This window comes from Erinaceus europaeus, chromosome 10 (genome assembly GCF_950295315.1).
Source record: "Erinaceus europaeus chromosome 10, mEriEur2.1, whole genome shotgun sequence".
Lineage (NCBI taxonomy): Eukaryota > Metazoa > Chordata > Mammalia > Eulipotyphla > Erinaceidae > Erinaceus > Erinaceus europaeus.
Genome location: NC_080171.1, coordinates 103,515,717 through 103,802,687, shown reverse-complemented (window position 1 = coordinate 103,802,687; position 286,971 = coordinate 103,515,717). Strand labels below are relative to the sequence as shown.

Here is a 286,971-nt window from a genome sequence, read left to right as displayed (position 1 = left end):
TGCCATTGCCCTTTGGAGACTGCATTCAGAGCTTGGAGTTTTGTAAAGGTCAGGAGCCCCACAGCACAGTGGGGCAGCCCATAAATAGTTACTGAGCTCCTGGTCCTGGGCTAAGGACTAATCATGCTACAGCAAGTGACAGGATGTCCCTAACCCCCCTCACAGGGGCCCCAAACTCAGGGCTTAGTACAAATGAACAGAAGGACATGTGTAAATGGTGGGAAGTGTTCAGGCATGTTGCAAGATGAGATAAGCAGTGTATGGGGCCATTTGGGGAGTCAGTCCAGGCAGGAGGGACAAGTGAAAGACACATGAGCTCTGGTCCATGAGTAGAGGGGACAGCAAACCCAGAGTGGGCAGAACACATGGCCAAAGAAGAGTCTGGGGTTTCAGGCAGATCTTTGTGTACCTGCTTTAGTGACTGTGGGGCTCAAAGCCTCCAATTCCCTGGGTCCTGGGTCAACACAGTTGCTGATTTAGAATGGCTGGGAGTGCAGGCACTGCCCCCAAAATCTAGCGAGACTAGGACCTCTCTGTCCAGTCGAAGGTGACAGGAGACTGTGACTTCCCTTCTTTTTTTTTTAAATAATTTATTTCTTTATTGGGGAATTAATGTTTTACATTCAACAGTAAATATAATAGTTTGTACATGCATAACATCCCCCAGATTCCCATTTAACAATACAACCCCCACTATGTCATTCATCATCTTTCATGGACCTGTATTCTCCCCACCCACCCACCCACCCCAGAGTCTTTTACTTTGGTGCAATACTCCAATTCCATTTCAGGTTCTACTTGTGTTTTCTTTTCTAATCTTGCTTTTCAACTTCGGCCTGAGAGTGAGATCATCCCATATTCATCCTTCTGTTTCTGACTTATTTCACTCAACATGATTTTTTCAAGGTCCATCCAAGATCGGCTGAAAACGGTGAAGTCACCATTTTTTACAGCTGAGTAGTATTCCATTGTGTATATATACCACAACTTGCTCAGCCACTCATCTGTTGTTGGACACCTGGGTTGCTTCCAGGTTTTGGCTATTACAAATTGTGCTGCCAAGAACATATGTGTACACAGATCTTTTTGGATGAATGTGTTGGGTTCCTTAGGATATATCCCCAGGAGAGGAATTGCAGAATCATAGGGTAGGTCCATTTCTAGCCTTCTGAGAGTTCTCCAGACTGTTCTCCACAGAGGTTGGACCAATTGACATTCCCACCAGCAGTGCAGGAGGGTTCCTTTGACCCCACACCCTCTCCAGCATTTGCTGCTGTTACCTTTTCTGATGTATGACATTCTCACAGGAGTGAAGTGATATCTCATTGTTGTCTTGATTTGCATTTCTCTGACAATCAGAGACTTGGAGCATTTTTTCATGTGTTTCTCGGCCTTTTGGATCTCTTCTGTGGTGAATATTCTGTCCAAGTCCTCCCCCCATTTTTGGATGGGGTTATTTGTTGTCTTGTTGTTGAGTCTGGCAAGCTCTTTAAATATGTTGGTTATTAAACTCTTATCTGATGTATGGCATGTAAAGATCTTCTCCCATTCTGTGAGGGGTCTCTTGCTTTGGGTAGTGGTTTCTTTTGCTGTGCAGAAGCTTTTTAATTTGATGTAGTCCCATAGGTTATACTTGCCTTGGTCTTCTTTGTAATTGGATTCATTTTATTGAAGATGTCTTTAAAATTTATGCAGAAAAGAGTTCTGCCAATATTTTCCTCTAAGTATCTGATAGTTTCTGGTCTAAAATCCAAGTCCTTGATCCACTTGGAATTTACTTTTGTATTTGGTGAAATACAGTGATTCAGTTTCATTCTTCTGCATGTTTCAACCCATTGTTTCCAACACCATTTGTTGAAGAGACTCTGCTTTCCCCATGTAATAGTCTGGGCCCCTTTGTCAAAGATTAGATGTCCATAAGTGTGAGGCCTCATCTGGGCTCTCAATTCTATTCCACTGGTCAGTGTGTCTGTTCATGTTCCAGTACCAAGCAGTTTTGATGACAATGGCCCTATAATACAGTTTGAGATCTGGGAGTGTGATGCCTCCGGTTCTGTTCTTTTTTCTCAAGATTGTTTTGGCAATTCTAGGTCTTTTCTGGTTCCAGATAAACATTTGTAGCATTTTTTCTATTCTCCTAAAAATGTGCTTGGGATCTTGATGGGGGTAGCATTAAATTTGTAGATGGCTCTGGGTAATATATTCATTTTGATGATGTTAATTCTTCCAACCCATGAACATGGAATATCTTTCCACTTCTTTGTGTCTTTTTCAATTTCTTTGAGTAGTGACTCATAATTTTCAGTATACAAGTCTTTCACTTCTTTGGCTAGGTTTACTCCTAGATATTTTATTGTTTTTGTTGCTATAGTAAAAGGAACTGATTTCTGGATTTCAATTTCTTCTAACTTAGTGTTTTCATAGAGGAATGCCACTGACTTTTGAATGTTAATTTTATAGCCTGACACCTTACTGTATTGCCTGATGATTTCCAAAAGCTTCTTGCTGGATTCCTTAGGTTTTTCCTTGTATACTATCATGTCATCTGCAAATAAGGAGAGTTTGACTTCTTCTCTTCCAATCTGTATGCCTTTAATTCCTTGCTCCTGCCTGATTGCTATGGCAAGAACTTCCAACACTATGTTGAGTAGTAATGGTGATAGTGGGCAGCCCTGTCTAGTACCTGATCTGAGGGGAAATGCTTCCAGTTTTTCACCATTGAGTATGATGTTGGCTGTAGGTTTGCTATATATAGACTCCACTATCTTCAGGAATTTTCCATCTATTCCCATTTTTTGTAGTGTTTTGATCATAAAGGGATGTTGGATTTTGTCAAAGGCTTTCTCTGCATCTATTGATATGACCATGTGGTTTTTGGTCTTGCTTTTGTTGATGTGGTGGATCACATTGATGGATTTACGTATATTAAACCAACCTTGCATGCCTGGGATAAACCCCACTTGGTCGTGATGAACGATCTTTTTGATATACTGCTGTATCCGGTTGGCTAGAATTTTGTTCAATATTTTCGCATCTATGTTCATCAGAGATATTGGTCTGTAGTTTTCTTTTTTGGTTGTGTCCCTGTCTGCTTTTGGTATCAGAGTGATGTTAGCTTCATAGAAGCTGGCAGGGAGTATTCCAGTGTCTTCAATCTTCTGGAAGACTTTTAAAAGTAGCGGTATTAGTTCTTCTTTGAAAGTTTTGTAGAATTCATTTGTAAAACCATCTGGTTTAGGACTTTTATTTTTGGGGAGATTTTTGATAACTGTTTCAATTTCATTAGCTGTGATGGGCCTGTTCATGTTATCCAGTTCCTCTTTACTTAGTTTTGGAAGTTGGTAGGTATCTAGGAAATCATCCATTTCTTCCAGGTTCTCTAGCTTGGTGGCATATAGTTGTTCATAGAAGCCTCGCATGATATGTTGAATTTCTGCGGTGTCTGTTGTGTTATCTCCTCTTTCATTTACTATCTGATTTATCTGGGTCTTCTCTCTTTTTTGTTTTGTGAGTGTAACTTCCCTTCTAACCATGTGGTCTGTAGTAAAGTTTCCGGTCCACCCCAAAATCTTTTGGAGACCAGGGCCAAAGTCTCCAAAGGGCAGGATGCTGGCCAGGGTGGAGATGAGTCTGATCAAAAGGGATTAGCCAAGGGACTCCAGAGTCACCCAGGAGGGAGACCCTTCCCCCCCACCTCAAGGCTCTACCTTGATCAAGTGCCTGGCCTTTCTGGGCCCTGGATTTCCCACCTGTAACACATGGAACAATGGTTTCTACCTCCTGAGGGCTGGTGGGCAGCCCCAAGATGACGTGTGACATCCCTGTGCATTAAGGATTGATCCTGTTTATTTATTTTTAAAGATTTTATTTGTTTATTAATGAGACAGATAGGAGAGAGAGAGAAAGAACTGACATCACTCTGGTACATGTGTTTCCAGGAATTAAACTCGGGACCTCATGCTTGAGAATGCAATGCCTTATCCACTGCACTACCTCCCGGACCACAGGGGATTGAACCTGTTTAAAAAGTAAAGTGCAGGGGGCTGGTCAGTAGTGCACTGGGTTAAGTGCACATAGTACAAAGCACTAGGAACCATGCAAGGATCCAGGTTCAAGCCCCCGGCTCCCTGCCTGCAGGTGTCTACCTTTCTCTCTATCTCCCTTCCTTTTTCAATTCCTTTCTGTCCTATCCAACAACAGCAGCAGCATAAACAAAACAATGGGGGAAAATGGCCTCCAGGAGCAGTGGACTTACAGTGCAGGCCCCGAGCCCCAGTGATAACCTTGGAGGCAAAATAAATAAGTAAATAAATAAAAATAAAGTGCAGTCCCCTTCCAAGGACCCTCTCAATTGTTCAGCCCCTCCCCTCATATATATGGCAGGGTGAAACCAGACTCCAGGAGCCCTTAGTCCAGGACTCCTTGCAGAATCCCTGTGCATTCCTCCTCTTCCTTTTCTAGAATGTCCCATTCAAATCACAGGTCACAGAGGAGGCTGTCTCAAAAATGTCAGTGCCTCCCTCCGGGGAGTAGCCATGGTGATTGGTGCTTTCTCATTCTAGACTAGCCAGATGCACACTCAGCTGTGCTCACACTGTGTGGTATTGTGCAGTGTGCTGAGCAACGTGTGGCTCTAAGCTTACTGATACTTACAACCAGCTTTCCTGGGAAGTCACCCCCATTTTACAGATTAAGAAACTGAGGCACAGAGCGTGAAGGACTCCAATCAGGAAATCTAAAAGGGAGGAGGAAGGACTCTGAAGCCATTTCTGGCACAGGACATGATGACTCTGAACTCAGATCTCTCAGACCTCAGGGGCCTGACATGCTCACTTGTTCCCTAGCATGCACATAGCCCGTACTCCCTTGGAAGGGTGGCACGACCTGGGATGACTGCAGGAGGGCAGAGGAATCCAGCCCAGATAAGGGATATTAATACCCAGAGGCCTGAGTCAGCATCAAGGTCTGGCAGATGTGCCAGCAAGGTCTGAATGCCACACTGAACATGCCGGCGGAGGCCATAGACCTAGTTGGGTTTGGGTCTACGACTGGTTAAGAGAGGGCTCTGGAGTGGGACAGTTCTGGGTTCAAGTTCAGGCTCAGCCACTTACAAGTGGCTTCAGGCAAGTCCTGTCAGCATTCCTGACCTCAATTTTCCTGGGGCAGGGAGTTGGTAAAAGTATGGGATGAAGGGCTCACCCAGCCTAAGACCTTCTTCATACTCTGTGATATGGAATGACCTTTTCTTTGTAGCATAGTGCCCTTGACCCTGTTCACATTGTCAGGCAGCTGAGAAGCAGAAAACACTCTGTTATAAACACCTGCCATGACCCAGTGGTCCCCTTCTCAAGCGTCTTAGAAGTTATTTATTCATTCGTTGAATCAATGCTTTTGCTGATCTCTTCCTGCAATCTAGTGGGAGAAATAGAATCCACACCCATGAAACAATTAGCTACCTTACAAAACCAATTTGATTTATCAACAATCTTATTTCCTAATATCAAAGTTATATGTTTATCGCAAAAAAATCAATAAATATAGGTGATTTATGTGTGACCTTAACATCTAGAGATCACTCTTATTAACACAGTCAGATTGTAAAGGGATTCACACTCATTCCATTTCAACTACTGAAGTATCTGGGGGCTGGGAGGAGGCACACCAAGTTGAACACACACATTACCATGCACAAGGACCCGGGTTTGAGCCCCTGCTTCCCAGCTGCAGGGGAAAGCTTCACTAGCGGTGAAGTAGCACTGCAGGTGTCTCTTTTAAGTAGTCTGTCTTTCTCTCTCCCTCTCTTTGATTTTATCAACCTATCTCCCCTCCCTCCTCTCAATTTCTCTCTGTTTTATCAAATAAAAGGGGGGAAGGAGGGTGACTGCCAGAAGCAGCGTATTCATTGTGCAGGCACTGGGCCCCAGTGACAACCCTGATAGAAAAAAAATTACATGCTTATTGCAATAAATTCAATAAATACAGGTGACTTAGGTTTGATCCTAATGTGTAGAGATCACCCTTCTTAACACAGTTTATAAAGGGATTCACATCCATTCCATTTCCAATTACTGAAATATTTTACAATAATCAGGCATTGCTTTAATTATCAGAAAGTATTATACATTTCAGTGTATATCATAGGTAAACAGATATGCACTTTGAAATATAACCTTATATGCTCTTTAAAGAAAAGCCTATTGGTGGGGAGTCGGGCAGTAGAGCAGTGGGTTAAGCGCAGGTGGAGCAAAGCACAAGGACCGGTGTAAGCCCTGGCTCCTCACCTGCAGGAGTGTCGATTCTTTTCCCTCCCCTCTCTGACTTCCCCTCCTCTCTCCATTTTCTCTCTGTCCTATCTAGCAACGACATCAATAACAACAACAATAATAACTACAACAATTAAAAAAAAACCTATTGGTGGAGGAGATAGCATAATGGCTATGCAAAGAGACTCTCATGCCTGAGGTTCCAAGGTTCCAGGTTCAATCCCCAGCACCATAATTAGTCAGAGCTAAGTAGTTTGGTAAAAACAAACTAGAAAAGCCTGTCCTTCTCACTTAATGGAAACCTGGTCATGTTTCCATGACTATCCATAATTTTTTGATGGTTGCTTGACATTATGTGAATGGGTCATATTTATGTAAGGCATTCCCTATTCCTGAGCATTTAGATGGTTGCCATTGTCTAACTATTCTGCCATGGGTGTCCTTATCCAGCCCCCACTCCCCAGTGCACTAAAGCAGGTTAAAAATACATGGCAAAAGTGACAGGTCCCAAATAAGTCTGTGTGCTCAGATACAGCCCCAGGAGATCTGGTGGGCTGTCCCGACCCAACAATTGCAGTGCCTAGATCAGGGAGAACATGCTGGGTTGGTAGCCACTTCCAGCACCACAAGGCAAGAGTGAACAGTTTCTTTTCTTTTCTTTTCTTTTCTTTTCTTTTCTTTTCTTTTCTTTTCTTTTCTCTTCTCTTCTTTCTTTCTTTCTTTTCTTTTTTCTTTTCTTTTCCTTCCCTTCCCTTCCCTACCCTTCCGTTCCCCTCCCTTCCATTCTCTCTTCTCTTCTCTTTTTCTTTTTGCCTCCAGGGTTATTGCTGGTGCCTGCACTATGAATCCACTGCTCCTAGAGGCTACTTTTTCCTTTTTGTTGCCCTTGTTGTTTTATTGTTGTTGTAGTTACTGTTGTTGAATCATCGTTGTTGGATAGGACAGAGAGAAATGGAGAAAGGAAGGGAAGACAGAGAGGAGAGGAAGATAGACACCTGCAGACCTGCTTCACTGCTTGTGAAGCGACCCCCTGTAGATGGGGAGATGGGGGCTCAAACTGGGATCCTTGAGCCAGTCCTTGCGCTTCACGCCATGTGCGCTTAACCTGATGCACCACTGCCCAGCCCCCTTTCCTGGCTTTTCCTTTCCTTCCCTTTCCTTCCCTTTCCTTCCTTTTCCTTCCTTCCCCTCCCCTCCCCTTCCCTATCATCTTCTTTTTCCTCCTCCTCCTCCTTTTTTTTTTTTTTTTTGCCTCCAGGATTATCACTGGGGCTCAAAGCAGGCACCGTCCCTGGCAACCATTTTTTCCATTTTATTGGATAAGACAGAGAGAAATTGAGAGGGAGAGAGAAAGCTAGATACTTACATACTGCTTTGCTGCTTGTGAAGCGTCCCCTGTAGGTGGGGAGCCAGGGGCTTGAACTTGAATCCTTGTGCAGGTCTTTGCACTCAGTACTATGTGCACTTAACTGGTGTGTCACTGCCCAGACCCCCAAACACTCTCTCACCATATGCCAGCTGAGGGAGAGCAGCCTGTGAGACTACAACAGTGGTTCAGGGGCTGAACTGAGCCTTGGGCTAGCTGGTTTCTGTAACTCTGAACCTGTGGGCTCTCTCCATAGCTTCGTTTCCGCCTGTTTGGAATGATTTGACACTCAACCGCTCATGAAACAAATCTAGTGGCCATTTGTGTGCCATACTCCATGCAAGGTTGTCTCGAGCTCACAGACCACCTGGCTACCTGGATTCCTCTGAGATCCCCCTTATACACATACATACACATGTTCCACATAGTTTTCTTGTTCTCTGGGTGAGAGACAGGCTGAGGGGTGGGTGAGATGACTTTGCAGGACCAGTAGCTTGGTTAGAGACAATCTAGGACTCAAAGGCAATTCCTACAGGAAGCTCTGCCTCCTGACCAGAAGGACACGCTGGCCCTGTCTGTTGTGAGAGGTAGTTTCCTGGAACCCAGAGCAGCTTATACATTGTCGACACGTGTTCTTTATTGCCTTTATTGTTTTAGATGGATTTCCTACTACACTATGAGCACAACTGTGATGAACTTGGTCTTTACTTGCTCTGTGCATGCTCAGAGCTCAGCTCAGATCCTCACTCACCTTGTTTAACTGTCACAGCAGCTTCACAGACGTCACAAGCTCCTACTTCTTATCAACGGAAGAGCTTACCAAACTTAGAATGAAAAGGACTTTGTCCAGCTATTATGTGAGCCAGCAGGGTCTCCCTGGCTTCAAGCATCTTTCTCTTTCCCATTACCTTTTCTGCTCACCTTTCTTTCTCAACTTTCTGGCTAGCCATGCATTTACTCTCTGTGTGTGCGTGTGCGTGTGCATGTGTGTGTGAGACTGTCCTCCTAGCAGAATGTCAGCCACAGGGCAGGGACTGTTATCTCTGTGTTCACTAGGGGACCAGGAGCCTAGGCCATGTCAGGCACATAGTAGGTATTCAGTATTTACCAAGTGAATGGATGTTTGGTTCTGAAGCCCAAGATCTAATCTACTGAAACCCTTGCCATCAAGGACAGAGGGCTAAAAGTCAGTTATTTGGGATAGTGACCTCAGAAAGGGGTTGGGGGGGGGGTAGGAGGGAAGAGGAGGGGAGCTACGACCTGGTGCTCAGTGGGAGAGACAGATAGGGCCCCCTGGCAGGAAGTATTTTTCACCTCCACTTCCCCACCCCCTGTGCTCCCACCTCTGATCAGTTTGCATTTCTACTGGGCAGGCGGCTTCTGGGTTATTTTGGTCGGGAAACCTGATCCTTTGCTGGGTTTATTTTAGCACCCTGGAGAACTCCCAGTGCTGCTGATCCTGGCCTCACCCAGCAGACTGATGACACCTCCGTCCCTCCTCCCCTGGTGGTGTTGGGGTGCTGGGTGCAGAGCAGGGAGGAGAGCAGGTTTCCCGGAGAGAGGTGTCCCCACGGGGCACAGTCCCTGGTCCTCTGCCACCACCTGAAGCTGGGTCCTCACCCCTGGCTGTGGAGGGCGGCTTAGGGGTGGTACTCAGTGGTGAGGATGTTCCCTCCAGATGTTTGTTGCCCAGTCATGGGGCAGCACTGAGCTTCACGCCTGGTGTGGGAAATCTACTGAGCATTTCCAGGGAGGACAAGATGGTTTCTGCTCAGAACTGCAGTTCTGAAGGCTCCTAGAAATCTGGGGACTGGTAGGGTAGGGTATCCCTATCTGGGACCCCAGAAGGTGCCAGTCTTAAAGAGTCAGGAGAAGTAGGCCCTGATTGTAACCTCAGTTCTGTCAATGGGTCTCCATCCTGCAGACAACTTAGAGACTGCACATACATCCCAGAAATAGTATCTATCATACCAACACACGTGCACACTCACATACATACACTTTTTTTTTACATACATTTTTTTTACGTACACTGTTTTTTTGGCCTCCAGGGTTATTGCTGGGGCTTGGTGCCAGCACTACGAATCCACTGTTGCTGGCAGCCACCTCTTTTGGATAGGACAGAGAGAAATTGAGAGGGAAGGGGGAGGTAGAGAGGGAGAGAGAAAGACAAGCTTGGCCACTTGTGAAGTGTCTTCCCTGTAGGTGGGGAGTGGGGAATGGAACCTAGGTCCTTGCAGGAGGTCCTTCTGCTCAGTACTATGTGCTAACATGGGTTCGCCAACATCCAGCCCCCTTGAACTCCTTCATTCAAAGCTCCACAACACTTACTCTCTCTGTTTTCCAAACTGTCATTCTTCACCCTCCCCTCTGCAAGATAAACAAACAAACAACAAACAAACAAACAAACAAAAACTGGACATGGGACAACAAGATAGCTCACCTGAATAGCTCCCCTCTTTTTTCAGGTGCAAGTCTCAGGTTCAAGTCCAGCCCCTGCTGCACTGGAAAAGGTTTCAGTGCTGTAGTGTGTTTTCCTCACTCCTTCTGTTTCTGTCTCTGTCTTTCCATCTGAAAAAGTCAACCTGGAGCAGTGAAGCCCAAGCAATGACCACAAGACAAAAGCAAACCAAAAACTGGATGTACACCAAAACATCTTACTCAAGTACATCCTAATTGATTGCAATCAATACGCATAATGATTTGGAGTATGAATTTATGCCATTTATTATTTATGTAAATTAATACTGCGATTCATCATTCCTGGCATTATTCCTTGATTTCTCTGGCCCACTGGGATGTAAGACCACACCTGTTGTGTGTCCTCCCTTGGGCTGTGCTCCCCACTATCTCCAGAGCACCCATTTCAGCCCAGCAGGAGTCCAGTCCTCATTGGCATGTGCCATTGAAAGGGAGGCAGCTGAGCAGCCTAGTTTGCCCTGGAAAAATGTGGTTCTGATTTTTCACCGAAATACCTGAGCCTCCAGAGTTGCAGCCACCCCAGACTGTCCTGTGCTCCCCAGAAGCCCCCACACCCCACCACTGTCTTTCAATGGAGGGTGATGCTGTCACTGACTTGGGAGCCAGGAAACTTGGGTTGATGTGAGGAGCCCTTCCTCAAAGACCTTCTCAAGCAGTGACAGCTTAGTAGACCCATCCATGCTCAACTGAGCTGGCTAAGCCTCCAGCGGGTGATGCCCTCAGCTGTGGCCAGATGTGTCCTGGCCAGGTGGGACCCCCAGCTGTGTTTACCTCCTAGCCTTTCCATGGCCCCTCCCACCACCTACCGAGCCTCCAGCCCCTCCCCCACCTCCCCACCACACATTCCAAGTCTCACCAGTGACTTGCAGTCTGGTCTCAAACAGTGCAGGAGAGAACCCTGTCTCCCAGGTGACGGAACCCGGTCTTAACATTCCCATCTGCAGAGAGTGCGGGCTTTCCCCTCTGTCAAAATGTCTTCCTGGCCCCCTGATGACCACACTCCTGGAGGCCAAGTGCTTGTAGAGGACTGGTTGTGACTTGAAAGGCAAGTAGACATGAGAGAGAAGGAGCCCTGTGACTGGCTAAGGCGGGTCACTGAAAAAATTAGGTCTCTACAGCCAACCTCAGAGAAAACCACTGACAGGTCCCTTGCTCAGGTCCACTGACAACCACTGACAAGTCCCTTGCGATCTCAGAACCAGGCAGCTCCTTGGTCCTAAGTCCCCTCATTGGAAAGGGAGTGTGACAGCTCCAGCTTCTGAACTCACTGGACACAGCCTTGAAGATGAAATGTGCAGGGACCTGGCTCCTGTGAGGTGACTTGGTTCTTTGCACAGAGCAGAGGGCTCACTTCAGTTGGGGCTGTGGGTTAAAACTCAGTGGACTGAGTCCTGATTTTCTACCTCTTTTTTTTTAAATTTAAATTTATTTTTTATTTAAGAAAGGATAAATTAACAAAACCATAGGGTAGAAGGGGTACAACTCCACACAATTCCCACCGCCCAATCTCCATATCCCATCCCCTCCCCTGATAGCTTTCCCACTCTCTATCCCTCTGGGAGCATGGACCCAGGGTTGTGGGTTGCAGAAGGTGGAAGGTCTGGCTTCTGTAATTGCTTCCCCGCTGAACATGGGCATTGACTGGTCGGTCCCTACTCCCAGTCTGCCTCTGTCTTTCCCTAGTAGGGTGGGTCTCTGGGGAAGCGGAGCTCCAGGACACATTGGTGGTGTCTTCACTCCAGGGAAGCCTGGCCGGCATCCTGATGGCATCTGGAACCTGGTGGCTGAAAAGAGAGTTAACATACAAAGCCAAACAAATTGTTGAGCAATCATGGACCCAAAGGTTGGAATAGTGGAGAGGAAGTGTTGGGAGGGGTACTCACTGAAATCTCTAGTATACTTCTGCTTTCAGGTATATATTTTGCACTTGTTTATGGATATGTGTGAACATACGCTCTCTCTCACAGAACCTGGTGTATATCTAGGTTTGGGGACTTTGTTAGACAGTGATCCACCTGGGATGGAATTAGAGAATGCTATGAAAGGAAAGGTCTCACCCGAGTAATGAAGCTGAAGGATTGTCATTCCACACGTGAAGTCTCTGGACACAGTCTGAGGTGAAGCATGTTGAGGTGGCAATCGTTGCGTTGATTAGGTTGTGATCGGCTGATGCAATATTATTTGATATGGATTGGGAGAGGCATGCGGGAAAGTGGGCCCTATCCTAAGGTTCCAGGACTGGGAGAAATATAGGCTCTATAGTGGAGATGTGAGGTTTCTGCTGTCTTAGGGTTCAAAAAGACAGTGGATAGAATGTTATCATCACATTATTTGGTAATTGGGTTAACTTTGAAAAGTCCTTTTGTTAGGGTTTGCTGTATAGTACCCAGTATCTTGTAAATAGCTGTGCCACTGGTTGCCTCGCTTTTCTACCTCCTATCTGCTATTGACTTAAGCTTTCTTTCTTTCTTTCCTCCCCACTTAATTTTTTTCTAAATAGTTCTTTTTAAAAATCATTTATTTTATAATTTTTAAATTATCTTTATTTATTTATTGGATAGAGACAGCCAGAAACCAAGAAGGAGGGGAATGATAGAGAGGGGGAGAGACAGACAGATGCCTGCAGACCTGCTTCACCGCTCACAGTGCTTTCCCCCTGCAGATGGGGACCAGGGGCTTGAACCTGGGTCCTTGTGCATTGTAACATGTGCATTGGATAGAGACTGAGAGGGGATGGAAGGAGGGAGGGAGGGAGGGAGAGAGAGAGAGAGAGAGAGAGAGAGAGAGAGAGAAAATTGCAGCCCTGTTTCACTACTTGTGAAGCTTTCCCCTTGTAGGTGGGGACCAGGGGATTGAACCCACATCCTACACCATAATGTGTGTGCTTAACTGGGTACTCCATCGCCTGGCCCTATTTATTTTTTCTATCTTTCTTTCTTTCTTTCCTCTTCTTTTATTTCTTCTTTCTTTTCTTTTTTCCAGAGCACTGCTAGCTCTGGCTTATGGCTTATGGTGGTATAGGGGACTGAAGCTGGGACCCTGGAGCCTCAGGTATTAGAGTCTGCATAATCATTATGTTACCTCCCCCACCCTAGAGTTTCTATTTCTTTCTTTTCTTTTTTTCCTCCAGGGTTATTGCTGGGGCTTGGTGCCTGAACTACGAATTGACTGCTCCTGTGGCCATTTTTTTTAAAGCACTCTTTTTTAATATTTATTTATTTATTCTCTTTTGTTGTCCTTGTTGTTTTGTTGTTGTAGTTATTGTTTTTGGATAGGACAGAGAGAAATGGAGAGAGGAGGGGAAGACAGAGAAGAAGAGAGAAAGCAGACCTGCTTCACTGCTTGTGAAGTGACTCCCCTGCAGGTGGGGAGCTGGGGGCTTGAACCGGGATCCTTACTCTGGTACTTGTGCTTTGTGCCACCTACGCTTAACCCACTGTGCTACTGCCCAACCCCCTTTTTTGATAGGACAGAGAGAGATTGAGAGGGGAGGGGAAGGTAGAGAAGGGGAGAGAGAGAGAGAGAGAGAGAGAGAGAGAGAGAGAGACCTGCTTTATCACTTGTGAAACAACTCCTCTGCAGGTAGGGAGCTGGGGGTTTGAACCAGGATCTTCTGTGGGTCCTTGTGATTAATACTATGTGTGCTTAACCTGGTGTGCCACCACCTGGCTCCTCTTTCTTTCTTTCTTTCTCTCTTTCCTTCTCTTTTTTCTATTTTTCAGGCAGTGATCGCCTCTGGCTTATGGTGGCGCAGGGGATTGGAAGCTCAGGAACGAAAGTCTTTCTCACTTGCTTTCTTTTTTCCCTCCCTCTCTACCCTCCTCCTCCTTCCCCTTCCTCCTCCTCTTTAGATTTATTTATTAACATAAGAGACAGAGTCAGAGCATCACCCTGGCATGTGCAACACCAGGGACTAAACTCAGGACCTCAGTACTTTTTCAGTCCAATGCTTTAGGCACAGTGCCACCTCCCATGCCTCTGTGACTTAGGGTTTCCACAACCTTTCTGGGTCAGCACACCTAGATCGGGGCTGTCCTCTAACTGATGACATTTTGAGCCTCCAGCTGTCACCTTGAATTGCTTACTGTGTCTGGGTAAGACTGGGAGCTGCACACACCGACTCCTCTTTTTCCCATCCCTAGTGACATTATGGCAGAGTGAGGTCTGAGGGAAGGTTCGACTGGGAGGGCAGTGTGCCTGTCCCTGTGGTGCCGGGAACATCACAAACAGATGCCCCTTCCTCTGTTCTGCAGACTTCAGTGCTCCACATGTGTGGATGCACAGGGCTGTCCACATGTGCTGAGACAGCTGCAGTCTGTGCCCAACACCCACAGAGCTCCAGAAAATGCTGAGCAGGAAGAAGGGCTCTGTGGGGAAGACGGAAGGAGGGTAGGGTAGGGACAGTGGGGCCTGAAGGCTGGTGAAGCAGTCAGAACCTTGGAGGGTCAGGAGATTCTGTTCTGACTCCTTATCTGTCACGGTTTGCCCAAGTTGCTAGGGCCCCTTTCAGCTCCAAGTCTAATAAAACAGACTCCAGGTGTTGTCTGCTCTACCCCCCTACCCCCCACCCCCTGCAGAGAACAAGGATTGCCTAAGAGAGTGAAAGGGGAGGTAGAAGAGGGAGGCTAAGAAAGAGGGATTTTGGGGGAGTCCCGTGGTAACACAGCGGGTTAAACGCTTCTGGCGTAAAGTGCAAGGACCGGTGTAAGGAACCCAGTTCGAGCCCCAGGCTCCCCACCTGCAGGGGAGTCGCTTCACAGGCGGTGAAGCAGGTCTGCAGGTGTCTTATCTTTCTTCCCCCTCTCTCCATTTCTTTCTATCCTATTCAACAACAACAACATCAATAACAGCAATAACTGCAACAATAAAAAAAAATAAAAAAGAAAGAGGGATTTTTCACCCCTCAGTCTGCAGGTACCCCAGCACTTCTTCTGGTGGACCTTTCTAGGGACTGGGATCTCTTTCTCTTTTTTAAAAAAATTTTTAATGTTTTATTTATTCATTTATTTACTTATTCATTTATTATTTTATAGAGACAGAGAGAAATTGAGAGGGGAAGACAAAGAGGGAGAGAGACAGAGAGACATCTGCAGCCCTTCACCATTTGTGAAGCTTTCCCCCTGCAGATGGGGACCAGGGGCTTGAACCTAGATCCTTGCACACTGTAATGCGCACACTTAACTAAGTGGGCCACCGTCTGGCCCCTCTTTTTTTTTCTTTTATATTTGTTTTATTTTAATGAGTGTGTGAGAGAAAGATAGATGGATAGATACCAAAGCACTATTCAGCTCTGCCTTATGGTGGTGCTAGGGGGATTGAACCTGGGACTTTGGAGCCTCAGGAATGAAAGTCTTTTTGCATAAGCACTATGTTATCTTCCCCACCCAGTACTGGGCTTTCTAGTGGTCATTTCCACTTGGTGAGATCCAGCTGGGGATCGAGACTCAAAATACCACCAGCCCCCAGAACCTGAGTCTTTCTGTCTGTACAGCCCACTTCCCACAGTCAAGGAAAAGGAAGGTAACAGTGCTTACTCATACCATACCTGCCCTGTAGTGGCTGCTTTTCCAGTTATCAAAAAGCCCAATCCAAGCCCAGGGACATCACTTTCTAAGAGTATGGAGGTGACCTATCCTCAGGAATTCCTCTCCAGGGGCTCAGGGGCTCGGCAGGGCAGAATGGCCTCCATCCTGCAATGCCAGAGAGAGAGAGGCGTGCAGCACAGCACGCGTGCACAGGCGGGGTACCCAGGCCCTTAGCTCCAGGACAGTGTCCTGACAGTGGAGTCTGGTCTGCTCTGGTTCTGAGAGTAATGAGAACGAGGGTTGACATGAACCTCACCCTCAGTTAATCTTCCTTATTAAAACTAAACAGGACATTATCTGATAGGAAGGGAGATATTAATGGTCCTTAAGGAGTCTCAGAGAGGCAAAAACATTTTTTGTGTGTGTGTGGTAGTTGGGAGTATGAGTTCTTGCAAAAGGGAGGCCTTTGGGGATTAAGAGGTAGGGGCTCCCAGGATACTTGAGAGGTCTGGTACTCTACCACCTGGCAGTAAGCAGGTCCCAAGGGCTACCCCTTAGTTGCTGGCCAGTCCACTCTGCCTTGTCCTTAGCGGGACTAGGAATAAACTACTGACTGCTGAGCTGTAACAGCATGCCCTCAGCAGGCTGGGCAAGGATGAAGGCAGTAAGCAGGGTGAAGCCAAGATGCGGCTGGCTGAGAGGCAGTGACTACCAAGACAGTCACTCTTTCCTTTTCTTTCTTTCTTTCTTTCTTTCTTTCTTTCTTTCTTTCTTTCTTTCTTTCTTTTTTTCTATCTTCCCCTTCAGGGTGATCACTGGGTCTGCATTATGAATCTACTGCTCCTGGAGGCCAGTTTTTCCATTTTGTTGACCTTGCTGTTGTTACTGGGCAGGACAAAAAGAAGTCGAAAGAGGACGGAAGACCAGGATAGACATCTGCAGACCTGCTTCACCGCTTGTGAAGCGACCCCCTCTGTAGGTGGAGAGCCAGGGGCTCAAATTGGGGTCCTGCGCTGATCCTGCGCTTCAGCACAGGGTGATGGTGCATGAAACCCATGAAACCTGTGCAGTTCCGTCAGAGCTAAAACCCCTGTCCAGTACAGAGGGAACCACTCTGGGTCCTTTTCCTCAAACTCTTCCCCCAATACCTCTCCCAGACATAGAGCTTCCAAGATCCCCTGAACCGTTTCCACCCAGCCTAGCGCCCCTGGGGTTAGGTTTTCTCGGGCAGCGCACCTCACGGTGCTCTGAACCCTGGAAAGCAAAGCGTGCTGAGTTCAAAGGGCACCGGAGCAGCCCCCCTGGACCCGAGTAAGCACCGAACTACACTACCCAGAATTCCTGGGGTCAGTAAAAAAAGGAAATGTCGTTTCTGCGAGGAGAGGCTCAACACCCCCTCCCCCCCCAGCTGCAGAGAGGAGGGGGGAGGGGGAGAGAGGGAGGAGTGGGGAGAGGACTAGCTGGGGGAGGCGGGCGCTGTGCGGGGAGCGAGGGTGGAGAGCAGGGCGGTCGGCGAGGAGGAGGCGGCGCCCGCCCGCCGCCGCCGCCGCCGCCGCCTGCGGACCTGCATCCCCGCGGGGCGGGCGAGCGGGCGGCGGTCCCTGTGTGCGCTGCGCTCGGCGGGCGGCTGCGGGCGGCTGCGGGCGGACGCGGGGCCAGGCCGGTGCAGGGGCTAAGTTTCTGCAAAGTTTGACCCGGTTGCCTTTCCGATGCTGCAGCAGAGCGAGGCAGCGCGGGGCGCGCTAGGCGGCTGCGGCGCGGCGGCGGGGCTGAGCGGCGAGAGCTCGCTCACAATGATCATAAAATAAAGAAGGCGCGCGGGGTGGGGGCGAGAGAGCCCCGAGCCTCACCCCTGTGCCCCCCGGCCACCCCCGGCGGCCCAGAGCTTAGGGGAGGTGGGGGCCGGGGGCGCGCAGCCGGCCCCAGACCCCCAAAGAACCAAAGGACACTGCCCAGGGAAGGGGGGTGGGAGCGCCCCGAGGACGCGCCCGCGGCGGGGTCCGGGGCTGGCCGAGCAGCCCGTGGGGCAGGTGAGTCGGCGGTGCCCCGGGGTGGGGGCGTGCACGCAAAGTTCCCCCGCAGCGGCCGGCGTCCCCGACGCTCGGGGACTCGAGGCTGGCGAGGGGACGCCTGGCCGGGGTCTGAGGAGCCCCGGCCCGCTGAGGGGCGCACGTCCGACTTGCACGGCCTGCGAGGTGGCACTGAGCCCCCCCCAGGGCCGGAAGGACCCGGCGGGCGGGGGGGGGGCATTGGCAGTGCCGGGCGGCGAGTCCACGCGGCCCACTGCGGTGCCGGCGGGTCGCTCCTGCACCTCGCCCCGACCGGGGTGCGGGGGTGGGGTGTCAGCGGAGATGTCACGGCGGCGATTATTCGCTGGTGCGCGCGGGCTGCGGCCGCCACTGACGGGGCGGGCGGGCTGGAAGGCCGCCGCCTCCGGGGAGACCGCCCAGAGCTGCGCCGTCAGCTCCGCAGCCTGCGCCCCGCGCACATGTGTCGCCGCCCCGCGGGCCCTCAGCTACAAAGTTCGGCTCAACTTCGAGGCGGCTTTGACGCCCTGTCCCTTTCACCTCCCACCAGGTCTTCGGCGACCGCGGCGGCCCACAGCGACAGAGCCAACGGGAGGGGTCGCCGTCGCTCGCCCCCTGGAAGCCACGGGTGGGCGCTCGCCCCGACGGCGGCCGCGGGCTGTGCGCGCTCAACTGAAGCTGCTCGCCCGCTGAGCGCGGAAGGCACCCGGCAGGAAGTCGGGCCCCTGCGGCGCGGGTGACTGGCGGGACCGCGCCTGGGACCCAGCCTTCCTGGTTGATGTGCCCCTGGGCCTTGGCCCTCTTTGCCTCAGGACTTCAGGGAGCATCTCCGAACTGCGTTCTCCGCGTTTGAGGCACGGAAGGGGCTGGATGTCTGAACAATATGATTATCTATTAACCTCCAAACTTTTCTTTTTTTAAGCCCAAAGAATATCGGTGATTTTTGTCCACTGCTTGCAGAAGACAAAAGAACCCAGAGCTCTTGAAATGCAGTAAAAACCCTATTTATAAACAGGCCCCAAAGTAGTGATATGCAAAGCCCCTCTACTCAGTGAGTTTTCTATCCTATGGATATCGGTCTTGTGCTTTGAGCTTGGAGCACAGTACTGTCTGCGCTGGGTCCCGCAGCCTCCATCCTTTCAATGCCCAGTTTTCTCTGGGATTGCTGGCCTTCCCTGGAGATCAGAGCGGTCCTGTGTGCCATGGGCTGTATTCAGAGCATCGGCGGCAAAGCCAGAGTCTTCCGTGAAGGCATCACAGTGATTGACGTGAAAGCCTCTATTGACCCCATTCCCACCAGCATTGATGAGTCCTCCAGCGTGGTGCTCCGATACCGGACACCTCACTTCCGTGCCTCGGCCCAGGTGGTCATGCCGCCCATCCCCAAGAAGGAGACCTGGATAGTGGGCTGGATTCAGGCGTGCAGCCACATGGAGTTCTACAACCACTATGGGGATCAGGGCATGTGAGTACTGCTCAGGAGCAAGCTGGGGGTGGGGGAGCTTGGAGGCCCTGGGGGTGAGTGGGGCTCTAGGGAGTTGGGGGGTGGGTCATCAGGGCCAGAGGAAAGCTCTAGATATGTATGGTTGTGGCGTCTCAGTCTTCCTTGGCCATGTAGCCCTCTACTAGCCTCCCAGAGGACTGGAATGGTGACTCTAAGGCCTTCCCCTCACTGCCCCTGACTCCTGGAATTTCTGTGTCCTTTGTGGGATGCTGAGAAAGCAGAAGGGCATTCTACCAGGTGCCTTTTAGGCAGATGGTGTTCTGTCCTGGGTGTCTGGAGAGGCCTTGGCTCTGCCTCTGGCTCAGGTCTGCAGAAGCACATGTGGCAGAGACTCCAGGAAGCAGGCTGGGCTGTTTGCATGGGCACTTTGTGGTGGGTCTGAGCTTGCCTCTCCTGTGATCTCAGCTGCACAGCAGGGCCTGGGGGAGCGTTTTTGCAGCTCCAGCTGTGTTTGGTGTAAGAACAGGCCTAGGTTAAGGAGCCTGGTCTGTGCCCACCTTTCTTCCCTCTTTGGCAGAAGACTGCCTCATCTGGATTCAAATGTCAATGTCCAGAAAGCTCAGATGTGGCCCTAACAGTGGAGAGGGTCCCAGAAACCTTTGTTCTATGGGATGTTTTCAGGAGAGAGTAGAGAGCCCTGGTTCTTTACAACCTGTTCCCTAATCCCAGAGATGGTCACCCTGAGATTAGGGAAAAGATCAGAGTTAGAGGGTAGGACAGTGATTTAACCTGAAAGGGTCATACCCATCCTGTTTCTGTGCACCAGGCATGAGGAGCTGGCCTGGCCCTGAGTGAATCTTCCACTGGTGACTGCATGGGCCCTGCTGGCCCATTGCCACTCCCTTGTCTATCCTGGGCAGCATCATTTCCTGGTTCTGCCAGTGTGGAACAGAGAGGAGAATCCCCCAGGGGCTGGGACTTCCCACTGTTTTAAGCATATCATGGGTTGGCCGAAATTAGAATGGGTGGGGACAAGATCAGAGTTGGTGGGACACCAGACCCTGTGACTGCTCCACATAATGAGCGAAGTTACACGGGAAGCAAGAGAATCACGGGAAAACTTAAAACCGAAGGCGTAACCTTGGTGGGAGGTGCATGCAGACAGTTCAGCTTTCCCCACTGTCACCCTGACTTCTGCACCCAGGCCCTTTGACCCAGGATACCAGTACTAGTCCAGACCCAGGGTTGAGTGTCCACACACAGGAGGGAAGCACTATTCTTAGTTATGTGGTGTGGATCTTCCTCAGGAAGCTGTGTGTCCAGAAACCTTCTTGGGCTTTTATGGCATCTGGGATAATCTACAAGACACAAAGGTTGTCCTAGGGAGTTTGAGCTAAACCTATTCCGTTCCCTAGAAGGAGTAGGGAAAGTAGGAGATCCTTCTGCTCTTGGTGCACATACCAAGTGGAAGAAAGCTCAGAAGTCCAAGGACTGAGGCGATGGTATGGTGCTGGGTAGGGAGTCTTGGTTCCAATCTCGATTTCTCAAACACCTGGGTTCAGGGATTACAAGAGGCCCTCAAGGCCTGTGCTTCACCCACTGGCTTCGAGCATATTGGGGTACAGCTGCTAGAGGCAGGCCTGAGTTGGGAGTCATGAGATGACCTTTCTCTTTCTCTGCTAGCCCTTGGTTCCTGGTTAGAGGAACCTAGTATATGCCTAGACTTCAGTCAGGCCGACTCGGGCTCAAGGCCAGACCCTGCCACTTTCCAGGGTGTTACTGTAGCCACTCTGACCCTCAGTTTCCTCATTTCCAAATTAGGATTATAATCCTTGCACTGTGGCTCGATGGTTGAACTACTGGAGATGACATTTATCAAGCATCCGGCCCTCTGCCAAGCCTGCAGTATTTAATGCAAGTGGCTATCGTCTTTAACGTTATTATGGTGACAGTTACTCTGTCAGATGAGGAGGGAGCCATGGTATCTGGAATGAATTGACAGTCGAAGCTGCACTGACAAAGTTGGAGCAGATGTAAATTCCTTCTTGTATTAAATGTTCTTCCTAGCTCAGGTCTTCCTCTTTTTTTTGCTTAGGGCCCACTTCCTTACTTTTGCAAATTTTAAAAAAAAATGTAAGCCATGAATGATTACATTTTCAGAGCATGAAGCTGTTTCCTTGCTCTCTGTTTATTTCCATTTGTCCCTTCCCTTTCTCAAGGTGCCCCTTTCTGGACTGGGCTCCTGATCTAGGCTGTGATGAGCCCAGCCCTGGAATGATGGCCAAGTTTGAGACCCAAGTTCATGAACTCGGGTCCCAGGTCAGAGTGAGCTGCCCAGTGCTGGCTATGGGGCCATAATAAGTCACCTCTTGGAAGTTTGCTTTGTCGTTGCATCCCCAGGGAGGAGACAAAGTCCTACTGGGAGGATTTGGTGTAAGTGATGAACTACTGGCTGAAATGCTGAGCTGGAAATTGCTTGACTTAAATATCAGGCAAAACTAAATGGTGACTAGCATGGTTTTTCCAATCTCCCAGCTCTGTGTTCCCCGAGTGCCCTCTGGATGTGAGGAAAGGCCTGACCTTGACTGTGAAAGACCCTTTCATCACCCCTCTCCCAGCCTCCTGGGAGAACTGTTCTTTTTCACATGTTGATCCCTATAGCCTGGGACAGTGAGGAGTGGGGAGCTGCCTGGTGACTTCCATCCAGCAGCCCAGGACTGTCTTGTGCACTGCAGAGTACTGAGCAGCACCTCTGGCTTCTTAACCACTCCATGCCAGCAGCCACCCATCCCTCCACCCTCACCCCTTGGCGACAACCACAGATGTCTCCAGACATTGTTTGGCATCCCCAGGAGGGGTACAAAGTCACCCTCATTGAGAATTACTAGATTCGTCAGGCCCAGCCAGTTCGAGTCGTTGAGATAAAATCTTCCCACTGGGCATTAGTGGCCCAAGGGTGGTGGTGGTGAGAACTGGTGGTGGCAGGGTGACAGCCAGTGGCTCACGTTAGGTTGGGGCTCCTGTTCTTTTATAAATGTGCTTGTATTAAAAATATTAATTCCAGATACTTAGGCCAAGCCCATAATACCCCCAACATTATCCCTGCTTGAAATTAATCTCTAATCCAGGATAACTCCTGAGAATAGCATGCTGGGGCTGACATATCTGAAGTGGAACCATCATGTGTACCGCCTCATCCAGACGAGAACTAGAACGTGGGCTTTCTCTGTTCCAGCTTGAGAGGATTCTATATGTCTTCGGGTCCTACCTACATTACTTTAAAATCCAACCCTCTCCTCCAAACTGTCGGAGACACCTGCCTCCACAAGCCCATCCTCCGCAGTTCCTCAACCGCCACCTGTCAGCTGGCACAGTTTTCTAAGTGACAAGTCACAGTTCCTTGCTTGTGTGGGAGACTTTTCACTTGTCCCTAGTTTGCCCTTCCCTGGGGCCCCCAGGGAAGCTGGCCTATGGTCAAGGTCAAGTTCAAGGCCACCATCAGTTGTGGGCTTAGGATTCTGCCAAGGGCATATTTGGAGGTGAGGAAAGGAGAGCAACTCAAAAAGAACAGGTCTCACTCTCTGCCACCTCCCTGTATCCCCAACTGGCAGGGAGTAAAAGCATTCACTGTACCATGTCCAGGACTGCAGCCTTCCTGAGCCTCAGTGCTTCCATCCAGAAATGGGTACAGTGGTCTTTTCTTCATGGATTGTTGATGAAATGCACTATCTCGGTCAGGACAGAGACGTGTGCCTACTGCCTGCTGAGCAGCCCCCGTGTTGTTGCGATTAATTCGTGATTACACACCACAAGGTAGAGGCAGCCCCAAGACTGACAAGTTATCTTGTTGTCATGGCTGCCTCTTCTGCCAAGCCAGGACCCTTTTGGGCATCTTCCCAGACTAAGTTAGTATTGCCATCTGCTGTGACACACTCTGAGTGACCAGGACAAAGGGCAGGACTGCAGGGTCATGAGGTGCTAGTTTTCTAATGAGACCATAGCTTCTGAAACCCAAAGTCACTTGTCTGGGAGGATTATACACTTCAGCAGTGAGGAGGAACAGTCCTGGTGACCACGTGGCCTCTTCCTGCATCTCAGATTCTGCACAGAACAATTGGGGACTTCACTTCCTTTGCAGGGGCCGGAAGGTGGCCTCCCCCTCCTACTGGGCCGTGGCCCAGGGAAGTGAGGGCTCCTCCGTGGGTGGGAGAGGGAAGTCCTGGTTTCCAGGCTTTGGCTGGAAGGAAGTGGGGGGAAGGCAACCTGACCCAAAGATAGTTTTCCCTGGACCAGCTGGGCCAGGCCATCACTCCAGCTCTCACCTACTGAGCTCCCCCAACAGAATCTGAACATTCCCAGGGATATTCAGGGAGGCACATTCCTGGAAGGTAAAGCCATGGAATTGTTTTCTTGAAGTGAAAATAGTCAGTAGTGCTCAGTGTTGGGGCAGGTCATCCTTATGTGTCATTTGTGGATGCTGTGGCTTTTTCTTTTCTTCCTCTTTCTCTTTTAATTTTTTAAAATATTTATTTGTTTCCTTTTGTTGCCCTTGTTGTTTTGTTGTTATTGATGTCATCGTTGTTGGATAGGACAGAGAGAAATGGAGAGAGGAGGAGAAGACAGAGAGGGGAAGAGAAAGATAGACTCCTGCAGACCTGCTTCACCACTTGTGAAGTGACTCCCCTGCAGGTGGGGAGCCAGGGCTTGAACCAGGATCCTTATGCCGGTCCTTGTGCTTTGCACCACGTGTGCTTAACCCGCTGCACTACCACTAGACTCCCTTTTCTTTTCTTTTAAAGATTTATTTATTAATGAGAGAGAGAGAGAGAGGAGGAAGAAGAGGAAGAAGAAGAAGAAGAAGAAGAAGAAGAAGGTGGGGGGGGAGAAGGAGAGGGGGAGGAGGAGGAAGAGGTGGAAGAAGAGGAGGGAGAGAAGAAGGAGGGAGGAGAAGAGGAGGAGGAGGAAGGACAAAACAGAGCATCACTGTGGCCCATGCAATGCTGGAGACTGATTGAACTCAAGCCTTCTAGTCCAAGCCTCTATCTAGGACTGCACCACCTCCTGGGATACTTTTGAGGCATAATTTAAGCTGATTCTGGAAGGTGACTTTGGCTGCATCTTACAATTTCAAATATACAGACACCGTTTGACTTTTCTGAGTTTGGAGTCTGGCTTGGAGAGACTGGGTGCACCCAGGCTGGTGCCTGGTACACAGTAGGCTCACAATAAGGAAAACATGGCCAGTGCACTGCTGATCCACGACTGAGGAGCGGGGTGGACCCTGAGGAATACTGGCACTGGTCTTGTTACTAAAGAAACAGGGACAACTCAGGCCTGACGGAGTGGAATTGTGGTCTGTGTACAGTGCAGATCTGATGAGGTCGTTACCAATGAGCTAGAGAGAGGCTTTTGCAAGGGCAAAGGATTGTATTAGATTGCTGCGTTGTATTTGTTTGCCTTATGGTGGGGGCAGAGATCAAATACAGAGTCTCACTCGTGTTACTACTGAGGCACCTCCCTTGCCCAACATTTTTCTACTTTTAGAATGAGAGAGAGGCAGTTGGGGGTGGGGGTGGGGTGTGAGGTGGGGAGGAAAGGAGGAGGCTAAGAGCATGGCTGTACTGTAGAGGAGTTCTTAAATGAACTCTGAGATAAGCCACCCACCCCCACCCACCACCCTGCCCTAGTGGCATTATTTTTTACAAGTTTAATTGGTAGGGTAGGAGCCCATGTTCAAAAGAAAACACACACACATAAACACACACACACACACACAACATAACTGTGTGTCTATGCAGAAGGATGTTTATCAAAGTGAGGTGGTGAGGAACTCAGTGAAGGTGAGGAGCCCTAGAGAGATGGCTTTCGCTTTTCACTTCATGGCTCGCATTTTTCCCCAACCAAAAACCCGTCTCAATTCAACAGGCTCTTTCCTCCTTATGTTGGACTCTGGGGCCCTGGGTGAAGAGGGGTGAGGTGGATGGAAGTGGGGGCCTGGCCTGGAAGGAGTGTGGCTTGGTATTTGGTGGTGAGGGGGGACCACTGGCTCCTCCTTTGGGCTTTGTGAGCCAAGCCTGGTGACCATCTGGTGGAAGGGGGCAGCACCGGGCAGGAGGCAGAAAACTGGTCTCCCAGGCTGGTTTGGGGGTGGGGCTTGTAGGTCTCTGCTTTTGTAAAATTGCAGAATTGTACAGAATTTGAATTTCTGGCAAATTGTATCAGTTGCAAGCTCTGTAAAATTGGTGAGCAGGTGTGAGACTCCCTCAGAGTTTGTCTAGCCTGTGGGAAGGTGCTGAAACCAGAGGTATAGGAGAGCTTCCCTCTTGACCTTGGGCCCGAAGCTCTTATTTATAATTAGGTTTCTTTTCTATTAAGATTTTATTAATTTAGGGAGTCGGGCTGTAGCGCAGCAGGTTAAGTGCAGGTGGCGCAAAGCGCAAGGACCGGTGTAACGATCCTGGTTCAAGCCCCCGGCTCCCCACCTGCAGGGGAGTCGCATCACAAGCAGTGAAGCAGGTCTGCAGGTGTCTGTCTTTCTCTCCCCTTCTCTGTCCTCCCCTCCTCTCTTCTTTCTCTCTGTCCTATCCAATAACAATGACATCAATGGTGACTACAACAATAAAACAGCAAGGGCAACAAAAGGGAATAAATAAATAATAAAAAAATTTAAAAAAAGATTTCATTAATTTATTGATGAAATAGGAGAAGAGAAAGAGAACCAGAGTACCACTCTGGTATATATGCTGCTGGGGGATCAAACTCGCTTGAGGGTCCAACACTGTATCCATTATGCTTCTCCCTGAATGGTTGTCTCTTAAAGTGCACAACTGATGTCACTTATGGGGTGAAAAATAATTCAGTGGGCGGGGAGAGATAGAACAATGGTCATGCAAAGATACTCTCATGCCTGAGGCTCCAAAATCCCAGGTTCAATGCCCCACACCATCATAAACCAGAGTTGAGCAGTATTCTGGTAAAAAAAAGAAAAAGAAAAGAAATATCTCAGTGAACTCATTTGCTGTTAAGGCTAAGTCTTATTTTAAAGTAATATATATATTAAATGTCTGTTGGAAAAAATATGTCACTTGACACATCCAACTTACTATTTTAAAGGTTATTTCATAGAAAAGACTAAATGTGTTCGGTTTTTTAAAAAATATTTAATGATAGGGAGTCGGGCAGTAACGGGTTAAGCACACGTGGCGCAAAGCGCAAGGACCGGCTGTAGGATCCCGGTTCGAGCCCACGGCTCCCCACCTGCAGGGGAGTCACTTCACAGGCGGTGAAGCAGGTCTGCAGGTGTCTGTCTTTCTCTCCCCCTCTCTGTCTTTCCCTCCTCTTTCCATTTCTCTCTGTGCTATCCAACAACGACGACATCAATAACAACAGCAATAATAACCACCACAACAATAAAAAACAAGGGCAACAAAAGGGAAAATAATAAATAAATAAATAATAAAAACTTAATGATAAATGGCTGAGGGAGGGAGAGACCAGAGCAGACCGTGACATACTCAGAGCTGGGGATCAACCTTGGAACCTTAAGTTTGCAAATCTACAGCTACTGCTATGCCACCTCCTGCGTTGCGTGTCTCTTTAAAAGATATTTTATTTACTTACTGGATAGAGATAGAAAATTGAGAGGGGCAGGGAAGAGAGAGAAAGATACTTTCGGGGTCGGGTACACTGGTTGAGTGCACATTTTACAGTGTGTGAGGACCCACGTTCAAGCCCCCAAACTCCATCTGCAAGGTGAAAGCTTTGCAAGCAGTAAAGGAGGGCTGCAGGTGTCTGCCTCTCTCCCTTTCTATCTCCCCTTTCCATATCGATTTCTACCTGTCTCTAACCAATAAATAAATATAATAAATAAAAGAGAGAGCTACTTGAAACCCTGCTTAACCACTTGTGAAGTTTCTCCCTTGCAGCTGGGGACCAGAGTCCTAGTGGTAGATTTTTTTTTTTTTTAGGTCGTTACCTAAGGGGGAGAAATGAAGTTAATAACAATACAGGAAATACAGAGACAGAACCAAAGTGAAGATGAGTAAAGTTGGAGGAGCTGTGATCTGAGACCAGGTGGACTGGGTGGTCAGCTCTGGAGTTGAGAACTTTCCCCATGTTTGAGATTCTGACACCAGGAGGGTGGTGGCTGTGCTGGGGAGATACCCCAGACTGAGGCTTAGAGGTCCCCTTGGCGTGGACCAGGGCTCACCCATGGTAGTGAGAAGAGTCTAGACTCTCATTGGACTTCCTGAAGCAGTGGGCAGAGGTTTTCTCCCAATGGCTGGTCCAGAGTCCCAGGGCTGAGCCCCAGCACTCAACTCAGATATGTACCTATCCCCCCACCCCCGAGTCTCTGAGTGATCCCGATTCCCTTTCATCCTCCACCCGGAGACTGTGGTGCCGGGCCAGCTCCTGGCTATAGCTGCGCTTGGCTCTTCCCCAGCTCCCATCGGTGTTTCTCTGTGCAGAATCAAGCCCTTCTCTGGATTCCAGGGAAGACTTTACTGGAACCTCTTCAGACTCCCAGGCAGCTGTGCTACCTACAGTGTATGTGTTGGGTGGAGGCCAAATAAGAACAAGTGTGTTCCTTTACACATGTGTATACATGTGTGTGGAAAGTCTGCTGGAGGCCAGATGGGGAAGATTGTGTGTGGGGGTGTGTGTGTGAGGGGCTGGTGGTCACATCTCCCTCGGCTGTGGGTCCTAGCCTGGCCACTTCTCCCTTGTGTGAGCCTTAGGCCTCTAGCACCTCCATGCCTCTTTGAAATGCACCGTGGTCCTGCCATGGCAGGGGAGGGCCAGGGAGGGTTGCGGGACAGAAATAAGCACAGTCCTGTGCCGGACTGCTGTCACTGGCTTTGGCCTCTCCAGATGAGAGCCTGCAGGCAGGGCCAGGCTGCAAAAGCACCCTACATGCCACCCCCAGGCCCCATGTGGGACACAAGCCCAAAGGGGGGGAGGAGCAGACTGCAGTTGGACCCAGGCCATCAACATTGATGAGTCCTGGCTGTAGGCCATACCCAGGGCAAGACCCTGCCCTCTCGGCCTTGTGGTCGCTCCAGGGGCAGGTTGTCAGTAAGTGCTCACATGATTATTCAGTCACCCCTGCTGGTGCCAGGATGTGGCAGGGTGGGGACTGAGTAGCGTGGATTTCAGGGAACCTCGCCTAGTGTGAAGGGTGAGGGTGCCTCTCAGGGAGCCTCACGAACTGAGCAGTGACAGGAGGACAGCATTGCTTCTTGGAGGGGCCCACAAGACAGAAGGTACATCTCAATAGAGGAGCTGACAGGCTGTGGGTGTGTGTGTGAACTCAAAGCTCTGAGACTCCATTACACCTGGCTTTAAGTGCCAGGGAGAGTCATGGCAGAGTTCCTAAGGTTGGGAAGAGGAACACAGTTAGAAGTGTATGTGTTTTTAAAAGGTATGTTGATTATTTAACAGAGCCAGACAGATCACAGTGCTGCTCCACTTTGGACTACCTATCGCTGGAGACTATCATTGCTGGGGCTTCAGCACTCCTGAACTGACTTTTATTTTCTAGGTTGAATGAGAGTGACAGAGGGAGGGAAGGCAAGGCACCACACTACCAAGGGCTTAGGCTCAAACCTAAGTTACGGGCATGGCAGAGCAGGTGTGCTATCCTGATACGTTCGTTGTCTTGTCAGCCCAAGTTCCAGAGAATGAGCATGCAAGGAGTGCACTGCATCTGCTAAGTCATCTCCCTGACCATGAGTTATTTTATTTTTTCAAAGCTCACTTAGATGTTACAAAGAACATCACAGGAAGCCAGGGGCAGCTGAGAAACTAGAAGGGCTAAGGGGTCCTGAGTGGGGCGAAGACCAGGTTGGGGAAAGGACAGTCTTAAAGTAAGAGAGGCAGAGCAGAGATGATGCTGGGTGCCCGAAAGGAGGGGCCTTCACCATCACCATTGACTGGGCAGCAGCTCTGCCTTTCATGGCCAGTGTCAGTGGCAGGTACTTTGATGTCTGCTGGGACTATGGCAGGTGCAAGGGCAGCTGGGAATTCATGTGATGTGATGCAAGGGGACAGAGGCCCTGGAAGGCATTCAGAGGTTTGACTTCAAGCCTGGACTTGCCTGCTGGCCTTTGGCTTCCATAAGAAGGAGGACAAGGAGGGAGTATGACTGGTGGCACATGGATGGTGGTGACTTCTTGAGTGTGTGAGCTGTGCAGTCACACAGAGCCCTCTGCTCTGACAGGTCCCAAGTGTTGTTCAAAGCAGTGCAAACAACATGGCAGAAATCCCTAATTTTTGAACAAAGGGGCTCCTGTGTATAAGGTCCCACAGTTTCTGTAACCAGTCTTGCCCTGGAGGCCAGCAGGTAGATAAGAAGAGGGACAACAGTGCCTCTGCTCACCTGTGTAAGACTGGGGTCCAGAGGGGACGTGGCAGGGCCAGGGACAGCACACTTGCAGTTGTTCTTAGAACACTCTGGTCCAGGGAGTGTTGTGCTGGGTGTTGTGCTTGCTGCTGGAAACCCGCTCTCATCTTTCTGTGACAGCTGCACCGGAGCCCAGATTGTGCTCCTGGGGCAAACCAGAATGTACAGTGTGTGCAGGGCCTGTGGAACAAAAGCCTGAGGGTTTGCCTTGAAGTCCACAGCAAACAGGACCACTTACGGGAGATGATAACTGAGGAATCCGGTCTTCCTGGTGCGTGTCAGACTGAAAACATTAGTCAAAAAGGTTGAAGTTGGTAGGGCTGTCAGTATGGAGGCATACGGTTAGATGCCACTGCTTCATTCAGGCAGATTCCAGAAATATCCATACTACTTTTTTTTTTTTTTTGAGTATCAGACTTTACATGTATCAGTGTATCAAAACCTTGCAAGGGGCCCAGGAGGTAGCTCAGTGGCTAGAGTGTATGTCTTAACACACCTCAGACCCTGGTTTCAACTCCCAGCACCACATGGCAGCACCACGGATCACATGTATGGAATTCCATGGATGGTTGAGTAGTGCGTTGGTGTCTCCCCACTATCACCTCCCCTAAATAAAAGGAAACAATTTTTGAAAAGTTGGACCTGGAGGCAACTCAGGTTCAGGGCCCTCAGTTCATTAATGGCAGGAGAGATAGAAAGAAAAGGTAGCGTGGCGGGTTAAGCACACATGGCGCCAAGCACAAGGACTGGCTCAAGGATCCCGGTTCAAGTCCCCAGGGGGGTCGCTTCACAAGTAGTGAAGCAGGTCTGCAGGTGTCTATCTTTCTCTCCCCTTCTCTGTCTTCCCCTCCTGTCTAATTTCTCTGTCCTATCCAGCAATAACAGCAGCAACAACAACAGTGATAAACACCAAGGGCAACAAAAGGGGAAAAAAATAGTCTCTTGGAGCAGTGGATTTGTAGTGCAGACACCAAGCCCCAGCAATAACCCTGGAGGCAAAAAAGAGAGAAACACACAAGGGGGTAGGATTACTCATATGAACTGAGGAAAATAGAGGCCCACAGACTTGTGACACAGAGTGAGTGTCCAGGATGAGAAAGGGCTCAAAAGTTGGCCTGTGCCCTGACTGTGCCCTGCCCCCACGGGGAGACTGCCCAACTGGCCTGGGATGAGTCCCAAGCAGACATGCTTGGCCTGGGTTGTGAGTAATAACGCACATGAGACCCACCGTCTGCTAACTCATGTAGTCTGTCTCCTGTCTGTGACAGAACCCAGGCTTGTGTGTTTAGGGACTGGACAAGGAAAGGAAACTTCAAACTTGCGGTCAGACACTGAGAGGCCATTCTGGAACTAAGCCCCCCACCCTGAAATAAGCCATCTCTGGAAGTGAAAGGGTTTGCAGGGAGAACAAAACTCCTTTTGTAAGTTTGCTTTAAAAAACACTTTGGGGGGCTGGGAGATGGTTCACCCAGAAGAGTAACCCTTTTACCAAGTGTGAGGACGTGGGTTCAAGTCCCTAGAAACCAGATGGGAGCACCGCATAAAAGGGAAGCTTCCTAAGTGGTGAAGCAGTGCTGTGGTAACTCCCATCCCTTTCTTTTCTTCTCCCTCACTGCCTTTATCCCTTTATCTGAAAAGAAAAAAAAAAAAAGTCCATCAGGAGTGGTGAAATCACTTAGGTATGAAGCCTTGAAGAAAAACAAAGACATTTTTGCAGAGACCAAGTGGGTGGCTCAGTGTCCAGAGAGCGTGCCATTCACCTGTGAGGTCCAGTCTCCAGCACCACCTAGGAGCAATGAAGACAAGAACGGGTGAAGCTTTCTGGATGGTGGAGCATCTAGTTGGTGTCTCTTTCTCAATATTAAGAGTGAGAATTGCACATGCATGAGGCCCTGGCTTTGACCCCTGACGTCATGTAAACTACAAAACAAAACCACTTTTGTATAAGTATCTGTAGTATACAGATGTATAAGTATCTTCCTTGTGAAAAACAGGAAACCAGGAGTTAGGCGGTAGAGGAGTGGGTTTAGCGCATGAGGTGCAAAGTGCAAGAACAGGCGGCCTAAGGATCCTGGTTCGAGCCCCTGGCTCCCCACCTGCAGGGGAGTTGCTTCACAGGCGGTGAAGCAGGTCTTCAGGTGTCTGTCTTTCTCTCCCCTCTCTGTCTTCCCCTCCTCTCTCCGTTTCTCTTTGTCCTATCTAAAAACGACAACATCAATAACAACATTAATAACTACAACAACAATAAAAAACAAGGGCAACAAAAAGATAATATAAATAAACATTTTTTAAAAAGTTAAAAAACAAAACAAACAAAAAACAGGAAACCAGGCACAGGTGGGGCAGACACACAGGCTTCTAGAAATTCAAGACAGGTACCTGACCCGGGTGCCCCCTATGCAGGGAACCCAACCCAGCAGGCTGCTGGGTGTGGTGGGTCTGGGGGAACTTGGGGTCTGATTGCTTAGGGGCTGAGGCTGCTTTAGAAATCGCTACTCAGGCTCCTGGCTTTGATGTGATTCCAGCCTCCAGCAGGAGATGGCCTGCTAAACAGGTGTTACCCTAATTTGTGACTTTTTCAATTAAGTAAACAGGAACGTTAGCAAACTAAATGTGTCTCAGACAATGGCCTCAATTTTGCTACATTGAATGGTGCATGTCTAACAAGGAAATGCTGCTGTTTTTGTTTGCTTTGTTTTGTTTTCCAGTCTGGCTTATGGTTGTACGGGGAATGGAACCTGGGATTTTGGAGTGCTTTTCATAACTATTATGCTATCTCCCCAGTCCATGCTGCTGTTTTTCTTATGGAAAAATATACGTGAAACTTACCATTGTCATCTGTTTTAAGTGGAGTGACACTAAGTCCTTTTATTTTTATTATTTTATTTTTTGCCTCGGGTTATTACTGGGCTGGGTGCCAGCAATACAAATCCACTGCTTCTGGCTGCCATTTTTTTTTCTATTTTATTTGACAGAATAGAGAGCAATTGAGGCGGGGAGAGGTAAAGAGGGAGAGAGAAAAGATAGACATCCACAGACCTGCCTCACCACTTGTGAAGCATCCCCTCTGCAGGTGGGGAGTGGGGGCTCAAACCCACATCCTTGTGCAGGTGCTTGCACTTAGTACTATGTGCGCTTAACCAGGTGTGGCGCTGCCTAGCCCCCACTCTGAGTCCTTTGTCATAGTTGTTCGATCATCTCCAGAACATTCCTCATCATCCCAAGCTGTGAATGCCCCCACTAAACTAGCTCAGCACTGCCTCCTCCAGTCCCGGGCACCCATCACTCTACTTCCCATCTGCACATTTGACTTTTTCAGTTACCTTATGTGAGTGCATCATTTATCCTTAAAATTATTTAAATGGTTTATGAGAGAGAGAGAGAGAGAGAGAGAGAGAGAGAGAGCGCGCGTGAGAAAGAGCGAGCCAAAGCATCACTGCACTACATGCTTGCAAGTCCATCACTCCAGCTACTGTGCGGCCTTCTGGGCCACTATCCTTTTCTGTCTGGCAGTTTTCACTTAGCATGACAGCCTCAAGGTTCATCTGTGTAGTAGCATGTGTGTCAGAATTCCCTTTCTTTTTAAGGTTGTATGAGATCTGACTGTGTGGGTGGATCACTTTTTTTTTTTTTTTTTTTAACCGGAGCACTGCTCAGCTCAGGTTCATTGGGATGCAGGGGTTTGAACCTGGGACTTTGAAGCCTCAGGCATGAGAATCTCTTTGCATAACCAGTATGCTATCTCCCCCACCAGATCACATTTTGTTTTTCCACCATCCATCCATGGACATTTAGTTGCTTCTGCCTTTGGCTGTGGTAAATGAATACCTAGTAACTAAGCTAAGAACAGGGGTGCGCCTGACAGTAGCAGATCCTGGGGAGCACTGCAGACCTACACAGCTGTGCAGAACTCTGGAGCCAAGTACCCTGAGCATTATGGGTGCCCAGGCAGAAATGGCACGGGAGCGTGTGTCTCCCCTTGCTCAGCCTCCTCTCAGAGTGACATCACTCAACATCCATCCTCTTCTTGGCTTACTGCACTTAGCCTGACGCCCTCCAGCGCCATCTGTGTTGTAGCAAAATGCGAAGATTTCATCTCTTCTTCCAGCTGAGTGCTGATGTCTACTGTGTAAAAACTGTGGACTGTCTTGAGTAGCTCTAAACTCAAAAGGGGGAAGCAGAAGAAAGGGCATGGGAGGAAGTTGGGGGCCCAGTGCCCCAGGGTAGGAGAGGCGGACCTTTTGGTGGTGAGTGGTGACATTTATCTTAGGGAGATGTGAAATTATGCCCTGTGACAACAATAATTTTGTAAATCAGCATTCCTCAACAAAATGGTTTGGCTAAAATAAAAAAACAACATGATAGCACTGGATGAAGTCAGGTCCTGGGGGACCTGGTTCTACTACTTAGCCTGAATCATTGTGGGGAAGATACTACTGGAAAGTTTTGCTCTGTTCACTGAGGTTGGCTGAATATGATTGTCCGTGTGTCTCTATGGGGTGGGCTTTCCAGACATTGCTGTGTCCCCCAGCCCCATGAGAGGGCAGGGCCAGTGTGTCCCTAGCACAGCTCAGGACAGGCTGGGATCTCTTCTGAGAGCTATTCTGGCAGTGACGGTGATGACAGTGATGCTGATTGCAGACATGAGCTTTGTGCCCAACCCTGGGTGGGCATGTTCCTGTCTCTATCTTCCCCAGACCCTAGAAGGGACATCTGTGATGATTCTGGAGTCAAGGAAGGGCTGCTGTCTCAACCAATGTCTCAGACTGAGACTCACAGGGAGGTCTGTGGTGGTCCTAAGCCCTAACGCTAGCCAGCCTGGCCACCTGTCCCTAGCCCTGGAATGTGAGCCCCTTGGCCCCCTGTGGTAGCAACTTGGTACATGGGGCCTGTGGCAGGGACTCAGTGTGGTGTTTGAGATGGGATTTGGTGAGTTGTTCTCAGTTCCGCTACTCCACAGAGGGGTCAGCCAGGCAGGTGCACTTCTGCCTTATCTGTGCTTCCTCTTCCCAGCTGGCCTGAGGCAGAAAGAAGGGGGAGGCAGGGAGAGTTGAGGAAGAGACATCTAGGCCACCCTGGGAGCCACTGCCAGGGCTGGCTGTGTGCTTGGGCAGAGAACCAGAGGGACCCTTACTCTGTCATGTGATGGAGAAGATGTGGAGGTGAGTGGAGGCCTCAGGAGCTTGCTGGTTCCTGTGCCCCTTGTCCAGCGCTGGGAGGCGAGGCCACAACAGCCCCTTTCCAGGAGTGGACAGTGAGGCCCAAAGAGGCCAGGCGTGTGCCCCAGGGCATGTACTGGTCAGTGCCAGAGCCGAGATGGGCTATCCCCAGCCTGTGGGTCATAAGCCTCCTGATAGCCCCTAAATTGAGAGGGGCCAGCTGACGGGGAGGGCTCACAGCCCAGCCCCACTGGATGCTCTGGGAGAGGCCCCTCACCCTCCCACCTCCGCCTATGGGGACTCACAGCCTCTGCCCTGACCAAGCTCACAGGGTGGTATGTATAGGGTGAGGGAGGGGCAGGAAAGCCTGGTGGGAGGATGAGTGAGTGAAATGGCTTTGCCTACCCCCTCCCACCTAGGTCCAGTTGGGAGCTCCCAGATCTGCAGGAGGGCAAGATTGAGGCCATCAGTGACTCGGACGGGGTGAACTACCCCTGGTACGGCAACACCACGGAGACGTGCACCATCGTGGGCCCCACCAAGAGGGACTCCAAGTTCATCATCAGCATGAACGACAACTTCTACCCCAGCGTCACGTGGGCTGTGCCCGTCAGCGAGAGCAACGTGGCCAAGCTGACCAATATCTACCGGAACCAGAGCTTCACCACATGGCTGGTGGCCACCAACACCTCGACCAACGACATGATCATCCTGCAGACGCTGCACTGGCGCATGCAGCTCAATATCGAGGTCAACCCTAACCGGCCCCTGGGCCAGCGCGCCAGGCTGCGGGAGCCCATCGCCCAGGACCAGCCCAAGATCCTGAGCAAGAACGAGCCCATCCCACCCAGCGCCCTGGTCAAGCCCAACGCCAATGATGCTCAGGTCCTCATGTGGCGGCCCAAGTACGGGCAGCCACTGGTGGTGATCCCACCCAAGCACCGGTAGCAGCCAGGGCGCCCCTGTAGGTTGGACTCCTAATGACATTGCTAAGACCAACCCACACATACTCTTCAGTCATTCAGCAAAATACAACCATTCTACCTTCTCTAGCGGGCGGATCTCACTGTGCGAATGCCCTCCCTCTCCTTCTCGGCCTCCCCTCCCACCCTGCACCCCCCACCTCTGCACCTGGGGAGCCCTTCAGTGCCGTCTAAAGTCCCCTTTCCTCTCCTTTTTCTTGCAGTTTTTGCCATCCACCTGCAACAAACTCCCAGACACAACTGCTTTTTTTTTTTTCTTTTTCTCTTTCTGTTGTTTCCTTTTGAACGCCTCTCTCTGAGGTTCAGGGGCAAGAGGAAGAAGGAGCTGGTGATGCAGGGGGGTCCCAGCCTGGGCCAGTGTGTTGGTTTGTCCCGAGTGGTACTCCCCTACCCCAGCAGCTCCCCATGTCCTCTGTCATGCGGCCTTATGTAGACTTGCTTTGCCAAACTTTTGCCTTAAGCTGTATTTAAAGAAAAAAAAAACAAACAAACCCCAAAACAGATGAAGACAGCAGGAGCTCTTTCCTACTGGACTTTGCACCTTCTGCCAGGGCAGGGGCAGTGCTGAGTCCTGGGAGAGAGACCCCCCCCCCCCCGGGTGTCATCTAAGGAGCGTTGGGGTGCAGGTTTAACACTAAATCCAGCTGCTCACTCTCTCGCTTCAGCAGAGATGACCCCACAAATAGGTTCTGTCTTGCCCTAGGTGGACCCTACTCCACAGGCTATCCCTGGGAACAAGGGCTGTGAGCCCTGGGGGCAGATCTGCTGGGGGCTTCTTCTCTCCTCTCTTCCTGGCAGCCTTAACTTCCTGGGGTGGGTCCAGGAGGAGGAGGTAGAGGAGGGGCAGCTCCTGCAAAGCTGTAGGTCAAGCCCAGGGAATCGTCACTCTCACTCTTTGGCACTGGGTTTGCCTGCACCGTCTCTAAGCATGTGATTTTCTTTCTCCTTGCACAGCGGGTCCCAGATGCCCAGAGGGCTGGTTACCTTGGCCCAGTTTGGGTTCCAAGGTGAGTAAGGGATGTGCTTCCTCTCGGCTTGGATGTACTTCCTCTAGCACACTGGCGGTAGGGAGGCTTCAAGCAGGCCCTGGCATGGTCAGAGCTCCAGAGGAGGGCACCCACATAAGTACTCCTGGATCTGAAGACTGGCAGGTAATGAGGGACCCCTTTCCCACATGTGCTGTTATCCCCAAGGAAGTAATCAGGGCCTGGGGCTGGGGCTTATGTGGGCCTGCGGTGTCTGGGACATCCAATCCTGGAAGGCTACCCTCCCAGGCATCCTGGATCCCCTGGAATCCTAGGATTTGGTCTGAGCTATGCCAAGTTTTCTCAGCCACACCAGCTGCCAAGGGGGTGTGATGGGCTCTCCCACTGAAGCCACCTGCCTACCTGATTGCCAGACCCACATTCAAACCACGAATAATCAAGCACAGCAAACCGTCAGATAACACATGTGCGCGCGCGCGCGCACACACACACACACACACACACACACACACACACACACACAAACACCATTTCTGCTGCAGATGAGCCACTCACTGTACAGGGGTCCCAGCATTGGCATGGGAAGTGTGTGTGGGGGAGGCAGTCACCTCATCCTTGCTCTACCCCTCTACCCATGGGACAGTGTATTCATTCAAGGGGTGCTTAATGTTCAGTCCATCTCCTGGGCCTGCTCCTGCTGGGAGGTGTACTGCTCTCAAGGAAGGAAGGGGCAGGAGCTGCTGGAACAGCTTGTGGTGCTTGGGGAACGCCGTCAGGCCAGGCTTACGCCCAGGGCCCCTTGGCTTCCCCTCTGTGTATCTGGAGGCCTTGCCAACCCCAGAGACTGCAGCCTGAAGGGAGGGAAGCTGGGGGCCAGCAGTGTGGACAGGATCTGGCCTCCTAACAGGCAGCCCTTCTCTGTACTCAGGTCTTTCTTGCACTTAACAGGAGAATGGGCCCTGGAGAGGGGCCAGGAAGCCAGAGCTCCTGATCTGGGCTGATCTGGGCCCAGTCACTGCTGGGGTGTGTGTATATGTAGGTGTGTTGGGGGGCAGTGGAAAAGCACAGGAAGGGGTCATCCTGAGCTGTTTGGGGGTGAAGAGCCCTCGCCCTCACATCTGCTAGGGTCTCTAGAGAGGGGCCTTGTGCTATATGCCCGTGTGGAGGGCAGGAAGCTGCTTGTGATCCTGCTCTGCCTCAGTCACCCACAAGCTTGGGGTGCCCCTGCACCATCTCAGCCTTCCACCCCCCTCACTCCGTTCCTCTCTGCCTTTCTGGAGACATTAGAGAAGCTGCAGGTCTGGTCGAGGACACTGGACTGTGCTGGGGACTGGTTCCTCTGTCCCTGCCCCCCAGTGGGGCTTGGTCCCTCCTGTGTCCCCTCCCTGGGCATGGACGCTGACTCCTCCAGCAATAAGGACCGTCTGTGGTCGTGGAGAGTACTGTGAAAACAAACCAATGCACTTACCAGGAGGCACAAGACTCTTGAAGACAATGTAAATGAACTTTTTTTTTAAAAAAAAAAAAAAACAGCAACAAATACACATACACACAAAGAAAAATAAAATATAATTTTAAAGTAGTCCTGACGAGGATCTGGTGGTTTCCTTTGGGGGCTGGTGGCTCTGTGCCATTGACCACAGGTGGGAGGGCGCTTGAGGAGTGGGGGTGGGGTGGGCAGAGTCTGGGGGGAGGGGCTCTTGTGCCAAAAGGAAAAAGTGGGTAGCAAGCGGCCCCACCGAGGCATCATATGCTCTCATAGCCTGGCAGTGTCCCTCATGCAGAAGGGACCTTGGGCTGGGGAGGGGGCAGTGTGGGGTGCAGCTGGGCTTCTGAGCAAGCCGCACAGCCCTCCATGACCAGGGGGTTAGTGTAGAGGTTAGGCCCTTTTCCTCTCTCTACCTGCAAACCTCTTCATAGGGGACACAGCTGTAAACAGCCTTGCCCGCAGCCTGGCCCAGTGAAAGGGGCCCATGGGGGCTCAGCACTAAGAGTAAACAGTCTACTTCTACCGGAAATTTCTTATGAAAAATAGCGGTGATGGGAGTCAGGAAGGTGGGGGAATGCCCGGAAGGCAGACTACGGACTCAAGGCCATGTGGGGCTGGCAAAATAGTTCACTTGTCTAGGATACTGCTTTGCTGTGTGCTCCAGTCAGGTTTGAGCCTGCCCCCCCCCCCCCCAGCATTGAAGGAAGTTTTAGAGCTGTGGTTTTTCTTACTCTTTGTCGCTACCCAAAACAAAAACAAAACAAACAAAAAAAGCAAGGCTAGGGGACCGGGTAGTAGTGTACCAGGTTAAGCACACATAGTATGAAGTGCAAGGACCCACACAAAGATCCCGGTTCGAGCTCCAGGCTCCCCACCTGCAGGGGGTCGCTTCACAGACAGTGAAGCAGGTCTTCAGTTGTCTATCTTACTCTCCCCCTCTCTCAGATTCTCTCTGATCTATCCAATAAAAAATGGCCTCCGGGAGTAGTGGATTCGTAATGCAGGCACCAAGCCCCAGCAATAACCCCAGTGGCAAAAAAAAAAAAAAAAAAAAGGCAAGGCCATATATGTGAGTTTGGGTCAGACACTGACCTCTCTCTCTGCTCCCTATCTAAAAAACGGGGGTTCTCCCAGATCACCTCCTAGCCAATGCTCTGAGCAGCTGAGTTAGGTCAGACACTGACCTCTCTCTCTGCTCCCTATCTGAAAAACGGGGGTTCTCCCAGATCCCCTCCTAGCCAGTACCCTGAGCACATGCTGCTCTGCTCAGCTTCTGGGCAGGGGTGACTCATGGAGTCCTCACAGCCCTGGTATTGACATCACTCCCCATTCCATGAGAAGAACACTAAGGCAGAGAGGAAGTGGGGGAGCTGCCCCAGACCATATATATGTGAAAAGACAGATAAGAGGTTCATACCCGGGCCTCACAGCCCAAATCCCTGCCCCAGCAAGCTCTCCACCTTGGGGTGACTTTGGGGCACACATTAAGTACTGAAGAAGGCTTGGTGTTGGGTGGAAAGGGGCTTCAGCTCACACCATTTGGGGCTCCTAGGAAGGAAATGCCTCCCCACCTCCGGAAGTCCTTGTATGGTTGGTCCTCTCAGGGGTGCAGTAAGGAGGGGTTGCCTGGAGGAAGGCAGGCTGGGGACTTGATGTCTGGAGCTTGTAGGAACTCCTGATCCTGGCCAATGGAGACAAGAAGTCCCCTCCATGCTGGACACTGGGAGTTGCTGCTTTTCTGGGTTTTCCACGTAGCAGCAGCCCCAAGACACTCTGCATTCTGTCTCGAGGGTGTGAGACACCAGAGCAGGAAATTGCATAACAGGCCCACAGCTGCCCTCCACCCAGACAGCTTATGGGTGGTGCAGTGAGCTCACTGGTGGTTTGGCTTCGGGCAGTGGAGTTGGCTTCTGTGTTCCCTGTGAGAAACCGCTGGTTGTGTGTGTGTGTGTGTGTGTGTGTGTGTGTGTACACAGACAGAGCACACGGGTGCAAGCCCAGCCTCTGACAAGAGCAAACCGGGTGTGTCACACTGGGAAGAAGCCAAAGCCAGCCTTCACAGCCTGGCTTGAAGGGGCACAGACAAGGCAGTGAAGATGGACATGGGTTCCAAGTGGCATCCAGTCACACATCCAAGAAGCCCTCCAGCTGCTTAGGCTGATAGCGGGTTAAATTTAGAACTCCTAGACAGGGATGAGACAGACACCAGACACAGGCCAGCTGTCACAGGGGCCCCTCTGGAAGCTGAGACCCAAGAGAGCTAGTCGTCTGGGCCAAGAGGGCCCACTGCCTGGGAGGAGCAGGTGCACATCGACCACCCCCTCCACAGTCTGCTTTCCCAGATGGCCCTTCCCTGCCCCTGTGTCAGCCGCACCACAGAAGGCTTCTAGTGTGAGGCTGGGCACAAGTCACCATACAACTTCACTGGCATTGGGCAGTAGAATTCATTAAATGCAAGAAGAATTCTCTGAGAGCCCAGGGTAGCACACTCTGTTGGGCACATGTTACTATGCTCAAGGACCTAGGTTCAAACCCCCAGTCCCCATTGGCAGGGGGAGAAGATTCATGAGTGCTGAAGCAGTGCTGTAGGTATCTTTCTCTGTCCCTCTACCTCTCCCTTTCCTCTTGATTTCTGTCTCTATTCAGTAAACAAACATATTAATTTAATGATAAGAAAGGGGGTAGATAGCATAATGGTTATGCAAAGACTCTCATGCCTGAGCCTCCCAAGTCCCAGGTTCAATCCCCTGCACCACCATAAAACCAGAGCTGAGCAGTGCTCTTGTAAAAAAGAAAAAAAAAAAGTATGAAGAGGAGGGTGAGAAGGATGGTGAGAAAAAGAGGAGGAGAAGGAAGAGGAGGAAGAGGAGAGGCTGCACCTGAGTCAGTGAGCTCTGTCTCTGTGCTTGTGTCCAGAGAGGCAAAGCTGCAGGAGTAACACAGCCCCTCCTGACTGGGCAGGGCCTGCCCACTAGTCCCTACAGTCTGGAATGCAGACATGGGATCCCTTCCTCTGTCGGCCTGAGCCTGATTTAGACTTAAGTGCTTCTGCCCTGTTTCCTACTTCATCGTCCCTTTTTAATCAGACAGATGAAGGATGGTCTGGCTGGGTGCTTATAGCAAGACCAGTTACTAGTCCTGTGCTATTCCTGGCAGCACTGGCCTTGCTGAGTGAGATGGTGCTGGGCGCCCGTCCCCAAAGGCTTGAGTCTCCTGACTCACCAAAAGGGCCACACATACCTGGCCTGTCCTCCCCTGTGCATACCTGGCCGAAGTGCAGTACCTGTGCTCTATGATAAGCCAACTGAGAGGACTGCCTGGGAATGAGCATCCTGGAGTTCTGTTGATAGAAGAGACTGAAGACCCCTTTCCTTCAGTCAGTCTGGCGGGTGGGGGAGACAACATAATGGTTATGCAAACAGTCAGTCTGGCTAAAGTTATACACTGTCCAGATCCCAGGCTAAGCATTACTTTTTTATTTTTAGTTTTTTCATTTTGTTTTATTTTTTATTTTATATGACAGAGAGAAATTGCGGGGCAGGGAGGATAGGGAGGAAGAGAGAAAGAAAGACACCTCCAGGGCGCTGGGTGCTGGTGTATCCAGTAAGTGCACATAGTACCAAGTGCAAGGACCTGCACAAGGATCGTGGTTCAAGCCCCCATACCCCACCTGCATGGGGGACACCTCATGAGTGGTGAAGCAGGTCTGAAGGTGTCTATCTTTCTCTCTCCCTCTCTATCTTCCCCTAATCTCTCAATTTCTTTCTGTCCTGTCCAGTAATAGAAAAAGTAGTTGCCAGAAGCAGAGGGCTGGCATCAAGTCCTAGCAATAACCCTGGAGACTAAAAAAAAGAAAAGAAAAGAGAGAGAGAGAGATAGTGACCTCCAGTCCTGCTCCACTATTTATGAAGTGTCCCTTCCTAAAGGAGAAGACAAGGAGCTGGAACCTGGGTCCTTAGACATGGCAATATGTCCGCTCGATAGGATGTTCCACTGCCCACTTTCTCTCTTTTTAAAATTATATTTATTTATTTATTGGATAGACACAGCCAGAAACTGAGAAGGAAGGAGGTGATGGAGAGTGAGAGAGAGAGAGAGAGAGAGAGAGATACCTGCAGCATTGCTTCATCACTTGTGAAGATTTCCCCCTGCAGGTGGGAACTGAGGGCTCGAACCTGGGTCCTTGTGCTTTGTAACATGTGTGCTCAACCAGGTGCACCACCACCCGGCCCCATAATGGGAATTTTCTTTTTTTTCTTTTTTTTAACCAAAGTACTAATCAGCTCTGGCTTTTGGTGGTATGGGGAATTGAACCTGGGACTTTGGAGCCTCAGGCATGAGAGTCTCTTTCTATAATCATTATGCTACCTATCCCACCCTACACCCAGTTTCCACACAACTGTATTTAAACCATTGCTCAGTCTTAGATGCAGTTCACATTCTGCATGAGCCACTCATCTAAATAGTGCCATTCTACAGTTCCCAGTAAATACACAGAATCATGCAGTAATTACAACAGTTGATGTGGGGATTTTTTTTTTTCTCATCTCAAAAAGAAAGTCTGCTCTGGGCTGGGAGATAGCTCACCAGGCAGAGACTGCCTGTTGTCACGTGTGAGGTCCTGGGTTCAAACTCTGGTACCACATGGAAATACCATGGACAACACTGGGGGAGCTCCACGGGTGGTGGAGTGGTGCTTCTCCTATTTCTTTCTGAATGAAGGAGGCTGGGCTCCAAGGAACCACAGATGGCTGTGACCTTGAATTCATTCCCTGAGATGCTATTAAAAACAAAACAACTAGGGGCCAGGTGGAGGCACACTTGGTTAAGAGCACACATTACAGTGTCCAAGGACCCAGGTTCAAGCCCTTGGTCCCCACCTGCAGCAGGAAAGCTCCATGGGTGGTAAAGCAGGGCTGCAGCTCTCTCTCTCTCTCTCTTTCCAACTCTATCACAAGCAAAAAAAAAAAAACCTGTTTTGAGCCCAGGCTACCAGATGAGAGTTGTTAAAGGATTCTGTGCCCAGAGTGGGGGCTGTATTGCAGTTCCTTCCAGGTGGGCTGCCCCACACCCTGCAGTGCAGCTGTCCCCTCTGTGAGCTCTGCCCAGGCCTTTCAGGTGCTTAAGGCTCAGTGAACACTCACCACTGTCAGTGCTGGGACACTGTCCCCCTGGGGTTGGAGGTGGTGCTCCTGCCATCAGGGCACTGCTCCACCCTCCCACCTTGGGCTGTTGGCTGCCCTCCTGCCAGCATTCTTAGCTGAGAAATTTGATGGTAATTATTGATTTAGTTTTTTAATAAAGAGGCAGAGAGGGGCCGGGTGATGGTGCACCTGGTTAAACACATACATTACAGTGCGCAAGGACCCGGGTTCAAGTCCCTGGTCTTCACCTGCAGGGGGAATGCTTCACGAGTGGTAAAGCAGGACTGCAGGTGTCTCTGTCTCTCTCCCTATCTACCTTCCCCTCCCCTCTCAATTTCTCTCTGTCTCTAATAAATAAATAAAAATTTAAATATATATATATATGTAAAAAGAGTGATACAGAACACATTACTGAAACTTCTTCCAGTAAGTGTTGAGCTCAAACCTGGTTTGTGTACATGGCAAAGCAGTGTGCTATCCAAGTGAGCTATTTCACGATTTGGCAGTATTTGTTTTTATTTGATCATCATCACCTTATTTATTTATTCCCTTTTGTGGCCCTTGTTTTATTGTTGTAGTTATTATTGTTGTTGTTATTGATGTTGTTGTTGGATAGAACAGAGAGAAATGGAGAGAAGAGGGGAAGACAGAAAGAGGGAGAGAAAGAGAGACACCTGCAGACCTGCTTCACCACTTCTGAAACAACTCCCCTGCAGGTGGGGAGCCGGGGGCTTGAACCAAGATCCTTATACCGGTCCTTGTACTTTGCGCCACGTGCGCTTAAACCGCTGTGCTACTGCCCGACTCCCTCATATTTTTTTTTTTAACTTGTGATTACGAGTGGGTTACAAGATTGTAAGATTACAGGACTGTAAGTTCCACACCACACCCACCACCAAGGTTACCTCCCAGTGTTAACTACCATAGTTCTCACAATCTTAGAAATAATCTTGTTTGCTTCTTTGTTTGCTTCAGTTGTTTTTACTTTTTATTTTTTTTACAACTTCATGTGTATCAGTTCTCTCAGTTCCATATGAGTGAAACCATCTGCTAGTTGTCTTTCATCTGTTTACTTATTTCGTTAAGCATAATGAGATGGTATGTTTTTATTGTGAGAAACTAGGCTTAAAAATTTATCTATAGAACAAACACTTTACCACACACAGGACTTGGGTGTAAGCCCCCAAACCACACATGGGAGAAAGTAGCAGGGGAGAGGTGCTGTGGTGTCTTCCCTTGTCTGTATCTCTCTCCTCTGTGTCTCACTATCTGGGGGAAAATGTCTGCCAGGAGCAGTGGGATCACACAGATGCAAAGCCCCAGTGAGAATCTGGTGTCACAAAAGAGAAAGCCAGAGAGTGGGCCGCGAGATGGCACAGTGGATAAAGCACTGGACTCTCCAGCACGAGGTTCCCGGCAACACACGTAGCAGAGAGATATCTGGCTCTTTAGCTCTCTCTCTCTCCTCTTCTATCTTTATCAATAAGTAAATAAAAAAATCTCAAAGACAGAGACAAAAAGAGGGAGTCACAGCACTTTTTTTTTTTTTAAGGGAGTAATGAGAGGTGGCAGAGTGGTGGTGCACCTGGTTAAGTGTACATAGTACTAAGCTCAAGGTACTAAAGAGTACATAGTACTAAGCTCAAGTACTAAGATTCAAGTCCCCGGCTCTCCCACCTGCAAGGGGGTAGCTTCACAAGCAGTGAGCAAGCCTGCAGGTGTCTCTCTTCCTCTTCTCTTAATATCTTTCTGTCCTATCAAAAAAAAAAATGGCTGCCAGGAGTGGTGGATTCGTAGTGCTGGCACCAAGCCCTGGAGCTAACCCTGGAGGATAAAATAAAAGATGAGAGACAGAGAGAGACAGAGAGCGAGGAGGAGAGACACCGACGCACCGATTCACTGGTAACTCATGAAGGCCTCTTTCGTGCAGGTGCTTCCACATGGTGGCTAGCAGCTTAAAACCAGGCTCTTAAGCAAAGTGTGTGCTCCATTGGGTTGAGTCTTCTCCTGGCTCCAGTGACTTCCTTGATAAGATTCACTTTGACTTTCCAGGCATTTCTGTCTGAGACCCCCAGTACTGACTACGCAAAGGCCCTCCCAGGGTCATAGCCTAGTTGCTGGTTCCAGCTGTGAGTGACAGAGCTGGCCCAGTGATCTATCTTGGGCTTTTTTTTTTTGTTGTCTGCCCTTCCCCAGAGGACTGCTCAATTCTGGACTATGGTGATGCTGGGGATTGAACCTGGGGCATCAGAGCCTGAGGCATGAAAGTCTTTTTGCATAATCACCCTTGTCCCATCTTTTTTTTTTTTTTTTCAATCTGGATAGCCCATGGCAAGATGTGGTGGGGCAATAGGGAGCTTCAGAGGCTGAGGATGGGGGCTGCAGGGGCATTACAAGCTTGTGTCCCCTCCTGGGCTTGGGGCAGGGCAACTGCCCTGCTGGTTAGGGATTAGTCAGTTGAAACCACGGGTTTGGCTGTCAACAATGGAAAAATGAGCACCCTCTGGGACATCTCCCAGGGCCTCTGCTCAGTGAGGAGCAGTGCAGGCTGGGTCTCTAGAGAGTAAGCCTGGTAGCAGCAAGTCTGAGTGCCAGGCATCAGCCCTCACTGTGAAGGAGGAGTCTGAGTGGCTGCCCAGCCCTGGGAGTGGGCTAGGTGCGTGGCCTCTAGGGGTCTTCCTGTGAGAAGGTGAGAGAGAGCAGCCAGCAGGCATCTGGACCACCCTCTAGACCAGCCCCAGCCATAGTGACTGTCACATGACAGATTTCACCTCCCCCCAACAGAAAACCAGTGCTCCTGCAGGCAATCCCAGTGTGGGAGGAGGCGGTGCTTTTGGTGAGATCAATGGTTTGATGGCCAGAGCACCCAGAGATGTCTGAACCTGCCTACTGGCTGTCTTTCAGTCCCAGGAGGTCTAGGAGATCGGGAGGGACCACTTCCTCTTGCGGCCTGAAGTCTGGAGAGCGCACTGCTTTAGAGAATCTCTGGGTGCCAGCTGCACCCCATCATAGCCCCTTCACCCTCCAGTGTAGGCCAAGTGCAAGGAAGGACTGGGTGTCAGGCCCACACCTGTGGATCCACTGGGCTTGCACAGCGACTGGATCACCTGACTTCTCACCAATACTGTTAAGAGTTTCTCTTTAAAGAGGACAAGAGATAAAAAGCCTTATGGGGCACTATTGACACACAACAAGTAAATCTCTTAAGTCGTGGCGTATACACCTATGACTCTGTCACAATGAATTAGTTGAACATTTCCAGCACTCCCACCTCTCCTTTATACCCCTCCCTCCTGCCCCTCCACCAGCCTCCCAAGTAAGCCATGATCTTTCTCTCACAATGTCTGGCTTTCAGTTTTTTAAAAAATATTTATTTATTTTCCCTTTTGTTGCCCTTGTTGTTTTTTATTGTTGTTATAACAGATGTTGTCGTTGTTAGATAGGATAGAGAGAAATGGAGAGGGGAGGCGAAGACAGAGAGGGGGAGAGAGAGATAGACACCTGCAGACCTGATTCACCGCCTATAAAGCGACTCCCCTGCAGGTGGGGAGCCGGGGGCTTGAACCAGGATCCTTATGCCAGTTCTTGCGCTTCTTGCCATGTGCGCTTAACCCACTGCACCACAGTCCAGCTCTCAATTTCTAGACTTTTTTTTTTTTAATAATTTGTTTATTCATGAGAAAGATAGGAGAGAGAGAAAGAACCAGACATCACTCTGGTACATGTGCTGCCAGGGATTGAACTCAGGACCTCATGCTTGAGAATCCAATGCTTTATCCACAGCACCACCTCCCAGACCACCAATTTCTAGACTTTTAAAAATATTTAGTTTATATATTGCATATGAGGCAGACAGGGAGAGAGAGAGAGAACAGAGCACCACTCTGATATACATGGTGTTAGGGATCAAATCAGAATCCTCAGGCAGTAAAGTCCCAAGTCCAATCCTCTATCAGTCAAGCTAACTTTTTTTTTCCTTCCCAAATAAAAGGACTCATACAGAGCACACTCAGTGTCTTGCCGGCTTCTTTCATTCAGCATCATTTTTCTGAGAGTTGTCCATGATGATGCAGCTGCTCATCTTCTCATGGTCTCAGAATCTCAGAGAGAAAAATGACAGTGTTCATCTGCTCACCAGCGGACAGATCTAGGAGCTGTTTTCAATGCAGTGCACGTTAAGGATTAAATTGCCACACACGGTTGCTTACATGGGACAGGCTTAGTGGAGACACATACTTTTAACTCTTTGGGGTAAAAACCTAGGAAGAGAATGGCTGGGTCATAGGGCTGCAGTATGTTTAACATTGGTTTTTTGTTGTTGACACCAGGGCTTCCCTGCTTGTTCTGGGATGACCTTTTCAGATAGGAAGAAACAGAGAGAGGAAGAGAAAGGTCACAGCCCTTAAGCTTCCTCCAATGTGGTGGGGGCTGGGCTAGAACCCAGGTTGTGCACAGGGCAAAGAAGTACACTGTCCAAGTGAGCTATTTTGCCAGTTCACACAGGAAGAATGTGGCAGGAGGTGGGGAGGGGGGAGGAAACTTCCTACGTCACACTGTTGACGGACTATAGATTGGTCTATCCCTGTGGAAAACATTTTGGAGATTTCTGAAAGTATTAGAAATGAACCTACCTTGTGGGGTCAAAGGAGCCCTCCTGCACTGCTGGTGGGAATGTAATTTGGTCCAACTCCTGTGGAGAGCAGTCTGGAGAACTCTCAGAAGGCTAGAAATGGACCTACCCTATGACCCTGCAATTCCTCTCCTGGGGATATATCCTAAGGAACCCAACACACCCATCCAAAAAGATCTGTGTACACATATGTTCTTAGCAGCACAATTTGTAATAGCCAAAACCTGGAAGCAACCCAGATGTCCAACAACAGATGAGTGACTGAGCAACTTGTGGTATATATACACAATGGAATACTACTCAGCTATAAGAAATGGTGACTTCACCGTTTTCAGCCGATCTTGGATGGACCTTGAAAAATTCATGTTAAGTGAAATAAGTCAGAAACAGAAAGATGAATATGGGATGATCTCACTCTCAGGCAGAAGTTGAAAAACAAGATCAGAAGAGAAAACACAAGTAGAACCTGAACTGGAATCGGCATGTTGCACCAAATACAAATCCAAGAAGGATGACAGAGGACCTAGTGGGGGTTGTATTGTTATATGGAAAACTGGGGAATGTTATGCATGTACAAACTATTGTATTTACTGTTGAATGTAAAACATTAATTCCCCAATAAAGAAATTAAAAAAAAATGAACCTACCATACAAGCCATCAATTTCTCTTCTAGACCTCTATCCAAAATATAAACACTTACCTGAAGAGATATGTGCTGGCCTACAATCACAGCAATGTTACCTGTAACAGGCCCCAAATTGGAAACAACCCAATGTCCAACCACAGGTGAGTGATTGAGGAAGCTGTAGAATACACAGCTGGAAGAAGTGACGACATCTTCTCTTCTGCTGTAACATGGATGGAATTGGAGGGGCTCGTGTTAAGTAAATTAAGTCAGGAGAATGACAAGTACCTGATAGTCTCATTCATAGCGGGGTCTCAGAAGTAAGCAAAGGATCATATAGGGTGAAGCCTCCATGGACTGTGCTCTATTACTAGAGATCCAAGGAAAAGTGGGGGTACTCAGGTTGGGCTGGGGGGGGAGTGGTCTAGTGTCCTGTGTAGAGGATGATGCCAACTTGGTGGTTAGGGAGGTGCACTGACTTGGGGAAATATGGGATTGTATTCTTTTTCTTAAAACTTTTTTTTTTAATTTATTTTTTAAATATTTATTTATTTATTCCCTTTTGTTGCCCTTGTTGTTTTATTGTTGTAGTTATTATTGTTGTTGTCGTTGTTGGATAGGACAGAGAGAAATGGAGAGAGGAGGGGAGGACAGAGAGGAGGAGAGAAAGATAGACACCTGCAGACCTGCTTCACCGCCTGTGAAGCGACTCCCCTGCAGGTGGGGAGCCGGGGTTCGAACCGGGATCCTTATGCCGGTCCTTGTGCTTTGCGCCACCTGCGCTTAACCCGCTGTGCTACAGCCTGACTCCCGGGATTGTATTCTTGTGACAAAAAAATTCTGTATTCCACCCAACTTTTAAAACTGAGAGAATCCACACAACACAAATCACTTAAGAATTTTTACATTCTAAATACTCATAGCTGACTTAATAATATTTTATATCACCCAGCCCCCTCTACTTTATATCTTAACGCTTTTTCAGCCAAAGAGCTGCAGATGCTATCATACCGCCAACCTGACTTCCCTGGGCAGACCACCTCACAAATGTGTCCTGGAACCCCACCTCCCCAAAGCCCTACCCCACTAAGGAAAGACAGAGATAGCCTGGGAGTGTGGATTGACCCGTCAATGTACATGTCCAGCGGAGAAACAATTATAGAAGCCAGGCTTTCCACCTTCTGCACCCCATAATGTTCCTGGGTCCATGCTCCCAGAGGGATAAAGGATAGGAAAGCCTTCAAGGGAAGAGATAGGATACGGAACTCTGGTGGTAGGAATTGTACCCCTCTTATCCTATGGTCTTGTCGATATCTTCATTTTATAAATAAATGAAAAAAAGAAAAAAGAAAGACACTTGCAGCACTGCTTCACCACTCAAGAAGATTCCCCACTGCAGTGGGAACCAGGGGCTGGAACCAGGGTCCTAGTGTATGGTAACATGTACACTCAACCAAGTGCACCACTGCCCAGCCCCCTTACAAATATTTCTTTGGGATCTTATTCTCAGTTCATTTGAGTGTTTACCCAGAAATGGAATCTCTGGCTCATATGGTAGTTCTATTTTTTATTTCCTGAAGAACTGCCATACTGTTTTTCATAGCAGCTGTTAAAATTTTTTTTTTTTTTTTTACAAATTCACAAAAGTGCATAATACAAAAGGAATCTAATTTCTCCACATCTCTATCAACTCTTTTTCTTTTATACTAGCAATCCTAATAGGAGGGAAGTAGTATTTCATTGTCTATTTTTTAAATATTTATTTTATTTATTTATTCCCTTTTGTTGCCCTTGTTGTTTTATTGTTGTAGTTATTATTGTTGTTGTCGTTGTTGGATAGGACAGAGAGAAATGGAGAGAGGAGGGGAAGACAGAGAGAAGGAGAGAAAGATAGACACCTGCAGACCTGCTTCACCGCCTGTGAAGCGACTCCCCTGCAGGTGGGGAGCCGGGGTTCGAACCGGGATGCTTATGCCGGTCCTTGTGCTTTGTGCCACCTGCGCTTAACCCGTTGCGCTACAGCCCGACTCCCTCATTGTCTATTTTTAAAAAGGGCTGTTTTGTCATTGAAATTTAATTTTTTATTGCCACCGGGGTTATTTCTGGGGCTAGGTGCATGACGAATCCACTGCTCCTAATGGCTGGCTTTCTCTGTCTCTCTCGCTTTCTCCCTACCCACTCCTCCCCTTTTCTTTTCTTTTTTAAAAATAATTATTTATTTTCCCTTTTGTTGCCCTTGTTGTTTTATTGTTGTAGTTATTGTTGTTGTTATTGATGTCATCATTGTTGGATAGGACAGAGAGAAATGGAGAGAGGAGGGGAAGACAGAGAGGAGGAGAGAAAGATAGACACCTACAGACCTGCTTCACCGCTTGTGAAGCGACTCCCCCGCAGGTGGGGAGCCGGGATCCTTACACCAGTCCTTGTGCTTTGTGCCACCTGCATTTAACCTGCTGCACTACTGCCTGACTCCCACCTTTCTTTTTTCTTTTTATAAAGAAACTGAGAGAAATTGAAAGGGAAGGGGGATAGTGAGAGAGACACCGACAGTATTGCTTCCCCACTTGTGAAGCTTCCACCCTGCAGGTGGGGGCCAAGAGCTTAAACCTGGGTCCTAGTGCACTGTAATGTGTACTCTACTGGGTACGCTACCACCTGGCCCTTTGTTAGTGGACTTTAAGAATTTTCACATTTCATATACTCATCTCTGACTTAATAATATTTTATCTTATTCTGCGGGTTTTCTCTTCACTCTGTTGATGTTCTGTTGATGAACAAGTTAAAGATTTTCATGAAGTCCAATTTGTCTGGCTTGTTTGTGGCCTGTACCTTGGTATCAAATGCAAGACATCATTGCCGGGGCTGGGTGGTGGTGCACCTGGTTGAGGGCACATAGTACAATGCTCAAGGACCCAGACTTGATCCCGTTTCCCACCTGCAGGGGGAAAGCTTTGAACGTGGTGAAGCAGGGCTGCAGGTGTCTCTCTCCCTCTCTGTCTCTTCCTTCCTCTTGACTTCTGGCTGTCTCTATCCAATAAATAAATAAAGATAATTAAAAAATTTTAAAAAGGCATCATTGCCAAATTAATGCATCAAGATTTTGTTCTGTTTTTCATTCTAAAGGCTTTGTTTAATTTTAGGTCTTACAGTTAGGTGTTTGATTAACTTTGAGCTAATTTTTTATATAAGAATTCTTTTTTTTCTTACTTTGTTGGAGGGGTTAATGGTTTACAGTACATATGCTGATAGGTGTCTTCAAGACCCTCTCCTCTCTCCCAACCTAGGTCTTTTTCCACCATCAGACACTAGGACCCCAGAAGCCCTCCACCCCATCCCTTTCTCTCCTCCCCCAGAGTACTTTTGAGTTAATTTGTGTAAATGGTGCAAGACAGAAATCGAAGTATTTTCTTTACACCTGGACGTTTAATTTCTCAAGCACCATTTATGGAAAATACTGTTCTGAACATCTGAACTGCTTCTTTACATTCATCAAAAATTAATTAATCTCAACCCAGGTGTCCAACAACAGATGAGTGGCTGAGCAAGTTGTGGTATATATACACAATGGAATACTACTCAGCTATAAAAAATGGTGACTTCACCGTTTTCAGCCGATCTTGGATGGACCTTGAAAAATTCATGTTAAGTGAAATAAGTCAGGAACAGAAGAATGAATATGAGATGATCTCACTCTCAGACAGAAGTTAAAAAACAAGATCAGAAGATAAAACACAAGTAGAACCTGAAATGGAATTGGCGTATTGCACCAAAGTAAAAGACTCTGGGGTGGGGGTGGGGAATACAGGTCCAAGAAGGATTCAGAGGATCTAGTGGGGATTGTATTGTTATATGGAAAACTGGGAAATGTTATGCAGGTACAAACTATTGTATTTACTGTTGAATGTAAAACATTAATTCCCCAATAAAGAAATTTAAAAAAATTAATCATATGTGTGTGACCCTATTTCTGGGTTTTCTATTCTGTACAATTGATCTACTTATCTTGACACTAATACTACATGGTCCTGAATATTGTAGTTTTACATTGATACTAGTTCAAAAAGTTAAATAGCTTACGTCAACATCCCAATATTGACTGCTATAGGTCCTTTCTGTTTCCATGTGAATTTTAGAATCAAACACATACACATACACACAGCAGCAGCAATTTTAAAAAAAATTTTGCCTCCAGGGTTATTGCTGGGGCTCGGTGCCTGCACTAGGAATCCACTGCTCCTGGTGGCCATTTTTCTCCACCATTGTTGTTGTTGCTGCTGATCCTGTTGGATAGGACAGAGAGAAATTGAGAGGGGAGGGGAAGATAGGACACAGAAAGATAGACACCTGCAGACCTGTTTCATCACCTGTGAAGTGACCCTACCCACTGCAGGTGGGAGTTGGGGGGCTTGAACCGGGATCCTTATGCGGGTCCTTGCACTTTGCACTTTGCATATGCGTTTAACTTGGTGTGCCACTGCCTGGCCCCCAGCAGCAGGAATTTTTATGAGATGGGATTGCACTGAATCGATAAAACAATGGAAAGATTGACATCTTAACAATATCAAGTCTTCTTACTCCTTCATCTGTTTGGGATTCTTTACCTAAGTTGGCAATATTTTGTAGCTTGCAGTGTATGTGTCTTAGAAATGTATATATTTGATGCTTTGTAAATGGTATTGGCTTTTAAAATTCCAGTTTATAATTAGTCATTGCTAGTCTGTGGGAAAAAATGATTTTTGTAGTTGAGTTTATACCCTGAAATCTTTCTGTAGTTACTTACTAATTTTAGTAGCTTTTAAAATAGTTTTCATAGGATCTTCAAGATAGATGATTATGCTATTTGTGAAGAAAAGCTGTTTACCTCTTTATTTCAAATCTGGAGGCCTCTGTTTTCCTTGACTTAGTTCGTGACTAGATCTCCCTGTACAGCATTGAATAGGAGTGGTGAGAATGGATATTAGTGTTTTGTTCCCCATTTGGGGTAAAAACAGTCTTTTACCATTATGTGTAATATATTTTCTACTATCTTTTTTATTCATTTATTGGCTAGAGAAAGTCAGAAATAGAGGGAAGGGGATATAGAGAGGAAGAGAGACAAAGAGATACCTGTAACCCTGCTTCACCACTTGCAACACCTGCAGGTGGGGACCGGGGGCTTGAACTGGTGTCCTTATGCACTGTAACATGTGTGCTCAACCAGGTGACCACCCCCCCATTATGTGTAATATTAACAGTAGGATTTTATTTTATACCTTAAGAGTTCTGAGGGTTTACTTTTTATCTTTTTCCTTTCGTTGTTGAGGCTTCATGTCATGATTTCATGTCTGTCATTTCAGCAGACTTTTATTTTTTCCCTCTTTCCTTTTCCTTCACAATCACTGGTAAAAACAGGAGAGAGAGAGAGAGACATCACAGCCCTGTTTCACTGCTTGTGAAGCTTTCCCTTTGTGCATGGTGCTCCTGTGTGGTTTTGGAGGCTCCAACCCAGGTCTTCACACATGGCAAAGTGTGTGCTCTATCTACCAGGTGAGTCACTCCCCAGCCCCTACTCCAAATGTTTGAGGTTGCTTTTCCTCCAGACATTTGATTTCCTCACATGCATGTCTAAGTAGCACCTAGTTGGATACTTGAGGGAGTCCCTCTGCAGGTGTTAAGTTCTCTCCATGCAGGAGAACTCCACCCCCCCCCAAAAAAAAAAAAAAAAAAGGAAAGGAAGAAAGAAAAAGAAAAATTCTGCCCTGTTGACTCTGGGCCATTGCTGGGCTACACTGGGACCCTTCTCAATGCTGTGGTCTGGTCTGGAAAGTTTCTCTAGGCAGGGAACAGAGACAATTATAAGTCTCACCTCATTTATTTCATGAACCTCAAAGATCAGTGTCCATTCCTGCATAATGTCAATTATTCTGTAAGCTGCTTGATTAGATTTTTACTTTCTTCTTTTTTTTCTTTAAGCCTTGCATAGAAACTCACGTTAACGGGGGTCGGGTGGTAATGCAGTGGACTAGGACATAAGCACAAGGACCGGGCACAAGGATCCCGGTTTGAGCCCCTGACTCCCCACCTGCAGGGTAGTCACTTCACAGGCGGTGAAGCAGGTCTGCAGTTGTCTATCTTTCTCTCCCCCTTCTCTCCCAATTTCTCTCTGTCCTGTCCAACAAAAACATCATCAATGACAACAACAATCATAACAACCACAACAACGATAAAACAACAAGGGCAGCAAAAGGGAAGAAAAAAATAGCCTCCAGGAGCAGTGGATTCGTGGTGTAGGCATGGAACCACAGCGATAACCCTGGAGGCCAAAAAAAGAAAAGAAAAAAGAAACTCATGTTAGCTTACTCATCTCAGGAAAAAAAGAGCCTGTGGATTACTGTCATTCATTTTTATATTTTCTAGAGTAAAGGAACTCAGAAAGAGTGTTGCTTTAAGGATAAGCAATTAAGTTTTGTCTTCTCTAGATAAAGCTGGGGAGAGTTGTGGCCTAGCCCTTAAACCCAGTATTAGTACAAAGAAACAAAAGTCACTATTGATAGTACTAATAAACTTACAAATGAACCACCATAACACTGGTTCCAAGGTCCTGCTTATTGTTACTAGTCAGTTAAGCCAAGTGTACTCTGAGTATTACACTGGCTCTTAACAGATTAACTATAAGACAAAACATCTTTGATTTAAGAATATAACTGGAAGCTAACTTTTAGATAAGGCTCTTCCAACTTCGTCAAGTTACTCTCATACCCCGGCCAGTAGTAAATGATAAACAGAGCTCAGGCACTTTCTTACTCCAGATTCTAACCCGATCACCTGGATGCAAAATTCTCTTGATAATCAGTGAGATAAGCCACTTTACTGGAAATAAAAAAATTGAAAAAAATAGGCAAGTTACAGAGCCACCTGGGGGCGCACCCCGATTTCCCACTTAACAGGATGGACACAATAAAAACCAGACCAGAAGCCCCTTCAGAGGCAGGGCTTTAATTTCTCTGTGTTGGCAGGTTCCTATTTCAACCCAGCCCATTTTGTGAGAACCCACTTTAACATGAATTGCTGAACAGTGAAACCTTACCTTCATGGGCGCCCACTCACGGGGGGGGGGGGGTGGTGGGGGTGGTGGTGGCTAACGGGTGTTGCAGTAAGGACGTTTAGGACACCTGAAACAATCGGTGATGAGCAGAGAGCGGAGAAGGCAGGGTCAGTCGGTTTGCATGCTAGGTACTGACAGTGTTTCCCATATGCCTCAAGAGGACTGTGTTCCTGCTACCCGTTTCTTCATGCTGTATCTCGATCACAATGATGTCATCTTTTTTTTTAATTTTTAAATTATCTTTATTTATTTCCATTTGTTGCCCTTGTTGTTTTATTGTTGTAGTTATTGGTGTTACCATTATTGGATAGGACACAGAAATGGAGAGGAGGGGAAGACGGGGAGAGAAAGACAGACACCTGCAGACCAGCTTCACCGCTTGTGAAGCGACTCCCCTGCAGGTGAGGAGCCGGGGGCTTGAACTGGGATCCTTACCTGTCCTTGCGCTTTGCGCCATGTGCGCTTAACCCGCTGTGCTACTGCCTGACTCCCAATGTGATCTTTTTATGGCACGGCTGAGTATGTGAAAATAGAATATTTACCACAAGGAGCTGGGCGGCGGCGCACCTGGTGAAGTGCACATGGTACTAAGCACAGGGTCTGGATCAGAGTCCCTGCTCCCCACCTACTGGGGGGACGCTTCACAAGTGGTGAAGGAGGTCTGCTGATGTTTATCTTTCTCTCTCCCTATCTTCCCCTTGTTTCTCAATTTCTCTCTGTCTTATCCAATGAAATGGAAAAAAATATCCATCAGGAACTGTGGATTTGTAGCACCAGCACGCCCTAGCAATAACCCTGGAGGCAAAAAAAGGAAAAAGAAAAAAAAAAAGATTTACCACAAGCTTGACTATGGATACTTTTCTTATCTATTTATCCTGTGGGCAGAATTTAAAAGTGATTTAAAAAGGCCAGTCCATTATGCCTACCTTCTGCCATTGTCTGCTCTGAGAAAGGTTTTACCCCTGGGCCCACTACTCACTTCTGGCACACAAAGAGCTAACAGAGCAAGCTGTCCCTTGCACAAATGATTAGTGAATTAGTTCTTTGAATATAATCCTGTGCTAATGAGGTCTCTGCAGAAAAAGAGAAATGGCTCAGGGACTGGGAAGTAGCATTTTCTGCTAAGAAGTGATGGTAACTGTGACAAACAAAACTACCACCACCTTTGTAAATAGTACCTCAGTTAATCCCTGACAAATCTAGATGAAGGTATTACTATTATATAATAATATAATTATATTATATTATGAAATAATTATATTATATTATATTATATTATATTATATTATATTATATTATATTATATTATATTATATTATGAAATAAGCCCAGAAAGGTTAACATACTTGCCAGATGTAGCACAGCTCAGGTGGGATGTGAGTCCAGGCTCACCCAAGTCAATCAACAAATGCTACTGACTGAATAGAGTCTGTTCCCTCTTTGAGTCTCGGTTCTGTTTTGTATTCAAAGAGGGAAGTGAATATTGAAGTCAATCTTTGGTCCTTTTTCTTTGGCTTGTGTGGGCAGCTTGCTGTGCTGCAGGGCTGCAGAACACAATTCACAGCCAGCCACACACTCTGGAGAAAAGGACCCGGTGAGCAGGGCATAGCTGCACCAGCCAGTGCCACCACCCAGCAGGAAAGCTGTGTGGGCAGTGCCTGGGGGAGCACACACAGGAAGCGCACTGCTTCGGCAAAGGCTGTTGGATGATGACCACGAGGCTACCATCTGTGAGGCACATAACCACACGTGGCTCGAATTTCTCAGAGATGGTTTTTGTTCCTGTTTCCAGAGTAGCTGGAGCCTGATGACAAAAGCGAGAAGCCTGACAACTCGGAAGCCCTGGAGTGGGGAAGAGGATATTGGCCTGAATTTGGTTTGGATCGACTGCTGCTACTGGATATGAGTTTGATCTCTGGGACCCTGGGTGTGAGGGCTGTCAGGAGTGTTTGGGCTGCATTGTCCATGCACTGCGAACCACAGGAAGAGGAATTGTAGCTGTTACAGTTCCCCCACATTGGGCCACATCCGTGTCTCCTTCTTCTAGCGTTTGCCCTTCTTCCGTAGCCAGTCAACAGCGTCAGGTTGAGCCTGATGTCTGCTTGTTGCAGGCTTTGAAAGTGACTGGGATCCATGTGGATTCAGTCGGCTAGGAAGGATCGTCAGTTTCCCCAATAAATGGGTACTCAACGGGATGTACCACGAGAAGGTCGATCCAATCCGTGTCTCCTAAAAACAGAGAATGAAAGTGATCTAAAGGCAGACACATCCCAAGACTTGAGAATTGTGTAAACTCCTGGAATTGTTGACTGGTGACAATCAAGCAGTTCCCACTGTCAGCTGTAGCCAGTGACTTAAAATTCACAGGTGTGCCCAGCCCTTCCTGCTCTTGCCTGTTCCAACTTGCTCAGTCCGTGGAGCTCTGGGATCTTAAGATTCACTAAGGGCTGGGGCTGGAGCGGGTTGAGGGTGAGGTGTGAGCCAGGCATCTGTTTGGCTGTTCTTGCTGGACGGATAGGAATTGGGGGGCCTGAAGGGAAATGCAGGTAGCATTTTTTTTTTTTTTTACCACAGCACTGTTCAGCTCTGGTTTATGGTGGCGCAGGGGATTGAACCTGGGACTTCAGAGTCTTGGGCATGAAAGTCTGTTTGCATAACCATTATGCTATCTACCCCCATGCAGGTAGTACTTTTTCTGGGGCCAGGTCTGCATTTTGCACCAGGAGAAGCAGAAGGGAAAGTGGGAGAAAGGCATCTTTCAGCCTGAGCCCTGTCCCTCCTTGGAAGGTCCTGTTTTGAGGCTCTGATTAGCTCTGGGGTGGGATGATAACATTGTGGGTGTATGCCAGGGCTGGGAGGATGGTGGCAAGGACTAAGGTCTGTCTGTTTGCACCAGAAGGCTGCAGTTCCCTGACCTTCCTCCACGAAGCCAGGGAAGACACTAGTGGGAAGCCCAATGATGCTGCCAGGCACTGTCCCATCTTTAGCTCGTATCTGACTTAGGACTTGTCCCAGCTAGGTCTGAGGAGGGAAAGATTGGTACCCAGGGCCCTCTATATTACATGCTCTTCATCACTCACTCTATGGCACAGTAGTGCCAGTCTTAAGCTAGTACCTCCCTGGGTGACAAGCAGAGAGCACTGGAGCTGGCAGACATTGGCCTGGCTGGCTGTGTGGCCCTGATGTGATCAGTTGGCTCCATGCCCCTTTGTTGTCTCCCGATGGGGTCTGGCTTCCCAGCAAGGCTTGATTTCTTTTGGGGAATTTGTTCTGGGCAGCAGCTATTCAGCAGTTCCAGGCTCCTGCTGTGCTGGTGCTGTCAGGAGTAGAGGACAGCCAGGGCCAGCACAGCCCTGCCCCCCATGGAACTGAAAGATTGGGGGTGGGATGGAAGATGGAGTAGAGAAAAAAATCAAACTACCAACTGCAAGAAACTTGTAATGCTGGGATTTCCAGAGGTTTGGCTTTGGAGTAGGAGCAGTTTCAGATCACTCTCCTGATAAACTAGAAAAAACAACAAAGAACCACCTGAAAATTCAGCAACATACAACCAGGATTTCTTCAAAAACTCACCAAGTCACAGCCACGAGTTGCAGATGCTACTATGATTCCATTCTGACTTCCCTGGACACAAGATCTCAGCAATGTGTCCTGGAACCTCTCCTCTCCAGAGCCCTACCCGACTAGGGAAAGACAGAAACAGGCTGGGGGTATGGACTGACCTACCAGTGCCCATGTCCAGTGGACAAGGAATTACAGGAGCCAGAACTCCCTCTTCTGCACCCCCAAAAGAATTTTGGTCCATACTCCCAGAGGGGGAGAAATGTTAGGGGAAGATGAACAGAGGGCTCTGAACTCCAATTCCATCAGGACTTGGAGAGAGGAGAAAGGAAGGGCATTCAGAAGTAGTAATAGGTGTAGGTATGACTTAGAAAGGAAGAGAAAGTAAGATCATAGGAAAAAAAAAAGGCAAATATATATGTAGAGAGATACATAGTTATAGAAATAATAGTCAACCCATTATCTGTGACCTTGGAGAACTACTGCAGTTTCCAATGGAAGGAGTGGGGACACAGAAGTCTAGTGGTGGGAATGGTGTGAAATTATACCCGTTATAATTTTGTAAATCAGTATCAAATCACTCATAAAATTAAAAAAATATATTGTAATACCGATGTTAGTGTGAGGAGGGATGTGGTCCTGAGCTCTGCAGGACAAGGGCCAGCGCAAGGGAGCACTGCAGAAGAGAGCAAGTATGGAAGACGTCCGATTAGGAGAAAGGCCTTGAGAGCAAGGGGAGGAGTGAGCAAGGAGAGGGACGAGGGACCTGGCCATGTAGGCTGCTGGCCAGTGAGGATTCCCTTCTGGATGGAAGGCCAGGCCCAGGCATGGCTGAGGACCTCAGGAGCATTAGGAAGCAACAGCTTTTCTGCCTCCTAAGCATCCAAGAGCAGCCAAGCCTGAAGGGCAGGTGGGGCAGGCAGTCCTGAGAGCGGAGTTCTGTGTCACACAGCTAACTGGTGCTGCTATGGCTCCCACTCATCCTTCCCCTGCACAAAGCTTCCCTCTGCAGCTGGCCGTCTACAGCTGAAAACAATGTGGAGAATCTCTGGCCAGGGCTGTGGACTAGATGGACTTCTATTTTTAGGCAGAGCGGCTGAACAATGGAGCAACTGCTTGCATCCATGGGTCTGTGGCCTGACCTTGGGAACTCTGGAAAGCCTCAAACCAGACCCCAGAGGAGCCAGAGGAAGGACAGGATTAGAGAGCTACTGGGCATGGAACCAGCTGCTTCCTCCAAGGTCTGATCACCTTCATCGGAAAGAGGGGAGCAAACCATCTGCAGACAGAGTGCGTCAATGGGAAATAAACTCACTGGGCCTCTGGCTCTCCCCAGGGCTGCTGGCAGACAAACTGTTGGCTGTGGTATCTGTGGTCAATTCACTGTCAAGAGGTAGAGAGTGTAGGTGCATGACAACTGTAAGGCTCAACAGTGTTGCTGGTAAAAGTGAGCAGATGCTCTTATGATGGGAAGAACATTCTTTAGTGAGGGGCTGGGCAGTGGTGTACCTGGTTAAGTACAGACATGACCATGTGCAAGGACCCAGGTTCGAGTCCCTGCTTCCCACCTGCAGGAGTGGAAGCTTCAGTAGACACCTGTAGGTGTCTGTCTTTCTCCTTCTCCTCTCAATTTCTCTGTCCTATCAAATAGAAAAAAGGCTGTTGAGGGCAGTGGATCCATCATGCAGGCACCAAGCCCCAGCGATAACCTTGGTGGCCAAAAGGAAAAAAAAAAGAAAGAAAAGAATTCATAATAGATAATAGGTCTGGCCTGTGCTAGGAGGTAGGAGCACAAGTGTAGCCCAGTCTGGGGCAGTCAGGCTCTTGGCTCCATCATCACCTGGCTGGAGAGCAGCAAACTGCTTACTTCCCTTGCCTGATGTTCTCATCTGAAAGATGTAGGCTTTCCATCTAGCAGGCAACACCTAGAAGGATCTGAGTCTAAGATCCAAAAATATTTCCAAGTTCTGTGAGAAAGGGTGAACGGGGAGCCATGAACTGACCCTCTTATCTCCTGTTGCTTTGTCATTAAGGACAATGTGACCACCATAGACAGCAGGACTGAGCCATACCTGAAGACAGGGTAAGGTCAAAGAAAGTATGTATTGGGCAGACTTGACAGGGTTTCAGGAGCTGTCTAAATGGGAAGGTAATAGCCCACTTAAATTTTTATTTATTTATTTTTCCTTTTGTTGCCCTAGTTGTTTTATTGTTGTAGTTATTGATGTTGTTGGATAAGACAGAGAGAAATGGAGAGAGGAGGGGAAGACAGAGAGGCGGAGAGAAAGATAAGACACCTGCAGACCTGCTTCACCGCCTGTGAAGTGACTCCACTGCAGGTCAAGAGCCAGGGGCTCGAACCAGGATCCTTACGCTGGTCCTTGCGTTTTGCGCCACGTGTGCTTAACCCGCTGCGTTACCGCCCAACTCCCTCACTTGAATTTTTTAAGCAGTTACTCAAAGAATTATTGAAGTTTCTACTTGCCCTTTCAGTGACAACCTGGGATCCATGGAGCACTGGCCCCATCCATGGGAGTTGGATGCTTTCATGTGTTCTTGGTGAAGAAAATACAGTTACTGCAATCAAAAGTTTCTCTACTATAAACTATTAGTGTTGGAATCACCTGTGAGACTTGTATAAAACAGATTCAAGAGCCCAATTCTGCCAAATGAGAATCTTAAAAACTACTTGCTTTGTCAAGCACATGACCTATGTTCACACCTGGCCTCACCATACTGAAGGGAGTGTTGGTGCTGTGATATCTTTCCTTCTCTACCTGGGGGAAAAAAGTTGGCCAGCAATGAAGCTCTATTTACAACCACAAAAAGAACCTCAAAAAGCTCCTGCATTATAAGGAATAACCCCCTCACTCATGCAGTCCAGTGCTAGACAAGCCCTCCCCCCAATCTGCTGGGACCCTACTGTTTATCCAATGCAGGCAGCAGTCACTTTTTAGTGAGACTACTCTGCCAGGAACTTTACATGATGTATCAGTCACCCCGAGTCCTCAAACCACCTACACGATCACTACTCTCATCTCCACTTACCACAGAAAGAAATGTCCTCATGACACCAAGATGCCAAGAGCCTTGTTCCGTCAGTTAGTGAGGTCAGGTTGCAGTGTCCAGGCCCTTTCTGTAATGCTGGACCTCTGACCTAGAAACTTTTCTGGAGGTTAGTAGAAGCAAAAAGGAAAGCCGAAGATAAACACAGACAGCTGAATGGAGATGGATGGTCAGCTCTCACTCTCAAGTTCCAGCCAGGGGACGCAGGCTTTCATTCATTTTGTAACCTAGGTTCTTCCTGTCCCCCACAAGCCCAATTCATAGCCTCTGTGCTGACATTACTGTGCTGACATCTGAAATAGCAATTATGAATGTTCGACATTTACATCTGGGGAAGCCAAGTAAAACATGACCCTGCTCATTAAGTTGCCTTCCCCCTTTTCCTTCCTGTCTTTCCTGAGTCACACAAGCAAGAAATACAGAGTAAAACCACTATCTAGCTCTGGGCTCAGCCAGGGCGCTTCTCTCTAGGACACCACCCACACTCTGTCCCAGCTTGCTGCCCCCTCCCATTTTTTCTTGGGCAGACTGGAGCCATTTTGCATTGCCAGACTGACATCCTAGGAGCCTGGTTTCCAGAGGATGCATACTAACTGTGCAGAGATGATCCCTGCCACCTGCCAATTTAATCAACCCCAAAAAAGGAGCTTGGAGGGGCTCCCTCACCAGCAACACATTCCTGGTGCTGTCACCCCACAGGAGTGGAGGGGGCTATTATCTGCCTGAGAACAGCTGATACGGTCTTCTGGAGAAATGTCACATGCCATCTTGATGGAGGATTAATGCAGAGAATTCGAGGTCAAGGGTTTAGGCCAAACCAGCTTCTATTTATAAAAAGGAGCCTCCAGGGGGAAACAGTAGGACAGGAGGCTGGCTAGGTCCGGGTGCTGGTGGCAGGATGACATGTCCAGGCAGAGGGGAGCAATCAATCACATTGCCCTCTTCAGCACTAGGCCTTTCGCTATGAAATTTTTCATCAAAATGCAAGTTCCTTTATCTCAAGGTGGTTTCTATGGGCAGTCAGGAGAGCATGTATGGGCGGAACCGGCCCTGTGTCTGGTTATGTGGTATTTTTGGGGAATGTCCTGTGCCACAGCTGAGGGGGTCTTATGTGAGAACAGGTGGAGATAGACTCCTTTACTCCAGACTCCAAGAGTACACACTGTAATTTTTTTTTTTTTGCCTCCAGGGTTATTGTTGGGGCTTGATGCTTGCACCACGAATCCACTGCTTCTGGAGACTTTTTTTCCCTTTTTGTTGCCCTTGTTGTTTGATCACTTTTGCAGTTATTATTGTTGTTATTGATATCATTATTGTTGGATAGGACAGAGAGTAATCGAGAGATGGGGAAGACAGAGAGGAGGAAAGACAGACCTGCTTCACCGCTTGTGAAGTGACCCCCCCTGCAGGTGGGGAGCCGGGGGTACACTGCATTCTTGAAGCTTAAGCTCTCTGGAAGAGGTAGACACTTTAATTGATGGGAAGTACTGGCACACCCTCACAGGCCACCAGAGATCCTGTAGATCTATTTATAAGTCCAGTGAGAGAATCCTGTATCCAACAATGCGGCCCTATTAGACTGGTGCTGATACATGTAAGACAATTAAAGTTCATGCCCTTAGTGCATCTAGGCCTATTATTAGATTTCCCCACTGAGAGCAGGCTGGGGCAGAGGGGTCCCCACCAAGGCCTAGGGCAAATCCCCCAACATGTCAACAGAACCAGCAAAATCATACTGGCTGAATGGAAGACATTAAACCACATGGAAAACTTTTATTGAACATTGTAAAATACAACTTTTCCAATATGTGAAAACTACAACTGTCCCTTTTCAGTCCTCCCCTGCTACTGACCCAAGCCAAAGCCCTGCCATATTCTCGGTTCAAAACATAATTGCTTATAGGAGGTAGTCTTTATTGTCAGACATGGTCTAGAACATTCTAAGTCCAGGAAATGCCATATGCCCAGGTCCTTAAGCACTTAAAAAGATTGAAGTTATGCTTTCTAAGCAAACACTATTGAGGTTTTGCGTGGTGGCAATGTCTTCTCAACTCCAGAGCTGACCCAAAGGTTATCTCCACTGAGGTTAAGAGATAGTGGCCCTGCTTAATTATCAACATCACTGTCGCCTACTGGAGATAAAGGCTGTCTCCTCAATCAACCAGCCAACCACCTCCTCTCTGGAATAGAAGAAATTACTGTGGCACTACACGGTATCCCAAGGGTAGCCTGCCCACCATTAGCACTCTGGGGTCTGTTTTCCATGCTTGCCTCATGCTAACTATACTGAAACTTAGCTCATGCTTGCATGCATCTCTACCTCCAGCTGATCATAAACTTGGCAGTCGGATGGTCATGATACTCAACAGCAAAAAGGACACAAGGAGACAGTAATGGCCTTGAAAAGATGGCTGGCCAGTACTCAACCTCTTCACTAGTGGGCAGCCCTAGACTCAAGGAGACAAAACCTGGGGACTGTCTGGGAGAACCACCTGCCTGTTTCCTTTATTTATTAAACACCCTATGTTGGGGGCTGCTGATGCAACCCTGAAAAAACACTGCTGGTCAATGAATGCTGTGCAGATTGCTCAGGACTATAGAAAACGAGGCCACTCTTCTTCTTTACGGTGACCTGAAAAAGCCCACATACATTATGTATAGAAACAGACTGAAAAGTTTAATAGCAGTGTGAGGGGAGATGACACCAACACAGAACATAAAGTCGTAGAAAACAAGCAATGGAGCATCCTAAGAGTTTTGGTTTCTGCTGTTTCCTTCTGGTGTTTGAGTGACAATGTCCATGTAGAAAGCCTGGTGCAGTGTTTCTCAGTGAAGAGGGGCTGAGAAAGCAGTGATCACAGGAACTGAAAGGAACACTGACATCCACTCAGCTTCTCCAGCCACCAAAGCCCTGGACAGACCTGCAAGGAAGTGCCGGGAAACAGGCGGGTCAGATCCCATTTTTACTTTAGAGATTCAGGTTCATACAACTGCCTCTATTCAAAGTTTAAGACTTTGGGTTGAGAAATAGCTCAGTGGGTAAAGCTAAGACCTTATTATGCACAAGGAACTGGGTTTACGTTCCTGGTACCACACTGGAGCACCATGGCACAGCATCTGGGAAAGTTCTATGGATGGTGAAGCAGTGTTTTAGTGTCTCTCTTTCTTTTCTCTTTCCTTTCAGGTTTATTTCCTCTCTAAGGAAAATAAAGAATTTGGCATGGGGGTGGGCTGGGGAGATAGTACAGTATAATGGTTATGCAAATGACTTTCATGCCGGAGGCTTAGAGCTCCCACTTTCAATTCCCAGTATCTCCATAAGAAAGACCTGGGCAGTGCTCTGGTAAACAAAACCAAAAAATTATCTCTCTCCTTATGAAAAAGAAAAACTGGGTTGTGGGTCTGAGTACATGTTACCGTATACGGTATATATGGTCCATATACAGGGACCCAGGTTCAAGCCTATGGTCTCCACCTGCAGGGAGATGGCTTCACAAGTGGTGAAGTCAGTCTCTCTCTCTCTACTTCTTTCTCAATTTGTTTTTATCCAAAATAAATAAATAAATAAGTAAATAAATAAATAAATTGGCCTGGGTAGGCCACGCGATTGTGCTGCTCTGTGGGAGGTCCCTGATTTGCTTCCAAGTGCCACAGATTAAATAAAACAAACAAACAAACAAACAAACAACCCAGAACTTAACACTGTGCGATTCTGCACAGAAAAACAATGAAGGTCAAAAATCAAGATATGGCCAATAGGCCTGGAGTCCAGTGGTGGGCACACAGCTGCTGAGAACCAACAGGGAGCTAAGAAGTACCTCTCTCTTAAGTTCTGCCTCCCAGCCTGCCATTCCTTGAATGCACATTCGTCTCTGTTGTGCATGGCCATTGAGAAGGGGAGGCTGGCACATGCTGCCATATTCCTCCAGGTACCAGCACAACTCCAAAAATGAGACCTGCTACTGAAGCTCCACGGCTTAGGACTAGCTTTTAAGACAGGAATCATGGTAGCTGGGGAGGCTGTTTCTTGAGTACAGTACATGCTTTGTAAACCTAGGGCCTCAGGTTTACTTTAGTATTGCGCATGCCAGCGTTGCTCCAGTCTCTCTTTCTCATTAAATTAAAGAATGTCTAAATATTAAAAGAGGAAAAACGGATACAATATATGTGAACAGAAAAAAAATCAACAGCCCACTATTTTCACATCCTTTCCCTCACACACTGAATGATTCGACACCGGAGACAGATACTTACGAGTTAGATGATCCAAAGCTGAATCCTGAAAGGATGCAAAGAAGGAAGTTAAACACATGCATGCTGGAATCAAGGTCACTCAGGTCAGGTTCTTTTCCTCCTGAGGGTGCTGTGCTCATGCCCCCACATCTGCAGCAGGGTATGCTGAGCTGTCACCCTGCTTTAGAAGGTGACAACTCCCCTGTCCTCACTATAGGCAGAGGGTATTTGGTACAGCCACTCTCACTGAGTAGCACGGTACCACACAGGTACATTTCCTCTTGCTTCCTCCTCTTCTTGAGGGCCAGCGAAGCAAGGCACTTGGGTCCTAGGTCCTGCTCCACTACTCAATGTCTGGCTCCTTAAGCAAACCGGCCCCTTGGAGTTTTAGCTTCTTCATTTCTGAAATAATAATGATGTCTAACTTCTGTACCTCATTAGTTGGTTGCCATGAAAAGTACAGGACAAATTATATTTCACAAGTGAAGAAGCTAAAACTCCAAGGGGCCGGTTTGTGCTCCTAAAGCTTCCCTCAGGTTCAGGAGTGGGGCTTGAACAGGTCCTTGGGGCTCGTACTGTATGCTTAACTGGGTGTGCCACTGCCTGGCCCCTGGTTTCTCCAATCTTTAAAAGAAAATCAAACTAGTCATTTCTTTATTTGGTAAGAAATGGCACAATGTTACACGTCTAATTAAAACCTCAAAGGAACATTCTGTTTTTCAGCCACTTTCAGCTTTTAAAATACTAAGCTGGACGGCCAGGTAAAAACCACATGTTTCACAGCCAAAGAGAAAGTTCAGCAGGTAGAGCATATTCTTTCTATGTGAGGCCCTGGGCTCTATATACCGCTAGGCTCCGAGTATGACAGAGTGGTCTTCTTTCTTTCTTTCTTTCTTTCTTTCTTTCTTTCTTTCTTTCTTTCTTTCTTTCTTTTCTTCCTTCCTTTCTTCCTTTTATTATCTTTATTTATTTATTGGATAGAGATAGCCAGAAATCAAGAGATAGAGATAGAAATTAGATAGAAAGGAAGAGAGACAGAGACACCTGCAGCTCTGCTTCACCACTCGTGAAGCTTTTCCCCCTGAAGGTGGGGACTGGGGACTTGAACCTGGATCCTTGCACGTTGGAACATGTGTGCTCAACCAGGTGTGCCACCACCTGGCCCCTGGTCTACTATTTTTCATCTCTCTAGTAATATAAATAAATTTTTAAAAATCCACTGGCTTCTTTGTGGAGGCATTTACTGAGGAAAAGGCAGGAAGGACTACTGTGAGGGAAGAGAGACTGGTTGCCTACCTCCTCCTCCAGATCCAAAGCCAGAGAATCCTCCACTCTGGGTGCCAAAGCCGGAAGTCTGTTGGGATAGTGATCCAAAAGTTGGGGCATTTTGATTCGCCAGGGTACCAAAAGATGTGGTGTTGTTGCTGCTTCCAAACCTGGTTTCAGTAAAAAAAAAATCACACTGGTTAGTGTGGCCACTCTGTCATTCTGTTGCCCCAAAGCCACAGTTCATAGCCACAATTTCTGGGGTGCATGATTCGAGGTGACATACTAGGTCTGAACCAGTGGCCTTGAGGGAAGAACAGATCAGAGCCTTGAGCAAACCTTTACCTCATTTTGGGTTAGGGAAATAAGAATACACTACAAGACCCAGTTTGTCCAGAGCCTTAGTTTTCACCCACCATCTGGAAATCTAGGTCTTTAGTTTTCACTCACCCTCCGGAAATTAAACAGCCCTTCAGTTTCTGTTCTCGCTTTAACATATTCTTCAATTTCAGGCCTTCATTTCAGCATTTCTCACTTAAAGACAGCCAGCCCTCCACCATTTATTTGATTAGATCCCAAGACCTTGCTCCATTTACCGAATGACAAAGTCAGGTGACTCTCAAGCCATGAGGCCCCAAGGGACTGCTCTGGACGAGTGTCTGCCAGTGGGGGTCCTGCTCTGTTTTAACTCCTGCCTCAGGCTTGCACCAAGGGCAGCTGCCAACATCAGACAGCCTTATGGTCAAGGACCTGAAGAGAGGTCTGGAGCTCTGGGAGGCTTCCTGTAAGACCCAGTACTTGTTAGCCGTGTTGTACAAAATGGAAGCAGCCAGCCAGCTAAGGTGCATATGGGGGAGCCGCTGAGAGGCAGGACGTGCTGCTTTCCTCCTAGGTAATGAAACTAGCTGGTTCCCAGTAAAGAAAACACAAGTCGAACCTGAACTGGAATTGGAGTATTGCACCAAAGTAAAAGACTCTGGGGTGGCTGGGTGGGTGGGTGGGGAGAATACAGGTCCATGAAAGATGATGAAGGACATAGTGGGGGTTGTACTGTTAAATGGGAATCTGGGGAATGTGATGCATGTACAAACTATTGTATTTACTGCTGAATGTAAAGCATTAATTCCCCAATAAAGAAATAAATTGTTTTAAAAAAAAAAATCAGCTAGGCAGGTTGGGTAGATAGTGGTTCTGCAAAGGACTCATGTCTGAGCTTCTGAGTTCCCAGGTTCAAGTCCCAGCACCACTAGAAACCAGAGCTGAGCAGTGCTCTCGTCTCTGAATCTTTCTCTGTATCTCTCATTAAAATCAAATAAAATATTTTTTTAAAAAATAAAAAAAAAATTAAAGTATATTTAAAAAAAAATTTTACCAAGGACTAGTGGGGGTTGTATTGTTATATGGAAAACTGGGAAATGTTATGCATGTACAAACTATTGTATTTACAGTGGAATGTAAAACATTAATTCCCCAATAAAGAAATTTAAAAGAAAAAAAAAAAAGAAACTAGCTGGTTCCCAGTAAAGAAAGCAAGCCTCAATATTCGGAGTCAACCAAATCCCTCCTAGCAGCTCTGCAGTACTATGAGGTGGTCACCAGGGAGACCAGGAGCCACCAAAATCTTCCAGGAATGCTGCTTTAGGTTGGTTCCAACTCTCATTAAAAGTTTCCCTTAACTTGAATTCTTTGGGTTTCCTGGGGAAGACTTAGAAGACTCATCAGTCTCTCCATGAAACTCAAGAAGTAATATACCAACTCACTAGCATTTCTGCACCAGCATCTTTCAAGGGAGTGAAAGGACATAAATAAGATATACTTTAGGGACTTTCATGATAAAGTTGCTATCACATTGTCAAGAGTCATCTAAGTACAGTGACAATTCTCTAAAACAAAGCCCCTCTCCAGTACCCTCCAATTCTCTAGTTTATGTACTGAGTTCAGTGCTGAGGTTAAGAGACCTATCAGACACTGGTGTCAGAGACCAATAGGTCCTTTTGAATGAGACACTCTGAAGTCATCACCACCACATATATTTTATTGGGGACTTTGTGGTGTGGTGAAAGCTATTTTCGCCTTGGGGTTTTGGCAACCAGACTGAGTTGCTGGGGCTCATAAAAGCAAATCCCTAATATGGTGTTTTAAAGCGAGGATGTACACAGGACAGAGAGGAGCTCTGAAAGCTGAGCTGTCAGCAAGACTCCCTAACACAGATGGGAGTCCAGTTAGGGCCTCATAGGGATGCTGGCCCAGGAGACTGCAGTCTGAAACTCACTTTGGTCTGGAGTAGAATTCTATGTTCAAGGACAATGGGCCTACAACATGATGGATGATCTCAAGGGGAAGAATCTAGTGAAAGCTTTTTATTCAGAATGTCCTTAGTTCCCACATGAGAGGCAATTTTTTTTTTAACTCTTTCTTTAGCAGTCCTTTAGCTTCATGAGAACAGGTGGCAGACCTGGTCTACCAACTAGTACTCTACATACTAGGGGCAGCCATACAGCTGATGTCCATCCAAGTGCTCCATGCACTCTGGCATGGAGAAATGAACCTTCCCTAGAGAGGACCAGGAATACATGAGTGAACAGTTTCCTGATTTCAAGGGAGGGGCCATCAGTACAGTCAAGAGCAGGGAAATCAGAACTTTCTTTTCAAAACCAGGGCTCTAGTGACTTTGTCTGGCAAGAGCTGTAGGTTTCCCGAGGTTCCCTTCTGGGGGCTTACCCGAATCCTCCTGCGCTGGCAGCTGCAGTACCCTCTCCGAACACTTTGCCTCCCGTCGAGCCCAGAGGGCTTGTAAAGGCTGGGGCTGAACCGAATGCTGGCACCCCTCCAAACCCAGGGGATCCCCCAAAAGTAGGAGGGCTGCCAAACACTGGAGCAGCACCAAAGCCACCTGAGCAAAACAGAGGCAAACAAACAGGGAGAAAGAAATGAGACAGAGAGAGAAGACAATGAGCGATGGGTAATCCAATCAAAAGAGGAAAGAAAAGAGGAAAAACATGTTAGCAATTCAAATATAAAGCAGTTCAATGAAGGGCAACAGTTTCCTATAAACAAAATAACAACAGAAACAAAAACAACAGGAACACTGAACTACCCTCCTCAGTTTCTAAGCAGAAGGGCCTGGGGCTCACTCAGGAGAGTTCCTTGGCATTCAAGAATTCAGCAGTGACCCTACATTTATTTGGGAAATCCTCAATCCTTCCCAGGAGCAAGCTGGACTCTTTGGCTCCATGTCTGGCAATGCCAGAATGTTCTAAGATCCAACTGGAGGGCTGGCAAAATAGCTCACCTGGATAGTGCTCTGCTGTACTATAAGTATGACCCAGGTTTGAGCCTAGCCCCCAACCTACTGAAGAAAGCCTCAATGCTGTGGTCTTTCACTCTCTCTCTAAACAAACACACAAACACCCACCAAACCAACTTGCGTATTTCGAGTCCCTTCTCAGATTTGTTTTGAGGGTCCTCACTTAAAAAGCACTCATAAGGGAGTTGGGCGGTAGTGCAGCAGATTAAGCGCACGTGGCGCAAGGCGCAAGGACTGCATAGGAATCCCAGTTCGAGCCCCCGGCTCCCCACCTGCAGGGGAGTCGCTTCACAGGCAGTGAAGCAGGTCTGCAGGTGTCTATCTTTCTCTCCCTCTCTGTCTTCCCCTCCTCTCTCCGTTTCTCTCTGTTCTATACAACAACGATGACATCAATAACAAGAATAATAGCTACAACAATAAAACAACAAGGACAACAAAAGGGAATATTAAAAAAAAAGAATAATAATAAAAAAAGCACTCTCAAAACTTCCAGTTTCCACCTAGCCATCAAAGAGGACAGATTTTATTATTTATCACAGAGAAAAGGCATCTAGCTTCATGGAGACACAAATTACAAAATCATAGGCTTGACATCCTCTCTTTGGGGGGAATCTGTGAATTGGATTACAGTGGAGATGGGGAGATGCTAGGTGCTGGCACGCAGCCAGGTGCTCTTTATTTATTTAAAGCCTAATGGCTCTCACATCTCTCACCAGTCTTTTTCCCTCTGGCTTTGCACAGAAGAATGTTTTATAAAATGCCTCTTCTTTGCAGTCAGGAACACTCCTCAACAGGAGAGCACATGGAATTTTTGGCAGCAGTAGAAATGTGATAAATTAATTGATTATCTGTGAGGAGAGTCAGAGTTTAAGAGCCCCAGCAGGCTACAAGGCTGCTTGTATAAGCCCATGATGGTGGGGGGCAGCTTGTGTGAGGCTGTGGTCCAGAAAAGGGTCAGGCACGCCTCTGCAGCTGCCTTGACTGGTGGAGACCCCCAGCAGTTGGGAAGATGACCAGTCTTCCCTGACCATGCCTTCTGCTCAAACCCCAGGTACTGCTTTAATCATTCCAGGATCTCATCAGAGACATTCAAGAGTGTGTGCTGATTTGAATGAAATGGTGCCAGAAATGTGCTATTCTTGGGTGGGGTGGGGGTGGGAGGGTGGGGGATTAATCCCTCTGTTAAGAGTATCAACTTGCAAGTCTGAGGTCCTAGAAGCCACAGGTTCAACCCCCTGTACTACTTTACGCCAGAGCTGAATAGTGGTCTGCTTTATTTCTCTCTCTCTCGTAAATAAATCTCAAAACAATACATATGCTCATTCTTAAAAATAAATATTGGTTTAGTAGCACTAAAGAGAAAATTGGTGGCCTGGGCACAAGCAAGCAGTTATTTGATTAGCCTAAGGAGACAGAGACGTTATTCTTCCCCTTTCAGAAAGGGACTCCTGTTGTTAGAGGGATGAGTCAGAATCTTATTATAAGCACAATCACCCCAAAAGCTTCTGCTACCTGATTCAGATCAAGAAAGATCAGATACTGGGTATGAAAAAGCTGTCAGCTGAAGTCTCCAACTAACTGTTGTTCTGTGATTCAATCACTTGCTTATTTATCATTAATAGTGGTGGCATAACTGATACTTCTTTGCTAGGGCTCACGTTTGGGTTAACATTCTGTATTTTAAAACCCTGAGTGAAATTCCAAGCCATGATAATGGAGACTGTTGGGTTACAAACATAACAGACTGAGAAAAAAAAAAAAGTGCTAAAAACCCTCACAGCTGAATTATTTAAGACTGACCATGGGTCTAGTTACACTTTCTTCCTAGACACATAGGGCTTTATCTAGTGCCTTGCACTCAATATTATTCAGACTTCTTGGTGAAAGGTAAGTGAAAAATGAGAACTCACAATGATACAGAAAGTAAAACAGAGGAGGGAAGGAGATTAAACACATACGCTCTTTTTTCCTCCCCAAACAAGACTGGATCATAGTTAAGTGAAATAGGATGAGAATGGTTAGTGGTCACTCTGGTCATACAATTTTGTTTTCCTCCAGACCACTGCTCAGCTTTGGTTGATGGTGGTGTGGGGGACTGAACCTGGGACTTTTGGAGCCTCAGACATGAGAGTCTCTTTGGTATCTACCCCTGCCCTGCTCTGGTCATGTATCTAGAGAAAGGTAACTCTTGATGCCAGCAGGGGTTCAATTTCATTAGATGTTATATTTTCATGATTTTCTTTCCCAGAAGAAAACAGAAACTTAGTAATCAACAAGGAAAGTAAAATATTTGAATTATTGCTGGCCTCCATGTGCCAACTATGGTGCTAGTTAGTGCTGATTAAAAATTCACTTTAACTTTTTAAAATAATCTTGAGATTCCTACTTAAGAGGGTGAGGAAATTGAAGCTTGGAGAACATGTCACTGATCTATGTTAAGCAAGTTGGTTCAGTGTTAGTTGTAACTGGAAGTGGACATGGTCTGAGAGGTTCAGAAGGATACCTCTCATTTAATCAAATCTATCACACTGCCTCCCTTCACTGCCATAAAATCCTGCAACTCAAGTGACAGAGCAGTGGGATGAATACGACTGACTGGGAATGACAGTAAGGCCATTTCTAGTTGCCTTCTTTTTTTTTTAATTTTTTAAAAAATATTTATTTATTTATTCCCTTTTGCTGCCCTTGTTGTTTTATTGTTGTAGTTATTATTGTTGTTGTCGTTGTTGGATAAGACAGAGAGAAATGGAGAGAGGAGGGGAAGACAGAGAGGAGGAGAGAAAGATAGACACCTGCAGACCTGCTTCACTGCCTGTGAAGCGACTCCCCTGCAGGTGGGGAGCCGGGGTTCGAACCGGGATGCTTATGCCGGTCCTTGTGCTTTGTGCCACCTGCACTTAACCCGCTGCGCTACAGCCCGACTCCCTCTAGTTGCCTTCTTATCTCAAGCAGCATTGATTTCTAATGCACTGAAGGGAAGACGGGAACTTCTGGGACTTTACAAGACTCATCCAAACTATCGATAAAAAAATCTCTCTTAAAGGTCAACTCTTTACTTAAAGCAGCCTTTTTTTTTTGTGCCCAGTACTTTAAGGTGTCTCCTTCTATAGAAGGAGCTCTTTGGGAACTGATACAAGTCTGCAGCAGAGGGACAAAGTTCTAGAAGCACTAGGGACAACAGTCTTTCCTCTATCCTCACTTTGTCTGTTTTGGTTATTAGACAAGTTCATTTATCTCCTGAACTTGAAAGGTAGTTTTCTCTAGAGAGTCCTCAACCTAGATACTTTCACAGGGCAGCCACATAGGAAAAGAAATATTCTGGGAGTTGGGAGGAAGTGCAACGGGTTAAGCACAGGTGGCGCAAAGTGCAAGGACCAACCTAAGGATACCAGTTCGAGCCCCCAGCTCCCCATCTGCAGAGGAGTTGCTTCACAGGCGGTGATGCAGGTCTGCAAGGTGTGTCTATCTTTCTCTCCCCCTCTCTGTCTTCCCCTCCTCTCTCCATTTCTCTCCGTCCTATCTAACAACATCAATAACAACAACTACAATTAAAAAAAAAGGGAAACAAAAAGGGAAAATAAATAAGTATTTTAAAAAATATATATATTCTGGTGGTCCAGGAGGAAGCACAGTGGTAGAGTTTTGGGTTTGGCAGCATGAAGTTCTAAGTTAGATTCCTGGTACTATATATGCTAGCTAGAGTGTTGCCCTAGCCTCTTTCTTTGTAGCTCATGAAATAAATTAAGTTACAAAAAGAAAATTTTTGGCCAGGAAGACAGCATAATAGTTATGCAAATAACTTTCATGCCTGAGGCTCTGAAGCCCCAGGTTCAATCCCTAGCAACACCATAAGCCAGAATTGAGCAGTGTACTGGCAAAAATAGAAAACATTCTGAATGTGGCAGGTATATTTTCTCTAGAACAAAAAATTAGAGCCAATACTCAAGTCAATTGGGACATGATCCCAGGATATGGAACAATATATAAGAAAAACAAGAGACTCAAGTAAAATATTATCGTAACCCTTACCCAAGCCTTCCCCTCCCCCCAAAAAACGAACAAAAACAAACAAACAAAAAAATCCAAACAACAACAAAAAAACCAGTTAAAAAGCCTAGACTAAAATTTTAGTCAAAGACGATTTTCTTTTCTTTTTTAAAAAGACTTTATTTATTTTATTAATGAGAAAGATAGGAGGAGAGAGAGAAAGAGCCAGACATCACTCTGGTACATGTGCTGCTGGGGATTGAACTCAGGACCTCATGCTTGAGAGTCTAGTTCCTTAGCCACTGTGCCACAAAGACTATTTTCCTAATGTTAACTAGGTCCAAGAGCTTTGTAGTCCTTTCATTTTTGAATCATGCACTTTAAGGAAGGCAAAACAAAGCTCGAATGTCTATTTCTAGTCTACTTGGAATTCTATGAAAAGAAGAGAAAAAATAAGCAAGCAAGACTAACCTACCCACCCAGCCACCAAGTCTCAGTGAGGATGCACAGTACATTTAAAACCATAGTAATTCAGGTGCAAAAGTTAGGGTTCCAAATACTAAACTGGGGTGGTCCCCAGTCAGAACCACTCAGGGACCTGGCCCTCAGCTACGTCAGGTCTTCTAGAATTCACACACATTAGAAGTATTCTGCCTGCACACTCAATGGGAGTTTAAAGAACTGCTTTTTCAGTAAACATCCTCTCTCTCTGACCCTACCTTAAAAACTGTTTTCATTTTTCTTATAATCCAGACTCTCTTGCCTGATTTAAAAAAAAAAAAAATCATTTCACACAACTTTCTGCAGAAGGGCAGAAATGCAGACCCTCTGTAGATCCCAGAGATAGAAACAGAACAGAGAGGCAGTTCACATGGATTATGTTTTTGTATCTTTTGAGTTGTCAGAAAAGTCATGACATATCTATCTTTTCTTTTTATTTATTTTTTCCCTTTTGTTGCCCTTGTTGTTTTATTGTTGTTGTTGTTGTTGGATAGGACAGAGAGAAATGGAGAGAGGGAGGGGAAGACAGAGAGGAGGAGAGAAAGACAGACACCTGCAGACCTGCTTTACCGCCTGTAAAGCGACTCCCCTGCAGGTGGGGAGCTGGGGTTCGAACCAGTATCCTTATGCCAGTCTTTGTGCTTTGCTCTACCTGCGCTTAGTCCGCTGTACTACAGCCCGACTCCCTCTTTTTATTTTTTTAATGTTGTTTTAATTTTTTAAAAAATATTTATTTATTTATTCCCTTTTGTTGCCCTTGTTTATTGTTGTACTTATTAAGAGAGGAGGGGAAGACAGAGAGGGAAAGAGAAAGACACCTGCAGACCTGCTTCACCGCCTATGAAGCAACTCCCTTGCAGGTTAGGAGCTGGGGGCTTGAACTGGGAATCCTTACGCCAGTCCTTGCACTTTGCGCCACATGTGCTTAACCTGCTGAGCTACCACCTGACTTCCCATGACATATTTTTCTATGCATGCTCTTTTAAATCTTTAATTATAAATATAGTGTGTAACTACATGCAGTCAGACAGCTTCAGAGTAATGCTGGTCACTTGACCATACATAAGGAACCAGTGTTTGTGCACCCAACACCACATGGAAAGCTTCAGGAGTGCTGGAGCAGAGCTGAAGTATCTCCTTTTCTATCTCTCTCTGATACTGAAAGGAAAAAAGGTATGGGGAACAGCTCCACAGCAGTGGTGGAATCATGCAGGTGGGAAGAAATGGTAGGGGAAAAAAAAAAAAGTAACTCTGGCATATAAATATTTTTTTTAAAAAATTATCTTTATTTATTGGATAGAGACAGCCAGCAATCGAGAGGGAAGGAGGAGAGAGAGGAAGAGAGACACCTGCAGCCCTACTTCACCACTTGTGAAGCTTTCCCCTTGCAGGTGGGGACTGAAGGCTTGAACCCAGGTTCTTGCACACTGTAATGTGTGCGCTTAACCAGGTGCACCACCACTGGGTCCCATCAAAAAAAAAAAAAAATATATATATATGTATATTTTAAATGCATTATATTTATTTATTTATTAGATAGAGACAGCCAGAAATCGAGAAGAAAGGGGAGAGAGGGAGAAAGAGAGACACCTGCAGTCCTGCTTTACCACTTGCAAAGCTTTCCCCCTGTAGGTGGGAACTGGGGGCTTAAACCTGGGTCCTTGAGCGCTGTAACATGTGCGTTCAACCAGGTGTGTCACCACCCGGCCCCCATAAAAATATTAACTAAGGGTACTCAACTAAAGCCACTTCATTCAACATTTTTTTTTTTTTTTTGGCAGACCTGCTTCACTGCTTGTGAAGCAACCCCACTGTTGGTGGGGACCACCACCTGGTCCCCCCCTTTAAAAACTTAAAAAAAATTATCTTTATTTATTGGATAGAGACAGCCAGAAATTGAGAAGGGGGGGGAGACAGAGAAGGAAAGAGACAGAGAAATACCTGCAGTCCTGCTTCACCACTAGCAAAGCTTTCCCCCTGCAGGTGGGGACCAAGGGCTTGAAGCCGGGTCCTTGCACATTGTAAAATGTGCGCTCAACCAGGTGCGCCACCACCCGGCCCTCATTCAACATCTTTTCATTATAACGTGTGTGTGTGTGTGTGTGTGTGTGTGTGTGTGTGTGTGTGTGTGTGTGTGTGTGTGTATTTTTTTTTTAAGTAGGAAAAGCCAGTTCCTAGTCAGGGTTATTGAGTCTGCATTTCCCCCCCAAGTCTGGTGTGCTTTCTTGGGGGATTTTTGGTTTCTTTCCATCTCCCAAAGATGTGCACGTGAGGTTTACTGGTGTACATTTATTGCTACTCTTACTTTAGTTATTATGCAACTGCTAAATAATTATAATTTTTTCCCCTGAAGGAGATAAACCTCTTGTAGAAATATGTATGTGAACACACATGAAGATAATCATAGCTAGTAAGCACAGTAGTACCTGTTTTGTTTGGTGTAGAAAAACCGAATCCTTGAGATGCCACACTTCCTCCTCCAGAGCTAAAAGTGCCAGTGGGTTTCTGTTCTCCAAATGATGAAGTGGCAAATCCACCAAATGTCTTGGCCCCACTGTTTCCAAATAGGTTAGAGGTATCTGAAGAGAAGAACATATGTAACATATCTCTATATAACAGATACCTGAGGATGGTAACTGTCCTTATCTACCCTAATAAGTGCAGTGTTTGGGGGAGAAGGAAGTAACAAGAGTCTAAAATCAAAGAGAGGAGATGTGTAGAGAAATGATACTGTCTCTAATATTCACACCTCTTGATGAAAAAGCCTGTAGTCATTTTAGTACTTAGATTCAGGATCTCCCAAGGTCCAATACGCAAATGGACACAAAATAAAGGGGTAGCAAAAGGCCCTGATGAATTCAGAAGGTTTTCGCAGAACCTCTTCTACCTGCCTCTTCTACGTCAACAGAGGGTCAAAGCTGTAGCTCCGGGAGTCGGGTGGTAGCACAGCGGGTTAAGTGCAGGTGGCACAAAGCGCAAGGACTGGTTTAAGGATCCCAGTTTGAGCCCCCGACTCTCCTCCTGCAGGGAAGTCGCTTCACAGACGGTGAAGCAGGTCTGTAGGTGTCTATCTCCCCCCCCCCCCGTCTTTCCCATCTCTCTCCATTTCTCTCTCTTCTATCTAACAATGATGATATCAATTAACAACAACAATAGCTACAACAACGAAAAACGACAAGGGCAACAAAAGGGAAAAGAAATATATATATATATATATATATATATTTATATTAAAAAAAGCTGTAGCTCCACACCTGCCTGCAGACTCGCTGATCTACTCATATGAAGACCAACCTTACATTTTGTCTTATTAGAGAAAATAGGCAGAGCAAATCAAAACCTAGCAAAAGGGCCGCATGCATTCTGCTTTTGTCGGCTTCCTTTTGCCTTGTTAGCTCAGAGAATGGCAAAGAAAAAAGCAAGATCTTTGTACCTCCTCCTGCTGATCTGATGGGAGCCAGGGGTATTCTGAAGAATGTAAGGTCAGCAAGACTTCCAGTCTGGTCTCCTTCCCCCTTTGAAGAGGTTCAATTAAGCCCTTGACCTCTTAGATGCTTATTTAGTAGGTCATCCCTTCAAGTTTACACTCAATTCCCTCCAAGAAAAAGTAAGAAAGAAAACTACTAAAGCCTTTTTTTTTTTTTTTTTAAAGAAATGCAAACCTTTGGCCTGGGAGGTGGTTGTAGTGGATAAAGTGTTGGCTCTCTAGGGCCGAGTGGTAGTACAGCAGGTTAAATGAACATGTAAGGATCCCAGTTCCAGCTCCCAGCTCCCCACCTGCGGGGGGTGGGGAGGAGGTCACTTCACAAGCAGTGAAGCAGGTCTGCAGGTGTCTATCATTGCTCCTCCTGTCTTCCCGCCTCTCTCGATTTCTCTCTGTCCTATCCAACAACAATGACAGCAATAACAATGATAATGACAACAACAAAGATAAACAAGGACAACAAAAGGGGAAAAAAGTGGCCTCCAGGAGCACTGGATTCGTAGTACAGGCACCAAGCTCCAGCAATAACTCTAGAGACAAAAAAGAAAAGAAAAAAAGAAAAAAAAAAGTGTTGGCTCTCAAGCATGAAGCCCCTGAGTTTGACCCCCAGCAGTGAATGTGCCAGAGTGATGTTCTGGTTATCTTTTCCATTACTAATTAATTAATAATAAAAGAAATGCAAACCTGATCAGAGTCACTGAGATCATACAAACAACATACTATGTTTAAGGATTTTTTCTTTGATCCTTTCTGAGGGGGAGGTAGGACTGACAATTCACATTTCATCATCATGTTTGGAAAGGGAGGGAAAAGCTATCTTGAGAAGAGAGGAATGCCCAAAGACACAGGCATAAGTAAGAGAATGACGAGATGCTCTGGGTTGGGTTAGAGAGAGCTAAATCCCCAAGAAACAGTATAAACTTCTGTACAAGGTCAGTCATGATTGAGTCAATCAGGTATTTAAAATGGAGGTGACAAAGGAGAGAGGGGATTGGGGATACGCTAAGTCTCATAGGTATGTTAGAAGATGCCTCACCTTTGCTGGAAGCAGAAGGAAAAGTATTGGCTGGGATAGGTCAGGAAGGGAAAGATTAAACTTGTACTGAGGGTGGTATACTTCACCAAAGCAAGGGCCATTGGGAAAGGAAAGGGATGGATTGGGGGTCTCAGGGGAAGAGGGTTTGGGGTCCTCAATAGGGGGCAGATAAGAGTATGTATGCAGACACCTGTTATGCAGAACTGGGAAACCTTACATGTGCAGAGAAATGTGCTGTAATTCATTAACTCCCAAATTAAAGAAAAAAAATTGATCACTAGCATGTCCCTCTCAGTGTTCTCAACTCACTCTGCTATCAATCCCAGTCCAGTGTGAGATGCAACGCTAGTCCCAATGCTTACGGATATCGTCACTTTGAATTTCCAGGCACCAGTAAGATATGTATCACACACAAAGGCTCAGACCACGTATGGTCATTGGCTCTAGGAAACAATTGCTGATATGAGAAACTTGGTCCTTACAATAGTGAGTGGTTAGCAAATTCCTTCTCATCACCTCACTAGGTCCCACAGGACTATGCATCACCTGCAGGAGCCCAACAATGCCCTGGAGAGCACTCTGGGCTTTCCCACAATGAGCGAGCTGGAAGTTCCATTTGCTCTGGTCAATGGCAATGTCAATACATTTGACATGGAGAGAAGGGGAAGAAAAGGCTTCTCAGTCATTTTTCTTACTTGCAATTTCAAGAACACAGGACTGCTATGTCAAGTTTGCTAGTGCGAACAATGCAAGATTCCCAACAGCAAACAAATTCCTGTGCAAGACTAGGGGATTCTACCTCCTTCTGGAGGAGTTAAAAATACAGGTAAGGTGATTTTTACTGAAACAATGCTGAAAGGTTAAAGTTCTTGAAAAGTCATGGGCCAGAGAAAGAGCTCAGCTGGGTGAGCGCAGGGTGTGTATGCCTCAGGTTCTGAGTTCAGTCTCCACTGCTGTATGCAGTGGAGTGCTGCCCTGCCTTCTTCCCCTCCTCCTCCTCTTCCTTGTAATATGGAGAACAATTCCAACAGTTTTGGGATTTCATTAAGTTTTTAAGAACTCTTTAAGATAAGGCTAGCACTTTATAATGAAACAGTTTATATTGCTATGATGCCGACAATGGGAGAGCTTGGTAATAAATATGACAGTGAGTGGTTAACAAATTCCTTCTCAACACTCTCGCTAGGTCCCACACAATATAGTACCTGATTCTTAGCAGCATTCTGGGCAGTTATATAAGGGGCCCAAACAGTAAGTTTTGCATTCTTTTTCAACTTAGAAAACATAATAACTATGTCACTGGGCAAGAATTAATTTTCCAAACTGTCTCTCTAGCTAAAAGAAGAATAGCTAGAAGGGGAGCCTTGTGAGTCCAACAGGATATCATCAAATGTTTTCTTCATTCTCACACAAATGCCTTTCAGGTCCCTTAACAGAAACAATGTGCTAAGAATGGTTCTAGTGAGTGTCCTTAGGACAAGACTCCAGGAGGCAGCAGGTCCTTAGTGGTAACAGTTTATAATGCTAAATTCTAAATGACTTAAAGTAGGGCTTAAAGAGTATTTCTCAGGTATAAACTCTGGGGAGAAGAGGGAAGAAACATTTACAAGGTGTGAGCTTCTGGAAACAGAACATACCATGCCACGCCAAGCCAAGAGTGTTCCTAATTTGCTTTTTCTCAGATACTGCATAGTTGTCATCACTACAACTAAGGGCTAACGAGGGCACCTTCAATCAGGTAGCCTTGCATTTCAGCCTAAGGAGCTGGTTTGGATTTTTATCTAATAGTCACTGGAAGCTGCCAGAGTTTCGAGTAGGAATAGTGGCAGAATAAAAAGCATTAAAAACCCACAACGACCCTGGGTCCATACTCCCAGAGAGATAGAGAATGGGAAGGCTATCAGGGTAGGGGGTGGGATATGGAGATCGGGTTATGGGAATTGTGCGGAATTGTACCCCTCTTATTCTATGGTTTTGTTAATGTCTCCTTTCTTAAATAAAAAAAAAAGCAATAAAAATAAAAAGGATTTAATGACTTGTTAATGAAAGAGAACCAGAACACATTCTACCATATACGGTGCTAGCAATCAAATTTGAGATCCCATGCATGCAAGTACTTAGCTCTAACACCATGCCACCTCTTTAGTGAAAACAGCTTTACGACACTCAATCTGGGGGACTAGGGGAGAGCGTGGAGCTCTGGTGTCTTTCTCTCTCTCTCTCTACACACACACACACACACACACACACACACACACACACACACACACACACACACACTAACACTGAATTTGGGATGGACTTTCAGAGTACAGTGTAAGACACTGGAAGTAGGGGAGGGAATTTGGAGACAACTGTGATAGCTTAGCTGACAATGGGGACACACCCTGTAGTCACTAAAAGAAAAGAAAGCAGAGGGAGAAACTGTTTTGAGTGTCAAAAAGTGTACAAGGAGACCCAAGATCCAAATCATTCAGAGAGAAATATGCTCAAAAGTATCAAATGTTGGAGAGTCACACAAGGAGAGAGTCCCAGAAAGCACTTTGAACTCAGCAGTGAGGAAAGCGCCCTCCCTAGGTGACCTCTAGTGCCTTGTTCTTCATTGTTCCTTCCTCCTTCCCTCCCCGCCCAAAACCAAGAAGGGGTTGCTAGGGCTTTACCTGTACAATTCTATCTCTCCCACTGGATCATTTTTCTTTCTTTCTTTTTTTTGTTGCCAAACAAGAGGTGGGGGGTGGGGGAGACACAAAGAGGAGAGATGCCACACCACCTGTGTATGATGCTACCCTGTGGTGGCTAGGGGCTCAAACCCAGGTCCTTATATACAGAAAAGTGTACACTCTACTGGGCAAGCTACTTCCTGATCCTGTTCCTTCCTCTTACCCCACACTGGGTCCTGGGGCTACAGGCTAACTTCCCTTTCACTATCAAATCACGTGTTTAGTTTTTCAAAATAAAATATTAGGTCTTTTCTGTACTCTTTAAAAATAGTTTGAAAACAGCTAGTTTTTTTTTTTTAATGTTTTATTTAGATGAGAGAGATACAGAGAGAAAGAAAGATCAGGGTACTGTTCATCTCTGGCTTATGGTGGTGCTGGGGATTGAACCTTGGACCTTGGAACCTCAGTTATGAAAGTCTTTTTGCAGAACCATTATGCTGTTTCCCCAGATCCAAACAGCTTGTTTATAATAACAAGAACCAACATTCAGGCTAGCAGATGTCTGATATTAAGAATAGGTAAGCTAATTTTTTGAGAGAGAGGGAGAGAAGTGGGAGAGGCGGGCCACTCACTCAGACTGGCATATATGTATGTGGGAACCGAATTTGAGACTTCATGTATGTAAGTCCTGTCCTGTGATGCTAAATGTGCTTAATTGAGACCAGAATTAAAGAATTAGAAACAGTGGTATATGAGAACATAACAGCCATGGGGAAGTGGAGAGGGGGTCATACCTGTAGTACTAATTTCCATGGTATAAATGCTACAACTACTATAGCTTATTTCAGGCTGCTCAATACAATATCACTAAGCACAGAATTGAGAAGTGTGCAATGAGTGATGCAATTGAGAGATAACAATTCCTTGATAGTTCAGAGTTACAGCATTAGAGGTTAAACATCCAAGAGGAACGAATGCTTACAATATGACACACCTAAGTTTAAACAAAATAGGCTAGTAACATAATCTCCAAGATGATATTTTTGGAAAGCTATGGATAAACTCACATTTCTAATTAGTTTGTTAGCAAATGTCTAGTCTGTGCCAAATGCTGTGTTTTTTGGGCACAGTGTTTATAATCTGACTGAGTTCTGGTTCTGTTACTTTCTGGCTAATTGGAAATGCTATAATAAGGATCACATTTTTCCCCCTCAAAGTATGTGCTACGGAGTATTAAACTTCTATGCTGATAGCTGGGGAAAATGGGAAACCAATCAGGTATATCTCTGGTTCTTGATTCCTGCTTCTGAATATATTCAAATATTTATGTATTTATTTATTCCCTTTTGTTGCCCTTGTTGTTTTATTGTTGTAGTTATTATTGATGTCGTTATTGTTGGATAGGACAGACAGAAATCGAGAGGAGGGGAAGACAGAGAGGGGGAGAGAAAGATAGACACCTGCAGACCTGCTTCACCACCTATGAAGAGACTCCTCCGCAGGAGGGGAGCCAGGGGCTCAAACCGGGATCCTTATGCCGGTCCTTGTACTTTGTGCCACATGCGCTTAACCCGCTGCGCTACCGCCCAACTCCCTGAATAAATGTATGTTTATCCATTTTACATATCAGGATTCTGATAAAGAGTTCATATGTAAAACTAGTCTTGGAAAACTACTAGACTCCAAGATCCCTTCATTCTAGGATTTTAAATTCCTCCCGGCAGACTGAAAGCTCAAGAATAAAAATGTCTGATTATGTCATTTTATGAGTCAAGAGGTATGACTTAATCTTTCCTTATATATACCTGAATGGAAAGTGACATCAAAATAACTGATTTGTGAGTCCAGGAGACCTGGGATAGAGTTTTACTTCTAACTACATAATTTTAAGGACATAGCTGTCATGTCTATAGAACATTAGCTCTCGGTCCATTAAGGTCTTGGATGGCACAGCAGGGAGAATCTTCCTGCACAGTAAACAAAATGAGACACTAAGATAAAGATGACAGATTCCCAAGTTCCCATCTTAGCTTCTATCAGCAGCATGTTATTTAAGAAAAAAAAAAAAAGCTTTAAACAGGCAAATTTCTTTCGTTTCCCACCATGAATATGCAAATCAACAAAGATTTTCAAAATTAGTTGGAGAAGAAAGTGCCATCAGAAAGACACAGCTCTAGATGAGGAAGTAAAACAACAAATATAGATGAGAAAAGCAGGCTTTAACTTTTGGGTGACACTTCTCTAGTAGAGCTGGATTTTAAAGCAAATTCAAAAGGATTAAGTAAATGAAAATCCAGATGCTCCCTCTCCAAGCACACTTGTCTTGCTCTGCTCTCATTTCTGTCTGTCTGCTTGCAGTCATTTTAATGCATGGAAGTAGAGTATTTTAGGCCTTGAGAGAGGAGCGTACACAGATCTTTCTGAAGCTGTGATGTCTTTTCATGATTGTATAGGAAACCTCAATATAAAAAAAAAAGGGGAAAGGAAAATAAAAAAACAAAACTCATTGCATTGGGGCATATACTTTAAGTGGACCTTCCAGATCTTTTTACTTTCTCTATTTGTCATTGGAGCACTGGTAGCACTATGAGGATGACATTGTGATTAGGACATGAGAGACTGGGAAAAGTTAACTTACTTGGGGTGGCTGTAGAGCCAAAGCCTCCACTGGCTGAACTGAATGGGTTTTTGTTGGCTGCATCCTGGCTGGGTTTCCCTCCAAGGCCACTGAAGAAACCTCCCCCTCTTCCAGTGTTTCCAGACCCAAACACGCCACTGCTGGAAGAGGATGACTGCTAAAAAACAAAAGGGGCAGGAAGTGAGATAGGATAAGAGGCCATCATAAATGGCAGGTCACATCCATGGAAAGGAGCTCACAGCTAGTACAAATGGGGAAAACGAGAGAAATGTGATTAGTGCTGGCCTGGGTATTCTAACAACCACAATAGAAACTGGTCTCTGCATAGGGACTTCCTACAGACTATAAGGTCTCAAGCTAGTCCACATTCATGGGTCTTTGAAAACATGATTTATGACAGGTAGAAATTCTAAGTTTATTTGCCTTGCTGCCTGCACTTACTTCTGCTTGACAAGATACCAATAGAGAAACCAATCTGGGGAGTCTGGCGGTAGCACAGTGGGTTAAGCGCACGTGGTACAAAGCGTGAGGATGGGCACAAGGATCCTGGTTCGAGCCCCTGGCTCCCCACCTGCAGGGGAGTCGATCCACAGGCGGTGAAGCAGGTCTGCAGGTGTCTATCTTTCTCTCACATTCTCTGTCTTTCCCTCCTCTCTCCATTTCTCTCTGTCCTATCTAACAATGACAACATCAATAGCAACAATAATAACTACAACAACAATAAAAACAAGGGCAACAAAAGGGAAAATAAATAAATAAAATAAAATAAAAAGAAAAACCAATCTCTTAAAAAGCACCCTCTCCCCAAAAAAAAAAGTTTAAAAACAAAAAAAGTTTAAAACAAAAAAAAAGTTTAAAAAAAAAAAAGTTTAAAAACATTTGTAGGCCATTATGAGCACTAATTATTTTGAGTTCTCTAGTTATGTGGTTGAACTCATCAGCAATGGATGATAAATGATTTACACTGTTTTTTTCTCCCAATTTATGCACTTTTATTTCATAATGACTTTCCCAGTGCTGCAGAAAAAAAGCTTAAATTAGCTCCATTGTTGAAATGATGACCACAGCTGAATTCCGTCCAAGTCTGCAAATCTTATGCTCAGAGGATGTGCTAACTCAGGGGCACATGCTGACTCAAAGCTGTCAGGCACCAGACACTTTATTTCTGTCTGGAAGTTGAATCTTTAAGGAGTATCAGTGCCAGATTTGAGGGATCACTAATATTAGGTAAATGGGACATCTCTTTGCCTCAAGGGAGGCAGAATAACATGAATTTTTAGAAAACATCACAGGTGCTCCCTTAAAGAGGGGAGGGCATCACGGTGTAGAGGACCTCATCAGTAGAACTGAAATAATGAAACGATCTCAAAATGGTGAATGAATTTAATGAGCTAAGGAGCACAATGACTTTAAAAGCTCACAAGATGGCTGCTGGGCTGGGGAGATAACTCAGACTATTGAAGCACCATGCCTGAGACCCCACGGGCTGAAGGTTAGTCCCCTGCACTACCTTATGGCACAGCTGAGCAGTGCTCTCTTCCTCTTTCTCCCTCTTCTCACATTCTCTCCCATAATAAATCTTTTATAGAAGTGCCTCTATTTAGCATTTTAACAACAACACAGACCAATGGCTGAGCCCTTTCTATGAGTCAATTACTTTTCTAGGCACTTTACAAGAGATTATTTAATTCCTACAAAAATCAAACCTACAAATGCTATCTCTGAACACCCCCTGCCCCCAGCACTATCCTCTGAGAGACATAGCTACCACACCGATGTGAGCCACCTACCCTTAATCTTTCCACCAGGACATATATACCTTTACAGGCAGTTTGTTTCCACTACCAATGACGTTCACACAACAGTTAGAATACTGCCTTAAAAAGGCCACTCAATCATTCATTCCTGCTAAACAAACAACACCCCCCTCCCAATTCCATGATTTGTCCCCTGCCCCTCCCTGACATTATCTTTTACCACCTTCTCCCTCATTTGGTATAGTCACATTGGTTTTTGTGTCTTGAACATGACAAACTAATTTTCGCTTGAGGATGATGATATACTTAATGAATTTGCTAGCCTCTTATTCTTCCTCCCTCGACCCCCCCTTCAAACTCAACAGTAACTATTTATTACACTTGATGATGGATAGAAACTTGGAAATCCATTTAATCAACAAGCATACGGCTCCCCCCACAAGCATAGGTTTTGATGGCTAGTAAAATGTCTCTGAAAGGAAGACTTAACAACTAATGTGCACATATACACAAGTCCATTTTGGTAGGTTATGCTTGTTGGCCCTTTGGCTATAATTTCAATGTATCAAACATTGCGAGTACTTTACAGTCTTCCTTTATACCTCTTTTTAATGCCTTAGAATAAATTATTACTATGATTCCAACCATAATAGGTCAGTTTTGCTTGAATTTGACTCTTTGTCTGTGGAAGTCACCCATTTTATTTCATATGAACAGTATAAATACAACACAATGTATTTATGCATTCTTCAGTTGATAAGCATTTTAGGTTGCTTCTTGCTTTTAGTTATTATGAATCTACTGCTATGAACATTCATATCCTTATCTTCTGGTGAACTAATGTTACTCCTATCTTTTGGCTATATATCCAGAAGTAGATTTGTTAGATCAACAGGGGTTTTATAGACTTCTGACTTTGATACTGTCTGATGGTTTTCTAGAGGGATGGTATGAATGTACATTCCCATTAGTCCACTAGGGATATAGTTATTCTACTTTTCCACAGTACAGAGTAATAGCAGTCCTTTCAATTTTAGTCAGTGGGAGGGGATGTAGTTGTTTATTTCTTTTTGTATTGTTTATACAGTCTAAATACAAGAACTCTGATGGTTACATAGCATATACTTTTCCTATTTTGTGACTCATTTTATCCTGAAATTAGCATCATAATTTTAGGGAGACAAAATTTTCTTTCTGAAAAATCAGCTAAAGAATCCCCTTTAGAATGTTCTTTAGGTTTGATAGACATTCTCTCAGTATTTGTCTCAAAATGTCTTGACTTCATGGAAGAAATATTTAAAAAATATTTATTGATTCTTACCAGAGTACTGCTTAACTTTGGCTTCTGGTGGTGTGGGAATTGATCCTGGGGCCTCAGAGTCTCAGGCATGAGATCCTGTTTGCATAACCCCTATGCTATCATTTCCACCCTAAAAATATTTTTTAATATTTATTTATTTATTGCCTTTTGTTGCCCTTGTTTTATTGTTGTAGTTCTTACTGTTGTTATTGTTGGATAGGACGGAGAGAAATGGGGAGAGGAGGGGAAGACAGAGAGGGGGAGAGAAAGACAGACACCTGCAGACCTGCTTCACTGCCTGTGAAGCGACTCCCCTACAGGTGGGGAGCCGGGGGCTCGAACCGGGATCCTTCCGCGGGTCCTTGTGTTTTGTGCCACATGCGCTTAAACCCACTGTGCCACTGCCCGACTCCCACTAAAAATGTTTTTTAAATAGAAAGATATTTTTGATGGGTTTAGAAACCTGAAGTACATGACTGGGAAGACAGCATAATGGTTATGCAAATGACTCTCATGCCTGAGTCTCTGAGCTCCAAGGTTCAATCCCTAGCAGAGCTGAGCAGCGTTTAGGAAAAAAAAAAAAAAAAAAGAGACAAGGAACTTATTTAAGTACATAGACTCTGGCTTTCATTGTAACTGTCAAGAAGTGAGCTATCAGTCCAAGTACTGCTGCTTTGAGCATAATAATCTTTAATATTTTACTTTTGTTTTGCTACAGTTTCACTTTTCTTTCACATATCGTTTAGTATCTGTTGGACTTCTGAATCTGTAAGTTACTGTTTTCTCTTAGTTTTACAGATTTCTGTTCTTGTTAGTATTTCCTCACATTGCTATTTCCTTTTCTCTTTCTGGTTAAATGTTAGATTTTCTCTCAAGATTTTTATTCTTTCTGTGGCCCAGGAGGCAGCGCAGTGGATAAAGCATTTGACTCTCAAGCATGAGATCCTTACTTCAATCCCTGGCAGCATATGTACCAGAGTGATGTCTGGTTCTCTCTCTCTCTCTCTCTCTCTCCTCCTATCTTTCTCATTAATAAATAAATAAAATCTTAAAAAAAAGATTTTTATTCTTTCTTCTAATTTTTATTTACATATGAGAGAGAAGAGGGCGAACCTCAGAGGACCATTCAACTCTTGCATATTGCAGTGGTGGAAATTAAACCTGGGGCCTCGAGCATGAAACACTTGTGCTTAACACTGAGTTATATCCTGGGACCTATCTTTTCCATCTTCTTTTATCGTCTAAGATTCATTTCAGGAAAGTTAATTCACCTACTTCAAGGGTCAATTCAAGTTGGGTCTGTTTTATTAGAATATAATCATGCTCATTTATATACATGCACACAAATGTTTACTATTTATGGCAGCTTCTGGAATAATGGCAGAGTGGAATACATGATAAATTGTATGTAGCCCTCAAAGTCTATGGCATTTACTATCTAGCCCTTTAGAAAAAAAGTCTGCTAACTGCTTTTCTAGTAAACTACTGTTCTTTCCAGCTGGGTCTAATCTGCTGAGTTTTAAATTTTAATTATTACACTTTTTCTAGAATCTCTGGTTCTTTTGGAAAGCTGTTATGATTTTCTATTTATTGTATTTTTAAGTTTGTCTTTCACTTCTTTCTACAGTTAAAACAGCTGCTTTAGTGCCCAGGAAGTCTAAATTTACATTTAATTTTTTTTCTTTTCTGTTTGGCTTTTGTCCATATTTCCTTGTTTCTTTATGTGACTAACCTAGGTATGGGAATAAATGTTCTTAAAAATGATTTGAGGTCTAGAGATTACTTTATTTTTAAATATTTCTACTTATTTATTTTTGGATAGAGACAGAGAAATTGAGAGGGGCAGTGGAGGGGTAGAGAGGAAGAGAGACAGAGAGATACCTGCAGCCCTGTTTCACCACTCGTTAGGGGGTAAGCACCTAACTCAGAGAAGGACTAGTTTTTACCTGAGTCAAATTGTATAAAGCACTTAAAAGGGGTTGAGAAATGGCACACCCAGTTGAAAGCACTTATTTTTTTTCAATGTTTTTTATATTTATTTATTTTCCCTTTTTTGTTGCCCTTATTTTTTATTGTTATTGTAGTTATTATTGTTGTTGTTACTGATGTTGTCGTTGTTGGATAGGACAGAGAGAAATGGAGAGAGGAGGGGAAGACAGAGTGGGGGAGAGAGCGACAGACACCTGCAGACCTGCTTCCCCACCTGTGAAGTGACTCCACTGCAGGTGGGGAGCCGGGGGCTCGAACCCAGATCCTTACACCGGTCCTTGCGCTTTGGCCATGTGCGCTTAAACTGCTGTGCTACTGCCTGACTCCCTGAAAGCACTTACCAAAGTACATAAGGAATTGGGTTCAAGCCACCAGTCCCCACCTGCAGGGAGAAAGTTTCAGGTGTTCTCGTCCTTTTTACCTCTTTACTCTCTTTCTCCCAATTTCTCTCTGTCCTATCAAATAAAATAATATAGTACTATATGCATTTAATCAGGTGATCCCAATATAGTACTTTTGTTGTTGTTGTTATTAAAGTACTTAAAAGCAAGCTGAATACAGGAAATGAACACAGGAAACATCCATCTATACGAATCAAACAACTCAGGCCACCAGAAGGAATTCTGGGACTACATACTACAGTAACACAGTCATTGCAGATAGTCTCTTTATTTAAAAAAAAAACCACTCTTAGCATCTACAGTACTACTAACGGGAAGCTAAGACTTCTATGTCCCCAAGGGAGATAAAGAATTTAAGAACCACAATGACTATTTCCTGGGTTTAGGCATAAAACACAAATTTATATAGAACAATGTGAATGGGAATGCTACATGTTGATGTAAATGAAGACAGACAGACATATTTACCTGGCCAAAGACTGTTCCACCAGAACTGGCTGTTTGACCAAACAATGAACCAGTATTACTAGATCCAAACCCTGCAAAATTAAAAGTAAACATTTTAACTTGGATTATATTTTACAACATCAAAGTGTGTCATCGCCCTCCCCCGCCCCCACACACATGGAACTCAGGCATGCTAAGATAACCTAAAATACATCAACTCATGAAAAAAATCTGGGTCCCTGCCTAGAAAATGGAGCAAATTCTTACTTACCTTAAAGGCCCCTTTCTTCTGGGAACATTAAAAAAATAGTATAAATCCCAAAGTTCCAAGGACTGTATCCTTTTCTCCTACCAAAGTCTATGTGGTGGGGACTAGTAAGACAGTATACACTGAGTAGCTTTTTCTTAGATTTTTACTTGGCACAATGTCTTTCCAATGACTGTCTGAAACATTACAGATATTTCTATTCTCTGAGTCCCTCACATTTCAAATAACAGATTTATTCAGGGTATATATTTTTTCCATGTGGCTGAGGTACTGGGTTGAAAAAGTATACTGGCCAGGGGTGGGCACAGTGGAGCACTGCTACAGTGTCTCTCCTCTCTGCCTTTCAATTTCTATTTGGAACAAAAGTGTAGGTGGGGGGCTGAGGAGTTTGCTGGGAGCAATGAAATTATCCTGGTGTAAAGCTTAAGGGACAGACAGATGGACACATGCACGAACTAAAAAAAAAAAAAAAAAATCCCTGTTTTTTTTTTTTAAAAGTCAGTATTGCCCTGTTAGCAAGCAAGATGTTATCAGAAGTATAATATACTGGCAGAATTAGAGTCTGGTTTTGGCTGCATTACTGCCATTATTAGATTTTTAAAAATCTATCTATCTATTTATTTATTTATTATTGAGTAGAGATGGAGAGCAATTGAGAGGGAAGGGGGAGATAGAGAAGAAAAAGAGAAAGACACCTGTAGCTCTGCTTCACCACTCATGAAGCTCTCCCCCCCTGCAAGTGGGACCAGGGGCTTGAACCTGGATCCTTGCGCACTGTAATGTGTAATCCTTGCGCACTTAAGCTGGGGCGCCACTGCCTGGCACCCTGGCATTAGATGACAGTAGGTTAACTGTCTTGATGTTTGACAGCTTTTAGCACACTGATCTCTCAGCATCTTTTAAATTAAAGGAAAAGCCACATATTTATGAGTCATTTCCTACTTGCCATGCATGACCTTAAACTAAAGGTGCTAGTTTTTTCCCTGTGGCAGTTGCACCCTGGTGGCTATCAAATGGAAAACTTGCCACAAAGCAGAAGGGGAGCTCCAGTGACTAGATCAAAGATACTCTTGAGATCATCAGTGCTCCAGGCCCCTTTCTGGACTTTATGTAGTATTTGTTATTTATTCTCCCTTTCTTTCCTTTAATAACAAAAGACAAATTTTCTGGAGTGATACAAATTGCAGAGAGCCATATAATTTTTCCCCTTATATTCTTACCTGAAGATTGGCAAAAATTAAACCCAGAGGATGATGCTGTCGTAGTGGTGGCTGAGGTACTGCCAAACACAGAGCCTCCCTGCCCGAAACCAGGACTCTGCCCAAAAGTAGGAGGACTGCTTTGGCCAAATAGTCCCCCTCCTGAATTGGCAGAAGACTGTCCAAAGGAGAAGGAGCTAGAACTACTGGTACTTGAAGAGGCACCAAACACATTCCCACTGGTAGACGTGGGGGTGGAAGAAGTGGACTGACCAAATGGGGTCGTAGAACTGAAAGCGGGCTGGCTGAATGAGAAGCTGCTCGCAGGGGTACTGGTCACCTGCCCAAAGGCTGGAGCCTGTCCAAAGGTGGTCTGTCCAAAGACTCCTGTAGTAGAAGTGCCAAAGGCTGGGCTGCCAAATCCCGAGCTGCTGACCTGTGCTGTGGTGGCTGCTGTGCTGGCTATGCTGTTGTTCTGCTGCCCAAAAAGGCCTGGTGCAGTGCTGGCTGCCACTTGCCCAAAAACAGGGGTGCTGGAGGGGGAAGTAGCAGTGTTGCTAGTAAGCTGACTGAAAGCTGAGCTAGAACTGGCTGTAGGTGGTTGAGGAAAGACAGATGAGCTAGAAGTGACAGTGCCAAACACTGCTGTCTCTGTAACTGGGCTTGAAGCAATACTAGAAATAGCAGTAGAAGTTGTGGGAGGGCTTGATGTTTCTGCAGCAACAGAGTCCACACTTGGGATGGTGGTTGGTGTGACAGCAGTTGTCCCCGACACTGAAAGGGCTGCAGCAGGAGATGCTGGCTCTGCCTGAATATCAGAGACTGTAGGGGCTGTGGGAGTCACCTCTGTAGAAGGTGTTGTGAGACTGGTACTGGATGCAACAGTAGTGGGGGTGCTGACTACGCTGCTGACTACAGGTGACGTGAGAATGGGTTCTTTCCTCACAGAGTCAGAAGTTTGCAGAGGAGCCTGGGGAAGCAGGGCCGGCTGCTGCTGCCCTGGGAGTGACACAGCTGGCGCTGAGGCTTCACTATTGCCTGGCTTCTCAGGCAAAGCTGACAATGTGGTCTCCTCTGTGCTTTTACCAGAGGAGACAGGCAGGGTGGGAGCAGCGGCTGAGCTCAGGAGACCACCAAATGATAAGGTAGGGAATGATGCAGGGAGAGGGGTAGCAGTGGTAGCAGGTGGAGGGGCAGAGGGGGTCACTATACTACTTGTCTGTTGGCTTCCAAATGAAAAAACAGTTTTGCTACCACTTAGAGAGATCCCACCAAAACTCATCACCCCTGAGGAGCCTGCACTGGTTGAGGGCAAAATGCCAAACATGCTAGCAGAGCTATTACTACTAGTGCTAGTAGATGCTGCTGGGCTGGTGGTTACAGAAGAGGTCAAAGGGGGCTCCACAGTTTTTCCTAACACTGGGGGGCTGGTAAGACTAAAACCTGAGGAGACAGCTGAAGCCTTGGGTGGCTGGGCTGTAGTTAGGCTTGTTGCTGAGGGCTTGCTGGCTGGCTTTGTAGAATCCTCTACTGGGCCAACTCGCAATCCTGAAAAACTTCCTAGAGTCTCTCCAGTCAAGGAAGTTGGAAATAGGAGCTCTCCCAATTTAGATGATGGAGTTTCCAGCTTGCCAGAGGTGCCAGAAAGAGACATCCCAGAAGGTGCCACAGGTCTGCTGCACGATGGAGTAGCCTCTCCTGGAGAAGACACAGCAGCGCTGGTGGTGGTATTTGACATTGTGATTCCTGAGGGAGGTGAGCTTTCAGGAACGGTCTCATATAAAGGTTTGCTTCCCCCAGTTAGTGGAAATGGGTCCAGCTGTTGTGACTCCTTAGTGAGCATTGCTCCTAGCCAAGAGAAAAAAAAAAATTAGCAAGTGGGTTGAAGGAGTTGGATTTTGCAAAATGTGACCTATCACATTTCTAGTGACTCAATTTCTTTTTAAAAAATATTTTTTTCCTTTTGTTGCCCTTATTGTTTAACATTGTTGTGTTTATTGATGTCGTTGTTGTTGGATAGGACAGAGAAATGGAGAGAGGAGGGGAAGAGAAAGACATTTGCAGATCTGCTTCACCGCTTGTGAAGCAACTCCCCTGCAGGTGGGGAGTCAGGGGCTCGAACCGGGATCCTTAAGCTGGTCCTTGCACTTTGCACCGTGACTCAATTTCTAAGTCAAAGCCTTTCTCCTCTCTTGATAAGTTAGACATAGCTTGTCCTAACAACACTTTTCCTTGGGGAGGGTAGGATGAATGCCTCTCCATGGGAATATAGCTCTGTATTAGTAATCTCACTGAGGTGAAAAAGAAACCGATATTGAGAGAGAGAGAGAGAGAGAGAGAGAGAGAGAGAGAGAGAGAGAGAGCGGGTGTGTGTTTTCTCATATCTGGGGCTTCAATGCTCTGAGCTGACTTTTTACCCCTTTCTTCCCCTAGAGAAAGAATGAGACAAGGGTAGGGAGACAGCATGATGGTTATGCAAAGAGAATTTTATGCCTGAGGCTCTGAGGCCCTAGGTTCAATCCCTATCATCATCATAAACCAGAGCTCTGGTAAAAAATAGACAGATAAATAACAATACAATTAAAAAGAAAGAGAAAGAAGGGATGGGGATGGGGACGGGAAGCAACAGGAAGGGAAAAGAGTGAGGCAGACTGGGAAGGTAACAGTGGCTAAAATGTTGGACTCTCAAACATGAGGTCCCAAGTTCCATCCCCAGTATTGCATGTACCAGAGTGGCTCTTTCTCCCTCTTTCATTAAATAAAGTTTTAAAAATTATTTTAAAAAAGAAAAAGAGAAGCAGAAAGAGAGAAGGTAAGAAACCACAGCACCGAAGCTTCCTTTAATCCAATAGGGATCAGGCTGGAAAATGAATTATACACATGGCAAATAAACTTTTTGCCATGCGTATAATATATAATTATCCAAATAAACTTTTTGCCAGCCCAAGATAAGTCTTTTAAAAAAATATTTATTTATTTATTTACTATTGGATAGAAACAGAGAGAAACTGAGAGAGGGGGAGGAGATAGAGAGACACTTGCAGCCCTACTTCACCACTTGTGAAGCTTCCTCCATGCAGGTGGGGACCAGGGGCTTGAACCTGGGTCCTTGCGCACTGAAATATTAAACTGTATAACTGAGCATTTATGACAACAACAGTCTTGTACATCAACATTTTTTCCAATAAAGTGATCTTTAAAAAAAGAATGTTCTTTTATTTCTGTAGCACAATATCTATATCTCACTATACAGAATCATAAATTGGTGAAATTCTAAATTACAGATGAAAAAATTTTTAGCTCACAATCACATTTACAGCAATGCTGTACTTTTTTGGAAGTAAATTCTTCCCTGTTCTTAGTTACAGACACTAACAGAAGTCTTTCCTACCAGTTTCATAATTCTAGTACATTTCTAAAGCATATCAACATCAATTTTTGCTGTAGATACCTTAAGTACAATGTCAACACTTCTGTAAAAAAGAACATACTTGTTTAAAGGAAACATAAAAGTAATGCTAAACAGAGGCCGTACCTTGTGTGGCAGTGAAATTAGAAGACAGTGTTGATGTGACCATCCCAAAATTAAAGTTAGTCCTGGGGAGAAGAAGAGAGTTAAAGAGGAACAAACCCAAGATACACTGTTTTTCTATTTATAAAAATTCTCAATTATTATTATTATCATCACTATTTTGCCAACAGGAATATTACTAAGGATCAGTGACTGCACAACAGTTTCATTGTTCCTGGTGACTATTTTTTTCTCTTTGTTTTCTGATAAAGACAGAGAAATATTGGGGGGAGGGGGACACCAGAAGCACTGCTCCACCACTTGTGAAGCTTCCCCTGCAACTGGGGTCTGGGGATCTGAACCCAGGTATTTATGCATGGTAATGTGTGCCTTATACCAAGTATGCTACTGCTTCTTCCTATTATTATTTAAACTTTTATTATTTTGACTAGAGAATTACTCAATTCTGAGACCTGGAATTGGAGCTAGAACGTCTGAGATGCAGACATGAAAGTCTTATTTCTATTGCATTAACCATTATGGTCTCTCTCTAGCCTTAATGTTACACTCTTGGTATTACCCTTTATAGTTCATTCTTATAATCTCTCTAAGGGATTTATTTATTTTTAATATTTTATTTATTTTATTTTTGAGAGAAATGCAGAGAGAGACACAGAGAGAAACACCAGAGCACTGCTCAGCTCTGGTTTATGGTGGTGCGGGGGATTGAACCTGGGACTTAGGAGCCTCAGGCATGAGAGTCTGTTTGCATAACCATTATGCTGTCTCCCTTGCCCAGGGATTTATAATCTAGCAAATATATAATCTAGAAAATAAAGATGCACATATCTCAGAAGCAGAAATGTAACTCCAAGATGTTTGAGCAATTTCTGGGTGAGGTAAGAAGAGATAGCAACTGAAGCCAGAAGATGACTGGCTTCCCATGGCAGAAGTTTGATGGGGACCTATCCCAAGGAGATCAAAGTAGTAGTAACAAAAATGCACTGGGAATGGGCACACAGGAATGTTCAAGACAGGCTGGATTAAGGAGAACCAATTAATTCTTTTTTTTAATGTTTATTTATTTATTTATTTATTCCCTTTTTTTTTGTTGCCCTTGTTTTTTATTGTTGTAGTTGTTACTGATGTAGTCATTGTTGGATAGGACAGAGAGAAATGGAGAGAGGAGGGGAAGGCAGAGAGGAGGAGAGAAACATAATACACCTGCAGACCTGCTTCACCGCTTGTGAAGTGACTCCTCCGCAGATGGGGAGCCAGGGACTTGAACCAGGATCCTTATGCCGGTCCTTGAGCTTTGTGCCACCTGCACTTAACCTGCTGCGCTACCGCCCAATTCCCAACCAACCAATTCTAAGATCTCAGTGCATATCATGAGAGCTCCACACTACTATGGGAGATAAAATAGAAGCCACCCTGTTGTTATGGTAAAATTATTAGTTCAGGGTTGAGAAAATTTGGTCAAAAACGTATTATTTTAATAAATAATCATTTAAAATATTTTATTTACTTGTTTTGCATAGAGACGGAGAGAAACTGAGATAGGGTCGGGGAGAGAGAGTCAGAGAGACCTGCGACATTGCTTCAAGATCCTGGGTCCTTGCACATGATAATGTGTGTGTAAGGAGGCGCACCACCACTAGGCCCAAAAAACTCATAAAGATTCATTTATTTATTAACATGAGAAAGAGAAGGAGGGAGAGCCAGAATATTACTCTGGTGTATGCAATGCTAGGCAGCAAATTCAGGATTTTCTGTATAAGAACACAACAACTTCTCTACTGTACCACCTCCCTGGCCTCAGTCAGAATGCTTATGACCCCTTTGGCCATCTTCTCTCTTCTTTTTTTCCCCCTTTTGTTGCTCTTGTTGTTTTATTGTTGTGGTGGTTATTACTGTTGTTATTGACGTCGTCGTTGTCGTCGTCGTTGGACAAGAGAGAGAGAAATGGAGAGAGAAGGGGAAGACAGAGAGGGAGAGAAAGATAGACACCTGCAGACCTGCTTCACCGCCTGTGACAACTCCCCTGCAAGTGAGGAGCCGGGGGCTCGAACCAGGATCCTTACCACTGGTCCTTGCACTTTGCACCAAGTACACTTAACCCGCTGTCTACCACCTGACTCCCCCAAATTATTTTTGTAGAGAACATAAAGATTACCAGTAAAAAAAATAAATAAATAATAATTTCACCCCTCAAGTCCAAAATCCTCTTTATTCTTAACATAGTAGATTAGTATGTTGAAACGTGTTTTGGCAACTGTCAGGAGTTTTCAAATGAATGCTTATAACACAGAGAAAAGGCACCTCCCAGGTTAATAAAAGCTCTTCTGAGAATGGAAGCTAGAAGACTTTCTTATTTTAGTTGTGACCAGGGTGATGGTTGGGGTTGCCGGTAGGCACCACTCCAACTTCTCCTGGCGACTCCCCCCACCCCTCCCTTTCCTCTAAATAAGAAGGTGAGAGAAAGAGCAAGACAGGGAGAGACAAGGAGAAACAGTGCCACACCCATGAAGCCCTCAGCCCCCAGTAGCTCACATGTGATCACCCAGGGATCTACCCTGGCTCCTTGTACATAGTCATGTGTATGCTCTACCAGACTAGATACCTGTATGGCTCAACTTCATTTATTAAAATGACTAAACTTTCTAAGTAAAACCATCATTACTTTTTAAAAAAATTTAAATAACAGATTTTCTTGCATTTATATAAAATCCAAATTTTCAAATGACTACTACCTATCATTACCTTTTCTCAGAAATTTAGTATACTGACCTCTCAGTGCAGTAAACCTGATTCAAATGTCACATCTAGCCAGTAAGCAGACATACTAATTACTAGATGTGGGGGAGTTCTCTATAAGATCACTGGTGACATGTCACAAAATTTAAGTTCATTTACTGACCCTGATGGGAAAGTCTTAGAGAAATGCCCCATAGCAGATGGAGTTGAAGTCACAGCTGCTTCTACCTTGGTTGCTCTTAGCCCTGCAATTAAGAAAAAAAAAAGAAAAGAAAAATCACAGCTTAACAAAAAGTCAGAAACAAGTATCCCAGTGTGAAATTTTTTAATATTTATTTATTTTCCCTTTTGTTGCCCTTGTCATTTTTCATTGTTGCTGTAGTTATTATTGTTGTTGTTATTGCTGTCATTGTTGGATAGGACAGAGAGAAATGGAGAGAGGAGGGGAAGACAGAGAGGGGGAGAGAAAGATAGACACCTGCAGACCTGCTTCACCATCTGTGAAGCGATTCCCCTGCAGGTGGGAAGCCGGGGGCTTGAACCGGGATCCTTATGCAGGTGCTTTGCGCCACCTGCGCTTAATCTGCTGTGCTACCCCGCCTGACTCCCTATTGCTCTACTTTTAAGAGAAAATGAATGGGGAAACTAGAATGAAAAAGTCTACATCATCTTTATAATGGAGTTGGGAATAAATATTAATAAACTTTTAAAAATAACTACAATAAAGTATAATGTGTATAAGGATGTTTCAATGTAGCCTTGCTTATAACCTTGAAAAATTAAAAACAAACTAAAATACTGAATAGAATGCTGGTAAAACTTAACAGGGTGCAACTACACAATGAAGGCCCAGGCCAGTGTTAAAATAAGTGAGGGAGAGCCTTATCAGATCTGGGAAGATGAACAGGATATTTATTGTAAGAACAAGGGGTGGGAAAAGGAAACAGGCTTCAAAACAATATATACAGGATATGCCTATTTTTGTTTAAATAAAGCAACAATGAAGTCATCTCAAGACATACACATCAAATAGGTACGGGACTATTATCTCTGGAATATAGAATCTATAGGGCTATTATCTCTGGAATATAGAATCTATATTATATTATATCAACTTTTACTTTTCTAAATTATATATGCTTACATCTTACACTTTTTTCTTTTTTTGGTAAATCTATTATAGTTTTATAATGGGAAAAATATTTCCCAACACTCACACTTCCCAACAGAAGGCATTGCCATTATTAATTAAAGAGAATTATTCTAAAAAAGTTATAAAAATGTTTTAAAAATTCCCCTCAAAAAGTACTTTTCAGGAAAAATTTCCCATAGCCCAAAAGTCCATTTCTTCTGATTATCCAGCAAATGAAAGCAACAGCTAGCAATGGAAGACTTTTTAAATTTAATTTAATTTTATTTATTCCCTTTTTGTTGCCCTTGTTTATTGTTGTAGTTGTTGTCGTTGTTGGATAGGACAGAGAGAAATGGAGAGAGGAGGGGAAGACAGAGAGGAGGAAAGAAAGATAGACACCTGCAGACCTGCTTCATCACCTGTGAAGCGACTCCCCTGCAGGTGGGGAGCCAGGGTTCGAACCGGGATCCTTATGCTGGTCCTTGTGCTTTGCGCCACCTGCGCTTAACCCGCTGCGCTACCACCCGACTCCCAATGGAAGACGTTTTTTTGCCTCCAGGGTTATCACTGGGGCTCGGTGCCTGTACTATGAATCCACTGCTTCTGGCTCTCCTTTTCCATTTTTTTTTTGTTGCTGTTGGATAGGACAGACAGAAATTGAGAGAGGAGGGGGAGACAGAGGGAGAGAAAGATAAGACACTTGCAGACCTGCTTCACCGCCTGTGAAGCGACCCCCCTGCAGGTGGGGAGCCAGGGGCTCGAAATGGGATCCTAATGCTGGTTCCTGTGCTTAACACCATTTGTGCTTAACCCAGTGAGCTACCACCCGGCCTCCCTGAAAGACTACTTCATGGTCAACACATAATGATGAATTATAGAAATTTCTCTTCAAGTCACAATGACTGTATAAGCCATGCATGTGGCAAAGTTCCTTAGATTTCTTTTGTTCCTAATTTCAGAAGAAACAAAGTGTTTGTTCTCCAATGAAATTCTTGAAAGAAATTAGGATACACAACTTTTCTAAACTTTTTCTAAAATACTAGCCAAAAATAGGAACAAAAATTTTAACTTGTACGTTAAATCATTCAAAACTTTGAAAATTCTACATTTCCCCTCGATTAAAAAAAAAAAACTTTAGAGGGTTAGGGAGACAGCATAATGGTTATGCGGAAAGACTTTTGTGCCTGAGGCTCTGAGGTCCCAGGTTCAATCCCCACCACCACTATATGCCAGAGTTAGTAAAGCTCTGGTGACACACACACTCTCTCTTTTGCTTTCATTAAAATATATAATACATACTTTTAAAAAAGGCGTAAAAAAAAAAAAAGGTTTAGATTCCAGCAACGAAGTGCTAGAAATCTCCTAATGTTAAGTTTATATGATACTTGTGGTCCACATTAATTTAAATTCTATAATCAAACTGGGCTTATACTATAATGATTTTCTCCTGAGTGCAAGGAATCTTTTTAAAAAAATATATTTATTTTCCCTTTGTTGCCCTTTTTTATTGTTGTAGTTATTATTGTTGTTGTTATTGATGCTGTCGTTGTTGGATAGGACAGAGAAAAATGGAGAGGAGGGGAAGACAGGGGGAGAGAAAGATCTGTAGACCTACTTCACCGCCTAGGAAGCAACTCCCTTGCAGGTGGGGAGCCAGGGGCTCGAACCGGGATCTTTCTGCCAGTCTTTGCACTTCACGCCCAACTCCCACAAGGAATCTTTTTACTAACCATAAACCCAGCATTAAATCAGAAAGCTTTTGACTATCAGAGAGTTAGAACAGTTCTATCAGTTATGAACATAAGATAGCTAGTGTTTGGAAACTCAAGAGTTTTTGACAAAAGAATAACAATAGTAGTAGCCCCATGTAAAAATTTGGTTATCCATAAAAGCATTTTTCTGCGTCAAGTGGTGTGAGCAATGTGGACCCCACATCAAAGTAAAAATTAATTTAGGTAACAATTACCTTTGAGTGAGTGCTGGAAAGTAGCCATAAAAATCTTATAGTACTGACATAATACTTATTCTAAGATTTTACTACAGATCCATTTTACTTTCTGTATTTTACTAGAGTTTGAATTTTCACTGTGAACTGAGTGAACTCTTGGAAACAAGAAGTTCAGTGTTCTAATGCACTCTTCTTGAAACTTGACCATCAGGCTGTGAGAGACAGCATAATGGTTATGCAAAAAGACTCTATCTAATGCCTAAGGCTCCAAAGTCCCAGGTTCAACCCCCAACACCACAAGCCAGTGCTCTGATAAGAAAAAAAGGAGGAAAAAGCAAAAAAGAAAAAAACAAAGAAAAACTTGACCATCCAACATAGCCAAGTAAAACCAACACTATTTCTTTGTTTTATAAAAAGTTCTCTCTGGGAGTCGGTAGCACAGCAGGTTAAGTTACACATGGTGTGAAGCGCAAGGACCGGAGTAAGGATCCCAGTTAGAGCCCCCGGCTCCCCACCGAAAGGGGAGTCACTTCACAAGCAGTGAAGCAGGTCTGCAGGTATTTATCTTTCTCTCCCCCTCTGTCTCTTCCCCTCCTCTCTCCATTTCTCTCTGTCCTATCCAACAATGACATCAATAACAACAATAATAACTACAACAATAAAACAACAAGGGCAACAAAAGGGAATAAATAAATAAATAAGTTCTCTCTGTGTATGTATGCATGAACATGTGAACCTATTTTCCATTCTCTTTATTTTGGATAGAAAGACAGAGACAGGGACTTCACAACTTTTCTTGGTGTTAAAGGTACTCCCAGGTGGTGCTGGGGCTAAAACCTAGGCCATGGACGCACTTGGTAAGTCATGAGCCTTCCTATGTGGGCAATCTTCTGGCTCTAGGAAAGACACTTAAAGGAAGGTTTATTCCTATTGCTCTAAAATTTCCAAAGTCCACAAGAGCTGGTAAAGAGTTGATGAATTTCCTGGAGATTCTTCATATTTATTTATTATTGGATAAATTGAGAGGGAGAGGGACAGAGAGACACCTACAGACCTGCTTTCCCACTGGTGAAACTTTTCCCCTGCAGGTGGGGACCAGGGGCTTGAACACGTCCTTGTGCATGTGCTTGGCCAAGTGTACCACCACCTGGTCTTGAGATTCTTCCTTTACCGAAGTTTCTTTCAAATATGATTTCTTGATTTCCTATGTCAGTGGACTTTGTTCTATTGTGGAGCATTTCCTTCACCTTTATTTCTACTAAAACAACAATGTTAATTTACCTGAAGCTTTATCACCAGATAATGGGCCAGATGCTACTGTGGGTCCAGATGGCTTCAGAGAGGTCTATAGCAGAACACAAAGAAAACTAAGTGAAACCACTAACCATCATGTGGGATATATAAAGTGATAATTTAAAGTAAGTACACATAACACTTTTGTTTAGTTTAATATGTATATATTTAAATTTTTATTGGTTTTACTTATTTAGTTAATAGAGACAGCCAGAATACAAGAGGGAAGGGGGAGACAGAGAGACACCTGCAGTACTGCTTCATCACTTCCAATGCTTTCCTTCTGCAGGTGGGGACCAGGGGTTTGAGCCGGGGTCCTTGTGCAGTGTAACATGTGTGCTCAACCAGGTGTGCCACTACTTGGCCCCTAATTAATAATATTTTTTTAAAAGTTAAATCAACAGAGTGAAAACTGGAATATTTTGCAAATTCCAAAACTGAGTCATGTCTGTGTAGCTTGTGGCTACTTCCTCAGTGCCTAACAGTGTTTGACAGACAAAAAGCAATGAAATATTTAGCAAATGAATTAAGTAAATGAATGAAATGTATTCTGTCTCAATACATTTGTAAAAAGATTAAAAAGTAAAACTGACTTATCCATATCATTCTAGTCAATAGTCCTTTGTTCTTATTTACTATGATTTATGTTTTTTTTCCCCCCCAGGGTTATTGCTGGGCTCAGTGCCTGTACCATGAATCCACTGCTCCTGGAGGCCATTTTTTCCCCCTTTTGTTGCCCTTGTTGTTGTAGCCTCATTGTGATTATTATTATTACCATTGTTGATATTGTTCGTTGTTGGATAGAACAGAGAGAAATGGAGAGAGGAGGGGAAGACAGAGAGGGGGAGAGAAAGACAGACACCTGCAGACCTGCTTCACCACCTGTGAAGCGACTCCTCTGCAGGTGGGGAGTCGGGGGCTCAAACCAGGATCCTTACACTGGTCCTTGCGCTTTGCGTCACCTGCGCTTAACCCACTGCGCCACTGCCCGACCCCCTGATTTATGTTTTAACATGAATATTCCATGGTAAGCACAGAAACTTACAGAAGTAAGGCCAAATGCTACATGGTTAAGAAACATATATATATATATGTTACCAGAACACTGCTCAGTTTTGGCTTATGGTGGTATAGAGAGTATTGAATCTCAGGCATGGGAGTCGTTTTGCATAACCAGTATGTTATCTCCCCTGCCCTTTAAGACATTTTAAAAGCCATGGCAAACCAAGGAATAAACAATCATGTTTAAGAACTCGCAATCAGCAACTTCTGATGAAATCACTCATCTCAGAGAAATATATATATAAGTAGCAAAGGAGGGCTGGGAAGATAGCATAATGATTATGCAAAATGACTCCCATGCCTAAGGCTTTGAGCTCCCAGGTTTAGTTCCTGGCACCACCATAAGCCAGAGCTAAACAGTCTTCTGGTAAAGTAAGGTTAAGGTAAGGCAAAAAGTAAAAGTAAAGTAAATCTATAAAGAAATCAGGGTTTCTTAGGAAAAGTGTCAAGGAGAGAGATCGATTACTCAGTCTATCTTTCAAGACATTTCCTATTCTTTTCTCCTGGACTGTTTGTTTATTTATTTATTCATTTACTCCTTCCTTCCTTCCTTCCTTTTTGTCTCCAGGGTTATTGCTGGGACTTGGTGCCTGCACTACGAATCCACAGCTCCTGGAGGCTACTTTTCCAGTTTTGTTCTCCTTGTTGTTGCCCTTGTTGTGGTTGTTATTGTTGTTAATAGCTATTGTTGTTGGATAGGACAGAGAGAAATGGAGAGAGGAGGGGAAGACAGAGAGGAGGAAAGATAGACACCTGCAGACCTGCTTCACCGCTTATGAAGTGATCCCCCCTTTGGGTGGGGAGCTGGGGGCTTGAACTGGGATCCTTATGCCAGTCCTTGCGCTTTGTGCTATGTGCGCTTAACCCGCTCGCGCTACCGCCCAGCCCCTGGTTGTTTATTTATAATATAACTTATTATTTATTTATTTATTTATTTATTTTTCCCTCCAGGGTTATTGCTGAGGCTCAGCGCCTGCACCATGAATCCTGCACTGCTCCTGGAGGCCATTTTTTTTCCCCTTTTTGTTGCCCTTGTTGTGATTATTGTTGTTGTTGGATAGGACAGAGAGAAATTGAGAGAGGAGGGGAAGACAGAGAGGGGGAGAGAACCTTTTTATTAGCAAAAGTTTGAAAGTATACATAACAGTGTCATAAGTTCTGAAAAACTGAGACTGTAGGAGAGAGCAAAACAATTTATCTCCCAGATGCAGGTAGTAAAAAAGGTAGAGTGAAAAACTCCAAAGAGCTGGGACAAGATAAAAGACTTGCATTCTGATTATAGTTTTACCACTAACTAAAGGTGTGAGTTCTCAATCACTCAAGTCTTGGCTTCTTCACTTGTGAAGTCTATCTAAACATAATCCTGTCCATTGCACATGGTTGTGGAACAGATTGCACATGGTTGTGGAACAGATTAACTAAAATAATATTAAGTGAAAGTAAATTGCAAACCCAGGACAGGGGAGGTAACATAGCGGTTATGCAAAATATTTGCCTGCCTAAGGCTCTGAAGCCATAGGTTCAATCTCTCCACTACATCAACATAAACCAGAGTTGGCAGTGCTCTGGTAAAAGAACAAACAACACACAAAGCCTAATGCAAATGAAGGGCATTAAAATTATGGTTCAAGGCTGCTATTGATAGATGCAGAATGTCAAGCAGCCTGCAAAGATATCTATTAAGTTCCTGACTGACCTATATCGAGAGTGAATTGTGGGGAAAGAAAGAATCATAGGTCTTTGTCAGATTTAAAGTTTATGTAAACAAAATCAGGACTTACAAAGAATACTGTCTTATAGACACTGCATGACTGTTAACAAAGCACAAACCAGTAAATTACCTGTTTAGCTTGATTAGCAGCCACTGAGGTCAACAATGGGTGGGATGTTTTGCTTGTAGAATATGGTACTGAAGAACTGAAAAACACATAAATTGTGCACTTAAGAAAAAGGCATGGAAAGGTTAAATATCATATTAATCCTTAAGCCAAGCTTCTTTTCAAGGATTTTAATCTGGATTATAATATAGATACCCTAACTAAAGTTATTTGACATTTTTCTGAGTAAAGAATAAATTCTTCAAATAAGACAAAACAGTGACTTTCAAATTTATATTCTTCCTGTAAGCTAAGAAAATAAATTATACTTATTGAGAAGATTTTTTTATCTGGGGAATACTAGCCCTCTCTACCCTGACTCCACTCATTATTGGGGAATTTCTGACTCTCTTCTTGCAGTCTGAGTAGGTATTCGTTAGGATCCACTTCCACACATGGCTCAAATGTGTTCCTCAAAGCAGGGATTACAGCTTCTCATAGCAGTCACCCCAAGAACCCCGTAGTCAATGAGGTCAGCATATAATTGACTCAAATGTTCCAAGTGTTCCTTTGCCACAGTCTAAGAAATATATCCATTATATATAGAAAGAGCTCAATACCTTCGAACTCTGAACTCTCTCTCTCTCATTAAAAAAAAAAAAAGTAAACTAGGGGTCTAGGCAGTGGTGCAGCTAGTTAAGAGCTTACACCATCACATGTAAGGACTGGGGTCCGAGCCCTACTCCCCATCTGCAAGGGGGACACTTCACGAGAGGTGAAGCAGTGTTGCAGATGTCTCTCTCTCTCTCTTAATTTATCTCTGTCCTATTCATGAAAGAAAGAAAGAAAGGAAGAAAGAGAGAAAGAAAAAGGCCACTAGGAACAAAAGATAAGTAGTGACAGCATTGAGCTCCATCGTAACCTTGGCAGCAGGAACAAAAATACAAAAAAATTTACATGTAAGACTTACACTAGAGCATAAGACATGCATGCCTGAAGGCCCAGGTTTGATTCCCGGCACCAGCAGATACCACAGCAGAGTAGTACTCTCGCTGTTCTTTCTCATTCCCTTCTCATATCAACAAACTCTGAATACAGCATGCAAGAAACCATTATTTTAATTACACAGAGTAAGTGTGTGAAAAAAAATCACCTGTGAATGCAATCATGGGTGAAAGTTCTATTCTTGGTTTCTCAGAGCAATTTTTCAATCAATATTAAACTTCCTTAGTTTGTGGTTACTGTAATAAACAGCAATAGCAGCAGTAGAATCTGGTTTTATTTTTTTAGAGTTCCACCTAGGCTTAGGCTGGATTAATATTTTTCCATCAAAAAATTAAGTTGGGGATGAAGAAAATATCATAATGGTATGCAAAATAATTCTCAATGCTGAAGCTCCAAGGTCCCAGATTTATTCCTTGACACCACCCTAAGCCAGAGCTGAGCATCGCTCTTATCAAAAAAAAAAAAGAACTTGGAATAGGAAAAACAAAAATGCTTCACAGAGGTGGATCATCCAAAAAAAAAAATTTTTTTTTTAATTCTTGAAGTCTTTTAAATGAGAGACTAATAATTTACAGTATAGTTACAGTATAGTTAAAGAGAAAGGTAGAGTGTTGGACTCTCAATCCCCAGCACTGCATGTGTCAGACTGGTGGTCTGATTTTTCCTTTCTCTCACGTAAATAAATAAACAGCTGTACAAAGTATTTTCTCTAATTAAAATGGAGCTAAATTAAAAATCAATATTATAATGGTATAGAGAAAAATGTTCAATTATTTAAAAACTAAATGAGGTACTTTAAAACAGTTAGTTAAAATAAATCAAATGATAAATTTTAAAGCATTCTGAACTAGATGAAAACATTCAGAATCTGTGTGATGGGCTGGGTGGTGGTGGTACACCTGGTTGAGCGTACATGTTACAGTACTCAAGGACCCACATTCGAGCCTCTGATCCCCACCTGCAAGGGAAAGCTTTGCAAACGGTGAAGCAGGGCTGCAGGTGTCTCTCTCTATCTGTCTCCCTTCCCTCTTAATTTCTGGCTGTCTCTATCTAATAAATAAATAAATAAATAAATAAATAAAGATTAAAAAATTGAAAAAAAATCTGTGTGATATAACACAAGCATATCTTTGAGGAAAATTCATAGCACCAAATGCTTGTATTAGATAATAATCTCAAATCAATGACGGTAGCTTCAACCATGAATCCGGTAAATAAAGACCAGAGCAATAGAAAATGGACAAGAAAAAAAAAAATCAATTGAAGGGCCAGGTGGTGGCATGACTGCTACAGCACATGCACTACAGTGCACAGGGACCCAGTTTCAAGACCCTGGTCCAGAGCCTTGAATTTCTATATAAAGACTGAAGTGATAACAAATTTACATAAACTCTTCCAGGAAACTGGAGAGGAACAGTGCGCACAATTCACCCTGTAAGGTTGTTAACATTATTCGGTTACCAAAACCAAACAATAACATATAAGAAAAGAAAATCTACAAATCGCTATCCTTTGAAACAAATTGCATAAAATCGTAATGAATTTTTTGACAAATTAATCCTAAACATATATTTAAAAATGCATTATCACCAAAGACTGGCTTAATATTTAAAAACCAATAAATATAGGGTCAGGGAGGTGGCTCACTGGTAGAGGGCTTGTCTTACATATGTGTTTCTAGCATATCAGTTTCTAGCATTGTATATGACTGAGTGGTATTCTGGCCTTTCTCTCAAAATAAACTAAAATTAAATTTAAAAAGTTCAATTAATGTAACAAAGATTCCAAGACAATTCAATGGGAGAAAAGGAAGTTTTTCAACAAGTGGTGCTGGAACAACTGTACGTTCACACCCCAATCTTCCCTTCATTCTCTCTATCCAAAATAAATAAATGAAATCAAAACAAAATAACCAACAATCACAATGATATACCAACTTCCACCAGCTAGCTACAGTAAGACAGACAATAGCAAATGTTAGAATGTAGAGAAATTGGAACCCTCGTACCTTGCAGCTGGGAATGGTATAGTCCCTTAGCAAACAATCTTAACTAAGCCTGCTTAAAAATAGCTACATACAGAATTACCATATAATCTAGTAATTTCATTCCTAAATGTTACCCCAAAGGGTTGAAAGAACTCAAGATACTTATAATGCAATGTATTATCTGCAATATCTTGGAAGGGGAAACATTCAAGTATCCATCTATTAAGGAGTGGATAAGTAAAACAGGGAATGAAATTTTGACATGTGCTACAACGTGGATGAATTTTGAAAACATTATGGTAGAGACAGACACCAAAGGGAAAAAAAAACAAGTGATTCTACTAATATGAAAAATTAGAGTATGCAAACTTTTAGAAACAAAAAATAGAAAAGAGGAGGCTGGGTGGTAGTGCAGTTAATCACACATGGCGCAAAGTGTAAGGACCGGCATAAAGATCCTGGTTCGAGCCCCTGGCTCCAACAGAAATCGAGAGGGATGGGGGTGATAGAGAGGGAGAGAGACTGAGAGACACCTGCAGCCCTGCTTTACCACTTGCAAAGCTTTCCCCCTGCAGGTAGGGAGCAGGGGCTTGAACCTGAGTCCTTGCGCATTGTAACATATGCGCTCAAACTGGTGCGCCACCACTCGGCCCCCTCAAAGTATTTTATATATAATGTAGCCATAATTTAAAAAGGGGATAGGCTTCTAACTGTTCTGTTCTCCTGTTCCTACCATTCCTAACTATATATATTTCCTTTGATCTATTTTAATATAAGAAACAAAGAATTCCAGCTAAAATCATGCTACACACAACTAGTTGTATTTATTAAAGCTCACAGAATTTAGTGCTTAAAGAAGGGCAGGAGATATACCTTACAAAGTAGTGTGTGGTAAGGGCCTGGATTTGAATCCCAGCATCATATGGCAACACTACATCAGGGGGCTCCGGTAGAGTAGGACCCAGGGGAGGAATCACACATACATGAGTCCCTGCAGAGTTCCAGCACCACACACAAAAAAGTAGGGAGTAAGTTTTATTGTATAGAAATTATGCCTTATTTTTCGATAATTGCTGAAGTCTAACAAACAAACATAAATTAGGTCATACTGCTCATATGCTCAGAAAACATCTAGGCTTACTAGATGTTATATACCATGTGCCCTATCTTGCCCTGTTCTCTGACCTCATCTCCCAAGGTTCCATCCACCACTGGCCATCTGGCTCTTTCTTGAATTTGTCAGATATCCTACCGTCATACGATGCCCTTGGAGTTTTCTTCTTTAGGATATTCAGGGAACATGCTCTCTAGCTCTATAAAATCTACTTAAATGTCAAAAGTCAGACTACCTTCCAAGACAGGAAAATCCAGCCTGAGAGTGAAATCAGTGTGGTTGGTACTCCTGATCTATGACAACCATTAACAGTGGATGAGAAGTACTTGTTTTGAACCTTATTTAGAGCTATAAGCCACAGTCAGGTAGTTCCTAAATGCCTTTCCTCTTTACGTTTATCCACCATCTTAAATATTCATCTCTCCATGACCAGGAGCAGGGACAAAGAAATCAACCAATAAACCAGAAAAACTCTCTTCATTTGGAAATACATCTCCTCTATTATCACCATTTGGCCCAACTTCCTTCAAACTCCACTTCCTGCCTGTGGTCTTCTTTCACACACACCTTAAATAAGCTCTGATCTTCCAAACATACTGTACTCTCAGTCCAGACACTGTTCTCCTTATTCTTCTTCACCTGACAACTTCTAGTCACTGGTCAACTTTCAGCTGAATCATCTCCTTACCTACTTCTTCCTCAAACCCAGACACTATCACATTGCTTCAACATGTTTCTTAGTGACTTGTACTTCTTTATTAAACTACATTGCAATTAAATAACTGTTCATGTCACTGGCAGCTCAGTGACTATCTTCTTGTTAAAAACGAACTGCCATGAAAGCAAGACTTGGTATGTCTTATCTACTATTGTGTCCCCATAGTAAGTTCAGAGTCAGTTGAAATAAATGGCTAGTCACTAGACAGGAGTCTTAATAGCCATGGATTTGTTCTAGACAAACATTTTCCCTTAAACAGGATGATTGGTCAATTAATAAATAACCAATGAACACATGATACATCAAAACAGAAATATGTAAACTCACCCTATAATAAATGGATCTGTATACTACTCCAAAAAAGGTTAAGTGCAAAACTAAATACCTAAAATACACTTAGGAAGGGAACAGAGATAACTTACTAGGCAAAGGTGTGTGAATTATCAAGAGTGTGGTCCAGGTTCAAGTCCGAGTACCACATAGTTCCACAGCATGGGGGAAGCTCCAATGCTGTGATTCCCCCTACCCCCAATATGAATAGGGGGGAAAAAACACCAAAAAACCAAAAACTCAGGTTAGAAGCATCAAAGTCACACATGTTCAAGGCTCTGATTCCACTTTCCAAAAACAAATTGCACATAAAAATACCATGTAAGCCAGTATATCCTCAATAAAATGATCAAGTCATTTTAAACTTAGCACACTCCCTTCCTCCCCCTTCCCTCTTTCTTTTTTTCTTCCTCTTTTTTTTCCCCCCTTTGACACTGGAGCTTCACCATTCCAGGCTCACTTCTTTTCTTTCAGACAGAAAGGCAGAGACATAGGTTAACAGACAGAAAGACACCACAGCACCAAGGCTTCTTTTTGTGTAGAAAGGTCAGGGCTTGGGTTGTGCCTATGACAAAGCAAGAGCTATCTTGCCAGTCCCTCTCTTCAATCTTTCTGATGAGAAATACAGTAAATACCAATTTCCATTTACTGGATACATGTAGAGTTTATCTACTGCTGATCCCCAGCAGCATCACCATAAGCCAAAACTTAGCAGTGGTCTATAAAAAAACCAAACCAAACCACTACATTCTGAGTACCATGCTGGTTATGCAAGTGAAATGAATACTTGTATTAGAGTTAAATTGTATGGAGAAGGGAAATTTTCTTCAAGTTCTCTTTTCAACTTCTATCCATTTTTTTTTTAAGCCAAGAGAAAATAGGTCTAGCAAAATAGCTCAACTGGATAGTGTACCTGCTTTGACATGCACACAACCCATGTGTGAGCCCAGTCCCCACCACAATGCAGGAAGCTTTAGTGCTGTGGTATCTTAGAATTGGTTCTCTAACAACTCTATCAACGAACTCAGAAGAACAACTTGAGGAAAACAAAATTTGAGAAAAGGTAGAGTGAAATCAGAAAGAGGTGTTTTTGTATGTGGTTAATGCCTTGAATATATCAGAAATACTAGACCATATTTCTTAGTTGGATCTGCCTATCTATGTAATATATATTCCCTTTTCAGCAGCTTTCTGTTACGTTTCCTATACTAGGAATCTGGCTGTAATTTTCAAACTCTAAAACTGTGGAGTTCTTTCTCTTGAACAGTTTGCACCAACCACAAATACTATTTTGATCTGAGCAGCATACCAAAGCTCAGGGCCACTACAGGATAGAAAAGTAGATAGGCATGCTTTGGGCCATTAGTAATGGCCTAAGATAACTGAAATATGCCTGGGACAGGCAGTGTTGATAACTGAACCAATGTGTGTGAGTGAGGGCTGGGGGTACCCAACAGATGAGTATAAAAAAAGCCAAAACTAAAGAGTAAGCAGACCTGTTCAGTGGGGGTGGTAAGGGGCAAGCATGATGTAGAAAAGCCATTCTCCTGCAGATAGACTAACTGGCACCGGACAATTACTCCCTGTATGACACTGGTCCTCCAGATTCCTGCATTCAAGCTGAGGAAGTTATTTCTCAACTCTTCCCTAGACAATAGGGGAAGCAAATTGGACTAAAGAGATCATGGTTACAAAGTATAAAACACAAAGGGTACATATATGTCTCATAATCTGCACTGCCTACAACTGTGGGAGTCCATTAATTCTGAACACTAAAGTAATGATTGAACCCACAAATATGAAATGCAAGAGAAGTTGCCAAGTAAAGCTGATACCTTTTAAAAGATACGTCTTTTCATACAAAAAGCAAAAGAAACTTGAAAAGAATTGAGTGGCATTAAGGGGCTGAGCTAAGGGGCCGAGCGGTAGTGCAGAGGGCTAAGAGCACATGGTGTGAAATGCAAGGACTGGTGTAAGGATCCTGGTTCAAGCTCCCGGCTCCCCACCTGCAGGAAGGTCACTTCACAAGTGGTGAGACAGATCTGCAGGTATCTGTCTTTCTCTCCCCCTCTCTGTCTTCCCGATTTCTCTTAATTTCTGTCATATCCAACAACAGCAATGGCAACAATAATAGTAACAAGAAGAACAAGGGCAACAAAATGGGAAAAATGGTCTCCAGGAGCGCTGAATTTACAGTACAGGCACCAAACCACAGCAATAACCCTGGAGGCAAAAAAAATAATAATAATAGAGCAGCATGAAGAAAGGAAGTGAAGGAGACTGCCAATCTCAAGATGACTACTGCAAAGTTCAGAATCAACAGTCTAATTTAGAATGAAAGGCCAGTTCTGGCTTACTAACCCTAATGTGCACATGTAGATTTACACATGGAAAGCAGAAAACTGTATATGAACTAAGACACATGATAAAGGATCAGGCAGCTGTCGCTGGCAAGCAGAGGACAATCTCCTAAAAACCCACCTGTGTTCCCCAAATTAGCTAGTTCTTAAAGCCTCAGGCTCTGCAGGAAACTTACCCTGTGACACCAGCAAATGCTGTCCCCTGTAGGTAGTTCATCACTACTACAGAATAGTTCATGGAATTAAATTCACAGAAATACGGTAATAGTACATACCCCACGGCTGCAGAGGGGGCTGTAGGGTTATTCTTCAATTCTTTCACGTTTACCACCTGAGGAACATTCTTCAAAGTTGACTCAGTCAAAGTACTTACAGCTATTAAGTAGAGAAAAAGAGGCATTGATTGCAGCAACAAAATAAAATAAGACAACCTAGCCACAGAAATAACTAGAACACAAGCAGAATTTAACTTTTCCATTTAAAGGGAATCTACTCTAGGTAGTTCTGTAACTCCTCTCAATAGACAGAATACCTGGCCTACTCTACTAATTAAGCTTATAGAATGAGACCTGGTGTAACTTAACCCCATGTACTAGTCTCGGAAAAAGGAATTTCCTGGCCAGCTAACTTTTATAGAACAGAACTAAGACAGACAACCTGCAACTTGTTGTTTTGTTCTACAAAAGTACCAAAAGAACTAGAAGATTAGCAGCATTTAGACTTAGGGTTCCTCCCTATCTCACTCCTTTCCATGCTGTTTCTTTTCCCACTTTATTGGAGGGTTAATGTTTTATAGCAGTTACCTACACGTGGGTACAATTTCCCAGCTCTGCATGACAGGTCAGACTCAGGATTGTCTAACATAGGCTTATTGCTAGACTGTTGGGTACTGAAAACAAGCTTCCTCTCTGAAGGAGGTTCATCCTTTAGTGAGATAACCATAATGGATAAAATGTGAAAATTATAGCTTGGATTTTAACACCATGATATTCTTTTGGGGGAAGAGGCCCCTAGGCCTGAATTAACACATGGCAACAGGGATTGATCTAATGCCTACCTATCTGTTTAAGGCTCATCAACTTTCATGTCTCTTAATGTCTAGTAAGTTTAGGCTGTATTATAAAAAGACAACCAAGAAAATCTAAGAAACATTTGGATTTTCTGGATGTTTGAGTAATTTGAAAGCTGTAGCCAGGTATAAGTTTGGAGCTAGGTGACTTGGCTTTTACTCCTTCCCTCAGAAATGCTACCAAGATAGCCCATGACTATACAACACTTCATTTTTCATATAAAAAGTGCCTATATCTTAAAAAAACAAACAAAAAACAACCTTGCTTCTGAGGGGCAGGGAGGCAGTGCCGTGCTGCATAAGGCTAACATGTTAAATGTGCCAATACCCAGGTTCAATCCCCTAGTCCCCACTTGAAGGGGAAATCTTCACTAGTAGTGAAGGAATGCTGCAGGTCTCTCTCATTCTCTACCTCTTCATTCCCTATAGATTTCTCTTTATCTCTATCCAATAAATAAATAATTAAAAAAATATGTTCCTTCTAAAATGAGAAGAGATCACATTACTTCCTATTCAGAATCCTAGCAGATTTTAAGTTTATGAACAGTTTGATTTTGAGTCTCCAGCACAATACTAAGATTCTATTCAGTCCAAGTAATATTTATTGAAAACATCACAGAATTCTAATTTTTCAGATGACTCAAATGTACTTAAAAAGTTATCTTGTGGGAGTCCAGCGGTAACTTAGTGGGTTAAGCACAAGTGGCACAAAGCATAAGGACCGGTGTAAGGATCCAGGTTTGAGACCCCGGCTCCCCACCTGCAGGGGAGTTGCTTCACAGGTGGTGAAGCAGATCTGCAGGTGTCTGTCTTCCTCTCCCTCTCTGTCTTCCCCATCTCTCTCCATTTCTCTCTGTCCTATCCAACAAGGACAACATCAACAATAATAACTACAACAAGAGCAACAAAAGGGAATAAATATTTTTTTAAAAAAGTTATCTTGTTAGGGCCAGGGAGCACACCTGGAAGAGTGTAAAGTCATAGTGTACAAGGACCTAGGCTCCAGTATGTGGTCCCTACCTGCAAAAGGAAGCTTCACAAGTGGTGTCTCTCTTTTTCTCTCCATAGCTATCCCCCACTCCCCTGTCTAGCTCTCTCTGTCTCTATCCAATAAATATCTGAACTTTTCTTAGAAGCCTTTAATAATAAAATATTTTTGTCTAAATCAAATCACATCTTTTTATGCTTTTAAAAATAATAGTTGGGGCCAGATAGTGGCACACCTGGTTGAGCGCATGCTCACAGATCTGTTTGTAGGGCTGGAGAGAGCTGAATGGCTAGGGTGTGTACTTGGCTGCTCCCACTCCACCACCCCACGTTTGAGCCCTTGCACCATATAAGAGGTATGGTGGCAAATGCTAGAAGAAGAAGAGGTATGGTGTCTCTCCTCTGTCTCTTATTTCTCTATTTGAAGGAAGTGGCCTAGAGCAGAGAAACTGAGCATGCAAGGCTTTAGCTACCCCTTCCCCTACTCCCCCCTAAAAAAAAAAAAAAAGATATTTGTAGCATTCCTGCCTCTGCCCCACTACATGCCAGCAACACTGCCACTGCCAACTATTTTATTTTGAGGAGTGGAAGAGAGACAAACTTCCTTTCGTGGAGTATCACTATCTTGTACAAATCATACCTTGGTGTGAAATTAAGTCCTTAAATGAAGAACAATTACCTAGAAATCCTAATGGAGAAAATTTGGGATACTCACAAACCATTGAAAAAATATGTGCTGATTAGTTCATTAGTTTCCATTTGTAAAGACAAAATTTGCCACCTTACAAAGCTGTACTAGGAGCCAGGTGGTAACACACCAGGTTGAGTGCAGACACTATCATATGTAAGGACCCAGATTCAGGCTCATGATTCTCCCCACAGGAAAGCTTCATGAGTAGTGAAGCAGTGTTGCAGGCATCTCTCCCCTCTCAATTTCTCTCTGTTCTATAAAATAAAAAAGGAAGGAAAGAATGGAAGAAAAAGAGGGAAAGGAAGGAAAGAAGGAGGGAGGGAAGGGGGAGGAGTGGGCTGGGGAGACAGCATAATAGTTTTGTAAAAGAATTTTATGCCTTCACCTCTGGGGCCCCAGATTCAATCCCTAGCACCACTAAAAGCCAGAGCTGAGTATATATGGAAAATAAAGGCTACCAGGAGCAGTGGATTTATCAGGCAGGCACCAGACCTAGCCATAACCCTAGGGACCATTAAAACAGAAACAAAATAAAATAAAATGCTATACTGCAATAGAAAAAACAAAGAAGCAAAAAAGAAAAAGGTTAGTCTGGGTTCTGCTACTTAATAGTACTTGAGGAAAAAGCAGGTACGCTAATATACTTCATAGGACAGTGGGGTCCCTAAGAAACTATGAGGTAATTACAATGTTAATAGATGATCTGACCGAGAAGATCACATTTGGGCTTAAAGCAGACACTACTTAAAAGTGGGGATTAACAGTTTCATAAAACACATCCACACAAAATAAAACAAAAACAAAATAAAAAACACTGGTTTCCCCTTTAACTGAATGTGGGAGATCTCATACCTCCCAGTTTCAACTTTGAAAAAGTTTCAACTAGTTTGTATTCTGTAATCTTGAACTCTGCCTCAAAGGGATTGGAAACTGTCATATCAGTCTTCTCTTTTGAGGGGCAACAAAGAGTCAGCTGTTTCTTGGCACCTACTATCATGGCCTAGGACTCAAACTAGTCACAGCGAGTCTCTGCACATATGTGGGGCCACACTTTTTACCTGGTGCCTGACTGGCCATCTGTCGTCTTAGCGCTGCAGCGGCGGCTGCCTGGGGAGCTGAAATGGGATGGGAAGGACCAGGTGCACCATGCTTCACAGTTTTTGTGGCAAGCATTGTGCTATCAGCCCCTTGAGGAATAATTTTGCTAGTAGATGTAGACACTAAGGAAAAAAGTAAAAATAAGTGAGAGTGGGTGAGAAGATGACTACATGAAAGTTAAAATGGTAAGTTCTCCATGTGAGAGAGCAAGAAAAACGCTAAGATTAAAAGTCCTCCAGCATTCAAAGCAAAGTGCCAGTAAAACGGTAGGATGGCAGCTAGACCTTTCAAAGATATCACATGGAGTGTGCATGCCTACCTCTATAATAACAGATGCTGTCATTTTTTTCTGAGAATGAGATATAACTTTGATGCCAATATGGATCAAATGTCTACTCTTCTTTCATAAAATCTCTATATCCCAGTACTTCATGATCACAACTGTTTGTGCTGGGATAGAAGTCACTTCAGTGCAAAGTCTTAACACTTTAAACAAAAGGTGTACACAGAATACTTCACTGAGTCAACACTGACAGCAAGCACCATAGCTTCAAGTATTTAGGGAGAACACTGCTATAAGTAGAGTCAGAGAGAGACAGAATTTGAAAGCATGAGTGAGGGTGCTGCTACCTACCAAGGCAAATAGCCTCTCCTTTTTACTTCCAAACAGACCCTCACTTAAGGGGTTTTAGGAGATGGCTCACACAGTGGGGTGCACACTTTGCCAAATATGAGGATCCATGTTCAAGATCCCAGTCACCAAATGGGAACACCGTGCATATCACCAGGGGAAACTTTATTAAGGTGAAGCAGTGCTATGGTGTCTCTCTGTTCCCCTGCCCCCCCCCCCGTCTCTTATCTGTAATTAAAAAAAAACAAAAAAAAAAAACAAGCCCACATGGGAGTGATGAGACCATGTAGGCATGACGCCCTAGTACTAAAAATAGATTATCAAACCAGTAGGGCACCTGGCCTGTTGTGTATGTGGCCCACATAGGAGGATCAGACAGCTACAGAGTATCTCCCCTCACCTCTCTAAATAAAAAGTTGGTCTAGTGGGTGAAGGAGACAGAACAGTGGTTATATAAGACTTTTATGCTTGAGGCTCTGCATAAAAACAATGGTTATACAAGACTTTTATGCTTGAGGTTTCAATTCTCACTCCATACCCCTACTCCAATATGCCAGAGCTGAGCAGCGCTTTGGTTTAAAAAAAAAAAAAAAGGGGTGTGTGTGTGTGTGTGTGTGTGTGTGTGTGTGTGCTGGAAATGATGAAATTGCACATGTGCAAGGTCTCAGCTCTGTAACAAATGTAGGAATAAATACCACAGCGTGGAGCTGGAAGCTAGCTTACTGCTATGTGTGAGGTCCGAGGTTAAAGTGCCAGCTCTACAGAGGAACACCACGGACAGCACTGGGCAGGTATGTGGGGTGTACATGTCCATGCATAGTAAAGAGTCCTGTGTTCTTCTTCCTCTCTTTCTCTCCCTCTTCCTCAAAAAAAATTAATTAATGAAAAATGCAGCTAGGAAGGTCTGTCAGGAATATGACACACGCACAAAGCCTTGGATTTAGTCTCTCATGCTGGGAAAAAAAAAAAACACCAAAAAACCAGAAACAAAACAAATTCCAAAGCAGGACTTACTGATAAAGCTGTAACCATCTCCTCTACCTTACAAAGTCCTAACAACTGATTCTAATGGTAACACATCTCAGCAGAATAGTTTTCTAATTTCTGAAATATTAGCAGAAAAGATTGAAAACAAAAACTTGTTTGTGATAATATAAAACCCAGTGATAGTTCCTCCACTAGTGAGAAGCCTAATAGGGTAAAAAGTGAGTTTTCTACCTTATTGCTTACTTACTTGAATTTCCCATCACACCAGGTGAACCATGAATGAGGTGAGATTTAGAAAGAGTAGCTGCCTGAGGCAAGAGACAGGGCTGGATGGAAGGAGTGCGCACCACTGGGGCATGCCGATGGACCTGGACCACTGCCTCGTCATCTTTACAGGAGGGCCGTGCATCTTCACTTTCCAAAGACTGGGAAATAGAGGATGTTGAGCTGTCTTCATCCAGGTCTTCATAGTATCTTTGAGACAGGAAAGCTGACCGAGACAGACTAGCTACAAAGTCCAAAACAAGACACAATGCAGACAACTCAAAACATGCCCACAAGTTCTTTAATTTTCATGGTAAAAAAAAAAAAAAAAATCAACTGGTAAAACAATTCAATTATTATTTAAATAAAAGTGGAAGCAGCTGTTGTCAAATGTGAACCAAGATGTTTTTCGGTCTTTGCTATAATTGGGCTTTAAAAAATAGTGCTGTATATGACAAAAATATTTGACTGTCAAACAGAAACAAGTGAGGTGAGACACAGAAAAAATATTGGTGTAAATAACAGGAGAACATGATCCACCCTAGAAGTTCTTTAACAGGCAGGATAAGAACATATGAGAACAGTAATAGCCTTCCAGAACAGAGTGTAAAAAGTTTGCAGTAATTTCCAATAAAAAAGGTCTAAACACTGGCCTAATGCTGACTGGAGAACACACAGTGTCCTGAGTCCTCAGGGCTGAAATGTTCCCAGAGATATCTGCTACACTGCTGATAGGAATGTAAAGTGGTGTAGCCTCTTTGGAAGACTGTATGGACAGTTCTTCAACAAATAAAAATGCAGTTACCTTATGATCCAGCACTACCACTCTTAGGCATTTGCCCAATTGATACTCAAAACACAAATTCAAACAGACATATGCACCTCTATGCTCATAGCTGCACTAAAGCCAGAGCAGAAGCAGCCTAAATGCTCATCAATAGATGACTACCTAAAGAAGCTATGGGATATATTCCATGGAATACTACTCTGCAGTCAAAATAGATGATACTGTGTCCTTTGGGACAAAACAGAACTAGAGGTGATTGTGCTTAGTGAAATTAAGTAGAGATGAAAGACAACTACTAGATGGCTTCATTCATATGTGGAGTCTAGAGATCTAATTCATATGAACTTCCCACACACGCACACGCACAAACAGATTATTTCTCCTCTTCCTTCTTCTTTTTCACCTCTCGGGTTATTATTGGGGCTCAGTGCTGGTACTACAAATTCACTGCTTCCAGTGGCCATTTTTTCCTCTTTTCCATCCCCCCCGCCATTTTATTTGACAGAGAGAAACTGAGAGGGGGAAGGAGAGGTAGAGAGCAAGAGAGACCTGCTTCACCACTTGTGATGCGTCCCCACTACAGGTGGGACAAACTGAAAAGACTTGTGAAAACTATGGTGGTTATCTTAGGGAGGGAAGAGGGTGAGTATACAGAACTTGGTGGGTATGGTATGGAACTATACACTGCAATCTCACAATCTTGTAACATACTATTAACAACAAATAAATAAAAGAAAAGAACTTTTGTTCCATAAAGTATTACTGAAAGGGTAATAGAATAACAATGGAAATATCTATACCCACATAGCCACTCTCCTCCTCTCAGTACCTAGCAACCATCATTCTACTTTTTATTTCTATGAAACTGACTATTCTATGTACTTCAAATAGAATCACAGTAAATTTATCTTTTGGTGACTTACTTATCTCCCTAAGCATTTTGTCCTTAAGGTTCATCACAGTATCTACTGAATTTCTCTCCTTTTAAAGCCGAATAAGATCCAATAAATAAATAAAGTATTGAAAAAATAAAACCCAGACACAAACTATCAAAAAAATGGAATTTCAAAGAAAATATACAGACATAAACACTAAAGTTGTAGATAAAACAAAACATACATACATGTGCACAATACCCCCACATCACATGCTAAAAAAATCCAAGACTAATGTCCTTTACCTGGAGCAGTGGATCTCACTGGTGGGGTCTTTCTCTTGGACAAGAAGTTTCTCAGCTGTGCCTGTTTCACAGGAGACAGTCTGGCTGCAAGAAAATGAATCCACAAGTGCTTAAAATTCAGTTCAGTAGATGGAAGAGAACAAAGGGAGTTAAACGATTAGGAAGAATGAATTTACCTGGTACTTTGGGCACGGATTTAGTATGAGATTCTATGGTAGTTTTCAGCAAAGCATGACGCAGGCTTTCAAGGTCACTGTCAAAACTGAAGTAAGACAATGTTATATACAAACCAACTTGGACTCAAGGAACTTGAAGAAGGGTGATTAACACTATGTTCCAAAGTGCAAATGCATGAAATGAGACCAACCCCAAAACAGAAACAGGAAATCTGACAAATCAATAATTTAAAAAAGGGTCTGGGTGGTAGCACAGCCAGTAGAGATCCTGGCACCCACCTGTGGGGAAAGCTTTACAAGTAGCAAAGTACAACAGAAGTTGCAACAGTTCTTTGCTCCAATAATAAGAAAAAAAAGGTGTGTGTGTGGGGGGGGTCTAGCAGGAGTGGTATATGTCATGTAGGCACCAAAAACAATGAAAAGGATATAGACATCTCAACACTATATACCACCACCCCAAAACCCACAATACTGATAATGCTTTAGCATAAAGTGAAACTAAAATCTAGACACTTGGCTTAAAAGAGAAACTCAAAACCACCATCATAATTTCAAGGGTAAACATTCTTAAACAACAAGAGTTAGAAGTTTCCACACTCAAGCAAAAACAACAAATCTGAGCTTCATTCAAGGTAAGGAAGTCAATTTAATACTGCCCGTTAATTTCGATGAAATAATACTATTATAATATCTGCATTAGCTATTGAGCAGTTGGTTCATCAGGCTCACTGCTAGGTGCTTTCAGATTTAACTCTTTGAACAATCTCATGAGGCAGTATTGCCATCCCCATCTTCCATTCAAAGGAACATGGATCAAAGCATATAAGGAACCTGATAGGAACCATACTGCAATCACTTTCAAACTCACACCTGAATTTCTCTAAAACCACTTTCCCTTGGTCCTCAAACATTTATTCATCCAGTTACAATTTATTCAGTGCAAGTGGTGTTAACAGACCCAGCTACCTCTGAGTGGTACTTTGGGAAGGAACAGTTACTGGGAGGTTCCACTGGGAGGTTTGGCTATAAAGACGGAGCTGCTGGAGACTGTTCACCAAGTGATTCAACCTCTTCCTCTGTTGGTTGATGATTTCCCGGTTGTTGGCAAGGGTGTTAAACAGTGTCTCTCGTTCTGGCACAAGCAGGCGCCTATTGACAGCAAAGTGACAAGATTAATGTAAAATAGTTGGTGTAAAAGAATCTCCCAACAAAAGGAAAAGGAAAAAATGATCACAAATGTAACATAATAGTAAATAAAGAATAAAAGAGAAATAGTGGAGAAGAAAATCATCAGGAAATTAACATCAGGAATAAAAGTCTAAGAAAAAAAAATGAGGAAAGAGAAGCTTGATATGCAAGCCAGGTCTGTAGTAAGAGACCATATAATCAGAAACCCCCCCAGAGCAGCTATACAAAGGAAAAAGATGAGATGTTAAAAATGGGAAATTTTCATTCCACTATATACTTAAAATATATAATTTTTTCTAGCTGTAAATATACTTAAAAGAAATTTTTCAAGGCTGACTGGTTGAGTCTTCAGACTACTGACATGACACAATGGAAACATAATTTAGTGTCAGGGAGGTGACCCACTGAAAAGAACTAAAACAAGGGCAGTCTTTTTTTTTTTTTTTTCCAGTGGCAAGGTAGTTCAATGTAATTTTTTCCCCCACCAGTTACTGCTGGGGCTCAGTGCCTCTAGAACACTACCACTCCCAATGGCCTTTCTCTCTCTCTTTCTCTTTTCTCCAGATAGAGAAAGGGAGAGGGAGAGCAACAAAGACAAATACTGTAGTACTCTTTCATCATCTGTGAAGCTTTCCCTCTGTAGTAGCTTCCATGTGGTTACCCAGGGCTCAAAGCTGGATCCTTGAACATGGTGATAAGTGCACACTACTAGGTGAACCACCTGCTGGCCCCTTCAAGCACAATGCTTGATGAGCAGGATCTGGGGAATGAATCCAGGACTCTTGCATCTACAATACCACTACTGCCAGGCCTCCTAACATGTATTTTTTAAAAGTTCTTTTACAGGGCTGGGTGGTAATGCACCTGATTAAGCACATATGTTACCTACCATGTGTTTAAGTCCCAGTTCCATCTGCGGGGGTGAGGGAAGAGGAGGAGGGAAGCTTCACAAGAAGTTAAGAAGGACTGCAGGTGTTTCTCTTTTTCTCCTTCTCTACCTCTATCCTCCCTCCCCACCCCCAACAATTTCTTTCTGTACTATCAAATAAAAGAAAGGGGAAAGGGTCTAGGTAGTGGCAAACCTGGTAGAATGTACATGTTATAATAGATATAGACGCAGGTTCAAGACCTTGGTCCCCACCTGTAGGGAAGAAGCTTCTCCAGTGGTGAAGCATTGCTGAAGGTGTCATTCTGCCACCTGTGCTTAACCCGCTGTGCTACCACCCGACTCCCTGTAAAATCTTTAAAAAGACCAAAAGTCCACAAGACAAATGACACACCTGGAGGATCCATGAAGTTTCTGAGATCAAGGACAAAACCTTTCTCCACATGGTACTACATAAAATATTAGACTGTGCTTAGTGACTTTCTCCATATGGCACTACATAATATATTAGACTGTGCTTAGTGAATTTTTCCACATGGTACTACATAATATATTAGACTATGCTTAGTGACTTTAAGCATTTTCTACCTACCCTTTGACATCACATCCAGGTTGTCCTACTTAAAAGTTCCTTTGATCCCAGATCACTTTTTGGTTTGTTTCTATTTAGAGCTAATTACATTAAAGTTCCAGAAGTCCAGTATTTTGAGAGAAGACCTATTTTTCATGTTTTGTGGGTATTTTATTGCTCTTATAATGCACTTCATGCTATACATGGTACAGAACCAATATCCAAGGACTCAAAACAAAGGTAAAGGGTTCTCGCACACCTTGTCATCACTTCTCTAATCCTCTGAATTGCCACACTAATTAGGCACATTTCCCTAAGGAGAAAATTTGGAAAAGTATAAAGGACAAATTTCTTACTCCTGCCCTGCAGCAATAACTATGAATATCGAAAGATTTACCTCTAACCTCTTCTCTATTTGGTTCTTCATAGTTGGAGATCACTCATGATTCTGTGTTTAAACTTTTGTCAGATTTCATATATTACATCTAATCACTAAGGATGTAACTATAGTGTGTATCTCATGTAGCAAAGAAAACATATTTAAAGGGGTGGGGGTAGATAGCACAATGGCTACACAAAGAGACTCTCATGCCTGTGGCTCTAAAGTCCCAGGTTCAATCCCCCACACCACAAGCCAGAGCTGATTAGTGCCTCTGGTTAAAAAAAAAAAAAAGTATATTTAGTTGAGACCATGTTATTCAATGATTGACGTGACTGAGCAGTATTCTATTTTTAATGTGACCAGATTTATTTAGCCACTGCTTTAACTACCTAATAATTAGACTGAACTGAATTTTTTAGTTATAAACTGTGCTGCAGTAGGCCGAGACTTACAAGTATGAGGTGCAGAGTTCAATCTCTAGCACCACATATACACCAGAGTGATATTATAGCTCTCTCTCTTATAGTAGTAAATAAATCTTTACAATTTTTAAAAGTGTACTGCAATGTAAATTTTTATATAAACTGCTGTGATTACCATTTTATAGACATAGAACGGGTTCAAGAGCATGAACATTCATAGGGCATTTTTAAAAAAGATTTTTTAAATATTTATTTATTTATTTTCCCTTTTGTTGCCCTTGTTGTTTAACATTATTGTGGTTATTGATGTCGTTGTTGTTGGACAAGACAGAGAGAAATGGAGAGGGGAAGACAGGAGGAGAGAAAGACAGACACCTGCAGACCTGCTTCACCACTTGTGAAGTGACTCCTCTGCAGGTGGGAAGCCGGGGGCTCGAACCAGGATCCTTATGCTAGTCCTTGTGCTTTGTGCCATGGGCATTTTTTTTTTTTTTTTTAGCACTTCTAAGTCATCTTTTAGATAGGTTATAGGGTTGTCTATCATAACTTATGGTAGATGAGACTTTGCTCACTTTTGTTTCTTCTTTTGTTCCAGATGTCGATCCCATTCTAAGTCTAGGACATCATTTACATCCTGGACAGCAAATTTCACATATTGATGAAGGCGCCGAATTTCCTGTTGAAAAAAAGAGGCAAATCATTTAGTCTTCCAGTAGCTTACAGGAAGATGTATCACCATTATTTTGAAATATTTTTATATTCAGACCATGGAAAAAGGATAATGTAACAAATTCTAATGTAATCACTAGAATATTGTAATTTTAATGTAAGTCTTTTGAATTGTGTAATAGGTAGTGCAAAGGGAAACAGAATAGGCATGGCAAACTGGGGCCCCAGGGGAATAAATGTTCTGGCTTAGTTCTCATTTTTCAGCTCCTGTAAAATATCCTGACATGATCTGGGAATTTTCCACTAGTACTCCAACAGTGCATTCATTTAGCTTTTGCTCTCCTACCCATGAACAATGTTGTAATACAAACAAAATTTCCTCCAAAATAGTGCTGAAAATAATTCTGTATCTATTCACAGCATAGAATATATAAAGCATCTGACTAGTTGGGGGAAATCCATTTCTTCTTTAAATAAAAGAGTAGTATTAACACAAATTGAATTGTGAAGATGCTTATCCTATTTTATATTATTTTATTTAAATTTTGGACCAGAGTTAACCTTCATGGCTAGGCAACTTGTGTCAAGATCTAAGCATTTATATGTATACAAATGAAGACAATATACTTTCTTCTCTGAAGAAGTCTTGACATATATAAAAAGATTTTATAATGTTTAATTCTATTCCAACATTACTCTTGGATACAATCAAATGCCCAAGCTGAGCTGTTTAAAAAGAGCCAGGTCAGAGCATGATTTTCCATGTGAAGGGGCCTGGGTTCATATCCCAGCACCACATGGGAGCACCGTAGTTGGTACTAGGGTAGCTGCTTAGATGCTAGAGTGCTGCTGTAATACCTCTCCTCCCTCTATTTTTTTCTCTCATCAGGTCTCTAAAATAAAGGAATGAGAAATTAGTTCAGGTAGGGCCACATAGTGGTGGTGCCACCCCCACTAAAATAATAACAATAATAAAGTAAAGACCAGGCTGATTCCAGAAAAAATCAAACTTCCTCTCAACATTTACTGAATACAGGGAGGCTCCTTCCTTTGAATACTTTAAACATCATAATATCGGTGTACATTAGCTCTAATTCTCTCCCAACCCCCCCCCCCCCCCCCCGCAATGTCCTCAAAGTATCTACCAGGTGAAAGCAAAACACGCTTTTCTTTTCGGCCAGGAAAATAGCACAAAGACTTTCATGCCTAAAGTACTGGAGGTTGAGGATTCAGCCCCCAGTACCCACCAACATAAGCCAGATCTGAGAAGTACTCTGGTGAAAAGAAGGAAAAAGAAAAGAGTAATGGAGAGGGGAGGGGAGGAGAGACTAGGGAAAAGTGAGAAGGGGGAAGGGGGTAAGGGAAGGGGGAAGTGCGGATGGGAAAAGGAGAACAGTGAAGGGGGAGAGGAAGGGAAAAGAAAAGGAAAAGAAAAGAAAAGAGACTTTTTAAAAAAGTCTATCATAAATACTTCTGTATGGCTTAGCTACTCCTCATCTGATCCCACAGCAACACAGCCCAGATTATATGTATATGCTCATTTTTCTCACTGTCATCTACCAAGCTGTAAGAATCACACAGTAGAGAAAGCAGGCTTTGAAACCAAACTGCTAAGGTTCAAGGATCCAACATTAACTAAAGATGAGACCTAGGTAGCTCCACTTCCTGTTTCCTCATCTTCCTTTTGTAGTTGGTAGGCATACAGCAAGTGCTAGCAATTATAATCTACTTAGCAGTGAAAAAAGAAAGGTATTTCCCTTTGAATGGAGAAAGTGTCCTCCAAAAGCTTTATGCTTGTCTTTCAGTTTGTCCAGAGTAAGAGGGAAAAGACAAGTAGGAGTAGGGAGATGGTGGTAGCACATCGGGTTAAGCACAGGCGGTGCAAAGGATAAGGCATAAGGATCCTGGTTTGAGCCCCCAGCTCCCCACCTTCAGGGGAGCCACTTCACAGGCAGTGAAGCAGGCTCTGCAGGTGTCAGTCTTTCTCTCCCCCTCTCTGTCTTCCCCATCTCTCTCTATTTCTCTCTATCCTATCCAGCAATGATGACATCAATAACAACAATAATAACTATAAAACAATAAGGGTGACAAAAGGGAATAAATATTAAAAAAAAAAAAAAGACAAGTAGGAGCGACACGTAACTAGATGCAACATGTAGGCCTGCAATTTGATGTGTTGTAGGCATGCAGTCAGTTCTCTCCTGCTAAGAGAGGAAATATTTACACCAAATACAGCAGAGATTTCTCGACCCTTTTGAGAAGATGGAATTTTTTTTTTTTTTTTTTTTTACATTTTCTTACTTCAAGTAGGAAATTTACCAGGTATAGAAATGGTCATCTGAAGCGTCAAATTCTCCAAGGCAACAAAGAATCTGTCATACTCACAGGCCCACGTGTTCTTAGTGAGGAAGATAAGTGAACACCTACTGGAATTCTAGGAAAGTAGGAAGTGGGTGATAATCCTCCCTCCAAAGCATGCCATATGAAAATTTGCAATCAAGTCAAAGATGAAAACATCAATATACAACAATAAAACAAGGGCAACAAGGGTTGCAGGTGTCTGTCTCTCTCCCACTCTATCTCCCCTACCCTCTCAAGTTCTCTGTCCTGTCAAAAAAAAAAAAAAAAAAAAGGCTGCCAAAGCATGCCATATGGCAATTTTCAATCAAGTCAAAGATGAAAGCAAAAATCATACTTAGCTAAAGAATAAGAATTTAGGGGATCGGACAGTGGCACATCTGGTTAAGTGCACATATCACCATGCACAAGGACCCACTTGGAGAGGGGACCCTTCATGAGCAGTGACAGGTCTGCAGGTGTCTGTCTTTCCTTCTCCCACTCTATCTCCCCTCCCCTCTCAAGTTCTCTCTGTCCTGTCAAATAAAATTAAAAAAAAAAAAAAGAAAAAGAAAAAAAATGGCCGCCAGGAGAGGTGGATTCATAGCGCTGGCACCGAGCTCCAGCTATAACCTTGGTGACAAAGAAAAAAAAAAAGAGAAAGAGAATAAAAACTTAGAAAAGTAGTTTAAGTAAAGCATAGTTCTTTACTGTGAAAGAGCCAGGCAGGGAAGGTTTTAATTCTGCTTTAAACTTAATAGCAATATTATCTTGGCCAATCTTCTTAGCCTCTTGAGGCTCAGTTTCCTTATCTGAATGGAATTAGTAACACACTTTGTAGAAGACTGACATTGGGAATAACGTATATTAAAAAAACAAACAGGGAGTCAGGCGGTAGCACAGCAGGTTAAGCGCACATGGCGCGAAGTGCAAGGACCTACATAAGGATCCTGGTTCAAGCCCCTGGCTTCCCACCTGCAGGGGAGTCGCTTCACAGGCAGTGAAGCAGCTCTGTAGGTGACTATCTTTCTCTCCCTGCCTCTGTCTTCCCCATCTCTCTCCATTTCTCTCTGTCCTATCTAACAACAACTACAACAACAATAAAAAACAAGGGCAACAAAAGGTAAAATAATTAAATAAACAAACAAACAAACAAAAAACACTTTGCTCACTGGGTATGTGTTTTGTCATGAACATAGCCCAGTTCAAATCCTAACACCACAGTGGAATGCCATGGCACTAGGTACCAGAGGTAGCTCTAGTGCTGTATTACTCATCCTCTGTCTATCTAAACGGAAAACTAGCCTGGAAGTAACATAATTGCCTATGTGATATACATACCACACACACACACACACACACACCAATCAATGAACAGGTGCTACTTATTAAAGTATTATTTATGAATTTATTTATAAATGTATCTTGCTCTCTACCCAAGATTTAATAAAGAAGCCCATTTTGGGTCTAATCTAAAATCATTAAGAAAAAAAAAGCCACTTTGTCACAATCTACAGAAAGGAGTTACTTATTCAGAGGAAATCACAACTCCACAAGGGACTGCCATCTAAACCCACACCAATGAAAGGAGTGTGTCTGTCGTAGAGGGTTGTTTCTTACTAGCCCACTCTGTCTGGGTCCTTTTACCTGGAGTTGAGCCTCACTCTTGGGATCCAGAGGTCTCTTGTAGAGCAAATGAAGATACGCAGAGTCACGATTTCTCTCATTTTGTTCTCTGGCTTCTTCAACACCAGCAAATCCTTCAAGTAAAGTTGTCTTCAGAGTGCTTATATCTCCATGAAGAGACTAGAAAGGATACAAGGACATGCTGATATAAAAAGTGGTATTTCAAACAAATAAATCTGTCTGGATCAAGAGAGACTTTTTTTGCTTTGTTTTTTTCTTTTAAACATCTAACTAGATGAATATCAAAATATAATTAACAGCTGTATTTAAAAAAATCAGGGTTGGAGAGGTAATTCATGTGTAGAGTAGATTTTTGCATGTCTGAAGCCCTGTATGCCAGAGTCAAGCGGTGCCCTGACTTCCTTCTTAGAATAGATCCCCAGAACACCAGGAAAGCATCAAAAATAGTATCCATGGATGGTGGTGTATCCATGGATGTACTGGTATGTGTGTGCTTTCTAAAATTTTTTAATTAAATTTTTATTTATTGGATAAAGACAGAAAGAAATTGATGGGAGGGGGAGATAGGGAAAGAGACAGAGAGACACCTGCAGCCATGCTTCACCACTTGTGAAGCTTTCCCTCTGCAGGGGGAAACCAGGGTCTTGAACCTGGGTACTTGCATACTGTGTGCTTAACCAGGGGCGCCACCACCTGGACCTCTGGAGTAATGCACTCGTGTCTGTCTGTCTCCTTGCTTCTCTAAAATTAAATCAGGAGGGGGGTTCAGTAGTATTGTGTGTGTGAGGCTCTGGGTTCATTTCCTGGCAATTCATAACCAAAAAAAAAAAAAAAAAGAAGAAGAAGAACAAATAATTTAGTGCTTGGAAAACAATAATGTTGATTATCATCTACAAAATAATCTGTGCTCATTAAAAAAGATTCATATTGGGAGTTGAGCAGTAGTGCAGCGGGTTAAGCGCACATGGTGCAAAGCACAAGGACTGGTTTAAGGATCCTGGTTTGAGCTCCCAGCTCCCCACCTGCAGGGGAGTCGCTTCATGAGTGGTGAAGCAGGTCTGCAGCTGTCTATCTTTCTCTCCCCCATCTTCCCTTCCTCTCTCCATTTCTCTCTGTCCTATCCAACAACAACAACATCAATAACAACTACAATAATTACTACAACAACAACAACAACAAAAACAACAAGGGCAACAAAAGGGAAAAATAAATTAAAAAACACTTTTAAAAATTAAAAAAAAAAGATTCATATTCAAATGATCAGAAAACATGAGAAATATTAACAGCACCTATAATCTTACTCCCTGATAATTACTGCTTATATGTTGGACAGTACCAAGGGAACTCCATGGATGAGGTAGATGTGCTTTGGTGTATCTCCCTCTCTCTAAAAAGAAATGGGGGGGTGGTGGTGGAAGGAGGTGGGCAGTGGTGCACCCGGTTAAGCTCACACAGGAGGCAGCACAAGGATCTGGGTTTGAGCCTGCCTCCTCACCTGCAGCGGGAACAACTCACAAGCAGTGAAGCAGGTCCCCCTCCCCTCTCAACTTCTCTCTGTCCTATTCAATAAAATAGAAAAAATGTTCACCAGGAGCAATGTGGATTGGTAATGCTGGTGAGCCCCAACAATAACACTGGAGGCAAAAAAAAAAAAAAAAGCAGCAGCCTGGGGTGACTGCCTAGTGTTGGTAACACACTATAAGGTCCTGGGTTCATTCCCTGGCAACTCAAAGGAAAAAAAAGGGTGGTGGGGAGGAGGGAGCTGAGGGTGGCTTAGTATTATCACCTAAGTATAAGCTCCTGAATTCATTTTCCCTGCTAAAAAACAAACAGTGGTCCTAAAGAGATAAAGCATGTACTAGAAGAACACTTTTACTTTTTTTTTTTTTTAATATTTACTTATTTACTCCCTTTTGTTGCCTTTGTTGTTTTAGTGTTGTAGTTATTATTGTTATTGATGTTGTCATTGTTGGACAGGACAGAGGGAAATGGAGAGAGGAGGGGAAGACAGGGAGGGGGAGAGAAAGATAGACACCTGCAGACCTGCTTCACGCCTGTGAAGCCACTCCCCTGCAGGTGGGGAGTCGGGAGCTCAAACTGGGATCCTTACACTGGTCCTTGTGCTATGCACCACATGTGCTTAACCCGCTGAGCTACCGCCCGACTCCCCATTTTTACATTTTTTAAAGTGCAATTTAACTCTGAAAAATGTATCAGTAAATACAAACCTCTGTGGTGTCTTTAATCTCCAAAAGAAAGGCATGCAAGTCATCTGATTCTGTCCGCAACATCTTCATCTCTTCAGAAGTACCCACTTGGAAACAGGCTTTAGAAGTTTGGGCTTTCAACTCTTCTAGCTCCTTCTGAAAGTGTGCAATCTGTGGAAATCACAAAGAAGACTTCAGTTCAGATGGCATGAGCATAACATCTCTGTTGGGCTTATTAATAACAGAGAGCACTGGGATCAAGGTTTGAGGCCTGAATTAAACAGCTATGTATGAATCTTAGAAACACTTAAGTCTCATCATTATAGGGGCTACTTATGGGACAGTAATAAACTTACCTCCTCCCCAATTCCAGCCATCACAGGATCTGACTCTTTCCATTGATGATGTCCCTGCTTCTCTATAATAGGAGGTTGAACTGATTTTGCCTGAAATGGAAGGCAAATGGTTTTTTAAAAATGTATCTGGGCAGAGTAGAAAATATAATGGTTATGCAAAGAGACTTTCTTGTCCGAGTCTCCAAAGTCCCAGGTTCAATCCCCCACACCACCATAAGCCAGAGCTGAGCAAGTGCTCTGGTTAAAAAATAAAATAAATAAATAAATAAATAAATAAATTAGGAACACAGACCTTTGGTGGTGGGAATGGTGTTCATATACTATTAACTTACAGTCTCAAAAAATAATAATAAATGGATCCAATACTCTCCAAGTTAGGGCTTCAGTTAGTGAAAAAGTGAGTTTTTTTTAATAATGTTTTTTTTTTAATTTTTAAAATTATTTATTCCCTTTTGTTGCCCTTGATTTTCTTTATTGTTGTAGTTATTATTGTTGTTGTTATTGATGTAGTTGTGTTGGATAGGACAGACAGAAATGGAGAGAGGAGGGGAAGACAGAGAGGAGAGAAAGAGAGACACCTGCAGACGTGCTTCACCGCTCATGAAGCGACTCCCCTGAAGGTAGGGAGCTGAGGGCTGGAACCGGGATCCTTACTCTGGTCCTTGTGCTTTGCGCCACCTGCACTACTGCCAAAACAGTGAGTTCTATGTCCATCATCACAGAAGAAGTACTCACCTAATACAATAATTATTATAAAATAGTATTCATTCTATTGAATCCAGATTTACTGGGTAGTCATTTGGAATAAACAATGTTGTAGATAGTAGATAGAAGTGAACAAGACAGATGAGGTTTACTCTCATGGAACTTACCTTCTACTAGAACAAGAACAAGAAGGATAATAAAAAGCAAAATAATAATAACAGTAACTAGGGTTATGACTGGTGCTTGGTGACTGCACTATGAATCCACCACTCCCAGTGGTCATTTTTTTTTTCTTTTCTATTTTTATTAGACATAGCAGACAGAAATTGAGAGGGGTGGGGGAGATAGAGACACCTGCAAGCCTTCTTCACCACTCATGAAGCATCCCCCTGCAGGTGGGGAGTCGGGGCTCAAACCCAGGTCCTTGTTCATGGAAATGTGTGTACTTAACTGAGTGCACCAATGCCCAGACCTCTAATAAAGTTTTTTTTAAAAAATAAAAAAAAAGTAAAATTCAAAGACCAGTGAGGCTGCTCAGTATAGTCACACAGTCTATTCCATACAACAACATGTCATCATGGATTAATCTTACAAGCATTACATTGAACAAGAGTCAAAATCAAGAACGTATATGGGGGGGGGTCGGGTGGTATCGCAGTGGGTTAAGTGCACATGGTGCAAAGTGCAAGGACTGGCGTAAGGATCCTGGTTTGAGCCTCTAGCTCCCCACTTGCAGGGGGATCTCTTCACAGGCAGTGAAGTAGGTCTGCAGGTGTTTGTCTTTCTCGTTCCCTCTCTGTCTTCCCCATCTCCATTTCTCTCTGTCCTATCCAACAACAATGATATCAATGACAACAATAGTCATAACCACAATGATAAAACAAGGGCAACAAAGGGGAAAAAAAAAAGCCTCCAGGAGCAGTATATTTGTAGGGCAGGCACCAAGCCCCAGTAATAACCCTGGAGGCAAAAAAAAAAAAATGTATATGATATGTGCATGACCCAGGTTGAAGTCTGGCCCCCATTGCACTGGAGGGAAGCTTCAGTGCTATGGTCTCTCTAACTCTACCTTAAACACACACACACACACACACACACACACACACACACACACACACACACACACACACACACAGTAATTCCACTTTATAGACAATACAAAGAGGATAAACAAAGTTATGCTGTTAAAAATTTTAGGGGTGGATCCCCTTCAACAAGGGTAGTGACTAGAAAGAGGACCTGCCAGGAGACATTCTGAGGTCCTGGGGGATATTCTATTTCTTGATCTGGGTGTTAATTAATAAAGTATGTTCAGATGGTAACAAATTCATTGAGCTATCCATGTGTCACATATATACTCTTTTATGTGTATTATATATAAAGGAAAAATTGAAAATAAAGTAAGTTGAGATGGTATGAAAAGCTGAAGAAAAACAGAGCACTTGACAGTTTCCTTGATTACTTTGGAAGTGACAGAAAAAATTCAGATGCTACAGTTGTATTTTTTTTTTTTAACCAGAGCACTGTTCAGCTCTGGCTTATGGTGGTGCGGGGGATTGAACCTGGGACTTTGGAGCCTCAGGCATGAGAGTCTGTTTGCATAACCATTATGCTATCTACCCTCCACCCCAGTTATGTCTTTTAGACACAGAGAATACAAAAAGGACTGGGGAGACAGCATAAGGGTTATGCAAAAGACTTTCATGTCTGAGGCTTTGAGGTCCCAGGTTCAGTCCCCAGCACCACCTTAAACCAGAACTGAACAGTGCTCTGGCTTGCTCCCCCTCATTAAAACAAATAAATAGGAGCCAGGCAGTGATGTACCTGGATAACTGCTCACATTACAGAGCACAATGACCTAGGTTTAAGCCCCTGGTCCCCCCCTGCAAGGGAAAGTTTCATGAGTGGTGAAGCAAGGATGCAGGTGTCTCTCTGCCTCTCTATCTCCCCCTTCCCTTTCAATTTCTCTGTATCTAATAATAAATAAATATTAATAAAATATTAAAATAAATATTCAACAAAAAAAGAGAGAATGCAAAAAGCAAGCAGTTCAAAATGAAAAAACTTGAGAACAAGAGCAAAAAAAATTCTAACTTTGAGATGAATAGTTTCTGTGAGCACACATTATAAATTTTCAACACTCATGCTTGGGCATTTCCTATCACAGAACCATCCATATAATTGCAAAGGTAAAAATTCTAAGACCCATTTTTACAAGTATGCTTAGGAAAGATGAACAGACACATGTGTTGTTAGCTGAATTTAAACATACCTGGGCTGAGCCTGACTTTGCCGCTGGAGGTGTTATCCTGGGTGTCTTCTGTACCATTGAGGGCACGGGGCTCCCCTGAGCAGATCGCCCTGCAAGAGTAAAGTCAAATAAAACACAGTAATTATTGCACGGCATTCCTCCCATAACATATGTACTTTCCTAAAAGCTAAAGCCAGAGTTCTCACCTGCACCTTCCTGTTTTATGATATTTATTAGTAAGAGTTATGTTTACAGTTGTGCTAGCCTCTAGCCCAAGAAAACTAAAGATTAGGGCTTTCCCCTCCACTCCCCCAACATTAAATAAAAAAGGGGGGGAGGCATTGGGTGTTGATGCACCCAGATGAGCAGGTTGCCTTGCACAAGGATGCTGAGTTCCCTGGTTCCCACATGCAGGGGTAGTGCTGCAGGTGTCTCTTTCTCTCTCCCTTTCTATACCCCCTTCCTTCTCAATTTCTCTCTTTCTAGCCAATAAAATAAAAATAAGCAAAACATTTATTTAAAATTTTTTATTTTTGAAGTTACTTTGGTTTAGAAAACTGCAAGTATGACATTAAGTTCTATGCAGCAAAACACTTATAAAACAGATAAAATTGGGGTGAGAAAGATAGCATAATGGTTATGCAAAAAGACTTTCATGCCTGAGGCTCCAAAATCCCAGGTTCAAGCCCTCATACCACTATAAACCAGAGCTGAGCAGAGCTCTGGTGTCTGTCTGTCTATCTGACTCTAAAATAAAATATCAAGGAAAAAAAAAATCAAACTGGAGTGTATTTGATGACAGGGATGTGTATTCATGTATAAGCCCAGAAAGAAGACTGGTCATTGCACACCCTTACTCCCCACAGAGGTACCTGATATATATCTGGGAACTGGGGAGAAAGTTTCAAAATTAATAGGCAAGAACAATAATTCTTATCACCTTATATGAATTCATGGGGACTTTACGACCCTTCTACATTCAAATCACCTAGGAAACTTAACACACAAACCAAAAAAATCCCATGCACTAACCTTTTCCCCAGAGGATCTGATTAAATTATCAGGAAGTATATGCCTTAGTGAATCCAACTAGTGTGCAACTAGAATTGAGGGCCAGTGATCTAGGACCCATCAAACTTTAAGAATTAAATAACAGTGCAGAGGGATAGCTTAGCATTAGAGCACAGGACTTACATATGTGAGGTCCCAGGGGCTATAATTTTCCAATACTGTCAGATGCCAATGCATTGCCCTCTCATTCTTATTCTCACAGTTGCTAGAAATTAAATAATGGAATGGGAATATGGAGATTTGGGTGGTAGATGGTGGAAAGGGATAATATATATAATGGTTCAAATTTTCTCTCTCAAACTGTAGCCAAGGAATCTTAATTTTTTGAATTATGGGTGCTTTTCAGAATCTGATGAAGTCCGAGAATGAGGTGACTTTGACAAATACCACAAGGCAACCCTAAATCCCAAGCAAGAAGTAAAGAAAGATGATTAGAAGTTTCACAGCTCAATGTTGACTCAACACTTAGCAAACACTCCTAAAACTCATACTCCAATGGTTACTCAAAGCTAGGTATAAGCAAAAGCATTCAAGAAAATAAATGAAAATCTCGGAATAGATTTGGCAAACATGATTCTAACTATATGAGCAAATGAACATCACCATGCCAGAATAAAATGAAGTCATGTGATATGGTGATAATACCTAGTAACCTGAATCTCATCATGTAGCGACAATGAGATCCAAACAGAGGGGCAGTCCATAAAACTAATGACCTAAACTTTTCAAAAATGTTAATGCTACAAAATAGAAAAGGGGAAAAAAAAAGGTGAACTATCTGAAACCAAGACTAATGAGCAATCATAATAAACTGTGTGATCCTTGATAGGTTCCTGCATTAGGAGGAGGAAGGGCCATAAGGCACATTACTGGGATACCTGTAGAAATGCAAATATGGGCTGTGGATGATCTACTGTTCAATTTCCTCAGTATAATAATGTATTGTGTGTCCATGGTTGGTTTTTTTTTTTAAACTTTGTTTATTTTTATTTTTTCCCTTTTGTTGCCCTCGTTTATGATCATTGTTGTTGTTATTGCTGTTGTTGTTGTTGGATAAGACAGAGAAATGGAGATGAGGGGGAGACAGAGAAGGGGAGAGAAAGATAAGACACCTGCAGACCTGCTTCACTGCTTGTAAAGTGACTCCCCTGCAGGTGGGGAGCCAGGGCTAGAACTGGGATCCTTACGCCAGTCCTTGCGTTTCACGCCACGTGCGCTTCGCTTAACCCGCTGCGCTACCACCCGACTCCCGTGTCCATGTTTTCAGGAGGTGCATACTGAACTATTTACGGAAAAAATGATTCCTCTTTGCTATCAACTGTTGAAGGTTATAGAAAATATTTACAAAGAAAAGGAGAGAAAGCAAATGGTACAAAACGTGTTTTATTTTGACTTTAGTATATAGAATTTGCAACCTTTTTCTTTTTTCTTTTTTTAATGACTACAAATTAATAGGATTGTATATAAACACCATTCCCACCACCAAAAAACTAATTGCAACCTTTCTTTAGGGTTGACAGGAAAAGACTAGAGATATTTTATTTTCATGCAGTTTTACAGTGCACATTAAATCAATGTAGCTATAATAACTTATGGTCTTCTATATAAACTTGCTTGTTTATATAGAAAGTAATTTCTCTGAGGTAACAAGCCTAGTAGCTACTACAGGCCCTTTCTCTTCTACACAGCATGACAGACTCGTCCTTCATGTAACATGTGCGCTCAGCCACGTGCACCACCACCCAGCCCCCTGACTTGTCTGTCCTTCATGTAAGGCAGGTGTCACATGAAGGTAAATGCCCCTCTACAAGATAATTTTTTTTTTGAATGATCATGCATACATAGCTCCATAAAAAAACATCATAGAGATAAGCAAGGCAGCACTGAGGCCAATTCAGAGTACAAAAATCACAGCACACAAGCATGATATTTAGGAAGCGAGGAAAAGCAATCTAGTCCAACTATGTTACTGGGGAGTCTCAACTTTGAAAAATGCTAACCTGAGAATTCAAAACAGCTCTAAAACAGTTCATTTAAAAATATACCTGAAGCTGAGGAAGAGACTGAGGGCTTTGACGACATGGAACTAGTCGATGCTGAGAGAGGTGTAGGGTGGCTGAGAGACCCAGAAGCTGGCTTGGAGGCAGAAGAGAATGGCGGCATTGAGGGCCCACTCTGTGAGCTGTTCATAGGTGCAGCAGTAGCCGTGGTGGTAAATCTGCAAACAGTAGGCCGAATACATCAGAACAGCCTGCTGTGAAATTCTTCTCTATTGCTCATGAACAGTGTCATCAAAGGGCAATTGTGATACATACCTAAACACAAATGCTTAGCTATTTCTTATAAAAGGTAAAAGCTAGGGCCAGTCAAATAGCTCTCCTGGATAGTGTGTTGCTTTGCACCACCCAGGTGCACAACCCACATTACAGCCTGGCCCCCACCACACTGATGAATGTTTTGGTGCTATGGTCTCTTTCACTATCTATCTCTGCCTTTCTGTCTCTATGGGGGAAAGGGGTTAAAGCTGCAAGGCAACATATATCTTCTGTGTCTGTAGCACTGAGGCATTTTGTACATATGAGTCTACCATTCCAAGACCAATTTATTTTTTTCTCTCTCTTTCTTTTAAAATATATTGGAACTGATACAGTTTATTTATATTACAACAAACTCTTTGAGAACCAAGATTCAGTATTTTCCCTTCACAGACCCTTTGCAATTCTTCACTTTATTTAATAACCTTTTTTACACACTTAAGAATCACTTGGATACATACTTTCACATTTTCTATTTTTGTAATTGCATGTACCTGGGAATGAATGGATAATGAGCTTCTATCAGTAGGAGTTCAACACTTCATTGCTTGTTTTGGATCTGCACCCAAATGCTACAGAATCAAAGATGGAATTTTTCTGGCTCTTTTTTTTTTTCTTTAAAGGATAAAAAATTTACTTAGGGGAGTCGGGCTGTAGCGCAGCGGGTTAAGCGCAGGTGGCGCAAAGCGCAGGGACCGGCATAAGGATCCCGGTTCGAACCCCGGCTCCCCACCTGCAGGGGAGTCGCTTCACAGGCGGTGAAGCAGGTCTGCAGGTGTCTATCTTTCTCTCCCCCTCTCTGTCTTCCCCTCCTCTCTCCATTTCTCTCTGTCCTATCCAACAACAACAACAACAACAACAATAACTACAACAATAAAACAAGGGCAACAAAAGGGAATAAATAAATAAAATAAATATTTTTTAAAAATTCTATCTTTAAAAAAAAAAAAAGAAATTTACTTAGAAATAGAAGAGGAAAGCGCACTCCACAGCAGAATATGGTCCATATCTAACAGTGTGTGCATGCAAGACTTATTTTTCATTTTCTTCATTTTTTTTCTTTTCCCTTTCACTTAAGAGGGCAAAAGCACCACTCCAATATCTGAAGCTCAAAGTTAGGCCTTCCACGTAGTAAGGCAAGAGAGAAAGAGAGTCTCACTCTGGCATTTACAAGGCCAGGGATTAAATTGGAGACCTCACATAAGTGTCTTGCACCTCCTGGTCATAGTAACATTTACTTTACTGCTTTCTTATTTAAGACTCAACAGTGTAACAAAAATAACAAATAAGTAGTCAATGTGAAAATGAAGCTAGGTCACTAATTTTCTCCCATCCAAGTACTAACCAGGCCAGACCCTGCTTAGCTTCCGAGATCAGACGAGATCGGGCATGTTCAGGGTGGTATGGCCGTAGACAGGTCACTAATTTTCTATCACATCAAGCTGAATTAAAAAAAAGAGGGGCCAGGTGGTGGTGTACCTGAGTGAGTGCGAGTGCACCTGCAGAGGAAAAGCTGTGAGACTGGTGAAGCAGGTCTGCAGCTGTAGCTTTCTCTCTCCCTATCTCCCCCTACCTTCTCAATTTCTACATGTTTCTATCCAACAAATAAAGGTGTTTTTTTTTTCCCCAAAAAAGAAGAGAACATGGGATTCAATTACTCTCAGAAGAGTATAGTACTCTCCCTTTGCCAAGCAAATTACTGACAACTTGTTTTGGGATGATCACCTGTTCTGAGAAGTGAATTAAGATAAGGAAAGTCAGCTGCCAGTTTTGGAGTGATTACAGTATACGTAAAGTAATTTTCACCTAAGGAGTAAAAATCTGTTAACAATCTAAACATTTAGTATCAAATAAATTATAAAGCAGACATAAAACAGAAGACTAGGCAAACATTAGTTAGAATGAAATAGTCATATGCTGTTTCTAGCATTAGCAATGCTGATGACAGTGGTGCTGGCAATAGATGGCATCACCACCATAGCAACAAGAAACTATAAATAGGGAAAAACTGGTAGTATCCACACTCAATGGTTATCTTAGAAAGGGCTGACTGGCAAACGGAATTAACTTCACCAAAAAGAGTACAACCAGAGTTGTGGAGATAGCACAAAAAATGCTAAGTCTCCAGAACTTCCAGAATCAATCCCTATTAGCTGAGTGGTGCTCTCTGCCTCTGTGTGTGTGTGTGTGTGTGTCTCTTTCTTAATCTCCCCCTCATGAGAAATCAATTATTTTCTTTTGAAAGAAGCATGGGGTGGGAGAGAACACAGCAGTTTATACAACATACGTTTATTCCTGAGGCTTAGAGGACCCAGGTTCAATAACCAGCAACAGTACAAGCCAAAGTTGAATAATGCTTTGATCAAATAAATAAAATACAAATTAAAAGAGTGTTTCATTCTAGTAAGGAAAAGAAACAAGTAGGGTGTGGCAAGATAGTTCACCTGGGAGAGTGCCTTCTCTACCATAAATACAAAGCAGTTTTAAGCCTGCAGTACCCACAGGGGAGTACAAAGGCACTGAAGTAACCTCTGGTGTTGGGCCGCTCTTGCTCTCTCTCTCCCTTTTATTTCTTTCTGTGAAAAAAAGCAGGCCACAAAACAACTACCCCCAAAAGGGGGGGGGGGCAAGAAGATAAAGAAGTAAAAAATTCAATATAAGTAAGTTGGTAAGACTAAGTTGTTGAAGAAACTAGAATAGCACGATAAACTAAAAACTTTATAAGATTACTTTGGTGTTTGTATACAAAAAGATCTAAAGAAAATCATGGTGGACACAAGATGAAAAAAGACTACAAAAGGTTAATTTCCTTTTCTTATTACTTACTACTTTGTTTTAAAAGCAAAACAAGTGGGAGCTGGGTGGTGGTGCAGCAGGTTAAGCGCAGGTGATGCAAAGCGCAAGGACCGGCATAAGGATCCGAGTTTGAGCAGGATCCGAGTTTGAGCCCCCAGCTCCCCCTACAGGGGAGTCGCTTCACAAGCTGTGACGCAGGTCTGCAGGTGTCTTATCTTTCTCTCCCACCTCTGTCTTCCCCTCCTCTCTCCATTTCTTTCTGTCCTATCCAACAACAATGACATCAACAACAATAATGACTACAATAATAAAACAAGGGCAACAAAAGGGAATCAATAAATATTAAAAGAGTAAAACAAGTATTTAAATAAAATTTAAGAGTCCCTTCTGCCTTCTATTAATCAATAAGAAGCAAACCATTTTATGTTGTTTGATTCTATAAATGTGCATACACACATGTATATTTATATATACTATTTGCAATTATTACTTAGAAACATGGAAAAGGTGGTCTGAGAGGTGGCACAGCAGATAAAAGCATTGGACTCTCAAGCATGAGGTCCAGAGTTCAATCTCTGGGGGCACATATAGCAGGAGTGATGTCTGGTCCCCTTCTCTCTCTCTCATTAATAAATAAATTCTTTAAAACAAGAAAAATACAAAAAACCTGTTCAGAACTCTACCCACAATGAACCTTATTTTCAGTAACTAACAAGTAGTATTTCTACCCATCTAATAGAAAAATCAAACTTCTAAGCTTTACTTACTTTTCATTAAGGTTGACCTTGACCGAGGGTGGGAAGGAGGGCTTTATCCCTACATTTGACAACGGTGTGCTTTCCACGGTAGGCTTAAAGCTTGATGATCCAAAGCTGAATGAAGGAGGAAATGGTGCCATGGGAGAGGTCGCAGGGGTAGGGGCTAAAGTGGCTTGAGAAGGAGGAATAAAAGAGAAAGTTGATGCACCTGAGCCCATGGCTGCTTTGGAACTGTCAGAACCACTAGAACATGGAGGTACGTCCCCAGCAACAGAATCAGATGATTTCAAGGTGGAAGAGCCAAAGGAGAACATGGCTGGGGTTCCACCAACAGAAGGCAAAGAGAAGGGGAAGGCTGGAGGCAATGAAGGTGAAGCAGAGACAGGAGCTGCAGCTGTGGAAGCATCAAGTTTCTGTGGAGCTTGAGAGGAGGTTGGGGTAGTGGGAATACTTCCTGCAATTGAAAAAAAAATGGAGAAAAAGGACTGGGTTAATTAACACTGTGGCAATGAAAGTCCATTTGCTACAGAGCAGGTCCTCAGATAAGATCTGGTTCATTTTAACACTGAAGGAGAAGTCCAGGCCACGCCACGTGGGCCACTGGCCCTGTGGAGTTTGCACAGTCTCTCCATGTATCATGGGTTTTCTCTAGGTACTTTGATTTAAAAAATTTTTTTTTAATTTATTTATTGGATAGAGACAGCCAGAAATCGAGGGAGGGGGTGATAGAGAGAGAGAGAGAGAAACAGAGAGACACCTGCAGCCCTGCTTCACCACTCGTAAAGCTTTCCTCCTGTAGGCAGGGGCCCGAGCCTCGAACCCAGGTCCAAGTACATTGTAATACATGTACTCAACCAGGTGCACCACCACCCGGCCCCGCTGGCACTTTGATTTTTTTTTTACCCATGTAACAAAGATGTTTATGGTGGATCTACAGTGTGTTAAACTGATCAAATCAGAGTGAAAGTGTAAATGTGCGTTAATGCACCCTGTGATGAAACAGGATCCTCATTATGTCTTGACTTTCTGAGATGGACTTTAGCTACACATTTCCTGAACTGGAAAAGGTAGTTTGGAAATTGAATGAATGAGTCAATACAAATTATTATTTAATATTAAAAGTGTTTTGAATCTTATAGAAATAATAGTCAGTTCAAGTCTGTGACCTTGGGAGAGCTACTGCAGTGTCCTGTGGAGGGAATGGAGCTACAGAACTAGAACTCTGGTGGTGGGAATGGTGTGGAATTATACCTGTTATCTCATAATTTTGTAAATCAATGTTAAATCACTAATAAATTTAAAAAAAGGAAAACTTCTCATGTCTCACCATCCTGAAATGACCATTATATTAAAGGATTTTTTTTTTAAATTTACTAATAGGTAAGAGCTAGACAGACAGACATCTGAACATCATTCTGGCACTTGTGATGCCAGGGACTGAACTCAAGACCTCATGCTCCAGAGTCCAACACTTTATTCACTGTGTCATCTCCCAGACCACACTATTTACAATTTGATACTCATTTTACAAGTATTTTCCTATCTTTTTAAAAAAGAAACAAGGAACCCAGGACCTCATATTTGCTCAGTACCATTGAGTGGCCTCCTTGATCCAGTTCCTCATTATTTATAATTTTGATAAAGCAAAGTAATACCAAAGCATACTACCCCATGACCCATGAATTTCCTCAGTGTGAACCATAGTGCTCCCATGTGATGCCAGGATTCAAACCCATGGCCTCATGCATAGCAGGGTGAGTGTTCAACAGGATGAGCTATCTCTTGGTCGCAAGTATTTTTCTTAGAACACACACTCAGCCGGGCCTCACCACACCAACAAAGGCCAGAACACTCAGGCACCGTAGCCTCCAGATCCAGCCTGGAGATCTGCACTGGGTCTCTGCCAGTCAAGGCAGTATTTTTTCTGTTTACTTTTCTATATGAATTTTTTCCCTCACATAAAAGAAATTACAATATATAGTGATGTTTCATGATATAATTCATGAACTCTTTTCATGTCAAAAGGTAAAAACAGGGGCCAGGTGATGGCATACCTGGTTAAGCACTCACATTATGGTGTGCAAGGACCCAGGTTCAAGTCCTCAGACCCCACTTGCAGGGAGAAAGCTTCACAAGTGGTAAAGCAGGGATGCTGCAGGTGTCTGTCTCTCTCCCTCTCTCCCTTTTAAAATTAATTAGTTAATTAATTAATTAATTCTTGAACAGAGACAGAGAGAAACTGAGAGGAGAGAGGGAGATAAAAAGGGAGAGAGATAGAGACACCTGTAGCCCTGCTTCACCACTCATAAAGCTTTCTCTCTGCAGGTGGGGACCAGAGGCTTGAACCAGGGTCCTTACGCACTATAATGTGAGCACTTAACCAGTTGTTAAGCCTGGCCCCCTCTCTCTCCTGCTCTATCTCTTCTTCTCGTCTCAGTTTCTCTGTTTCTATCCAATAAGAAAAAAAATAGCTCTCCTCTCCCGGATCAACTAGGAATACCAAAAGAGATCACCCGGGACCGAAACAAGACAGGACTAGAATGACCACAGGAACCCAGTAAATCACCGGTGAGTACAAACACGCGTGGCTGGTGACAGAGAGGAGGGGCCTAAGGAGAGATTAAGTGACTGTAACAGTTCAGCAGTTTATCAGTTGAGACACCACCTCCAGTCTGCTCCACCAACAAGGGGACAGCTTAAGGGAGGAGAGGACTCCCCAGAGACTCACCAAGTGCAACTCTGAGTCTCCATTGCTACTACCCTCAGAATCTGGAGCAGCGACAGGAAGGGACACCAGGGGACAGAGATCTAACCAGGAAACTTAGAAGACCTATACCTCGGTGGCATAGCTGAGGGGCTGTGAAAGTCTCTTTGCATAACCACTGGATTATCTCTGCCACACCCTGCTTTATCTCTTGGTCAGGAGTCAGTGATTAAGCTAAGAAGCCTATTGATAGTTTAAAAGCCCACAGGCTCCCATAGCCTACAGGGAAGGAAAAAAAAAAGAAAGAGGCTTTTAAACCACTGAGCTCCAACTCAGGGATTGAAATAACTGTTAACTTCCACCACTGTGAACCCTTTAATTAACTTACTTAGACACAAATCAATCCAGGCAATAGTGATCAATAATTTGAAAAGTACTGATAAAGGGAACTCATAACATAATATATAAAATGGTTAAAACAACAAGAAAAAATATTGGAGAATCGAACCAGGACAAGAGTCCAGCTAAAAGTCCTCCAGAGGGTGAAGCACAAAATAACGAGTTCAACATCCAAACATTAGCTAGGGAAATAATAACAGGAGTGAGTAAAGAATTTGAAAAAATTGTAATCAGAAATGCAGGAACAACAAATGAGAATATGGAAGAAAATACTAATTATCTCATGGTTATTAGAGAGCTGAAAGCTGAAATCACTGAGCTAAGAATGCAACTAGCTGAACAAGCTAAAACAGTATCAGAGCAGGGCAACAAAATAGATGAACTCCAGAAAACAGTAGAGGGCAGAGAGAATAGAATCTATGAGGCTGAAGACAGAATTAGCAAGATTGAAGATGAATTAGAGACAACTAAAAAAGAAGTAAGAGATCTCAAAAAGAGATTAAGAGATGCTGAAAACAACAGCAGAGTCCTATGGGATGACTTCAAAAGAAACAATATATGCATTATTGGCATACCAGAGGAAGAAAGAGAAGGAGAGGAAGAAAGCATTTTCCAGGCCATAGTAGATGAAAACTTCTCTAGTCTAGACAACATCAAAGACATAAAAATTCAAGAAGCCCAGAGGGTCCCAAACAGAATTAACCCAGACCTAAAGACACCAAGACATATCATACTTAGAGTGGAAAGGAATAAGGATAAAGAAAGGATCCTGAAGGCTGCAAGAGAAAAACAAAGAGTCACCTACAGAGGAAAACCCATAAGATTAGCAGCAGACTTCTCCATACAAACACTACAGGCCAGAAGAGAATGGCAAGACATCTATCGAGTGCTCAATGAGAAAGGCTTTCAGCCAAGAATACTATATCCTGCTAGACTGTCATTCAGACTAGACAGAGGCATCAAAACCTTCTCAGACAAGCAACAGTTGAAGGAATCAGCCATCAACAAGCCTGCCCTGAAAGAAGTTCTGAAGGGTCTCTATAAACAACCAGACCACCACAAATAGGACATATATCAAAACACTCTAAAACTCTATAAGAATGGCGTTAAAATATCTTCAATCTTTGATATCAATAAATGTCAATGGCCTGAATTCACCTATTAAAAGACACAGAGTAGGAAGATGGATCAGAAAAAACAACCCAACAATATGCTGTCTACAAGAAACCCACCTAACTCAACAAGACAAATACAGACTTAAAGTGAAAGGATGGAAAACTATCATACAAGCCAATGGCCCACAAAAAAGGGCAGGAGCAGCTATTCTCATATCTGACATGATCGACTTTAACATAGATAAGATTAAAAAATATAGGAATGGACACTACTTAATGCTCAGAGGATCAGTCAATCAAGAGGACTCAACAATTATTAACATCTATGCACCCAATGAGAAGCCATCTAAATACATCAAACTTCTACTGAAAGAGCTACAGCAATATATTAACAGTAACACAATCATAGTAGGGGACTTCAACACCCCACTCTCTCAACTTGACAGATCATCCAGGCAGAAAATCAATAAAGACATAAGGGAGCTAAATGAAGATAGATAAACTAGAACTATTGGACATTTTCAGAGTCATTCATCCCAAGAAACTGGAATACACATTTTACTCAAATCCACATGGGTCATTCTCAAGGATAGACCATATGTGAGGCCACAAAGACAGCATCAGCCAATTCAAGAGCATTGAAATCATCCCAAGCATCTTCTCAGACCACAGTGGAATTAAACTAACACTTAACAATCAACAAAAGATTAGTAACAGTGCCAAAATGTGGAAGCTCAACAGTACACTTCTTAACAACTTCTGGGTCAAAGAGGAAATCAAGAAAGAAATCAAAATGTTTTGAGAGTTCAATGAAAATGAAGACACAAGCTATCAAAATATTTGGGACACAGCTAAAGGCAGTCCTAAGAGGGAAGTTCATAGCTATACAAGCACACATTAGGAAACAAGAAAAAGCACAAATAAACAGCCTGATTGCACATCTTAAAGACCTAGAAGAAGAACAACAAAGGAACCCTAAAGCAACCAGAAGGAGAGAATTCACTAACGTTAGGGCAGAAATAAATAACATTGAGAATAGGAAAACCATACAAAAAAATCAACGAAAGTAAATGTTGGTTCTTCGAAAGAGTAAACAAAATCGACAAACCTTTAGCCAGACTCACAAAACAAAAAAGGGAGAAGACCCAAATAAATCGGATAGTAAATGAAAGAGGAGATATCACAACAGACACCACAGAAATTCAACATATCATGCGAGGCTTCTATGAACAACTATATGGCACCAAGCTAGAGAACCTGGAAGAAATGGACAATTTCCTAGATACCTACCAACTTCCAAAACTAAGTCAAGAGGAAGTGGATAACATGAACAGGCCCATCACAGCTAATGAAATTGAAACAGTTATCAAAAATCTCCCCAAAAATAAAAGTCCTAAACCAGATGGTTTTACAAATGAATTCTACAAAACCTTCAAAGAAGAACTAATACCTCTACTTTTAAAAGTCTTCCAGAAGATTGAAGACACTGGAATACTCCCTGCCAGCTTCTATGAAGCCAACATCACCCTGATACCAAAAGCAGACAGGGACACAACCAAAAAAGAAAACTACAGACCAATATCTCTGATGAACATAGATGCGAAAATATTGAACAAAATTCTAGCCAACCGGATACAACATATATCAAAAAGATTGTTCATCATGACCAAGTGGGGTTTATCCCAGGCATGCAAGGTTGGTTTAATATACGTAAATCCATCAATGTGATCCACCACATCAACAAAAGCAAGACCAAAACCCACATGGTCATATCAATAGATGCAGAGAAAGCCTTTGACAAAATACAACATCCCTTTATGATCAAAACACTACAAAAAAATGGGAATAGATGGAAAATTCCTGAAGATAGTGGAGTCTATATATAGCAAACCTACAGCCAACATCATACTCAATGGTGAAAAACTGGAAGCATTTCCCCTCAGATCAGGTACTAGACAGGGCTGCCCACTATCACCATTACTATTCAACATAGTGTTGGAAGTTCTTGCCATAGCAATCAGGCAGGACCAAGGAATTCAAGGGATACAGATTGGAAGAGAAGAAGTCAAACTTTCCTTATTTGCAGATGACATGATAGTATACAAGGAAAAACCTAAGGAATCCAGCAAGAAGCTTTTGGAAATCATCAGGCAATACTGTAAGGTGTCAGGCTACAAAATTAACATTCAAAAGTCAGTGGCATTCCTCTATGAAAACACTAAGTTAGAAGAAATTGAAATCCAGAAATCAGTTCCTTTTACTATAGCAACAAAAACAGTAAAATATATAGGAGTAAACCTAACCAAAGAAGTGAAAGACTTGTATACTGAAAATTATGAGTCACTACTCAAGGAAACTGAAAAAGACACAAAGAAGTAGAAAGATATTCCATGTTCATGGGTTGGAAGAATTATCATCATCAAAATGAATATATTACCCAGAGCCATCTATAAATTTAATGCTATCCCCATGAAGATCCCAACCACATTTTTTAGGAGAACAGAAAAAATGCTACAAATGTTTATCTGGAACCAGAAAAGACCTAGAATTGCCAAAACAATCTTGAGAAAAAAGAACAGAACCGGAGGCATCACACTCCCAGATCTCAAACTGTATTATAGGGCCACTGTGAACAAAACTGCTTGGTACTGGAACATGAATAGACACACTGACCAGTGGAATAGAACTGAGAGCCCAGAAATGAGGCCCCACACGTATGGACATCTAATCTTTGACAAAGGGGCCCAGATTATTACATGGGGAAAGCAGAGTCTCTTCAACAAATGGTGTTGGAAACAATAGGTTGAAACATGCAGAAGAATGAAACTGAATCACTGTATTTCACCAAATACAAAAGTAAATTCCAAGTGGATCAAGGACTTGGATGTTAGACCACAAAATATCAAATACTTAGAGGAAAATATTGGCAGAACTCTTTTCCGCATAAATTTTAAAGACATTTTCAATAAAACAAATCCAATTACAAAGAAGACTAAGGCAAGCATAAACCTATGGGATTACATCAAATTAAAAAGCTTCTGCACAGCAAAAGAAACCACTACCCAAACCAAGAGACCCCTCACAGAATGGGAGAAGATCTTTACATGCCATACATCAGATAAGAGTTTACTAACCAACATATATAAAGAGCTTGCCAGACTCAATAACAAGACAACAGATAACCCCATCCAAAAATGGGGGGAGGACTTGGACAGAATATTCACCACAGAAGAGATCCAAAAGGCCGAGAAACACGTGAAAAATGCCCCAAGTCTCTGATTGTCAGAGAAATGCAAATCAAGACAACAATGAGATATCACTTCACTCCTGTGAGAATGTCATACATCAGAAAAGGGAACAGCAGCAAATGCTGGAGAGGGTGTGGGGTCAAAGGAACCCTCCTGCACTCTGGTGGGAATGTCAATTGGTCCAACCTCTGTGGAGAACAGTCTGGAGAACTCTCAGAAGGCTAGAAATGGACCTACCCTACGACCCTGCAATTCCTCTCCTGGGGATATATCCTAAGGAACTCAACACATCCATCCAAAAAGATCTGTGTACAAATATGTTCTTGGCAGCACAATTTGTAATATCCAAAACCTGGAAGCAACCCAGGTGTCCAACAACAGATGAGTGGCTGAGCAAGTTGTGGTATATATACACAATGGAATACTACTCAGCTGTAAAAAATGGTGACTTCACCATTTTCAGCCGATCTTGGATGGACCTTGAAAAAATCATGTTGAATGAAATAAGTCAGAAACAGAAGGATGAATATGGGATGATTTCACTCTCAGGCAGAAGTTGAAAAACAAGACTAGAAAAGAAAACAGAAGTAGAACCTGAAATGGAATTGGCATATTGCCCCTAAGTAAAAGACTCTGGGGTGGGTGGGTGTAGAGAATACAGGTCCATGAAGGATGATAAATGACATAGTGGGGGTTGTAATGTTAAATGGGAATCTGGGGAATGTTATGCATGTACAAACTATTGTATTTACTGTTGAATGTAAAACATTAATTCCCCAATAAAGAAATAAACTAAAAAAAAAAGGGGGTACAACTTCACACAGTTCCCACCATCAGATCTCCGCGTCCCATCCCCTCCCCCGATAGCTTTCCTATTCTTTATCCCTCTGGGAGTATGGACCCAGGATCATTATGGGGTACAGAAGGTGGAAGGTCTGGCTTCTGTAATTGCTTCCCCGCTGAACATGGGTGTTGACTGGTTGATCCATACTCCCAACCTGTCTCTCTCTCTTTCCCTAGTAGGGTGGGGCTCTGGGGAGGTGGAGCTCCAGGACACATTGGTGGGGTTGTCTGTCCGGGGAAGTCTGGTTCACATAATTTTTTTAAATATGTATGTTTTAAGCACCAAAGTAAAAGACTCTGGGATGGGTGGGGAGAATACAGGTCCAAGAAGGATTCAGAATACCTAGTGGGGGTTGTATTGTTATATGGGAAACTGGGAAATGTTATGCATGTACAAACTATTGTACTTAGTGTTGAATGTAAAACATTAATTCCCCAGTAATAAAAAAAAGAAATATATAAATAAAAAAAGAAGAAAATAAATAAAATATTTTTTTAAAAAGTAAAAACACTTCAAATACTTAATGATATGTCATTATATGAATATATAGTCAATTACCTAACTAGTCCTTCATGATTTAATGATTTTTATGGTTTTTGATTCCTCTGATATGAGGTGAGGTAGATAATATAAGGTCTTATAATAGTCGGATGAAAGAGAAGTCTTGGGATTAAGGAAAGATCTCTGCATGTGTATATCTGGGGAAAGATCTGGCCCTGTCTCACTAAAATAGACTTGTCAGACAGAGATAGCTATTCTGTATCTTTACAATTTCTAGCCTTGAGAACAGTCTTATACTAATCTATGATTTGCCCAAACCAGAAGAGGAACATACCTGATGACTTGGGTTGTCGCTCTCCTTCTAAGGAGAGCTGCTCTGGTGTCCTCATGAGGGATCTAATGCCAGGGTTCTGATTGATCATATAAAATGGACAAAGTACACCATCTGTTGAAAGTAACATGAGAACTGGAGCAGGAGGAAGAGACTTCTCATTATCTGGAAAAACAAAACAAAACACGAAATAGTGTGGTAATAGAGGCCAGATAGTTGAAAGGCCTGGGTCTAGAAAGAAAAGATTTCCTTGAGCAAGAAGAGATTTAATGGATTCATCCCAATAGCAGCAAGAATCAGACTGCTCAATTTAGATCTAAAAGCCTTTTAGGCAACAGCTCGTGAAAGATCTGCCAGTGTCAGACTGCCACTGTCCCTATAGGCCCTGCATGGAAACCCCAGCAGTTCTTCAGTCTCTGACTCTCCCAAAGCTCTCTCAGTTTTTACAAGTGTCTTGGTGCTTAAGAGGAGGTTCAGCATTTCCCTGACTCTGGAAAATAAATAATAGGACACTGAGAGGTGAGTCAGTTACTTCATATTCATTTGCAGTTGAATCATAAGCATGTACTTAGTTCAATTAACACTTCAAGAGAATCAGAATAAATGAGCTAATTCAACCCAATAACTTGACCATAAAAAGGACAAGGGACTTAATGATGCCTAGCAGAGACAATGGACTAAGCTGAAGCACCAAAGAACAGAATATGTCTTTAGTTGCATTTTCAATTTTTATTTTACTTGTTCATTTATTTGCCTCCAGGGCTATTGCTGGGACTCGGTGCCTGTACTAAGAATCCACTGCTCCTAGAGGCTATTTTTTCCTTTTGTTGCCCTTGTTGTTTATTGTTGTTGTTATTGCTGTCATTGTTGCTGGATAGGACAGAGAGAAATGGAGAGAGGAGGGGAAGACAGAGGGAGAGAGAAAGACATCTGCAGACCTATTTCATCACCTGTGAAACAACCCCTCCTGCAGGTGGGGAGCTGAGGGCTCCAACCAGGATCCTTACATTGGTCTTTGTACTTCCCACTACGTGCGCCTAACCTACTGTGCCACCACTCAGGCCCTGTATTTTCAAATTTTAAGAGCTACAGTTCTGCCAAACCAAAGTGGGAGTGGGGAGAGTGGTGGTGGTAGTGGTGGTGAGGTGGACATAGTCAGAATATACATTTAGTTCCAATTTAAAAGCGAAATGCTTAAGTCTCCATTTCTTTTTTAATTTTTTTATTTACTTTCCCTTTCGTTGCTCTTGTTGAAGTCTCCATTTCTAATCCACGTCTTCAAACCAAATCAAGGTATATAGTATCTGACCAGAGTATTATTTTCTTGGAAATAATTTTCTATGAAACTGGAATAGACAAAGAAACAAAGCTAAAAATGCTTTGGTGTATTGCACCAATGTAAATGACTCTGGGGGTGTGGGGAGGGCTCAGATCCTGGGACATGATGGCAGAGGAGGACCTAGTGGGGGTTGAACTGTTATGTGGAAAACTGGGAAATGTTATGCATATACAAACTATTGTATTTTACTGTCAACTTTAAACAATCCCCCAATAAAAAAATAAATAAATAAATAAAAATTCTGATGTTCTATTATTTGAGTCACTCTGAAATGTTTGAAAATGACAACACATAGGCATAGTGTCTTGTGGTCTTGATCTCATGAAATATCTACTCAAATTAGATTAACATTATCACAATGCATTATATAAAACTCTTCAATAGAAATATGCTACCAGAAAGTAAAAGTGCCTAGCAGAATAGATTCTGTTACAAAAACTTCAAACTGCATTTTAATATTGACCATAATAGAAGAAAGATCAATTCTGCACTGAGCTATGCCAGGCAACACTTACTGATGACAATTTCCACTTGGTTAGTATAATCTATGGCAACTCCCATGGGCAAAGAATCATCATTCTTATCTGTCACAGGCAGTTCAGCTCGGCTAGAATCCTCGAGTACCCAAGATTCCCAGTTAATCTGGAAAAAAGAAAGAATAAGTAGTAGTAGAAAAATATGTTGGCTAGAACTATGCATTGGTTCCTCCTAGTACTATTCAAAATAAGATAGAAAAAAAAACAACCCTGAATTGGTATAGAGTTACGTATTGACTGAAATTCTGAAATCTGGAAGCTTATCTAAAAGCCAAAAGTGCCCCAGCAAGCAAGGGATTATTTTTTCAAATCAATTTATCTATTCTCTAGAGTAACAGGTCTCTTGGGACTTAGCAGTTCATGAACGCATTGTGAAGTGCTGCCCAGCTACATGCACCTATCTGATCACAGTAAGTAAAGCCAGTAGCTGTGCAAAGCCAGTTAATACCTGTTCCCACAATCTGGGATCACGGTCAGGAACTCCTATCGCTCCTGCTATGAAGTTGGCCAGATGCCCTCTATTCACTCATCCAAAGAGAGAGAAGGTAACTTAAGGTAGCTCTTATCTTCCCAGTTTCAGGTGTCGATTCCTAACAATGGTCAATCCCACTCTCTACCCTCACCTCCAATTCCTTAAGAAGCCACTAAGTTACACTTAAAAAATTAATAATAATAATGAGAGATAAACTGATGTGGAAAGGTGAGACAGAGAGTGCAAGAAAGACATCCGGAGCACTGCTCCACTGCTTGTGAAGCTTCCCACCCACCCCGCCTTCAGGTGGGGACCAGGAGCTTGAACCTGGGTTCTTGCTCAGCAATTCATGTGCTCTACCGGGAGTGTCACTGCTCAACCTCCTCTCTCTTGGCTTAAATTTGCCTGAGTAGATTCTGTTCCTTCCAACAAACAATCCTGATTAAAAAAAAAAAACAAAACACTTAGCATTTGTCTAATTTTCAGTTTGACCAACTGGGCAGCATGAACACAAGGGGAATAGCACCCGATGAGTAACAGAGACAAAAACAAAAAGTTTCTCAGGAAAGGGAATGGACTCATATGCTCTAAGTTAGTTATAAAATGATTAACAGTTATATTCATAGTAACATAAACAAAACGAATTTCAATCTCGAAAGACAATCTACAGACAAAATAAACATGTTATTCACTATATAAACAGTACTGATTTTTAGTTTTTGTCGTCATAAGGTTTCAGAGCTCAGTGTTAACTGAAGCACAAAAGCTTCGGCTAATGCCAATGGAGTGTACGGGGGGTGGGTGGAACTTGGACTGTACATGTGGCAAAGCAAGTACCCTTCCAGGTGAGTTAATCCACCTGCCCAACAGTCCTGGTTTTAATTTAGCAGAAGAGAAGGCAAAGATGACCCCAACTAGTAGGGAGGGGTGCGGGAAGGTGTACTAAAGTAATAGTGGGAGGACAAAGATATTCCTCTCATTAAGTGGAGGATCAAGATACTGTGTATGGTGATGCCATAAAAAAAATGAAGGGGGCCAGGTGATGGTGCACAGGGTTAAGCACACATAGTATGAAGTATAAGGACCCACACAAGGATCCTGGTTCAAGCCTCCTGGCTCCCTACTGCAGAGGCTCACTTCACAAGTGGTGAAGCAAGTATGTAGGTATCTCTCTCTTTTAAATTTTTTTGGTATTTATTTATTTGATAGAGATAGCCAGAAATCAAGAGGGAAGGGGTCATAGAGAGGGAGAGAGACAGAGACACCTGGGGGACCAGGGATTTGAACCCAGGTCCTGTGCATTGTAGCATATGCTCTCAACTAGGTGTGCTACCACCTAGCCCTAGTATCTATCTTTCTCTCTCCCTCTATATCTTCTCCTACCCTGTCAATTTCTCTGTGTCCTATCCAAAATATAGAAAAAATGGCCACAGGAGCAGTGGATTCATAGTACAGACACCAAGCCCCAGAAATAACTCTGGAAGAAAAAAAAAAAAAGAGAGAGAAAGAAAATAGAAATGGAAAATATTTACTTAGCTACAAAGGTAGTCAACTAATAAGACTAGCAATGCTATAACCCTATTAAGAAGAAGAAAGAGGGATTTGAATGTTATAAGTGAGCTAAATCCTAACCCACAACAGTTTGTGAATTCTAAAACATAAAAACTAGTGCTAAACCAGATTGTTATTTAGGCACAGAAAGATAATTATTAAGAGGAAATCTTTCGCAAGTAAAAAACAGTCATCCATAAAGAAGAGAAGAGTGGTAGGCAGTAATATTTTTATTTTCAATTTATAAATTCTATTTACTACTATTTCATTTTTAACCATAGACTGTTTTGATAAAAAGCAAAAAAGGAATGCTTTCAATGTGTGAAAACATAAAACATTTGGACTACTAGGAAGTTGTCACCAAGTCACAGCAAGAACAGCAAATCAGATCATTGAACCTTGAAGATCCCAATGAGGTCCCCCATAGACATCATGAGACTCATACTTATACTGGACAGACCTCTCTGCTATCCAGAGAATAACAGACAGATGTTAGAAGGTTGTAGAGGTATGGGGTACACAAAATAGTTTTAAAAATCAAGGTGGACATCAATTTTCTTTTTTCATGAAATGGGGCTTCAGCCTTTTCACTACCCTGGACTACTTTTTCACTCATATTGAAAAAGAGGGGGAGTCGGGCAGTAGCGCAGCAGGTTAAGCACACGTGGCACAAAGCACAAGGACTGGTGTAAGGATCCCGGTTCGAGCCCCCGGCTCCCCACCTGCAGGGGAGTCGCTTCACAGGCGGTGAAGCAGGTCTGCAGTTGTTTATATCCTTCTCTCCCTCTCTCCATCTTTCCCTCCTCTCTCCATTTCTCTCTGTCCTATTCAACAACAACATTAATAACTACAACAATAAAACAACAAGGGCAACAAAAGGGAATAAATATTAAAAAAAAAAAAAGAAAGAAAGAGAGGGGAAGACCCTACAGCACCAGCACTTTCTCTGGTGCTATAGTACTCCCCTGTGGTGTGAGGACTCGAATCTGGTTTGCATGTATGGCAGGCAAGGCAGGCACCTTACTCAGTGAACTACTCCTCTAGTTCCTTAAGAACATTTTTTCTTAAGAAGGGGTTTACTACATCTCTTTTGTAGCTACGCTATACAATCTTCCATGGCCTAGCATGGCTTCACACAAATACCTCAGCCCACTTCTTGCTTGTAAGGAAAACTAGTGTAAGAAGAAAGCTGAGTAACTGAATGTACGGGTGCTTTTAGCTGCCTGGTGGTTTTATTTAAAGTCAAACAGAAAGTACTTCTGAGACAAGGAATAGCTCGCCCTGACAGTGTGCACATTACCATGTGTGGGAAGTCCTGGGTTTCGACCCAGACATCACATGGAAGCACCATGACACCAGGGTGGTGGAACACTGGTGTCTCTCCCTTTCTCTGAAATACAAAGAATAAAAAAGTTGGGTTGGGAGAAGTGGAATCACACATGTATATTATAGTCCCTAGCACCACCAAAAAAAAGAAAAAAAGTCGGGAGTCGGGTGGCAGCGAGGCGGGTTATGTGCACATGGCACAAAAAAAAGAAAAAGTATTTCTATCTTAACGAAATAATTCACTTCTTGGTTTGATATGCATACTTCTCATTCCCCATCAAAAATTATTTTAAAAGAGAGAGAGAGAGAGAGAAACAAAACAAATTTCAGTAAATTGAATAGAAAGGGCAGATTCAGGTAACAGAAAGTCAAGACAGGAAACACACACACACACTCTTATACATCCTAGTACAACCTCTATTAGACACTGAATATTTCCAAAGTCTCTGGACAAATCTGGGGGAGGAGGAGAAAGAGCCTTTATTGGCTTGCCCACTGGGGCCTCCTCTCGCCTGCATGATTCCACTGCCCCCAGTGGACTATTTTCAATTGCAGGTACAGGCAGATTAGGGTTTGGAGTAGGAGAACCACAGCACTGTTCCACCACCAATAAAGGAGCTTCCACCTTTGCTATGCATAGTGTTCCCATGAGGTGTGTACGTTCACATGGCAAAATGTGTACACTAAAGGTAAGCTATCTCCTGTACCACAAACAGAACTTTTAAAACACTAAAGAACTGCTAACTATATACACCTATGTTTATAATAGCATAATTTGTAATAGCCTAAACTTAGGTATCCAACAACAGATGAGTGGCAAGCTGTGGTATATATACTCAATGGAATAACACTCAGCTATTAAGAATGATGAATTCACCTTCTTCACTTCATCTTGAATGGAGCTTAAAGGAATCATGTTAAGTGAGATAAGCCAGAAAGAGAAGTATCGATACAGGATGATCTCACTCATAGACAGAAGTTGAGAAATAAGAACACAACGGGAAATACAAAGCAGAACTTGGACTGGGTCTGGTGTATTGCACCAAAGAAAAGAATCTGGGAGGACAGGGTGTGTGTGTGTGTGTGTGTGTGTGTGTGTGTACATACATGTACATGTGTGTTCAGGTCCTGATGTATGATGGTGGAAGAAGACCTAGGTTGGGGTGAGAGTGTTTTGCAGAAAACACATATGAGCAACTATATTTACTATAAACCATTAAAACCTCAAAAACAAAAACAAAAAAGAAAAGAAACAGAGGCTCAGAGGGAGAGATAACAATGGGGGAGACAATATAATTGTTATGACAAAGTGTTATCTCTCAAGCATCAGAGGTCCCGGGTTCAATCCCTCACACAATCATAAGCCAGAGCTGAGCAGTGTTCTGGTAAAAAAATAAAGTAAGGGTCAAGTGACAGCATATCTGGTAGAGTGCACACATTATACTACACAGGACTCAGGTTCACGCTCCTGGTCCCCATGTGCAGAGAGGAAACCTCACAAGCAGTAAAGCACTACTACAGGTCTCAGTCTCTCTGTCTCTCTCTCCCTCCCCCACCTCCTTTTCAATTTCTATCTCTATCCAAAATAAATAAATAAATTAGAAATAAAATAGATCAGATGTTGAGGTCCTACAAGCACCGGTGAACTGCCTTAACACAACTATCTTTATTACTCCTGGGACATTTAAGTAAAACTCCCTAAGAACTGAGTAGACTGGCAATGGAATGGAGGTGTGTGTCTTTCTGCTTTCTGTTTATCTAAATGAAAAATGTGGACTGGAGCAGTGAAATCACACATATATGAGGCCATGATAACATAGAGGGAGAGAGAGAGAGAGAGGAGAGAGGGGGAAAGGGAGGGAGAAATGGAGAGAGAGAGAGAGGAGAGGGAGGGCACAACAGCCTAGTGGTTATGTAAAAAGACTTTCATGCCTGAGGTTTTAAGGTCACAAGTTCAATCCTTAGCACTGAGCAGTGCTCTGGTGGAGAGGGAAAGAGAGGGAGAGATGGGGGAAAGGGAACAGGGAGAAAGGGAGAGAAGGAGAGAGGTGTCTCTAAGCATGATGTCCTAAGCCTGATTCTCAGTACTACATATACCAGAGTGATGTTCCCGAAATTCCTTCTCATAAATAAATAAAATTTAAACAAAATATGACAAAAGAGAAATTTACCTGATCATTTTGTCGAGCAAGGATGCTAACTTCAGTTGAAGCTGCAGAAGCTGCCAGCACTAAATCCCTTCAAAAATAATAATAATAATAGTAAAGAATATTAATTTTAAACAGTTTTAACTTGGATCAAGTTAGTAATACCATCTGTGAATATCTCGCTGAAATGCTAAGGAACACAACATTTTCTATATGGCTGAAGGTAAGAAGATTTTAAATATAAGGCTTAATTTTTAGTTTATAGGATAAAAGCCCTGGAGACTCAGTCAACTGTCTGCCTACTAAAACAGAATCAAGTTGGAATTTCTAATAAGTATCAATCTAGTTACCACCCCCAGGATTAGTACAATCTAGTTAGAGGAAAAGCTTTGCTTCATGTAATGTAACTTTTGATTTTAGAAGAATTTCAGTTCACTGCTATATTGTCATTTTTATAAGTCATTACTGGGATTATTAGGAAACAAGGATATTTAGATATTAATAATTCAAGATCAAAGAAGTAGAAGTAGTAGTCCCAAAGGCTTTCTGGCCAGCTGTTAAAAATTTGTTCAGAAAAAAAAAATTGTTCAGGGTGTCTGAAGCTTCTATTTTTAAATTTCAAAATGAGATGGAACACAGTTTCTCAACTGTGACAAAAAAGTGGGAGCAGGACTCTTTGGAATATAACTAAAATAGACCTACTAACTATCTACAAAACAGAGACCTCAAATCTTCATCTGCACTAGTCCACTCTTTAGGTTCATGATTGCTCAACAAGTTGTTTGGCTTTATATGTTAACTCTTCTTTTAGTCAGCAGGTTCAGATGCTAACATGATGCCAACCAGACTTCCCTGGGCAGATGACCACACCAATGTGTCCTGGAGCCCTGCTTCTCCAAAGCCTGCCCCAATAGGGAAAGAGAAAAACAGGCTGGGAGTATGGATCGACCTGTCAACACCCGTGTTCACCGGGGAAGCAATTACAGAAGCCAGACCTTCCACCTTCTGCACCCCATAATGATTCTGGGTCCATACTCCCAGAGGGATAAAGAATAGGAAAGCTATCAGGGGAGGCGATGGGATATGGAGTTCTGGTGGTGGGAACTGTGTAGAGTTGTACCCTTCTCATCCTATGGTTTTATCAGTGTTTCCTTTTTATAAATATAAATATAAATAAATAAAGAAATAAAAGGTGGGAACAGGCCTACTCCCTAGGTTCTCAGCTCACCATTCTTCAATGTAGTTGAGATAGTAATGATGCTGTCTCTCAGTGCAGCTGCCGTAGCATGGCTCCATAAAGTTCACAAATATCTCTGGGTGCTTGTCTTCTTTTTTCTACAGTGAACAGAATGAGAGTGGAAAGAATCTCATGTATAATTTTCCTCTTTATACACATCCAACTAAGGATCTCACAATCATTTATGTTTGATGAGAAAATTCACTCAAGATTTATGTCCAAATATATAAACATTATATAAAGCTAAAGCTGAGTAGTACAAACATTGGCCGTCAAACTGTTCTGTCACTTTGTGGTCACAGGACAAACATGGACAAAACACTCAATTTTCCTCAGATATATAATAGATCTACTAAATACTAATAAGCCTGTTTGTTTGTTTTTTGCTATTTTTTCCCTTTTGTTGCCCTTGTTTATTGTTATTATTGTTGCTGTTGTTATTGCTGTCGTTGTTGCGGGGTAGGACAGAGACAAATCCAGAGAGATGGGGAAGATGGGGGGGGGAGGTGAGAAAGATAGACATCTGCAGACCTGCTTCACCAACTATGAAGTGACCCTCCCCTGCAGATGGGGATCTGGGGGCTCCACCAGGCTTCTTACGCCAGTCTGTGCACTTTGCACCATGTGCGCTTAACCCAGTGCGCTATAGTCTAGCACCCATAAGCCTGTTTTAAAGACTGATTTGTGGGGCTTGGGAGATAGTACATGGTTATACAAAAAAACTTTTATGCCTGAAGCACCAAAAAGTCCCAGGTTCAATCCTCAGCACTAACCAGAGCTAAGCAGAGCTTTGGGGGTTGTGTGGGAAGAGACTCAGGTATGAAATCAAATGATACATACTGTTTCCAGTGGCTAAGGACTGGCTCAGTGGGCAGAACACAGAACTTGCATGTTTGAGACCCTGGCTTTGATGTGTACACCAGAGTGGTGCTTCAGTTTCTCCTTCATACAGTACATAAATAAATCTTAAGGTTTCTAGCCTGGTACATGGAATGTATATAGTAGACAATAATGTAGTCTAAATACTACCCCAGGGAATAAGAAAATCTTAAAGCTATCTTGAAATAAGGTATCTCAATAAGCATACTTTAAAACTATTTTTCAGAAATGCCATCAGAAAAAAAAGGTACATTTTCCACATTTCAGCTTGGCAAATAGTAAAACCACTGCATGTTGACATTCATATTGGTTCCGGTTTCATTGGTGAGAAGAATAAATAAATAAATAAATAAATAAATCCCCAGGTCTTGTTTTACTAACATAGATTTTTTTTTAAGGCTTGCCAGACTTTGAAAGTTCATGATGACTGAGAAATAAAAACTCTGCTACATATGCTTTTCTCAATGCCACTGCATTTTAGCAACATTTTATACAGATCTTATTTTTTATTGTTTTCCCTATCCTCACTCATTTCATTCTCTACTTCAAATGTTCCTCCTTAGAGGCTTTCTGTAACAGCACTCTAGTCACCCTACATCCCATCACCCTGATACTATACTGTTCAGACTAGCACATTCAATAGAAGCCAAGATGCATAAAACAAGGATTTTTCTATGGCCACCACAATATTCTCAGATTTAAAGAAATGACCAGCATGCTGCAGCCCTTTAGTAAACAGTTGATCAGTAAGTAAATGAAAGAATTTTTAAAATCAAGTCATTTCAGGCTGGGAGATAGCATAATGGTTATGCACAAGATTTCTATGCCAGATGCTCCAAGGTCCCTGGTTCAACCCCCAGAACCACAATAAGCCAGAGTTGAATAGTGCACTGGTCTCTCTCTGCATCTTTTTTTTTTTTTATCTATCTAATTGAAATAAACAAAATGTTTAATTTTTTTTCATATTGATTCATTGCTTTCTAAAACTTAGTTTTATTATCTTAGTGTGAGCTTTATTAAAATGCATAGTTCACAGCTTGCAAGCTTTACTTTTTTTTCCTTTAGGATTAAATAGCCACCATAATTTTAGTTCCTGACGTATGATGCAACACTGAAATCCCTAACTGCAGTCGCACTATCAATGCTAGTAAGTAAAGGAAATAGAAGCCTAAAACCTCAACAAACAAAGCTGTCCCATTGTGTACCTACCGGGAGTAGAGCCATCACAACATCTGGAGAAGTTTCCAAGGTCCCATCTGCAGCAGCATATACTACTGTAAAGACGTATGTACCAATCCAGAGCACATCCAGAACTGAAGGAGACATACCCCAGTAAGACATCATACATATAGTCACTGTGTTATTATAAAATTAACTTCAGATGATTAAGGAGGTAGCTCAAAGAGTAAAATACATACTAACATGTGGGAAGCTTTAGGTACATGTGGTACTCTAACCTTCCTTCCCCTCTTTCTCATAAAATAAAATTAATGTCCTATGGATACAAATTTAAACTATACAATATTAAAGATATACTAACACTTTAACAAAGGGTGAGTTTATAGTAAATATAATTCACAGACTAAAGAAACACAAATACTCTCCACAATTTTAATAATTTTCAGGGGGATTAGATTTAGAGCAATCATGAAGAATTAGTTAAAAGAAATCAGGATCCATTTAATATCACTTAGCATGAGACACATGTCTATTACAAAATAAAATTTATAGTTATTTAATAAGCTAATTAAAACAATGAGAACACACACACACACACACACACACGGCACCAACAGTTCCTGAGCAGAGATGCAGTACATCAAATGACTTGAGATTTCTGCAACATACAGATGACACCTTATGACAGACAGGTCAGCCCATAAGAGAGGTAGATATGTTACCTCTGACAGGATGATCTGACTCATAAAATGGAGGACAAGGAATGACTTTTTTTTCTTGCAAAGTCTGAAAAGAAATTTTAAAAAAAAGTGTCAAATGAAGCAACCCTCAAACTAATAAAATTGTCAAATCAGTATGTTCCCCAAGAAGCCACCTATGTGTCATCTTTTGTGAATCATCTATGTTTCTCCTAACCATGTGACCAAATACAGAGACAAGTGGGTTCTCGGACATCGCCCCAGAGAAATACAAATTGTTCAGGGTAGGTGATGAGGATTTGCAATATAATGTCATTTGTAGTAGCATACCCACTCAATATTGAAATAGACATCCATCAGTGATAGAATTGAGAAGTAAATTATGGTACATCACACAAAGGTTTACTTTGCAGTCATTTTTTTTAAAAAAGTGGCTTTATAAGAGCTGGAAAAAGGCCTCCAATATAATACTGTTTGTTAAGTTTGCTTATGTTTATGCCGCCAGAATTATTGCTGGGGTCTGGTGTCTACATGGCTTCACTGTTTCCTGGCCATTATTTTGGTAGAGGGTGAGAGACGGGGGTGGAGGGAGGGGAAAAAAGTGGGGAGATCATGGAGACAGACACCTGTAGTACTGCTACATTGCTTGTAGTTTTCTCCCTGCAGGTAAGGAAAGAGGGCTTGAACTTGAGTCCTCATGCATGGTAACACGCATACTTTACCAAGTGAGATACTTAGCCCTGTGTTTTATTTTTTAAAGGCTAATGCCCAAAAGAATATGTACAGGGGCAGGGGAGATCGCATAATGGTTGACTGTAAAGACTTTAACGACCAAGGTTCCTAAGTCCCAGGTTCAATCCCTTGTGCCACCGTAAGCCAGAGCTGAGCAGTGCTCTGGTAAAAAATAAACAAAAAACAGGGGCCGAGTGGTGGTGCAGCTAATTGAGTGTACATGTTACAGTGAACAAGGATTCAGGCTCAAGCCCCCAGACACTACCTGTAGGGGAAAAGCTTTGTGAGTGGAGAAGCAGTGTTGCAGGTATCTCTCTGTCTCTCTCCCTCTCTATCACCCCTTTCCTTTTGATTTCCGGCTGTCTCTATCCAATAAATAAATAAAGATAATTTAAAATAATAATAACTCGAGGCCGGGTGGTAGTACGCATGTTACAATGCGCAAGGACCTGTGTTCGAGCCCCTGGTCCCCACCTGCAGGGGGAAAGCTTTGCGAGTGGGGAAGCAATGCCGCAGGTGCCTCTGTTTTTCTCCCTCTCTTTCACCTCCTTCCCTCCTAATTTCTGGCTATGTCTATCCAAAAAATAGAGATAATTAAAAAAAATTTTTTTTTAATTAACTCTTGGGGCCGGGTGGTGGCGCACCTGATTGAGCAATGCATGTTACACTGCGCAAGGACCAGGGTTTGAGCCCCCAGTTCTCACCTGCAGGGGAAAAGCTTTGCAAGTGGTGAAGCAGAGCTGCAGGTGTCTGTCTCTCTCCCTCTCTATCAACCCCTCCCTCTCGATTTCTGGCTGTCTCTATCCAATAAAGCTAATAATTTTTTTAAATTAACTCTTCTACTAATTTCATATAACTTTGCACAATAATAAGAAATAAAAACTTAGCCTTTACCATCATGTCCACCACTCCACACACTCCAAAGAATCTCTCAAGAAAGACTAACAATATGCCATTGTATGGCCTACAGACCCCATATCTAGACTTGATTGAATGTACATGGTTTCTCTTTCTCTCTCTTTTTTAATACAGCACAGGAAATGAACACAGGGCCTCAGTGCAATGCAACTCAATACCACCCCCACCTACAGGGGGAAAGTTTTCACAAGTGGTGAAGCAGGGCTGCAGGTGTCTGCCTCTCCCTCTCTATCTCCCCCTTCCTCTAAATTTCCAGCTATCTCTAGCCAATAAATAAAGATAATAAAAGTTAAAGGGAGGGCAGTTGGTGGTGCACCTAGTCGAATGCACATGTTTCAATGCAATACCACCACTAAATGGTCTCCCCAGTCCTACTTTTTCATTAGGGGTGAGGTTTGGGGGAAAGAAGGCGAGATACCACAACACTGCTCTGCCATCTATGGTGCTCGGGTTTGAACCCAGGGTCATGTTCTCTACCTTGGAAACTTTCCAGACCTCATCAACTTATCTTGAAGAATATTGGTGAATATCGTCTCAGAAAAATCACAGGAAAAGGATGGCATAGTAAACATTTAATAACGAGAACAATCCTATTCTGTGTTGCTTATAGTTAGTAAAACTTCCTGTGATATGGATTCTGCTAGAATAAATAATACTGTTTGACAGTATAGTAACAGTCTTTTCATGAACTCCTGAAGCTCTGTTTTTATGGAATGAACTGGGAATATGAGGTTGGGGAATAGTAAACAAAGTTACATCACCATATTTAAAAAGCAGCATAAGAGGCCAAGGGCATCACTTTAACAATATATATATATATATATATATATATGACAACCTAGGTTTGACCCCCCCCCACTATCAAATCTTTAAAAAAGATTATAAAATTATTATATATACATAGACTATAGGTTTCCCCTATTATCTGAAAGTTGAACATTCCTATTTTGTATGACTTGGTTCTGAGAATGCTCAAAATTTTTTCCATATTAAATAATAGTAACAGTGTTCCCAGACCCAAAACTAGCTTTCCAAATCATACCAAATAGTAATGTTCTAGTTTCAGATAATAATGGAAACTTGGATTTATATAAGCATCCAGAGAAGTCTGGAAGGCTACCAAAAAGAACAACTATGAAACTGAAGGAAAGAGTTCTACTCTTTCCTGCATTCAGTTATATACTAGTAGTTTGATGCAATGAGCAAACTGACATTTTAACAGGGCAATACACCAAAGACGCTATCAACCCTTGCACATACTTCCTTACCCACCCTCCCACCAATGGGTAACTTCAGGAAGATTTTTTTTTTTAATATTTACTTATTCCCTTTTCTTGCCCTTTTTTTTTTTATTATTGTAGTTATTGTTACTGATGTCATCATTGTTGGATAGGACAGAGAGAAATCGAGAAAGGAGGGGAAGACAGAGAGGGGGGGAAAGAAAGATAGACACCTGCAGACCTGCTTCACCACCTGTGAAGCGACTTCCCTACAGGTGGAGAGCTGGGGGCTTGAGCTGGGATCCTTACGTTGGTCCTTGCGCTTTGCGCCACCTGCACTTAACCCACTGCACTACCACCCAACTCCCCAGGAACAAGATTTTTATTTACTGTGCCACTTCGCAGACCAAGGAAGATTTTTAACGTCTAAGTCAAGACTTACAGGAAGATACTGGACCACAGTTCCATTCTGTTTTCCCACTGCCAGTTGCTTTCCTTTGGGGCTCCAACACACTAAGCAAAGAATAAAATGGTACCAATTGAAAACCAAAGAAATGGAGAAAGCCACTGAGGTCTGTATCATCACCACTTTTTGGTATGTCAGCCCATAGTTCACTATAAGGCTATCCTTACTTGGCAAAGGGAAATAAAAGAAAAATCATTTTGGTGAATAAGCAAATTAAAGTTTATCACTCAATCATTTAATTGACAATTAAAAATGCCTTTTCAATGGAGCATGGTCCCCAAAGCTGGAAATTACAGAATTCTCTAGTTTTTAGTTAAGATAAAAAGAGAGGGCTTTCAAATAAAAAAATAACTTAAATAAATCATTATCTTATTCCTACCTATTTCTTCCCCCAAAAAGGCACACATGACTTTCAGGAAAAGACCCTTTTGAATCTAGAAACAATGATTCTCAAAAACACAGTTCTAAACAAACTGTACCAAAATTTTCTTTCTCCAGAACACCCAAACACATTCAAGTTCTATATTGTATACTATTCAAGTTCTATAATGTATATGGTTTGGCTTTGAGGAAACTATGAAAATAAAGAACAGCTTCCAGAAATTCAACAAAAAGAGCATTCATGCATATTTCCAGATGAATTTTTAAATAGATCACCTTGACTATATTTTACAGAATGAAAATCTTATTACCCACCAGACGTTACTCCTACTGTGGAAGGAAGAGTTGCACACACTCTCGCTGTATCTGTGACTTGTAGGACAGCAATGCTGCCATCAGCCAGACAAACTGCTACCATGGAGGGGACGGTGGGGTTCCACTTCATATCAATCACCATGCCTCCTGCATCTTTCAAAAGCTTGTGATAGGCAAATGGTCGTTTCTGCTGTTTGGCCTTTCAAAGCACACCCAGAAGCAAAAACAAATTAAGAAAACAACAAATATGAAGATGTTTAATAGTCAAAGAAACACTACTGAATTGCAAATATCTTCAGCTATATGGTCCATTTTTTTCAGAACTATTATTTAGCTCTACACAATATCACAATGTCAACACACTTTGAAAATGGCAATCAATTATTCTAGTGCATTTGGAAGGGCTCTTGGCAGGGGAATACAAAAATGCAAATAATGAATAAAGAACAGACGCCAGATTTGAATCTTGGCTCTGCTTCTTCTGTTATATTTGTGCAGGATTAAACTGTTTGGGCACCTATAGAATCAAGACTACAGTACTTATTATGTTAAGGTCATGGTTGGCATGAACAAAGACAGGCATGTCAAGTGCTAGTACAGGGCTTAGCACACAATATAAACATTTGGAATCATTCACCATTGTCATCACTAAAGTGACTGTATTAGGAGAAAACTGCATTAAGCCAGAGACTCAGGATGTAGGAACTTCTGACATTATTTCTTAATTCCATTGCCTTTGAGAAGTAACTTAAGGTGCTCTTGACTATCTCATTTGGGAATGAAAAGTAAAAACATCTTGGAGTGGGTTGCATTAAGAAACATTTCAGGGAGTCGGGCGGTAGCGCAGAGGGTTAAGCACAGGTGGCGCAAAGCACAAGGACCGGAGGAAGGATCCCGGTTTGAGCCCCTGGCTCCCCACCTGCAGGGGAGTCGCTTCACAGGCGGTGAAGCAGGTCTGCAGGTGTCTGTCTTTCACTCCCCCTCTCTGTCTTCCCCTCCTCTCTCCATTTCTCTCTGTCCTATCCAACAACGATGACATCAATAATAACTACAACAATGAAACAAGAACAAAAGGGAATAAATTAATAAATGTAAAAATTTAAAAAAAAGAAATAATTCACTTTTAAAGTATTTTAAAATTTTTTTATTACCTTTATTTGTTTACTGGATAGAAAAAGGCAGAAATCGAGAGGGATGGGTGTGATAGGGAGAGAGACAGAAACACTCAGAACATTGCTTCACCACTCATAAAGTTTTGCCCCTAAAGGTGGGGGACCAGGGGCTTAAACCCGGGACCTTGTGCAGTGTAATGTGTACACTTAGCCAGGTGCACCACCACCAAGCTCCCTCATTTATTTTTTATTTGATGAAACAGAGAAAAACTGACAGAAGAGGAGTTAGGGAGAAAGAGAGAGACACCTGCAGCACTCCTTCAATGCTCATGAAGACACCCCATGCAGATGGGAACCAGGGGCTTGAACCCTGGTCCTTGAGCATGGTAAAGTGTGTGCTCAACTGAACACACCACCACCTGGCCTTCAAGAAATAATTTCTTGAAGTTACTGTTATCTCAAAGATCTGTGGCTATAAGTAAGGGTTGTTTTTAACGTGTATTGTAATCCCAAAAAAGATTACTAGGGTTAACAATGAGCTTCCAGGTTATGACTCAATACCAAGGAGTCTCCTTAAGTTCTCGAGTTGATACTAGTTTGCCAGTAACTTACCTCATTTGAAAATGTGCGAACATCAAAAAAAGCAATAATGGAACCATATTCGCTGGACATCATGCACACGGAGAGTGTAAGGTTATCACAGCTCAGAGACAGGTGATGTATGGGGAATTTCATAGGAACTAGCAAGCCTTGAACTTTATCAACTATGAAGACATAAAAAACAACAAAGAAGAGTTCTTAGCATGAGTCAGAACCCTTTTATGTAGGTCTAATTGATACAGTCTCTGCATCTTTATAAATATGCACATAAACTTTAATACCTTATTACGCAAACCAACCTTAGCTTTCTTATTAGTATATAATTATGCATTAAGTAACCCCAGAAATTCTTCCTTGGGAAGCTACTCATGACTGCTGCTTTTGTTGTTGTTTGTTTTGTTTTTTTTAAGTAGTATTCCGAGGTCAGAGAGTTAGGTCACTGGATAGGATGTGTGCCTAGTCACACAAATCAAGTCCAGCACCACATGAAAGGGCCTATGGTACTAGAAGTTCTGGTATGTGGTCCAACACTCACTCACTCTCTCTCTCCCTCTCCCCCTCTCCCTCTATCCTTCCCTGCCTTTCCATCTGAAAGAAAAAGACCTGATGTGACAAAATGACACATACACAAACACACCCCAGTGTTGCGTACCAGTACTTTTGCAATAACACCACTAACAGTGCTCACACCCATTTATTTGGATAATACTGTTGTGCCAACTAAAAAGCTGTACAACAAAATTCTTCTCTTAGAGCAGAGATGGGGAACCTTTTTCTGCTATGGGCCATCTGGATATTTATAACTCTATTCGAGAGCCTTTACAGAATTGCTGTCTTAACAATTAGCATTTAATGTTGCTATGAAAACAAAAGCTTTTAGATTTATTGAATTTCAAGTCCTGCCTGTGGTTGCCTTGGCAGGCCAAACCAAATGATTCTAAGGGATAACTATGGCCACCAAGTCAGGTGTTCTCCAAACCCAAGCTAAGGATACAAAAGTAAAAGCATGGGGAGTCAGGCGGTAGCACAGCGGGTTAAGCTCATTTGGCTCGAAGCACAAGGACAGGCATAAGCATCCCGGTTCCAGCCCCCGGCTCCCCACCTGTAGGGGAGTCGCTTCACAGGTGGTAAAGCAGGTCTGCAGGTACCTGCAGGTACCTATCTTTCTCTTCCCCTCCTCTCTCCATTTCTCTCTGTCCTATCTAACAACGACGACATCAATAACAACAACAACTACAACAACAATGACAACAAAAGGGAAAATAAGTAAATATAAAAAGATTTTTTTAAAAAGTGAAAGCATGGCATAGCAGTAGTAAATTTTGCTCCCCTAAGTTCAGAGGAACAACTTAGGGATAAAAAATAGGGGGCAGGGGAGTTAGGCAGTGGCGCAGCGGGTTAACCGCACGTGGTGCAAATCGCCAGGACCTGCGTAAGGATCCCAGTTCGAGCCCCTGGCTCCCTACCTGCAGGGGAGTCACTTCACAAGCGGTGAAGCAGGTCTGCAGGTGTCTGTCTTTCTCTCCTCCTCTCTGTCTTCCCCTCCTCTCTCCATTTCTCTCTGTCCTATCCAACAACAACGACATTAATAACCACAACAATGTTAAACAACAAGGGCAACAAAAGGTAAATAAATAAATATAAAAAAAAATAGGGGGCAGAGAGATGGTTGACCCAGGAGGGCACAATTCACGAAGTACAAATCTGGGAGCATGAGACAAAGGGGAAGCCTCACAGGTGGTAAAGAGATGCTGTGGTACCTCTCCTTCTGCTTCTGGAACTTACTCCACCTGGGAGTTAACCTTGGGACTAACAGCAACTTTGACTTTATTATTAGAATGACTTCTAGGGAAGGAAACTTACACTAGTACTGCACTCCACTCCTTTCTTTATAAAGCATCACGAATCTTTTCGAACATGCTATCAACTGTGAAAATGTAAAAAAATATCATCAACTTACCTATACTAGATTTATCTTTGAGTTCATTTTGAATAAGAAGATCCTTAGTGGGAAAAATATGCAACCCACTGCTTCCACCAATAAAGACCAGACCATATTTGTTGGACACGGCAAGCAGACTTGAGCGTTCCTTAGGCAACTCCTCGGGAGAGTCAAAGATTCTCACCTTCTTCAGGGCTCTAAACTCAAAATCCTGTTGTGAGGGATCAAAACAAGATCAACAAAGGGAAAAAGGGACGTGAAGTCACATCTGTCATTGTATCCCAGCAAATTCCAGCAGAACAAAAATATGTATTAGACCCAAGATTACATGAATTGTTTTTAAGTTTCTTATGCATATTGTGGTGGTGCCTGGCACAAAACTTACTAATATTTACTGAATGAAAAAAATTATTTGGGGGGGGAGTACCAAAGATCCAACCCAGGATCTCAGACATGCAAAGCACTGGTTCTACCACTCAGCTACATTTCCTGCCCCCAATTCTTTCATGAAGTTTTGATTAATCTGGCTTACACTAGCCAGAGCACTGCTTAATACATCATTTAATATTTTAATCATCACCCATCTACACTGTCAACATCAACTTCTAGTGCAGTGCCCAACAAAAATATTTTAATTACCAAAGAAAGATTAACAAATTGCCAAGAACTGGCTTACCTGCATCAAATAGTAAACAAAATTCCATCACAAAAAAGGCTATAGGAGTCGGGCAGTAGTGCAAGTGGCACAAAGCCCAAGGACTGGTGTAAGGATCCTGGTTCAAGCCCCCGGCTCTCCACCTGCAGGGGAGTCGCTTCACAAGCAGTGAAGCAAGTCTGCAGGTATCTCTCTTTCTCTCTCACTCCCTGTCTTCTCCTCCTCTCCTCCTCTCTCGATTTCTCTCTGTCCTACCCAACAACGATGACATCAACAATAATAACTACAACAATAAAAAACAACCATGGCAACAAAAGGAAGTAAATAAATTAATTTTTAAAGGCTATGTCTGGTCAGTCCAGGGCTAACAAATCTAAACATAAGTTCAAAATCTAACAGACTACAAAGCCAGCAGACATACCTTGGCCTGTCCATACCTGCAGGCTCACTTTTCACAACTTTCTTTTTCTTTATCTTTATTTATTTATTGGCTAGAGACAGCCAGAAATTGAGAGGGAAGAGTGATAGAGAGGGAGAGAAAGAGACACCTGCAGCCTACTTCACCACTTGTGAAGCTTTTTCCCTGTAGGTAGGAACCAGGGGCTCGAACCAAGGTCCTTGCACACTGTAACATGTGTGCTCAACCAGCTGCGCCACTACCAGGCCCCAACACTTTCTTCTTATAGGTGCACCACATATACCACATCCAATATTGCCCCTCTCCCTTCACCTATTTCTAATGTTCATTTCCTTTGATTTCCATGCTCAGCACTTCACGGTCTCTTAACACTTGACCTTGGAATCTTCTCGGACCTCCTGTCAATACCTGAGTCCCTTAAGTCTTCCATGGATTTATATGATTGCAAAGACACGTTTTCTTTCTCCTCTCTTATCTCTCTCTTTCAGACAGAAACAGAGAGGCAAAGAGTGGCAAATATCATAGCACCAAAGCTTCCTTCAATGCAGTGGGGGCTGGGCTTGAACCTAGGTCATGCACATGGCAAAGCAGTGCACTATCCAAGTGAGCTATTTCACCAGCTTTTCAAAGACTATTTCTAGGGTCTTGGTTAAAAGTTCCACTGAGTGAGAGAAATAGCTCACAATGTAAGGCCCAAATTCAAGCCCCTGTACCACACAAGTTCTGGTGTTAGGCTGCCCCCCTCTCTGTTTCTCTAGCTGAATAAAAAGCAGCCCAGATTAGTGAAATCTCTGGTGAAATGGTGTCTCTCCTTCATTCCATCTCAATGAAAAAAACAGCCCACAGTCATAAAATCTTGTGTGCATGAGGCTCTGGAAAAAAAGAAACAGACAGAAAGACAGACAATGATCAGTGGTATACTAAATTTTGGGGTTTTCTCCCCCTCCCCTTCAATTACAAACAAACCTACAAGTCAAGGTTTGGGTGAAAATAATGTGAATCTACTATGTTTATATTCCGAAAGTGTAAAAACAAAAGAAAAAAATCCTATTTCTTAACCTTGCATTCATAGTTTTGTTTGTTTGTTTGTTTGTTTGTTTTTTGCCCTTTTAAACTTGTCCAGATAGCGAGGGCAAGAGAAGAAATACCATAACACTGTGCCTTCATTTATGGAGCTTCCACTGATGCCATGTATGGTGCTCCTTGTGTGGTGCTAGTAGCTGGAACCCTGGTTTCAGAGCGTTCTACCCACTGAGCTATCTCTTGGTCCGTGTGTGTGTGTGTGTATCTCGCCCTTATGTGGTGCCAGTGTGTGTGTGTGTGTGTATTTCGCCCCTAATGTGGTGCCAGAGTGTGTGTGTCTGTGTGTCTGTGTGTGTCTGTGTGTGCGCGTGTGTGTATTTCGCCCCTAATGTGGTGCCAGAGCCCTTTCCTTTAGTTTCCAGGTCTAGGCTGACCTCTTCCGGCGCCAAAACAATCTTCCTATTCCAGCTAACTGAATGTGATTGGTTAAACCCGTGCTCTGCAAGCTTGTACCATCCTACAGAAATAGTCAAATGAAAGTGAAGAGAACGAGTCTTTAACAAAAGCAATCCGGGCTGGTGGAGTGGTACCATGCATGCCTCGCTTCGATCCCTGAGTTCGATCCCCGCACAAGGCTGCTGTGATGCACACAACAGTGCCCAGCATACAATAATCGCTCACTAGCCAGCACTTATTATCACCCTAAGAAAGCAGGATAACACAAGTGGCGGGCACAAAATCGACAAAGGGCGGGAAGAGTGCACTGAGTGGGGTTATCAGGCAGGTGGCACGACAGAGTTCCAGGTCACGCAGATGAAAACTCTGACGGCGGCAAACTTCAAGCAGGAGGCGGGGCAGCCGGCACCCGCGCTCCGCTGTTCAGCGGGGCTCCAAAGCGACCGCAAGTCTAAAGTACAGTGGGAGGACCTGGCGAATCTCTGACCTTCATTTCCCGCTCCGGGATCACCGCATCCATCACGTCTCCCATTGTGCCGCTCTTCGGTGGTTCAAGCAGCCTCCGCTGCCGCCCGCGGCCTGCCCCAACAATCCAGGCCGCTCCAAGGCCAACTTCCTCCCCTCAATGCTAGCGGCGCCCAAAGAACCCACATTTCCGGCGCGCTCTGATGACGTCAGACACTGCCAATCTCGCTGGAGTCCGGAAAGGCTAAGAGAAAGTCTAAAGTCGCGCGTTCTCCCGGCCGCCTCCTCCTATAGGCCGGTTGGTGTCTAGTTGGGGTCTAGTGGGCGTGGCTCCAGATTCCTGCGCCTGCTCCCTTGCGCGTCTGGGCACCGCCTCCGCAGTCATTGCTGGAGCATGCTTTTTTCAGTCTTGCTTTCATTCTATGGAGCCAGCACGTTGGAGCGCTCTAAACGCGATATTCGGTGGAGTCTGTGAAGTATTCTCTGAATGTAGGAAGTTATTAACAGTGCCTAATCAGAGAAGTTGGGAATTGCGCGTGTTGAAGGGTCAGCGCTTGAGAGTTTTTGAAGTTTCATGTGGAGCCAAAGGGGTTCAGGGAGTAGGGCGGGGCCTGGCTCAGAGACACCTTATCCTTAGCACAAGGGCTAAAAGGGGTAGCTAAGGAGAATCCAAGATCACCTTTGCTTTCTTTCTTTCTAACATTAAAGACATTTTCGGGGTAATGATTTACAGTACAGTTGTTGACAACATGCATACATTTTCTCATCTCTCCATATACATTTTCTCTTTTCAAGGTATTGATTTCCGGAGCAATAACTTGGAAGCTGCACCAAACACTTGAGATGTGGTATTTAATCTTTACGAAGTACGAAATCACGTAGGGATTATTAATGCCATTTCATCCATGAGGGAGCTGCAAGCACTGAGAAGTTTCTTTGTGCCCCTCAGCCAGAAAGTAGTGAAGTCAGGATTAGAATTCTGCTTGTCTAGCTTTGTTGACTGATGACAATTACACAGTCCTAACTGAAGATTTCTATAGTAGGCTTATATAATAGATGCTCTGGAACAGAAGTTCTTAACTTGAGGGCGGGTAGGGGGAAGCAGGACATCTTTTCAACAAATTGTTTATCTGCCCCAAGCCTGCTTGCCACTAAAAAAATAAGGATGACTATCATAAAGGTGTAAGGTATTAGCAAAGTTCAGCATTTAGCAGAACTTGGCATACAGGACACATTCAGTCTGTTATCTGTTGAATTTGCTGAGTGGGAACCACTGAAGCCGGTAAGCAAGACAGAGACAGGAACAGAAAGAAAGAGAAAAATCAGGCTGGGGAGATGCCTTAGTGGTTCTGCAAAAGTCTTTAAGGCCTGAGGCTTCAAGGTCCCAGGTTCAATCCACAGCACCACCATAAGCCATAAGCTGAGTAGTGTAAAGGGAAACAATAAAAGTCTACTTCTAAAACTCACCAAAGCAGCTCAGGAAGTGATACAATATAGTGTTGGACACCCAAACATGAGGTCCTGAGTTCAGTCCCCAGCACCGCATGTGCCAGAGTAATGTTCAGGTCCTCCTCACCCCACCCCACCCCACATAAATAAATCTTCTAAAAAGATTGTCACTGAATTCCTTGATATTTCCAGAACCCCCTTAGCCTTCAATGTGACATTCCTGAGAAGTCATTACTGTCATTTGTTTTGCTTGAGTAGGGTTGTTTACAAAGCTGTTTCTCAAGTAATTGGATGCAGGCTGTATTAAATACAGAATACCTGAAATGCACTGCTCTTGGACATGCAGAGCACATAAGTAAGTTACTTACTGCCCCCACTGTCAGCAAGCTGTGGCACAGTGCTAGAGCTTTGAACTTTCAAGCATAAATTTGATCCCCAGTATGAAATACAGCAGAATTTTGTTCTGGCATCTACCTCATGAAATGAATAAGTCATTAAAAAATAAAACTATAACAAGTGTCACCTCTCTTCTTCAATACATATATCCATTCACCTGTACCCTCAGACGCCAGTCTCACAGCCTGTGCCTGTTCCACAAAACAGCAACTGAAGTTGCTCATTTCTTCCCTTACAAATCAACCTTTATCTTATCCGTTTTCCCCAAGTTTGTTTGACTGCTCCTGCCAAAAGGTGTACACACAGAAAGAGATACACACACAGAGAGACTGTGTACACAGGGGCCATGCAGTGGTACACCTGATAAAGTACACATTACAGTGAATAAGGGCCCAGGTTCAAGGCTCTGGTCCCCACCTGCAGGGGAGAAGGTTCCAATTTGTGAAGCAGTGCTGCAGGTAAGGGTGTGTGTGTGTGTGTGTGTGTCCCTTCCCTCAGTTTCTTGTCTATCAAAAAAAAAAAAAATATATATATATATATATATATATATATATATATATATAAAATTATTATATAATGATCCAGGAGGTGTTACAATGGATAAAAGCATTGAACTATTTTTTTCTAAAGATTTCATTTATTTATTAATGAGAAACATAGGAGAGAGAAAAAGCCAGACATCACTCTGGTACATGTGCAGCTGGGGAGTGAAAACTCGGAACCTCATGTTGAGAGTCCAATGCTTTCTCCACTGCACCACCTCCTGGACCACAAAAGCATTGAACTCAAGCATTAGGTCTTGAGATTGATCCCTGGCATTGCATGAGCCAGAGTGATTCTCTGGTTCTGTCTCTTTCCCTTGTCTTTAGGGTTATCGCTGAGACTATGAATCCACTGCTCCTGGTGAATTATTCCCCCTCATTTTTATTAGATAGGACAGAGATAAGAGGGGAGGGGAGATAGATAGGGAAAGAGACAGACATACATTTGCAGACCTGCTTTACTGTTTGTGAAGTGTACCCCGTGCAGATGGGGAGTTGGGTGCTCGAACCCGGATCCTTGCGCTTAGCACAGTGTGTGTTTAACTGTGTACCACCACCTGTTCCCTCCCCCCCTTTTTTTTTTTCATTTTATTTATTGTATAGGGACAGAAATCGAAAGGGATTGGAGAAGATAGCAAGGGAGAGACACCTGTATTACTGCTTCACAACTTTTGAAGCTTTCCCCCTGCAGGTGGGGTCCAGGGGCTTGAACCTTGGTACTAGTGCTTTGTAATGTGCATTCAACCAGGAGTGCCACCACCCAGCTCTCTCTTACAGACAAATCTAAAAAAAATAGGGAGGATGGTGATGTTGTATACAGCTCATAGATATGCCTTTTCCCATTTCTCAAGATCAGGCCCCTTTTGGAATGTTTTTTTTTTTCCCCAAATAAATTTTATATGCTGCTAAAGTCACCTGTTGCCTGGTATATTCTTTCTAAGCATGAACCCAAGAACCCATCAGCCAGGAGCTTTTTACACCATTCCCAAAATACACATTTAGATATTGATAAGTTTGTCTTTATTTTGTCGGTAGAGATATCCCACATCACACCATACACACATACAAACTCAGTTCATCCACCTAATCTTGCCCAAGGAACATCTTTTGAGTTACAGGGACAACACCATATTTGGTAGCCCCCAGGTTGCTGGTTACATTAATTTGATTCGGTCTTTCAGAAAGAAGACAGCTGAAAGTTCTTAAAAGATGAGCCCTTAGCCAGAGAAGAGAATGTGAGCAGCCATGACCTGAAATCCATGCAGACTCTTCTCCAAAGGTAGAGTTCCAAGAAATGGTGGAGAAACTGACATCTCTTCAAGGAGAAAACTCTCCTTTGCCTTTCTAGAAGTTTGCTGTCCTCCCTTGAGATGGCTTCCTGTAGTCCTGTAAACTATGGAATCCACTGGAATAAGCTGTGCTGGTTCTGATCTCCTGAGTGACACTGACTGTGGTGGATAGTTTGTGAAGGCTGCCTTGCTCAAAGATCTCAGCCTTGAAGGAGCAAGACATAATCACCAGGGCAGCACACACTTTACTGCACAAAGCATGAGCTCCCAGCACCACATGGGAGCACTGTGCATGGCACCTAGGAAGCTCCACGGATGGTGGAGTGGACTGTGGTGTCTCTCCTCTCTCTCCCTCTCTGTCTGAAACTAATTGTGCAGGGGAGGTTAGGGGAGAGGAGGACACCAAGAACAGTGAAATTCAGCAACTGTCAGCCCTGGCAGACAAAGAGCTCAGTCTCTCTGAGAGGCAGCTGAGGAAAGGCATTTACTCATCTAATGATATGCGGTTGGGAGGCTGGGATGAGCAGCCAGGGTGAGATTTTACATTTACAGAAAGGAATGTCTTGCTGGAGTTTAAACTTTAACAAAATCTGCATTTGAAGCAGCTCCTTAACACTGAAAAAAATCAGTCAGTCATGGCCAAATAATCTTGCTCCTGAACTGGTTGAGACCATCAGATTAATCCAGTCTGGTCATTTCTGCTCCCTACTTGCTTCACTCTCTCAAGCTGCTGCAAGGGCATCTCTCGGGGCCCTAGTTTGCAGGCCACTAAGGAACCAAAAAAGAGCCCACACTGGATCCAACCTCCAACAGACCCCACAACCTTCTACTAAGGTTTTGTGACTCCTACCATCTTAGGTTCAGCCAGGTGCCCAAGACTGCAGTTCATCACTCTGTATCACCCTCTTTCCTAACAGTCATTTCACTTATTGTCTGGTCCTACCTCTCCCCGCCCCCCCCCCCAGCCCACCCCTACTAGACTCTAAATTCCTTGGATCTCTGTGTTTCTCCACTGGTGGCTCTTGGCTCATGACAGTTTCAGTGGATGAGTGATTCTAAGCCCTGAACTGGCAGGAGAAAGGACTTCAGAACACAGCTGGGGTCCTGGTGGGCTCCCTATTCCGCCTAGATGGGACTGAGTGCATCGCCTTCCTGTATGAATTCTGACATGTGGCCTGGTCAAGAAGCTATAGGAAAGGCAGGACTGCAGAGGCTGGTCTGGCCTTTACCCAAACCTTGTTGCTGACTTGGAGGTGTTAGGAAGGCTGAGGCCTGGCTCTGGGCCTTTCCCCAAGTGCCAAGTGTTGACCTAGCAGGCTGCCCCTCACAACCCTTCTCTTGTTTTTGCTGATGGAGGCATCTCCTGAACAGAACAGCAGGCAGAGCATCTGATGCCTGGGCTCCTGTCCAAAGATTGCCATCTCCAAATTAACCCTGACTTTGGGCAAAGGCACTTAATCCCTATGGGTCACCCAGCTTCTCACCTGTGATAAGAGAGGACTGGCCCAGCTCAAATACATATTGGTTAGGGCTCTATCATCCTGTGAGTCCATAATAAAGGACAAAGATGATATCCAATCCCCAAATTTAAGGGTTTGTGGGATTTGGAAACAGAGATGAGTTAAATTTGGCTTATATCAGAATAAGTGTGTGTGCTGGGGCTTGGAGGTATGCTGGGGTGCTTAAAGCTTATAGTAGGTGGCTGATAAGTATCTGTTGAATAAGTAAGTGAATAGATTATTACTGATTTGATAAGGTGGGAAGGCAAAGTGGGAAACAGGATTTGAGCAGGTTGGGATTGGAAAGGCTGCTTTCTGTTTCTCACCTCCTCATTTAACAGTGGTACCAACACTTTTTTTTGCTATGAGCATCTTATTCTTCAACTTCCTATCCTGTTGTATTGAGCATCCCCTCTCAAAGGCAGAACTAGGCTACACTGACTCCCTTCCTCCCCAAACACCCCTCGCTTCCTCTCTACCTCCAAAGTCCTTTGCTGTCCCAGCAAGGAACAGGGGCTGTGCCCTCCCTCTGAGCTACCTGTAAAGGTTTGGTCAGGTGAGAAGAAAGCCAGAGAGAATTCCTTCTGGAACCTTCTTTAAGGGTTCAACTTTTCCTCCTTTGTCACTTCATGGGGATGAGAAGCAATGTGATATAAGGGGGATTGTCTGTGACCATACCCCAGTTAATAATCCCAGAGCACTGGAGCCACAAAGCTGTCAAATGAGACCCTAAAGTCCCTTCTCCAGGGTCCTCTGAAAGGAGGCCGAGGTCATACCAGGGTCATGCTAGTAAACTTAGCTCAGAGTCCTTCTGGAGGGATGTGCAGTGCCAACTCCAAGCGTGTAAAACACAGACCTCCAGCTGCCCTGGCACAGCCCCATGTCCTTTGGGCTTGTTTTTGGTTTGATGTCAGTCCTTCTATACAGAGAGGAAGGGAAGAAAGACAAGAGGGAGGGAACCCAAGACTCAGATCCCCTACCCAGAGGCTCTTTAAGGCAGATAATTTGTGCTTCACAAAGAGATCACTGATTCTGCTGATGAAAACACAAAGTCACAACGACCACACACAACAAACAAAACAAATCACAATGAGTGGAGCTGGGCAGCGAGTTCAGGAGGGAGGAGTGGGCAGGGAGAGCGGGAATGGGTCCGGGCCAGGGTCCTCAGGGCAGGCTGGCAATGTCTCTTTCTGGAGGAGGCCCAAGTGGCTTTGGGCTGCTCTCGTTGGCTTTTCCTTCAAACATCATGACTCTGGTTTAGAAATGGAAAAAAAACAAAAACAAAACAAGGTTAGAACTTTCCCTTCCTCCATCTAGAGAGAGATCATCTTCATCCTCATTCTGCAAGCTTCAGAATGCCTACTTATCTAATATCCAGTGAGACCTTCTCAGCAACTGCTGGTCCCATTTTACAAAGGGAAAAACAGAGGCAACAGGGGCAAGTAACTCCTCAGAACTGCACTAGTAGACTAAAGTAAGGAGAAACTTCAGATTTCCAGACCTTTGATTTCTAGGCTGGACACCCCGCACCAATTATATTGTCTGCAGATAGAGCTAGACTAAGCCATGACTGCTCAAAACCCTTTCTTTCTTTTTTTTTTTAATTATCTTTTTTTTATTTTATTTATTTTATTTATTCCCTTTTGTTGCCCTTGTTGTTTTTTATCGTTGTAGTTATTATTGTTGTTGTTGGATAGGACAGAGAGAAATGGAGAGAGGAGGGGAAGACAGAGAGGGGGAGAGAAAGATAGACACCTGCAGACCTGCTTCACCGCCTGTGAAGCGACTCCCCTGCAGGTGGGGAGCCGGGTTCGAACCGGGATCCTTATGCCGGTCCTTGTGCTTTGCGCCACCTGCGTTTAACCCGCTGCGCTACAGCCCGACTCCCCCCTCAAAACCCTTTCTGATCTCTACAACCACTCCACTGCTCTGAGAGTAAAGCCCAGGGAGCAGAGGATGGAGTTCGAAGTGTAGCCTGCTTAACCTGATGTGCCACTGCGCACCTCCAGCTATCTCTCTTTCTCTTCCTTTCTCTTCCCCTTTCTGTTTATCTCTGTCTCTATTAGAAAAAAATTTTTAAAAATTAAATAAAAATTTTAAAAAGCACAAAAGAAACAGACCTAGATTTGGATCCCAGTCCTGCCACTTCCCAGCTGGTGATTCAAGTAAGCCCTGCAACCCCACTGACACTCCATGATCCACCTAAAACTAAGGATGCCAGAGGCACGTCCAGCCTGGAGCCATTCCCAGCATCAGCACCCTTCTCCATCTGTAGCCATTCCTTGGCTAGGCTCCGCCTGCCCCCTGCCCTCAAATCTCATCCAAAGGGTGACAGTCTGCCGACAGCTTATCTCTGAATAGCAAATTCAGACATCCAGCTCCCTGTCTCAACCTCTCCCCATGGATGTCTAAAAGCACTTCCAACTTAACATGCAAAGCCTAATTTTTTAATTTTTTTTTTAGGTCACCAGGGTTTTCACCATGACTTTGTGCCTGCATGATTCCACCACTCCCAGCAGGTTTCTTTTTTCCCTGACATGGGGGGGGGGGGAAGAAAGTGAGCTACTACAGCACTGTTGCACTGCTCTGTGATCTCCACCTGTGCAGGTGCTCCCATGTGCTGGCCAGGGGCTGGAGCCCAGGCCTTCATACATGGCAAAGTGTGAGCTTTACCAGGTGAGCCACCTCTTGGGTCACCTCAAAGCCTAACTCTTAAATTCTTCTTTCCCCACCTGCTCTTTCCTCAAAGTGAGTAACACTGCCACTCAGTGATTCAGACATCACCTCGAATAGCTTGATTGTTTTTGTTATACTGGGGAGTTCATTAGTTCAGGCTCCACTTCCCAAATCGCTCCCTATACTACCAGTTCCTGTCCACCTCCATGAAGACTCTCCATGCCTACAGGCCTCAAGTCTTTTAAAATTTCTTTAATTAAATTTGTTTATCAATGAGAAAGAGAAAAAAAAAACAGCATCACTCTGGAACATGTGATGTTGGGGGTTGGGGCCCCATGCTTGAGAGTCAGTCCAATAGAGGGTGGTGTAGTGGATGAAGCATTGGCTTTTCAACCAGAAGATGCTGAGTTCAATTCCTGGCATTGCACATGCCAGACTGATGCTCTGGTTTTCTCTTTCTCTCTCTCTCCCTTTCCCTCTCTTCCAGGGTTATTACTTGGGCTTAGTACTGGCACCAAGAATCTGCTGCTAAAAGATCAGCAGCCATTTTTTCCCATTTTTATTGGATAGAACAGAGAGAAATTGAGAGAAGGGGGGGACAGAGAGAGAGAAAGATCTACAGCCATACTACCCTGAATACACCTGATCTCGGAAGCTAAACAGGGGCCTGGCTAGTACTTGGATGGAAGAGGAAGAGAGAAAGGTAGATACCTGCAGAACTTCTTTGATGCTTGTGAAGCACCCACACACACACACACACACACACACACGTGGGGAGCCAGGAGCTCAAACCTGGATCTTTGCGCTTAGTATTACGTACAGTTAACCCGGTGCACCACTGCCCAGCCACCCCTTTCTTTTTCTAATAGATAAATAAATAAATTCTAAATGAATTAAAAATAAAAAAGAATCCACTATGAGGTGTGTCACAAATGAGAAAACTGAGGCTCAAAAAATTTCAAGAGTAGATTCATCATCACACCATCATCATCATCATCATCATCACCACCAACTGCCACTAACTGAGCACCAGTTCTGCCAGACTTTCTGTTTCAAGCTAATGGCACCTGCAGGACATGGAATAACATACTTGACAGACAAGGAAGTTGGGATCAGATGAATGGCTGATACATGAAGCCTGCCAGGGGTTGCCTTCAGAGACTGGGAAGCGGTGGGGGTAAGGGTGGGGGTGGGGGTGACTCACAGCTTGAGCACAGCTGAACGTTTCCCCAGCATCATGTTCACAAAGTCTCGGTAGGAGATGGTGTCACTGGCCCCACCCGTCACTTCTGAGATCATCTTCTTCATCTCCAGGTGGGTCTTGGGGACCCCAAGCTTCTCCATCATTCTCTTTAAAGACATCAGGTCTGCCCGAGGAAAGGCAGATGTGTTAGGCAGGGGCAGGCTGCCAGGCCTGGCAGAGGAGCTGGCACCCATGTCCAGGAAGTCCAGCACCACAGCCACTCCCTGAAGACTGCAGTCAATATTTCTACTCTTCCCCAAAGGAGCCCATCACACCCCACCCCACTCTGGTGGTCAGAGACAGGGGCTTCAAGAGTCAAAGAGAGATGGCTTAGAATTAAGGTCTGTTCATCAAGGTATTGAAATAGTTCACTTGGAGAGTGTGCACAACCCAGGTTCAAGTCTAGCCCCTACTACACTGAAGGAAACTTTGGTGCTGTGGTCTTTTACTCTCTATCTGCCCCTCTGCCTCCCTGTTTATTGTGACTGTGAGAGCTGGGACCCCTTACTCAACCTCTCCACAGTCCTACTCCCACCAGTGTTAAAACAGGCTGAGACTACTTAAGGGGGACAGTGGATATAGCAGGTGCTCAGAGAGATGCAGCAACTAGTCTTTACTTTCTTTCTGTCATCTCTGCTGCCTTGAGGACAGGGTGAGCAGTGTGCAGCCTGTGCTGGCTCCCTGGGGAATTACTGCACAGCAAACTGAGGGTGAGAAGGCAGCTCGAGCACAACCACTAGAAATCACCATGCAGGGCACCAAGTGGCTGCTTCTCCCTCCTACTCTCAGCCCATAATCCCGGGTCTCCACCTTACTGAAAGGGGAAGCACCAAAAATATCCCTGGGAGCAGGAAAACCAACAAAAGAACAACATTGAAAGAAAATAAGGGAGACACCCAAAAGTCACTACACCTCAAGGAGTTACTGCCTCTGGCCTCCAGGCTCTGCAGAGCTGAGGCAATTTCCTTCAGATTGTTCCCTGAACAATGGCAGTGAAGGCAGGCGGGAGAGGGCTCAGCCGGGGGTGGAGTGGTGTGCCAGTTCACCAGAGGGGCAGGGCAGGCAGGGCTGATGCCAGACCTCTAGGTGCCAGGACGTCCAGGGCATTTCAAAGAAAGCCAGGCAGTGTTCTATGGGTCTCCATTTTTCCTGCTGGCCAGACTCGAAATTGGCAAGACTCTTCTGAAACGGAATTTGGCAAGAGACCACAGAAGCCTTTGACCCAGAATGTCTAATTCCTGAGATTTACTCTAGAGAAATAATCAGCGACATAGTCAAAGATTCACAAGCAGGATCATCTATAGCCATTACAGCTGGAAACTGTTAAACAGGTGAAGGCATATGGCTAAACAAATTAAATCCCTCCCCACAATGAGATAATGTGGTCACTAGCTATATTTCTTTTTAAAAAAATGTATTTATTTTCCTTTTTGTTACCCTTGTTGTTTTTCATTGTTGCAGGTATTATTGCTGTTGTTATTGATGTCATCGTTGTTGTTAGATAGAAGAGGGGAAGACAGAGAGGGGGAGAGAAAGACAGACACCTGCAGACCTGCTTCACCGCCTGTGAAGCGACTCCCATGCAGGTTCTTGTGCTTCGCGCCACATGCGCTTAACCAGCTGCGCTACCACCCGACTCCCACTAATTATATTTCTAAGCAAAAGTTTATTGTATGTTCAAATACACACAACGTTAACTTGCACATTAACACAGGAGGTTTTAAAACGGTGTGAAACAGTGTCTGTGATAACAAAGAGTGGTAGAGTAGAAGTCAAATGCTTCTAGCAATTATTTATAGAAGATGAGATTATGGACAGAGTATTTTTACCTTGGTGCTTTGTTGTGCATTCCAAAATGTTTTATGAAGAAGATATATTAATTTCTTTATTGTCTCCAGGGTTATCACTGGAGTTTGGTGCCTGCATGATGAGTTCACTGCTCACTGTGGCCATTTCTCTCTTTCTTCCTATCTTTTCTTTCTTTCTTTCTTTCTTCCTTCCTTCCTTCCTTTCTTTTTTTTTTCTTCTGATAGGGCAGAGAGAAATTGAGAGGGAAGTGGAAGATAAAAAGAGAAACATCTGGAGCACCACTTCACTTCAATTCCCTGTAGTTGGGGACCAGGGGCTTGAACTCAAGTCATTATGCATAGTAACGTGTGCTACCACGCTATCCCATATGGCTTTTTTTATTTTAAAAATTTTCATGATTACCAGGGCTTCACCATTCCAGGTAAACATTTTTTTCATAGGCAGAGGAGAGAGAGAGAGAGAGAGAGACCATAGAACCAAAGCTTTGTCCAATGTGGCGAGGGACTGGCTTGAGCTCGAGCCTGAGTTAACATGCATGGTAAAACTGTGCACTATCCAAGTGAACCATTTTGCACATGAAGTTGCATTAATTTGAGTTCTTTTTTCTAGAGAAAAAAAATGGCCCTGTGATCTTACAAACTTATAACTATTAATCACGTGAAAAATGGCTTGAAAAAGAAAAGAGAAAAAATGGTGGGGATGACTGTAGATACAACTCAAGTCATAAAGCACATACTTTACATGTGTGAGGCTCTAGGTTCAAATCCCCAGTCAATGGCAGCTGAACGCCCCCAAATGGAGGAATGGGCTTGGGGCAGTGGAAATGCCAGTTAGTGGGGCCAAGGTACTGGCTACCTTCTTTGGAGCACCCTTTGTCCTAAGTAGCTGGGGGGAGCCTTAGTGTGTTCCTCACACTCATGAGAGTGCTCCATACCCCTCATCTATGCAGGGGGTACTCTCTGGACCCTCATACCCTCTACCTACCCAGCACCACCACCCCCTACAACACACTCAAGGCCTCACTCACCAATTTCGCCTTCATTGTTCAGGTCAAACTCCATGTACTTCTCTGAAATCACAGGGCAAAAACTGGCATTAGGTAGGAATCAGGTCACCTACCTCTGGCTGGGTCCCCATGACTCTCTGGAAGACAGCTGGTGGGTCCTTTACAAGCTGGTACCACCTTCCTCACCCCACTTGGGGGTCTGGACGAGTCCTGTCATTTCAGCTGTTATCTCTGGAGAAAGGGGTCATCCTACCCCTTTTCAGGGGCTGGGTGGAGGGGTGTGCAGAGAGCCACTCTGACCCTCTGCAGCTTCTCCTGGAGCCCAGCTGGTGGCTGTATCCAGAGCAACTGCAAATCTCAGCCAAGGAGACTACGGTGTGTGGGTATGGGAAGAGTGGAGGTGAGCATCCCAGGTTTTCAGAACATCCCACAGGGTAGAGGCCCACAGGGTAGAGGAAACACCAATTTAAAGAATCCCTGTGATTCTGAACTTTTGGTTGGAGGGTGGGATCCACTAAGAATCTGGTGCTAGGGGGCCGGGTGGTAGCGCACATGGCAAGAAGCTTAAGGATGGGAGTAAGGATCCTGGTTCAAGCCCCCCGGCCCCCCACCTGCAGGGGGTCACTTCATAAGTGGTGAAGCAGGTCTGCAGGTGTCTGTCTTTCTCTCTTCCTCTGTCTTCCCCTCCTCGCTCCATTTCTCTCTATCCTATCCAACAATAAAAAAGAAAGAAAGAAATCTAGTGCTCTCCCAGGAAACATGATATGCCCCCGGGTTTGCCCTTGACCACAAAGTGTCACACAATGCCCAGAGGTGCCTCTCTTGAGGCGGGGGGCACCTCACCTATGGACATTTGAGTTAAGCCTCCTGACCAAGGGATACCATGAATCGCTAATGGTGAGGGAACATAATGCAGAATAATGAGCTTGGTATCTTCTGGCAAGAGCAATGTATGCAAATGAATCCTGTGGCCTTGAGCAGGTCACATCTGTCACTGGAGGGTCTACTATGCACTGAGAAATAACTCTGAGAAAGTCAAGATCCTCTAGCAGGACTTCAGGCTTCTGGTCTACCTTCCAGCCTCTCAGCAAGCCTCTCTCCATCTTGGGCTCTACTCCCACTAGTTCTTGCTATTATTGGCTTCCTCCCCACCAGCTCCACCCTAGGACTTGTCACCTCTCTGCCTGGAATGTTCCTCCCAGGCATTTTCTGGGCTGGGCTCCTCCTTCTGCTTGTACCACCACCCCCTCCCCCCATACACATACACACACACACACACACACACACACACACACACACACACACACACACACACACACAGACTCTATGACTGGGCATCACCACCTATCTTGGGGCTTTATGTTTCCATCTGACCTGCCTTGTATATCCTTGCTCTTCTTATTATGCCTCCTCCCCCTAGTAAATACAAACTCTTTCAGGTGGGGGATTTCTTGTGTGTTCACTCTTGAATCCCCAGGCCTAGAATGGAATCTGGTGCATAGTCAGGGTTGACTGGGAGGTCAAGTGATTGAAACTACTTAAAGATCTCAACAGTCCCTTCACTCCCAAAGTAACAGTGGTCCTAATGGGCTCCAGTGGGCCCAATCCTACATGCTAATGAAGACAAGGAGAATGGGCAGTAAAGCCCTGGGACATGTGGTCCTCTTCCCAAAGACAACTCTCAGAAGTGACCCCACCGTTATCAAGGAGAGAGAAATGGATTACATGTCCATCGTATGACTCTTCTTTATTTATTTATATTTAATTTAAATAATTAACTTAAGTTTACCAGTGCAGTGCTCAGCTTTGATTTAATGTGGTCCAGGGGATGGAACTGGAGGCTCTGAAGCCTCAGGCACAGAAGTCTTTTTACATAGCCAGTATGTTATCCCCCCTCCTCCACAAAGCTCTCCTACAGACAGGGGACAGAATTACAAAAGGAGGTGTCTTTTTTCTACTTCTTCTTTCCCTCTCTTCCTTTCCTTTTTTCCCTTCCACCTCTCCCTCCTTCCTTCATTCCTCTTTCCCTTCCTTTCTTCCTCTTTCTTTGTTATGTAAAAAGCACCATTGCATAATAGTTAAGTCTAGGAGCCTTGGAGTGAAACTAATATAAGCTTAACCCCTAACTCTTATCACACACGAGTTGCGTGACCCCAGGCAAATGACTCCACTTCTCTGAGCCTGAGTTTCTTCAGTGGTGAATGAAAGCTCACATTATTTCCTCCTGGTTGGATTGGGATGACTGCATGAGGCTGACATCCTGCAAACCTTGAGTGTTCTGCCTGAGGACAGGACTGCCCAGCTGAATGCAGCCAATGAGCACTTGGGAGGATGTTTGTTTTCGCACAGGGAGGATGCGGTTCTGTGACTCTTCGCCAGGGTCCTCCAGTGTGCCCACAGTTCCCCAAGCCGTGCAGAAGTCTCTCCACAGGAAAGGTGGGCCTGCTCAGCTCCTATGCCCAACTCCTCTCCTTTTTAGCTGCTGGCTGGGGCCCAAAGCCCAGGGCCCAGAACAGAGGGACCTTTATGCCACCCCCTCCCTGCACGGGCTCCTGGGCCCTGTTTTCTTTTCATCCTGTGCTGCTGGGATTCAATGGGCAGAAACTCTGCCCCCTGCCCCACTGCAGCGACACAAACGTCCATTCTCTCTGCAGGGGCTCCTGAGACACTCCACTGTGGAGGGGGAGAGGCCAGGGCTTGACAAAGAGCTGATTGTGTAGGCCGGGAAGCTGCAGCACCCTGGCAGCACAGACAGAAGCCAACCTGGGCCTTGCAGGGCAGTTGGGGGGTATGGGACTAGGGGGACATACAGCCCTGGGTGATGGGGTGTGGAGGACGGAGGCAGGTGGAGAGGTCTACACCCCTGACTGGGCATCCTGTGTCGCACAGGGCCAGGCAAACGCTAGAAGAAGAAAGAAGAAGGCAGCCTGGCTGCCACTTGGCTAATGGGGAGAGGAACTCACACTTACCTTTGAAGGCTGCGAGTTTTTCTGGCAGGTTCTCCTCATCACTGTATTTCTGATCACAGAGGAACTCCTGCAGAGGTAAGAGGATAGTGGAGAGTCCAGGATCAGCAGGCGGAACTCACCGGCACACAGGCCCACTGCCCCAGTGCCCCTCTCCCTCAGGGAAGCTGGGTGGCCAGACTTGGCTGGGCAGACAGGAGGCTGCAGTGTTTGTTCTGGCCCCTGCAGGGAGGAGGTGTGCCCAGCAGCCCAGAAAGACCTGGAGTGAATCTTCCAGAAACAGAACACCTTCAGTTCACCTGTGGATTATGCCCCACACCTAATCCCTGCCCCATGTCCCCATAGCTCATATAGCTGTAAGTCACAATAAAACACTGCCTGGCTCCAGCATGAACTCCTTAAATATATGCTCCTGAGCAAACTAATTCCTCTCTAGATCTCTGCTGCTTTATCTGCCAAGTGCAAATAATTACCAAAGCTACTCTCAGGTTTGTTTGCGAATACAGAGTGTGTTACTCTGGGCACAGAGAAAGTACTCCATAAAGAGCAGCTGTCATGCATTTCATCTGCTTTAGCCAGAAAGAACTGTACATAACTTAGAAAGTCAATCTCTCACCTGTGTCCTCATCTGCAAAACAGGGTCCATCTACCCACTCAAAATGCTTGGAGAGTATTAAATGAGCCCTTTTGGAATCAGATTGAGCAGTGGCACTGACAAAAGCCTCCAGAATGAAGCACTTACCCACGTGACCTCTTCAGATTCCAACAATGGGCCCCAGAGGTAGCAACTCCTGTTACTCCCATTTTACAGATGAGGGAACTGAGATTCACATAGCCAGAGTTTCTGCTCCATCTCATTTAGAGTCTATATCCTGAACACTGACAGTTACTTAAAGATAGGCAGATGGCTGGCATTCACTTGGCTTTAAAAGCAAAAGTTACCAATTGGTGAGTACCTGTCAGGCCAGGCACAATGCCAGGTATCTCACTTGCTATGTTAGTAATCTTCAAGAAGCCCTAGAACCTGTCTTCATATGGAGGGTGTTTCCATTCTAACACTGCAACTCTGCAAAGTTCTTCTCTTCTCTGGATCTTGCTTCCCCTATTGCTGTCAATTGCATATGGGTATCACTTATCTGTTCGTTCATGTAGGCAGCGGTTTTAGTTCTGCCATGAGGGCTTCACTGGGGGCGGGGTTCACCTATGCAATTTCACTGATCTTGCCTGGTGGTAGTGGTGGTGGTGGTGGTAGAGGTAGCAGTAATACAGAGTAAATGACAAAGAAGGGAGGAGAGACACTACAACACTGTTCTACCTCTTGTGAAAATTCTTTGTGTGGTACTCCTATTCTGTGACTATGGGCTTGTACCCAGATCTTTATGCACAGTGACGTGTGCGCTCCACCAGCTGAGCTATTTCCTATCCCTTATTCAGCAGCTTTTGAGGAACCACAGTGCACAATCTTGTTCTCTTTTTCCTTACGTGAAGAAGTAAACATTTAAATACCGAGGTCCTTGTTCTAAAATTATAGGAAGTGCATGCTTGAAATGTTAAGGGCTGGGGAAAGAGTGCAGAGGTAGCACACAGGACTCTCATGCAAAAGTTCCTAGGTTCAATCCCTGACACTGCCAATAACCAAAGTTGAGCAGTGCTCAAGACAAAAAAATATTATTATTATCATCATTATAACAAGATAAAGTGATGTTAATGCTAACTAGATCAATCACTTCTTGCTGTCATTTCCCACTAGGTGATGGCCAAGTCTATACTGACATATCTCCTGGAACAGGGAACTCACTACTTTTCCTGACTTCACTCTAAACTTCCTAGAGATTTAATGGAGAATGGCAAGAACTTGAATAGACTACTAACCACTCTGCTTGGATCTCAGTGCCCTCCTTGCTAGCTATGCAGCGGGCATGGGGGTACTCACTGTGTACCTGCAGCTCTACAGAGCTGACCCACCTCAAGCACAAAGCAAAAGGCATCAGCACACAGTATGTGGCAGGTGTGATAGAATGTGAGGCAGAGCCTGACCCGTTCCAGGGTTCAAGTTCCTCTTTGTCAACTCAGCACTTTCTCTTTTTTTTTTTTTCCCGCCATCAGAGTTATCACTGGGGTTCAGAGCCTGCACAATAAATCCAAGGCTCCCAGTGGTCATTATTGCCCACCCCCCTTTTTTCCTTTTTATTTTGATAGGGTACAGAGAAATTGAGAGGGGAGAAGATAGAGAGGAAGAGACCTGCAGCCTGCTTCACCGCTCATCAAGTGTCCCTCCTCCCCTTTGGCAGGTGGGGACCAGGGGCTTAAGTGTGGGTCCTTGCACATAGTAATGTGTGCACTCAACCTGGTGCACCACCCAGACCCTATCTCAGCATCTGCTGGTGGAGTCAGAGCAACCACTTACCAACAAGGTCCCCCTTGCTGGGTGGGGTGGGGATGGGACCTGAATGCCTCTCTTATTTTCATCAGGAACTGCGTTAATTCATTAAATCTTTATCGTTACTACCAAGGCAGTTTCATTCCAGGTGAGAACATGCAGATCAGTGAAGTTAAATAAGACGTCTAAATTCTGGGACACAACCCAGTGACAGATCACATAGTTCAGTGTGAGGTCTTGGTTTCCAGACCCGGCACCAAAACCAAACGAAAAAAGTCACTCTTCCTATCATCTCCTCACGCCACCATAAGGGGACGCATGCATGTCCTGATTGGTGCTCTCAGGAGCATCAACTAGCTGACAAGCAAGGCCAACGTCAGGCTCTAATTAGGCAGGGCTCCAAAGTCATGTCCAGTTTCCAGGCATGACAAAGAAGAGAGACTGACTGCATGGCAAATGTGAACTCCCTGAAGACCACAGAGATGGGGAAAGTTGTAGCACTGTTGGTATGCTTCTAAAAACCCCTTCTGTTTCTTTAGTTTAATCCCCCCTGCTTAACACTATTCTATTTACAAACCACTGCATTCTATTTACATAACCTCTGTTAACAAGCACCACCCTCCCTCCAGGGCATTGGTGGTTCAGTGGTAGAATTCTTGCCTGCTCTGTCCCCTCTCCTAGTCACACCCTGATTTTCACCAGTCACTTTTCTCTCCACCCTCTCTGCGTAGCATCCTGTTCCCACCCTACTGGGCTAGTATATTTATAAGGACAAGATTGTAGTTTTTAGTTTAGCTTAGCTTGGTACAGACTGCGCTGCGCCCTGCATGAATAAAGAGAAACTGCGTACAACCCAGCCATGAGTCCCGGGTCATCTGTTACCCGCCCGTGAAGCCGGCCCACACAAAACAACATAGCACATTTTATAGGCAGGTTTAACATGTGTGGTGTAATCAGTCCCAGCCTGGATGTTCAACTCAAAGATCTAAAAACAGTAAAATAATTTTTTAAAGGCAGAATAACCTGTCCCCTTCCTGTTAATTATTTTAATTGTTCTGAAAACATCAGTTAGCATGATGGACTATGAAGAAATGAGATGAAAACAAACAGTTAGGGCTGGGTGGTGGTGCACTTGGCTGAGCACACATGTTACAGTGACCAAGGACCCAGGTTCGAGCCCCCGGTTCCCACCTGCAGGGGAAAGCTTCACAAGTGGTGAAGCAGGGCTGCAGGTGTCTCTCTCCCTCTCTACCTCCCCTTCTCGATTTCTGTTTCTATCCAAAAAAATAAAGATTAAAAAAAAAGAAGAAGAAAAAAGAAAACACACAGTAGGGCAGCCTGGGAGGTGTCACAATAGATAAAGCATTGAACTCCCAGTTCCTGAAATCCCAAGTTCAGTCCTGGCATCACATGTTCTAGTTGTCTCTCACACCCTGATTAATTAATAAACAAATATATATTTGCCTCCAGGGTTATTGCTGGGGCTCTGTGCCTGCACCACGAATCCACTGCTCCTGGAGGGCATTTTCTCTCTCTTTTTTTTTTTTGTTGCCCTTGTTGTTGTCGTTGTTATTGTTGCCATTGATAGTGTTGGATAGGACAGAGAAAAATCAAGAGAGGAGGGGAGACAGAGGGAGAGAAAGACAGACACCTGCAGACCTGCTTCACCGCTTGTGAAGTGACCCCCCTGCAGGTGGGGAGCCAGGGACTTGAACCGGGATCCTTATGCCGGTCCTTGAGCTTTGCGCCATGTGCTCTTAACCCACTGTGCTACCGCCCAACTCCCAACAAATACAACAAATGTATTTTTTTTAAATATTTATTTATTCCCTCTTGTTGTTTTATTGTTATAGTTATTATTGCTATTGATGTCATCATTGTTGGATAGGACAGAGAGAAATGGAGAGAGAAGGGGAAGACAGAAGGGAGAGACAGACAGACACCTGCAGACTTGCTTCACCGCCTGTGAAGAGACTCCCCTGCAGGTGGGGAGCTGGGGGCTCGAACCGAGATCCTTACGCCTGTCCTTGTGCTTTGCGCCACATGCGCTTAACCCGCTGCGCTACAGCCCGACTCCCAACAAATGTATTTTTAAAGAAAAGGAAAACACATGGGAAAGTCCTGGGATTGTTCTTCTAGCGATGTCATGATTATGTTAAATAAAACCTCTCAATGGACAAAAAGAAAGAAATGAAAAGATACGTGAAGTCTCCAGGCAGGACGTGTAAGGTTGCTTTCAAGCCTGGGTCTGTGCCCTCCTGCAGCTGGCGGGACAGCAGCCCCAGAGTCCATGGGGTCCAGCTGGCCTGCTCAGTCTCACTCGGGGGCCTCATTACCATGTGTCCAGCAGGGCTCTCTCCACTGAAGTCTCCTGCAGCCTAGGAGGCTGCCTTCCATCTGCCAGGCTCTGTCCAGGACTTCCCTTCCTCCTGGCTCTTTCCCAGAGTGCTTCCCCATCACTGCCCTAGTCCAGGGCACGACCACTGCACACATCCCAGTCTCTGACCATAGGACAATTCATTCTTATCTGTGACCCTGAGCAAAGCAGGCACCTCCCAGAGTCACTGGTCCACTATCTGTTCAGTAGAGAGACAGACAAGTCAGTGGGTCCAAGACTTCAAGGGGCAAAGCAGAAAGAAACATCTCCAAACAAATTTAAAAGTGTGTGGGGGGGGGAGGGTAGTGCTAAAAAAAAGAGCTGCCAAGTTTTTATTCTGCCAAGACTTCGGACAATTTTCATTGACAGTTGCCATGAGGTCAAACAAGGCCATTTTAAAAGGAGACAGTTCAGCATCTCAGAATTTTTTTTTTAATTCTTTCAGCCTACTTTCTTTTTTAATTTCTTTTCTTTAAATATTAAGTTTTTTTTTCCCCCCAGAGCATTGCTCAGCTTTAGCTTATGGTGGGGTGGGAGATTGAACTTGGGACTTTGAAGCCTCAGGCATGAAAGTCTCTTTGCATAACCATTATGCTATCTACCCCCACCTTAAATATTAGGATCTTTTATTTTTTAAAAAGTTTTATTTATTTAAAAAAGTTTTATTTATTTATTTTAAATATTTATTTTTCTTTTTTGTTGTCCTTGTGGTTTTATCATTGTTGTGGTTACTATTATTGTTGTTACTAATGTTGTTGTTGCCAGATAGGACAGAGAGAAATGGAGAGAGGAGGGAAGACAGAGAGGGAGAAAGACAGACACCTGCAGACCTGCTTCATTGCTTGTGAAGCAAACCCCCTGCAGGTGGGGAGCCGGGGGCTCAAACTGGGATCCTTATACCGGTCCTCCAGTTTTGTGCCACATGTGCTTAACCCACTGTGCTCCAACCCGACCCTGTTGTATGCTTCACATCAACACGACCCCCTATTTATTTTTTAGTGAGTGAGAGATACAGAGAAAAACATACAAACAGACCAGAGCATTGTTCAGCTCTGGCTTATGATAGTGCTAGAGATTATTCTGGGGCCTCAAAGCCTCAGGCATTAAAATACTTTTTCATAACCATTATGGCATCTCCCCAGCCCTGCCTCCATTTTCCCCTTTCTTTATTTTATTTAATTTTGTTTATTTTGGATAGAGACAGAAGCTGAGAGGGAAGAGGGAGGTAAAGCAAGGGGACAGGGCGCTGCAATAGTACTTCATCATTTATGAAGCGTCTCCCCTACAGGTCAGACTGAGGTCTTGAACCTGGATCCTTACGCACTATAAAGTGTGTGCTTAACCAAGTGCACCACCTTCCTTCCTTCCTTTCTTCCTTTCTCTTCCCTTCCTTCCTTCTTTCTAGAATTGTTCAGCTCTGGCTTATGGTGGTTCTAAATCTGGGACCTTGGAGCCTTCCTTAGGTATGAAAGTTTTTTCACAAAACCACTGTGCTGCCTCCCAGCCCTTAGTCTACTTTTATTTCACTATATTGCCCACATTCCTTTCACACTGCCATTTTCTATATTTTTAAACTTTACTCATTATTGGATATAGAGAAATTGAGAAATAGAGTTAGAGAGGGCAAGAGATAGAGAGACACTTGCAACCCTTCTTCACCACTTGTGAAACTTCCCCCTGTAGGTGGGGACCGGGGACTTGAACCTGGGTCCTTGTACACTGTAATGCATGTGCTTAACCAGGTGCACCACCGCCTGGTCCCCATACTACCATTTTTATGAACTGGAAAGGCTTTAAGGGGAGGCCTGAGTGCACAGGCCCAATATCTGGGGACCTCCACTAAGAGAACAAAGGGGCTATTTCCAAACCCTCATTCTGCTGATCAGGATCCTGTGCCAGCCCAAAGCCTGTCTGAACTGATGTGCCACCTCAGGCAGCTGAGGATCAAAGGCAAAGACCAGGTCCTCAGTCTTAGAGACAACTTACACACAAAACAATCAGACAGTGACTGAGCACAAGGATAAGAATGAAGCTCGAGGGAGTTAGGCGGTAGCGCAGCGGGATAAGCGCAGGCGGTGCAAAGCACATGGACAGGTGTAAGGATCCCGGTTCGAGCCCCCGGCTCCCCACCTGCAAGGGAGTCGCTTCACAAGAAGTGAAGCAGGTCTGCAGGTGTCTTATCTTTCTCTGCCTCTCTCTGTCTTCCCCTTCTCTCTCTATTTCTCTCTGTCCTATCCAGCAACGACATCAATAACAACAGCAATAAAACAACAAGGGCAACAAAAGGGAATAAATAAATAAATAAATAAATAATAGTAAAAAGAAAAGAATGAAGCTCGAACTACAGGGTGGTTCAGAACAACTCTATTCATTGGACGTTGGGCCAACCTCTCAGCAGGCACAGCAGCCCAGGTGAAGCCTGGGACATTAGTCTTTTCACTGATGAAGCCAGCTTCTCCTTAACCCTTATCAGCAGCCAACATATTTTGTGTCCCCTGGTTCTCCCATCATAAGAGTTTGTGCCTCAGCACCCTTTTTTCCCCCTTTATTTAAAAAAATACATATTTTTATTTATTCCCTTTTGTTGCCCTTGTTTTATTGTTATAGTTATTATTGTTGTTGTTGTTGATGTCATCGTTTCTGGATAGGGCAGAGAGAAATGGAGGGGAAGACAGAGGGGGGAGAGAAAGACAGACACCTGCAGACCTGCTTCACCGCCTGTGAAGCGACTCCCCTGCAGGTGGGGAGCCAGGGGTTCGAACCGGGATCCTTATGCCAGTCCTTGCGCTTTGTGCCACATGCGCTTAACCCGCTGCACTACCTCCTGACTCCCTTTCCTTTCTGTTTTAAAATGCATTTTATTTATTTCATAAGATAGAAGGAGAGAGAGAGAATCAAAGCAAAGTAGCACACTACCCAAGCGAGCTATTTTTCCAGCTCAAAACCTAGTCAATTTAAAGATCAGAATACCACTGATGCATTTCATGTGGTGGCCAGAAACTGACCATGGAAGGCCTGCACTCTGTCCCCAGTCTAACTGTAAGTATATAGCTCCAGAGAGAGAGAATGAAAGCCCCATTCCATCTAAGCAGTTTCCCTTGTTTTTGTCTTCACTCCTCTTATGGTGCTGGGGATGGAACCAAGAGCTTCTCACAGGCATCATAGCACTGAGTGGTCTCCCTGACTCAATTTTCTATTCTCTATGTTCCAGAGAGAGGAGAGAAGGAAAACAGAGAGAGAGGGACACCACAGCACCGTTCCAGCACCCATGGAGCTCCTCTGGTGTCACCCATGGTGCTCCCATGTGGTGTCCGGGCTCACACCCATGGTCTCATGCACAACAGGGCATCTGTTCTATTGGGTGAGCTATTTCCCAGCTGGTGCCAAGATGTTTTCATCCTTCCTATACACAAAGAAACTGAAGCGTAGACAATAATTTTTACATAGCTACTAAGTAACTCCAACCCAGGCATCCTGGCTCCAACTTGTCTCTTTTTACTTCTTATTTTGCTTTTCTTCCAAACTTCTGAAGTGACTTTTCATCTCCTCCACCCAAGGACTTAAGAGTCAGTGCAGGGATTGGAAGTGGGGAGATTGTCCTGGAGTATGAACCCACAAGGAAACCATTCAATAGTACTGCTGTGTCCTGAAGCTGGGACAGGATATAGGAGGAGGATATCCAGAAGAAGCCATTCGTGAGCCATGCATGAGCAGGAGCCAATAATCTGAAGCCTGGAGACGGCGTAGGGGCTGGCAGCCAGACCAGTGAAGCTGCTGTTCCCGTCACCTGCCTGCACACCTGCTTTGTGCCCCACGCACAGCACGGTCCACACAGCTGCCCTAGCGCAGTGTCAGTGAGGCAGTCTACCCAAGCACGAACAGGTCAGCTGCTTCTCCCACAGAAGTCACTCTGAGGCTCCAGCATGTGTCGTTTTTGGCTCAAAGAGTAAATGTGATTCCCCACCCTGTGTGTCCTCCAGGCTGTCACATACATGTACATGCTTTTGCAAAGCTGCTTGGTCATTTCAAAGAAAAGAGTGAAGCAAGTCATTCTGGACTGAAGGGGAGGTTCCTCCATCATTCCACAGATGTGGATGAGCACCTGATATATGGTGGGCACTGGACAGTAAACAGGCTCTCGTAAGACCTGTGGTCAAGGTCTGCCTCCTCTGACACCCACTGCCTGGGTTCTCTCAGGAATACAGGTGCCTCTGCTGTAAGGCTGGATCCCAGCTTAGTCGATGACATGCTGTGTTGTTCTGAGCAAGTGATCAGACCTCTGCCAGTCTCTTCCACTCCTATAAATATCCGTTTTACACTTACTATGAGGAGCCTTGTTTGTTTGTTTGTTTTTTATATAGAGTGCTGGGGAATGAACCCAGGGCTTCAAGTATGTGTGATACCACTGAACATTGTCTATTATCTATATCTATATCTACATCTACTTCTATCTAGCTTTTGAAATATTTATTTATTTATATGCCTACAGGGTTATCACTGGGGCTTAGTGCCTGCACTACAAATCCACTGCTCCTGGTGGCAATTTTTTCCATTTTATTGAGTAGGACAGAGAGAAACTGAGAGAGGAGAGGGAGATAGAGAAGGAGAGAAAGATAGACACCTGCATACTTACTTCACTGCTTGTGAAGCAAACCCCCCCTCCCCCCGCAGGTGGGGAGCCAGGGCCTTGAACCTGGATCCTTGAGTGGATCCATGCTCTCATACTATGTGCAAGTATGCTTAACCCAATGTGCCACTGCCTGGCCCCTATCTATCTATCTATCTATCTATCTATCTATCTATCCACACAGCTTCCCTTGGCGTAGTGCATGGTGCTCCTGTGAGGTAATGTGTCCTCTCACATAGTGTGGGAGGGTGTGTTCAACTGGGTGAGCTGTTTCTCAGCCTTGAGCCAATGTTTAGTCTGTATTTCTCTCTTATTTATCTATTTTTATATAATTTTATTTGCTTTTGAGGTAACCTTGGTTTATTAGACCACACATATTTTAGAAGTACAATCTCTTCTTTAAAATGACTTGCCAGGGGTTGGGTGGTGGTGCACCAGGTTAAGAGCACATAGTACAAAGTGCAAGGACCCGCACAAGGATCCCAGTTTGAGCCCCTGGCTACCCACCTGCAGGGGAGTCACTTCACAAGTGGTGAAGCAGGTCTGCAAGTGTCTCTCTGTCTCTCTCCTTCTTTATCTCCCTCTCCCCTCTCAATTTCTCTCTGTCCAATCCAATAAAAATGAAAAATGGCCACCAGGAGCAGTGGACTAACTCACAGTGCAGGCACCAAGCCCCAGCGATAACCCTGGAGGCAAAATAAATAAATAAAATGTGTTGCCACACTTCACCACCACCAAAGCACTATTATCCCCTCCACTAATGCCCATCTAGTCTATATTAGAGAAAGAGAGAGAGTGAGATGGAGAGAAACCAAGCACCACTCCACCACCCATGAAGTTCTACTCATTTGTGTCCTTGTGCTTTCCATGGTGTTGTTTTGTGTTGCTGGGGATTGAACCCAGGACCTCATACTTGAAGCTGCCTGCTCTACTTCCTAAGCCACCTCCTGGAGCCTGCAGTTTATCTGGGGAGACAGGGCAGCAGGCAGTACGTTGAATAAGCAGTTACACTGTCAGTTACGTTTGGAGATGAGGCAAGACACACATGGGACAGAACACACATAGGAAGTTAAATTGGACTGCATAGGAAGGGGGCAGCAGTGGGCAGGGTGTATGGGATTGGCCTCAGTGAAAAAGTGACAGTTGGGAGTCAGGTGGTAGCGCAGTGGGTTAAGTGCATGTGGTACAAAGCGCAAGGACCAGCATAAGGATCCCAGTTCGAGCCCCCAGCTCCCCACTTGCAGGGGAGTCGCTTCATAGGCGGTGAAGCAGGTCTGCATGTGTCTATCTTTCTCTCCCCCTCTCTGTCTTCCCCTCCTCTCTCCATTTCTTTCTGTCCAATTCAACAATGATGACATCAGTAACAACAACAATAATAGCTACAACAATAAAAACAAGGGCAACAAAAGGAAATAAATAAGAAAAAGTGACACTTGAGGCTGGGGGATAACATAATGGGAGCACATAGGACTTGCATGTGAGGCATCAGCATCACGGGACAGGTCCTTAGCACCATCAATAGCCAGAGAAGAGCAGAGCTCTGAAAAATAAATAAATAAAATAAAAAGGAAGAAGGTGACACTTAGAGAGAAAGTGACAGTTGAACAAAGACTTGAAGGAGGGAGGGAAAGACAAGCAGGCGCCAAGCTAGGGGCACAGGGGCACAAAGGTCCCAAAAGACCAGCAAACGGCACAGAGGGGAGCTTAGAAAGGAGGCTGGGTTGTGACCTGGGAGGTGATATAGTGGTGAAGCTTTGGGCTTGCAAATGTCAAGTCTTGATTTTGATCTCTAGCACAGCATATCCCAGAGTGCTGCTACCTATCTCTATAAAAAAGTAAATTAATTAATTGATTAGGCTTTTTAAAGTTAGCCTCAGCACTGATGAACTCTGTGGCCCCAGGGAACTTTACTGCTCTGGGGTGCCCATCTCCTCATCTGTAAGGAGTCTCCTCACTGTATGGAGTCTCCTCTCTGGGTGGATATAAGGACTAAATGAATGAGCTGCATAGAAAGGGATAGTTCACCTGGTAAACCATGCACTTTGCTATGCATGAGATCCCAGGTTCAAGCCCTGGAACCACACTGGAGTACCATGACACCAGGGAATGCTCCAGGATGGTGGAGTAATGCTATGGTGCTTCTCCCTTTTGTCTCTGTCTCTCTCTCTCTCTTTCTCTAGGTCCAAGGCTGAGGGGCTGGAAGATAGCTCACTCAGTAGGCATGTGCCTTGCTGTGCACAGGAACAGGGCTTGAACCCTGACATCACAGGGAGCGCCACTGCACTAGGGGAAGCTCTGGTGCTGTGGTGTCACTCCCTCTTTATTGATCTTTTCCTGTCTCTCTACCTAAAATTGAAGAAAAATAAATAAATGAAAGAAGAAAAGTTGTCCTGGGAGAGTAAAATCACACATGCATGAGGCCCTGATGCCAGGAAAGAGGGAGAGAGGGGAGGGCTAGCTCGTATACTTCCGTAAGTGTCAGCAAGTACTAATGCCTTTGGATTACCCAAACTCAAACTCAACCGAGACAAATGTATGAAGACAAAAACGAGAGCCACTCCCACTCTCTGCATCTCACAGAATCCTCCTGGTGAGCCTGGACTCTAGCCATCCCTTCCGGCAAGGGCAAGGGGTGTTTTGTCCTAGGTCAACTGGCTGACCTGGCAGTGACAGGTCATCCACACAGGAGGACAGAGTACTCCCATCAGCCCAGGGACAGTGCCTCTCTGGTCCATCTACATTACAGCCTCTGGGGACAGCAGAACCACCTCCCACCCCCACCTCCAGTGGCCCCATGTAAGGGCTCCTGCCTAGGAGGGAGCGACTTTCAAAACCATCAGAGGCCTCTGACTGATGCGGTGCCCCCAATGTCTGAATCCTTGTCCCCTGCCTAGCTCTACCCCTGGACTGGCACCTCCAGCACCTGCCCCCAGTCCTCCAGGCTCCTCTTTATGTTGCAGCTCCAGGAGAGCCTGGGGGTGGGTAGATCTCACCATCTTGAAGGCCACTGAAGGAACTGCAGCTAATGTCCTGGGTGAGAACTCCCAGGATGGAGGCCTCTTGATGTGGTCCACAGACCCCTAAAGGGCCCAGACCAGGACAAACGCCCAGCCTAGTGCCTGCTGTGTTGCAGAAGCCTGTAATGTGCACCCTGAGAGACAGAAGGCTCACATTCCCCACAGCAGCCTCATGTGGACACTGTGTCCTGGCCAAGAGATGGGGCCGAAGAGTACCCACTGCCCGCCTGAATGAAGCAGACCTTACAGAAATTCCATCTTCAGCTTCCTGTGACACAGCCACACTGAGGTCACAGCTGGCTGGACCTGTGGGGGACACTGAATCCTTGGAGGCTCACGTGGCCACTTATCACTATCTCCCTTATAATATATTAAGGAAGAGCAAGAGAGACGGGTGTCCGGTGATGCCAGCTGGGCACATTCACCCAGGCAAGGACAGGGTGGCACTGCCAGGTACACAGCAAGAGACACACCTGCAAGGGTCAGGTCTCAGAGGTTCCCTTCCTAGGGGAGGGGATTGGGACATAACACCCCCCCTTAGGCAATGATACTCAGCCTGTCTGCCATGCCAGCTTGTCTCACTGCAGGTGGCACATGGGTCCTGAAATTCTCACTAGGCTCAGCTATGCTACAGGGAATGCTCAGTGCCCTTCATTCGACCCAGGAGGACCAGGAGGGAGGGAAGGAAGCCAGAGATCCTTATCCACATATGAGAGAAGAGTGTCACAGCTAGGCTGTGGCCACCTGGTGGACAGGGGTTGAGACAGCCACAGGCAATGTGTGGAGTCAGAGCCCCGGCTCTGCCACTACTCAATAGGGTCACCTTGGGCAGGTGACTTCACCTGGCTGAGCCTCTGCTTCCTCATCTCTAAAATGGGAGGAGTCCTAGTAATTTTTGTCCCAACACAGGGTAAAGGCTCGATTCATGTGTTTTGTTAAAGATACTAGCCTCTGGCTGGCTCCAGCTGCAGCCCTCACCATCTGAGGCTCTTCTAGCTCAGTCCCAAGAGAAGAGGACTGTGTAGGGCATCCAGCACCAGCTTCTTTCTGTCCCTGGGGGAAACCAGAGGGAATTTGTCCCACTGCCATATAAGGATGCGCCTGGCTGGCCAGGGGTCACCTGCCGTGCCACCAGGGGAATGTCAGCTATGTGGGGGAGGTAGGAGGAGCATTGGTTCTGCCTGCTCCAGTAGTGCATGTACACACACACACACACACACACACACACACACACACACACACAGCAGAAACCCAATCAAATCTCTCTATTGAGAGACTGAGCCAGGTTCAAGTTGGGAGTGTTTCAATTCAGGAACCCATTTTCTACAAAGTGAAAGGGACAAAGGTACCTATCTCAAAGGGTGGGCACAAGTATTCAAGGAGAATGCCTGGCACAATGCCCAAATGCTCAGAAACTAAGAACAGAAACTGTAGTAAAACATAGAAAGTGCATTTTCCTACGTCTCCACCAGGACCTCTGGGCCTACCCAAGACTCTTTCTATTTTCACTCCTGGATCCTTTTCAATAGCAATCCCTGAGACTGAGCTTTGAGGCTGCCCTCTGGAAGCTGGCCCACCCCACAGAGGAGAAGGACCTCACAAGGTAATTGGGCTTTGGCCCAGAGAAGCCCTCCAAGCTGCCCGTCAGCTTGGACTTTGTCTCCAACAGCCACAACAGTGCCCAAACTGGAGGTACGGCAGCTGGCCCAGCATCCCTGGGCATGCAGTGAACCCTACACTGTTTCTGGCTTCCACAGGGACACTGAACGCTGTTCTTCCCAGCCCCAAACTATAGGAACCCCATTCCAGTGGGGCAGTGAAGCAGCACTCCAGTGGCAGGCAGCCTGGATTGCCAGCACTGTTCCCTCTGGAACCCTCACTTCCAGAAACCACCCCCCAACACACACACACACACACACACACACACACACACACACACACACGAATATCCTCGAACAGAAAGTCTGAAAAATGCTTTGAAAAGCTCATGCTCACTGATCACCATAGGCTCAGGGCCGAGTGGGGTCCCTTCCCCCTTGTAAGACAAGGGAAGATAAGTCTCAGCCAGATGAATGGTCTGGTCCATTCATCTGAGCAGCCACTAAGAGCCATAGCACAGCTCAGACCTGGCCTCCGGGTGTCCACTCCCTACAACTTGCAGTCAAACAAACCAGCAATAACTATCCAGACATCAGCCAGCTCTCTCTGGTTTATATAGATTATCTGGCTGAAAAGTCACAGCAGCCCAGAGATCATTATCTCAGATGGTTTCGCCCAAGTTCATAACAAAGAGTAGGGGTCAAGATTCTGAAATTTGTTGGGGCCAACCTGATTTGCAGTGGTTGGGATGATCCTGGGGCTACCTACCTTAAGGGTCTCAGGGCCCCACAGATGCCTCGGCTCACACTGTGGGTCTGAGAAAAGCATTCAAACAGGGAAAGCACACACTAGACTGCATACTCTGTCACTGACTCCTGTGTGGCCTCATTCAGTTTTCTCACCTTCTCTGGGCACTAAGGTCCCAAGGTAGTTAGACACAGCCTCTTACTTGATGCTATTCAGACCAGTCCCAGAGAAACACACTGTTCAGGGACCAGGTAGCGGTGCACCCAGTTAAGTGCACATAGTACAAAGCGTAAAGACCCACACAAGGACCCAGGTTCAAGCCTCTGTGCCCCATCTTCAGGGGGGCCACTTCACAAGTGGTGAAGCAGGTCTACAGGTGTTTATCTTTCTCTCTCCCTCTTAGTCTCCCCTCTCCCTCTCAATTTCTGTCTTATCCAATAAAAGAAAGAGAGAAAGAAAAGAAATAATGGCTGCCAAGAGCAGTGGATTTGCGTAGTGTTGGCACCAAGCCCCAGTGATAACCCTGGAAGGAAAAAAAAAACAAACACTGTCCCATTTTCTAAGCCAAGCCAGTCCACCTTCCCTAACAACCCTGCAGCAGGTGGCCACCCCCACCCCACCTCACCCCCCCCACCTGTCACCACCACCAAAGAAAGGCTGGCAGGGAGAGTCCCACACTCTCAGCTACTCTAGCTGGTCCAACTACAATCCCCTCCACCCTCCCCCATCTCCAGCTGTCTCTGGCTCAGGGTCTTGCTGGCTGTGGGTGGATTCAGCCAGCTCCAGAACCCGCCCAGGCTCTGTGGCTCAGGAGAGAATATGAGGTCAGGGTGGTAGGCGCTTGTCCAGAGGGCAAGAGCAGCCAAGACCAAGGGTGGATGAGCTACACAGTGAACTGGGCGGGAAGCTGGAAGCCTGGACCCGAGGTCTCCCACTGCACTGGAAGAAGCTCTGGTGTAATGTTATCTTTCCCTCTCTCCCTCTATCTCTTTAAGTTTATTATGTTATTTATTTATTTATTTTTGTAATATATAGAGAAAAGTAGACTGAGAGATGAGGAGAGAGAAACATCTGCAGCACTGCTCCCCACTTGTGAAGCTTCCTTCCTGCAGGTGGACCTGAGGCTTGAACCTGGGTCTTTGAGCAAGGTAACATAACGGCACTTCACCAGTTACACCACCACCTGAACCTATCTCTGTCTCTAACCTGAAAAAAATAGTTGGCCCCTCATGATTGAGCCTCTAGTACTTAGGGACAACAACAGATCACAAAAAGGAGGCTGAGGGAAGATGATGGTAGAAAAGTCAGATTTTACCCTGAGGGTCCCCCAGAGCTCTGTACAGGATTCCAAGAGCCTGTGGAATGAAATCAGACTAGTTCTAGGCAGTCTGAGAAAATAAAGGCAGGAGTCAAGACTACAAATCCCTGGGGCAAGAGGAAATATTGCAACTGAGCCCAAAGCCCTGGGCCCAGTCTCCACCAGAACCCTTCCGGGGCCCCCACCAACTCCCCACTGTTGGGACTCTTAGCTGGGTATGAACCCTGGCTACCCCAGTGGCCCAAGTGAACAAGCAGGGGTAATGCCCAGCTTTGTTCAAGAGCATTTCACTGCAACCAATTAGGAAAGAGTCTCAGGAAATAATTCTAGTACCTCCCATGGAGAAGTCTGCTCTTGCCCGGTAGTGGACAAAGCACACTGCATGCCTTCCTTCCCTGAGCCCTCAGTGCCATCCTGTCAGCATGCTGAGAGGTCCCTACTGAAGACTCAGAGCTGGCACCGGGTTAAGATAGACACCCCCAACCCAGGTCTTGCAGAAGCCTTAAGCCACTGGCTGAGCTGCAGTCAAACCAGACTGGCCCTAACACTTTCCCATATCTTTTAGAATCTACAAGGTCATTAAGCAAACTGTTGATGGAGCTCCCAGCCTGTGCTTAGCAACAGCCCAGAGGATTTCTCTATAGAAACCCACTGGGAGAGGTAGGAAAAGCATCATCTTTAAAGAAATCTTGCAAAAGAGTTGCGGGGGTGGGGGGGCCAACAGGAGGCCAGCATGTTCTATAATTAAGCGAGCCTAGGAGTTTGGAGCCTTGTCACCTTGCTCTCAGAGGCCTTCGTGAACTGTACAATCAAGGACTTCTAGAAGACTCAGGACCCCACCGCCTTCCCAATCCTGGCGGCCAGGCCCAGAGGGCTTCCCGGACATCAGTGCTCAAGGCGGGCGGGCTCCCTGATCTAAGTGTAACAACTTGCAACCCGAGACGCCGTTGCTAGAGGGCGGAGGGAGGTGGATGGGGACCGGAGTCGGAGAAGCAGGGGCAGGGGAGGAGGGAGGAAATTGGGAGAAGCCTGGGTGCAGAGAGAAGAGATGGGGGGGGGGGGTCTTGCTCAGAAGGAGAGGGTGCTGGTGTGCTGGGGTGCGGGGGTGCGGGGGCGAGAGGCAGGCGGCTACCGGGACTGGGCTGCATGCTTGAAGGCGGCGGCGTGCGCTTACCCGGTTGATCTCCTCCAGTCTCCGCTCCTGCCGGGCTTTGAGCAAACCAAACGCCTTTCCTCCTGCAGGAGACAAAGAGAGAGCCCGGGAAGCGCGGGTCTCTGGGGACCGCGCCTGCTTCTTCCCGCGCGCAGCGGCCCGGCGCTCTGTCCGGCGCGCAGAGCTGGGGGCGCGGGGAGCAGCGGGCTAGTGGGGCGCGGGGAGCAGGGGACCCACGGCGCCTACCTTGGAACCTGTTGCCGAGCGCGACAGACATGGCGAGCGCGGGGCGCCCCGGATCGGGGCTTCACGGGCGCGGCGGGGAACTCAGAGGAGGCGCGGGCGCCTGTGCCGAGCTCCCGCGGGTTGTGGTCGCTGGACTCAGGGGCGGAGGGAAGGCCTCGGCCGGCACACCCCTCCCTCTCGCCCTCCCTCCTCCCCCTGCCCCTCCCCGACCCGCCCGCGCGGGTAGCCGGCATCAAAGCGCCTATTATGCAGGTCGCCGAGTCCTCTCGCAGGGTCCCGGGAGGAGAACGCGGAAAGTGCTCGTCTAGGGGCCGCTCGTGAGACTCCCCCCACCCCATCCCACCTCACCCCCAGCCCAGCTCCTCAACAGCGAGCACGCTGCACCGGGTGGGAGTGAGCACCCGAGCGCTCCCAGCGCGGGCTGTTGCCTCACTACTGCGCCACAGGGACCTCCACTCCCCTACCCCAGGATTTTTCAATTTTCCCTTTTTTTCCTGACCTCTAGGCATTGTTGATTTGCAGATCCAACCTGGGGACTCTGTGTACGCAAACCCTCTGCTGCCGTTGTATCCTAGGCCCTAGTTTTCACTCATGGAGAGAAAAACATTAAAAACTAAAAACTTAAAATTTTTTTTTCCTTAAAGATAAAGACAGACAGAAACATAAGAGCAGTGAAAGAGACCACAGCACCGAAGTTTCCTTCTGTGTGGTGGAAACGACCTCCAAACTAGGTGATAGGCATGCCAAAGCTCAACAAATGAGCTATTTCACCAACCCTAAGGTTTTCTTTTTCCTTCAAGAAAATGCATAGTGACAAAGTGCCACTAGAGCACCAGCGACACTTTAAATCAATTGGAAGGAATTATTGTTTTGTCCATAAAAACTCTTATTGAGCCACTCACCAGTTGCTTTGCCAGACAGAGCAGGATACAAGTGTATGTCATTCACTTCCAAAACCTCTGAAATGTGGGGCTGAGAACAGGGGAAGGGGGCAGAGCAAGAGGCAGCTCACCTGGTGGAGAGCACTTTAAACTATGTCTAAGGACCCCACTTTGAGCCTCCAGCCTCCACAGGGGAGCACCTGCCCAGGGGAAGCTTTGCCAGCTATGGAGCAGTGCTATGGTGTCTCTCCTCCCTGTCTCTACACTTTTATCTAAATAGCAACTGAAAAAAGAATTCTACCTGCAGGCCCAGAGTCCTTACAATAGCCCTCACCAGGGCAAAGGGGGGAAAAAACTCAACACTATGAAGTGGGATTTGACATTCTCATTAAACAGAAGAGTTAAGAGGCAGAAACCTAGAGCACAAGTTTCCTGGGACCAGAGAAAGGGGCTTCTAATTCCTAGGAGGGTGGTCCTTGTGGCTCAAGGATTTGGAACAGGTTGAAGAGGTAAGTCTAAAGCAAGACAGGTCCGAAAATAGATGGTGACCCACCCCATCTCCTGTGCTGGGGCCACAGGCACAGAGAGGAGGTGTCCAGGGTACAGGTTATTTTTGGTGGCTAGTAATGCCCCCCATGTACTGACTATATATCTGGGGAATAGATAGAAGAATTCTGTATCCCCACACATTTTATTCCATATTTTAAAATGTAGTATTTGGGGGGGTCGGGCGGTAGCACAACAGGCTACATGGCGTGAAGCACAAGGACCCACTTAAGGATCCCGGTTGAAGCCCCTGGCTCCCCCCTGTAGGGGGGTCGCTTCACAAGTGGTGAAGCAGGTCTGCAGGTGTCTATCTTTCTCTCCCTCTCTCTGTCTTCCCCTCCTCTCTGCATTTCTCTCTGTCCTATCCAACAATGACATCAATAACAACAACAATAATAACCATAACAACTTTAAACAAGGCCAACAAAAGGGGGAAAAATAGTCTCCAGGAGCAGTGGATTTGTGGTGCAGGCATCGAGCCCCAGCAATAACCAAAAAAATAAAATTTTAAAAAATAATCTTTTTTTTTTTTTTTTGCCTCCAACCCTCAGTGCTAGCACTATGAACCCCCTGCTCCTGGTGGCCTTTTTTTTTTTTTTTCCATTTTATTGAATAGGACTGAGAGGAACTGAGAGAGATAGGGGAGATAGGGAGAGAGAAAGATAGACACTGGCAGACCTGCTTCACTGCTCATGAAGCATCCCCATTGCAGATGGGGAGCCAGGAGCTCAAACCCAGATCCTTGTGCAGGTCCTTGTGTGGATCCTTGCACTTAGTGCTTTTTTTTTTTTTTTTTTTTTTTTGTTACCAGAGCACTGCTCAGCTCTGGTTTATGGTGTTATGGTGGTGCAGGGGATTGAACCTGGGACTTTGGAGCCTCAGGCATGGGAGTCTGTTTGCACAGTCATTATGCTATTTACTCATCCCTCTTGTGATTAGTCCTATATGTGCTTAATTGGATGTGCCATCGGCCCACTAAAAATAAATGTCTTTAAAAATATTTATTTATTTGTCTTGGATTGAGACAGAGAGAAATCAAGGGGGAAAGGGAAAGAGAGAGAGAGAGAGAGAGAGAGACCTACACAAGTTTCACTGATCATGAAGTTGGGAACCAGGGGCTTGAACCTGGGTCCTTGTACATCACCACCCAGCTTTCACTTAATTCCATCCTAACCCTTAGGATTGGGATCCTGAGACTATCAGGTCTTTTTCCTTATTTTTCCCTGTGGTTGCCCCTGGGGAAACCAGGCTGTCCCAACAAAGGGAATGGACAGAGGGTATCAGCCTCAGACAGGCTAATACCAGGGCCAGGGCAGCAAGTTGGGGATGGGAGAGGCCCTTCCTCTCCAGTACAGTGAAGGCCTACTTCTCTTAGGTTGCTCTCCTATACCTCCTCACCCCCAGGCTTGGATCTCCCCAAGCTGTGTGACCTCAGGCAAGGCACTTGGCCTGTCTGAGCCAGAGTCCTGATCTGTAGAATGGAAGGAAGCAAGTGCTCCTGGAGTACAGGCTATTATTAATTGCTACTTTCATGGGGGGGGGGGGGAATTAAGCAGCTGGTAAAAGCTTGGAGGGGAGAAGAACTTAGGTGATAACAACCCATACTGACAGGAGATGTTCCATTTGGAGGCTAGAGACAGAAGCCCTCATAACATCCTCCTTGGTCAAGGAACAAAGAGCCTGTTGTCCTGGTCTGTTGGGTTGGTTGGCCCCAGTCAGCAGTTCCAATGGGCAGGAGCCACCCACTTTCAATCGCTCAGCGAAGGAGCTGCATTGCTATCCAGATATTCAGCAGCCACCACGGTTCCACCTCTGAGGCCAGAGTGGCTCTGTAACACAGCAGGCGTGATTGGACCCATGAGTCACCATATATCAAGCCAGGCCTGAGTTAGACAGCTGTGGAATGGAGAAATGTGTTCTCCACCCTTGGGGCACACTGGGACTAGGCTTTGCAGAGCTCCAGGCTTGAGCAGAGCAGGCTTTTTTTTTTTTTAATTTTTTATTTATAAAAAAGAAGCATTGACAAAACCATAGGATAAGAGGGGTATAGCTTTGCACAGTTCCCACCACCAGACCTCTGTATACCAACCCCTCCACTGATAGCTTTCCTACTCTTTAATCCTCTGGGAGTATGGACCCAACATCCTTGTGGGATGCAGAATGTTGAGGGTCTGGCTTCTGTAATTGCGTCGCCACTGAACATGGGCATTGACAGGTTGATCCATACTCCCAGCCTATGTCTCTCTTTCCCTAGTGGGAAAGGGCTCTGGGGAAGAGGAGCTCCAAGGCACATTGGTGGGGTTGTCTGTCCAGGGAAATCTGGTCACATCCTGCTAGCAACTGGAACCTGGTGGCTGAAAAGAGAGTTAATATACAAAGCCAAACAAACTGTTGAACAATCATGGACCTAAAGGCTGGGATAGTCCTTCATTTTGTAGATGGCTAGTAGACATATTTTAGTTATATTTCAAAGGGCCTGTACATATACTAGTGTTGTTTTTTTGTTTGTTTGTTTTTGCCTGAGTCTGAAATCTGCAATGCAGGTGAATCCTAATTATTGTCTGGGGAGATGATGTCGTGGCTGGGAAAAGGACCAGAAAGCTGGATCAGGGAAGAGAGTAGCTCCCTAATATGGGAAAGGGGTATAAATATTGTTGACTGTGAACCCCATTGATTTGATGTGATCTGGGGCCTATAATTAGCTTAGGAGCTTGTGTGACCTCTACATCCCTGTAGATCTGAGCTCACATTCTGTGGTCATGAGTAGGAAAGTTCCAAGCTGCCCCAGTGTCCACCCATCTTCCTCAGGTATAGCATAGAGTATGTTGTCCATCCTCCCTTCGGATGCAATCAACCATTGTTGATCCAGGTTGAGGGCAAGGTCCTATGGGGGCCCATAGGGGTCTGTTTTGTTGTTCCTGATAGAGATGACCGGTAACAATGGAGAGAGGTAACAATTTGAGGTCTAGGCCCATCAAGTCTGTTTGGGAATCTCAGGACTCACCGATTAGGGCCCCAGCTGGTGGAATGGCCTGACAAGTGACTAAAGAGTCATCGTTAAAGTATGCCAGTCTCTTGCTCTTATTCAGCTTTTGCAGTCCTTGCTTTGCTAAGATTAGCTTTGGAGTGAGTGAGAGAACTGTAATAGGAAGTAGGTGAGGAGGGTATCTAAGTCTAAGTGGACACTATTTCATTATGAACTTGATACTGACTCACTAAAGACTATTGTGTATTTTTGCTTTCAGGTATATAATTTGCCCTAATTTATGGATACATGTGAACATAGGCTCTATCTTATGGGACCTGGCCTAGATCTAGGTTTTGGGACTTTGTTAGGAAGTGAACCTCCTGGAATGGAATTAGAGAATACCATGAAAGGAATGGTCTCACCCGAATGATGAGGGTGAAGGGTTGGCATTCCATGCCTGACGTCTCTGTGCACAGTCTGAGGTGAAGCATGCTGAGATGGTACTCGTTGCATTGATTGGATGCAACGTTGGAATCAGGTTGGAATCAGCGGATGCAATATCATTTGGCCCGACTTGAGAGAAGCATGCAGGGAAGTGAGCCCCACTACAGAGGTTCCAAGATTGGGAGAAACATAGGCTCTATAGAGGAAGCAGGAGATTCCTGTTGTCTTAGGGTTTAAGAAGACAATAGATAGTTATTGCAATAATCACATTGTTTGGTAATTGGGTTAACTTTAAAAATCCCTTTGTTAGGATTTGCTGTATCATACACACCCTCACCATATTTTATGTCCTTTGACATTATTTGCATATAGCTGTGCCACCAGTTGCTTTTGTTCTCCCTGGACTAAGCTTTTAAGAGAGTCAACATATTAAAGACTCAGCCTATGTATTAAAAAAGACTCAGACTATGCTTTAAAAAGTTTGAGACATTAAATCAATTTTCCCCTCTCATATTAATTAAATAGTGATTTATAAACTACAAATTGATAGGAATGTACATAAACACTATTCCCACCACTGAAAGACTGTATCCCACCCCCCCACCCCATGAAGCTGAACATCCCCCTTCACCCTCCACCCAGGGATTTTACTTTGGTGCCCTACTCCAAATTCAGTCAACTCCTGCTTTGAATTTCCCTTTCTGTTCTTCTTTCTCAACATCTGATTATGAGTGGGATCTTTCTTTCTGACCTAGCTCACTTAACATAATTTCTTTTAGCTCCCTCCAAGATGGGTCAGAGATAGTGGGTTCATTGTTCTTAATAGCTGCGTAGGAGCAGAGCAGGTCTTAATGATCATACAAGTATCAGAATGGCTGTGTGCCCTAGCCAGCAAAGAAAAACCTGTTAAATAAACTGGGGATTGAGAAATAAGTCAGCTGGATACTCTTTCTTTTTGTAATTAATTAATTTTTTATGGAGACAGAGAGAAATTGATTAGGGAAGGGAGAAATTCTATCAGGACCCAAAGTGTCTGTCACCAGGACTCTTGTTTTTATATAATCACTGAAAGGGACGTGAATCTAGCACTGTTCCTTTATCTGAGAGAAAAGAGGGAAAAAGGAAGGGTACTTGAAAGTAGTGATAGGGGAGTCGGGTGGTACCCTAGCAGGTTAAGCGCACGTGGCGCAACGTGCAGGGACCGGCATAAGGATCCCGGTTTGAGTCCCCGGCTTTCCACCTGCAGGGGAGTTGCTTCACAAGCGGTGAAGCAGGTCTGCAGGTGTCTATCTTTCTCTCGCTTCATTTCTCTATACCTATCCAACAACAACGACATAGCAACAACAGCAATAATAATAACCACAAAGATGATAAAACAACAATGGCAGCAAAAGAGGAAAAGATGGCCTCCAGGAACAGTGGATTCGTGATGTAGGCACTGAGCCCCAGCAATAACCCTGGAGGCAAAAATAAAAGTAATAATAAAAATTTATAAAAAAAAAAAAAAGAAAGTAGTGATAGGTATAGGTGTGACTTAGAAAGGAAGTGAAGGCAGGACTGCAGAAAAATGGGCAAAAAAAGCTAAATAGATGATAGATAGATAGATAGATAGATATAGATATAAAGTCCACTCATACCTGAAAGCTTGGGGGAACTACTATAATTTCCAGTGGTGGAGATGAGGACATAGAACTCTGGTGGTAAGAATCATGTGGAATTATATCCCTATTATCTTATTATCTTGTATATCAATACTAAATCACTAATAAAAGTTATTTTTAAAAGAGAAGGGAGATAGTGAAGGAGAGAGAACGAGAGATACCTGCAGCACTGCTTCACGATTCATGAAGCCTTCCCTCTGCAATGGAGTCTGAGGACTTAACCCAGGTCCTTATCCATGGCAATATGCTCTGTAGTCACTTCACCAGCACCCAGTCCCTTAACCACTATCTTTCCTGGACATGTGTGTGAACTAAAAGTCAGAAATCAGGGTTTCTCCACACTACAAATTTCCCAACCCTATGAAGGAGCACAGAAACCTGAGACATGATACTTTATTTATTGATTTATTTATTTTGCCTCCAGAGTCATTGCTGGGACTCAGTGCCAGAACTACGAATCCACTGCTCCTGGCAGCTGTTTCTTCCATTTTATTGAATAGGACAGAGAGAAATTAAGAGGGGAGGGGAAATAGATAAGGGGAGAGGAAGACAGACAGCTGCAGACTGGCTTTGCCTGCTTGTGAAGCTTTCCCCTCTGCAGGTGGGGAGGGAGTAGGGGTTCAACCCTGATCCTTTCACAGCCCTTGCACTTAGTACTGTGTGCAATTAACCAGGTGCATCGCCACCCGACCCCAGCATGAGCAAAGATACACAAAGGGCAGCCAGTCCATGACACCCAAACCCCAGTCCTGGAGAACGGGTCAACAGGGTGGGTTAAGAATATGATGACCTTGCAGGGTTGCCTCAACATATAGATAACACCAGGACAGGAGACATGTTATTGTCTGACTCATTCGATTTTGTGGGATTCCTGAAAAATAGTTACTGTAACCTACCCTCATATATATATATCACCTGGCATAAAATCTCCCAATACTTGGGCCAGTTCTCACAGAGCAATCAGAATTGTCCTGGGTTTGAGTCCCTCCTGAACTTGGGTCCTTAGTTTCTTGTAATAAACTTACCTAAAAATCCATGTGTGTTATGTTTTTAGTTAACACTGGAGAGGGGACAGGGGTTGGGACTTACGACATTACAGACCTCTGAAAACCCCATATATGTTTGGCACCACTTACTCCAGACACTGTAGGGCAAAACCAGACCTCCCTCCTCAGTGCTACTGACATTCACAGCACCTTTCTCCCCGCCTTCACCGTCAGGGTCTCCTGGAGAAACCCCCTCTTCTCTGAATGTGCTCCCCCAGCAGACTTGGAGGGGCCACAGCCCAACTCTCACAAGCCTTGGACTCAGGAACCTCAATATTCTGAACAAGGACGGTTTGGGGATGGGAACTTGGCCCAAGTTGGTGGGTCTTTCTTGCGAAACCAGAATCAGGGCAGCTTCTGGCTTGTCTGTGCCAAGCACTTGACCTGGTATCATGTGAACTCAAGCTAGGACAGGGGTAGCAGATAATAGGCCATCTTCCTCATTCAGATGCAGGAAAGGCAAAGAAAACTACTCTGCTGAGGAAATACAGATAGAGGGCTCATGGAGCGAGCAGAGGCAGAGAGTATGGCAGGCAGTCTCAGGCTCCAGCCCAATGCTGTCTATCTTCCAGGCTTGGCAGCCCTTCCCAGCCCTGATTCCAGGAGACCCTCCCATGTCCTCCCAATGAACTCCCCTTTGTAGCTGAAATCTGCTCTGGAGGGGTTGGGGCCTTGTGGCCTAGTTCAGACTGAATCCCACTAGGGCCACCTGAGTTTCTGGGCTGGCCTGTGCTGGTGAGGCCCCACCCAATTTGAACCCTGGAGTGGTGTTCACCCTCTTGCTTGGAATGTAACCCTATCCCTCCAGGCCTGACCTACAGACCTTTTCCTCCTCCCCCTCTGTCCTCGTGTCCCTCCCAGGGTTTCCTCATGCCACTGGACACTTGGTTTTGAGATAATTTTTTCCTGCCTCAGTGTATTTGATTGAGCCAGATGGCAGGTGAAGGTCTTGTTAAACCCCCTAACCCTATACTTTGTCTGATACACAGGCCCCCTAGAGCTGATGGGAGAGGGCAGGTGCCTGTGAGACCCCAGCAAAACACCAACCCATGAGAAGGCACCAGAAAGCCACTGGGCTCAGTATGCACCACCTTCTTAGTGACGCAATCTTTCTGCTGCCTGTTTGCTAGGTGCTGGGTGTGTGCATATACTAGAGGCTGAGTGTGTGCAGCCACATGATAGGGCTGGGAGTCTACACCCATACTCAGGAGCCTTGCTGTGAACCAGTGTGGGAGGACCAAAAACACACAATCCAGCTGGAAAAGGGGTCCTTTATTTCCACTCCACACAGAACTGGTCTGTGCAGCTAACCTCCCCAGCAAAGGTTGGGGCAGGAAGAACTGTGTGTGTGTGTGGGGGGGTAGACCCCCCCCAAGTCTCCACATTTTCCAGTGCCCAAGCTCCACCATCAAAGGTGGAGGCCTTCAAAGGGGAGGGATACTAGCAGGAAATGCTCAGGAGTCCCAGGAAGAGGCCTCGATACTTGGGGGTCTCCCCAGCTGGACAGACAGGAAATGCAATCAGCTTCCACCCAGTGGCCTCCATGTGACAGGTGAGCCACAGGGCAGGTTTGGGACATGTCAGAAGTCAACCATGTTGGTGGAGTGTCCATGGGTTGAAACCTGGCCTGGGGCAAGTGAGCCTGTCAGCAATACTGGCCCAGACCCAGAAGCCGCAGGGTGAAATATTCAGTGAATTACTGACACCCTGCAGGGATAGGCCATACCTTGGCTGACCCAGCTCACTTTCCCATGACTCCTAGAGTCCCAGCCTTAGGTTCCTCTTCCGATAATACACCTGGATCTACCTGTTCCCTCAGCTATGTAGTGTGTTTCTGTCCACATGGGAATAGAGAACAACTCCTTGGATGGGGGCTCTGAATCGCTTCCTATGACTCTCCTCAGTCAGAAGGTACCAACTGTGCCTGGGTCTCTCCATTCAAGATCAAAGATGGGCATGTTAGTGCCACAAGGCATTTCATGTAATTTGATCAGTATCCAGAGGGCACACGAAACATAGCGTTGAAGAAGTGATCATGAACCAACTGTCACCTTTGCACTGTGAGCTCACAGGCTCAGGTATGCATCCACAGCATGTACATGTGTACATGTGTTCATGGGGTTGGCACTGGGGTGTGCATGAGTATATGTACACAGGCTGGCATTGTGCATAGGTGAAGGTTTGGGTACACTGGCTCTGGGTGAACCATGTTTGAACAGTTCTGCTGGTGTGGAGGGGTGCTAACATTCACTCCAGGGAGGGTACACAGCAGCAGGCAGATGTGCTCGTTTCCAGGGCTGGGGGCAGGGTGGGTATCCAGGCGGGCCTCATTGCACACTGGCACAGCTTTCAGGCAGGCTGTGCAGGATGGCTTCCAGGTTCTGCTTGTCAGCGCGGATCTCAGCCAGGTCACTCTCAAAGTTCTGGAGCTGCAGCTCCTGCTGTTTGGACTCCTGCTCCAACAGCCTCAGTTTCCTCTGCAGGGCCCCAGGTGAACTCAGTTGTAGCCGAAGATGCTCCAGTGCTCTCTGGGTCTCATTCAGGGTCCTGGCTGGGGCTCTGTGGGTGTCCAGAGGTCCTGCAGAGGGATGCAGACAGCTTCAGAGAGGACCAGCTGCCTGCATGTACCAGGAGCCATTCAGCCAAAATCCCCAGAGGCCCTTGCAGTTCCACCCTTCAGGATCCTGGCTGCCCTCTACTGGGAGAGCAAGGAACCTAGAGGGCAGTGTGGGGTCAGTCAAGGGCAGGTCTGAGCCACCCCCCACCCAGAAGGCTGACATGCAAACACTAGAACTTTCCCGTCATCTGATACCAGGCAACTATTCCCTTATGCTGGTGGTATTATTACTAGTGTTTAAAATAAGGCCTTAAGGGGGCTGCTGGTGGTGCACCAGGTAGAGAACACATATGCTACCATGTCCAAGGACCTGGGGGAAGGACTTCATGAGAGGTGGAGCAGTGCTACATGTGTCTTTCTCCTCTCCTCCTTCACTCCATTTCTGTTAGAAAAGAAGGAAAATGGTGGGGGAGGCCGCCAGGAATGGTGAAGACGAGGCCCACTGGGCTCTGAGCTCTGGCGATAACCTTGGTAGAATAAGGGAAGAAGAGGGGAAGGGGAGGGGAGGGGAGGGGAAGGGAGGAGGGGGAGGAGCCTTGAACCAGCAATACAGCACCTCACTTGCTTTGCCATGTACACAACACAGGGGTAGGGAAGTAAATTACTATTATTATTATTATTTTGCCTCCAGGGTAATCACTGGGTTCAGTGCCACTATGAATCCATCACTCCTGGGGGCTATTTTCCCTCCATTTTATTGGATAGGACAGAGAGAAATTGAGAGGGGAGGGAGGAGATAGGGAAGGAGAGAGAAAGAGAGATACCTGTAGACCTGCTTCACTGCTTGTGAAGCATCTCCCATGCAGGTGGGGATGGAGGTTCTAACCAGGATCCTTGCTCAGGTCCTTGCACTTAGTACTATGTGCACATAGCTGGGTGCTCTACTGCCTGGTGCCCAGGAAGTAAATTCTAAATAGATTCTAATCCCACAGAATCTCACTGGATCCCTTGCCTTCCCTGACCCTGAACTTCCAAGACAGTGAAGGATAGTGGCAGAGTAGGCAGCTTCAGGAGCTGTGCAGGGGCTGGTAGTGGTGGTGGGGGGTGGGGTGGGGGTGTGTGGTAGTGGGAGTGATTGGGGCAAGAAGAACAGAGTGGAGTAAACCTGGGGGGCTTGAGCAGTTCCTGCTTTCAGCCAAGACTCTAAGAGGCCCCACCACCGGCAGGGAAGTCCAAACAGCCTGGCTTTTGAAGAGAATCAGATTTCAGCAGCCACTCTGCTTGCTCCACTGGGGCTCCCAAGGTTCAGGGGAATGTGGCTCAATCCCAGATACCCAGGCCAAGCACAGAGTCAGCACAAATGAATGAATGACCAAACCGGTCAAGCAGTTTATCCTTGGTGAGTGTCTTCTTCAGAGGCAGGGTGGGTGCCCAGTGATGAAGCATTCTTAGCATTGGGCATAGACCAGTAGCCATAAGCAGCTATTCTCCATCAGTTAAACACTCCCCCCCCAACCAAAACAAAATAAACCAAGGGTGAATCAAGTCCTCAGACTCTCTCTCTCTGTGTGTGTGTGTGTGTGTGTGTGTGTGTGTGTGTGTGTGTGTGTGTTCACCAGGGTTTCACTACTACTCTGGACCGACTTTTATCAGATGGAAATAAAGAGACATAGTAGATGAAGTAGGGTTCCAGGTTTGATTGCTGGTATTATTTGTGCCAGTGATGCTCTGATTCTGTTGAAAGGAAGGAAGGAAGGAAAGAGAGAAGGATTAGACATCATAACACTGAAGCTTATCCTGGTAGGGTGGGGGCCAGGCACAAAGCCAGGTCCTACGCCTGGCAAAGCAGGCACACTCTCAACTGAAGCCTCATCCTTCCTGTTAACCCACTGATTGGCTGTGAGATTCTGAGCATATCTTTAAACTCTCTGTGCCTTGGTTCCTTTATCTGCAAAATGGCTTGACTAGCCCTTTGATCCTTGGTTTGAAAGTTTTAAGAATGTTATAAAATCAGGTACAACTAGCACAGCATGGACCTGGGATCCAGACAAAACACAAAACACGGTGATCCAGACAAAACTCAAAAGGATCAGTGATCCTTTCCATCCTTGTAGATGACAAGGATTGAAAATGATGTTACATGGAGGAACCTGAAGGACATACTAAAGGAAACCGGCCAGTCATGAAAGGGCACATACTACACGATTCCTCACAGGAGGATCTCAAAGAGCCCCATTTCCTGAAGAATCAAGGTCTGGCCTCACAGTCTCCTTACCCAGCTGGGCCAGCAGCTCTGACAAGACCTTGATGTCCTTCTCCAGGGTGATGCGTGATTCCTGGACCTGCTGTTCCAGCTCACCCAGCCCGGCACGCACCTTCCAGAGAGGAGAGAAGAAAAGCTTGAGTGCACCTTAGTGGCCCTAGGGGACCAGGAAGAAATAGGGTGGGGGGTAAGCCTGACATGCAAACCTGCTCAGTTTCCTCCAGCTCCTGCCTGTGTGCTTCTAAGGTGAGCACCTGCCCAGTGACATGTTGAAGTGTAGCTTGAGTTTGCACAGAGAGCAGGCCTGCTCGGTGGTACTCCTGTTTCCCCTTCCTCAGCAAGGTCTGAGTCATCTGGGAGGTGGGCAGCAGGGGAAGGGAGACAAGGGTAAGAGATAAGTCCTTTCAGAGGTAACTGTGACTTATGGTCATAATGTCAAGCAGTCATGAGATATCTCTCTCATTTACTCATTCATCATCCATTTATCCTATGAATATGTATTGGATACCAGGGAATTCCTGAATAAAATTCATTTCTCTCCAGAGGAGAAATTCCAACTGTTTTAGACATTGGGAAATAGAGGCACAGAGGGGGAGAAGGGGACCCCTAGGACTCCTACTTCAAACCCAACACATTCTCTGGGCAGTTATAATAGCAGTTTATGTGGGGAGGAGGACCTAGGCAGGCGGTTAGACTGTTATGCAGAAAACTGAGAAACTTGACACATGTGCCAACTACTGTACTTACTGTCAATTATAAACCATTAACTCACCGATGAAAGAAAGAAAGAAAGAAAGAAAGAAAAGAAGGAAGGAAGGAAGGAAGAAGGAAGAAGGATGAAGGAAGAAGGAAAGCGGTGCTTAAAGGTTTAGGGGGTAAAGATAAACTGAACTAGGTGTTTGTCCTGCTCCATGATTTACGTTACTGAACTGGGCTGGGTCTCAAAGTCCTCACATAGCTGATGAGGACAGGAATGATGCTGATTTCGTGAACAATCAAATCAGTAGGGTCACCCATGTGAGCTCCAGAGCTCAGAGTGTGGGACCCTTAGTATGTCTTGAGTAGCCAGCCCTGAACACAGGGAAGGTGGAGAAGAGGCAGGAACTGTGTGTAACCTATAGAAGAGCACTTCTTCTTATTTTTTAATAAATATTTTATTTATTTATTAATGAGAAAGGAGAGGGAGAGAGAGAGAGAAAGAACCAGACATCACTCTGATACATGTGCTGCCAGGGATTGAACTCAGTTCCTCACGATTGAGAGTCCAGTGCCTTAGCCACTGCGCCACCTCCCAGACCACAGAAGAGCACTTCTTATGCGACAGTCCTCACACAGGCAAGAATGCTGCTGGCATCACACCCACAGCCCTGACCTTGACACTGCCCTTGGCCAGAGTCTCTGCTTCCCTGCCCTTCTTTTTGGCACTGGAGGAGACAGATGCTGCATTTCCCAGCATCCTTTCTGCCTGTTTGGTCTTCTTGCTCAGGTCTGCAAGGAGCCTGTCCTGGACCACATCTGCCTTTCTCTTCAGTGCTGCCTGGTCCCTGGGCCGAGGAAACTGCAGCTTCATTCCTGCAAAGCAACCAGGGGCAAGGAGTCACTGTCATAAACTTGACCACATGCAGACTCTCAGGCAATGTGAGTGGAGGTCAGAAATGCATGACACCTGTGTGCAATCTTCTCAAGCTTACTGGGGGGGGGGGTAACTAATGAGACAACCTGCACAGCAGATTTAAAGATTCATATTATGGTGAGATACTGATCAAATAATAGAGGCCAGGTGGTGGCACATCAAGTTGAGTGCACAGGCTATTATGCACAAGGACCCAAGTTTGAGCCCCCCACTACCCAACTGTGGATCAGGGGGAAGCTTCAAGAGCAATGAAGCAGGTCTGCAGGTGTTTATCTTTATCTCTCCCTCTCTATCTTCCCACCTCTCTCAATTTCTCTCTGTCCTATCAATTAAAAAAAAAGAGGAAAAAAATAGCTGCTGGGAGTGGTGAATTTGCAGGCACTAAGCCCCAACAATAACCCTGGTGGCAGTAGGAAAAAAAAAATCACACAATGACAAGGCATCAATGCTGAGTAGTGTGGAGGTGGGGGATGAGTGCTATAGCCCGGCACCTGGCAAAATTCAAAATCCATCTGGCTTTGTGGTTATGCACCACCTATTTTAAAAAATGTTTTGAGATAGCTTCTAGCGACCAATAATTCAACATATGAGTCATTAAAATGAAAAACCAAGAGCCATATGTAACTGGGGGGTAGGGCTAGGTGGGTTGCAAAGAGGCCTATCAGTAGTAAACAGGCTGGGGGTGGGGAGTGCAAATGAGAAAGGAAAGAGGAGAAGTGGAGGAGTGCTGGATGACACACCAGGTAGAAACCCTTTATTGACCTCCGAGCTTCCTAGCAGCCAAGGCAAAAAGGAAAAATACTACAATTCACACAGGTTTGATGATGATGGTGATGATGATGATGATGAGGAGGAGGAGGAGGAGGAGGAGGAGGAGGAGGAGGATGTTGCACTAGGGATAAACCCATGGCCTTGTGCATGTACAAAACCAATGCTGTCCTGGTATACAGTGGGAGAGAGCTCATCTGGTAGAGTTCACACTTTGTCATGTGTGAGGGCCTGGGTTTGAGCCTCTGGCACCACATGGGAGCACCATGCAGGGCAGCTTCATGAACAGTGGAACAGTGTTGTGATGTCTCTCCTTCTCTCTCTGCTTCTCTCCCTGTCTCTATCTGAAATTCAAAAACCAAAATAAAATGCACACCTCACATTTATGAGAATGACCTACATTAACCAAACAGGAAATGAGCAGTGCTGATGAGGATGTGGAGAAAAAGGAATTCTGTTTGACTGCTGGTGGAATGCAAAATGGTGCAGTTTCTATAGGAAAAAGTATGGAGAGTCCTTAAACAAATAAAAATGGCACTGCCTTATGATACAGCAATACCCTTCCTAGGTATGTATCCAGAACACATGAAAATACTAACCTGAAGGGACATATGCACCCCTGCTAGCTCACATCTGCATGATTCAGAATAATCAGGAATGGAAGCGACCTAAATGTCCACTGATAGATGAACATTGGTCTAACATCCAAGTGGATCAAAGACTTGGATGTTAAACCAGAAACTATCAGATACTTAGAGGAAAATATTGGCAGAACTCTTTTCCGCATCAATTTTAAAGACATCTTCAATGAAACGAATCCAGTTACAAAGAAGACTAAGGCAAGTATAAACCTATGGGACTACATCAAATTAAAAAGCTTCTGCACAGCTAAAGAAACCACTACCCAAACCAAGAGACCCCTCACAGAATGGGAGAAGATCTTTACATGCCATACATCAAACAAGAGGCTAATAACCAGAATATATAAAGAACTTGCAAATCTCAACAACAAGACAACAAATAACCCCATCCAAAAATGGGGGAGGACTTGGACAGAATATTCACCACAGAAGAGATCCAAAAGGCCGAGAAACACATGAAAAAATGCTCTGATTGTCAGAGAAATGCAAATCAAGACAACAATGAGATATCACTTCACTCCTGTGAGAATGTCATACATCAGAAAAGGTAGCAGCAGCAAATGCTGGAGAGGGTGTGGGGTCAAAGGAACCCTCCTACACTGCTGGTGGGAGTGTAAATTGGTCCAACCTCTGTGGAGAGCAGTCTAGAGAACTCTAGGAAGGCTAGAAATGGACCTACCCTATGATCCTGCAATTCCTCTCCTGGGGATATATCCTAAGGAACCCAACACACACATCCAAAAAGATCTGTGTACAAATATGTTCTTGGCAGCACAATTTGTAATAGCCAAAACCTGGAAGTAATCCAGGTGTCCAACAACAGATGAGTGGCTGAGCAAGTTGTGGTGTATATATACAATGGAATACTACTCAGCTATAAGAAATGGTGACTTCACCGTTTTCAGCCGATCTTGGATGGACCTTGAAAACTTCATGTTAAGTCAAATAAGTCAGAAACAGAAGGATGAATATGGGATGATCTCACTCTCAGACAGAAGTTGAAAAACAAGATCAGAAAAGAAAACACAAGTAGAACCTGAACTGCAATTGGCGTATTGCACCAAAGTAAAAGACTCTGGGGTGGGTGGGTGGGGAGAATACAGGTCCATGAAGGATGACAAGAGGGCCTAGTGGGGGCTGTATTGTTATATGGAAAACTGGGAAATGTTACGCATGTACAAACTATTGTATTTACTGTTAAATGTAAAACATTAATTCCCCAATAAAGAAATTAAAAAAAAAGAAGTGAACCCACACAAAAAGACAACTATCAAATGGCTTCACTCATATGTGAAATGTAGGGAATTAAAGCACATAAACTTGCAAAAGAGTTTTAAAAAGTAGTCACATTTCTTTTTTGAAGACTATGGTAGTTATGGGGCACAGAACTTTGGTGGTAGGTGTAGTATGAAAGTATACTCTTAACAAGACATAGAGGACATATGTATATAAATGAATTATACATAAAAGCACCATAGATATATTTTATATATAAATACACTATATACAAACACACCAAAGAGTCTTTATTAAACTGTTCTTGTCTCATTCTTTGCTTGAACATCTTCTATTTCTCCCTCCCTTTCCACACATTAAAGTTGTCTCATATTTCTATGGTGTGGGTAGGTCTAGGGGTGGGATAAAAGAAAAAAAAAAAAGAAAGTATACTCCTGAAACCTTAAATTTGTAAATGATTATAGAATCAGTAAAAAAAGTAAAATAAGGGAAAGGGTAGACAGCATAATAGTTATGCAAAGAGACTCTCATGCTTGAGGCTCCAAAGTCCCAGGTTCAATCTCCTGCACCATAAACCAGAGCTGAGAAGTGCTCTGGTAAAAACAAACAAACAAACAAACAAACAAGCAACAGTTCTCCAGGAGCGGCAGAATTATGCAGGCACAAAATCCCAGAAGAAGAAAAAAAGAAAAAAAAAAAAGGAAAAACACAGAATTTTTATTAGTTTCCCATGGTTAATTTCTTCATTTCTTGTGTGTGTGTGTGTGTGTGTGTGTGTGTGAGAGAGAGAGAGAGAGAGAGAGAGAGAGATGTGGAGAAAGAGAGACAGAGAGAGGTAAGAGAGGGAGCAGTGCTGTCTCTGTGGTGCTGGGGCTTGAATCCAGGGCCTCACACACAGGGTGTATACTTTACTGGGTAAGATATCTCTTGGATCCAGGTTTTATTATGTAAGTAATTTCCCTTTATAAGGAAGTATGTGAGTTTTTTCCCTTTACTTTTAATTTTTTATGATTATTTATTTTCCCTTTTTGTTGCCCTTGTTTTTAAAAAACATTTATTTATTTTCCCTTTTGTTGCCCTTGTTTTTCAATGTTGTTGTAGTTATTATTGTTGTTGTTATTGATGTCGTCGTCGTTAGGACAGAGAAAAATGGAGAAAGAAGGAGAAGACGGGGGGGAGAGAAAGACAGACACCTGCAGACCTGCTTCACCGCCTGTGAAGCGACTCCCCTGCAGGTGGGGAGCTGGGGGCTCAAACCGGGATCCTTATGCCGGTCATTGTGCTTAGCGCCACGTGCGCTTAACTCGCTGCGCTACCGCCCGACCCCCCCAGTCTTTTCCTTTTCTTGCAGATAATATGCTAAAAGAAGTTTACCATGAATAGTAATTACAATATAAAAATAAAATTATTTTATTACTTTAAAATTTTTATTTATTTATTCCCTTTTGTTGCCTTTGTTGTTTTATCATTGTTATTGCTGTTGTTGTTGTTGGATAGGACAGAGAGAAATGGAAAGAGGAAGGGAAGACAGAGGAGGAGAGAAAGATAGACACCTGCAGACCTGCTTCACCACCTGTGAAGCTACTCCCCTGCAGGTGGGGAGTTGGGGGCTCGAACTGGGATCCTTACGCTGGTCCTTGTGCTTTTTGTCACATGCACTTAACCAGCTGTGCTACTGCCTGATTTCCTACTTTTTTAAAAAAAATTTTTATGAGTGAGGCTTCTTACATGCCTGGAGCACTTCTTCATTCAGATGGACAAAGAGAAAGAGACAGGAGAGGGGAGAAATCACAGTGCACGGAAAGCAAGTGCCCAACTTTGCGAGCTAATCTTCTGGCCCCGAAATTTAAAAAAAAAATCTGGTCTAGAGAAATAAACCAAGGGGAGGCCAGGCAGTGGTGAACCTAATCGAGCACACCTGTAACCATGTGTGAAGACCCAGGTTCGGGTCCCCAGTCCCCATCTGCAGGGGAAACTTCACAAGAGTGAAGCAGGGCTGGAGGTCTCTCTCTCTCTCACTCTCACTTTCCCTCCTTCCCTCCCTCCTCTCTCAGTTTCTCTCTGTCCTGTCAAATAAAATAGAAGGTGAGGAGGGCAAAATGGCGGCCAGGAGTGTTGGATTCGTAGTGCAGACACTGAGCCCCAGCGATAAACCTGGTGGCAATAAAATTTAATATAGAGAGAAATACACCAAGTTACAGAGAAAGGTCCTGACACATGGAGGGACTGGTCCTCTTGGCCTGTATCCACACGTGTGGACATTTGTCCCCTGCAGTCATGCCAGTGCCAGCTGGATCTAGAGTCTGGGACTGTCACTGGCATTTATGTATGTAAGGGCATGCGTACCTTCCAGGTCAGCCAGCAGGCTCCTGGCCCCTGTGACGGTCATTGTGGCAGCCTTGACAGAAGAGGTAGCCCTGGTCAGGGCAGCTCTGGCCTCTTGGTGCAGCTGGAGAGAGGAGAAGAGTGGATGGTGAGAAGTGGGGTAGGGGAACACCAAATCCACAGACTCTGATAGTGAATGAAGCTACTTGCAAGGAACACCTGGCTTGTTTTAGTATCCTCAATAATTCTCACAAGAAGCCTTCTGTGGGCTGTTCTGAGAGTCCCAGGAGCTTGAGAGGAGAGAAATTACTTGTGGAGACCAGGTGGTGGAACACCTGGTTGAGTTGGTATACTATAATGCGCAAGGACACAAGCTCAAGCCCCTAGTCCCCACCTGCAGCGGGAAAGCTTTGCAAGTGGTGAAGCAGGGCTGCAGGTATCTCTCTGTCTCTCTCCCTATCTCCCCCTTCGACCCTGATTTCTGGCTATAGAGAATAAATAAATAAATACGTAAATAAAATAAGTAAATAAATAAGTAAAAGAGGAATTACTTGTGGCCTTTGTCCCCCGCCTCCACCATCATCGTCCCAGTCCCCACCTCCTCACCTGTGTAAGGCGCTCTGTCTTGTGCAGCTCAGCCTGGGCAGTGTCCTGGAGGGTCCGCACAGACTCAGTGACCACAAGCTCCCTTGATGTGACCATCTCCTCCAGGGTTTGCATCTTCAGGCTCAGGTCCTCAGCCCAGGATTTCTCAGACTGCAGGGAGATGGAGAGCCAGGCAAAGTCTCTATGTGGTGTGGGGTACCCATCTGAGGTGTCCCAGCAGAACCCAGGCTGGAGAACTTAGCACCTGAAGGTTACATTCTAGTGTCACAATTCTAAAAGGGTGGCTTCAGGCAACCATCTCACCTGACCCTGATCAGCCTTTCCTTCCGCACACCCACAATCCTTTAACTGAAACCTTGGGATGAGATGTACCTCTAAATCAGAAATTTCCCAGGCTGTAAAATGACTGCCCACCGCCTAACATCGCCATCCCTATCCAGAGTAGTGCTCAGGGTCAAACCCACTACATCCTGCAAGTCACTTTTCACACAAGGGGTGCAGGGGAGAGAAGCAGAGACCAAATGAGCTACCTGGGAAAAGTTAATACCCGCTAGGGTCTGTTCAAATGCATTTCTAGAAACCTAGCCTTTTTCTTTCTTTCTTTCTTTTTCTTTTTTCTTTTTTTTTTAAAGTTCAGTTTCTGAGTTTGGCGATTTCATGATTATGGGGAAGAAATGATGGAGCTGAGCAATCTGGTGGTGATAAGATTTCTGTCAGGCACAGTGGGAATGAGGAAGCACTAGAGGCCACCTTGTGCAATGTTCAAGAACTCCCTCCCCCAGCCCAGGGACACAAGCCCGAAAAGAATGTTGTGGCAAATACCATCTGACAGACAAATAACTCAGGCACAGGAAGAAGGGCATGTCCTTGGCCAAGGTCACAGCTGGAGTGTAGGAGGCAGGACTTGAACCTATGTCCACCTGAGGTCAGATCACATTGTTAAAGCTACTGTGGTGGAGAAGGTTCAGCCCCAGGAACACTTACAAAAAACAGGGGTTGGCTGAGTTCTGCCAGGCAGGGAGACACCAAGCCCCGGGAGTGGGTCTCCTTGTCCTTGACTGCTATGTGTTTAGCAAGAAGTCACCTCTTCTGCCTCTGTGTGAGTTACACTGGATCCCTGCCTCCTCCCTGCCCCCCACCCCATGCAGTCTTCCGAGGGCAGCCCAGCTGACCAGTGCTGTGGGAGCAGCCAGCAGGGCAAGGTGTGGGGCTGCATCTGTGCTGACTTGCTGCACGAAGGTCAGTGCCCGCTCAGCTTCAGGCAGCACCTCTGCCACTGCTGTGTCCAGTGCCATCTGGGCCACCTGGACCTCCTGGTACCTGTGAAGAAACATAGAGGATGTGTATGAACCAGGACACAGGACGTCCTTCCCATCATTGTCCCAGCCATCCGTTGGAGCTACTGTTTTTAAACTTATTTTTGTTCTAATATACTCAGGGAGAGACAGGCAGACAGACACAAGAATGAGGGCTCTCTTCTGCCTTCTCCATTTATTTGAAAGTTTCTGTGTAGGGACCAGTAGTGTGGCCCTACTGGGAAAGTTGGGAGAGAAATTCAAAGATCAGGAGACCCAAGGGGCTAGGAGGTAGCTTAGTGGGTAGACCACCTGCCTTACTGTGATCGAGGCTGTGGGTTTGATGCCCAACACCACATGAGAGCACCGTGGACAGCACTGAGGGGAGCTTCTGGGATGGGGGAGCAATGCACTGCTGTCTTAATTCTCTCTCTCTCTCTCTCTGTGTGTGTGTATGTGTGTGTGTGTGTGTGTGTGTATCATTTCATCTCCCAACTTTCCCAGTAGGGACACCTTCTGAGGGGCTGGTGCCTAGCAGCTGGCTTCAGAAACTGGTCCCTACACAGAAGCTTTCAAATGAATGGAGAAGGCAGAAGAGAGCCCTCATTCTTGTCTCTTCATTCACTCAGTTCATCCTTGCTTTTCTGAAGGGGCTTGTGCTTGGTTTCCTTTCAAGCATCACATGTTTTGCAAATGTTTGGCTCCTTTGGATGAATGAAGAGGTTAATTGGTGACAGGAAAGTTGAGCAGAGCAGCTCAGGCTCTGCTTGAGGCCCAGCCAGGCCCTTAGGTGACCTTGCTAAATGGAGGTCCCTGGGCTGCAGGATTGCTCTGCAGTGCTGTAATCACCTGGTGAAAACAATTTTCTGCCTTGTCCAGCTGCCCCAGCCCACTCCTATGGCCTCGGTGCACAGCTGGGCTGGAGACCCCAGCCTCACTCCTTCCCACTCCTCACCCAGCTCAGAGAGCCCTTGTCTTTGAGAGTGGTCATGTGACTGTCTTCCAGACATACACATTGACTCAGGATGATCACCTGACCTGAGTTGAGCCAATCAGATTCTAGGAAGTCAGCTCAGGACTCATGAAACACACACACACACACACACACACACACACACACACACACACACACACACACACACAGTGGGGAAGGAAGTTAAGAGCACCCCCAGTGGGTTTGAGCAGGTTCACACAACATTCCTTTCTGTGGGCCCAAAACATCAGACATCAAACATGCTGACCCCGCCCAAAGACCCAGGGCAAGGAGGCTGGCTCTGAGGAGGCCTTGTTTCTCCAGGGGGCTAAACTCCTGCCTACCCTGGGGAGAGCTCACCTGTCCTCCAGTTCTTGTCGCGCCTCCAGGGCCAGCCTGCCTTCCAGCAGACTGGAGAGAAGTGTATAACTGGCATTAGAGGCCAGCAGGGCCCTTCGAGCTGTGGCCTCTATCTTGGTGGCAGTATCCCTGTGGCTGCAGAGAGACATCCATGAGTGTTGAGTGAACTCAACACCCTAGCCCCCAAACGCACATCCCTACCTTGTGGGGCTCTTATTGTCCTCAAACAATACAACACTAAGACTCGTCCTCGCTGATGAGAAGGAGACCCACCTCCCTGTTACCTAGGCCTGCTGCCCTGACATGATAATTAACAAGGGCTTGCATCACACATAAGATCTAAACACCTTTTCTTTTTCTAAATGTTTTATTTATTTATTTGCTTCCAGGGTTATTACTGGGGTGTGGTGCCTGCACTATGAATCCACTGCTCCTGGAGGCCATTTCCCCCCCACTTTTGTTGCCCTTGTTGTTATTATTATCATTGCTGTTGTTGTTGCATAGGACAGAGAGAAATCGAGAAAGGAGGGGAAGACAGAGAAAGGGAGAGAAAGATAGACACCTGCAGACCTGCCTCACTGCCTGTGAAGTGACCCCCCCTGCAGGTGGGGAGCCAGGGGCTTGAGCCGGGATCCTCATGCTGTGCTATCACCTGGATATTTATTTATTTATTTATTTACTTATTTATGAATGAGAGAGGTATAGATGAAATGATATAGAGAGAAGAACGAGAGCACTGCTCAGCTTTGGTTTATAGTAGTGCAGGGGTTTGAACCTGAGGCCTCAGAACCTCAAGCATGAAAGTCATTTTGCATAACTATTATGCTGTTTCCCCAGGCCTCACATATAAAAATCTGTTTCAGCTGTAAACAGATTTCATGTGGTCACCCTAATGAAAACAGCAGAGAAGACTGTGGCCAAGACTGCCTGGGTTTGAATCCCACTTCCAAGATGTATGTCCTTAAGCAAGTCACTTAAATTCTGAGTCTGGTTTTTTTTAGCTGTGACATGGGTCCAAAGTCTGCAGAGTACAGTTAAAGGGGGGGCATTCTTGAATATTTTGTGCTTTTGTTTTAAGATTTTTAAAAATTTTTATTTATTTATTTTCCCTTTTGTTGCCCTTGTTGTCTTTTTATTGTTGCTGTAGTAGTTGTTATTGTAATTTATGTCATTGTTGTTGGATAGGACAGAGAGAAATGGAGAGAGGAGGGGAAGACAGAGAAGGCAAGAGAAAGACAGACACCTGCAGACCTGCTTCACCACCTGTGAAGCAACTTCCCTGCAGGTGGGGAGCCAGGGGCTGGAACTGGGATCCTTACATCGGTCCTTGCGCTTGGTGCCACATGCACTTAAGCCACTGCGCTACCACCCGACTCCCAATATTTTGTGTTTTTAGGATCTTAAGTTGACCAGTGACTGGCTAAACTAAATGTGGCACATTCATAAAGAGACTATTATCTGCTTTTTTAAAAAAATTTTTTATATTGATTTATTTATTTCGTTTTTGTTGCCCTTGTTGTTTTTATTGTTGTTGTTCATTGGGGAAACTGACAATCCTTCCTAGCCGACTGAATCCACATGGATCCCAGTCACTTTCAAAGCCAGCAACAAGCAGCTCCTGACAGCTTTCAACCTGACGCTGTTGACTGGCTACGGAAGAAGGGCAAACGCTAGAAGAAGAATTGTTGTTGTAGTTGTATTGTTTTATTGTTGTTGTAGTTGTTATTGTTGTTATCCACTGTTGTTGGATAGAACAGAGAGAAATGGAGAGAGGAGGGGAAGATAGAGAAGGGGAGAGAAAGACAGACATCTACAGACCTACTTCACCGCCTATGAAGCGACTCCCCTGCAGGTGGGAAGTTGGGGGCTCGAACCAGGATCCTCACACCGGTCCTTGCACTTTGCACCACGTACGCTTAACCCACTGCACTACCGCCCGACTCCCAGGTTTTTATTTATTTATTTATTTAAGTTTTTTTTAAGGAATGAAGTGTTGACACGAGTAGCAACATGGGTCATCCTTGAAAAGATGATACTAAGTGAAAGAAGCCAGACACAGAAGTCCATGTATTGCATTGATATGAGATGCTCAGAAGAGGTACATCCGTAGAGACAGAAGGGGAATGAATAGTGGTTGCCTCGGGCTGGGGAAGGTGAGAAGTGGGGAGTGAAATAGGTATGGGGATGAATTTTAGGTGATGAAAGTGTCCTAAAATTGTATGAATAGTTGTACAAGTCTGTGGATAAACTGAAAGCCACTGAATCATACATTTTATGAAGATTTTTTTATCATGATCTATTTAATTTTTTTGCTACCAGGGGTTACACAATTCCATCACTCCTGGCTGATATTTTTTTCTTTTTTCTTTCTTTTCTACCAGGGTTATGACTGGGGCTTAGTGACTGCATGACAAATACATCATTCCTAGTGGCCATTTTTTTCTTTTTAATTTTTCCTTGTTATGTTAGATACAAAAGGAAATAGGGTGAGAGAAGGAGATAGACACCTGCAGCTTGATCCATTACTCATGAAGCTTCCCACCCATATGTGAAGATCAGGGGTTCAAACCTGGATCCTCATGCATGGTAACTGTGTGTGCTTTCCTGGTTGTACCACCACCTGTACCTACTCTTTGCTTTTCTTTCCTACAGAGGATGAGAGATAGATAGATAGAAAGATAGATAGATAGATGGATAGATAGACAGACAGACAGATAGACAGACAGATAGAGAGAGAAGGACAGATACCACAGTACTGCTCCACCTTTCATGAAGCTTTCTCTGTGCAGGTGGTCCCATGTGGTGGCCGGGGATTTGAACCTAGTTCCTTGTGCATGATAAAGTATGTACTCTATTGAGTGAGCTATATCTCAGTTCCCTGCATTATATACTTAAAATGCATAACTATTTAGAATGTATGTGAATTACATCTTTTTTTTTTTGTGTGTGTGTGAATTACATCTTGATAAAACTTAAAAAAAAAAGTGGATGGGCTGAGATGCCTGTAGTCTCTCCAGTTTTGCATCCCCACTGACAGCTCTGGACTCATGCTGTCCTTGTATACCTCTCTCTTTCATGGTGATGACACTCTTTGCTCCCAGTGAGCAGCTCTTACATTCATCTGATTCCTAATCCTGGGCTTGGGATACCTATAATGCTGACCATGACCCTGATCCTGGAATCCACAGGAAAGGGGCTGGATTCCCTCTGTGACTATGTGAGTGTGAAAACTCTCTCCCTGCCCATCCATCTGTGGAGACCTGGGGGCTCACCTCCTGGCCAGGTCACGGGACTCTGTGGCCACGTGGCTCCAGTTGGTGGGTTGACCAACCCCTTCCTGAGGAATCACCTTTAGAGCAAAGAAGAGAAGAGGAAATAGACAGCCTGGCCCTGAGGGCAAAGGCCAATTCTGGCTAAGCTGGAGGCAGAGCCAGACAGCACCAGTTATCTGGAAGTGCTCAAAGCCAGCTACCAAGTCAGTAGCAGGAGAGTGGAATCCGGGGGCGTGGAGTTAACAGCAGTGATGCCAGTCACTGTCAGCATACTGTGTGCCTCATTCATTGCACATGTGATCTCAAACAGCAGAGGAGGCACTGAGGGACTCCCCCACCCCTATTTCACAGATGAGGAAACTGGCATCCTAAAGAAGGAAGATATGCCCAGGATCACAAAGTAAACAGCACTGAGCCCAAGTTTGGTATGAAGAAGGGGGTCCCCCTGGGTTACCAGAGACTGGAAGATGGTAGCTGCATGCAGAATCTCCTCTCGAGAGGACTCCAGTGCCACCTCTAGGTGTGCCATCTGGATGCAGGTCTTCTCCTTTCCATGCTGAGCACAGTGGGCACTCCTCCTCAGCACCTGCAGCTGCTCCTGAGCAGCCTTCACCGCACCCTCGAGGCTAGTCACCTGCTCCAGAAAGGCATCCCGGGACCCTGCAGAAAGCCCATGGCCATACAAAGCACTCGAAATACCACGTGAAAGCCCATCCCACTTAGGTGTCCCCCAGTGGTGTCCTCTACTCTTCCTGGCACTGCTAGACTCCATCTCTAGTCTTGACTTGGTCCCAAAAGAAGAGCCTCTCTATTTCACAGATGCAAAAGTTGAGGACCAGAGAAGGCCACCCCACAGGAAGTCACTCAGAGAGGGAAAGAACACATCTAAGAGATACAACAAATGACTGCTGAGCCTTGGACAGCAGAGAAACCATGCCTGAGCCAGGGCTGAAGTTTGCAGTGCGACTCACATGAGTGTTTGAATATAGTGGCATCCAGCAGCTTCCTGTTTAAATAATCTTGCTAACAGGTGCACAGCTCACCTATGCCTGGCTGATAGAGAAGTCTGGGTGCTCAGAAACATGACTTTTCACAGAATAATCAGTCTTCCTCTTGTGTTGCTTAAGCACCTGTGTTCCAGGGCCAAACTCCATCTAGCTTTAGGGACTATCTTATTTTACTAATTACTCTTTTATTTACTTTTCCCTTATTTTTTTTAAAGATAGAAATATAAAAGGCAGAGAGGCACAGAGAGAGAGAGAGAGAGAGAGTACTGAAAGAGACTAAGGCACCAAAACTTCCTTCAATGTGATGAGGGCTGGGTTCAAACCTGGGTCACACAGAAAAACAGCACTTTCCAAGTGAGCTATTTAGCCCGCCTGCTCATTTTTCTTTCTTTCTTTCTTTCTTTTTTTCTTTTTCCTCCAGGGTTATTACTGGGGCTTGGTGCATGAACTATAAATCCACTGCTCCTGGAGCTCCTCTTTCCATTGTTGCTGCTGCTATTACTGTTATTGTTGTTGTTGTTGCTGTTGTTGGATAGGACAGAGAGAAACTGAGAGAGGAGGGGAAGACAGAAAAGGGGAGAGAAAGACACCTGCAGACTTGTTGCACTGCTTGTGAAGCGACCCCCCTGCTGGTGGGGAGCTGGGGGCTCAAACTGGGATCCTTACACTGGTCCTTGCGCTTCATACTAAGTGCATTTAACCCAGTATGCCACTGCCCAGCCCCCACTTTCTATGTCAGTATTGTTTCTGGGAGTAAAATAGTCAACTATGAAGACAGCAGGAACTCCGCCTGCTCAGCACCTGGGACAGCACCCTCGCAATTGCTGCTGCTTGGTTGAAACCATATCCTGTCGTGAGCTAAAGGTCTGCACGGGCCAGGAGACATGGGGATAGGTGTTGTAATCAGAGATTGGTATTAACAAAGTCACAACACGCACCTGGAAGGAGAGGCTCATGGAATGACAGGGCCACACCATGGGAGGAACCCACCTAGTCATGGAAGTCAGGCATGCGTTCCTTTGCCCGAAACCTAGAGCCCTCAAAGCACCCTGTGACCATTCCAAGGGTACCAACAGGGGACACCCCCCACTCCACTCCCTGCTGTACCTTGTAATAGGAGGTGAGCCTGGTAGGTGTCCCCCCGGGGGGCCTCTCCTTGCAGGATGTCCAGTGGTCCCCAGGGCCTGCCACAATCAGACCCCTGCAGCCACCCCTCCATCAGGGCCAGCCTGGCCTTCAGCTTGGCAGCCTGGAGGGACAGGGAAGGAAGGTTGTATGAGGCTGATGACCTGGAAGTTCTATCTGGACACCCCCCCCCACACACATACACATACACATGCATCTCGCCTTTGACTTCAGCTGGCCCACCCTCCCTGAGGTTTACTTTCTCCAGGTTCTAACCCAGGAGCCCGAGAGAAGTTTCTCTTAGTGAGGAGTCTGCCTAGCTATGTGTGTAGTCCAGGTTTGAGCCCTGACACCATGTGGGAAGAGCTATGACACTGGAGGAAGCTCTGGTGCTGTGGTGTTTCACCTCACCCTCAATCTCTCTGAATGAAAAAGTGGCCCACAGTGAAATCACACACGTCTGAGTTTTTGACTATGCAAAACCCAATTCTACTCAGTTCTCAAAGCTTAGGACATTCCAGATCTTAGAAATATCCCTGCCCACTCAGCCATCACAGCTCCCCCTTCCCTCTCCACCCCAGGGTGCCTGGTAGCATTCTGTTCACAACACTCTGTCCTTCTAAGGGGAAGGAAATCCAGGAGGATTTCTGCCTATCCTGTTGTCTGTATTCCCGGGGCTTTGCACCAGCAAGCGCTACACACACTCTCTGGCTGGGTGTGTTATATGGCATCTCCTAGCACCATTCTCTCAAGCATGGACAATAAGTGTATTTATAAAGCACTTGTTAGGAGTCAGCTGCAAGCAACTGCCAGCCACACACCAGTTGAAGTTCATCATGTAACCATCCCATGGGGCAGGGACCTCAAGCCTTGTCCTGGATTCTAATGTCCAAAAAACGCTCTGAAAAATTACAAGGCCTATCATTCCATATTTGATGTCAAAGTCAGTTAAAAAAAAAAAAAGCTCTGGGAGTCAGGTGGTAGCATAGTGGGTTAAGTGCACGTGGCGCAAAGCGCAAGGACCACTGTAAGGATCCCAATTTGAGCCACCAGCTCCCCACCTGCAGGGAGTTGCTTCACAGGCGGTGAAGCAGGTCTGCAGGTGTCTATCTTTCTCTCCCCCTCTCTGTCTTCCCCTCCTCTCTCCATTTCTCTCTGTCTTATCCAACAACAATGACATCAATAACAACAATAACAACTACAACAATAAAACAACAAGGGCAACAAAAGGGAATAAATAAATATTTTAAAAAGTCCTACACTTACCCTGAAAAAAGTTACTTGCTGGTCTTTACTGACCTCTTGTTCCCTTTTCTCCCTCCCTCCCTCCCTTCCTTTCTTTCCTTGCTTTTCTTTCTTTCTTTCTTTCTTTCTTCCTTTGTCTCCAGGGTTATTGTTGGGGCTCAGTGCTGGTACTATGAATCTACTGCTCCTGGTGGCCATTTTTTCCCCATTTTATTGAATAGGACAGAGAGAAATTGAGAGAGGAGGGTAAGATAGAGAGGGAGAGAGAATGATAGACACCTGCAGACCTGCTTCACCGCCTGTGAAGTGTCCCCCCCACATCCTTGTGTGGGCCTTGTGCTTAGTGCCATGTGTGCTTAACCAGGTGTGCCACTGCCTGGCCCCCTACATCCTGTTTTTCTGTACAACCATTGGGTTGTAGCAGGGCTGGCCCAGGGGCTGCTGGGGGCCATGCACATTAATTTACCTCTCTCTGGTGCCAGAATACTGGTTTCTTTTCCTTTCTTTTCTTTTTTCAATTGATAAGACAGAGAAATTAAAAGGGGAAGGGGAGGTAAAGAGAGAAAGAAAAATACCTGCAGCACTGCTTTACCTCTCGTGAAGCTTCCCCACTGCAGTGAGGACCAGATGCTTAAACCCAGGTCCTTGCACATGGCAGCTTGTGTGCTCAACCAGGTGCACCAATGCCTGGTCCCATGGTGCCAGTATTCTGAAAGCCTCACTGGTTTCAGCAAAGGGGTCACAGGCCTAATACTGGAGACACTTACCAAGTTTACCAAGGTTGTCACCTGTCTGGGTATGTGAGAACTCAGAGGGCTGGAGGACAGGAATTCCAGAGCTCCAGTTTCTGACTGCACAATTCTAATTGCACCCCAGATTGAGTATTGCCCTCCTCAGGATCTTCACTAACCACAAGTGTCCCCTGGACTCATCTCCACTGAACTTTAGAAAATGTGTCAACTTGCCTGGGATGGTGGGGGTGAGCTGGGTTGGCAGGGGCCAGGAAGCTGAGGGGCAAAAGGGGGAGATGGCAGGCAGGCTCAGAGGGCCTAAAAACTATGGATGAGCCACCAGTTCCCTGTGTCAGACAGAATTGGCATTCACGGGGGCAGGCAGACGAGAAATGAATGGAGGTGGGCATGGCCAGGTTGTGGCCTGGGGTTTCTCTCACCTCTTCCTTGACCAGACTGTAGCAGGTTGGGCACTCCTGGCAGTGTGCGCCATCAGCCGTGAGGAAGAAGTTGTCCTGGCAGCGGTCACACTTGTAGCCTACGAAGCCGGGCCTGCACACGCACGTGCTATTCTCATGGCACTGGGGTGAGGCAGAGCCCAGTGGGGAGCACCTGCAGGCTGGAGGGGCCAGATGACTAAAAAGGGGTGCTGTGAGGACCACCTCCACAGCTTAACTATGAAAGTCCTGGCATCCTCAGCCCGACTATTCCAGACGCCCTGGGACCCCTAATACATTCCTAGGCCCTTCTCTGGCATTTCTGAGTGAGGAGGAATGGAGCCTAGCTTATTTCAGTGATCCCAGAACTGAAATAAAGCCAGCCATGAGCAGGAGTTTCCTCAGATGAGGAGACAGAGGTCCAGAGAAGTAACCCAGGCACATGGGCCTTTAGCAGGGGATCTGGGACTAGATTCTCAGCCATCCTTCTAGGCCTGGGACCGGCATGTCAGCTCTGTTCATCTACTCCGCACTTAAAAAGTTGCTTGCACAAGACCTGCCCTGTTTCTGACCTTTCTCCCTCTTGCACAGACAGCCACTTGGCCATCAGCCTGCTTGGTCCTTCTTGCCAAGGATCCTCAGACCCCCACTTCCAGGCAGACCCAGAAGGACCTGCTTCCTTACCCCGACATCCCTTGATGGAGAAGCCGAAGAAACCCACTTGGCATCTGTCACAGGTCTGACCTCCAGTGCCTGGGCGGCAGGGGCACTGCCCAGTCTTGGGGTCGCACTGGTTCTCCTGGGAGCCCAGCAGGTGGCACTTGCAGCTGCAGGAATGGAGGGACCCCACTATGAGGCAAGTTTTGGGCTGTTCCTACTTCTGTTTCTGCCAACTGCAGTGATGAGTCTCTATGTGTACCTGTCAAATAGCTTCCCCCAAATGCATCCTGGGAAACACAGACTCACAAAGTGTTAACAAAACAAAATAAAACAAAAACTCTGGGGACTTACACATTTGGAGACTATATCCCTCTGTTGGAAAGTCACAATTCAGTGAACACATTAAAGGCTCTGAGTAGCAGAGTCAGGCGGTAGAGCAACAGATTAAGCGTAGGTGGTGCAAAGCGCAAGGTCTGGCTTTAGGATCCTGGTTCGAGCCCCTGGCTCCCCACCTGCAGGGGAGTTGCTTTGCAGGCAGTGAAGCAGGTTTGTGGGTGTCTATCTTTCTCTCCCCCTCTCTGTCTTCCCCTCCTCTCTCCATTTCTCTCTGTCCTGTCCAACAATAATGCCATCTATAACAACAACAATAATAACTACAACAATAAAACAACAAGGGCAACAAAAGGGAATAAATAAATAAATAAATATTTAAAAAAATAAAGGCTCTGAGAAATCTGGTGAAGAAGAAACCTTTTTACTCCACTGGACTCCTCCCTGGGATTCTGCACAGACCTATAGATGCCCACTCAGGGGCTCCTGTGGCTACAAAGTCCACCAAATGATGGCATCACTGAGAAGGGAATTAGAGCCCAGACAGGCTACTTGCCCACCTGGATATCCTTTAGGGCAGTACGTGGCCTGCATCCTAGGCTGCCAGACTAGGAGTCTGACCCCCACCCAGGGACTGTTCCATTGTCCCCCTTTGGTCAAGGGTACAACAAAGCTGGCAGTGGGTCCAGGATGACACATTCTAGTTCTTCTGGAGGCTTCTCCCATCCTGGTAAGATGCCCAGGGGAAAGGCAGCCACAGTCTCAGCCCACCTACCTCTGGCACCCTTTTCTGGGCTTGAGGTCATAGAAGCCAGGGCTGCAGATGCCACAGTCCCGTCCTGTCACATGAGGCAGGCAGGAGCACTGGCCGGTCACTGGATCACAGGGTCCCTGCTCATGGATGGAGCCCTCAGGGCTGCAGTTGCAGGCTGGGAGGTGGGGGTTGGGGGAGAAAGGACGTTGGCAAACCACACAGGTCATCTGCTCAGCTTTGGGGGCCCATAAGACACAGTCCACAAAAATGATTCACTTCAGTCCCGACTCATAAAATCATTTCTGAAAAAAGTCTCAAGGGCTAGACTAAAATAGCAGCCCATTTTCCATGCCCTTGTTTGGAGAGCCAGCCAGGAACAGTCATGGTAGCAGGTGGCCTTTCTGACCCTCTGAGCCTGATGGACTGGTGAGTAGTTAAGGGGCTTCAGGGGGTGGACCCCTGCTCCCCTTATTTTGGGTTACAAGATTCCACTCTTCAGGGCCCCATAAAACCAGAGACCAGCTGAGTATGGAAAGGGGTTTGTGGCAAAAGCTGAGCTTTTCTCCTATAAAGCTTGTGGACATGTTTGGGGGGGTACAAAAATGAAGAGTGTCACAGGCCACCTGAAACAGTGCTAATTCTAGAGCTTGAGATTCAGTGACAGGTGATCAAGGCCTGAGGGAAAAAAGTCACAGCATGGCAAGGATGCAGGAGACCCTGGAGAAGAGCAAACCCTGATGTTTCCTGGGCAAGGAGACAGAAGAAGCAAGGAACTTGCTTCAAGTAGCACAGCCACTGGGTCAGGTGGGGCAAGGCTCCAACAGATACTCTCAGCAGTCTGGGCACTGGTACTCACACACACACTTATCTGCGGGCCAAGGGGCCAGCGCGTTCCCATAGAAGCCGTCCTCACAGTGCTCACAGTGGACACCTGTAGTGTTGTGCAGGCAGCGCAGGCAGTGGCCAGACCGGGGGTCACAGTTGCCCACGGCATTGGGGTCTACATTCCCGTTGCACTGGCACCGCAGGCAGGGTCGAGGAGCACTGGAGAGTCCCAGTGGGTCTCCAAAAAAGCCATCATCGCAGATTTCACAGCGCCACCCTGGAGAGAGGGGAGGGCTGGGAGTGGAGGGCCAGTGCAATGTGCAGGAGACCCATCTGCTGGGCCCACAAGAGGTGAGGGTGGGCAGGGGCCAAAGCTAGGGGCCCCATGGGGAGCTCAGCATGGTCCATGAGGTCAGGTCCGGTCAGCTACAGCCAGGACCCAGCTCAGTCACAGGCTGGCTGTGTGGTCTCAGGTAAGCCACCCTGCCTCTCTGAACTTGGACTCCTCATCTACAAAATGGGGACACTGATGGCAATTACCTCACAGAACTATTAGGGTTGGTTGGGATCATTTTTTTCCAAAGCATGTAGCACATACAAACACTAAGTTGCACTGGCTGTCATCACCCACCGACCATCCTCATCATATCATCAACTCTGTGCTTACATCAAATGATTTTTCTTGGCATTTCTCTGATTTAATCTCTGTACCACTTCTCACTGTTGATTTAATAATTATTTATTATTATTATTATTTATTTACTTAGTCATTTGTTTGTTTTAGCAGCACTGGGCTTTCCACCACTTCTGGGTGAGCTTATTTTATTTTATTCCAGAGAGAGAGGTGGAGATACTCCGCAGTACTGCTCTGCCATCCACTGAGCTTCCCCCAGTGCTACTGAGCCTCCATGAGGTGCAGGGGCTCAAATACCAGGTCTTCTGTATGGTAAGGTGGGTCATATGCTAATATTTTTTATTTTATTAATTAATTTTTTTTATGTAGCACTGGAGATTAAATCCAGAGTCTCATGTCTTGGTCCATTTGTAAAATAATATTTTATTTGTTGCTGTCCAAGAAGTGGTGCAGTGAATAGAGTTGGACTCTCAAGCCTGAAGTTACAGTTCAGTTTCTGGCATCACATGTACCAGAGTGATTTTCTCTCTCTCTCTCTCTCTCTCCCACCCTAGAAAATATTCCATTTACTTAGGAGATAGTAAGAGAGACAGAGACAGAAGAAAGAAAGAACACACAACACTGAACCACCATCCATAAAACTCTGTCCTATTTTTCCTTTGTTGCTCTTCCGTGACTCAGGGGCTCAAAACCAGGATGTCAGGCATGTGCTCTACTGCTGAGGCTAGACACAGTGACCTGAACGTTGTTCACCAGGAAAAAGCCTCTCAGGCTCCAGGGCGAGTGTGAGGAAGATGCTAGCACAGCTCACCAGAGTCAGACTCCAGGAGGGCTTTCACTTGGATGTCGGGAGGGCTGAGGCTAGACACAGTGACCTGAACATTGTTCACCAGGAAAAAGCCTCTCAGGCTCCAGGGCGAGTGTGAGGAAGATGCTAGCATAGCTCACCAGTCAGACTCCAGGAGGGCTTTCACTTGGATGTCGGGAGCAAACCAGGTATAACTAAAACCAGATGCTCAGCGCCCTCAGAGGTCAGGCCTGCCACCCCAAGCTGCGCCCTTCCCGCTCTGCCCCGTTCCAAACCCAGCAGCTTACCTGTGGAGTCCAGGGCAGAGCAGGGCATTGGGGAAAGAGCTACTCACCTCTTTGGCCCAGGGGGCAGCGGGTACACACCACCTCCCCGCTGTCTGGGAGGGTTGTGCAGGCCGACTGCCTTGGGCACGGGCAGGGCTGGCAGTCATTTTCCTGTCCTGTGAAGGGGTTGCCATAGAAGCCAGGCAAGCAGCGCTCACAGGAGGGGCCCTCGGTGTGGTGTCTGCACTGGCAGATCCCTGAGGGGCAAGACAAGATGCTAGCTCCGGGACAGCTAGCATCCCAGTGTGTATGTGTGTGTGTGGGGGTGCACGGAGCAAATCCCAGGCAGAATGGGGTGGTGCTTCCAACCTGGGGGCAGCGTGGGTTAGACAGTCCACTGGGCTCGTGTCCTCTGGGGCCCCTATGAGCCCAAGCAGATGTTTAGCTCCAGTGTGTGTCAGTGTCCTCACCTATAAAATGGCCATGATGATGGCTCTCACCTACAAGGTCTTCACTGGGATTCACTGAGACCAAATGCACTTAGAGCGCTTTGCACAGTCCCAGTTCACACATTCATTACACTGGTATCATTACTATTTTAGGTTTTGTTTTTCTCCCCCCGGGAATAAACTTGAAACCTCAGTGCCTTAGGCATGAAAGTCTTTTGCAGAACCACTATGTTATCGCCCTGCCTCAAAGTCTATTGGCTGATCTGTTGGATGACACACTGTTGTGACATGGCATCCTCCTCACTCTTTTTTTAAAAATCTCCCTTCCATCTTTTTTTTTTTTGCCTCCAGGGTTATTGCTGGGGCTTGGTGCCTACACTATGAAGCCACTGGTGGCCATCTTTTTTCCATTGTTGTTGTTGGTGTTGCTGTTATTACTGTTGTTGTTGTTGCTGCTGTTGTTGTTGGTTAGGACAGAGAGAAACTGAGAGAGATGGGGGGAAGACACAGAGGAGGAGAGAAAGATAGACACCTGCAGACCTGCAGAGTGCCCTTAACCTGATGCGCTACTGCTGCCCCTGCCCTGCCCCGTCCATCCCCTTAACCTCCAGGCTTCCTGTCCAGGGGTCTGCAGGCTCCCAGGGAGCTGCTTTGTCTCACTCAATGGAAACTTTTTGCCCCATTGATTTCAAAGGATTGGGGATTCCACAACTCTACCTTCTCCCACTAGGTACTCAGAGCCTGGGGTGTAGGAAGGGGCCCCACTGTCAGAAATAGAGCTTGGCTGAGATGGGGGTGACCAAGAGCTGTTTAAGTGCTCCCAGCAGTAGAGGTGGAGAGGTAGGACAGTGCTGGGGGTGGACACACGAAGCAGAGTGGCTTCAGAGGGAACCAGCCTTGGTTTCTTTCTTTGGGCCCCTGTACTGCCAACACCAGCATCCACAGTGACTATTCTTTGCATCCAGTGAGAAGAACTGTGGCTATTCTGCCCACTTTACAGATGAAGTTGTACCCAGATTGAGCAGGAAGTTATGGCATAGCCAGGGGCTCTAAGTGGGGGGGGGGGGGGCAAATCAGTCCCTTCTAATCACTATTGCTTCTTCAGTCAGGCCTGTGGTGGGGCACTGCCTGGAAGGAGTAGGAGATCTTAGGTAACTATATTGCCTGCCAGGGCCACAAAAAGGAAGGAAGCCCCGTGGGGGTGTTTGCCTCCCATGGCTAGTCTTTTGATGCCTGGGCTGCCACCCTTTGAACTGTGCAGGAGAGCAGCAGGGCATTGGTCTGTCCTGACATTTGTGTGAAGCCAGCTTCCCACCCCCCACACAGCATCCCCTGGCGGAGTGACCCAGGACCAGGTCTTGAATAGTTGGGGGAGTTGGCAGTAAATTTGTGGGAAGAGCAACTCTGCCACCTACTGGTCATATAATGTCCCTGCACCTTCAGTCTCTGCCATGGAGTGTAGGAAGTTCCTAGCACTGCTGCATTTATGGATACGTTGTTTTTTTAGTGATCACCCACCCTTGAACACAGCCCTGGGGGTTGCCTGGGTGGCCTGAGGATGGGGCACCAGGGAACTCACCGGTGTCGGGGTCACAGGCTCCGTGCTGGTTACAGGTGCAGGGAACACAGTTGGCATAGGGTCCCCCCAGTGGTGTCTCCCGCTTGTATCCTGGAGCACAGGACTCACAGAACTGGCCTGTGTACCCCTGGGGGCAGGAGCAGGTTTCCACCCAGGAGGCCGGGGGAGAGAGGCCCCGCTGAGCTGAGGTGAGCCGGACCTCCGATAGGAAGACTTGGCCTGCAGAGCAGGGAGAGAGGGGAACTGAGTTACTTGCACATCACCCCTACCCCCACCCCCAAACGTCCCATCCACAATATGTAACAGGCAAGGCTTACTGGCCCACAGAAATAAAGGCAGCCTATGAATCAATTGTCATTTTTTGAAAATAGTCAAATAAAGGGCAAAGGGGGGGGGAAGGTCACTTTCAACAGGAAGGAGATGTGAGTGGGAGCCTTATAGTAAGACACCCACTTGCTCATGTAGATATTGAAGCTATGTGACTGCGAACGATGGTGTGCTCACAGTCCATGACGGACAGGAAAGCTCCTTCAAGTGCAGTGGTGGGGGAGGGACATGAGGGAAGGATGGAGGTGCAGGAATGAGGAGGTTCTGCTTCCAGAACTAAAGCAGTTCCTAGGGGACCCACTCGTAAGCACACACAATGACCTTTGGAGAACCTGAACTGGTACCAGAGGAAGAAGTGGCTGTGGTCATTAGAATACAGATGGGGGCAGTCTTCTGAAGGCAAAGTTGGCAGCTTACACCAAAATTAGAAATAAACACACCCAGTTAAGCACACATGCTATTCTGTGTGAGGATCCTGGTTTAAGCCCCTGGTCCCCGCCTGTGGGGGCAGGGAGCAGGATTCATGAGTGATGAAGCAGTGCTACAGATGTCTTCTCCCTTTTTTTTAAAACCAGAGCACTGATCAGCTCTGGTCTATTATGGTGGTGCGGGGGATTAAACCTGGGACTTTGGAGCCTCAGGCATGAGAGTCTCTGCATATAATGATTATGCTGTCTACCCATGCTCCTCGTTCTCCATCTCCTTAATTTTTTAACTATTAAGCACAAATAAAAATGGCTTGGAAAAAAGAGAAGAAAGGGGATCTCAGGAGGTGGCACAATGGCTACAGCGTTGTACTTATGACCCTGATGCTCTAAGTTCAATTCCCAGCTTCACCTGTGCCAGAGTGGTGCTCTGCTCCTCTCTCTCATTAACAAGTGCCTCTTAGTAAAAGAAAGGAACAGGAACAGGTCAGAGGATTAGTAGACTAATCACCATGAGCAAAAGTGAGAGGTGGGGAGAATTACCTAAGCAAGCTGTGTGATGCCCACAGCGCCCCAAGTTTAGAAAACACATCTGCTCTGGGAGTGGTCTGTGTGCAGTACTGCTGGTAGCCAGCAGGGGAGCCATTCTGGGAATCCCTGTCCACCTCCTTTGGCCACCAGCAGGTCAGAGGCCCCTTGAGGGTCTGGCTTACCGGCAATTTTGGATTCTGCTATAGTGATTATGTGCAATGGCTTTTGGCTGCCTGATGACACGTACCTGTCCTTAAGAGTGGTCCACCCTCAGGCCCCTGCCCTGAAAAGCCCCTGTCACTGTCCTCAGCACTCACCTGTGGCACCACGTGACCTTGGGCTCGTGGGTTGACCACTCTGGTTTTGGATTCCCCTGTGCTAAACAAGGTTCTATGAGAACTAAACAAGGCTATGCATGAAAGGGTCCAGCTGGCTCCTGGGATGGGGCTTCCTCTCATGACTGACCTGAGGGGCTTGGACTTCTGCTGGTGACCTGGATACACAGAGCAGTCAGGTTAGCCAGCAGCCGCTGGAAGTGGAAGGGGGGCAGCAGGGCGCTCACGTTCTCCGAGGTCTCCTGCAGCCTGGCAGGGGAGGGCGTCAAATAAGAACCTGAGGTGATCTTTGATGGAGCTTGAAGCAATTATGTTAAGTGAGATAAGCCAGAAGGAGAAGGATGAATATGGGATGATTCCACTCATAGACAGAAGTTGCAAAATAAGAACAGAAGGGAAAACACAAAGCAGAACTTGGACTGGAGTTGGTGTATTGCACCAAAGTAAAAGACACTGGGATTGGGGGAGGGGCATTCAGGTCCTGGAACATGATGGCAGAGGAAGACCTAGGTGGGGGCTTAGAATGTTATGTGGAAAACTGAGAAATGTTACACAGATAACTACTGTGTTTTACTGTCAACTGTCAACTATTCATCCCCCTAATAAAGAAAAAAATTAAAAGAATCTGTGAGATGGGGTCAGGTTTCTGCAAACAGGGGTGGGGTTGGGGTGGGGGTAGGATGAGGTAGGGAGCTTCTCAAATCACAGAGAATCTGAGAGTGCCCCGATTTTAGCCTGGAGTCACCTTTCAGGACAGAGTGGAACACTTACTGGAACTTGAGCTGCAGGTCCCTCGGACGCCCAGAGTCCTGGGGTCCCAGCAGACTAGATTGCTGCAAAGACAGGGCCAGGCCTGCTCCCTCCAGCCTCAGCTGCACGCGGGGCAGAGTGGCCCCAGGGGGGACCCGGAAGATCAATGTGAGGGGCTGCCCATAGCTGAACCGCTGGTCCCCCAGGAACTTCTCTGGAGGTGAGAGAAGAAGGCTTTCAAAATGCACATTGAATTAACTTACCTGTAACTGTCTATATTGACTTTCTTGGTGATTCCATGTTCAGCCAGGATAAGACTACAGCAAGGAGAAAATCAGGGCTCCCTGAAGGCTGCCCCTAGGCCTCCTGTGTCCAGCCCAGTTTCAGATGAATGCCACCCACATGGCCGCCTGGATTACTGTTATCACTGTCTGCTGTGTACACACTATCACACACACGACCTAGGTTCAAGTCCCAGCACCACATGAGAGGTGATCTGGCAATGGGGGAAGAAGCTTCAGGGCAGTGCTATCTCCCCTCTCTCTCTAAAGTCTGTAGAGGTGAAATCTCATGTGTTCAAGGTACCAGCTCCTCCAGCCACCCCTCCCCCCCAAAAAGAAGTGAAATAAGTGTGGCTGTGGGAAATAGCACAACTGGTAGAGCACAGGACTTGTGTGCCTGAGATTCCTGGTTTGACCCCTGGCATCGCATGTTCCAGCACCTGGAATATTCTAACTTTTCTCTCCTTCATGTGCAACTCTACCTTATATAAAATAAATCTTTTTAACAAACAGTGAAATAAGGAATGAGGAGACAGTACAACAATAGCATGTGAGATGTACTTTGAGAAGTCCTAGACTATATTCCCTGCAACACCATTAGTCAGAGCTGAGAGGTGCTCTGGTACAAAAAAAGTGTGTGTGGGGTACCGGGAGGTGGTTCACCAGCTCGGGCTGGCTCCTCCGCATGTGCATGGGCCAGATTTACATCCTGGCGCCACCTGGGAGTATCATGACATAGGGGGAGGCTCTCGTGCTGTGGTGTGGCTCCCTTTCCCTCTCATCTGAAAGGAAAAAGCAGTTTGGGGGAGTTGGGCAGTAGTGCAGTGGGTTAAGTGCACATGGCGCAAAGTGCAAGAACTGGAATTAGGATCCCGGTTCGAGCCCCCAGCTCCCCAATTGCAGGAGAGTCGCTTCTCAGGCGGTGAAGCAGGTCTGCAGGTATCTGTCTTTCTCTTCCCCTTTCTGTCTTCCCCTCCTCTCTCCATTTCTCTCTGTCCTATCCAACAACGACGATGTCAATAGCAACAACAATAACCACAACAACAATGAAAAACAACAAGTGCAACAAAAGGGAAAATAAATACATTTTAAAAAAGAATAAAGCAGTTCGGGAGTTGTGAAGTCATACAGGCACGAAGCCTCCCAGCTCTGCAAAAAGAAAAAAAATAAATAAATAAAAAGAGGAAGATGTGAAATAAAAATGACGGAGTTGTTTCACGCACCCAAGTTTTTGGTCTAAACAAAATACATAACCACCTACAAGCTACAACAAACAAATCGTGTAGTTTTATCGGTTCCACACCCGAGTTAACTGCTCCAATAACTGTGCCAGTTTAGACTGTTAACATGAGGGATGGTAAGAGTCATGCTTCTGTTTTTAAATTTTTAATGTGTCTGTACTTAGAATGACACCAAATAGCAAACAGAAAAACAACCTGACAAACGCTGAGCGAGCCTACAGAAGAAAGGGAAAAGCTTGTGTTTTTCATTGCCTTTATTGGCCTGTCTTTCCTGCTTTACAAATGTGAGGTCCCACACTTAAGGGCTGCAGGAGGCCTGCATTCTGCAGCCAGCCCTACTGCAACTTTGGGGATAAATTCCTGACAATCTGACAGTCTCTTCTTTCTGCCCAAGAACTTTTTCTTTAAGTCTTTTTTTCTTTTTTAAAATATTTATTTATTCCCTTTTGTTGCCATTGTTGTTTTATTGTTAGGACAGAGAGAAATGGAGAGAGGAGGGGAAGACAGAGAGGGGGAGAGAAAGACAGACACCTGCAGACCTGCTCACCGCTTGTGAAACGACTCCCCTGCAGGTGGGGAGCTGGGGGCTTGAACCGGGATCCTTATGCTGGTCCTTATGCGCTTTGCTCCATGTGTGTTTAACCCGCTGCGCTACCGCCTGACTCCCCAACCTGTGCTTTTTGAGGGAACTTCAAACAAGACAACTGCAGCCCTATTCCCACCCCTGGGATCAACCACCAGGATGCAACCCTCCCTGCTTTCGCCATGTGCACCTGTATGTGAGACGACCTACAACCAGCATTGTGCCCATGCTGGGTCTGTGATGCTTTTACCCAGCAAGCCCACAGCGCAGGTTTCCCTGCCAAGAGTGCAGTGCTTCTGTTTGGTAGGCTGGCTGAGAATCTGGGAACACTATGGCCATTGACTTCTATGGAATTTATTTAGATATATTTTTTCCTCCAGGGTTATCACTGGGGTTCAGTGCCGGCACTACAAATCCACTGCTCATAGCAGCCATTCCCCCACCCCCATTTTATTGGATAGGACAGAGATAAATTTAGAGAGGAGAGGGAGATAGAGAGGGAAAGAGAAAGAGGGACACCTACAGATCTGCTTTGCTGCTTGTGAAGCGACGCCCCTGTAGGTGGGGAGCCAGGGGCTTGAACTCAGATCCTTGCACGGGTCCTTGCTTAATACTATGTGATCTTAATTGGGTGCACCATCACCTTCCCGCTTTGCTTATTTATTTTTAAGACAGAGTGGGAGGGGGCACCAAAGTGCACATTCTGCTGAGAATCACACCCAGAAATCTGAAGCTCTACAGGCTGAGCTATTTCATTCGTCATTGGAAATCTTTTTGAACTTCCCCAGATGCGCAGGTTGACAGGTACCTGGTGCTGAGAACTCCTCCTCACGTTCCCGACTCAGGGGCAGCCCGCCTGGACTCCATCGTGCAGGGTGCTTGGGGCCCCCCAGGCTTCTGGCTTGCCAGCCCTCGGCTCCTGAATAGCAAACGCAAACACACACACACACACACACACACACACACACACACACACACACACATACATGTCCATGTAAGACCCTTCATCAGGGTGACCTCCCTCCCACTTCTATATTCCCTGGCTCCCAAGGATGGTGGATTGATCACGGCCTGAAATAAGGGGCCTGGATGGGAAAGACTGCTCCCCAGACAGGCAGGAACAGTGTTTAGAGAGTGGTAAGAACCTGTTGTTGGTAAAGCCCTGTGCCCACAGTCACATAGCCCAGAGCCCCATTCCACAATCAGGGTGGGAGGCTCAGGGTGGGAGGTGGCCCCAGATTGCTCGGCCCCCTGTCTGGGGGCTTGGTCAAATCTCTGTCTTCCCCCTACCCTTTCAGTGGGCTTTAGGGCAGAGCTTGGGGACACAGCCCAGAGACCCCCAGCAGAGCCTATGGGGACAACAGGGCTTCTCTCATAATGCCGGCTTTGAACCTATCTTCAGATCTGTGGGGAACTTCCTCACTGCAACCTCGCTGGCTCATGTTCCACTAGCTCACTGGAGTCAGGGAGGCTGCCCGGACAGAAAGTGGCCCAGCTAGGGTAGGAGCCCAGGCATTTTGGCTCCCACTCCCAGTTCAGAGCACCCGGCACACTCTGGCACAGAACAAATGACCTCATGGGGGCACTCTACAGGGCTAACTAAGAATGGGGCAGAAGCCCAACATCTGGGCACCTCAAGAGTGGAGAGGAAGGGATGGGGAAAGGGGAACAGAGATGGCAGGGTTTGGGGGAGCTAGACCAGGCTCTGCCCCTGCTGGCTGTGTGACCTGGAGTAAGTTACTTAATCTCTCTGAAACTAGTTCTCCCTCTGCAAAATGGCAGCAATGACGTATGGATGATCGTGGAGCTGCTCTCAGAATTGTTGCAGATTCTCTGGGACAGCCCCCAAGAAAAAGGGCCCAGGAGTCCTGTGTCCTTTTAGTTTCCTTTCTCCCCCCTGCCACCAGGACTTCATTGGGGCTTTGTGCATGTATTATTTTACCACTCTTTTTAAAAAAATATTTTATTTATTTATTAATGAGAAAGATAAGAGGAGAGAGAGAACCAGACATTACTCTGGTACATTGCTGCTGGAGATTGAACTCAGGACTTCCTACTTGAGAGTCCAATGCTTTATCCACTGTGCCACCTCCCAGACCACTTATTCTACCACTCTTTTTAAAAAAATATTTATTTATTCCCTTTTGTTGCCCTTGATGTTTCATTGTTGTGGTTATTATTGTTGTTATTGATGTCATCATTGTTGGATAGGATAGAGAGAAATGGAGAGAGCAGGGGAAGACAGAGAGGGGGAGAGAAAGATAGACACCTGCAGACCTGCTTCACTGTCTGTGAAGCGACTCCCCTCCAGGTGGGGAGCTGGAGGCTCAAACCAGGATCCTTATGCCGATTCTAGCACTTTGTGCCAGGTGCGCTTAACTCGCTGCGCTACCGCCTGACTCCCTTATTCTACCACTCTTTTCAGAGTCAGCCTCTCTCTTTCTTTTCTTGTTTTTCAGATTGAGGGAGGAAATGGGTAAGGGAGGAGGAGAGACACCACAGCACTGCACTACTTCATTGTTCAAGGAGCTCCTCTTTTGCGTGGTGCTCCCATGTGGTGGCCAGGAGCTTGAATCTGGGTCCTCGAATGTGGTCAAGTGTGTGCTGTAGCACTCAAGTCATATCCTGGCTCCAGGGTCTAGTGTTCTTGCTAGCACTACTATTCTTACTGCATTTTTCGTTCTGTCACAACAGAAGCTATGAAATGTGTACTAGATACCAACAGATTGAATGACAGGATCAGTATGGGAGCTTCAGGGTTACTGCTGGGCTTGGTGCCTGCACTAAGAATCCACTGCTCCTGGCAGCCATCTTTTTTCCACTGTTGTTGTTGGATAGGACAGAAATTGAGAGAGGAGGGGAAGACAGAGAGGAAAAGAGAAAGACAAGACATCTGCAAACCTGCTTTACTGCTTGCGAAGCGACCCCTGCTGGTAGGGAATCTGGGGCTTGAACCGGGATCCATGAGCCCATCACACTGTGTGTGCTTATCCCAGTGTGCTATACCCCTGGTTCCCAAAAACTGTTTTCTAAGCCCAATCCAGGAAAGTGGTGCAAAAAATGTGAAATGAATAGTGCTTTATCCACATGATACTTTTTAAAAAATTATTTATTTTCCCTTTTGTTGCCCTTGTTGTTTTTTTATTGTTGTAGTTCTTGTTGTTAGTGATGTTGCCATTGTTAGGACAAAGAGAAATGGAGAGAGGAGGGGAAGACAGAGAGAGGGAGAGAAAGATAGACACCTGCAGACCTGCTTCACCGCTTGTGAAGTGACAAGCAGGTGGGGAGCCGGGGGCTCGAACCAGGATCCTTAAGTCGGTCCTTGCTCTTTGTGCCACGTGCGCTTAACCTGCTATGCTACTGCCCGACTCCCCTACACATGATACTTTTGTCTTATAAAAATACAGTTAGTTATTGGGGCCCAGTAGTGGTATACCAAGTGCAATGCGCAGATCACCATGCTTGAGGAGCAGAGTTCAAACCTCTATCCCCCACCATTGGGGGAGGAAGCTTCGTGATAGTGGATCAGTGCTACAGGTGTCTCTCTCTCTCTCTCCCCCCTCAATTTCTCTCTGTCTCTAGAAAAAAGAGAGTGAAAAAGGAAAAAAAAAAAAAGGCTGCTGGGAGTGGTGGAGTCACTGTGCAGGCACTGAATCCCAGCAATAACCCTGTTTGTATGAAGATGATAACAGTAGTTATTTTTTCCATAGGTGGGTGTTATTTTTTGTTATGAGGTGATATGGAAACTATGGTAATTTTTAAATGAATTAGTAGATGTTTAAAATGACTCAGCTTTGGGGCAAGGAGACAGCTCACCTGGGAGGGTGCACACTTTACCACGGACAAGGACCTGGGCCTAAGCCTCCAGCTACCACATTGGGAGCACCAAGGGGACGCTTCATGAGTGGTGCAACAGTACCATGATGTCTTTCCTCTGCCTCCTCCTCCTCCTCCTCCTCCTCTTTCTCTTTCTCTCTGTCTCTCACCCTCTATTTAAAAATAACTGAACAATACACAAAAGTCTGGCGGGAGTGCAAGAATCATGCAGGCACAAACCCCAGGAAGCTCTGGAAGCAAAAATAAATAAACAGATAAAGGTTTTTAAAAGTACTCAGCTCAAATTTCTAGTGTAGAAATTATTCATAGAAACAGCCCACAGAAACAAAAGTGTTTGAGATTTTCAAGTCTACAGAGGGATCCAGAGACCCAAAAGTTTGAGCACTGCTGGGTGGCTTGCCTCACAGTGAGAACAGAAAGCCACAGTGCTCTCAGCATCCATGGCACTGACACTCTGGGGCCAGGTTCCCACCAGTTTGTGTTTTCTTTTCCTTCCTGCCTTCTGTGCAGCGTCCAGCAGAGGGCGCACTGCCCTCAAATCTGGGGCCCCTCCACAGCCAGAGCCTGAGCTCTGTCCACAGCTGATGATATCTCATTCCCTCTGGGAATGGAAGGACTCTTCAGGGCCCGTGCAGGCTGTAATTAACACAGAATTCAGAGTTCCACTCTTTCCTGCTCCACAGATGCACCTTTGTCACTTGGAACTGGAGAACCTGGGCACCCTGGCAGCCCCTGAACCCCAAAAGGAAAGGCCTACACAGCAGTTAAGAGTAAAACTCTGAAGATGTCAGGTGTGCGAACTACTAAATTCTGTGAACTACTTTTCCCAGGCCTCAACAGCCTCGCCTAAAATAGGAATGAGAGCATCTGCCCAGCCAGGGACACCATGAAGTCCCATGTGTGCAAAATACATAGTGTGGGGCCAGTATACAGCAGGTGCTTAATATATAGCAGCCGGGGGCCTGAGCCTGCACCCTGTGCACTCAGATACAGCGAGGATGGCCCACCTTGCCAGTGACTGCAATCCCAGGGTCATCACTACGCAGGCCCCATCCTTGCCCTTGAGTATAATGAATGCTGGAGGGAAGGACAAAGGGACCAGGGACAAAGGCATGGTAGGTAGTGGGTGGGATGCTGACAGCATAGCTGTCCTAGTGGGTCCTAGGCTCCCCCAGCCTGTTCTGTACAGTGTCTCCACAGAGCAGGAAGGAGGTGGCAGGGAGGGGCATGTTCTTACCCAGCTGGAAACCAGAGTGGATGTGGTGAACCCGGAACCTGGAAGCTGTTGCACATGCCCGTGAGTGACCATAGCAGAAACAGCTGCTGCAGCCCACCAGATTGTGAGGCTGTAGGTTGAACGTGCCTGGCCGGCATCTGGGAGGGAGGCAGGACAGGTCCACAGGGGGCCAGATAAGTCAGTGAGGGCCAGGGGGCCCAGCAGGACAAATGCAAATCCAGAATCACTAGGGAAAGGTTTGTTATTTTCTGATGTCCAGAACTGTTCAGAAAGAGTGTAGAGAGCTTGTGTGAGCTCAACCCCTTCCTCTAACATTAACATCTGATGCCGCCAGGCAACAGTTATCAACACCAAGAACTTAACTCTGGGGGCCACTGAGATAATTCACTTGCCTTGCTATGAGCGCGAACCAGATCTGAGCCCCTGGTACACTACATGGGTGTACTATACTACCAGGGGGGAGAGCCAGTGCTGTGGTGTCTCTTCTCTCCCTCTCCCTTTTAAAATTAAAAAATTAAAGTTATCTTTATTTATTTATTTGATAGAGACAGCCAGAAATTGAGAGGGAAAGGGATGATAAAGAGAGAGAGAGACAGAAAGACACTTACAGCACTGCTTCACCACTCGCAAATCTTTTCCCCTACAAGTGGGGAAAGAGGGCTTGAGCCTGGGTCCTGCATTGTAATGTGTGTGCTCAACCGGGTACAGCACCACCTAGCCCCTCTTTAAAAATTTAAAGATCTATCTGTCTGTCTGTCTATCTATCTATCTATCTATCTATCTAGTTATATGAGAGATTGAGAGAAAGAGAGACCAGAGCACCGCTCAGCTCTGGCTTATGGTGGTGCTGGGGATTGATCCCGGAACCTCAGAGTCTCAATAACTGTACTATTTCCCCCAGCCTGTTCTCTCTATCTGAAAAAGATGGCCTGGAGTAGTGAAGTCCCATGACAACAATAAAAAGAAATGGAAGTGATTAAAAAAAAAAAAAAACCAAAAAAACCTTTATTTTATTTGACAGAACAGAGAGAAATTGAGAGGGAAGAAGAAAGAGACAGAGAGACACCTGCAGCCCTGCTTCACACTTGTGAAGCTTTCCCCTCTGCAGGTAGGGATGAGGGGTTGAACCCGGTTCCTAGTGCATAGTAATATGGGCACTTAACTAGGTGCACCACCACACAGCCCCTAAAATTTCCCTCATGAAGGTTATTTACTAAACAGTAGCCTTTGTTAAGGCCTTTCTCCTTTTCCACTAATGTCTGTTTCCTGCTCCAGGCTCCTGCCAGAATGCAGGGCTGCACTGAGCTCCTTTTAACCTCTAGTCGCTTCTCAGGCTCCCCTGCTCTTCCTGACCTGGACCAGTCAGGCATCTTGTAGAATTGCACTCAGGTCAGGATTGTCTGATGTCTTCTCATGATTAGACTGGGACTTCTTTCTTTTTCCCCCTTTCCTTTCTTCCTCTCTCTTTCTTCTTTTCTTTCTTTTTTTATTGCCACCAGGACTATTGCTGGGGCTTGGTGTCTACACAATGAATCTATCATTTCCCTCCCTTTCTTGCTGGTTAGAGACAGGGAGAAGTTGAGAGGGTCAGGGAGATAGATAGATAGATAGATAGATAGATAGATAGATAGATGGGAAGTTTCTTCCTTGCAGGTGGTTACTGGGATTGAACCTGAGACCTTCTGCATGCTAATATGTGCACTCTACTGAGTGTGCTACCAGTTGGACTCCTCTTCCTTTGTTGCATCTTTCCTTTCTTCCTTTCCCCCCTCCATTTCTTTCTCTCTCTTCTTTACCAGGGCAGTGCTCAGCTCTAGTTTATGGTAGTGCCAGGGATTGAACCTGGGACCTCAGAGGCTCAGGCATAGAAGTCTATTGCATACATTTCTGTGTGAGCTCCCCATAGGCATCTGCCTTCCTCAGATCAGGTAATGTGAACCTCCAGTCTTGACTAGCAGGCTGCCTACCGGGTACATTTTAGCTGCAAGATTTCAGTTGTTACACCCAGGCAGCAGTCAGTGGATGGGCTTGTTATCAGGGAGTTGAGAAAATCTGTCGGAAACATTGCAGTAAGTCAAATAATTTGAGGGAGTTATTTGGGGGCTCTGCAGATAAATTGCTTCTCTTTATCAGTCTGCCAACTAACTCCAGGACTACCCATGCTCTGGCCCCACAGCCACAGCCACTGTGAGATCCTCACCCACGTGACTCTTCCTTCACTCTTGCTCCATTGGTTACTTAGAATTCTACATGGAAGATACGTCCCTTGGTTCTTCTGCATTTATTTATTCACTCATCTATTTATATCCACGTGGACTTGTGGATGTTGACTTTGCTCTCTGGGTTATAATCCGATCTGATCGCTACTTGTTTTGCTGTTTGAATTGCTCCATCCTCTCTATCTCTCACTCTCCGTCTCTCTTAAATTCTGAAGGAGCTCTTTCAGGCTGGCTCCGTTTTGTCATGGCCCTATCCTGTGAGAGGTTTGCTTTGGATTTTCAGCACTTTCCTGGCCTGCTAGGATGGCTCACCTTGCAGTGTCCCTGCCTCAGCTCTAGAACTGGCTGCTTCTCTAACGAGTCTCTGTGTATGGCATTTTCCCAACACAGATCCCTGGATTTGTTGGGGGGGGGGTTGTTGTGCATTTGGGTCTGGGTACAGGAACCTGAGTCCTAAGGTAACACTATGCCCAGCCAGCACTGTGAACACACCTCACCACTCTCCTCCCATTTCACAGATGGGCAGAGTGAGGCTGTGGGGTGGAGGGGATCTGCTCAAGATGGGAGGTAGAACTATGGGAGAACAGGCCAGAACGCCTTCACTTCTGGGGTCTCAGGAGAAGAAGATGCAGCAGGGACTCTACCTCCCACTCCAGGACCCAAAAGCCAGAAGTGAACAAGGCAAAGGCAGCTTGGAGCTAGTAAAGGTGACAGTCAAGATTATTAGGCCTCTTCTTGAACCAGAGCAGACCCCTTGTGGCCCTACAGGAGCAGAGCCCGCAGCCTGTGTGGTGACAGGCATCTCACACTTAGGGCCAGAGAACCGGAGTCCCGAGCAGGCTGACCACGGCACGGGTGCACCCACCTGTCACACAGGCTGCCTTCCACATTCTCCTTGCAGGGACAGTGCCCACTGTGGGAGTCACAGGTGCCAGAGCTGCCAGCGGGGTTGCAGCTGCAGGGTCTGCCAAAGAGGGGACAGTGGGGGACAGGTTCAAGGTTCAGTAAGTACATCCTTAAAGGAATGAGGCCACCACTCCCCATTTCTGACTCCAGAGCCTGAACAGATGCCACCTTGTCAAGGAAGCAACCCACCCACTTCCTTGAATACTGCTCCATTTTCCTACTCACCCCTCTACCTACTACCCACCACCCACCCCATCTGGCATGGTTGGATTCTGGCCCCTGAAGAGCTTAGAGTCCAGTGACAGGGGACTTTGGTGCATGCTGGGGAGCGGTTGTGGCACCTACAGCTAGGACAGGGAGCCAGGCAGGAGGAGAGATGCCTGGGGGAGCGCTACCTTGGCTGATAGCTAAAGATGGGGAGCTGCTGGTGACACAGGCTGGGGCCAGGCGGAGGGTGGGGAGAGATAAAGTCTCTGGGGTAGGAGGAATGGTACCTACGAGGGCCTGAGACCAGAGAGATCTTGGGGAAGCATGAGGTCTCCACCTAATGGTGAGTTCTGTGCCTGGGACCACCGAGTGTTATGTGAAGGACCTGAGATTCAGCACACACCCCACTGCTGAGTAGGGGCTGGGGTGGGGAAGTGGCTCAATGGTTAGGAGCCTGCCTTGCATACATGAGTTTGATGCCCAGCAGCTCCAAGGACAGACAGGGGCTGGTGGAACTTGATGGAGGGAGGAGCTGTGCTTTCAGATAGAGGGATGGGGGGGGGGGGCAGGGGAGACCTCCCTGTCTCCATCTGTTCTCAAAAAATACAGTAAAAATGTGAGCTGCGGAGGTTGTTCGGGGCAGAGCTTATGTGTGTGGCTCTACATTCAAGCTCTGGCAATAAAAAAAGAAAATGCTGAGGAGAGAAAGAAATGGAGGGAGGGAGGGACAGCTAATATGCCACCAGCCTGCTCCTGGTCACTTGGTTCAATCCACCACTATGCACCAGCTGAACAGTCCTTCTGCTTTCCCACGCCCGGCCACACTCACCTGCACCCCCCCTCACTGAGCGAGTGGAACCCAGGCTGGCAGCGGTCACACTTCCAGCCCGTCACAGTGGGCTTGCAGGTGCAAGTGCCTGAGTCATCACACTGCAGGTGCAGGGAGCCTGGGGGCAAAAGGCAGTGGGGCCCAGGGCCTGGGCGGGCTAGGAGGGGACTGGGGCTAGAGCAAGCAGGGTTCACTCACCTGCCGGGTGGCAGTCACAGGGTTGGCATAGAGTACGCTGGTCCCAGCGATAGAAATTCTCCTGGCAGTACTCACAGTGTGGCCCAGCCGTGTGGTCACGGCAGTGGAGGCAGTGCCCACCATGGCCCGTGCTTCTAAAGAGCTCCCGGTCAAACCTGCACTCAGAGGAGTGTCCACTGCAGTTGCAGGCTGTGGGCAGGAGGCAGGGGAGTGAGGGTGTGAGCAGCCCTGACATTAGGGTAGGAGGGGGGTGGGTCTCTGCCATCAGCCTCCCTGTGCTAGATGCACAAGCCACTCAAGGAAGATCAAGGATGGAGTTCTGGCACAGCGTGACCAAGGAGGCTGCAGAGACCTATTAATTGATCTTCTTAAACAGGACACTATTCAGAACCAAGAGGTGGGGGTCAGACAGTAGCACACTTGGTTGAGTGCATGTGTTACAATGGGCAAGGAGGACCTGGGCTCAAAATTTCAGTCCCTACCTGCAGAGGGAAGGTATCATGAGAAATGAAGCAGTGATGCAAGTCTCTTTCTCTCTCGCTCTCTCTCCCTCCCTCCTCCATTGATTTCTGTCTATCCAATAAATAGATAAAATATTGAATAGGAAAAGAGCCAGGAGTTGATCTCACTTATAGGTACTTAAGAAGCAAGAAAAGAAAAGGAGACACCGAGTGAAGACTGGACTGGGTGGAGTGTCTCACAACAGAGCAAAGGAGTCTGGACTATGGTGTTGGGCAGCCCGGGCATGGTGGTGACGGGGGATTTGGTGGTGGGAGTGGTATGCATACACTTGTCAGGGGAGACAAGAGACTGTACCCAGGTGTCAACAAGTGTCCTGTGAATTATTTCCCCCAGTGATAAAAAGAGCCAAGGGGCATTACTAGTAAGTACACCCAAATACAGGGGTACATAGGAGCCAAGAGGTACAGTTCCTAGAATGGCAGCATGGCTCACACCAGCAGTTTGGATGGGCCCTTTGAACATTTACACTTGTGGTCCCCAGTGACCATGAAATCACCCGGCTATGTAGAAAACACAGGCACTCTTCACTCATTTTTTTAAAATAATGGGGCTGCAGAGATAGCTCACCAGGTAGGCTGTGTGCCTTGGTAGGTGTGATGTCCAGGTTCGAAGCCAGGCACCATACGAGAGGTGCAACGGCACTACAGACACGTGTGGTGCTGTGATATCTAACCTCTCTGAAGGGAAGGCTTGCCAGCAGTGGTGGAATCACACACATGTGAGAGCCCAGTTTCAGAAGAAAAGAGCATTGAGGACTAGCTCTGGTCGACTCCCTCAGTGAGCCCATGAATCAGTAAATAGCGGCAACCAGTTTCATACACACAGTCTTCCGGAAGCAGGGGACTCTGGCACCCAAAGGGGTGGGGTATAGCTGTTCAGGGTGCTGGGTCTACCTCCTGGGAGGTAGTAAATGCTGAAGGGAATCTGGACGCTGAGCAGGGAGGAACTGGGCAGGTGCAGGATGAACAGTGGTGCCCTAGCAGGAGGTGCAGGCCTAGGGGGTAAACTGGCACAGTCAGCAGTGGGCATGGACTGGGCAGGGATATAGTGGGGACAGAATACAGTTTAAGAGGATGGAGGTGACAGGGCAGCTGTGAAGTCAGGTGAGCTTGAGGGAGACCAGGCAGCAACACTTGCTCTGTGGACATCACTTGGGGTATTATTCAGGGGCAGATATAATTGCATCTGTGTTTTAAAAATGATTTATCTGTGGTCCGGAAGGTGGCGCAATGGATAAAGCACTGGATTCTCAAGCATGAGGTCCCAAGTTCAATCCCCGGCAGCACATGTACCAGAGTGATGTCTGGTTCTTTCTTTCTCTCCTCCTATTTTTCTCATTAATAAATAAATAAATAAAATCTTTTTTAAAAAATGATTTATTTATCAGATAAAGACAGAGAAATCAAGAGGGGATGGGGAAGCAAAGGGGGAGAGAGATACACCTGCAGTGTTGCTTCATGGTTTGTGAAGCTTACCCCCTACAGTTGGGGGTTGGGGACTTGAACCCAGGTCCTTGCACATTATAAATGTGTGTTCAAGCAGGTACCTCAGCACCTGGCCCCTGCACCTGTATTGCGTAATCATCCTGAATAGCAGGGAGAGTGGCCTGGAGGCTGGGACTGCAGGGAAAGGGAGCTCCAGGCACTCAGAGGAAGGGTGGGGTGACCCCCATGGTGTCAGCAGGGCAGTGATGTAATTAGATGGAGTAAGGAATGAGGCTGAGTTCAAAACTCTGGTGCTGCCTTGACTGAGGACTGGGGCATGAAGTCCCAGCTTTTGGGCCAGACAAAAGACAGAGATGTACCCATAGGGTCGAGGACATGGCAGGACAAGCAGTCTGGCCTTCTGTGTCTCCACCATGATGAGAGCCCAGGTTCAAAATGGGCAAGTCTGTCATCAGAGCTGCCTAATCTGGGAGGACTTTCTGGCAGAGACAGACCAGTCAGACCCTCAGGGACTCATTGGAACCCAGCGGCCTGGCACAGCTCTGCAGACAATATCTTGTCCCATGGGACATGTTGCATGTTGCTCTTGCCCTACCCCAGCTCTAGCTGCAAGCAGCCCAGCCTCACGAAGATAGCAGCTGGGGAGGCTGAGGCAGCAGAGGGGCCTGCACCCCAATGTTCTCCTCTGGCTGGAGGTAGCAGAGCCCATCCAGAAGCAAGCTATGGGTGCCTGAGGCAGCAGGATGCTGGGACAGGGATGCCCTCCCAGGCTGGGAGTTGGTGCCCCCTCACTCTACCATTGCACAGAGGAGGCACCATAGACCCCCCTCTCCAGTGTGTCTCTGAGGTTATGTAGTCAAAGCCACATCACAGGGGGGCAGACATCAAAAGGCTGCCCCTGTGGGGTTGTGGGAGAGGCTGGGTGGGCAGGTCTGCACCCTCAGGACTCAGGACTGCCTGGGTTTGATTAGCAGCTACGGTTGGAGCAGCTCAAACAAAGCAACAAGTTGGGGGGGGCTCTCTAGCCCACCCACCATGGCCATGTCTGTAGGGGTGAACTCTGTCTGGGGGAGCTGCAAGTGGGGGGAGGATAGAAGATCAAATGCCCCCTTCCAGCTCCTCCTCCCCTGCAGTGGATGGAGGGGCTGCCCCCCAGAAGTTCCAGCCTGGCCCCACTCACACAGACACTCGTTGGCGCTCTCCGCAGTGCCTCGGGCCCAGGGGCGGTCCTGGAAGAAAGGCAGGCAGCGCTCGCAGTCTGGGCCTGTGGTGTTGTGCTGGCACCGGCAGACTAGCCGACCTGCCCCATCAGGGCCACACTCGCTGGCATGGCCATTGCACTTGCACCTGTGGAAAGCATGGGAGCCAGGAGATGGTAATTCTGTATCTCAGCTGGGAGTCTTACTACACACCCACCATGTGTGGTGACAGCACTGGGTGACAGGTTTCTCTGAGTCCTGTGTGCATACAGAACCCTTTCGTCTCTGCCACTTGCTAGCAACCTCTAAAACAGGTGCCACGTCAAGGCACTGAGATGTCACCTAAGCACCAGGAAGGCTGTCACAGAAAGCACACACTTTGCCTGCTGGAGGATCCGGGTTCGAGCACCAGTCACCACATGGGAGCACTATGCAAAAGGAGAAGCTTCATGAGTGGTGGAGCAGTGCTGTGGTGTCTCTTCTCTCTTGCTGCTCCCTCTGCCACTCTTTCTATTTCTTTTCTTTTTTTTTTAAATATTTATTTTATTTATTTATTCCCTTTTGTTGCCCTTGTTGTTTTATTGTTGTAGTTATTATTGTTGTAGTCGTTGTTGGATAGGACAGAGAGAAATGGAGAGAGGAGGGGAAGACAGAGAGGAGGAGAGAAAGACAGACACCTGCAGACCTGCTTCACTGCCTGTGAAGCGACTCCCCTGCAGGCGGGGAGCCGGGGTTCGAACCGGGATCCTTATGCCGGTCCTTGTGCTTTGCGCCACCTGTGCTTAACCGCTGCGCTACAGCCCAACTCCCACCCTTTCTATTTCTTTCATTTTATTTTATTTTATTTTTTTGCCACCAGGGTTATCGCTGGGGCTCGGTGCTCACACTATGAATCTACCATTCCCGACAGCCACTTATTCCATATTTTTTCTTTCTATTTTATTTAACAGGATTGAGAGAAACTGAGAGGGGAGAGGAGATAGAGAAAGGGAGAGAAATATAGACACCTGCAGGCCTGCCTCACCGTTCATGAAGCGTTCCCCTACAGGTGGTGAAAGGGGGCTTGAACCTGGGTCCTTGCGCATGATGATAGGTATAGCTTATCTGGGTGTACCACCACCCGGCCCCCTTCTTTTCTTTTTCAAATTACTTATTTACTAATGAGAGAGGAGAGAGAGAGAGAGATGGAAAGAGGGAGAGAGAGAAACAACACTCTGGCACAAGTGATGCTGGAGATCAAACTCAGGACCCCACACTTGCAAGTCTATCACTCTATCCACTGTGCCAGTACTTGGGCCATTCCACTCCACCCCTTCCACCTTTCTCGTGTGAAACCCTGAAAAGCCTTAGCAGTAAAATAAATATAAAACAAACAAACAGAGGCCAGGCAACGGAGCACTTGGTTGAGTGTGCATGTTACCATGTGCAAGGACCTGGGTTCAAGCCCCCAGTCCCCACCTGTAGGGGGAAACTTCCTAAATGATGAAGTGGTGTCTTCTTTCTCTCTCCCTTTCCATGCCCCTCCCCGCAAATTTTGTCTTTATAAAAGGGAAAATACAAAAAAAAAATAGCTCCTGGGAGGCAAAACAAATAATAAATAAATAACCATATAAATAAAATAAGTGAGACAGCTTCTCTCTAAGGAGCCCCTTCAGGCATCAAGTAGAAGCCAGGAAGAAGCTATCTGTCTCCTGGGTGGGGAAGGGCTGGGCTTCCTTGGCTCTAGAGGCTGGAGATGGGTAGGATGTGGGGGCTGCTGAGGCAGGTACCTCAAGCTGTCCTCAGGAGTGAAAAAAGGACTTCTCACTACATAGGACACAGCAGCCCCCAACTCATTACCCACCCAGTGGATGGGAGGGGCACTCAGGCAGGGGCAAAGGGCAGCCTGACTCGGGGGTGCTCCTTATATGTGCTGGTATTGTATGGACCCCCACAGAGAACACCCCATCATTACATCTGACATCATAATGGCCCAGCTCATGAAAAAGTTGGGTCCACTGAGGCACAACTCAGTTGGTGAATAGAAACAGCCATGGGAAGTCAGGCGGTAGCGCAGCGGGTTAACTGCACATGGTGCAAAGCGCAAGGACCGGCATAAAGATCCAGGTCCCAGCCCCAGGATCCTCACCTGCAGGGGAGTCATTCAAAGGCGGAAAAGCAGGTCTGCAAGTGTCTTTCTCTCTCCCTCTGTCTTCCCCTCCTCTCTCCATTTCTCTCTGTCCTATCCAACAATGATGACAGTAATAACTACAACAATAAAATAACAAGGGCAACAAAAGGGAATAAATAAATATTTTTAAAAAATTTAAAAAAGAAACACGTGTGGGGAGGAGGGCGGTAGCGCAGCAGGTCAAGCACACATGGCGCAAAGCACAAGGACCGAGCCCCCCCGCCCCCCGCTTCCCACCTGCAGGTGAGTCTCTTCACAGCAGTGACGCAGGTCTGCAAGTGTCTATCTTTCTCTTCACCTCTGTCTTCCCCTCCTCTCTCCATTTTTCTCTATCCTATCCAACAACAATGACAGCAGCAACAACAATAACTGCAACAATAAAACAACAAGGGCAACAAAAGGGAATAAATGAATAAATATTACAGAAAAAAAAGAAAAGAAAAAGAGACAGACGTGTGAAAGGTACAGCTCAGGAGGTGGCACCATGAATAAGGAGCTGGACTTTCAAGCATTAAGTCCTGAGTTTGATCTCTGGTATTGCATGTGCCAGAGTAACGCTCTGGCTCTCTCTCTCTCTCTCTCTCTCTCGCTCTCTCTCTCTCTCTCTGTAACAAATAAATATTTTTTAGAAGTATGAAAGGATAGGCCGGGCAGTGGCGCAGTGGGTTAAGCACACATGGCACGAAGCTCAAGGACCGGTTCAAGGATCCCGGTTTGAGCCCCGGCTCCCCACCTGCAGGGGAGTCGCTTTGTAAGTGGTGACAGGTCTGCAGGTGTCTATCTTTTTCTCCCCCTCTCTGTCTTCCCCTCCCCTCTCGATTTCTCTCTGTCTTATCCAACAACAATGGCAGCAATAATAACAGCAATAACAACAACAAGGGCAATAAAAATGGGAAAAATAGCCTTCAGGAGCAGTGGATTCATAGTCCAGGCACTGAGCCCCAGTGGTAAGCCTGGAGGCAAAAAAAAAAAAAGTAGGAAAGGAGAGTGGCAGGGGAGACAGCATAATGGTTATGCAAACTAGTCTTACATGCATGAGATTCTGAGGTTCAATCTTCCAACCACCATAAACCAGAGCTGAGCAGTGCTCTGGTAAAAACAACCAATCAATCAACCAACACATTAAAAAGCATGAAAGAAGAGAACAGATAAAGACCTGGCTGTGTGAGAGGCTGTGTGGATTACAATCGGCAGGCAGTCCTGATGACACACCTCTGAAATACAGTCTCAGTTCAGGCATTGTTTTGGGTCAGATTTGAGATGCCTTATGGGCCCTGCACTGGTAGGGTCAGCAAGGACTAGGACCCTCCCTCAGGAGAAGGGCTCCCCCATCCTGAGAACAGACACTGAAAAGGAAAAAGGAGCCGTCTGCTCCCCCACTTCTGTCTTCCAGCTTGTGTGTTTTTCCAGCCCATCTTCAGTGGATCTTACCCATCCAGCCCTTGTCCTGCTCACTGAGTTGCATGCCTGTGTTGTTGCAATGTGCACCCCACCACCACATAATGTCATACTATACTTAAATGCAACTATTGAAGACCTTGAGTTAAAAAGTGAAACCTGTCAGGCCCAGCCGGGCGGTGGCGCACCCAGTTAAGGGTACAAGGACTCTCAAAGGATCCCAATTCGAGCCCCCAGCTCCCCACCTGTAGGGAGTTTGTTTCACAGACGGTGAAGCGGGTTTATTGTTCTCTCTCCCTCTCTATCTCTCCTCCTTTCTCTCAATTTCTCTCTGTCCTATTCAATAAAATGGGAAAAAAATGGCCACAGGAGCAGTGGGTTCATAGTGCCGGCACCAAGCCCCAGAGATAACCCTGGAGCCAAAAATAATAAGATAAAATAAAGTGAAACCTGTCCACATCAAGGGGGAAATTAGCACTTTTTTTTTTAACATAGAGAGAGAAGCAGGAGGGTGGGGGGGGAGAGAAAGATCACAGCACGGAAGCTTCTATCAGGCCCGGGTTCAAACCTGGGTCACACACATGGCAAAGTGAAACACTATTCAAGTGAGGTATTTCACCTACCCAGAAGTTAACATTTTGTTGAGAGAGTCTGATAGCAGAGTTCTCGCCTCCCCCCTCCCCCATGGGCAGTGGCCCAGCTCTTCAAACCCTCCTCTGCCATGGTTCCTTGCTGGAGTCAGATCTCTGCAGGGATGGTGATTATCTCCATGTCACAGATGAGGAAACTGAGGCTTGAGCCATGAAGGGTTGGACACCGAGTGCAGAGCTAGGGCTCTGACACCATGCATGGACATGTCTCTATGGCCATGTGGCAGCTTCCTGCCAGCTGTGTTCCACACTCATCATCAGCAGCTGGACATCTGCCCATGGCCAGAGCCTAAGGAACTGTCTCTGGATTGGGGAGGGCATAGGGCATCACTAACCAGGACTCCTCGGGGCCCCAGGTAAGATGTAATACCCCAGTCTTCCTGTCAGGAGGCAGTAGTAGTCAACCATCTAGGGACAAGGGAACACAAGCATGTCCTGTGCCCACAGAGCCCTCTGCAGCCCAAAGAGGGAAGTGGCCTGCAGGGCTACATGCCCTGCAGTCAGCAGCCGGCCTGAGGGTGGCCTGGCTCCGGCAGATGGGGCCAGATGTTTTCTGGCCCATAATCACCTTGCAGCAGGCGCTGGTTCAGCCATGTTGGAGAGCCCCTCCTCCTGGTGGTGTGACCTCATTAGTGTGGGGGAGCATGAAGGGGGAGCAGGAGGGTTCTCCAGGCACCCTCCCTAGACACACATACACACACACACACACACACACACACAGCCTTTTCTAGAGGGAACAGGCACTCTGAGTACAGACAGCTGGGTCTTCCCAGAATTATGAAAACCCCTTGCTTCTTACCCTACAGGCCACCACCCCTGATTTTCCCTCATAATAGGGGTTATCTGTCCCAAATAGCTTGTACTTGTTTTCAAAAGTGTGACTGTCACTACCCCAGACATTTTCTTCAACAGTCATTTGAGGACAAGAATAAATCAAGTGGATCTACGGCCCTGACCACCTTTTAAAACATCTCTGAGCTGACTGAACCCACACCTACTATTCACAGAACCTCTTCCTGGCCCCCTCAGCCCTAGATGGCACCTATGCTGGCCCTTCATTGTGCTGGCCTCTCACCTGCTCCAGCCTCAGCTGGGTCCCCATCTGCAGAATAGGCCCCTGTTATTCTGGGGTGAGCTGACACATTTATCAAAGACTGATATGCTGCATGTTGCATTCTTTCTCCTTCTCCTCCTCCTAGCCCCCTTTCTCCTCCAGCCCCTTCCTCCTCTTCTACCTCCTTCCCCCATCTCCTCCTCCAGCCCCTCCCCCATGCCCCTCCCCCATGCCCCCCACCACCTTGGCCAGAGCACCGCTCTTCTCTGATTTATGGTGCTGCTGGGGACTGAACCTGGCACCTTCCCACCTCAGGCAGGAAAGTCAGTTTTGTGACCACTCTGCGATTTCCCTGATGTCAAAGGCTGGCTTGATTGCTACCCCCCCCCCCAATCCTGGGGGAGATGCCCAAGGCACATCTGTCTTCCCCTTTCCTTCCCAGGCTCCTGAGAAGCCCTCATGCTGAAGACATCACCTGTGCCACTCTCCCCACCCCACCCCTACTTGTGCACCTAGTAAGAGGCACCCATGTGGGAAGAGACACATCCCAGACCTGTGGTGAAGGGGAGAGAAAGGCAAGGTGTTCACCTTCTGGGTGGTCCTGCTTCTTGAAAGAAAAAGCTCCATCCATGGACTTTTCTAGCACTGACCATTCTAGTAAAGAATTCAGGGCCACGACCGAGTGTGCAGCAGGCACAGCCTGGCTCCGGGAAGAGGGACCAGCCTGCTCGCTCAGTCAGCACCTTCCTGCCACTGGCTGTAGCAGCCTGAGAGGTCAGGAGTTGCCTCAAGGCATTAACACTGTTTACAGGGGGAGGACAAGAGACAGCTTGCTCAGTGGAGCACACACATTCCTGTGCTTGAAGCCCTGGGTTCAAGTCCTAGCACCACATATAAGCACCAAGGGTGGCACCAGGTGGAACAGTGTTGTGGTGCCTTTCCTCTTTCTCTTCTCTCGGTGTCTCTCCCATCTCTCTCTCTCTCTCTCTCTCTCTCTCTCTCTCAGAAAATAAGAGTGGAGAAGTGGCCGGGCAGGTGGTTCGGTGGTCATTCCCTGGCACCACGTAACAGTAAGAGCCTGGGTCGCTATGAAGTCCTACAATAGTCAAATTCTCCAGGAGGTTTGGGAGGGCCGGGGCTGGTGGGACTTGTGGTTTAGACAAGTCTTGCTGCTAAAGATGCCGAGCCTTGAAAGGCTGGGCCCTGTGCTGGCTGCTGCCTTCATGGTCTACCCCAGGTGCTTCAATCTGCCAAGTTCAACGGCACATTCCCAGAGGGGAACGCAAGGCCTCCCTGTCCATGCGTTGAAGTGCTGTTTCCCTCAAAGCAAGAAGAAATCTGCCTGCTGCTAGGTCAGAGGGCATGGCAGGAGCAAAGGTCTGGTGTGCCACCCCTGTCACCCAACAAGGAGCAGCTGAGTTGAGCAGAAACACGCCTGGTGATGCAGGGAAAGCAGCAGACGAGGTGGGCAGCTGCCAGACCATGAAGACTTCAAAAGGCGGCACAGGGGGCGAGATCCTGCTCCCCTAACCCTGTGCCACTGGTAGTGACCTCTTCAGCCCTTCCTAAGTGGGGCTAAATGACTGCTGTGTGGCAGCCACCTTCTTCCCCAGGACCAGGGTGCCACCACCTGCCTACCTTCCACCCACGGAGAAGTCAGCCACAGCGTAGTAATAGGACTGAAGCACCTTAGGGTCCTTGAAGATGTCATCCCCAAACGTGTTGAGTCGGTCCAGGGAGATGAGGAGGTCTGTGCTGGTGACCCATTCCTGAGGGAACAAGAGGGCGAGGAAGGGGTGCCACCAGCATATTCCTGAGTATTTGCTCCCCATAGTGCCCCCCCAGGGCATCTCCTGGGACACAGTGACTGGCTCAGCTTGAACAAACCTTAAGAATACTGGGAAGGGGGTGGAGGATAGATAGCATAATGGTTATGCAAAGAGACTCTCATGCCTGAGGCTCCAAAGTTCCAGGCTCAATCCCCTACCACCATAAGCCAGGGCTGTGTAGTGCTCTGGTAATAAAAAGGAAAAAAAAAAAAAAAAAAGAATTGCTGAAAAGAATACTGGAAAGGAGGTAAGGCAGTGATGCATCCGGTTAAGTACATACACTACAGTGTGTGCAAGGACCCAGGTTCAAGGTCCCCACCAGCAGGGTGAAAGCTTCACAAATGGTGAAGCTTTCTTTCCCTCCCTATCTCCCCCTCTCCCTCTCAATTTCTCTCTGTCTCTATCCAATAATAAGTAAAACTAAAAAAATTTTTTAAAGAACACTGGGAACACTGGTGTGTGTGTGTGTGTGTGTGTGTGTGTGTGTGTGTGTGTGTGTGTGTGTGTGTGTGTGTGGTCAACCTGAGTGCTAGATGTTTCCTGACTGTGCAGCTTTGGGGAGGTTGCTTAAAGTCTTGGACCCCTCATCTGTGAAATGGGCAGGGACTAGCGGTGAGCTCACGCAGGAGCTGAGACACAGTGGTCAGTGGTGGCACCACCCCCATGTCTGGCACATGCTCAGTGATTGGGTTGGGGGTGAAGCCAAAGCAGCCCCCTAGAGTCCTGCTGTGTAGGTCTCCTGACTTATCCCATTAGCTCCTGCATCCCTATTGTAGAAGGAAGTCGAGAAGGGACATATATAGGGACTTTCCCCCTGCTCAGTTGGGCTGGAGTAGGGCAAGGACAGGCTCCTCAGGGGTGAAGGATCAGGTTCTTACAGATAAGTCACCTGCCCGAGGTGACACACATCCCATTGGAACTGTGTGAAAGCAGGGACTTGGGGTCTCTTGTTCCAGCTGCATCCCCAGCCCCTAAGCCCCAGCTGGCATGGAGCTGGCACTAGATAAACACTACCAATGGCTGAGTGAGCGGCCTCCCCCTGGAACAGTCGTGAAGAGGTAGGGGGAGAACACACGTGAAGGCTGACATTTCCATCTGCCTGCTGCTATAATCAGAGGTAGCTTCAGCTGAATTTTAATCAGCATTTAATTCAATCCAGGAGTCCCTGGTTTAGCAATCAGACCCATCAGGGCAGAAAATGAGCTCCTGGCAACGTCTATCTTCTCATCCCAGCGTGACTCAGGCCTGTGGACCTCTCCTGTTCCCCCAGAACTCAGCTACTTGCCAGCAGGCTGCCTGGGGGCCCAGGGTCCCTGCCTACAGAGGCTGCAGCCTGGAGAAGGGGTCTAGACCTTGAAAACTTACTTGGGAAGCCCAGGACGCAGATGAATTTGAGTCCCTGCCACTCCCCCAATGTCACACACATTTGGAGATCTGGTTCTGACTTAAAGGTGTAGATCAGGGCCTGAGACTCTGAATTTATGAATAAGTGCTCCAGTTGTGCTGATCTACCAGCTTTTGGGGCAGCTGGGGCTCGAGGGGAGAAAACACACAGGCTTCGTGTGTCTTTTCTAAAGTGTCACCAAGACAATTCAAACCAACTGAGGCACCAGCTGGAAGGTGCAGCAACTAACTGGCTCTGGCTCAGGTCCTCATACTAAGCCTGTGAGCAGATGGGGAGACTGAGGCTCAGTGAGAAGTTTCCTGCCCCCAGTTTCATAGCTAATGCATCATAGAATTGGAGTTCAAGACCATGTGAGCCCAGGACTCCCACTTTAATTTCTTGAGTGCATGCCTTCCTGCACCTACCCCAGCACTGGCTCTCATCACAAGGGGAGGGGGGGCTTCTCCCTGCAGAGACCTTCTTCTGGGTTCCTGTATCTGCTTTGCTGCCTCTGATCTGCCCTTATCTGTAGGTGGCGTCAGTAGGAGGAGGGTCACAAGACAGCAAGTGGGAGTTTGGACAGAGGAGGGGGAAACTTTTTTTTTTTTTTTTTTGCCTCCAGGGTTATTGCTGGGGCTTGGTGCCTGCACTACCAACCCACTGCTTCTGGCGGCCACCTTTTTCCATAGTTGTTGTTATTACTGTTGTTGTTGCTGTTGTTGGACAGGACAGAGAGAAACTGAGAGAGGAGGGGAAGACAGAGAAGGGGAGAGAAAGACAGACACCTGCAGACTAGATTCACTACTTCTGAATCAACCCCCTGCAGGTGGGGACCCAGGGACTTGAACGGGATCCTTGCACTTTGTACTTTGTGCGCTTAAGCTGGTGCACTACCTCCCGGCCCCAGGTTGGCTTTCTTTATCCTTCTCTGACCTTCTGCCTGAGAACAGCAGTAGGGTCATTTCTGAAAAGGTCATTTCTCTGTCCAGGGAAAGCATCCAGATCACATGAGGCAACAAGTCAGGAAGTCCTGCTGCCCAGGGTCTCAGCAAAGCCTCTCCCCAGGGTGATCATGGGGCTGATGCCTAATTGTCTCCATATGATCTTTGCCCATGTCATCAAACCTGCGGGGCTTGGAGCCCTCGAAGGACAGATAGTCATTATAAACAGAATCACATGATGGCATGGGACCAGAGAGGCCTGGATGTGCAATCAAGGATTAACCTTGAGGGGGTCAGATGGTGACACACCCAGTTAAGCATATACATTACCATGTACAAGGACACTGGTTTGAGCCGCGACTCCCCAACCACAGGGGGGAAGAAGCTTCAGGAGCGGTGACGTAGTCTGCAAGTCTCTCTCTCTCCCCCTCCCTCACTTCCCAATTTCCCTCTGTCCTATCAAATAAAATAGAAAGGGGGAAGAAAGAAAGAAAGAAAGAAAGAAAGAAAGAAAGAAAGAACAGCCACTGGGAGCAGTGGCTCTGTAGTGCTGGCACTGAGCCCCAGCAATAACCCTGGTAGTAAAAACAAACAAATAAATAAATAGATAAGGACTAACCTTGACCAAAACCAGATTTGTTCCCCTCTTCTTCCCTGACAGGATTATGTCCTTGGAATGTTCTACTTGATTAGAGTGATTTTTATTGTTTATAGTATAATTTTCCTTATTTTAATTTTTTAAGGTTTACTTATTTCATGAGTGATAGCATCACATGGGTAAGGGGAGAGAGAGAAGTCAGAGCACCATTCCAGTACAGGCGAAGCTAGGCATGGAACCAGGAACCTCAAGCATGTAAGTCCTGCATTCTACCAGTTGAGTTACTTCTATGTTGTCTTCCTTCCTTTCTTTTGGATAAAGACAGAGAGACAGAGCCAGGATGAGAGTGAAAGGACACAGCATTGAAGCTTCCTTCATTGCAACAGGGGCTGAGCTTGAACCCAAGTTGTGCACATGGCAAAGCAGTGCACTATCCAAATCAGCTATTGTGGTGGCCCCATGGTCATTTAAAAAAATCATGTATTTATTTATTCTAATATGAGAAAGAGCTGTAGTGCAGCGGGCTAAGCACAGGTGGCGCAAAGCACAAGGACCGGCATAAGGATCCCGGTTCGAACCCCGGCTCCCCACCTGCAAGGGGAGTCGCTTCACAGGCGGTGAAGCAGGTCTGCAGGTGTCTATCTTTCTCTCCTCCTCTCTGTCTTCCCCTCCCTCTCTCCATTTCTCTCTGTCCTATCCAACAACGACAACAACAATAATAACTACAACAATAAAACAACAAGGGCAACAAAAGGGAATAAATAAATAAAATAAATATAAAAAAAAGAAAAAAGTAAAGAAAAAAAATATGAGAAAGAGACCAGAGCACTGCTCAGCTCCAGCTTAATGAAGATGCTGGGGACTGAATTTAGGACTTCAAGCCTCTGCATGAAAGTCTGGTGTGCTACCATTTCACATCTCCTCAGCCCATCAGTGATTCTGATTTCCTAGGGTTTTGTTTGGTCCCAGAGAGTCTTTGTCAACAGTGTGACTTACGGGGAATGGGGTGGGGTTCAGGCCACCTGGCATCAGCTTGACCTCTGGAAGGACTGGAGCCCAAGTCAGCACAGCAGATCTCTACTAAAAACCCTGGGGTCCAGGGTACATGCACAAAGGCTTCTGTGGTTTGAAAGCGGAAATCCCTGGGATCTCGAGGGGTCCGTGTCCTACCACTGGGGTTCCCTGTGCCTTCCCCCTCCCCACCTGGCATCTAGTCTGTACCTGGTTTCGGTCCCCACCCTCCACTTCCCCCTCCCCTGCTCCTCTGTGACCTGTAGCACTGGGCTGTCCTCAAAGTTGTAGGCGCTGGGCCGGCCCTCCAGAGTGGAGAAGGCCACGTTGCCCCCGCTCAAGGGCGAGATGTCGCTGAATTCCGAGGTGCAGAAGGCCACGCGCTCCTCCTGACCTGGCCGCAGGTACTGGCCCTCGGGCCTGCCATAGGTCTTCCAGCAGGAGGCGCTGTAGTACTGGTAGGGCTCCCAGGGGCCGCCCTCCCGGCTGCGCTTGTAGATGGCGAAGCTCTCAGGGCGGCTGGTGTGGAACTTGAGCCTCACGTAGGTGATCTCATAAGCCTTCCCTGCAGAGGGAAGACATGGGTGGGGAGAGTGAACACTGGGGAGTGGGGTGGGAGGTGTGGCTGGGGTGAGTTGTGTGTTTGCATAACTTATCTTGGATTGTCTGAGACTGTCTGGAGCTATCTCTAGGTTCAAAGAACGCCAGGAATCAAGAATGAGATGTTGCCACATCCCAGAGATCCCTGCTCCACTGTTAGAAGCCCTTTTCTTTACCATACACCAATGAAGCTGGCCTGAGGTGCCTTTGGTCTCTTTCCTCTCTCTCCTCATCCTGAGCGACTCAAATCCCTTGGGGTCTGGAGGCATTGCTATTCTGAGTTCCTCTAATCCAATCATCAGGCCTCTGGAACCCTCAGTTCTCTAGCTTCCATCCAACTTTTCTCCTGAGGCAAATTTCACAAGAGAGGCCTTTATCTGTTGGCTCCATGGGCTTCATGTCCCAACCCAACCCAATGTGACCACAATCCACTGCAATTGAAGCACTCTGGGCCCCTCACAGATGACACTCTTCCAAGTCACTTCCCACTGACCACAACCAGGGGACCCTGTTTGGCCTGACTTCTCAGGCCGCAGGTCACTCCTGGTTCCTTAAAAGTCCGCCACCCTGGCCCTCTAGGCAGCCCTCTCTCCTAGTCCTCCCTGGGAGTCCCCTCCTTGGGCCCCGCACTTCATTGTTTCCTCCTCCCATGGGTTCTCCTTTCCATTAGCTTTATTCCTGAAGGAAAGAGAAGTTCATGTAGGAGAGTGCTTCTGTGGCCCACAAAGTGGGTAAAGAATTAGACTCTCAAGCATGAGGTCCTTAGTTTAATCCCTGGCACCACGTGCACCAGCATGATTAGTTCTCTCTCCAATTAGTAAATAAATAAAAAATATTTTAAAATATAGAAAAGCCCTTTCCCCACTGTCTGAAATGCTACCCTCTGCTCTCCCTGGCCCACCTCCTTCAGAACAGGAGCCCCCTCCTCACAGCTAGGGGAAGGGGGCACAGCATAACAGCTGAGCTGCACACGGAGCGTGGTATACCCATCTAAACCCACTCATCTCATCGTGAGAATCGTTCGTTCCTCAGTCTGCATCCCTTTCAGGAGGTAATTCCTCAAGACCAGCACGTGGGGGGGGGGGGGCAGCGGCACGTGGTGGCACACCTAGTTGAGTGCATACCTTACCACGCACAAGGACCAGGGTTCAAGCTCCCACTCCCCACCTACAGGGGGGAAGCTTCACAAGCAAGGAAGCAGGTCTACAGATGTCTCTCTCTCTTTTTCTATCTCCTCTTTCCTATTCAATTTCTCTCCTATCAAATGAAAGGGAGGGAAAATGGCTACTGGGAACGGTGAATTCGTCATGCAGACACCAAGCCCCAACAATAACCTGGGCAACAATTAAAAGAAAAAAGAAAAGACCAGCATGAGCATGTAGCTTCTCTTTTGAAAACCTCTGTCACCTCACCAGCTACCAGTGTCTAATACAGGACTGACTGCAAGTCCTCGGATGACTGGATGATGGATGAATGGCCAACAGAGAGGCTTCCCTTTAAGTCCTACCACTATTAGTAAACTCTCACCCCTAACCCTCCCACCCATCTACCCCCATGGCTTCTCTCATCTTTCTGGCCCATGCGTTCCTGGTCCCAGACACCCCAGGAGGCCTACACCAATGTCATACCCACAGTCTCCCTTATGTACTTCTTCTTCTAGCGTTTGCCCTTCTTCCGTAGCCAGTCAACAGCGTCAGGTTGAAAGCTGTCAGGAGCTGCTTGTTGCTGGCTTTGAAAGTGACTGGGATCCATGGGGATTCAGTCGGCTAGGAAGGATCGTCAGTTTCCCCAATGAATGGGTACTCACGGGATGCACCATGGGAAGGTCGATCCAAAATACTAAGGAGCAATGACTCTAAGCCTCTGTGTAAACATCAGAGCCCATGTTAGCACTATAACAACAAAATGCTTAGAAGAAAGTACTGGTGTAAATCTTTGTGACCTGGGATGAGCAAATGCTTTCTTTGTTTTTACCAGAGCACCTCTCAGCTCTGGCTTATGGTGGTATGGGGGAATTGAACTCTGGGCCATAGAGGTTCAGGCACGAAATTCTTTTTGCATAACTATTATGTTGTCTCCTCAGCACTGGGCAATGCCATCTTAGATACATTATAAGCACAAAGGACAAAAAAAACTTTAAAATAATCTTTTGGGGAGTTGGGTGGTAGTGCAGTGGGTTAAGCGCACGTGGCGCAAAGCGCAAGGACCAGCATTAAGGATCCGGTTTGAGCCCCTGGCTCCCTACCTGCAGGGGAGTTGCTTCACAGGCGGTGAAAAGCAACTCTCTCCATTTCTCTCTGTTCTATCCAACAACGACGACATCAATAACAACAACAATAATAACTACAACAATAAAACAATAAGGGCAACAAAAGGGAAAATAAATATTTAAAAAATAATAATTTTTTGTGTTGCTAAAGACACCATTGAGAAAATGAAAGACCAACACAGAAAATTAGATAGAATATTTGCAACTCATATATCTGGTAAAGAATATATTAATATTATTATTGTCATCTACTGGAGCACTGCTCAGCTCTGGTTTATGGTGGTGCAGGGGATTGAACCTGAGACTTTGGAGCCTCAGACATTAGAGTCACTTTGCATAACCACAATGCTATTTATCCTGGCAGACTTACTTCTATATAAGTAATACTCTTTTTCTTTCTTTCTTTCTTTTTTTTTTTTTGCCTCCAGGGTTATTGCTTTGGCTCGGTGGTACCTACACCACAAATCCACTGCTCCCAGAGGCTATTTTTTTTCCCTTTTGTTGCCCTTGCTTAATGCTGTTGTGGTTATTATTGTTGTTATTGTTACTGCTGTCATTGTTATTGGATAGGACAGAGAGAAATGGACAGAGGAGGGGAAGACAGAGAGGGGGACAGAAAGATAGACACCTGCAGACCTGCTTCACTACCTGTGAAGCGACTCCCCTGCGGGTGGGGAGCTGGGGACTCGAACTGAGGTCCTTAATGCCGGTGCTTGTGCTTGGCGCCATATGTGCTTAACTCGCTGTGCTACTGCCTGACCCCCTATAAGTAATTCTTTTTTTAAAAATGTATTTATTTTCCCTTTTGTTGCCCTTTTTATTGTTGTTGTAGTTATTGATGTCGTCGTTGCTAGATAGGACAGAGAGAAATGGAGAGAGTAGGGGAAGACAGAGAGGGGGAGAGAAAGACATCTGCAGACCTGCTTCATCGCTTGTAAAGGGACTCCCCTGCAGGTGGGGAGCCAGGGGCTTGAACCGGGATCCTCACGCTAGTCCCTGCGCTCTGTGCCACGTGCGTTTAACCCACTGCGCTACTGCCTGACTCCCAAGTAATTTTTATAACTTTTTTTTTTGTCATCACTGTGGCTTCACTGCTCTGAGCTTTCTTTTCCAGATGGAGAGATAAAGAGACAGAGAGAATGACCACCGGTTTGAAGTTTCCTCAAACGCAGCCAGGGCTGGCCTCAAACCTAGGTTGCATGTATAGGCAGTGCCAGGGGTTGAACCCAGGGCCCCACACATATCAGTCCTGTGTTCAACGACAGTCACCACCCAAACTACTGAACTGTATACCTTAGGTGGCTACAGTGTATGGCAGAATCTCTCTTCATAAAGCTGGCATGCTTATTTTTTAAAAAAATGCATCCTGGGGTAGCGGGCCATGTTACCATACTCAAGGACCTGGGTTCAAGCCTCCAGTCCTCACCTGGGGGAGGGGGCTTCACAAGTGAAGGAGCAGTGCAGCAGGTGTCTTCTCTTCTCTCCCTCTTTATTTCACTCTCTATCATAAAAGAAAGAAAAAGGATCCCAGGAACGGTGGAGTATGTCCAGGCATTGAGCCTCAGTGATAACCCTGGTGGCAACAGATAAATAAATAAGCCTCATACTCATTAGGATGGCTATTATTTTCTTGAAAAAAAGATGATGACAAATGTTGGCAAAGATGTAAAAATGTAGAACCTGTGTGCTCCACTGGGTAGAAACGTAAAATGCTTTCCCTGTGGAAACCAGTTTGGTGGTTCCTGAAAAACTTGAAAACTGAATCCTCACCTGATCTAGAAACTTCAGTTCTTGCACACACACCCCCAAATTTAAAGCATGGTCATAGAAAAGGTATCTGTACACCCATAATCACAGCAGGAACATTGACAACACCCCAAAAGTGGAGGAAACTCACATGCCCATCAACAGGTGGTCTAGTCACATGACAGAATATTAGCCAGCCTCTTTTTTTTTTTAAAAAAAGTTTAAATATTTAATTAATTTATTTATTGGATAGAGACAGAGAGATTGAGAGGGGAGGGGAAGAGAGATGGAGAGACACCTGCATCACAGCTTCAGCATTTAAGAAGCTGCAGGTGGAGGGCAGGAGCTTGAACCTAAGTCCTTGTGTACAGAAGCAGGTGTGCCAACACCTGGCCCCTGTATGAGTCAGTCTTATAAAGGAAAGCAGTTCTGACACAGGCTCCATGTGGATAAATCATCAGAACATTCTGCTGATAAGTCTGACACAAAAGGTATTTGCTGAATGATTTCCCTTCTGTGAAATACCCAGAGAAGTCAAATTCCTAGAGTCAGAAAGGAGAGGTGGAGTGAGGGGCTGGGGGCAGGGAAATGGGGCATTCGTGCTAATGGGGATGGTTTCCGTCTGGGGAGATGCAAAAGTTCTTGGGTGGAGGGTGGAGATGGCTGCACAACAATGTGGATGTGCTTAGCACCAGTGAAGAGTACTTTAAGAGTGAGTAAGATGGCAACTTTTATGTCATGTGTATTTTACCACAATAAAACAGCAGTGGGGGGAGATATGTGCCCCGTGGGAAGGCAGTCTGATGACACAGATGAAGAGCCATAAAAATTTGCCTGGCCTTTGGCGAAAGAATCTCACTTCTGGGAATCCAAACAAGGAACCTAAATGCATGAAAATGTTCATCAAGGCATTTTTTTAATAACAGGGGAAAATTAAAACCATAAGCATTTGATAAATTATACAACATAAATTCACTTGATGATTAAAACTACTGAAATAGCTGACAACCAGCCTATAATATATGGGGAGAGCTTCGATTAAAACGTTGTGCAAAAAATAATAATATTCAAGAAATAATATGGTAAACAATGGACGATCAGATCATATTTAAAATCCCCATAGGACCCCAGAGCCAGGAGAAAGCTCATCTAATAAAGCACATGCCTTGCCATATGAGAGGCCTGGGGTCTGAGCCTCAGTCCACGTGGGAGCACTATGGGGGGGGAGAGAGAGAGAGAGAGAGGGGGAGAGGGAGAGGGAGAGGGAGAGGGAGAGGGAGAAGGAGAGGCCACAGCACTGAAGCTCCCCCCCCCCCCAGCTAGAACCTCAGTGGCACAGAGGGCAAAGCAGCACACTATACAGGTGAGCTATTGTGCTGGAGCTCAAATGATTGCTAGAAATGAGAAGTTGGGTCAGGGAGGTGGGGGGGCACTCAGTGGTGGCATTGCGTATTATATATTGTAAGACACCAGTTCATTCCCTGGTGCCATGATGGTAAAAAAAAAAAAAAAAGGAAAAAGAATGGACAGAATTAAAAAAGACAACTAAGGGATCATGGTGGCTGTCTTCAGGGCACAGAACTATGGGTGACATTTCATCCTCTTTCCAATTGTTCCACATTTTCTCAAGAAGCTTGTTCTAATTTGAACATTGGAGAAAACAGATTTAAAAAAAAATTTTTTTTTTGAAAAGCAACTCCCTTGCCATATTCTGTTTTAAGATGTTTTTCAAAGTTCTGCTGCAGCACAGTTTGGCACTGTCACCCCACGTCCCCTAAGAGGAAGCATGTGTAGCCAATGGAGGCAGTGGCGGCTGGGGGTGGCCTGGTGGCAGCTTCTGTTCTGCACAGGTTTGGGCCCCAGAATCAGGCAGGGACCTGCCCCAGATGTGCAGGCATGGAAGACCATGTGGTGTGGGGGGCACCGACTCTTTGAGCAGCTGGACTCCTAGCAGGAAGGGAGCCTGCAGTTGCTTAAAAGGTAGCTGGCAGCAAGAAACAGCGTCGGAAAAAGGCAGTCAGTCACTGGATCACGCGCTCAGAAACAGCTTGGGCGTTCCCTCTCCCTTGCCCAGGCAGGAGGTGAGGGAGGATGCAAGGACATCAGAGAGGCTGGACAGGGACTTGCTGTGACAAGAGTTCATTAGCAGGGCCAAGAAAGAAACCCGATCTCCATTTTGTGATCAAAAGATTTTTTGCTCAGGCAACACAAAGGCTGGGGGAGAAACTGGTCCCAAGACCACTACACAACAAAAAGAGTGAAAATTTTTTATTTCATGTTCTTTCTCTTTCTCTCTTTGTTTCTCTCCTTCCTTTTTTCTTTATTTCCACTGGGTTTGCCATCCCTGGGGCTCAATGCCTGCACACTCCACCTTTCCCTATGACCTTTCTTTTTTCCTTTTCTTTTTGATAGAGGTTGAAAGACAGAGAGGTAGGAAGAGAGAGACAAGAGGGGAGAAATTACTTTACCCCATGATGAAGCTTCCTCCCTGCAGGTGGGACTGGGGGCTTGAACCCAGATTGGCACATACTAATATGTGCTCTACTGGGAAAGCCATCATCCTGTCTCCACATTTGCAGCCTCAGCCCATGCAGGCTCTGGCCATGTTCCCATCAGACAAGCTGAGCCCAGACCTCATCTTCAGCAGGCCAATTGGGGGCAATACTGCTTCTTCTCCTCTGAACCACCCAATGTGTTCTTCCTTCTTCCTAGAACACTGTTCTTTCTGTTCCTCACCTGCCTCACTCAACCTACTGACTGCCTCATTCAAGCCATTCTCAGGCTAGTGTGAAACACCCTTCTACCCCACCCCAACTGATGTCTCCTTACCCTTGCAGTGTGCCTCCAGCCTTCCTGGGCTGCTTCATCCTGTTCTGTGAAGACCCACCCATGTCCCCCCCTAGTCTGAGATCCTGGAAGGGTGGTGATGGTTGTGGGGAGATTGCCACTCCTTGGTGCAGTGCCTGGTGCTCAATAAATGTGTGTTTGATGAGTAAGTAAAAAGAAAGTACGATTTGTACCTTTCAGAAGTTTATGATCTGGTGAGAAAGCTGATGCATGCTAGTCTGACAGCCCAGCTGTCACACTCCCCAGTAAGCATTTAGTGAGCATTTACTGTATTTAAAGGTGCCTTGATGCACAATTATGGGTCTAAGCCAAAGTCATCAGCCTTGAACCAAGCCAATTTCTCTTCAGGGCTGATGACTTTGAGAAGGGGCTGCCCAGGACCGGAACATGACAGAGGCCACCCAAGCCTGCACCAAGACCTCCAAAACATGTCCCCTCTAACCAGCTGGGACATGTAGTTCGTCCGGAGTGACACAGGGCAGCCATAAAACCAAGCTGGCTCACATCCGGCACTGACCGAGCAGAATGAGTTCTGAACGGGGAGGCTTATTTTGGGAAAATGGAAACAAAACAAAGCCCTTTAATTGGAGCCATCTGGGAAGCAGTGGCCTGGAGGGTGAAGTGGAGCTGAGGGGACAGGGTGGGGAGCTAAGCTTGGAACTCACAGACAAGGCTGCCTGCCTGTAGTGGGCATTAGAACCAGGTGGGCAGAGCTGCTCCCAGACTGGCGGCAGGGATCACAGCAGCCCCCTCTCAGCTCTCCTGTCCTCTGCCATGTGCTCTTCTTCCTGGTCTCCTCTCCCACACTAGCTCTCAGCCATTTGGGGCTCAGGGAATCCCTGCGAGAAACTGGGGAATCTCCCAAACCATAATCCCAGACACCAAGAGAATCTGGCAGACTCCAGGCTGGGCCCACCACAGTTCTCCCATTTTAGGAACAAGAGTCTAAACCCTAAATATGGGTCCAGATTGTCAAGCTTAGATCTATGTGTTAAGAAGAATTCGAAAGACCAGTCTCTGTGTAAGGGTAGATAGCATAATGGTTACAAACAAACAAGCACTCTGATGGTATAAAGTCCAGTCTGAGTTGAGATGTGACTGAAATGCACAAAGTGTAAGTCTGTAAAGAGAGGTGGCAGGACACTCAAGACCTCTGCAATAAATTAGGGACAGATGAGGTGTTGAGTTGGATGGATGGAAAAGAGGACAACACACACACACACACACACACACACACACACACACACACACACACACACACACTTCCCCAGAGAATCCATACATGTGATTAATGTTGAGTTCAAAGACCTAAGATGGGAAGAACTATAACTAACATCCAAGTGTCTTATTTTGTTGCATGGAGAGATGGGGATAGTTTTATGGAATATTTTAATTTTAAACATAAGAAATTTACCATCTTGAGGCTGGAAAAATAGCTCAGATAGTGAGTGAAGGATTTATATGTTCCTGGTTTGATCCTCTGGTGTTGTATATACTGGAGTGGTATTCTTTCTCTCTGCCCCTGTCTCTGTCTATCTCTCTCTCACACACACATATACATACATGCACACAACACATTAAACTCTATTTCATATGAAGTAAATTATTATTATTATTATTATTTTGCCTCCAGGGTTCTTGCTGGGACTCGGTGCCTGCACCACAAATTCACTGCTCCTGGAGGCCATTTTCCATTTTTGTTGCCCTTGTTGTTGCACTAGTTGTTGTTTTTTTATTGTTATAGTTGTTATTGTTGTTGGATAGGACAGACAGAAATTGAGAGAGGAGGGGAAGACAGACACCTGCAGACCCGCTTCACTGCTTGTGAAGCAACCCCCCTGCAGGTGGGGAGCTGGAGGCTTGAACAGGGATTCTTATGCCGGTCCTTGCACTTTGTGCCATGTGCGCTTAACCACCTGGACCCCTACAGTTCTTTTTTTAAAATAAGAAATTGATCACTTTGATCATTTATAATTTGACCGATATAATTTTTTTTATTGTGAGAACAAAAGAGCACTGCTCTTCCACCTATGCTATTCTATTTGCTTTTTGCCTTTTATATATATTTAAAATATTTACTTAGTCTCTTTTGTTGACCTTGTTGTTTTATTGTTGTAGTTATCATTGTTGTTGTTATTGATGTTGTCATTGTTGGATAGGACAGAGAGAAGTGGAGAGAGGAGGGGAAGACAGAGAGGGGGAGAGAAAGACAGACACCTGCAGACCTGCTTCACCGCCTGTGAAGCGACTCCCCTGCAGGTGGGGAGCCAGGGACTAGAACTGGGATCCTTATGCCAGTCCTTGCACTTTGCACCATGTGTGCTTATCCCGCTGCACTACCACCCGACTCCAGGCTTTTATATTTTAATGTGGTACCAGGAATGAAACCCAGGGCCTCACATACACCAGATACGCGGTCTCCTGATAAGGGACCTTCCCAACCCCTCTGGAGGATTTTTAAACACACACTTCACTGGGATTAAGTACATCCACACTGCTGTGTAATCATCACCACCACCCAGCTCCAGAATTCTTTTCATCTTCCCCAGAGAAAACCCTGTCTCCATCAAATAATTCTTGCACTATCTGCCAGCACCCCTCACCAGTCCCTGGCACTCACCATTCTACTTCCTGCCTCTAACGATTTCGCTTCTCTGGGGACTTAGGGTAGTAGAATTATACAACATTTACACGCCTGTGTCTGGCTTATTTCATTTATCATTTTTCATCCACACTGTAGTGTGAGTAAGTGTCTCCTGCCTTTAAAAGACTGAATCATATTCCATTTCATGTTTAGATCCCATCTTGCTTATTTATTCATTAAAGAGCACTTGGGCTGCTTCTGCTCTGGCTGTTGTGAACAACACTGCTGCCAACACACTGCTTTCTCTTTCAGACCCCAAATTTGAGGCCCTGGGTGATGACAAGGGCTGACATTCAAGAGGCTGCTTGAGGTGCCCCCATCAGGAGTGCAGGAAGAAAACTGAGTGAAAGGTAGATAACCAAAAATAACCACCCTTCCACTGAGAATACCACAGCTAGGGGCTAGGCAGTGGTGCAGGCTGTTGAGCACACACATTACCATCCACAGGGACTGGGGTTCAATCCCTGGTCCCAATGGCAACAGGGAAGGCTTCACAAGTGGTGAAGCAGTGCTGCAAGTGTGTGTGTGTGTCTCTCTCCCTCTCTATCTTCCCCCACTCTAAATTTATTTCTGTCCTATCAAATAAATAAATATTAAAAAGAAGTGGGGGTCGGATGGTAGCACAACAGGTTAAGTGCACATGGCGCTAAGCACAAGGACTGGCATAAGGATCCCGGTTTGAGCGGCTGCAGGGGAGTCGCTTCACAGGTGGTGAAGCAGGTCTGCAGGTGTCTATCTTTCTCTTCCCCTCTCTGTCTCCCCTCCTCTCTCCATTTCTCTCTGTCCTATCCAACAACAATAATAATAACAATAATAACCACAACAAGGATAAAACAACAAGGGCAACAAAAGGGGAAAAAAAGCCTCCAGGGGCAGTGAATTCGTGATGCAGACACCAAGACCCAGCAATAATCCTGGAGGCAAAAAAAAAAAAAAGTTGCAGCTTATAAACTGGGGGTTTATATCTGGGTGGTTCACTCATTTATGCATTCATTCACTTGCTTCCTCATTTGCAACAGGAAAATATGTGCAGCCTTACAGTATTAGGCTCACACTCCAGCTCCACCATCTACACCTCTATGACCTTAGACAAAATGCAGAACCTCCTCCTGCAAACCCCAACCCTCGCCCCAGGTTTCACTGGACAAGTGACTTGAAAATGTCATGCCCCAGTTTCTCTGTCTGCAAAATAGACATCACAGTAGCCGAGCTTTGTGGGCCAATGCCTGCAGAGCACTTTCAACAGTCCCGGGTACAAGCATCCATACCACTGGATGTTAGCTGTCTTCCTTCCACTCAGGGGCTGCATGGTATTTACCAAACACCCCCATGCAGGGGGCCCTGTTCCGGGGAGGGCAGTGGGGGACAGCTGTGAAAACAGGCATTCTCTCTGGCACAAACAAAAACCAGATCTAGACTGTGACCTCAGGGAAATGGAGGGGTTACAAGAACACAGAGGCAGGCCCCCTGCCCAGTCAGAGGTGGGGGCTTCCTGGGGGTCATTCCATCTACACTGGGTGTGGCACACAGTAGGTGGGCTGGTGGGCTGTTTATGAATGAGAGAGGAGCTATCCAGAAGGGCAAAGGGCAGAAGCTCAAGTACAAGCAAAGGCAAAGGGAAAATGAGAGGGTCAGGGAACATTCCCAGGAGCCCACGAGAGGCTGTTCATGCACTTCGTGGGGTCTGAAACTTCCCACTCATGGACCAAGTCCTAAGAAACCTGCAGCCCAGCAGCCAGGCCAGCTGGGCTCCTGCACCATGCAGGGGTCTGCTTCTGTGGGAGGAGGCTTGCCAGGGCCCTGCCTGAGCCCCTGACCTGCCTAGGGCCAGTGTTCCAGCCAGAACCCCCAGGGAGCAGGAAGGAGGCCACCAAGGCGCTAAGCCCAGCCAACCCAAACACGATGGTTGCCCACTCAGCAGGAAGATGCAGTTTAGTCAGTGCTCTGGAGACCCAGCAGGAAAGGTCCCCCTTGCCCAGCCACTCCCCACTCTGGTCTGTCTAGGACCCAGCGCCCTCTCATTCCCTCCAGGTTGGCTGTCTAGGCCATGCAGGTCTCCAAACACACAGAGTGGCCCCTGGTCTCTCTAGGCCTGTCCCCCTGATACAGACGTTCTTTGCTCCCTTGTCAATACCTGCCACCCTTCCCTTCCTAGTTGCAGTCTCAACAAGACTTATCTCCTCTGAGTGTGTCCTCAGTGCATTGAGCCTCATGTACATTATTCCTTGGTCCTATCTGTTTTCAGGGAGTAGGGGTTAAGGGCTAGGGACTGTAGTCGTAGCCAGAATAGCCAAGGCTCAGTATATAGGGAGTGGTGACTGGATTAATTTGGGGCAGAATCCAGCTCTGGCACAGGGCAGCTATACCTGAGCCTGGGTGGGGGGTGGAGGGAGAGAAACCCACCTACATCCGCCTGCAAGTCTTTCTGGTTTTCCAGGAGATTCTCAGAAACCCAAGACAGAGGGCAAGTGGATCTCCCTCTCCCTACTGACCCCCAGCCAAGGGCTGTCCAGTTGGACTGCGATCAGCCCCCAGTGAAGCACATTTTCAGAGTCTTGGTTTCCCTAACCCTAAAAGCATAGATTGTACTGTGTTGGGGTACTAATGCAGTGGGGTTCTTACATGAAGAAGTGTTACTGTCTCTCACCCCTGAGGACTCCCTACCTCCCCCCTGCCCCACCCCCAGCCGCTGCCAGGCCCCAGCCTGCCCCCTTGACGTGCCTGTGTGGAGGGCTCAGAGCTGCCAGACCCCGCTGCTGCCTTTCATCCCAGACAGGAAGGCTCAGCTTAGCGACAGAGGGATTTGGAACAGATGTCCACAAGCTCACAGGGGGCTGGGAAAGTAACGACCTCCATCCCAGGGCTGACTGCTGCTCCTCCCTCCCTGGTCCCTCACCCCACTCCTTCCAGGAGGTGAGGAGTCAGAGCCACAGCTCACACTCCCCTCCCATGAGCCAGACCAAGAAGGGGACAGAGCTAGGAGAGGGGGGCCTGAGGACTGAGAGGAGGGACCCCCAGACCACCTTGTCTAGTAGTGGAGTTTGCTACTAGGACATGCTGGCAGCCCAGGCCAGTTCTGCTCTCAGGATTAGGCAATGCCTGGCTTAGGGGAAGCAAACCCGGGCTAAATGGAAACTGCAGTCTGGGGCTACAGTGTCTGGGGAGGCAGCTAAAGCAGCACGTCTCCACCCCCTGTTGGGGGCAGCCCCAAGGGGAACCTTCGCCTGGAGCTGCTCTCTGCAGAGTGCCCTGGTTACACACAAGGCCCCCTAAGCACTGGATCCTGCACAGTCACCTCAAAGGTTCAGTCCCAGTGACAGCACCAAGGCGTCAAGTGATGAGTGTCTGCCCACTGAATGGCCATGCTGGGTCTGAGTCCTGGGTCCTAATGTTTGCCTAGTCTGACTTCTAGGGTGGGCCAGGGAGAGCCCCAAACAGGGCCCAAAGCATAGGTGGGGAGGAGGTGGCACTGTTATTCATTCATTCATTCATTCATTCATTCATTCATTCATTCTTTGTTCACTATATAAACACTTCTAGCATGCCTTCCATATGTCTGGTGATGTACAATGTGATTGAGACAACACTGGCTCTGTGGAAGAAGGAAGACACAAGTGTGTGTTTGAGTGTGTGCACGCATGAGATATGTGTACCTTGAGCCTCAGGTTCCCTGGTTCCTGAAGCATCATACTCCCCTGCTTTAAGGCTCCTGGGAAGAGTTCCACAAGGCCACACAGCTGAAGCACAGGGCCTAATCCACAAGCACTGGGTGAATGGAAACTACCCCCCTAAATCCAAGACCTTGGATATTTCCCTGGCCACAGACCCCCACTGGTCTGCTTCCAGGCTGAGCCCCTTGCCTGTCCCCATGTTCCATGACACATGTAACACATCAGCCAAATCCACACCCCCGTCACAGAACAGCGTGTTTCCCCACACCCCTACCCACCCTGTCCCAGATTCCTTCCCCTGTGGCCTTGGGGTCCAGCCAGCCCTGTGCAGACAGCTCCCCGTCTCCCTCCCCCACTGGTTTCCTGTTGTTGCCTGTCTGGAGACCCTGCCCCATCTAGGGCTTCTGACAGGTCAATAGGAGGTGACATTGGAGGGCAGAGCTATGGCTCACCAGCTAGGGCATATGCCTTGCCATGCATGCAAGCCCACATTCAATTCCCAGCACCATATGGAAGTACCACAGGAAGGGAGGAAACTCGGTGTTGTGGTCTCTATTTATCTGAATGAAGTGGGGGAAACCAATCTTCATGTGGCAAATCACGGATGTTTGAGGTCTTGGCTCTTTTTTAGAAAAAGGAAGAGGATGGTGGAGGAAGGTGGGAGGATGAGGAAATAGAGCAGGAGGAAGGAGAGGAAGAAGGAGAAGAAGGCTCTTAGATTCTGCTAGGGGGACCCAGAGTCTTCATGTTACCTTCCCCCAGCTCTGTCACTAAGAACTGGGAAGAGCCAATGCCATGGCTGGGTGGAACCCACATCAAAGACCTTATGGCCTCTTTATGGACCTTGGATATATACACAGAAGTATATTCAAACTGTCATCTAACAGCTATGTACCTCTGGGAAAACACTTAACCTCTCTGAACCTCACTTTTCTCATCTAAAAAAAGGGGGGGGGAGGGATATAATCCTATCAATTCTTACCCAAAACTACTGGGCTCCATATATGATTTGGAATTTATTATTTCTTGAAATTGGAAAAAAAGTTAACCTGGGGCCAATGAGAGCTTGTCTGGTAGGGCATCTGCTTTGCCACAAGCACAGCTCAGGTTTAAGCCCCTGGTACACCACATGGGAGTACCACGGCACAGCACAGGGTGGGGAAGGGGGAGACGCTTGGGTGCTGTACTCTCCATCTCTTTTGTCCTAAGTGAAAAAGTAGACCTGGAGCAGTGAAGACCCACTAATAAGACAAAAAGAAGAAGGAGAAGGAGAGGGAGAAGGAGAGGGAGAAGGAGAAGGAGAAGAAGGAAAGAAGGAGGAGAAAAAGAAGAAGAAAGAGAGAGACAGAGAGAGGGAGAGAGAGAGAAATGGAGAAAGAAAGATGATCAAGGCATTATACTGTCTATTGTGTTAACACCCCGTGGGTCTAGGGCTGCAGACAGTACTCATAAGATTTCAGTAGCAAATGTATGACTATCCACCCTAACTAGGATCCACAAGCTCTATAAATAGCCCCAGGTTAGGTTTAACAGCCAAAGCGAGTCATAAACATACATTGAGCTTTCAAAGCTCTGGGAGCATTGGAACCCACATTCAAGGAAACATGGACAGATAAAAACACCCACTCCCTGAAAGGCACTAGGAGACTTCAGCAGAGAAAATGCTCAGCTCAGCACCAGGCACATCTAGAAGCCTCAGGTGGACCTGGCTTCCCTGTCCTTGCAGTGAGAAGACTGAAGACTGCCTGGCTGGGTCCCGCCTCTGGATTCTGACTCCTCAGGGATCTGGGCCTGGGTTTGGGTGGAGGGAAGCTTGGAGAGGCCGTGCCATTTTGCCCAGCTAACCCGCCAGGGGCATGAAACTTGACTGCCTTACTTGGATGTATCCCCATGAGGTAAGTTCTCCCAGGCATGATCGCTGTGAGTCCTGTTCCCGGAAGCACACCCAGGGCTGCACACAACCCCAGGGGTTCCCCGGGTCCCTGCAGCAGACCAGATGACCCCAACCAGGAGCCCTTGCCCTGGTGCTGGACTAGCTCAGCTTAGCGACTACTTTGCCTAACAACTCTGGAATATGTGACGGTGGAAGTCAAACTCCAGATCTCACTTTGGAAAGCCCTCCCCCAACATTACAGTGTCCCGGGGTGCTTGGCGTTGCAGCAGGCGCCTGGGAGATGCCCAGGCTGGCTCAGCCCCGAGGGGTGCGGCACCAGCCAACCCTACCAGCTCTCCTCCGGCCAGGACAGCTAAGAGGGGAGCAGGCGCTTACCGAGGTTGAGGGTGATGTTGACCGAGGTGGGGTACTGCACGCCGAAGGCCATGGACGGGCTCTGCCACCAGGTGCTCTCGTCCTGGCTGTGGAAATCTGTGAGGTAGGAGGCGTTGTGGTGGCGCGCCGGGTCGAGGGCATCGCAGCGCTGGCACTGCGCCCCCGCGCCCTGCGCCCCTACGTGCGGGCAGAAGTCCTCGGGGGGGCTGCCGCAGGTATGCGAGGCCTGGGCGCGCCGGCCGAACGCCGCGTTCTCGAACTCGGGCAGGCAGCGCTGCGCCAGGCCCGCGCCGTCGTAACACGCGCCCATGCCCGCGCCCGCCGCCCGCGGCGCCAGCAGCACCCACAGCGCCAGGCCCCGCGCGAGCGCCGCTGCTGCCATGGTCGCGGCCCCGACGACGCTGCGCTGCGGGCCGGGTGCGCCTGTCTGCCGCCTCGTGCGGCCGGTGGGCGCGGACAGCGGGGGCGCCAGGGCCCGCCTCCCACCAACCCGCTGGGAGGACGCGCGCCCTCACCCCGGGCGCTGACTCCACCTGCTGGGCGTGCCAGGGAGTGCTGGGACCCGCGGGGCTTCTGCTGAGGTGGGGGAGGGTCCCAGCTCTTTGTTTTTCAATTTATCTAATCATATTTTTAAAACTTATTTTAGTGAAGAAGAGAAAGAGGTGCCAGAGCTCAGCTCTGGCTTATGGTAGTGTTGGGGACTGAACGGGGGACCTCAGAACCTCGGGCACGAGTGTTTTGCAGAACCATGATGCTGTCTCCCCAGACCTC

General features: G+C 45.7%; 4 protein-coding genes across 7 annotated transcripts; 1 reads left to right on the top strand and 3 right to left on the bottom strand.

Moving 5' to 3' along the window:
- Positions 1 to 17,151: 17,151 nt before the first annotated feature.
- On the top strand, positions 17,152 to 35,715 carry FAM78A (family with sequence similarity 78 member A). 2 transcript variants are annotated; one of them, XM_060200397.1, is made up of 3 exons: positions 17,152 to 17,665; positions 18,213 to 19,127; positions 35,087 to 35,715. In XM_060200397.1, exons 2-3 carry the CDS (start codon positions 18,805 to 18,807, stop codon positions 35,613 to 35,615), a joined length of 852 nt encoding a protein of 283 aa, XP_060056380.1. In that variant the 5' UTR covers positions 17,152 to 17,665; positions 18,213 to 18,804; the 3' UTR covers positions 35,616 to 35,715. The 2 variants fall into 2 exon arrangements, with proteins under 2 accessions (XP_060056380.1, XP_060056381.1); XM_060200398.1 differs by lacking the exons at positions 17,152 to 17,665; positions 18,213 to 19,127 and adding an exon at positions 23,344 to 23,494.
- A 28,280-nt stretch (positions 35,716 to 63,995) lies between these two features.
- NUP214 (nucleoporin 214) lies at positions 63,996 to 173,585 on the bottom strand. Of its 3 annotated transcripts, none has more exons than XM_060200395.1 (36): positions 173,406 to 173,585; positions 170,385 to 170,577; positions 168,437 to 168,588; positions 166,713 to 166,911; positions 165,993 to 166,063; positions 162,705 to 162,768; positions 162,013 to 162,116; positions 159,916 to 160,022; positions 158,712 to 158,778; positions 153,171 to 153,297; positions 151,320 to 151,481; positions 142,184 to 142,628; positions 138,351 to 138,523; positions 135,256 to 135,344; positions 132,279 to 132,368; positions 131,944 to 132,093; positions 129,716 to 129,874; positions 125,635 to 125,738; positions 122,580 to 122,762; positions 121,614 to 121,699; positions 121,438 to 121,521; positions 119,454 to 119,714; positions 117,549 to 117,710; positions 114,019 to 114,118; positions 106,254 to 106,329; positions 103,339 to 103,402; positions 99,141 to 99,222; positions 96,245 to 96,306; positions 92,731 to 94,557; positions 91,264 to 91,334; positions 85,349 to 85,502; positions 77,957 to 78,109; positions 70,457 to 70,628; positions 67,766 to 67,905; positions 66,491 to 66,515; positions 63,996 to 65,157 (listed from the first exon to the last, which is right to left on the bottom strand). In XM_060200395.1, the coding sequence occupies exons 1-36, from the start codon at positions 173,448 to 173,450 to the stop codon at positions 65,124 to 65,126; spliced, it is 6,237 nt and encodes a 2,078-aa protein (XP_060056378.1). In that variant the 5' UTR covers positions 173,451 to 173,585; the 3' UTR covers positions 63,996 to 65,123. The 3 variants fall into 3 exon arrangements, with proteins under 3 accessions (XP_060056378.1, XP_016046871.2, XP_060056379.1); XM_016191385.2 differs by having other exon boundaries at positions 85,349 to 85,505; positions 173,406 to 173,584; XM_060200396.1 differs by lacking the exon at positions 117,549 to 117,710 and having other exon boundaries at positions 85,349 to 85,505.
- Positions 173,586 to 176,773: 3,188 nt separating this feature from the next.
- AIF1L (allograft inflammatory factor 1 like) lies at positions 176,774 to 205,880 on the bottom strand. The gene is made up of 6 exons (XM_007530310.3): positions 205,723 to 205,880; positions 205,498 to 205,559; positions 188,262 to 188,328; positions 185,314 to 185,355; positions 182,439 to 182,601; positions 176,774 to 179,810 (listed from the first exon to the last, which is right to left on the bottom strand). Exons 1-6 carry the CDS (start codon positions 205,751 to 205,753, stop codon positions 179,723 to 179,725), a joined length of 453 nt encoding a protein of 150 aa, XP_007530372.1. The 5' UTR covers positions 205,754 to 205,880; the 3' UTR covers positions 176,774 to 179,722.
- An 8,645-nt stretch (positions 205,881 to 214,525) lies between these two features.
- LAMC3 (laminin subunit gamma 3) lies at positions 214,526 to 286,648 on the bottom strand. The gene is made up of 28 exons (XM_007530323.3): positions 286,201 to 286,648; positions 270,415 to 270,719; positions 266,030 to 266,160; positions 259,101 to 259,267; positions 255,954 to 256,142; positions 255,756 to 255,873; positions 254,679 to 254,777; positions 251,595 to 251,731; positions 247,329 to 247,439; positions 244,437 to 244,629; positions 243,796 to 243,914; positions 242,048 to 242,266; positions 240,088 to 240,276; positions 238,343 to 238,588; positions 237,508 to 237,661; positions 236,427 to 236,569; positions 235,746 to 235,924; positions 233,312 to 233,453; positions 231,652 to 231,857; positions 231,198 to 231,274; positions 227,926 to 228,060; positions 226,470 to 226,617; positions 225,298 to 225,447; positions 224,713 to 224,815; positions 219,461 to 219,660; positions 218,295 to 218,441; positions 218,101 to 218,200; positions 214,526 to 215,846 (listed from the first exon to the last, which is right to left on the bottom strand). The coding sequence occupies exons 1-28, from the start codon at positions 286,580 to 286,582 to the stop codon at positions 215,596 to 215,598; spliced, it is 4,740 nt and encodes a 1,579-aa protein (XP_007530385.2). The 5' UTR covers positions 286,583 to 286,648; the 3' UTR covers positions 214,526 to 215,595.
- Between the last annotated feature and the right edge of the window lie 323 nt (positions 286,649 to 286,971).

Excerpts from the sequence above, each read along its gene's own strand:
- LAMC3 (XM_007530323.3), bottom strand. The coding sequence starts at position 286,582 with ATGGCAGCAGCGGCGCTCGCGCGGGGCCTGGCGCTGTGGGTGCTGCTG. Across the intron at positions 256,143-259,100 it reads GAGCGCCAACGAGTGTCTGT|CCTGCAACTGCAGTGGACAC; the intron begins GTGAGTGGGGCC and ends TCCTGCCCACAG. Across the intron at positions 233,454-235,745 it reads ACAGTCTGGTCAAGGAAGAG|GCTGCCAAGCTGAAGGCCAG; the intron begins GTGAGAGAAACC and ends CTGTCCCTCCAG.
- AIF1L (XM_007530310.3), bottom strand. The coding sequence starts at position 205,753 with ATGTCTGTCGCGCTCGGCAACAGGTTCCAAG. Across the intron at positions 188,329-205,497 it reads GACTGGAGGAGATCAACCGG|GAGTTCCTCTGTGATCAGAA; the intron begins GTAAGCGCACGC and ends TTACCTCTGCAG. Across the intron at positions 185,356-188,261 it reads AAAACTCGCAGCCTTCAAAG|AGAAGTACATGGAGTTTGAC; the intron begins GTAAGTGTGAGT and ends CTGTGATTTCAG.
- NUP214 (XM_016191385.2), bottom strand. The coding sequence starts at position 173,450 with ATGGGAGACGTGATGGATGCGGTGATCCCGGAGCGGGAAATGAAG. Across the intron at positions 138,524-142,183 it reads AAGGTCAACCTTAATGAAAA|ATTTACCACCACGGCTACTG; the intron begins GTAAGTAAAGCT and ends TACTGTTTGCAG. Across the intron at positions 85,506-91,263 it reads GTGGAACAGTCTTTGGCCAG|CAGTCATCCTCTTCCAGCAG; the intron begins GTAAATATGTCT and ends TTTGTTTTTTAG.
- FAM78A (XM_060200397.1), top strand. The coding sequence starts at position 18,805 with ATGCCCAGTTTTCTCTGGGATTGCTGGCCTTCCCTGGAGATCAGAGCG. Across the intron at positions 19,128-35,086 it reads CACTATGGGGATCAGGGCAT|GTCCAGTTGGGAGCTCCCAG; the intron begins GTGAGTACTGCT and ends CCTCCCACCTAG.